General features: G+C 43.0%; 2 protein-coding genes and 1 pseudogene across 3 annotated transcripts; 1 reads left to right on the top strand and 2 right to left on the bottom strand.

Annotated features, from left to right (window-relative positions):
* Positions 1 to 52,553: 52,553 nt before the first annotated feature.
* On the bottom strand, positions 52,554 to 87,722 carry LOC126355157 (uncharacterized). Of its 2 annotated transcripts, none has more exons than XM_050005364.1 (2): positions 87,527 to 87,722; positions 52,554 to 53,031 (listed from the first exon to the last, which is right to left on the bottom strand). In XM_050005364.1, exons 1-2 carry the CDS (start codon positions 87,589 to 87,591, stop codon positions 52,557 to 52,559), a joined length of 540 nt encoding a protein of 179 aa, XP_049861321.1. In that variant the 5' UTR covers positions 87,592 to 87,722; the 3' UTR covers positions 52,554 to 52,556. The 2 variants fall into 2 exon arrangements, with proteins under 2 accessions (XP_049861321.1, XP_049861322.1); XM_050005365.1 differs by lacking the exon at positions 87,527 to 87,722 and adding an exon at positions 78,391 to 78,443.
* A 75,617-nt stretch (positions 87,723 to 163,339) lies between these two features.
* On the bottom strand, positions 163,340 to 287,549 carry LOC126354756 (chromatin-remodeling complex ATPase chain Iswi). Its single transcript, XM_050004638.1, has 20 exons — positions 287,291 to 287,549; positions 287,062 to 287,124; positions 286,819 to 286,976; positions 254,284 to 254,523; positions 235,952 to 236,093; positions 235,510 to 235,797; positions 230,765 to 230,833; positions 230,563 to 230,672; positions 230,243 to 230,408; positions 224,568 to 224,708; positions 220,646 to 220,840; positions 211,843 to 211,975; positions 189,620 to 189,768; positions 188,503 to 188,615; positions 186,311 to 186,437; positions 179,931 to 180,044; positions 179,703 to 179,828; positions 179,368 to 179,619; positions 173,956 to 174,116; positions 163,340 to 166,703 (listed from the first exon to the last, which is right to left on the bottom strand). The coding sequence occupies exons 1-20, from the start codon at positions 287,339 to 287,341 to the stop codon at positions 166,370 to 166,372; spliced, it is 3,132 nt and encodes a 1,043-aa protein (XP_049860595.1). The 5' UTR covers positions 287,342 to 287,549; the 3' UTR covers positions 163,340 to 166,369.
* On the top strand, positions 191,332 to 191,449 carry LOC126357300 (5S ribosomal RNA; annotated as a pseudogene).
* Positions 287,550 to 288,358: the final 809 nt, after the last annotated feature.

Genomic DNA, 288,358 nt, shown 5'->3' with positions numbered 1-288,358 from the left:
AAATAGGGCAGTCCTTGGTCTCGCTGGAGATCTGCACACCACCCTCGCATATACCGATACCAGTGTTAACTGAGCGGTGAAATTTTGTGAACTATGAGGCCTCGTCCGTAAACTGTTGGGGAAGGGTGGCAGACTTTAGTACGTTATAATCTGCTCTGCGTGTGGGGACAGCCTTCGTCCCCACCCATGAGATTTCATGTTGATTTTTCATCAGAGCGCTGATGACCGTGTTGTCGAGTGCCCCCTCAACCCAACTCCATCATCGTAATCCTTTTTCCACCCACGGCGGTTCATCTCCTGCATCCCTTCTATCCAAACTGGAGTCCTTGCCTTCACCACCTATACTTCAGGTCCATTAACGTACACCTCCATGGCGTACTCCTAGGCTATGGCTTTGCCTGGATTCAGTTAACCTTGCAGTTCTCTGCTGCCGCTTCCTCCCGGTTCTTCACATGTGCTTAGGCCAGAAAGCAGTTTACACCAACGGCTCGATGGCTTTCAGTCATGTTGACTTCATGTATCTCCATGGAGGACATATTGAACAGCATTCCTTGCCCGAGGGCTGCAGTGTTTTCACTGCCTAGCTGGTCGCTATATCGTGTGCTCTTGAACACATTCGTTCATACCCTGGGGAGTCGTTCCTTCTGTGTACTGACTCCTTTAGCAGCCTAGAAGCAATTAACCAGTGCTACTCTGGTCAGCCTTTGGTAGCGTCCATCCAGTAGTCCATATATGCCCTTGAATGGTCCTGTTGTCGAGTGGTGTTTGTCTGGACCGCAGGTCATGTCTGAATCCCAGGCAACAAACTTGCCGACAGGTTGGCCAAACAGGTTCTGCAGAAACCACTTACAGAGATCGGCTTCTCTGCAACTGATCTGCATTCAGAACTATTCTGGAACGTTTTGTGACTTTAGGAGACGGAATGCCATAACCTCAGTACGCACAAAAAACTGCTTGCCATTAAGGAGACTACAAATATGTGTAAGACCTCCACGGGAGCCTCTGACAGGGTCTCTGTGGTTCTCTGTCGGCTCTGCATTGGCCACGCTTGGGTGACACATGGCTACCTCCTGCCCAGTGATGACCCACCTCAGTGTCCGTGCGGCGCCCAGCTGACAGTGGCCCATATCTTGGTGAGCTGTCCTTCTTTGGCTATCCTGTCATGGACTCGTCAGTTACCTCTTTTATTAGCATGTTTACCTACGTGAAAAATATATACACACACACACTCCTGGAAATTGAAATAAAAACACCGTGAATTCATTGTCCCAGGAAGGGGAAACTTTATTGACACATTCCTGGGGTCAGATACATCACATGATCACACTGACAGAACCACAGGCAACAGAGCATGTACAATGTCGGCACTAGTACAGTGTATATCCACCTTTCGCAGCAATGCAGGCTGCTATTCTCCCATGGAGACGATCGTAGAGATGCTGGATGTAGTCCTGTGGAACGGCTTGCCATGCCATTTCCAACTGGCACCTCAGTTGGACCAGCGTTCGTGCTGGACGTGCAGACCGCATGAGACGACGCTTCATCCAGTCCCAAACATGCTCAATGGGGGACAGATCCGGAGATCTTGCTGGCCAGGGTAGTTGACTTACACCTTCTAGAGCACGTTGGGTGGCACGGGATACATGCGGACGTGCATTGTCCTGTTGGGACAGCAAGTTCCCTTGCCGGTCTAGGAATGGTAGAACGATGGGTTCGATGACGGTTTGGATGTACCGTGCACTATTCAGTGTCCCCTCGACGATCACCAGAGGTGTACGGCCAGTGTAGGAGATCGCTCCCCACACCATGATGCCGGGTGTTGGGCCTGTGTGCCTCGGTCGTATGCAGTCCTGATTGTGGTGCTCACCTGCACGACGCCAAACACGCATACGACCATCATTGGCACCAAGGCAGAAGCGACTCTCATCGCTGAAGACGACACGTCTCCATTCGTCCCTCCATTCACGCCTGTCGCGACACCACTGGAGGCGGGCTGCACGATGTTGGGGCGTGAGCGGAAGACGGCCTAACGGTGTGCGGGACTGTTGCCCAGCTTCATGGAGACGGTTGCGAATGGTCCTCGCCGATACTCCAGGAGCAACAGTGTCCCTAATTTGCTGGGAAGTGGCGGTGCGGTCCCCTACGGCACTGCGTAGGATCCTACGGTCTTGGCGTGCATCTGTGCGTCGCTGCGGTCTGGTCCCAGGTCGACGGGCACGTGCACCTTCCGCCGACCACTGGCGACAACATCGATGTACTGTGGAGACCTCACGCCCCATGTGTTGAGCAATTCGGCGGTACATTCACCCGGCCTCCCGCATGCCCACTATACGCCCTCGCTCAAAGTCCGTCAACTGCACATACGGTTCACGTCCACGCTGTCGCGGCATGCTACAAGTGTTAAAGACTGCGATGGAGCTCCGTATGCCACGGCAAACTAGCTGACACTGACGGCGGCGGTGCACAAATGCTGCGCAGCTAGCGCCATTTGACGGCCAACACGGCGGTTCCTGGTGTGTCTGCTGTGCCGTGCGTGTGATCATTGCTTGTACAGCCCTCTCGCAGTGTCCGGAGCAAGTATGGTGGGTCTGACACACCGGTGTCAATGTGTTCTTTTTTCCATTTCCAGGAGTGTATATATCTTAAGTGTTTTTGCTGTTTTCCAAAAATTGCTTATTTTCCAGATATTCCAACACTCCTTTACATGGAAACGATACAGTGTACTGATAGATGTTACAGACATAAATTGTAAGTAATTTTATTCTTTTTATTTTACTACAGTACCACTTTGTGTTCAAATAGCTCCTTTTGCAAGTTACAAGTTGAACAATTACTGTAAGACATTTTTAGTGGTTTTTTGATGATTTGTCGCATTTGCTGGCAAAATTTTTGTTCAATGACAGTAAAAACAATTATACTGTAATGTTAGATTCCAAACTATCAGTTGACTGAACTAAATGGCATACTGTAGCTGTCTGTGTTTAATGTCACTCTCTTCCTAATCTTCATCAAAGTTCTAGTGACCTTAGTTGGGTCCCTAGTCATGTCTCAATCCGAGGCAACAAATTTGCCAATAGGCTGGCCTTTCTTTGTGTGTCGACAATTGCTGCATTTGGTACACCTCCCACTCAGTAGCCTCTTTGGAATGCCAGCTCAAAGGTGTTGTCTGGTGGGTATCTGTATGGGTTCCTTACCATAGGTTCCAATACTTCCCACAAAAATGCAGGTCATGCATCTTTGTTGTACTGCAGTCTGCCCTGATCTGGAACTGTACCTAGGTACCCAGCACCTGGATTCTGTAGCACAGTCCTATTTGTTGGATATGCTTTTTGATAAAAAGAAACTGACTAGGCTGCCACAATTTGTCACCTGAAGACTATTTGCATTCAGAAGCTTAGTGGTCTCTGCTTCCTTGTCCACATGCCTCAGGGTGTGAATTGTGCTGCTCTTCTCCATATTTACAGGATCCTAGTTTTGTCCCGACTGGACTATGGTTGCCATGTTTATGGCTTGGTGACTACTTTGGCTTTGAAACTATTATAGCCAGCCAACCAATGCAGCATTGTATGTCCCCTGGTGCCTTTTTGACTAGTCCTGTAAACAGTTTCCTTTCCAAAGCAGAGATCTTGCCTTCAGTTTTGATTGTACCAGCTTGATGTACTATGAAATTGGCCATTCAACAATTCCCTGATCATCCCATATATTCCATTCTGTTTAGGTAAGAGAGGTGTCACTGTTCTGATTTCTGCCCTTGAATGGTATTACCAATTGGAATGTGCCTCGCTTCCTTCTGCCAAGATCTCCATTTCCTATCCTGGGACTGTGGTCCCTGTGTTTTTTCGCATACCCCTCTTAAATGTTGCCCTGGTCAAAGATTAGGATCGAAGTATTCCAAGGTTCTAAAGTTTTGGTCACCCCCATGACCTTCCAGTGTCTGCTATGCTCACTTCTTCAAGAATTCCAGGGTCCTACAATCTTTTGCACTGAAACTGTGAATTAGACAGGATATGGCATTATCTTTGCTGCCTGGAACATTTAGTGCGTTTATGGCAAAGCTGACAGCAGTTTGCAGAGCCCTCCCTTTTCTTAAACAGGGCTCTCTTGTCTGTACTGGCTCGTCTCGTCTGTCTGTTCTGGCTCTGCTCACCTCGCCTCGTCTCGTACCGGCTCACCTCACCTCGTCTCGTACCGGCTCGCCTCGTTCTGGAATGTGTTCTTTCGGACATGTCCGAGCGCCTTACATGGTGCATCGTGTCCATCGTGCACTGAGATATTTTATGCACCAACGATGATCATGGACTACTTTGCACCTCATATCCAGCATAGTAGACAGTCCATTGTGGAGCTGTCGTGTACCTTGTTGGTTGTAGCCCTCTGACCACACAGAGATCGCTCTGTTGATGCCTGCACCATTAACTCCCCACATATGCCAAGTAGTAGATGTCTGTTACCCTGGGGCATCGGGACTCTCAGCAATGGCCATCCTGACAGGTGGCCTTTGCTGCAGCTGGGAGGCACCTGTGAGGAGAGCCCCTGGTTGGAGTGGGTGGCATCAGGGTGGATGACATGCCATGAAGCGTACCACATCATCACTTGCTGGTGGTCAAACACCAGCAGTCTCTAACTGCTCCCAGATCAATGCAAGGAAGTATGACCCTAAATCGTCCCCCTTCCTGGACACAGCCTGGGAGGAATGCCAGGCTAAGGATGGCAGCGAATCTTACTCGCCCTAATACCTAATATATACAAGACCTGATGGGGAAGCCATCATGTTGATGAAGCCACAGTTTTTTGTAGACCATTTAGAGGACAAGTTTGAGGAGGTGGACGGATTGTTGAAAGCGAGATCTGGGTGTCTTGATCAAAACGGCATCCTCCACCCAGTCATGGGCGTTACTCGCCTGTGACAAGCTGGGAGATGTTTTTGTTTCCATCAGGCACCCCATAAGAGCTTACAGATGGTCCAGGGTATTCTAATCCACAGGGACCTTCTTCTGCAGTCTGAAGACGAGCTGCACACCAATTTAAAGTGGTGAGGTCTTCATTTCGTCCAGCGCGCCCACTGGGGTCCAACGGATAATCAGGTCTCTACCGGTGCCTTCATCTTGGCCTTCGAGGGTGGCACATTGACCGAGAAGGTCAAGGTGATGGTCTACCACTGTGATGTCAAGCCATATATTCCTCCCCTGATGTGGTGCTTCAAGTGCTGGAAGTTTGGGCATATGTCTTCCCACTGTACTTCCTATCACCTGCTGAGATTGTGGAAGGACATCACATCCCAGAACTCCATGTGCCCCACCTCCCATCTGTGTCAACTGCAGAGAGTACCATTCTCCTTGCTCACCAGACTTCAGGATTCTCCAGAAAGAAAGGCAAATCATGGAGAACAAGACACTGGACCTGGATTGAGGCTAAGAGGAAATTTGAACACCTACATCCTGTACACATGACATCTTACCCTGATGTTACAACAGTTCTAGCCCTTTCAGTGTGTCGGAAGTTCCATGCGGCTTTTCGCGGATGATGCCGTAGTATACAGAGAAGTTGCAGCATTAGAAAATTGTAGCGAAATGCAGGAAGATCTGCAGTGGATAGGCACTTGGTGCAGGGAGTGGCAACTAACCTTTAACATAGACAAATGTAATGTATTGAGAATACATAGAAGGAAGGATCCTTTATTGTATGATTATATGATAGCGGAACAAACACTGGTAGCAGTTACTTCTGTTAAATATCTGGGACTATGCGTACGGAACGATTTGAAATGGAATGATCATATAAAATTAATTGTTGGTAAGGCGGGTACCAGGTTGAGATTCATTGGGAGAGTCCTTTAGAAAATGTAGTCCATCAACAAAGGAGGTGGCTTACAAAACACTCGTTCGACCTATACTTGAGTATTGCTCATCAGTGTGGGATCTGTACCAGGTCGGTTTGATAGAGGAGATAGAGAAGATCCAAAGAAGAGCGGCACGTTTCGTCACAGAGTTATTTGGTAACCGTGATAGCGTTACGGAGATGTTTAACAAGCTCAAGTGGCAGACTCTGCAAGAGAGGCGCTCTGCATCGCGGTGTAGCTTGCTCGCCAGGTTTCGAGAGGGTGCGTTTCTGGATGAGGTATCGAATATATTGCTTCCCCCTACTTATACCTCCCGATGAGATCACGAATTTAAAATTAGAGAGATCACAGCACACACGGAGACTTTCAGACAGTCGTTCTTCCCGCGAACCATACGCGACTGGAACAGGAAAGGGAGGTAATGACAGTGGCACATAAAGTGCCCTCCACCACACACCGTTGGGTGGCTTGCGGAGTATAAATGTAGATGTAGATCAGCTTTGCCAACCCAGCACCTCTCAGAGCCAGAAGACTAAACCTGTTCCCTTGATGGTGGCACTTCCCTCCCTGTTGCTCCTGCACCACCTACTTTAGGAGCAACACCTTCCAACCATTGGGGACGTCCATCACCACTTCTAAGCCAGAGAAGCGTACAACTTCTTCAGCTTCTCTCGCTAGGATGGGGTTGTTCGGTCCCTCCCTTCCAAGGCTTCAACTAGTGGGAAATACGAAACCCACGAGTGGCTGAAGATCCCAAAAGCAGCTGGTCTAGAGCTTCACGCTCATCCTCGATCACTGAGACTGAACCAGTGAAGTCCTCCCAGACAGGGAAACCAAGGAACAGCGAGAGTAATCCAAAAAGAAGATCCCAAAGACCAAGGGAATTGCAATGGCACCCACACCACCACTACCCACAGGCTCTGTGCCTGAGGATGAGGTGGAGGTTCTGGTGTCCGCTGAGGACCTAGATCTCGCTACATCTTGAGATGCAATGGACATGTACTGCTCAGCAACTAAGTTGGTGGCAGCAGGTGACTCTGAGGCGTAGACTGCCTCATTGAGCGTTTCATGCTTTCCCAGCCTCACGATAACGTCATCCTCCAGTGGAATTGTTGGCAGTTTTTTCCACCACTTGGCTGAGCTATGGCAACTGTTAAGCTTTACACCTGCTTTCTGCACTGCCCTCCAGGAAACCTTGTTCCCTGGCAATGCGGACCCCTGCCGTCTATGGCTATAGGGGATATTACAAGAATCGTAGCGAATATAATGTGTCAGATGGTGTGGTACGCATGAAGATCTTGGATGCTCTGATTCATCAACTCCCTAAACGTTGTGCTGCCCCTGAGTAAAAATTCGCTCATATTTTGTCATCACAAGATGTACATAGCCTCAAAATACGCAAAGTGGTTGGATAATAAATATATAAATTTTAATTGTTAAAAGGAATTTTGTTATATGTTATAGAGCGCACGACAAAGTGGTGGGCTTGGCTGCCGATCGCGGTACAACAGCGACCTGGCGTCTAAAGAAATAAGAATACAGAAGGCCAAAGAAGAGTTAATCATTTAAAACAACAATGATGTAAAAGAATAAGAATTTTTATAGCATGTCCGAAGTAGGTCTGAAGTAGACACAGAGTTCGTCGTTTGTTCATGGTTGGGACACTAGTTCGGCGAATGACGCTTAATTAATATTATATCTTGCAGTAGGAGAATTTATGATCTGACTTACGTATTTACATCGATAAGTAAAGAAAGGAAAATTAGCAAGATAATATGGGATTCTTTCCTGGTTTGTAAAGTTTGAAATTTGTCATCACTTACGTAAGGCTCATGTTTTCGTTTAATTCTGAAGAAGATAAATCTGTTTTCACTTAACGTGAGTGAACAACCATATAAAGTTCGTTGTAAAAAAGGGAATAATTCTCGGTCGGAGATTGTTCTTATGTTGATTGAAACGGGAAGTTTTGAAGCTAGATGCTTCCAAATGGTTTACAAAGTAAGGACTGAGCTGTCCTAGAAAGTTGAACAGAGGTTCAGTGTAGTATCTGAAGTTAATTTCAGAATAAATTTTGTTTGGGTTGAAAAACACCGCAGGTGATTTTGCTTGAATTTTCGTTGTCTTCGCTATATTAGTTCTATATTGTAAAATACGCGAACCTATGAATTGATGAAAAAGTGAAGCCTCTGTCGTATATTGATTTATTTTGATGATAGGTATCGGTATATATATGGTATGTTTGTTGGTGGTTGTGACTACTAACCCCTGTGGAGAATGTAAACGATTGTGTGATTAAATCCTGGTCATTTCACCTAAAGAATTTATTCTATTGTAATAGTTGTTCTTCCCATTTCAAACTGAAATAAGCAATTGCGAGTTCAATAACTTACGGTGATGACAGTACTATTGGATAGTAAGTAAAGTGGACAATTACCGGACATACTAAAAAAGCTCTTAGTCTACATTTCTGAAAAAAATATATTTTAAAAAGGGTCAGTAACCGCTAATGTCCAGCGCCTGAAGAGGTTGAGTCTTGTACATAATTTCATACACGGACGAAAGTGGCGGTGGAGCTTACTGATTTGTTTTTCTTTATTTTTGACTTATTATTCAGTACTGAAAATAGGGATTTTTTTTAAAAAATCTTTTCCAGCAAAAGATTATATAACAACCGAAATTGTTGATACATAAAAGACTGAAATATTGTGTAACGTTCCTCAAGGACAATAAATTAACGTTCATCGTTAAATTAAAATCGAAGTTCCATTGATGTCCGAACTTATTGTGTAGTTAGTTAATACTACTTATGTCAATGTCTCTGAGAATTTTAAATGCAGAGATAATGATACAAATACTTCTGAAGAGAAATATTTAACAACGTTTTTCTCTAAAGTGAAAAGAAAGGCATAAGATTGAATTTTGACAGTTACGATATAGGTTTTAAGCTGTCACAGAGGTTAACTGCCTCTGGTAGAAAAGATATATTTCATCGAAGCAATACGCAAACAGTAGTCATTTGTCCATCAGATCAGCTGATCGCAAATAGGCGTTTTTGTGTCGTAAATTTTCTTTAACGTTGATTTAACAATCTGATGGAAATAACGATTTCGTTTATTATCTAAAGAAATATCTTTTTATATTAATCCTCTTCAAATACAGAGCACATACATAGGATTGTTTTATCGTAAGCAAACATGACTTACAGATTGCAATACTCGGGTACTTAATATTTTGTGCGTCTATGCACTGAGAGCCCCACTAGTATCTATGTTGGCATTTATTTGAGCGGAAGTTATAAGTAGGGCAGTAATTTGTAATTTGCCGACTTGGAATTACAACGTCGTGAGTTTTGATTTGGGTGTTGAATCGAGGCGGAGCTGGACATCATCTGAAAAGAAAAAAAAAACTATTCACCCAATGTGTCAGTGTCAGATTAATTTAGTTGCATATAACGTACGCGTACAGGTTGCCTACTCTTTTCAACACGAACGGCCTTAATAAAATTGTGGTGTTACATTAGTGAAGGAAGTTGTTGTTACCCAAGTATAGGCCCAACGAACATACATTAGTTTAGAGAATCCATCTGTAAAGATTCTCTGTAATGTACTCAGAAGTTTTCTTGTATATTGTGGATTGATTTATGATAATGATCTTGAGAGATCACAACTGTACATCAATATATTTTAACACCGCTCATCGTTTCGACTGATTCCACAACTAAGAAAGTAGATTGTATTATGTTGTGATTGCCTATTGGCACTATTCTTTGAAAACCTGTTTGATACGCTAGTCGGGTAGTGTCGTCAATTTATGGTGTTATACCCTGTCAGTATCTCCTCTTGATATCTTCACAGGAATCTTCAGATACGTCAGTCAGGCAACCACAGCTCAGAAGTGGTGTGCTGTTTTCCTCAGAACTGATGATGTACTCTAAAGTGATTGTCTGTTGTCATCCTCTTTGGGATCTTCTGTTGAACACTGGCCGGTAATAACGTTTCTTCAGGGGTAGCAGTTCAACCTTTCCTATTTTTGGGAGATTTTAACGCCCATAACCCCTTGTGGCCGACCTGGCGACATATCCTTGCCATATTGTATGAGTGGGCCCGCTCTCGATAATTATCCAAAACTTCCTGTCGCTCCATACTTTCCGTGTCAAGGTTGGTGCCACCGATAGTTCCCCCAAATATCCAGGAGAATGGGGTCCGGCAGGGCTCTGTATTGAGGGTATCTCTGTTCTTAGTGGCCAGCAGCAGCAGGTGCTGCTGCTGCTGCTGTAGGGCTGTCCATCTCACCTTTTCCGTATGCAGACGACTTCTGCATTTCGTACTGCTCCACCAGTACTGGTGTTGCTGAACGGCGTCTACAGGAAGCCATTCACAAGGCACAGTCATGGGTTCTAGCCCACAGCTCCCAGTTTTTAGCCGCAATGTCGTGTGTTATGCACTTCTGTCGGCATCGCACGTTTCGTCCAGGACCAGAAAATTATCTTAATAACGATCCACTCACTGTAGTGGAGGCATATCGATTCTTAGGACTGGTTTTCGACGCCCGATTGACTTGGCTTTCTCACTTTCGTCAGCTTGAGCGCAAGTGCTGGCAGCACCTCAATGCCCTCCGCTGCCTGAGCAACACCAACTTGTGTGCAGATCGCTTTACGCTGCTGCAGCTCCACAGAGCCCTTGTTCAATTCCTCTTTGACTATGGGAGTGTGTTTTATGGTTCAGCGTCGCCCTCAGCATTGCGTTTTCTCGACCCAGTGGAGCACTGTGGCGTTTGAATAGCGATGAGAGCTTTTAGGACGAGACCAGTGACCAGAGTCCTGGTGGAGGCTGGAGTCTGTCCATTGACAGTTAGGTGTGCACAACTGCTGGGCAGTTACGTTGCACACTTTCTTAGTTCTCCTACACATCCGAATTCCTGTCTTCTTTTCTTGCCCAGGGCGGTTCATCTCTCGCATCGGCGGCCAAGGTCAGGGCTTACAATTGAAGTTTACATTCGATCCCTTCTATTCAAACTGGAGCCCTTACCTTTGCCACCTATACTCGAGGTCCATTCATGTACACCTCCACAGTGTACACCTAGGCCATGGCTTCGCCTGGACCTTTCACATGAACCCAAGGACTCAGTTAACTCCGCAGCTCTCCACTGCCACTACTACTTCCTCTCGATTCTCCACACGTACCGAGGTCAGGAAGTGGTTTACAACGACGGCTCGATGGCTGATGGTCACATTGGCTTCACATATGTCAATGGAGGACACATTGTCCGATGGCTGTGCAATGTTTTCACTGCAGAGCTGGCGTCTATATCTTGTGCTCGTGAGCACATCTGTTCATGCCCTGGGGGTCGTTTCTTCTGCATACTGACTCCTTGAGCAGCCTACAAGCTATAGACCAGTGCTACCCTCGTTATCCTTTTGTAGCGACCATCCAGGAGTCCATCTATGCACTGTAACGGTCTAGTTCAGTGGTGTTTGCCTGTACCCCAGGTCACGTCGGAATCCCAGGCAAAGAACTTGCCGACAGGCTGTCCAAACAGGCTATTCGGAAACCGCTAATGGAGCTTGGCATTCCAATAACTGACCTGCATTCGTTTTTACGCTGCAAGGTTTTTCGGCTTTGGGACACGGAATAGCATAGTCTCAGTACGCACAACAAACTGGGTGCCATTATGGAGACTGCAAATGTGTGGTAGTCCTCCGTGAGGGCCTCTCGCCGGGAGACTCTGTGGTTCTCTGCCGGCTCCGCATTGGCCACGCTCGGGCGTTCCACGGCTGCCTCCTGCGCCGTGAAGAGCCACCACAGTGCCGGTGTGGCGCGCTGTTGACAGTTGCCCACATACTTTTTGGCTGCCCTGCGTCATAAACATCGTTTACCGGACTCGTTACAGCTAATTTTTGCAGACAACGCGTTATCAGCTGATCTAGTTTTATATTTTTATGTGTGAAGGGGGGTTTTATCCTTCTATGTAATTTTTAGCGCTTGTAGTTTGTCCCTCGTTTTCTCTCCATACTGCTTTTGGTTTGGAGGTTTTAACGTGTTGCAGGGTGCATGGCTTCTCCTTTTTATTCTCGTGGTCGGCCAACCATGATACTCTGTTTTCTTGTTTTAAACTCTTCTAACTGTTTCTTGGGTGTCTCTGTTGTTTTCTTGCGCTCTTTTGTTTTCTTGCGCTCTTTTGTTTTCTTGCGCTCTTTTGTTCCTTGTAGTGTTTGTTGCCTTTCGTTCGTTCTTGTTTTTCCTTCCTTTCGTTTTGTGATGTACTTGTCTTTCGTTTTATTCCTTACCTTGTGGAATTATTTCTCAAGAACAAGGGACCAATGACCAAGCTTTTTGTTCCCTACATGATTACTCTGCAATTCACATTTAAGTGCTTGGCAGAGGGTCCATCGAACCACAATCATACTATCTCCCTACCATTCCACTCCCAAACAGCGCGCGGGAAAAACGAACGCCTAAACCTTTCTGTTAGAGCTCGGATTTCTCTTATTTTATTTTGATGATCATTCCTACCTCTGTAGGTTGGGCTCAACAAAATATTTTCGCATTCGGAAGAGAAAGTTGGTGACTGAAATTTCGTAAATAGATCTCGCCGCGACGAAAAACGTCTTAGCTTTAATGACTTACATCCCAACTCACATATCATATTTGCCACACTCTCTCCCCTATTACGTGATAATACAAAACAAGGTGCCCCTTTTTTTTGCACTCTTTCGATGTCCTCCGTCAATCCCATCTGGTAAGGATCCCACACTGCGCAGCAATATTCTAAGAGAGGAGGAACGAGTGTAGTGTAAGCTGTCTCTTTAGTGAACTTGTTGCATCTTCTAAGTGTCCTGCCAATGAAACGCAACCTTTGGCTCGCCTTCCCCACAATATTATCTATTTGGTCTTTCCAACAGAAGTTGTTCGTAATTTTACACCCAGGTACTTAGTTGAATTGACAGCTTTGAGAATTGTACTATTTATCGAGTAATCGAATTCCAACGGATTTCTTTTGGAACTCTTGTGGATCACCTCACACTTTTCGTTATTTAGCGTCAACTGCCACCTGCCACACCATACAGCAATCTTTTCTAAATCGCTTTGCAACTGATACTGGTCTTCGGATGACCTTACTAGACGGTAAATTACAGCATCATCTGCGAACAACCTAAGAGAACTGCTCAGATTGTCACCCAGGTCATTTATATAGGTCCAGAACAGCAGAGGTCTCAGGACGCTTCCCTGGGGAACACCTAATATCACTTCAGTTTTCCTCGGTGATTTGCCGTCTATTACTACGAACTGCGACCTTCCTGACAGGAAATCACGAATCCAGTCGCACAACTGAGACGATACCCCATAGGCCCGCAGCTTGATTAGAACTCGCTTGTGAGGAACGGTGTCAAAAGCTTTCCAGAAATCTAGAAATACGGAATTAACTTGAGATCCCTTGTCGATAGCGGCCATTACTTGTGCGTTGCACAAGAACGATGTTTTCTGAAACCATGCTGATTACGTATCAACAGATCGTTCCCTTCGAGGTGATTCATAATGTTTGAATACAGTATATGCTCCAAAACCCTACTGCAAACCGACGTCAATGATATAGGTCTGTAGTTCGATGGATTACTCCTACTACCCTTCTTAAACACTGGTGCGACCTGCGAAATTTTCCAATCTGCAGGTACAGATCTATCGGTGAGCGAGCGGTTGTATATGATTGCTAAGTAGGGAGCTATTGTATCAGCGCAATCTGAAAGGTACCTAATCGGTATACAATCTGGACCTGAAGACTTGCCCGTATCAAGCGATTTGAGTTGCTTCGCAACCCCTAATGTATCTACTTCTAAGAAACTCATGCTAGCAGCTGTTCGTGTTTCAAATTCTGGAATATTCCATTCGTCTTCTCTGGTGAAGGAATTTCGGAAAATTGCGTTCAATAACTCCGCTTTAGCGGCACAGTCGTCGGTAACAGTACCATCGGCACTGCGCGGCGATGGTACTGACTGCGTCTTGCCGTTTGTGTCCTTTACATGCGACCAGAATTTCTTCGGATTTTCTACCAAATTTCGAGGCAATGTTTCGTTGTGGAACCTATTAAAGGCATCTCGCATTAAAGTCTGTGCCAAATTTCGCTCGTCTGTAAATATTAGCCAATCTTCGGGATTTCGCGTTCTTCTGAACTTCGCATGCTTTTTCCGTTGCCTCTGCAACAGCGTTCGGACCTGTTCTGTGTACCATGGGGGATCAGTTCCATCTCTTACCAATTTATGAGGTATGAATCCCTCAATTTCGGTTCTTTATTTAGGTGAGAGAAGATCGAATGTCGTGTATGGAAGATACGTTTGCCTGTTCTCTAAACATGGGAAAGACCTTAGTTGGCTTGCAAATTATATGGATGATTTGGAGTTGTTAGATCAGCGAGATCGGTATTCGCAGGTGGAAATATAATTTTTCATGTGTTTGTTTCTAGTTACTCAGTGGTCTAGAGGACGTTCTACGTAGCTAAAAGTTCGTGTTTGTAGAGAAATTATTTTGAGTCCATAGGTCGGGAATTATGTTGCGTTAGCGATCGGGAGGCTACTGTTGTGTACTTGATATTGCGAAGTATAGGGAAAATGGTATAATATTATGGCGAAAATACGTGTGTTCTTGTAATCCCGGAGTCTGGAGATGTGCATAGAAAAGCGAGCAGGCAAGGAAGCAGAGACTGTAACGCGTTTGTATCGAGGGGAAACGATCGCCAATTTGTAGAACAGTTCTGAGAGTGACTTCGGATGGCTGATGTAAAAGGGGTGATTTTGTATAATGGGGGATGTAAACTGTATGTTCACTAGATCGACACCATACTTGGTGACATATTTCTGGGATGGTTATCGGTTTCAAGCTCCATTATTCTTGAGAGTCAGGTATGTGTATATATTGTATTGTAAAGTTACTGTGGCTTACAGTGTGTAAACTATGTATATATTGCATTTCAAATATAATATTGTTTATGTTATGGCATGACTAGAGAGAATGACTGTGTGTCCTATCGGAGGGACGTATAGATTGAGCAGTTCGATAATGACGAGGATATGAGATAGAGTACCTTGTCGATCTAGTAAAAATACATTTCACATCCCCCATCATACAAAATCACCCCTTTTACATCAGCGAACCGAAGTCACTCTCCGAATTGTTCTACAAATTCGCGACATAAACGCGTTACTGTTTCTGCTTCCTTGCCTGCTCGCTTTTCTATGTACATCTCCAGACTCGGGAATTACAAGACCTCACATATTTTCGCCATAATATTATACCATTTTTTTCCCTATACATCTCGATATCAACTACACAGCAGTAGCTTCCCGATAGCTAATGTCACATAATTCCCGACATAGAGACTCGAAAGCATTTCTCTACAAACACCAAAGTTTAGCTACGTGGAGCGTCCTCTAGACCACTGAGTAACTAGAAACAAACATATGAAAAATCATATTTCTATAAGCGAATACCGATCTCGCTGACCTAACGTACTCCAAATCATCCATATAATTTACAAGCCAACTGAGATCCTTCCCATGTCTAATGAACAGGCAAACGTATCTTCCACACATCACATTCTGTCTTCTCTCAACTAAATAAAGACGCGAAATGTGCACAAACAGTTTACATGGGCGGGAATAACACTCCATCGCAATCATACCATCTTCTCAAAATTCCACTTGATTACGAAAACCGCCCAACACATACTAAGTATTAGTTAGTTATCTGGCCCTCTAGACAAGGGCAAAGTTAACTCATACACATTCCTACAATCCAACAGGCCTCTACATCCGCATGGATGCTGCTGCTAACACGAAACGTGAATCATTCCGGAAAACCAGTCGCATATATGTTTATCATTATACTTAACATTAAATGTTACGATCGCGCTCTCAGTTGAACAGCATTCAAGAATGACCGAAGCATCGGAAATACACCCTCCTGTTGACACTGGCTCTGGAAATAGCTGTATCTTCCTTACAACTGGAGATGCTCCCCCCATTGCTATCACAGTACTCCAAGTCAAATCCTTACCTTCCCTGCAACAGGGCATAGTCATCTCCTTTCCACAAACACACATACTTTATATACCTGATGCTCAAATGCGAACATATCAGGCACCCACCAATACAACTAAGTATATTGCTTCGTCAATAACGCATTCCCTACCGTATCAAATAAAACTGATCGAAAATCAGCAATGGGCATGCATGTCTCTTAAGTTCCTCTTTCGAATCCTACCACTGTGTCCTAGAAAGAAACACGTAATCGGCGAGATGTTAAAACAAAAGAAAAAAAAACTGATCCCAGCATCTAGTGCATGTTACTGCCACAATCAGTCTTGGTTCTACAGGTGCATACAAGTATCCATGTTAAAATCTATACCCGCTTTACGAATCGAGGTACGACATTACCTCTGAATGAGGTGTTTTTTTTCTGGACAAATTCCGTGACGGTGATGATAGGAATATGTATTATCAGCCAATGATGCAGCCTAGGGATAAAATCACAGACCTTTGAATGTGATTCGGCTAAGGAACCTAGTATGTAAGCGGTATTTGAGACTCCCTCACACCCCCCCCCCCCTCCCCCCCACCTTTCCCCCAACTAGATAATTCTTTAGTATTTGTAACGCACTCTGTCTCGACATCATATCAGAGGTTCCACGATATATGCACTGAGTTAGAGGCGATGACTGACTGAGAAGGAACACAAACAGTAGTAGTAGATGATGTGCTGACTGAGGTCGTAAGAAGAGAAATGTAGACTAGCTTCTCAGATCTCTAGTGCTACGCTATATGTTCGAAAGGATTCCAATCATTTGGAATCCATTTAAACACATACTTGAATCGAATTACAACCACTACTCAATCATATCTGTCGCGCTCTCGTATCCCAAAACGAGGCACCCGAACCTAGCTTCTACAGTAAAATTCCAACCTGGTATTAGTCACCCCCTACACGTCGTGCAACTGATCCCATTTCTACAGCTTCGCGCATGTGTTCGGTCCAATTGAAGTCTGAACTGAGGAGAAGTCGGTGTAAGACATAGCCACCACCTTCAGCAACCTCTGTAGAAACAGAACGACCTGAATTACACCAACAGGACCGTGTTTTGACCATTTGGTGGAAATGCACGCAATTTGGTACGTCCCCAAACTAGATACAAATACTACAGACCACGTCCATTCAAATCAATCAGTTCAACAGATAAAAATTACGAACTATAAAAGCTCATACGAATTAGAAATCACCAAGGCACCGATGCGGGCGCAATGACGCATAGCTGCGGCCGGCCTCCAGCGCAGGGAAATTGATTTCATAATACTTCCCACAATAGCGTAGCGTGCAGCCAACCAATCATTCCTAGCCGTATAGACCCTTCCTCACCAGCTCTCACCTCAAACTGCTACTGCTACTGCTACTGCTACTGATGCTGCTTTTATGACACGATTGTATTCAATATACAGACACAGCCGAGGCCACTTTAAAGTTTGATCACCTATACTCTAGGCGAATTATTGTATGACCGCTCCCTTTGGTCCTGTTTAGTTGTCTCAAATACGCTTTTGTAGAACGCCAAACATTTCGTTTCTATGCCACGAGTTCGATGCCCGTCTCATGTTCTAAACTGACATTAAGACGCCCTGATACACGGCCTCTCACAGAAAACTAGACATTGCATGGTGTAAATAATTTTGTTACTGCAACTACCATAACACGCCACACGTCTTCTTATTTTAAATAAAAACCCACTTACAACATAACGAAAGTAGAAGACTTTTACGGCGTTGGTGTAGGTCTCCAAACTGATGTCCGAAAGCGAATTGCGACCTATACATTTAGACTTTTCTCTCACACTGACGGAATGGCTGACGACTATGCGTTCCCTTTCGACCCATTCCTCATATTGCATTCACGTATGCGATCACTGTTTTGCTGCTAGCAACCCCCAGAAGTTGCCGTCCATCCACGAAACATTTTTCCCCAATTCAAACAAGCCATATCAGTCAATTATTATCTGCCAACCAATGCAGGGATGGGATGGAAAAAGACACCATCCATGTACTCTAATAATAAACATTAAACTTGACAGTGCGAACAATTTTACACTAACTTCAACACCGGCCAATCATGTGACAGCATGTTTCCTCAATTTCAGTATCATAGCTAAACCATCCATTCTCTACTTTGAGAGTTTCATTGCGAACATGGATAGATGACTACTCAGTACGCCCATTCATAAGCATTCCGTGATGCTTGCATATACACAGACATACACTAAATAGAGCAAAATAGAGAAATGTTCTCTGAAGGATTTTCCGAGTCCCTTAAAACGTTCTTTAACCATGTTCTTGACATTGTCGTCAAAAGAAACATGATTTGCCACCAGCAAGTTGTAAAGGGTATCACAACACTTTGTCTGATTCTTGTTGATACACATTTTCCAAAAAATGAATGAATGATTCGATACGGTCTTGTACAATATAAATGTTTGTATTTGACTCCTGGAGGAGTAAGTTTAAACTGTTAATTTTCGAGAAAATGTCTGCGAAATAAGCTAAAGTCTGAAGCCAGGTTTCATCTTCCATGCACTTTGTTTTGTGAAAGGCATGACTGGCGAGTAAAACGCAAACTTCATCTTTAAGCTCATACAGTCTGGAAATAGTTCGACCTCTAGGCAGACACTACCTTCAGTGTGAGACAATAAAAACTCATAAATGCTTCTCATCTCCTCATAAAGCAATGCAAAGGTGCGTGAACTTGTATGGGAAGACATACTGAAGTTAACTTTTTCACTGCATAGTCCAGCACTGATTTAAATCCGATGGGCATGCGTTTAGAAACGGGCCCTGTCTATGAATGCAGCAATGCGTCCAAGAAGCGTCCGACTCTACCGATTTCACTTTGTCTACAAACTCAACATAACACTCAGTTAAAGATTTTGTTCCATCTGAGCAAATGCCTACACATAGAGTCCACTCCTTTCGCGAATCTTAAATATATCTCCTCCCCATCTCTACAACAGTAGCTCATCTACAACTGACTCAGCATTAATACCATGGACGAAAAGTACCAAAACAGCTAAATTGGCAACGTCAGTCGGTTCGTCAAGTTTAATCGCGAAAGGAGTGGCACGAACTCTTTCAAAAATTTCACTTTCGACATAATTTGACATGTCTTTAATCCGGCGGTTGTTGACACACACATCAAAATAAGTTTTGCATCACTCCCGTTTCCGGAACTCCTGAGACAGACATTGCCTGAGGATATTGTATCACATACACAGTCCCTTTTCAGAGATGTCACTAAACCCACCCAAAGATGTAAACAACCATACATGAGCAGCACCTATTAGACAGAGGGAGTTCCGACAGCCAGTCAGTTCCAGTCATTCCACCAGGAAGGAGATACACGGCTCGTATTGTCTGTAGTTCAACCATGCCTAGACGGTCAATAACGGTTCGATCGCGTCCGCATTGTTACTTTGTGCCAGGAAAGGCTCTCAACAAGGGAAGTATCCAGGAGTCTCAGAGTGAACCTAAGCGGTGTTATTCGGACATGGAGGAGAACATACCTCCCTCAGGCCTCCCAAGGGCTACGACTGCAGTGGATGACCGCTACCTACGGATTATGGCTCGGAAGAACCCTGACAGCAACGCCACCATGTTGAATAATGTTTTCCGTGCAGCCACAGGACGTCGTGTTACGACCCAAACTGTGCGCAATAGGCTGCATGATGCGCAACTTCACTCCCGACGTCTATGGCGAAGTCTATCTTTGCAACCACGACACCATGCAGAGCGGTACAGATGGGCCCAACAACATGCCGAATGAACCGCTCAGGATTGGCATCACGTTCTCTTCACCGATGAGTGTCGCATATGCCTTCAACCAGACAATCGTCGGAGACGTGTTTGGAGGCAACCCAGTCAGGCTGAACGCCTTAGACGCACTGTCCAGCGAGTGCAGCTAGATGGAGATTCCCTGAACTTTTGGGGTGGCATTTTGTGGGGCCGATGTACGCCGCTGGTGGTCAAGGAAGGCGCCATAACGACTGTGCAACCATATCGGCAGCATATTGACGAGGCATTCGTCTTCATGGACGACAATTGGCGCCTCAATCATGCACATCTTGTGAATGACTTCCTTCACGATAACGACTTCGCTCGACTAGTGGCCAGCGTGTTCTCCAGACATGAACCCTATCGAACATGCCTGTGATAGATTGAAAAGGGCTGTTTATGGACATCGTGACCCACCAACCACTCTGAGGGCTGGCTCTGAGCACTATGGGACTCAACATCTGTGGTCATCAGTCCCCTAGAACTTAGAACTACTTAAACCTAACTAACCTAAGGACGTCACACTCATCCATGCCCGAGGCAGGATTCGAACCTGCGACCGTAGTAGTCGCGCGGTTCCGGTCTGAGCGCCTGAACCGCTAGACCACCGCGGCCTGCCACTCTGAGGGACCTAAACCGAATCGCTGTTGAGGAGTGGGACAATCTGGACCAAAAGAGCCTTGATGAACTTGTGGATAGTATGCCACGACGAATACAGGCATGCCTCAATGCAAGAGCATGTGCTACTAGGTATTAGAGGTATCGGTGTGTACAGCAGTCTGACCATCACCTCTGAAGGTCTCGCTGTATGATGGTACAATATGCAATGCGTGGTTTTCATTAGCAATAAAAAGAGCGGAAATGATATTTATGTTGATCTCTATTCCAATTTTCTGTACAGTTTCCGGAACTCTCGGAACCGAGATGACGCAAAACTTTTTTTGATGTGTGTATTATCGGACAATTGTACCATATTGATTTTTTTGTGAAAGATTCTCCAAGCATGCACTTTACTACATCATTTAACCATGGCTGCACTAAATCTTCAGCTATTGAATGGAGTTTTGCAGTTTTAGCAGTTCTCTAGCTAACGTGATAGGACACTTCAAGATCATTGTGATTTTTCGACTCGTCAGTTTTTCGTGCAAAAAAAAAAAAATCTGCAGATTTGCTTACGCGGCTGGAGTGTTTAGTTTATAAATGGTGTTTAGAAGAGAAGGTTTCGGATTACTGTCAGCAAGAATGTCGCCACAAAGAACACACCTTGGTCTTGGGAAGCCCCTGTCTCCTATACAGGGTGATTCACGAAGATGTGCAAATATTTTAATATGTTATTCTACAAGTAAAACTAAAGAAAAAAGTTCACATAAACATGGGTCCACAGTTGTTTGGTTACGGCTAATAAAAGATTTTGCCTGAAATTTAGCAACTTTGCTAATATGAAGCCATCACAAAACTGTACGAGGTAAAAGTAAAGCACGTTTTCCATTTATTTTGTTATTGATGTAGTGAATCTAATAAAACATGCCCATGTAGCTGCAGTAGTTTTTCAGAACATCTAGAGAAGCAAAGATTATTATACAAGTAAATATGTTTACTTTCCATTAAGAATGTAGACACTTTTCTGTAACTGTTGGCAACCGTTAGCGAGTTTTTTCAGTCGCTTCCTGACCTTGATACGAGTTAGTTTTCTGTATTGTTCAATGAAAGAACATAATAACAACAGTGTATTTAAGTGAAACCACATAGTAACTGTTGTAGTTTGTGGATCACAGCTACAGCTCACTGCACAGCGTTTTGTAATCGCTGGCCCATTTCTCAATAGTAGCAACTTTTATTTTACTTTCATTTGTATTTTATATTTATTATCAAAATGAAATGTTAATTAAAAATGTGAATGAATTTTTTATTAAAAATAACACCTTTGTATTTATAATAACTATACTGAAGCGCCCAAGAAACTGGTATAGGCATGCGTATTCAAATACAGATATATGTAAACAGGCAGAATACGACGCTGGGGTCGGCAACGGCTATATAAGACCGCAAGTGTCTGCCGCAATTGTTAGATCGGTTACTGCTCCTACAATTGCAGGTTTTCAAGATTTAAGTGAATTTGAACGTGGTGTTACAGTCGGCGCACGAGCGATGGGACCCAGCATCTCCGAGGCAGCGACGAATTGGGGATATTCCCGTACGACCATTTCACGAGTGTATCGTGAACATCAGGAATCCGGTAAAACATCAAATCTCTGACATCGCTGTGGCCGGAAAAAGATCCTGTAAGAACAAGGATAACGACGACTGAAGAGAATCGTTCAACGTGACAGAAGCGCATCCCGTCCTCAAATTGCTGCAGATTTCAATGCTGGGCCATCAAAAAGTGTCAGCGTGCAAACAATTCAACGAAACATCATTAATAAGAACTTTTGGAGCCGAAGGCCCACTCCCGTACACTTGACGACTGCATGACACAAAGCTTTACGGTTCGCCTGCAACTGTAAACACCAATATTGGACTGTTAATGACTGGAAACATGTTGCCTGGTGGAGGGACGCTTATGGGTATGGAGACAACCTAATGAATCCATGGAGCCCGCATGTCAGCTGGAGACTGTTCAAGTTGGTAGATCTTCTGTAATGGTGTGAGGCGTATGTAGTTGGAGTGGAGCGGGACTCCTGATATACACTCCCGGAAATGGAAAAAAGAACACATTGACAACGGTGTGTCAGACCCACCATACTTGCTCCGGACACTGCGAGAGGGCTGTACAAGCAATGATCACACGCATGGCACAGCAGACACACCAGGAACCGCCGTGTTGGCCGTCAAATGGCGCTAGCTGCGCAGCATTTGTGCACCGCCGCCGTCAGTGTCAGCTAGTTTGCCGTGGCATACGGAGCTCCATCGCAGTCTTTAACACTTGTAGCATGCCGCGACAGCGTGGACGTGAACCGTATGTGCAGTTGACGGACTTTGAGAGAGGGCGTATAGTGGGCATGCAGGAGGCCGGGTGGACGTACCGCCGAAATGCTCAACACGTGGGGCGTGAGGTCTCCACAGTACATCGATGTTGTCGCCAGTGGTCGGCGGAAGGTGCACGTGCCCGTCGACCTGGGACCGGACCGCAGCGACGCACGGATGCACGCCAAGACCGTAGGATCCTACGCAGTGCCGTAGGGGACCGCACCGCCACTTCCCAACTAATTAGGGACACTGTTGCTCCTGGGGTATCGGCGAGGACCATTCGCAACCGTCTCCATGAAGCTGGGCTACGGTCCCGCACACCGTTAGGCCGTCTTCCGCTCACGCCCCAACATCGTGCAGCCCGCCTCCAGTGGTGTCGCGACAGGCGTGAATGGAGGGACGAATGGAGACGTGTCGTCTTCAGCGATGAGAGTCGCTTCTGCCTTGGTGCCGATGATGGTCGTATGCGTGTTTGGCGCCATTCAGGTGAGCGCCACAATCAGGACTACATATGACCGAGGCACACAGGCCCAACACCCGGCATCATGGTGTGGGGAGCGATCTCCTACACTGGCCGTACACCTCTGGTGATCGTCGAGGGGACACTGAATAGTGCACGGTACATCCAAACCGTCATCGAACCCATCGTTCTACCATTCCTAGACCGGCAAGGGAACTTGCTGTTCCAACAGGACAATGCACGTCCGCATGTATCCCGTGCCACCCAATGTGCTCTAGAAGGTGTAAGTCAACTACCCTGGCCAGCAAGATCTCCGGATCTGTCCCCCATTGAGCATGTTTGGGACTGGATGAAGCGTCGTCTCATGCGGTCTGCACGTCCAGCACGAACGCTGGTCCAACTGAGGCGCCAGGTGGAAATGGCATGGCAAGCCGTTCCACAGGACTACATCCAGCATCTCTACGATCGTCTCCATGGGAGAATAGCAGCCTGCATTGCTGCGAAAGGTGGATATACACTGTACTAGTGCCGACATTGTGCATGCTCTGTTGCCTGTGTCTATGTGCCTGTGGTTCTGTCAGTGTGATCATGTGATGTATCTGACCCCAGGAATGTGTCAATAAAGTTTCACCTTCCTGGGACAATGAATTCACGGTGTTCTTATTTCAATTTCCAGGAGTGTATCTAGATACTACTCCGACAGGTGACACGTATGTAAGCATCCTGTCTGATCAGCTGCATCCATTCATGTCGATTGTGCATTCCGCCGGATTTGAGCAATTCCAGCAGGACAATGCGACACCCCACACATCCAGAATTGCTATAGAGTGGTTCCAGGAACACTCTTTTATGTGTAAACACTTCCATTGGCCACCAAACTCCCAGACATGAACACTATTGAGCATATCTGGGATGTTCTGCAGCGTGCTGTTTAGAAGTGATCTCCACCCCTTCGTACTCTTACGGGTTTATGGGCAGCCCTTCAGGATTCATGGAGTCAGTTCCCTCCAGCGCTACTTCTGACATTAGTCGAGTCCATGCCATGTAGTGTTGCAGCACTTCTGTGTGCCCGAGAGTGTTGTACACCTTTTCTTTGGCTCAAAATCTGTAAGAGTATTCAGCAGCACGAATACGATTTGGCCATGAGGCGAGGAACTGATAATGGCTCTTGGGTGACAAATTGCCAAGGCGAGACACAAATAAATGGTACAATTATCATGTAGGCATACCAGCCGTGAGCTCAAATTTCGGGATTTTCGAAAGTCAGATTGCGTTGCGCTAAAAATATTGTGTGTCAGTTTAAGCACAGTTATTTATAATTTTTGTAATGGGACGTTTCAGTCTTGAGAGTTGTGTCCATTGCTTCACAGCTATAGCCCACATGATGCTGGGAAACAAGAACAGCAGATGCAGCTTTGTGAAGACGCCAAGTACAATTTTTCTTAAAATGACGGTTGTCTAACCACAAGGGCATATAAAATGGTTCCAATAAGTGTTATTTATTGCGATTTGGACCGTCCTATAAGTAAAAACATAATATACAACAAAATTTAACTTCAAAAACAAACTGAAATGGTTGCATTTATATGACAACTGCTTCTACTCCATAGAATATTTTTAAAAATGTGTGCAATGTATGTATGTGAGTGTGTTTGACAGTTGTTAAGTGTAAATCACTGTGCATAAAAAAGAATTGCAAGCAGTAAAGGCTAAAGCAAAAGACTATCGTATAAATGGTCAGTGTACTGTCATATTTTTCGATGTCAACAAACATTATGGGTATAAACTAACTCATTCGACATTCAGCGAGATTGCAATTAAGATCTACTGAACAAGCAAACAATTAACCATTTCCTGTGAAAAACTCGACAGAATGCTGACTGATAACATCGAAAACCACCGATATCTCGACAGGTACCTCGTTGTTGTTGTGGTCTTCAGTCCTGAGACTGGTTTGATGCAGCTCTCCATGCTACTCTATCCTGTGCAAGCTTCTTCATCTCCCAGTATCTACTGCAACCTACATCCTTTTGAATCTGTTTAGTGTATTCATCTCTTGGTCTCCCTCTACGATTTTTACCCTCCATGCTGCCCTCCAATACTAAATTGGTGATCCCTTGATGCGCCGTCGGCGGTGGTCTCGCGGTTCTAGGCGCTCAGTCCGGAACCGCGCGACTGATACGGTCGCAGGTTCGAATCCTGCCTCGGGCATGGATGTGTGTGATGTCCTTAGGTTAGTTAGGTTTAATTAGTTCCAAGTTCTAGGCGACTGATGACCACATATGTTAAGTCGCATAGTGCTCAGAGCCATTTGAACCAACCCTTGATGCCTCAGAACATGTCTTACCAGCCGACCCCTTCTTCTAGTCAAGTTGTGCCTCAAACTACTCTTCTCCCCAATCCTATTCAATACTTCCTCATTAGTTATGTGATCTACCCATCTAATCTTCAGCATTCTTCTGTAGCACCACACTTCAAAAGCTTCTATTCTCTTCTTGTCCAAACTATTTATCGTCCATGTTTCACTTCCATACATGGCTACACTCCATACAAATACTTTCAGAAACAACTGCCCGACACTGAAATCTATACTCGATGTTAACAAATTTCTCTTTTTCAGAAACGCTTTCCTTGCCACTTCCAATCAACATTTTATATCGTCTCTACTTCGACCATCATCAGTTATTTTGCTCCCCAAATAGCAAAACTCCTTTACTACTTTAAGTGTCTCATTTCCTAATTTAATTCCCTCAGCATCACCCGACTTAATTCGACTACATTCCATTATCCTCGTTTTGCTTTTGTTGATGTTCATCTTATATACTCCTCTCAAGACACTGTCCATTCCGTTCAACTGCTCTTCCAAGTCCTTTGCTGTCTCTAACAGAATTACAATGTCATCGGCGAACCTCAAAGTTTTTATTTCTTCTCCATGGATTTTAATACCTACTCCGAATTTTTCTTTTGTTTCCCTTACTGCTTGCTCAATATACAGATTGAATAACCTCGTGGAGAGGTTACAACCCTGTCTTACTCCCTTCCCAACCACTGCTTCCCTTTCATGCCCCTCGACTCTTATAACTGCCATCTGGTTTCTGTACAAATTGTAAATACCTTTTCGCTCCCTGTATTTTGCCCCTGCCACCCTTAGAATTTGAAAGAGAGTATTCCAGTCAACATTGTCAAAAGCTTTCTCAAGTCTACAAATCCTTAATCTTTCTTCTAAGATAAGTCGTATGGTCAGTATTGCCTCACGTGTTCCAGTATTTCTACGGAATCTGAACTGATCTTCCCCGAGGTCGGCTTCTACTAGTTTTTCCATTCGTCTGTAAAGAATTCGTGTTAGTATTTTGCAGCTGTGGCTTATTAAACTGATTGTGCGGTAATTTTCACATCTGTCAACACCTGCTTTCTTTGGGATTGGAATTATTATATTCTTCTTGAAGTCTGAGGGTATTTCGCCTGTTTCATACATCTTGCTCACCAGATGGTAGAGTTTTGTCAGGACTGGCTCTCCCAAGGCCGCCAGCAGTTCCAATGGAATGTTGTCTACTCTGGGGGCCTTGTTTCGACTCAGGTCTTTCAGTGCTCTGTCAAACTCTTCACGCAGTATCGTATCTCCCATTTCATCTTCATCTACATCCTCTTCCATTTCCGTAATATTGTCCTCAATAACATCGCCCTTGTATAGACCCTCTATATACTCCTTCCACCTTTCTGCATTCCCTTCTTTGCTTAGAACTGGGTTTCCATATGAGCTCTTGATGTTCATACAAGTGGTTCTCTTATCTCCAAAGGTCTCTTTAATTTTCCTGTAGGCAGTATCTATCTTACCCCTAGTGAGATAAGCCTCTACATCCTTACATTTGTCCTCTAGCCACAGGTACCTCTTCCTTTTATATTAAGGCATTTTCAAATTTGTGTCCTGAAAATGACAGGGCTTTACTTGCCGAAATATCGGCGTGTCTAAGGAATTCATTCAGCCGCGTTCTCGCAATTTATTAGAGCATACAACACGCTGGGAAAAACTTAACTTCTCCTTGGGAAATACGTAGAACATTATACCCTGCAAACTTCATAGGATAAAACATTCCTAATCAATAAAACGTAAGGAGCTCTCACATGCTATGTATACAGGGTGAGTCACCTAACATTACCGCTGGATATATTTCGTAAACCACATCGAATACTGACGAATCGATTCCACAGACCGAACGTGAGGAGAGGGGCTAGTGTAATTTTTAATACAAACTATAAAAAATGCACGGAAGTATGTTTTTTAACACAAACGTACGTTTTTTAAATGGAACCCCGTTAGTTTTGTTAGGGCATCTGAACATATAAACAAATACGTAATCAGTGCCGTTTGTTTCATTGTAAAATGTTAATTACATACGGAGATATTGTAACCTAAAGTTGACGCTTGAGTACCACTCCTCCGCTGTTCGATCGTGTGTATCGGAGAGCACCGAATTACGTAGGGATCCAAAGGGAACAGTAATGGAGCTTAGGTACAGAAGAGACTGGAACAGCACATTACGTCCACACGCTGACACCTTTTTATTGGTCTTTTTCGCTAAAGCACATGTACATTACCATGAGGGGTGAGGTACACGTACACACGTGGTTTCCGTTTTCAATTACGGAGTGGAATAGAGTGTGTTCCGACATGTCAGGCCAATAGATGTTCAATGTGGTGGCCAACATTTGCTGCACACTATTGCAATCTCTGTCGTAATGAATGTCGTACACGCCGCAGTACATCTGGTGTAATGTCGCCGCAGGCTGCCACAGTACGTTGTTTCATATCACCCCGGGGTTGTTGGCACATCACGTTACACATTCTCCTTTAACGTACCCCGCAGAAAGAAGTCCAGAGGTGTAAGATCAGGAGAACGGGCTGGCCAATTTATGGGTCCTCCACGTCCTATGAAACGCCCGTCGATCATCCTGTCAAGGGTCAGCCTAGTGTTAATTGCGGAATGTGCAGGTGCACCATCATGCTGATACCACATTCGTCGACGCGTTTCCAGTGGGACATTTTCGAGCAACGTTGGCAGATCATTCTGTAGAAACGCGCTGTATGTTGCAGCTGTTTGGGCCCTGCAATGAAGTGAGGACCAATGAGGTGGTCGCCAATGATTCCGCACCACACATTTACAGTCCACGGTCGCTGTCGCTCTACCTGTCTGAGCCAGTGAGGATTGTCCACGGACCAGTAATGCATGTTCCGTAGATTCACTGCCCCGTGGTTTGTGAAACCCGCTTCATCGATAAACAGGTAGAACTGCAACGCATTCTCTGCTAATGTCCATTGACAGAATTGCACTCGATGATTAAAGTCATCATCGTGTAATTGCTGATGTAGCGACACATGAAACGGGTGAAAGCGGTGACGATGCAGTATGCGCATGACACTACTTTGACTCAGTCCACCGGCTCTCGCAATGTCCCGTGTACTCATGCGTGGGTTCATGGCAACAGCAGCTAACACACCAACTGCACCCGCTTCTTCTGTGACGGGCCTGTTACGGACCCGTTTGCGTGCTACGACCATACCTGTTGCATACAGTTGGCGGTAGATGTTTTGCAATGTGCGGTACGTTGGATGCTCTCTGTCCGGGTACCGTTCTGCAACAACCCTGCAGATTTCAGCTGCGTTTCGTCGACTATCGCCATATATGAGTATCATATCCGCCTCTTCAGAGTTCGAATACACCATGGTCACAGTTCCTATAACACTACACTATCACAGACGTCTGGTAACACGGTGTACTACAGTTGGTCTGCGTGCAGAGACGAATGCAGAATAACAATAGCAGCAAGCGCTACATGCGGACACAGCGAGAGCTAGAACAAACCACAACAGTGCACTACAGCCACACTCGTAAACACGGTCGTCATCGTTAACATGTCCCTACAGATGCTGCTCGCCAACCGTAGCCCGTGTTTGTTACAACACGCAACTGAACGTCGGAGGTTTCAAGGGTAAAATTTAGGTTACAAAATCTCCGGATGTAATTAACATTTTACAATGCAACAAACGGCACTGATTACGTATTTGTTTATATGTTCAGATGTGCTAACAAAAGTAACGTGGTTCCATTTAAAAAACGTAGGTTTGTGTTAAAAAACATACTTCCGTGCATTTTTGTATGGTTTGTATTAAAAATTACACTAGCCCCTCTTCTCACGTTCGGTCTGTGGAATCGGTTCGTCAGTATGTGATGTGGTTTACGAAATATGTCCAGCGGTAACGTTAGGTGACTCACCCTGTATAACTGATATTTGACAAAACCAGTTTTTTCAAACAATCAGAAGTCTTTAAAACCAACATCTACATCGTAATTCCATCGTCACTGCAATCTGAGTCTGTGTCCATACCATCTGATTGTAAGTTTACGATGATAGGTTCAAGGCTTATCCCCGTCTTCACCTCGCTACCAACTCACTGTAATATTTTCTACTTTCTTGACGGTGTTATATTCAAAAGTATTAACTGTGTGCTGTATCTGTTAATTGGTGTTCATTTACTGGAACATCCAATACTGAACTAATAGGGTCAGAATGTTCAACATTATTGTCAGTCTTTTCTTCCATTAAATCTAAAATTTAATCCAAATGTTGTACGTTGTTCTTTCATATATAGTATTTTCTAGTTTGTCAAATCTTTTATTGAAGTGAGTACTAAAATCAAGCAGGGTTGCCATGTGAAGGGGTTCGGTGTGTGACAAAACCATGAAATATCCCTGAGGCAATTTTAGTTTTTAATTATATTCTTTACTGTTACTTGCTTCAGTATACTACAAATATTTATCCGCAGAATTAAACAACACTGAGCATTTATTGCATGAACTTAAACAACATACTGTATATGTAGATAGTCCATACCAATATTTGTTTCGTAAATAAAGTACATCTTTCTTTGCTGCTCTGTATTTTGTTTCTCCCAGGCACATTTCATCTTTCTTTCACTTTAAGGCATCATCAGTGGGATCTATAATGATTTCAGTTTTATTTTGATATGTGATATTTATAGATTATAAAACAGTTCACATCTCTTTTTTTATGTAAATAAGTGATTACTTACAGTTGGCCGCGTTTTTAGTTGACACCCGCATTTCCTGCTATCTGGTTGCATGCTGGAGGTAACCCTACGAAACATAAGCATGTTTTTATGTTCAGATCATCTTTCTTCCCACTTTTCGTCTTGTTTGCTCTTGTTGTTGTGATGCACTATCAGTTTTCTGTCACTAATTATATTGGGTGATCAAAAAGTCAGTATAAATTTGAAAACTGCATAAATCACAGAATAATGTAGATAGAGAGGTGCAAATTAATACACATGCTTGGAATGACATGGGGTTTTATTAGAACCAAAAAATACAAAAGTTCAAAAAATGTAAGACAGATGGTGCTTCATCTGACCAGAATAGCAATAATTAGCATAACAAAGTAAGACAAAGGAAAGATGATGTTCTTTACAGGAAATGCTCAATATGTCCACCACCATCATGCCTCAACAATAGCTGTAGTCGAGGAATAATGTTGTGAACAGTAGTGTAAAGCATGTCCAGAGTTATGGTGAGGCATTGGTGTCGGATGTTGTCTTTCAGCATCCCTAGAGATGTTGGTCGATCATGATACACTTGCGACTTCAGGTAACCCCAAAGCCAATAATCGCACGGAATAAGGTCTGGGTACCTGGGAGGCCAAGCATGATGAAAGTGGCGGCTGGCACACGATAATCACCAAACGACGCACGCAATAGATCTTTCACATGTCTAGCAATATGGGGTGGAGCGCCATCCTGCATAAACATCGTATGTTCCAGCAGGTGTTTATCAGCCAGACTGTGGATGATGCGAGTCTGTAACATATCGGCGTACTCTCACCCGTCATGGTAGCAGTTACAAAACCAGAATCACGCATGCTCTGAATAACCGGACATCACCCATTGGTATTTTTTGTGATCTCTCAAAGGCCTTTGATTGTGTAAATCATGGAATTCTTTTAGATAAGCTGAATCATTGTGGTTTGAGTGGGGCAGTGTACAAATGGTTTAATTTATACTTAACTGGAAGAATGCAGATAGTTGAAATAAGTGGTTCATGTAATGTTGAAACAACAGCTGATTCCTCAAACTGGGGGCTATCAAGTACAGGGTCCCATAGGGTTCGGTCTTAGGTCCTTTATTGTTCTTGATATACATTAATGACTTACCATTCCACATTGATGAAACTGCAAAGTTAGTTCTTTTTGCTGATGATACAAGTATAGTAATAACACCCAAAAACCAAGAACTAAGTGATGTAATTGTAAATGATGTTTTTCACAAAATTATTAAATGTGAAACATCCCCTTAGAAAAATTATACAAGACTGGTCTATGTGAAACGTCCTCATTGAACAATTATACACGAATGTGCTTAAACTGACACACAATATTTTTAGCGCAACGCAATCTGACTTCCTAAAATCCCTATGAAAGAATGGCCCTGACTAACATTAAACTCCGCCATCTCACTCCCCACATCCACCACTGCTGGCGGCTCACCTCCAACTGCGCAACGCTACGCGCTGTTAGCATCCAGCTGCCGCTGCCCAACACTACAATGGCAGACAACAATGCAAACCAGCCACAGACTGCACACGGCACAGCCAGTGATTTTTATACAGAGCGCTACGTGGCGGCGGCGTTACCAATAAAAAAACCTAAACAGCCTACTTACAAATGGTTCTCAGCAAATTGACTCTCTTTAAATTTTGATAAAACACAGTATGTACAGTTCCGTACAGTAAATGGCACAACTCGAGAAATAAATATAGACTTTGAACAGAAGTCTGTAGCTAAGATATAATTTGCAAAATTTTTAGGTGTGTCCAGCTGAGAGGTTAAACTGGAAGCAACACATTGATGGTCTGCTGAAATGTCTGAGTTCAGATACGTATGCTATTAGGGTTATTGCAAATTTTTGTGATAAGAATCTCAGTAAATTAGCTTACTATGCCTACTTTCATTCACTGCTTTTGTATGACATCATATTCTGGGGTAATTCATCGTTGAGTAGAAAAGTATTCATTGCTCAAAAACGTGTAATCAGAATAATTGCTGGAGCCGCCCCACGGTCATCCTGCAGACATCTATTTAAGGATCTAGGTATCCTCACAGTAACCTCACAGTATATTTATTCACTTATGAAATTTGTTGTTAATAATCCACTCAATTCAAAAGTAATAGCAGTGTGCATAGCTATAACACCATGAGAAAGGACGATCTTCACTATGCAGGGTTAAATCTGGCTTTGGCACAGAAAGGGGTAAATTATGCTGCCACAAAAGTCTTTGGTCACCAACCAAACAGCATCAAAAGCCTGACAGATAGCTAACTAACATTTAAAAATAAATTAAAAGAATTTCCAGATGACAACTCCTTCAACTCATTGGCTTTATTTTTAGATATAAATTAAGGGAAACAACTTAAACATTAGTGTCATGCAATATTTTGTGTAATGTAATATCTTGGACAGACATCTTTTATTAACCTGACACGTTCCGCATCATTACGAAGTGTCGTATTCATGATCTATGGAACAAGTATTAATTTAATCTAATTTCCTCTAAGAAAAAAGGCCCGATAACGGTAGATGTGGTAAATCTAACCCATACCGTGAGTTTCTCGTCCTGCAATGGAATTTACACGACAGTTCTAAGATTTTCGGTAGCCCAAATTGTGGGCGTTGACAGACCCTCGGAGCGTGAAATGAGCTTCGTCGGTCCACAACACATTACTCAACTAAACGTCATCTTCCGCCATCTTTTGAAACGCCCACAGTGCAAATGCCCTCCGCTTCACTAAATCGCCAGGTAACAGTTTATGATGCAGATGGATTTTGTACGGATATCATGGGAGGGTACGCGTAAGTGCCAACCAAACAGTAGTGTATGGAATGCCGGTGCGACGTGCGACTGCACGAGCGCTGACTTCCCCGTGCATAGACGAACCCGCTACAGTCTCCATTTCTTCCTGAACTGTCTCAGCAGCATTACGCCTTGTGCTCGGTCGGTCACTACAGGGTCTATCGTCTAAACAACCTGTGGCTTCGAACATCGAAATCATTCTCGCCACAGCTGCATTTGTCAACTGACCTTTACCCGTTCGAATCCCCTTCCTATGGCGATAGGATCAAAACGCTGAACTAGCACATTCCCCATTCTGATAATACAGCTTCACTAAAAGCGCCTTTTCAGGTAACTTCAACATGCTGCCACTGCTGGCGCACCTGATTCTCTCTCTCGTTACAGTTCCTTTTATACAAGGTTGTCATGCGCAGTCAATGAAGTTTTGCTGTCCAGCGTCATCTGTCGGACATTTTGTCAACTTTTTTTTCTTATTCTAATAAAACTCCATGTCATTGCAGGCAAGTGTGTCAATTTTTACCTCTCTATCTACATTATTCCGTGGTTTATTAAGTTTTCAAATTTGTACTGACGTTTTGATCACCCGGTATATACACTCCTGGAAATTGAAATAAGAACACCGTAAATTCATTGTCCCAGGAAGGGGAAACTTTATTGACACATTCCTGGGGTCAGATACATCACATGATCACACTGACAGAACACAGGCACATAGACACAGGCAACAGAGCATGCACAATGTCGGCACTAGTACAGTGTATATCCACCTTTCGCAGCAATGCAGGCTGCTATTCTCCCATGGAGACGATCGTAGAGATGCTGGATGTAGTCCTGTGGAACGGCTTGCCATGCCATTTCCACCTGGCGCCTCAGTTGGACCAGCGTTCGTGCTGGACGTGCAGACCGCGTGAGACGACGCTTCATCCAGTCCCAAACATGCTCAATGGGGGACAGATCCGGAGATCTTGCTGGCCAGGGTAGTTGACTTACACCTTCTAGAGCACATTGGGTGGCACGGGATACATGCGGACGTGCATTGTCCTGTTGGAACAGCAAGTTCCCTTGCCGGTCTAGGAATGGTAGAACGATGGGTTCGATGACGGTTTGGATGTACCGTGCACTATTCAGTGTCCCCTCGACGATCACCAGAGGTGTACGGCCAGTGTAGGAGATCGCTCCCCACACCATGATGCCGGGTGTTGGGCCTGTGTGCCTCGGTCATATGTAGTCCTGATTGTGGCGCTCACCTCCACGGCGCCAAACACGCATACGACCATCATCGGCACCAAGGCAGAAGCGACTCTCATCGCTGAAGACGACACGTCTCCATTCGTCCCTCCATTCACGCCTGTCGCGACACCACTGGAGGCGGGCTGCACGATGTTGGGGCGTGAGCGGAAGACGGCCTAACGGTGTGCGGGACCGTAGCCCAGCTTCATGGAGACGGTTGCGAATGGTCCTCGCCGATACCCCAGGAGCAACAGTGTCCCTAATTTGCTGGGAAGTGGCGGTGCGGTCCCATACGGCACTGCGTAGGATCCTACGGTCTTGGCGTGAATCCGTGCGTCGCTGCCGTCCGGTCCCAGGTCGACGGGCACGTGCACCTTCCGCAGACCACTGGCGACAACGTCGATGTACTGTGGAGACGTGACGCCCCACGTGTTGAGCAATTCGGCGGTACGTCCACCCGGCCTCCCGCATGCCCACTATACGCCCTCGCTCAAAGTCCGTCAACTGCACATACGGTTCACGTCCACGCTGTCGCGGCATGCTACCAGTGTTAAAGACTGCGATGGAGCTCCGTATGCCACGGCAAACTGGCTGACACTGACGGCGGCGGTGCACAAATGCTGCGCAGCTAGCGCCATTCGACGGCCAACACGGCGGTTTCTGGTGTGTCCGCTGTGCCGTGCGTGTGATCATTGCTTGTACAGCCCTCTCGCAGTGTCCGGAGCAAGTATGGTGGGTCTGACACACCGGTGTCAATGTGTTCTTTTTTCCATTTCCAGGAGTGTATTTGAACGAGATCGGTGATTTCAAGATGTAACTTCCTTGAGTTCACTATGTGTCTCATCCTGTTTGGTTTGTGTAGATACATGTCGCCAACCTAACTAAATATATGCTGGAACTTAACGTCTATCAATTTATACATGCACACACACACACACAAGGCGTGCCCAGAAAGTAATGCACTGTTCTTCAATAATTTTTTACTGAACATAATGAGAACTTCACACATGAAAGAATTGTGTTTTATCTACACATCCTGGTTTTCCATGTAATCTCCATACCATTCTATGGCCTTCTTCCAGCGCGAAACAAGGGTGTGTATGATCTCTCTATACCAATCCTAGTCCTGGTGGCAGAGCCAGCGCTTCACTGTCTGAACCCCCTCCTCATCGTCCTCAAAATGTCTTCCACATAATGCGTCTGCCCTCACAATGACAACATCAGTTCACTGCAACATGCCGCTGCAAATCGTGGAGCTCTGGCAAAGCGCCTTCTGATGATCTTACCCTTCGTGCCCAGCGACTAACTGTACTTCTGTTGACAGCAGATGATCCCTACGGTTTGCACAAGTGTTTGTGAATATTCCTCACACTTTCTTTCTCTGCAGTGAGAAATTCAATGACAGCACGTTGCTTGTCACGTACATCACGCCGGCCGCGGTGGTCTAGCGGTTCTAGGCGCTCAGTCCGGAACCGCGCGACTGCTACGGTCGCAGGTTCGAATCCTGCCTCGGGCATGGATGTGTGTGATGTCGTTAGGTTAGTTAGGTTTAAGTAGTTTTAAGTTTTTGGGGGACTGATGACCACAGATGTTAAGTCCCATAAAGCTCAGAGCCATTTGAACCATTTTGAATGTACATCACCTTCAGATGTCATTTTGCACCTATCCTGCAGCTATGTTATCTGTGGGAAGTGACGGAAACTTGGAGCACTCACTCAGGAGACTTCGAATAATACATACGTAACGTTTCACATTTGTAGCATTTTTTCAGCTGAGAAAAAGAATGTGGTGCAATATTTTCTGGGCAACCCATATATATATATATATATATATATATATATATATATATATATATATATATATAGGGTGGAGAAAAATTGTTTCATGAAATTTTAACCCTCTATTCTAGAGAAGCTGCATGGTCATCAGTGGTATCTGTTCTTTCAAGAGCAGTTACTATATATATATATATATATATATATATATAGGGTGGAGAAAAATTGTTTCATGAAATTTTAACCCTCTATTCTAGAGAAGCTGCACGGTCATCAGTGGTATCTGTTCTTTCGAGAGCAGTTACTATCTTCACATATATATATATATATATATATATATATATATATATATATATATATATATATATATACACTCCTGGAAATGGAAAAAAGAACACATTGACACCGGTGTGTCAGACCCACCATACTTGCTCCAGACACTGCGAGAGGGCTGTACAAGCAATGATCACACACACGGCACAGCGGACACACCAGGAACCGCGGTGTTGGCCGTCGAATGGCGCTAGCTGCGCAGCATTTGTGCACCGCCGCCATCAGTGTCAGCCAGTTTGCCGTGGCATACGGAGCTCCATCGCAGTCTTTAACACTGGTAGCGTGCTGCGACAGCGTGGACGTGAACCGTATGTGCAGTTGATGGACTTTGAGCGAGGGCGTATAGTGGGCATGCGGGAGGCCGGGTGGACGTACCGCCGAATTGCTCAACACGTGGGGCGTGAGGTCTCCACAGTACATCGATGTTGTCGCCAGTGGTCGGCGGAAGGTGCACGTGCCCGTCGACCTGGGACCGGACGGCAGCGACGCACGGATGCACGCCAAGACCGTAGGATCCTACGCAGTGCCGTAGGGGACCGCACCGCAACTTCCCAGCAAATTAGGGACACTGTTGCTCCTGGGGTATCGGCGAGGACCATTCGCAACCGTCTCCATGAAGCTGGGCTACGGTCCCGCACGCCGTTAGACCGTCTTCCGCTCACGCCCCAACATCGTGCAGCCCGCCTCCAGTGGTGTCGCGACAGGCGTGAATGGAGGGACGAATGGAGACGTGTCGTCTTCAGCGATGAGAGTCGCTTCTGCCTTGGTGCCAATGATGGTCGTATGCGTGTTTGGCGCCGTGGAGGTGAGCGCCACAATCAGGACTGCATATGACCGAGGCACACAGGGCCAACACCCGGCATCATGGTGTTGGGAGCGATCTCCTACACTGGCCGTACACCTCTGGTGATCGTCGAGGGGACACTGAATAGTGCACGGTACATCCAAACCGTCATCGAACCCATCGTTCTACCATTCTTAGACCGGAAAGGGAACTTGCTGTTCCAACAGGACAATGCACGTCCGCATGTATCCCGTGCCACCCAACGTGCTCTAGAAGGTATAAGTCAACTACCCTGGCCAGCAAGATCTCCGGATCTGTCCCCTATTGAGCATGTTTGCTACTGGATGAAGCGTCGTCTCACGCGGTCTGCACGTCCAGCACGAACGCTGGTCCAACTGAGGCGCCAGGTGGAAATGGCATGGCAAGCCGTTCCACAGGACTACATCCAGCATCCCTACGATGGTCTCCATGGGAGAATAGCAGCCTGCATTGCTGCGAAAGGTGGATATACACTGTACTAGTGCCGACATTGTGCATGCTCTGTTGCCTGTGTCTATGTGCCTGTGTTCTGTCAGTGTGATCATGTGATGTATCTGACCCAAGGAGTGTGTCAATAATGTTTCCCCTTCCTGTGACAATGAATTCTCGGTGTTCTTATTTCAATTTCCAGGAGTATATATATATATATATATATATATATATATATATATATATATATATATATATATATATATATATATAGGCTACCCAGGCACTGACCTTCGTCTGTGTGAATGCGCATGGGTTACTCGAACTCTTATGAGAATCGTCACCTTAGTGTGTGCTAGTAATGAGTGGGTGGGGAAATATCTATTATGTATGTAGATTGTGGTCTCATGGGAAGCGTGCAAGGGATAAGTCCCTGCAGTAGCATTAGTCATTTGTGTCCTTGGTGGCTCAGATGGACACCGGCAGGGTAGCTCAGCGTGGTCGATCAGAGAACTGGTTGGCCCCTGTAATAAAAAACTGAGTGGAAGTATCAACAAACGAACTTTAATGGATGTCGTGTGACATCTGCAAGGACCAGATACAACGATCAACAACGAACAAAAAGGCAAAACAAAAAACATTACTGGTTAGAGCGTCTGCCATGTGAGCAGGATATCTCGGGTTTGAGTCCCGGTCGGGGCGCACATTTTTAGCTGTCCCCATAGAGGTATATCAACAACACCTGTCGGCAGCTGAGGGTTTCAATTACTTATCATTAACCCTGGACAGCTAATGCCAGTAGGAACCAATATTACCAATGTTATCTAGGTCGACAAGGCACAATTTTTAAACTATGGAAACCTGGCGCCATGCGTTCCGATTGGCCGCGGGATTGCCCTGTCGTGAGGTGGAGACAAACAGCAAGACCTATTCAACACGTGTGCGTATCATTGGGGCAGTCACGGGGTGAGGGACGTTTGTATGTGTGAACCAACAACCATAGCGCTGTCCATCAACTGACGTACGGTAACATGGCAATCCCATGGTCAATCGAGCGTGTGGCGCCAAGTTTTCGTAGTTTAAAAATGGGCGTTTTTGACCTACACAACATTAGTAACTTTCATTCCTACTAGCATCAGCTATCCAGGGTTAAAATTATCTGACACAATTTTGAAATTGTGGAAGTATAGGACAAACCACTACACATTTGCAGTGCACCTAAGAGAACAGAATCACAAACCAACCACTAGAGAAGAAGACATGAAAACAGTTAGAGTCAACAATAAAAACACCTCCTAATCCTGCAAGAAAATAATCACTTACAGAAAACGAAAGCAGAAAAGAGAACCCTGTTGAACTTGCCAGCCAGGGCGGTTGAGCGGTTCTAGGTGCTACACGATCAAATTTAGCCATGCTCAGGTTTGAACTAGTTGATTTATTTCTGTCAAATATCATAAACCTTTTTCAAATGTGTACATCCATCAGATGGATGGTGGGCGTCTAAACCATGGTCCTTGGTATATGCATTCTAGTCCTGTGGCCCTAGTTGTGTAAGTTATTGGCTATGCTGCGGTGGCTGTGCCATCAACCTGCCCCAGCAAAAGCTGGTGATGTAGTAGTGGCATTGGCATCTGGAGAGCAAACCTCAGCCTTGGAATTCTGGCTGGTGGTCTCTGGCAATGGGAATTGGTAAGTGCATTGGTGTCTGTGAGGATCCTAGTTTGTCACTCCTCCCATTGGAGCCAATGCCTGTAGAAACTTGCACCATTACACCAGGTATGTAAGAGTGAATAACATGGTAGTGCACTACATTACAGCTAATGATTTTTTTGAACATCACACTAATTCACTATTCAACATTGCATTGTGTACCATACTTATTTTCCATATCAAATAACGTGTATGTATTATAAATTAAAACTTATTTGCTGACCCTGCACACCTGGGGAAGGGAACCTGACTGGCCTTCCTAACAACTCTGTTTAAGATGCCCCACGATCCAACAGCATCGACCTTAACCAACAGTGTCCACACTGTTACCCTAGTATGCTGTGTTGTTATGCTACATGCCATGGTACAGCATAATTATGTTCCACAGCAACATATGCAAGATGTTGGACCCTGTAAACAAATTTGAAATCATAATCCATACATAGTGTATAGTAACAAAAAAGTAATATTATACACATATGAAGTTAATGATACATCACTGTGTACTGCATTTCAATGTGGTGCAATACATGGAATTCACTGCCAGAGGTCATGGCAAATTTTGTTTCGCAGCTACACTGACAAGACACATAAATAAATTTAAAGTGAGGATCTAGATATATTACATTGAAATACAAAAGAAACATTGTGGATGTATGAATGAATTCTCAGACAAATCATGGTGCGTTTTCTTTTACACACATAACACACACTCTCTCTCTCTCTCTCTCTCTCTCTCTCTCTCTCTCTCTCTCTCTCTCTCTCTCTCTCTCTCGGTGCCAGGTCATGTACACAAATTAGTTCCAGATAGAGCACATTAGAAGAGGAAAGCAACCTTGTCCACATATGAAATAAAAGATAAATCATATCAATGTTACAAACTACATACAATTTTCAGTTACATACCAGGTGGTTTGTTTTCATTGTCTTCTGGAGATAATGTGACATGGTCTTTCTCCACAGTAACTCCACCACCATTGTTGGGAACAACAAATAAATTTTAAATCAAACTTTAAGAGAATGTTAATGGCTACATGGCTGATAATATACACATATCTGGTGTAGATCTTATTGCATTTCAGGTATTAAAATATTACCATGAAATGGTTGATAATTAGTGGTACAAACCTTCACCAAGAAGAGTTCTCAGTACACCATGGCTTTTTTTCTACATCAGGAACAGCCATAGGCATGTGGTGTAAAGAATTAATCTTTGTGGTCGAAAACAGCCTCCTTTGCGGCACAAGTTTCCTCTGGAGACTCCTTTCTGGGTTGATGAAAGAGCTACCACAATAAGTTCTAACAGCACCTACATCCACCTTCAACATGTTCACCATTTTTTTGGTCAGCTTAACTTCAGAAGCTGACATTCCAGCAATGACTTCCTAAAACATAGGGAGATGGGTGCAGAAGGAGAATGGTGTCTAACAAGGATATTGTGGAAACTGGGAGGGTGACGAAAAGCTGTTCTAGCTGTGGTGGGAAAAAACTCAGACACAAAGGATCTCATTTCAGGGCAAGACATTAGAAATTCATGGCCTTGTGAAGTAGCTCATTAATACATTCAAGACCAGGATAATACTGAGTAACAAGAGGTGTTCTCCTAAGTTGTTTTTTGGAGGGATCAGCAGTATCAGGATTGAAGGTGATGGCATGGGAAATTTGCTTTTGAACTAGGCTAATGTCCAGTGAAGACTGAGGTGAAAATCACAGTGTATTTCTGTAAAGAGTCTGCATCCAAACAAATACATTTGCTGTAAATGCTAAAGTAGTATTGGAGGGGACGTTTGGCATGGAAAGGATGGCAACTGCCAAAATGTAGGTGCTGTTGTCTGTTAGTAGAGTTAATGTGGACAGAAGTGTGTAGCTGGCCTTCAGAGAGGATGAGATCAACATCAAAAAAGTGGCATGGGATTTGGAATAAGAGCATGTGAAATTTAATTGGGAGAAGGTACTTAGAGGTTTCAGAAATTTTAACAGGTCAGCCTCACCATGGCAAATGGTGATACATATGGCAAAGATGTCATTTATGTATCTAAACAAAACCAGAGGCCTATGGATCCCAGGCTAGCATCCTCCAAATGACCTATGAAAAGCTTGGCATGGCTGTACCCCTGATCCCCTGATCCATTTCACCTCTCAAAGGTGAAGTAATTATTGGTAAGTATAAAGTTGAGTAAGGCATGCAGGAACGGTGTCATAGCTTTCGAAACAGGTATGTACTGACAGCATGTTCAGCAGTAGGCACACCATGAATGTGGAGGATGTTAGTTTAGAGGGAGATGGCATCAATGTTGACAAGCAAGGTGTTTGGTGAGAGTGGGACAGGTAGGGATTTCAGATGATCTAGGGAGTGGTTGGTATCTTTAATATGGGAGGCAAGTCTCAGTACTGTTGGTTGCAGGTATTGATCAAGTGAAGCAGATATACATTCGGTGTCTGCTTTGAAGCCAGCAACACTTGTTCGCCCACTGCTTGAATACTGCTCACCGGTGTGGGATCCGTACCAGATAGGGTTGATAGAAGAGATAGAGAAGATCCTATGGAGAGCAGCGCACTTCATTACAGGATCATTTAGTAATGACAAAAGCGTTACGGAGATGATAGATAAACTCCGGTGGGAGACTCTGCAATAGAGATGCTCAGTAGCTCGGTACGGGGTTTTCTTGATGTTTTGAGAACATACCTTCACCGAGGAGTCAAGCAGCATATTGCTCCCTCCTACATATATCTCGCGAAGAGACCATGAGGATAAAATCAGAGAGATTAGAGCCCACACAGAGGCATATCGACAATCTTTCTTTCCACTAACAATACGAGACTGGAATAGAAGGGAGAACCGATAGAGGTACTCAAGGTACCCTCCGCCACACACCGTCAGGTGACTTGCGGAGTATGGATGTAGCTGTAGACAATCTTTTTCTTTTCATCTGACAATGCTTCTTGAGTGTTGTAGGTAGCATTTGTGCTTACTTGGTCTAAAATTGCTTCCCTCCCGTCAGTCGCAGACACATCTTCAGTATCAATAACAAGAAGATTCGACTGTGCACTATTTTGCGAGGGAATCTCGCCTCTGCTCTTCTTTTATGTTTGGCAAACAATATGAATGTGCTTACACATATTTAACGTAATACTATAATCAAGGCATGTGCAAGAATACTGATGAATGCACACTTCACATTTACTGCACACTAATTTACACATGCAGTGCACATCGCTGTCCTTCACATGGTAGACATCGTTTGATTTTGAAGAAGGTACCTCCCAACCACTGTCTACCTTCGTAATGAAGTCATCCATTAAAATAGACTCTAAGTTGTCCGTTAAGATAGACTTGTGCCTATCACGAATGTTTTTTATTTTACTGGTTACCTTTCCTTTAACGATCAAAGTAAGCCTATCAAACAGCTTTGTAGTTACAAACGACATCAGTGCAGATATACCTTTATCCAGTCTTTTCACTTGCTTCACATTAACATGTACATATTTCAACGCCTTGTGCATACTCTCCAGGTGCATATTTCTGTTGAGTCCAGCTTGCATCCTGTGACACTACGCCCAAAACTTTGCATTTTTTTTCCATGGTAGGTTTTGAAATAATGAGCAAATTCGGATGTATCTGGGTCACTATAGAGCTTCTGGCGTGCTTTTTGCAGTGATTCTTCAAACATAGCAACATCTCTCACCTGCATTAATGTCTTGACAAGATTGTACACGTCTGTACGTCTGTTTTCTTGTCCTTATGGAGAACTTTATTGTTAATGTTGTTCCTCCATGCTCTATCCACATGCCAGCTATTCCAAGCGATACTGTTGGATTCTGGCAGATCTGACATGAATACCTTGGGACAGGTCTGTCCAACCTGAGTCTTTATATAGTTGAAAAATATATCCAACACATCACTCTCATTTCTGTCAGAAATGAGGAAAGTGCATGGAAAACCTTGTCTCATACAATCCAGCAGGCCCACTAGTATCGTGGTAAGTTCAAAATCATAGCCATTTGGACCATGAGTCCCATCAACACAAATATAATCATTTCCATATTTTGCCAATAATTCACCTTGTGCAGTGTTCACTATCACTAACATGAAATCCGCGCTTCTCAATTCCGGGTGCTGGTCAGGGATAATTTCTTGTGGCTTGTAAGATAATACACACAGATTATCACTCTCCTTCACTTCTTGTACCCAAGCTTCGACGCTGATGGCATCATTTTCATGTCTGACTGACTTTGAGGCCAAATTATAAGAAGCTGCAATGTTGTGCAAGCCCTGCTTAGTTGTGACATGTACTCTCTCCAAACTTGAATCCTGCACAGCTGTTCGAATTGTGTCAAGAACAACAGAAAAGGGGATTCCTACAGCAATGTCTGCAACTATGCTCTCGCGTTCTTGTGGTGTCAGATTCAAATGACTTAAGTCTAGATCGTGCCCAACATGAGTTGACACAAAATTAAAGAGGTATTTTTCTTCCTTATAGAGGTATTTCATCTCTGCAGGGCACTTTACATCAATTTTGTTACTACCTACCATTTTTAAGTGACACATCCCTTCACCTTTGGAAAAAAGCTGACCTGAACGGTGTCAAACATACTCACAGGTGAGTAATCATCACCCAATTTAGTGCCACAGTGTTTCACGAATCTGGATTGTGTAGTGTGTTCAATTTCTTCTTTCCACTTCAAAAATTCAGTTTCACTAGAGAAGTCCAGATCCCACACGTATCTGATGAGTGGCTTGGAAATGTTCAATCAAAAACTTTTTTGACACAGCTTGAAATGTGCACATCATACACTTCAACCTCTTCTGCTGTTTCATGACGCCATGAACGTCTTGTTGGTGGCGTTCTAAACACCTTTTCCAAGTAAAACTCTCGTCGCATATGTAGCACTGATAGGAAGATGAAAGTTCATTATTTGTAACATGAGGTACGATTTCGTACCGTTGTGGGCGCGCTGTGGAAATATGCCGCCTCAGACTCTTCCGATAATTGTATTCGTTTCCACAAATTTCACATTTAAAACCATTCATTTTAAATGTTTTAAGTACATAAACACATGCTGCCTTAAGGGAAATCCTATACCTCAGCATATTTTTAATAACGAATAATATAGGTACTAATAACACAACACTACTAGTATGAACAACCGCAGTAAAACACAAAAAGCGTCGAACAAAAGCTCACTGACAACGATGCCGAATCATGCGGGCGACGACCAAAGATCATATCGATGCGCTCTTCGTTGGTGTCTAGGGGGGTAGGTGTGGAGGGTGTTAAATGTGCGGGGCTTGTGCAAATGTCCGGGGCTGTCGCTAACGTTTCCTAAAAAAATAACCATGCATACTCTCTCTCTCTCTCTCTCTCTCTCTCTCTCTCTCTCTCTCTCTCTCTCTCTCTCTCTCACGCACACTCACACTCACACACACACACACACACACACACATAACAGATTTGGATAGACGTTACGTTTCGGTATATACTTCGTTAGGTTGGCGACAAGTACATAAACAAAACAAACAGGATGGGACATGGGACACAAAGTGAACTCAAAGTAGTTACATCTTGAAAACATAGGTCTCGATCAAATAGCTATAATTAGTGAGAGAATACTGATAGTGCATCACAGCAACAAGGACAAACGAGATGAACAGTGGGGAAAAAAATTGGAACATAAAAACATGGTTATTTTTCGTAAATAGTGCTGAAGCATGTGAGCAGATAGGAGGAAATGCAGATGCCAATTAAGAATGCGAAGTAATCACTTATATATACATAAAAACGAGATGTGAACTGTTTTATAATCTGTAAATAACGCATATAACAAATAAACTGTATCAGTTTAGACCCCAGTGATGCTGCCTTAAGGGAAATCCTGTACCCCAGCATATTTTTAATAACGAATAATATAGATTAAAACTGGGCAATGGACTTTATTTCTATATTTCAATGATTTAAGAAATACGAAAACAATTAACAGTACATAGCATACCAGTTTTTCTGTCCTGTCCCCATATAGAATTAATTTCAGTACGATGGTTGCCCAGAAAGTAATGCACAGAATTTTTTTCTCCACGAAAACAATGCTACGAATGTGAAACGTTACGTATGTATTATCTGAAGTCTCCAGGGTGAGTGCTCCAAGTTTCCATCACTACCGACAGATAGCACAGCTGCAGGACAGTTTCAAAATGGCATCTGTAGGTGATGTACGTTACAAGCAACATGCCATCATTCAAAATGGCTCTGAGCACTATGGGACTTAACATCTATGGTCATCAGTCCCCTAGAATTTAGAACTACTTAAATCTAATTAACCTAAGGACATCACACAAGACCCAGTCATCACGAGGTATGCCATCATTGAATTTCTCACTGCAGAGAAAGAAACTGTGGGGAATATTCACAAACGCTTGTGCAAAGTCTATGGAGCATCTGCCATCGACAGACGTACAGTTAGTCGCTGGGCACAGAGGGTGAGGTCGGCGGAGCTCCACGATTTGCAACGGTTGGAGAGACCATCCACAACTGTCACACCCGACATGTTGCAGCGAGCTGATTTAGTCATTCGCCATTATAGGATGCCATTCGTGGAAGACATTTTGAGGACGATGAGGAGGTGATTCACATAGCGAAGCACTGGCCTCGCCGCCAGGGCAAGGATTGGTACAGACTGTGCATACATGTCCTTGTTTCGCGCTGGAGGAATGCCATAGAACGAGATGGAGATTACATGGAGAAATAGGGTGTGTAGATAAAACACCCTTCTTTCATGTGTGCGGTTCTTATTTTGTTCTATAAAGAATTGTTGAAGAAAAAAATGTTGTGCATTACTATCTGGGCAACCCTTGTAAATCTATGATACAGAGTGAGGGATGGTAGTTTTTGATACAAACATCTTTCAGTTTGTCAAAGATATTCGTAATCTATTTAGTCCTTGATAGGTAGTTGACTAGATATTGCAAATTTAAATGTTTTAACATTTCTCAGATCATTGAGATATGGAAATGAATTTCTTTGGCCAATCATATCATTCATTATTAAAAACACACTGGGGTATAGGATTCCATTAAAATTTCAACAGAAGTATGGATTTATTTTCGCGAGACTTATCATCATCTTTAATTTTCTTCAGAGGAGGCGTTATGAGGGGCGAGATGAGTAATACGTTAAGTTCCCATGTTATCACGTTCAGATCTGCTTCCTCCAAATAAACAAGGCAGAGTTGGTAAATATTCATGTTCCTAACTTTCTAATGCAGTTGAAATTGCGACAGAATCATTAAACAACAACTGATGGAAAGACATGTCAGTAGTTTATGAAAATGTCCTTTGTCGTTATAAACATTAAGTGAAACTTCCTCACATATGTTGTTCCAACCACACAGGAATTATTGTTCCAACACCCTATTGATGGCGCCTAAACATTACATCATTTCATTGAAAAATCTGGTCGGTTGAACATCTCGGTAAATGTTGAATTTTCGCATATTAATCGTGACGAAATACTCTCCTCTCTGCATATTAGCATTCGCCAAACTCTTGTTTCAATATCTGAAACCGTTTAGGAGATATGAGGAATTTTGTGAATATTTCATTCTGTCTTTCTCGCTGGCGTGCGAGTTCGGGACGAAGCGCTTTATATACGATCCATTTTCTCGAAACTGGTAAGCAATATCGTTCAAAGTTTAAAGCAAAATTCAATATATTAGCTACATTTGGTACGCAGTAGCATGTGAGATAACATGCACCAAACGCAAATTCATAGCAATCTCTATTTTTCATTGCAAACATTCCGAAATTCTTGCAGTAGTTTACTTAATCCTAAAATATCACAATAAGTATGACCATTAACGAATGATAGGCAGGTCAGCAGGAAGCTGATGAATTTAGCTATAAGTACGAGAATCAATATTTCTTTTACTGAATAGTTTCTTTACAATCGTTTGAGAAAGACCGCAGTTCGGTCGGCTCATGCACCCTGCTGTTCATGGTGTCAATTCAGCCAGGTAACTTCTGCGAGGAATCGTATACCCAGTCAGCGTGCGACGTTCCGCCTCCTCCCCCCCCCCCCCCCCCCATCCCCTTTCCTCCTTGACGGCAGCCATGTGTGCCATCTAGCAAACTTCCAGAGAGCCTTAAGTCGGGTTCACACAGGCAACAAAAGTATCGCCACTGCTAATGGCGTACTGCAGTTGCTTTGTAGTTGCATGTGTGAACTAGTTTTCAAACATGGCTCTGAGCACTATGGGACTTAACTGCTGTGGTCATCAGTCCCCTAGAACTTAGAACTACTTAAACCTAACTAACTTAAGGACATCACACACATCCATGCCCGAGGCAGGATTCGAACCTGCGACCGTGCTAGTTTTCGGTGGCGCCATATAAGAAGCGCAACTTTCGTCACGCCACAAAAAGTTGTACTTGGTCCTACTTCGTTGCACCATTTTGCCTTCTCCACAATCGAATAACGTCATTCGATTGCTACTTCGCGGTTGGATTCAAACCTTTCTAGTGCGTATTCGTTCGCAGATGGTGCTTTTGTTTGTGTGTTTGCTATTAATATGTCGAAAAAGTGCCCAACAGCGACAATTATGAGATTCTTGGAGGTGTATCAAGAACGAGAATGCCTTTGGAACCACAAAAGTGAATCATACAAAGACAGAAATTTGAGAGATGTTGCATTAATTGAAATAGTAAACAGTGTGCGTGAATATGTACCTGGGATTGATCTAGCTACAACAAAAGTAAAAATTCGAAGCATTCGAAATGCTTACATGAATGAACATAAAAAAGTACTGAAATCACTTGAGAGTGGTGCGTCTACAGACGGTATTTATAAACCCAGCCTTGCTTGGTTTGAAGCTGCAGACCACTTCTTATAGCATGTAGTCGAGACAAGAGAGATGAGAAACACTTTGGTAAGTAATATTTTATATTTATTATGTTTCCTAAACATCTTATTTAGTAATACGTGCAGCCGTTTAATCTGTATAGGAAATCAGGTCATAGTGTGTGCTGTGAAACATTCCCTGTTGCAATGAAACTGAAAATCTTTTATGAACGTATTTGTTGCTTCCATATGATTTCTGCGCGATATCCACTTACGGATCCATTTGTGTTTCCGTTTCTTTTTTGTTGTTAACTCATCGGTCAGTTCTAATGCCACAATTTGTGCTACAACATTAATGCAGGGCCGAATCATTTCAGCTGAGATAGGTGACGCCATTTTGCAAACTGCGCAATTACGAAGAACTTGTGGCGTCCTGTGTGAACGGTAGCTCACAGCGCCACTCCAGAATGACTTGACTTGTGGCGATACTTTCGTTGCGTGTGTGAACCCGGCATTACTCTGTGTGAGCCGTCCTTAACGCATGTCTGCTGACTAACCTCAAACACTGCACGCCGCTCAGAGAGTACTCCACACCGATAGTAATACAATACAAACAAACTATGTGTACTATATTCCGATCCACGGACGATGGTGGTCCGCACATGTTGAGGCATGCCCCAGGATTACGTTGTTGCCGGTTCCAAGCGTCAGTCGCGGCGTGGGTTGTGCGATTGAAGAAAGCGTATATTGTACAAATCATGTCCCCCGTTTGTTTATGAAGAATTTGTCACTTACCACCACCATCAGCGATGACAACTCGCAACAAATGGAATAAAAGTTTACTAAATAACTCGCTACGGTGACGTGTGAATCTCGCATAAACTTTGAATTCATATCAGAGCGCTCAAAACGATACTGAAAGCTCATTGGCTGTCAGAGAATGCGTGACGTAGGTGCACAGAACAAGCCTAAACTCGACCGGCATCGTTCTTGGCTCTTATTGTAATACTTAACACTATATGCAAAATATGGACCTGTGTGCTCATACATTTGTCAGTAAACGGCACGATTATACATTTATATAAGACGACGAGGGTACAGGAAGCTTTGCACTTATGGTCCTTGAAAGGGAAAGTCCCAGAATTAAGCAAGCGAAATTCTGTACCTTCACACTGTATGCAGATGCATACAATAGCGTAGAAGTCTTCTAGCTGGGAAGCTGATGGGCTGATTCTCGCTAAAGTCCGTATCAAGTAGGAAGGCAGCCCAATTTACAGCCATTCTGCACATCCCCCTCCATTAACCACTAGTAGTCAACAAGATTTATGCTGTTTCCGAGAGGTTGTCCGCGAGTTGCAGCTACTCTAGCTAGACAGCGATTATCTCTTTCATGCATGTTGTGTTGTTGCCGTATTTCCCGATAAACGAATTAAGGTCGATTCACAGTTAACGGAACATCTCCGTCACGTCACGGAACGTCAATTGCCACAAGATGGTCCGAGCATTCGCACTACCCGAAACGTCAACATAACGTCCCGTAACGTCACAGAAGGTTCTCACTAGTGTGGCTTTGTTTATTTGCAGTTTTTGTGACGACTGATGAAGGAACTACCGGAAGCGCGAAGATGCCTAAATTCAATTTAAGAAGTTTGGCAGTGATTGCGATAGCATTTATTGAAGAAGAAGAAATGCAGCGGAGGAGGATGTGGGTTAGATACGTACAGACAGCGACGGAGAGTTCTGTACACTATACAAGGAGCTGGAAGACGAGGAACAGTCCTTCTTCAAGTATTTTAGAATGTCGAAACAGCAGTTTGTTTTCTTGCTAAATAAGATCCAGTCCACGATTACAAAAAAGGTCTCGAGGTTCAGACAACTAGTATCACCACGGCAGAAGTTGATGGTGTGTTTAAGGTAAAATCAGTTGGACATTTCCAGTGTTTATGCTGTCACTTTTGTTACATGCAGTTTGTCGTAAACTACTTGTATTACGCATATTTTTAAATTTTGTCACCAAATGGTCTTAAGTTACTATAGGTTAGTGTTTTTTAACGTCCCGTCGACAACGAGGTCATTAGAGACCGAGCGCAAGATTGGGTTGAGGGAGGATGGGAAAGGAAATCGGCCGTGCCCTGTCAAAGGAACCATCCCGGCATTTGCCTGAAACGATTTAGGGAAATCACGGAAAACCTAAATCAGGATGGCTGGAGACGGGATTGAACCGTCGTCCTCCCGAATGCGTGTCCAGGGTGTTACCACTGCGCCACCTCGCTCGGTGCTTAAGTTACTATACAGTTTTAGTTAATGCCATTCCACATGTGAAACTGTGAGCAAAATACAAGTAACTGCGTCTGTTTCTTTTTTTCCTGCTCTGTGTATTTTATAGTTTTAGTTCTTAAGAAGTACTTTGCGAAAAAGCCGGCCGGAGTGGCCGGGCGGTTCTAGGCGCTACAGTCTGGAGCCGAGCGACCGCTACGGTCACAAGTTCGAACCTGCCTCGGGCATGTGATGTCCTTAGCTTAGTTTTTATTTAGTTGTAAGTTCTAGGCGACTGATGACCTCAGAAGTTATGTCGCATAGTGCTCAGAGCCATTTGAACCAACCTTTACGAAAAATAAGTGGTGTTATATAATACCTCTTCTTGTCAGTTTATAAACTTCTGCCATTTGAACCAATATGGGATAGTTTCATGGGTAAGTCGCAAACTGTACGGTGTAATACTTGTTAACTCTGTAAATGCCACTTTTACACTCGCTAAATCTCCACCATCTGTACTAGAAATTTGTCTGAGTTTGTAAGTGAATGCTTTGGTTGGCTGAATGTAAAGAAGTAGATACTTCTTCATACGTGTTACAAAAAGTTTTGCTGTAGTTTTTGGATGTCTGGAAATTTCGCAATTGCATAAGTGCAATTGATGGGAAACACACTGAGATTGTGGCTCCTCCAAACAGTGGATCCCAGTTTTTTAATTACAAACAAACATGTTCTATAGTTCTTCTTGCACTAGTTGATGTGAACTATAAGTTCATAATTGTAGACATTTGGTCTTACAGTAAAAATAGTGATGGGGTCATATTTGCCCATTCCAAGTTGGGGAAAGCTTTGGAACTTGGCAAACTGCAAGTGCCATAAGATAAGAAACTTCCTGGTACTGATGTTGTAGTGCCACATGTGATTGTTGGTGATGAAGCCTTCCCATTAAATCATTATATATTAAGACCATATCCGAAAAATCAAGCAAGTGGAGATATTAGCATGACTGCTTTTAATACCAGGCTATCCAGAGCTCGTTGAGTCTCTGAAAGTGCGTTTGGGCAATTAGTTCAGAAATTTAGATTATTTTTTAGGAGAATTAACGCAATTGCAGAGAATGTGGACAGGATAGTTATGACGACATGTATTTTACATAACTACATTAAAGAAAATTTTCCTGCACAACTTGAAGCAGCAAATGGGACCCTTATATGCTGCAGGAACTAGGTGGACAAGGTGGTTCTGCTTTTACTGTGAGAGAACAGTTCAAAGACTTTTTTAATTCCTCTACTGAGGGACTCCCATGGGAGCAATTTAAATTTGTGTTGAAAAAGTTTCCAAACAACCTCCTCTCTTTGTTTTTTTTAAAAAATGTCTGTACTTTCACTATATGTGAGAGTGAGTGACTGCCTATGTTTGTGCGTAAATTATTCTGAAACTTTTTCATAGTACCAGATCACTTGAAGTGCTCAGCTGTGAGTAATAAAAGATAAAGTTTGGAGAAGAGGGGTGTCATGTATTTAACCATTTAATACTCTGGTAGCTTCCTACTTCATTGGGACAGTGATAACTGAACAATAAAGAAATTGAAATAGTACAGTTTTGTGTTTTATTCATAAATAAGTGGCCACATACAATTATTTCCCAGCCCTAACCTGGAAATTAGGCTTGGGCAATACCATTTTTCATATATATGTTTTGCTTTGAATTGGAGTGAAAAAGTAATATCATTAGGAGCATACGCATTCTCAATATGAAAAGGAATTCATATCACAAGAAGGGATTAACATGATTAATAAGTATGTCTTCTAGTTATTCCACCCTCCCCAAACTCTATCCACCAAAAAAAGAACCTAGCCTAGCTTGCAAGAAAATCCCTTTTTAATATGATGTTGAGTCACTATTGACTTGGCTTTCTGGTTCTCTAAAATACTAGTCATCAGCATAAATAAGTCACAAGCATAACAGAAAATACTTTGGGTGTAAGGAATAGGTGATCAAACTTTGGTAAGACAGAATTAAATTTAAGAAAACTTTTTATTTAATTCAATTTATACAGACAATCAACATTACAGGTTGTAACAAACAACACTGTTCAAGGTGAATTACCATTTATACCGTCCAGTACTTACTCCCTTTCTAGGGGAGACACTATTCCATAAATTTCAGCTTTAGCTCTTATTTGTTGCATTGGGGACAATGTTTTTATACTGGCACTTGTCCCTGAAAGAAAAATGTTAATGCGATTTTCCTTTGGCTGAGTTGTTAGAATATAATTCATCAGAGAAACCGACACAGATTCTGCAATTCTCCTCTTTATGCCTCTTGCACTACACTTTTGTACATCAATTGTCTCTGGCCTCAAATAACTGTCAATTTCACTGCCCAGAATGGGTGATGAAGACATATCCTTGTTTTCTTCCTCGTCTGAACAAATTTCAACAGACAAATTAGTAACTGTTTCCCACTCCTGCATGTATGTATGCAGGAAAGCCATAACCTCCTCATACTTCCCCGGCTTCTTGGGTATGGCACCTTGGCCAGTCTTCATCTTTTTATTAACACATTTTCTAAATTGGTCTCTCGTCGCTTGCATCCAGGGCCTGAAATTGGAGAACATATGCTACTGTTAATAGAGTGTTTGGAGCAGTCAAAAGCTTTTTTAAATATGACTTAGGGGCACTCCAAACTTTTAATGAGAAAACCAACTATGGTTTGCTTTCTTTTATTTTTATAGCTTTCCAGGATTATGAGGTAGTTTTCGTTTGCTATGCTGTTAAGCAGCACATAGTCTTATACAGTGCTAATTTTCTGCAGCACTTTTGCAAATGAAGTGAGTTATTTCCTAACAACACCATAACATAACTTTTGCTATATTTTATAGTATTGTTGCTAACAACAGAAAGCAGTTGGCAGGTGTTTATAAAAACACATTGTTCAACATTTTTCATGTGTAAACACACACTACAAAAATTGCAATTATAGCCTATACACAGCCTAAGAAACTTTATCTGCATTATGTAGTAATGTATAAAACTACAAACAAACATATTTGCATCCTGTAGACTATTTTTGGCTCCAAATATAGATTTTAATAGGACAAATAGAAATTCTTTAAATGCTAGCTTCCAGAATGATTGCCTGTGTATTTCATTGTCACATAGCTTCATTTTTACAAATGAATTAATGCAGTCAGTGACTGTATATTCTGTCATCCCTTTAAAGGTTTTTTGATAACTATCCAGTAGCAGGGAATAATAGTGAAGACTTTCAGAAATGCGTCTGTCTCAAATTACACTTAACGCCCCACAAATGGGGCTTCTATACATTAAAAGTGTTGCTTCCTTCTGTTGAAAACAGCAATAACACTTCTGTAATTTAAAACATGCACATATGTGTGGCCCCATGTCCATTTTCCTTCACTGGAAATTGCCAGTTTTTCTATATGGCGTATTCTTTACAGAAATATTAACAGAGTGGAATGTTTCGAAATTATGGGACCAAAATCCTGAAGATGGGCTAAAATTTACAGACGCGCGAAATTTGGCACGTACTTCGATGCGAGATGCCTTTAATAGGTTCCACAACGAAACATTGTCTCGAAATTTGGTAGAAAATCCGAAGAAATTCTGGTCGTATGTAAAGTACACAAGCGGCAAGACGCAGTCAATACCTTCGCTGCGCAGTGCCGATGGTACTGTTATCGACGACTGTGCCGCTAAAGCGGAGTTATTGAACGCAGTTTTCCGAAATTCCTTCACCAGGGAAGACGAATGGAATATTCCAGAATTTGAAACACGAATAGCTGCTAGCATGAGTTTCTTAGAAGTAGATACCTTAGGGGTTGCGAAGCAACTCAAATCGCTTGATACGGGCAAGTCTTCAGGTCCAGATTGTATACCGATTAGGTTCCTTTCAGATTACGCTGATACTATAGCTCCCTACTTAGCACTCATATACAACCGCTCGCTCACCGATAGATCTGTACCTGCAGATTGGAAAATTGCGCAGGTCGCACCAGTGTTCAAGAAGGGTAGTAGGAGTAATCCATTTAACTACAGACCTATATCATTGACGTCGGTTTGCAGTAGGGTTTTGGAGCATATACTGTATTCAAACATTATGAATCACCTCGAAGGGAACGATCTATTGATACGTAATCAGCATGGCTTCAGAAAACATCGCTCTTGTGCAACGCAGCTAGCTCTTTATTCGCACGAAGTAATGGCCGCTATCGACAGGGGATCTCATGTTGATTCCGTATTTCTAGATTTCCGGAAAGCTTTTGACACCGTTCCTCACAAGCGACTTCTAATCAAGCTGCGGAACTATGGGGTATCGTCTCAGTTGTGCGACTGAATTCGTGATTTCCTGTCAGGAAGGTCGCAGTTCGTAATAATAGACGGCAAATCATCGAGTAAAACTGAAGTGATATCAGGTGTTCCCCAGGGAAGCGGCCTGGGACCTCTGCTGTTCCTGATCTATATAAATGATAAATTATTGTTGAAATATTATAGTAGTGAAAAATTATTATTCCTTATGTGGAAACTGAAACTTTACATTTATTGATAACTACTAAATGGAATGGGAGAAACTAGGCCTAAATGTCAGTGTGCTGCTTGAAGACACAACCAAGTTGTAACATGTGTCTGACAAAACAAAACCAGTAACGACAAAACGGATCCATGTGGCACATAGAACCCTAGAGCAATTAGATTGTTTTACCATTCAAAAGGTCATTATTTAATTATTGTAAGTTCATATTAAACTGGATATTTTAGGAAATGTCACATACCCCATTGTGTTCTAGGGTTCACAAATATTACTTGGATGTAACACACCAATACTGATAAGAACAAATACTGAAGTTTACATAGAATTACTGTCAGTACAGATAGAATGTCACAATCATTAAGAAAACCCTACCAAGTGACCAGTGTGCCCAATTTCAAAATTTAGGGTATTGAAGCATCTAAATGATCTTCAAACTATAGTTGAGTAATTGAGGGATAAAACATCTGACACTACAAAAATTTAAGAATACATTTCCTTTGAAAGTTTCATAGCTAACAATACATTTATCTTAGTAACTGTAGGGGACTGCTATAAGAAGTGGAATTATTTTTTGGTGCATATGAAGTAAGATATATACACTGATCAGCCAGAACGTTATGACCACCTACCTAATAACCGGTCTGTCCACTTTTGGCGCAGGTAACAGTGGCGATGTGTCGTAGCATTGAAATAATTAGGCCATGGTGGGTCGCTGAAGGGAGTTGGCATCACATGTACACACATGTTGTTACCTAATTCCTCCAAAGTTTGGGGAGGGGGGGCAATGAGCTCTGACAGCCTTAAATTCCATCCCAAATGTGTTTGATCGAGTTCAGATCTGGCGACCTGAGGTGTCAGCACATCAATTGGAACTCGCCACTGTCATCCTCGAACTACTCCATCACACTTCTGCCCTTGTGACATGGCGCATTATCTTGCAGATAAATGCAACTGCCATCGGGTAACATGATCGTCATGAAGGGGTGTACATGGTCTGCAACCAGTGTATAATACTCCTTTGCCATCACGATGCCTTGAATAGGCTCCACTGGATCCATGATGACCACGTGAATATTCCCCTGACCATAATTGAGCCACCTCAACTGTATCCATCCTGCTCTGCAAGTGTCAAACAGCTGTCCCCTGTGAGACGACGGATTCACGCCTTCCCTTCAGCGTGATGAAGAAGCTATCGAGATTCATCAGACCATGCAAATCCCTGCAATTGTACCAACGTCCAGTTCCAATGGTCACATGCCCATTTCAGTCATAATTGTTAATGTCATGGTGTTAAATTGGCACATGCATGGTCATCTGGTGCAAAGGCCCATTGTTAGGAGTGTTTGGAATGCTGTGTGTTCAGACACTTGTACTCTGGCCACAGTTTACCGTAGGGATGGGCTAAACAGCAATTTTCCAGTATCAGTGATTCCTGCGAATGCTACTTTTTGGTAATTGCGATTTGTCGCAATTAATGAATTCACAAAATGTATCCCTCCGCTATTTCTGCGACTTTTGCGATTTCTGCACTTTACGCGATTTCTGCGATTTATCACCGTAGATGTTACACTGTCATTAGGTGCAAGTAAGAAGTGAACTATGTCAATGCAACCGATAAATATCTTCTTGACTGTAAAGGCGATTATTTGAGAGGGTCTAAAGTAACCTTTCAGTAACCCAACTGAAAAAAAGTTACCAGTAATGGTATAAACATTTCCAACAATTCTTCCTCAGTTGTTTCATGATATACCAAAGAAACATTTTGTCTCAACAAAACAGTCAGTATTCAGAACGTTTTACGTACGTTGTTCCTTTGGCTTTAGGTTTATATTAACAGAACAAGTGTGAAAATGTTGATTTATTGATTAATCCTATAAATCTTTCCAGATTGTGGGATATTGTTACGGCTTCTCACCACATGTTATGGTTTCTGCAGACTTAGACGGCGTGGAGTTTTACAGTTATTTATAGAACTTTGTTTACAATTTCTCCTTCGTCGTCGCTGCCCAGCCCTGCAGCTCCCTTCCCCTGGCTGCTGCTCTGTGTAGATTCTCCGACATTGCGCGCAACGCGCGCCACTGATCGCATTCGGCAGCCTCATACCATCAGTGCTCCGCTGAAGCCAGGATGCCCCGTGGTTGAGATGAACTCGTCGCCGTGAGGTCAGCTGCCGACGCCTGCTGCACCGGCGGCTCAGAAGCCGTCAGTCGCGATGTCCACGAGGTCCCGTCATGGACGGACCATGCGCCGTGGGACCGGGTAGCCGTGAAGTCCGAGCATCAGTCCCCAGCAGCGCCTGTGACCGAGACCGCTCTGTGGCCGGTCCTGCTGGAAGTTCTCACTGTAGTTAGTCAGCCATGGTGCCGACCGAACTCGGGCCGACCTCCACAGCTGAAGCTGACATCTGGCGGCGAATGGATGACTCTTGCGAGCTGGAACAGACTTCCGGAATCGTCACCTACAAAGATTGAACATTCTGATACGGACCACGTTCATCCTCAGATCCGACCTGCTTCCTAATGGCTTCTGTCTGTTGCTGCCGGCGCTCCACTATTTATATCCGACAGGACGACGATTTTTACCCTGGGTGGTAGCTTCTTGTTATTACTCCTGCAGTATCTTGCACCGTAACTTAGTGTGCTGGCCTCACTTCTCCTTACTCAGCACTCTCCAGGCTTCACTCGATTCTCGGTCTGTGTGCGTCCTTGTGTCAGCTTGTTGGTAGACTGCAACTGTCAATCGCCGGCTGCCTCTGGTTTGCCACTCTCCACTGCATGAAGGAAAGCTTACTACATGTGGCCGCAACACTGCCTCCTCCTAAAAATTAAATTCGTCCCCGAATGTACCCTACACGTTAACACTAGTTTTATCCTATATTCTACTTCTTCCCTATATACATCCAGGTTGCCATGATGCAGGCCCTACTGGTAATCCAATCTACAGGAATCGCATGGAGCAGTCATGCATTAACATGCTGAATCCTCTGTTTTAATAAGACATTTACCACACCGATAAATACAATCAACATGGTAATAGTACTGGTTGAAATGCCAATGGTCACTATGCTACATTTCCGCCTGGTATCATACTCCTCCACATGCATTAATTATTGCTGCATTGAAATTTGACCTTTCTCCGAATCTACTAGTTTATCTATTGTTTGCAATAGGGTAGCATCCAAGTGTTGTTAATGTACGTCAAATTTTCTCCAAGAGCGATACTGAATGACGCATCTGGCCAGTACAACGTCAGATGAGTATCTGTAACCTTGGTGACTTCCGTGACTGTCGCTGGCAAGCTGAAATGATCCCCTACTATTTCACAATTTGTCCTGTTGATTAGAAAACCACTGTCCTGTAATTTCATCTCTGTGGCTGTTGTCCAATTCCCATTGTAATAACACTTGGCTGATACAGAATACAACAAATGCTTCTCAACTTGCTGAAAATGTGGCGTAGGCTTCACTATTATTCTCTGACACTCCAAAGCTTCTGCTTCTGCCCTCTGCTTCTGGATCTCACATGACCCCTTGCCCGTGAAAACAATCTGTGATGGACAAATGGGAACTGACTCCGTTAGATATCTACTCAACTCTAAACTCGACATAGTAGCATGATTATCCCCCTCCTTAGAAATTAATAAAACCTCCTGTGTCCTGAACTGTACGCCCTTCCCCATGTGCTCCCATTTGACCGGATAAGAATGCACTGTGTAACAGTGATACTGTCTCCCCACACTAGTTACTGGAAATCTAATCTCTATATACATCTTAACTAGATCCATTGTTACCTTAATCCTAGACATATGATAAAAAAGTGACACACTTGCTTCAATTATCAGCGCTACATGCTCTACCTTCTCTGGAAACTCTCCCTCTGCCTGCTTCAGACTCCGTCTGAATTTTTCTGGTGACATCAACGTCACACTCACACTGTAAAAAAATAATAAACACATGATAATTACTGCTAACTACACACCCCTAGAACGCAACTTATACTCAATACCAGGTTTACTGTCTGCTTCTGGCGCTTCTTTTCCCTTTCTGCCAGAAGGAGAAGTACGTATACACGGATCTACTACTCCCTGGAATGGCTTAACTCTACTAACATGAACCACCATTGTCTTGGTAGGCAATTGTAATTTTACATTGACAGGTGATGTCTTTTCCACTACTTGGTACGCTCCCTGGAACTTGTTTGTGAAGTTCGTGGTTCTCCCTTTTGAAACATATGGATTAGCTAGTAGCACCCATTGGCCTACTCTGTACTGTGGCAACTTCCTCATTGTACCCCCCATGCGTTCTTGTCGTTCCAACGCTTTCGTGTTAGCTTGTCTAGCTCTCTGTCATATTTCCTTAATGGTTTTCGCAAATTGCCTTACACGCTCGACCTCCACTCCCAGCCTCGGACGAAGCCTGTCAAAAGGTGATGGCATCTTCCTCCCATACACCACTTCGTACGGCGACAAGCCTGTCGACGTATGTACCTTACTATTATATGCACAATTGGCAATCACTATCCACAGCTTGTGACCTTTTCCACTCATCTTCAGTAAAACCTGTTATTTGTAATACTGCCACTTTCCTGCTCAATGCGTCAGCATTGGCATGTTTCACACCTGGCTTGTGTATTATTACCTCATAATCGAACTCACTGAGTTTCAGCGCCCATCTCACTAGCCTACTCGCTGGGTCTTTCAGACCTAATAACCATTTCAGAGCTGAATGATCCGTCGCAACCTTAAACCTTCTACCGTACAGATAAAATCGAAAGTACGAAATCCCGTATATTACCGCTAACAATTCCTTCTCCGTCGTCGTGGAGTAACATAGTTCCGCCTTGTTAAGTTGACGAGACGCGAAAGCAATCGGATGTTCTTTGCCATCAATTTCTTGCCCAAGTACAACCCCAAGTACGTGATCAGATGCGTCACATTGTAGTATAAACTGCTTCGAAAAGTCTGGAAACTTCAAAACTGGATCTGATGTCAGTATCCGTTTCAACTCTTGAAATGCTTTCTTGCACTCTGACGTCCACTGGAAGGTAACACCTTTTCTTAGCAACTTAGTAAGTGGCCTCGTCATTTCTTCAAACCCCTGTACGAATTTTCGACAATAGCTCGTAAGACCAATATACGATTGCAGTTTAACCGTTTGCCGAACCGGAAAATCTCGTACTGCAGAAGTGAGACAAGGATCAGTCTGTACCCTATCCTGACTGATAACATGCCCGAGATAATTTACTTGTGCTTGCGCAAAATGGCATTTGTCCAAACTTAATGTTAGCCGTGCTGCCTCTAATCTTTTAAACACCTCCTCTAACCTTTCCACATGCTGCTCTATATCTCTTGAAAAAACTGTAATGTCATCCAGATACACCATGCATTTTTTTGGTTTCCACCCACGAACGACTCCATCCAACAACCTCTGAAATGTTGTTGGAGCGTTTTTTAGTCCAAACGGCATTCTTTTATACTCGAAGCTCGAAGTGACCACAATGCATCGTAAACGCTGTTTTGGTCTGTTATCCAGACATACTTTAATCTGGTGATAACCACATCGCAAATCCATAGTGGAGAAAAAGTTACACTGCCCTAGGTTGCCTACTGTTTCTGTGATAATCGGAATCGGATATACGTCCGCCACTGTCCGTTCATTCAAATGTCTGTAATCGCAACAAAAGCGAAATTTTTTCGACCCGTCTGATGTCTTCTTCGGAACTAGGTTCAAAAATGGTTCAAATGGCTCTGAGCACTATGGGACTTAACATCTATGGTCATCAGTCCCCTAGAACTTAGAACTACTTAAACCTAACTAACCTAAGGACATCACACAACACCCAGCCATCACAAGGCAGAGAAAATCCCTGACCCCGCCGGGAATCGAACCCGGGAACCCGGGCGTGGGAAGCGACAACACTACTATTGGTTGTAATTGTTTCAGTAGTCTGTATGGCTTACGATACTCTGGAGCGTGATTCCCTGTTGGAATACGATGCTGCGTTATTGGAGAAGCAGGTAATGTATCCTGTGCTTCAAACAATGCTTTATACTTTAGTAATAATGCTTCCATACCCAAATGATCATTTCCTCTCAAATGATTTACCTTGTCACGAAGTGCAGACGTGCTGACGGATTGCTTTACATCATAGTCTAGCCTCCAACTATCGATGTCCTCTTTATCTATTAACTCTACTGTGGCTATCCCTTCGGCAGATCGACATCATCCCACCCTAAGTTATTTAAACTCACCGGAACCATAAACTGCCTATTTATATCTGTTACCCGTGATACACTCCTACGAATAAAGCAATGCTTTTCGTCTAAGACCTCATTACTCGGTAGTGGCTCTACCAATAATAACCCCTGCTGTGACACATCGACATCCACCGGTACCCAGATCAACTTCCCTGTACCTGTTCGAACTTTGTCACACGAAATCATCTTTAATGCACTTGTACACAGTTTGAAACGTCCCCTTAGAAAAATTGTACAACACTGTGCTTAAACTGACACATATTATTTTTAGCGCAACGCAATCTGACTTTCAAAAATGCCTACGAAAGAATGGCCCTGACTAACATTAACCTATACCTTTCACAAATCACTTACCTCACCAAAAATCTTCGTTACTCGAACTACTGCAATACAGCGAGCACCACTACTGCCAGCGAAATAAAAGATTCAAACTACGGAAGGCTCTAACTACTGATAGGCATAGTTAGCGAATGAAAGATTTTAATAGAGAACAAACAATGTATTTACCTTAATAGTCATAATATATATAGCAGTTCATGACATCCATTCTTACAAATTTCAAAACTCCGCCATCTCTCTCCCACATCCACCACTGCTGGTGGCTCACCTCCAACTGCGCAATGCTACGCGCTGTTAACATCCAGCTGCCCAACACTACAATGGCAGAAACAATGCAAACTAGCCACAGATTGCACACAGCACAGCCAGTGATTTTCATACAGAGCGCTACGTGGCGTTACCAATAAAAAAATCTAAACAGTCTACTTACATAGCCCCCATGCTCCCAACAAAAAATTTTACAAGTTGTTTTGAATTTGGCCAATACAGATTTGAAAAATTTTTTCATAATTACAGTAACAAAGAAATCAAATGCATACACGTATCGATAGAATGTTTGTCAAATGCTAAAATTTTCTCACAGTCCGTAAAGACAGTCCTGATCATTCATCACAGTAAAATAGCAGTGTTTTTCTCAAAGTCTGAGCAGTAAAAGAAAATGCACATGGAAGTAGTGAATTTCCATGCAGTCTTGAAGTAGTGTTGTCCTTCCAACGGAAAGACAGTGCTGACTCTCGACATGCTGACAGGTAATGGGCCACAACAGAGCAAAGCCACCGCAGAGTCAGTCGAAGTTTTGAAGAATATTGGTAGGTAGGTCATCACAGAGCAGACCCACTGTATTCCTGGTAGAGATTATGGTATTGGTGGGCTACCAGAGGTGCAGACCCAGTGCAGTCCTTGTAGAAATAATGGTATTGATGGGCCATCAAAGATGCAGCCCCATTATAGTCCTTGCACAGATGGCCAGCAACCATCTATTGCGACTGTGCAGGTGCACAATCACCATCGAAGAGTCTTGCGGAGAATATAGCAAGTCCATAAACCACCATTTGTGTACTTACAAAATTTTTTTTTGAAATGTCCTTAGAACCAGCAATGCTGTTATCCAGTCCCTTGATGACTTATTAACACACGTGCAAACACTATCAGTCCCTACTTCTCACATATTGTCCATATACTATGACCAACAGAAATGTGTGCAGTGAAATGAAACTTAATTTGAAGAACTGGTGTCTATACAGTTATAAATTTACAACATAAGAATAGAATTACAAAGGTATAAAATATATCATTAAAGAACATAATAGTACAGACAACATTTGCAGTAATACAGACTTTACAAAAGATTAGAAATAAACACATACATCAGTGTTACAGGAATTATGACATAAGTAAATACATAAAATATCAGAATGACTTTTGAAACATCAACTTCACACATGAGCATTAAAACAAAACAGAACAAATAATGGTTAAACATCTTTACGAAGTAAATAACATATTATTAATGCAAATTATATTTGAGGATAACAGTATTCCTCATCATAGTGAATGTAGCTTAGTACTGGAAGAGAAAAAATTCTATGAAACAGTACACAGCGGCAGGAAGAAAACAAATACACAAGGGTACACAAACACATAGTGGGATAACACAAAAGGAAAGGACAGGATTTGTTTTCAGTGTAACATTTGGTACTGCAGTCCAACCCAAAACTTCATTCCATAGATCTTTCATCTTATTTCAACATCTGTTTCCACCAAAAAAATCCTATCCAATCAAAGCTTTCAGTATTTATATGTTCACATATTTCTTACCTCATATGTTACCTCATCATTTATTTCCAAGAAAATCATACCCATACCTGCTGTCCCTAAACCTTACTTTTTTCTTCATATGCTCTTTCAAAATTTCTTTTTGACCAAACTATTTTCTTATAGCTTCTCAATGCATTTCTTTCAATTCGTCACAACTCGTTCTCTTATACAGCCTACCCCATCTTAAGCTAACTTAAATCTACTGAGCTCAGATATACATACTAAGGGATGAGGCAATGCAGCAGCACAAAACAATTAACACAAACAGCAATGACAAAAAAATTCAAACTGGTAAAGCAAGCAGCAGTGTATATATTAATTAGCAACGGAATTGCAATATTACAACTAATATAAGGCAATGTGCAGCAAACAAGAAAAATAAATCCGTAGTAAAACTGGCTTAACAGAGTAATACAAAGTCAAATTCAGTAGCACTATGCTTGGTAAACAGCAACAGCAAATCCAATAACGTATATCTAAACATGACAAAGCTCAAGCAGAAAAAATATTACAGTAAAGATGGCCATGTTTAATACCTATATCACATCTTAACACTAGAGTGATGCATCACAAAAACTTACTCTGTAAGAAAGTTACCAAGTCGTTAAAAAAATTAATTGTACAATTCCTGTGAGGGGAAATGTCTATTTGTGCTAATCCTTTTTTTCGAAAGTACATCATAAAATTATTCTTTGCTGGGTCTGTAGACATAAAATAGTTATATTAGTACATGTATTAAATTTTATTTTAACCAATGCTGCAGTGCAGCAAGAAACTAGATATTAAACAAAATGAGCATATATATATATATATATATATATATATATATATATATATATAAAGCAACATATGAAACGTCATTCACTAGGCAAATGGCGTCTCCAAAGGCAAAAAAATTCTCTCAGCTAGAAAGACAATAGATGTAAAATGTTTCTCATCATTTCATTAGGCATTTTAGTAAACATCATAAATTAAGAGCTCCACAGTATAATCATATGTTCTCAAGTTTGAGCGTGTCGTACTTGCGATGCTTTCTACAAAGGAATTTCAATAGTGAAGATAATGGCCTCCTTTTTTTTCCCCTGTGACTCTGAAAGGCACACACTAATGGCTTGTTTCCAGGTGGCTGTCGCGCAGGTGGGTGCCCACGACGCATTACGTGCAGGTGGTCACTTAACTTTCTTACCGAAATATTTAACACACTAGTTTCCGCTACAGTGGCAGTCTCATATTAAAAATTTCGCAGGTCAAGAATTTGCGTTACAGATCTGTAGAAACAAAATTCTATTGATATAACACTGTCCAAAAAAGTTTCATTGGCGTTGTAATACATTCACGCATTTACATACATTTCATAACTCTTAAAAGTACGATTCTTGGTTTCCAACATCCTTTTTCACAAATCAGAGTCCCTAACCACTACTCATTACTGTTTACCTTATTACACATATACATATTCGTCAACACTTCTTCAATATTTCATCGTGATAAATACATAGAATAATCAGATTCTTCATATAGCATCATCTCATTGATCATAAACATACCCTAAAAGCATAATACACATTGTCGTCGTAATAATAACATCATAACACCTCAGTCAAATCTCAAAACAGTCGTAGCTTTCTGCAATAATTTCAAAACCTAAGAAGAATTCTCTGCTCATTTCAATAGAGTCATCTACCTCAACTGTACTTTAAAAATCATGACCCCATACCAAATGCGTCATTCAAAGCTGTCATAGTATCACAATGGTTTCAAAAAAAATATGAATAGTTCACAAAGTACAGACAAAACACAATTTCATAAGTGTGAAGTTATCCAACTGTGTAATTACGTAAACATCTGTCACTGATGTAGTAGAATAAATGTTTGTCTCTCTCAGTTAAATAATCAGATATCTGTGCAATTTATGTCTTAGAGAAATATGGTACCGTTGTGTAAAGTTGTATAAGCAAATACCATGTTATCTAGGGCTCCTTGTGCTTGCCAGACACATGGTACACAAAGTAGATGTGTACTCCCCTGAGGATTAATGTAATTATACCCTCAGATGTTACAGATTACAGCAATGGAATGAAATGTATAACGGAAAACTTTCTTTGTACAAAATTAATCACTCAAATGCGTGTCCTGTAGCGCTAGATGTGCGTCTTTCTGTAAGATAATTTTGTGTAAGTGTCGTAGTTATCGTCCTCTACAAGCAAAGTTCAGTTGAAGTCAATGTACTTACCTCATCATAAACGAAAGTGAAATGCTTTGCATATAGATATCGTAGTTATTACGTACCTTACCGTGATCAAGAAAGTACTATAACGTAACGTATTGTTGCGCTATGGAAAAGGCTGTCTCATTGTAGCTATACCACAAAAGTTACTACTAAAACATGTTTTACTTTCCAGAATAATACAGAAAAACTGTGCAGATATAAAACAGATACAGTGCAAAAGCAATAATATAAATTTTGTCAGTCATTAGTAGCGTCGTGATATAATCGTGTAGCTGTCAAATAAACTAACCACTGTGTCATCTGGTATCTCTCCGAAAGTACTTTAAATCCAGAACGTATTTTCAAGTAAACCAAAATGTTGCATTAAAATCTCATTAGTAGTACTGGTATATGTTCTAAGTATGTGAGCCTTATAGTCGTTAAGTAATCGTGCAACTAACCAGCAAGAATGTACAACTAACAACACTGTGTCGTCTGTTCACTATAGCAATGTATTCGTAATTTCTGTTTAAATCAGTTCTCTTGGTTCTTGACTGGATATTTAACTTCAAACATTGTTGCATGTTAACAGATTCTAAGTCTGACAAAGCATACTAGTAACGTAAAGTGAAAAATTTTATAGCAAAGACTAAGTTAAAAAGCAGATTATCTCTCAATAAACAGTTTTACATGTGAAATGTGGTGCAATCCTTTACTCTTCATAGTACTCAGAGTTTCAACTTGAACGCAATTTAACAATGCACTGGTGTCTGAAACATGTTCCTCAGTGCTTATCGGCAGTGAAGTTGCACCGGCAACATTCACATTTTGACAAGAAGAAAATGTGTCTTGACTTATTGATTCCAGAGGCGGGCTGTTGCCGACCGATCGATCGATAATGCTTCCCTGTTCACTAATTGTTTCACTGTCTACACCGTTGTTTGCAGCCCGCTCCATTTCCCTTTGCACAATTACCCAGTTACTACTTTGAACATTAGTTGATTCATTATATGGTGGCGCTAACACACTGCTTTCGTCTTCACTGTCAATTCTCAGTTTACTTTGGAGCCTAGTATTACGTTTTTCACACGCCATTATTGTCACAATATTTCACAAGACAACACAGAAAAACACAATTTGAAGAGCAAAAATAAGAGAACACATTAACATAGCACTGAAAATAATATCTAGTTAATTGCAAGCGCAGCTGCGAAATACTTGGTGCAAATTTACATGCGTGCCATACCTGTTTTACTGTACAACAATGAAAGACTACAACTACAAAGGAGATTCTCTCTACAATTACGCGCTAGCAATAAACAAAATCTACACTAATTACACAAACTACAAGAAAAAAATCAGAAGATTCCAGCGAGGTATCCTCGGCTAAGAGTCGACATACGAAACGTTCCCTTAGAAAAATTGTACAAGACTGTGCTTAAACTTACACATATTATTTTTAGCGCAACGCAATCTGACTTTCAAAAATGCCTACGAAAGAATGGCCCTGACTAACATTAACCTATACCTTTCACAAATCACTTACCTCACCAAAAATCTTCGTTACTCGAACTACTGCAATACAGCGAGCACCACTACTGCCAGCGAAATAAAAGATTCAAACTACAGAAGGCTCTAACTACTGATAGGCATAGTTAGCGAATGAAAGATTTTAATAGAGAACAAACAATGTATTTACCTTAATAGTCATAATACACTCCTGGAAATTGAAATAAGAACACCGTGAATTCATTGTCCCAGGAAGGGGAAACTTTATTGACACATTCCTGGGGTCAGATACATGACATGATCACACTGACAGAACCACAGGCACATAGACGCAGGCAACAGAGCATGCACAATGTCGACACTAGTGCAGTGTATATCCACCTTTCGCAGCAATGCAGGCTGCTATTCACCCATGGAGACGATCGTAGAGATGCTGGATGTAGTCCTGTGGAACGGCTTGCCATGCCATTTCCACCTGGCGGCTCAGTTGGACCAGCGTTCGTGTTGGACGTGCAGACCGCGTGAGACGACGCTTCATCCAGTCCCAAACATGCTCAATAGGGGACAGATCCGGAGATCTTGCTGGCCGGGGTAGTTGACTTACACCTTCTAGAGCACGTTGGGTGGCACGGGATACATGCGGACGTGCATTTTCCTGTTGGAACAGCAAGTTCCCCTTGCCGGTCTAGGAATGGTAGAACGATGAGTTCGATGACGGTTTGGATGTACCGTGCACTATTCAGTGTCCCCTCGACGATCACCAGAGGTGTATGGACAGTGTAGGAGATCGCTCCCCACACCATGATGCCGGGTGTTGGCCCTGTGTGCCTCAGTCATATGCAGTCCTGATTGTGGCTCTCACCTGCACGGCGCCAAACACGCATACGACCATCATTGGCACCAAGGCACAAGCGACTCTCATCGCTGAAGACGACACGTCTCCATTCGTCCCTCCATTCACGCCTGTCGCGACACCACTGGAGGCGGGCTGCACGATGTTGGGGCGTGAGCGGAAGACGGCCTAACGGTGTGCGGGACCGTAGCCCAGCTTCATGGAGACGGTTGCGAATGGTCCTCGCCGATACCCCAGGAGCAACAGTGTCCCTAATTTGCTGGGAAGTGGCGGTGCGGTCCCCTATGGCACTGCGTAGGATCCTACGGTCTTGGCGTGCATCCGTGCGTCGCTGCGGTCCGGTCCCAGGTCGACGGGCACGTGCACCTTCCGCTGACCACTGGCGACAACATCGATGTACTGTGGAGACCTCATGCCCCACGTGTTGAGCAATTCGGCGGTACGTCCACCCGGCCTCCCACATGCCCACTATACGCCCTCGCTCAAAGTCCGTCAACTGCACATACGGTTCACATCCACGCTGTCGCGGCATGCTACCAGTGTTAAAGACTGCGATGGATCTCCGTATGCCATGGCAAACTGGCTGACACTGACGGCGGCGGTGCACAAATGCTGCGCAGCTAGCGCCATTCGACGGCCAACACGGCGGTTCCTGGTGTGTCCGTTGTGCCGTGCGTGTGATCATTGCTTGTACAGCCCTCTCGCAGTGTCAGGAGCAAGTTCGGTGGGTCTGACACACCGGTGTCAATGTGTTCTTTTTTCCATTTCCAGGAGTGTATATATAGCAGTTCATGACATCCATTCTTACAAATTTCAAAACTCCGCCATCTCTCTCCCCATATCCACCACTGCTGGCGGCTCACCTCCAACTGCGCAACGCTACGCGTTGTTAACATCCAGCTGCCCAACACTACAATGGCAGACAACAATGCAAACTAACCACAGATTGCACACAGCACAGCCAGTGATTTTCATACAGAGCGCTACGTGGCGTTACCAATAAAAAAACCTAAACAGCTTACTTACACTTTGTTTTTCGTTGATATCACCTTAGCTATCTGTGCACCTTGCGACTCTGAAACATTTGCAACGGCTGTACGCATTGAGAACAAGTTCCCATCGAGTTCCAGCGTATGTTTAGAAAGGTCAATTTTGGCGTGATGTTTAATCAGAAAGTCCAACGCAAGTATTGCTGTAAATCCCTGTCCCACAGTTGACAACAACTCCATTTCCTCCCAGAAACACACGTTCCCTTATCTTAAACTTGAGCTGTGCTGTCCCAAGTGCATCTAATTTTTTTATCACCTACTGCGTGCAGTCTGTATCTCGGAGCTTCCAATCCTCTCTTGCCCACGAGGTCCACACTGACAAATGATACATGCGCTCCAGTATCCACTAAAACTCTTCGCCACTTATGTTTTATCCAAACCATCAAACTCCAATCCGCCTCTTCGTGCACTCTCTGAGTACCTCTTTTTACTGGGAATGTCTCTCGACAGCAGGAACACTCCCTTTTTCGTTTAACAGTTTTTTACCTGCTGTATCATCAACCCGTTTCTTGGCTTTACACTGCCGTGCCTTATGCCTTATTTTCTGACAACTGAAACACTGCGGCTCCCACATTGTCCCTTAAAATGACCTTGCTTCCGACAACGGTAACACGAGACGAAAACATTTTCTTGTCATTGCCACTTCTAGTGACGCTATCCACTTCCTGCAAAAGTGTAGCTACGCGGAATGCTGCTGCTACGTCACTTGGATTTTCCATCCGTATCCGGCGTGAAAAATCCGGCGAGACCCCTCGCAAAAATGCGTCTAAAGCTCTATTCTCTGCATCTTTCAATAGAACTACATTTGCACTCGCATCTTGCGTTAACTCATACGTGTGCGCATTTGTTCTCCTAATTCTGTCTGAAAATTCTTCTACCGTTTCACGAGTTTTTCGCAACATTGTCCCCAATTTTTCTCTAAAAAATCTGGCACTGTTTTGTTTCCTAAACCTTTGCAATAATCCCTCAGCCAACTCTGTGAACGTAGTAGCATCCTTTAACCCTTCGTGGTATGCCACATAAGTCTTTGTGTCATCTATCAGCCGTAACCTCGCCATTTTTCCGACCAGCCACACAGTCTAGCCGTACTACGTACGTCACCAATGAAAACATTCACATCCTCTGATGTTTTACCGGTGAAGGAAGGTATCAAATTAGCCACTGAACAATCTGCCACACCAGAAAAGACAGTACCCTTGCATTCTACACTATCAGTTCCCGAGCCTGATTGAGTATTTTGCAACAATTGTTGCTCCATCCTCTGCATGTGCTGCTTTTGCAACTTATTTTCTTCAATCAGTTTCTTAACTTGCTCTGTCAATGCGACTACGGCGTCCCTTGTCCCGGTTGCATGTGTCTCTGGCATTTTCCGTGTGGTATACCTCACCTCACAAAAATAAAATTGTATTACCCAGAAGCCAGTTAATTCCTAGCATATCTAATGGCAAGCCATCTAGACTTACCACATTGCTCCGCTACATGACCATCGAAACCACACACATCACAAGTGCTTGGTACAAATTTATCGCAAGGAGCGACGTGACGTGTTAATCCACACACTACACATTTAGATGGTAGTAAGTTAACATGACTATCATTCCCACGAAACTGCGATACGTCTACAGGGCTGCTAGGCCTTTCAAATAACACTCTAACATCCCTTAACGTTACCCATGACATGTCTAGCTATACAGAAAACATAGAGAGAAGGCAGTTGCTGGACTCACCCTATTCGGTTTTTCTCGGTTGCTCCGCACGGTGTTAGTCAAAGTCGTGGCGTGGGTGTGCCTGACACCACTTGTTATGACAGATGGCCACTTTTTTTATGGCTTCTACAGTACTTGTTAGCAGCAGACACAGTCGCTGCGCCGAAGACTGAGACGGCGTGGAGTTTCACAAGTATTTATTGAACTTTCTTTTCAATTTCTCCCTCGTCGTCGCTACCCAGCCCTGTGGATCCCTCCGCCTGGCTGCTGCTGTGTAGATTCTCCGACAAGGCGCGCCACTGATCGCACTCAGTAGCATCAGGCCACCAGAGCTCCGCTGAAGTCAGGATGCCGTGTGGTTGAGATGAACTCGTCGCCGCTCGGCAGCTGCGTCGCTGTGAGGTCAGCTGCTGATGCCTGCTGCGCCAGCAGCTGGGAAGCCGTCAGTCGCGATGTCCTCGAGGTCCCGTCATGGACGGACCACGCGGCGTGGCCGGGTTGTCGTGAAGTCCGGGCGTCAGTCCCCAGCGGCGGCTGTGACCGAAACCGCGCTGCGGCCTGTCCTGCTCGAAGTTCTCTCTGTAGTTAGTCAGCCATGGCGCCGACCGGACTCGGGCCGACCTCCAGAGCTGAAGTTGACATCTGTTGACGAACGGATGACTCCTGCGAGCTGGAACAGACTTCCGGAATCGTCACCTACGAAGGTTGAACATTCGGACATGGACCACGACCGTCTTCAGATCCGAACTGCTTCCTAATGGCTTCTCTCTGTTGCTGCCTGCGCTCCACTACTTATATCCGGCAGGAGGATAGTTTTTACCCTCGGTGGTAGCTTCTACTTATTACTCCCGCAATATATTGCAGCGTAACCTAGTGTGCTGGCCTCACTTCTCCTTACTCAGCACTCTCCAGGCTCCGCTCAGCGCTCGGTCTCTGTGCGTCCTTGCGTCAGCCTGTTGGTAGACTGCAACTGTCAGCAAGGCTGTCTGTGCCAGGCTTACTTCGCAACGCCTCGATCGCTGGCTGCCTCTGTTTTGCCATTCTCCACTGTGCGAAGCAACGCTTACTACATGTGGCCGCAACAATATATAAGAATTCAGTAATTATTTCAGCAGATACATGAATTTTAGCTTTATTCACAAAGGTTCTTGCAGTAGCTGCACTGTCTTCTTTCAAGTCTTTTGTATCTTAAATGATCTAATCTAGAAATTTTGCTAGTGAATAGAAGCAATGATGCAATAAGATAGTGTGATGTTGAGAATCAAAACGCAAATACCACACAGTACCATAGAAGTTCACGTTTAAAATACGGATTCTAACCACATTGTTACGTTTGCAAGTATCTGAACAACATTGTCAATCACTAGATATAGCAATAATTCAAAATATCAGTGACAACAGAACTGGAAAAATTGCCACAGCCTCTTTACACTGTCTTCGTCAGAAGTAAGATTAGTTTCTAAGCTCTTGAATAAACGTAGGGGCATCATTTATGCAAAGTATGAAATCTCCCCCCACTCAACTGCTTTCATTCCGATAAGTATTAGCAGTTCTATAATGTGAATTATATTGCTAGTAATTAGTATCAGTAACAGTTTAATAATCCTCGTGATTTTCCAGACGCCATTGCCATTTCAATTACTGATTGCTCTACATACCCATCCTCGTCTATAAGAGATAATCGTGAAGATTCAAAATGACCCTTGAAGAATTCGTAGCATTCTTAAATTGATAACGTAAGTGTGCAAAATGAGTATTGGTACAGTGTGTCATTAAAGTCATCATATGATTTGAAAAAGATGTAATTTAATGTGAACTACACTGTGAGTGAATTATGGGAATAACATTGTGATCTTTCTTCTCAAATCCCAAAATTTACTGCTGTATATTTAGTGATAAAGACCCGCTAGAGTGCGATACTGATCCGTCCACTTCCCCAACTTGAATATTGGTTGTGATGACAAAGTGACCTGTAGCGTAACTCAAGGTCTAGGTTAGGTTGGAGGGTTGTGTGTTTGAAGGTTGATGATGTGCAACTGAAAACAGTGGAAAGCATTGATCTTACAGTTACAAGCTGACGTTGGGAATAGTACTAATGCAATATTTTAAAATACAGACACTTGTTTATCTGTGTATTTTACTGTCAGAAAAAATATCCGTCTTAAGAATACAGCTATTAAACATTTGGTAAAACTTATGTAGCAGACGCCAAATTGCATTCTCAGTAGTTTATGTAAGATATGTGTATGTAATACTCATCAGATCCTTACACATTATCTATTTTTGCAGTTACCCGACAGTTTAGCTCATGAAGGCTGTCTATCAGCACAACCTTTATTTGGTCTTCATATTCCTTGGCTGCACCAATCCTTGGTTCATTTCTTCGACCACGAGTAACATGGTTCTTAGAATGAAGTACGCACATACGACAACAGATAGCATATGGCATCTAATGTTAACTGAAATCGCGCAGTTGGACTCGAAAGCCTGTCACCAAAAAAGAAAAAAAATGAAAAAAAAAGAAAAACGAAAAAAAAAACAGTCAGGTGGCACATGGCGTTGAATGTTAACTGCGCTGTTTAGTTGCCACTTGCGACTTGGCACTGAGGCCGGCCGCGGTGGTCTCGCGGTTCTAGGCGCGTAGTCCGGAACCGTGCGACTGCTACGGTCGCAGGTTCGAATCCTGCCTAGGGCATGGATGTGTGTGATGTCCTTAGGTTAGTTAGGTTTAAGTAGTTCTAAGTTCTAGGGGACTAATGACCACAGCAGTTGAGTCCCATAGTGCTCAGAGCCATTTGAACTTGGCACTGAAATCGCAGCTAGACAAATGGTTCGCAGGCAGAAGTACGAAATTCGGTCAATAGATGGCACACGGTGTAGAATGTTAACGGCTACTTGTTACTCCTAGTTGTCACTGAAATCGCAGCCAGATTCTGTAAAATTGTTATTGTGATATCTGTGACTTTTCAATCACTGTGATTTATAACAGATACGTGATTTCTTGCTCACCCCTGTCTTACCAGTCTGTCCATCCTTCGACGTTCGATATGTAGTCAAGATGGCGCCGGTAGGATTGTGTGGTGATAGGATGCTCCAAAATCAGTTGAAATTAAATGGTTCTTCGTGCACAAGGTGTAAAAAATGTGTAGTCAAAGAAATTCGGAGCATTAAGTGCAACTTTTGGTTACACAAGAAGTGCGCAAACGTGTGCCTGAAATTTATAAATAACGATATTCAGTGGACATGTTTCGATTGTATAAATGACGAAAATGCGCGATTAACATTCGCACTAAGTTCTAAAGACGAAATTATTGTTATTCTTCAAAGTGACTTTGATGCTCTGAAAGCAGAACTAACGTTGCTAAGCAGGAAAATATCGCATTGAAATGTGAAAAACGCCATGTATGTGAAAAAACTCCAGTGCTAGATGGTCCTACATCGGCAGATACGCGGAGTGATACAACTGACAAACTAAAAAAGAATTCAGCCGCCATTACGAAAGAAAACGAAACTGAAGGAACAGAGGAATCAAACAAATTTAAGTGGACCAGCGTAACGTACAAAAACAAGCGTTATAGTAAGACAGAAAATGTATTCTTTATTATAGGTGACTAATTGTTGAAAAACAAAGTCGTTCCAAACTCCTAAATCGACGTTCGACCAGGAATGAGGACGCATCAATTACATATCCACCTAAACAACGTTTTATGCTCAAGAGAGAACGCGGCAGATAAGCATAACAGAAATCCAAAAGGTGTTTTTATTCATATAGGAACAAATTCGCTTTGGAACAAGCAGAAATTGTAAACCACACAAGGAACACCTTATCCGAATAGCCAGAAGACTACACGAATTCCAGTGGCATTGTGTACACAAGATCGGCGAGTGACAGCTAATGTGCATAGAATAAATAGCAATATTAAAGAACAGTGCTATAAACTAAGAGTCGCTTTCATTGATCCCAAAAACTTTCTAAGAGCAAAGTGTCTTGCCAAAGATGGTCTACATCTGAATAGGTTGGGCTCAAAAATGTTCACTAAGATGTTCATAGCTACTTGCCCAGTCATAAAAAATAAGGGAAACTGATAAGAAGTATGGGAATGAAAAAAATTGTGTAGTGCTAAGAAAGACAAAACCAAACCATTATCTGGCAAGAAATGTGCAAAAGCCTATAATAGATAGTCAAAGAAGATACGTTTTCCACAAGAATATAAATCGTTAAACTACCGATGCTTCAAACAATACAAGCTCCAAAATAGATGAATTGGAAATTATTCTGTCAGAATGTGCAAATATTAGGGTTGTTTGTTTAAATGAGCACTGGTTTGCTGACGACACAATTAAAATTTTGAACAAAATAGGGAACTTCAAATTAGCAAGTATCTTTTGCAGAAGAAACAAGTCACATGGAGGCTCATATATACAGGGTGTCCCTCTCAAACCTCCTCGACTTCACAAGACCCCATGAAAAAAACCACAGTGGGTAGGACAATGAAAACTGCACCACTTTGTAGAGCATTTGAAAGGATTTATTTATTTATCATTGATACACCTCTGCATGTAACAATTTGTAGCTCAAAGAATATTGAGTCTATATTCAGTTTCTTGCCAACTACTTTGTAACATTTCCTCTGTTATTGTTGCAATAGCATTAGTGATACAATGTCGCAACGTAGGAATATCGTCCACTTTGGTCGCATACACGTGGTCCTTCACGAATCCCCACATGAAGAAATCAAGAGGCATAATGTCGAGTGAACTTGATGGACAGGCAATGGGTCTTCTGGGGGTCCAATTCAATGATTGGGAAATTTTCTATCTGGGAAATTGCGAATAGCCATTGACCAATGCGGCGAAACTCCATCTTGTTGAAAAATGATGTTGGGCTGCAGGTCTTGTATCTGAGGGTACACAAACTGCTCCCAGCAAATCCAAATACACTGACTCTTTCACTGTGTCTTCCTCAAAGAAGAACAGTCCAATAATCCAGTTGTGCATTAGCCCACACCAGATATTTAGTTTAGGGCTATCACAAACATGTTCAATGACAATGTGCGGTTTTTGCGAACCCCAAATCCGAACATTATTCCTATTATCCCTTCCTGATAAATGAAAGTTTGCTTCATCAGAGACTAAAAATCTTTCCAGGAAGCTGGCATCCATATCAATACACTGCAGCATATCTGCAGCAGTGTTTTCCGCTTCGTTTGTCGTTCAGCATTAGATGTTGCAGAAACTGCACTTTGTAAGCACACATGTGAAGACACTGATGAACTACACAATGCAATGTTGATCGAGGTACATCAAGTTGCCTAGATGCTTCACGAACTGACTTACATGGGCTTCGGAGAAACATTTGTCTGATGTCCTCTACTGTTGTGAAATCGCCAATTTCACTTCATGCAACTATGCTGCACTGTGGCGACGATACTGGGCACTTCTGATGCGGGAATATAAATTCTTTGAGATGCTCTACAATGTGGTGCATTTTTCATTGTCGTATCTACTGTGGTTTTCCTCTCCTTGGTCCTTGGAATCAAGCAGGTTTGAGTGGAACACCCTGTACTTCTATATAGTGATATAAATTATGAGACCAGAAATTGTTATAATTATTTAAATGAATAATGTGTGTTTGAGAGCTGTTGTTTAGAAATAGTACATTCACTAGAAAATGTTATAATAATGTCAGTACAGAGAACTACAGGAACATCAACAACAGAAATATTTTTATCTAAGCCTCAAATTGTGCTAGAAGACCTTTATCAGAGAAAAAAATTGTAATAGCTGCTGATTTTAATATTCATATCACATACAATTTAAGATTCACTGACTTAGTCAAGAAATATGGTTTCAAATTGAATTTCTTTGAATCTACCAGAGACAATGTCCAATCAGCAGCTTGTACTGACAATGTTTTGACTAATTATGTAATTAAGATTTGTATAAATTTTGTTTAGATCTAGGTATTAGAGATCATTGTGCATTGTTCATTGAGCTGCCACAAACAGCAGAAACATTTTATGTATGGGAAGTTTAGCAAAGAAAACTTGCTAATATTAGTAACAAGCTAAAAGAGAAAAAAATGGCCTTTCGATCATTGTAACTCAAGTAAAGAAAACTTTGAGAAATTACTAAATAGTTTTCTTGGTGTTTTTAATGAAATATTTCCACCAGACTCTGCAGCAATAAAATGACAAATAAATTAAAGTGGATCACCCAGGGCTTAAAAATTTCCAGTGTAAGGAAAAGGCAACTGCACAGAGAATTAAAATATAATAAAGATACTGATTTCATCGAATATGTTAGACAATAAAACGATATTTAAAAGAGACATGTTAAAGTGTGTAACCAAGAAATTATAAAAATTGACATTGAAGGAAGTACTATTGTTAGTCCAACTTAAATACCAGAGTACTTCAAAGAATTCTTTATAAATGTAGCAATCCTGATGTAGATATAACAGATTATCACAACACAGTAAATACATTTGGCCTGAGTGAAAACTATGAAAACTACAAAATTCTTAAACGTTTCTGTGGAGGATGTGGAAGATACTGTTCTGACAGCAAGAAACAAAAAATCTGCAAAAATACCCACCAAAGTTATTAAAGTGGTACACAATAAAATTGCAAACCCAATAGTTCAAATAATAAATCAATGTTTCGAAGAGGGCTGTTTCCCAGAGATACTGAAATATGTTGAAGTCTAACCACTCTTCAAGAAGGGATCATGAGAGATCATGGGAAATTATCATCCTATCTCAATTCTCCCAGTCATATCGAAAACATCTGAAAAACGTGCTGTTGCCCAAATCCAAAACTTCATTGCAAAATATTCTATTATTCTAACAAATCAATTCGATTTTCAGCAGTGGAAAAACACCATTGATGCAGTGAACAGTTTCATTGCGAAAATAAGTACACCATTAGACAAGAGAAATAAGATGGCAGGAATTTTCTGCAACCTCACAAAGGTTCTTGATTCTGTAAACCATGTATTGCTTATTTACAAACTTGAAAAGTATATTAGCAGTGTTCGTCAGGATAGATTTCAGGAGCGGAAAATTGTGGGCGTTGCAATAATTAAAAGTAATTAAGCTTGAATGGACCCTATTTATTCATGTAAAGATGGTACATGGGTGCCTACGTCGTGCTGAGCAGGCCCAAAAGGGGTTGCTGTCTGTTCATCAGGAGGTTTGGGGAGAGAGGTAGAGGCTAGAGCAGACTACTCGGGGCCAAGGTCTCAAGCTAAGAGAGCACAGAGCTGTTTCCAAGCTACTCTCGCCGCTCCCGCAGCGCAACCAGCCTGTGGGACTAGAGACTGACCGTGGAGCATGTGGCAGGAATGTGCCGACCACAGTCTTCCGGCCAGCACCTTCCACCACAGTATGCCCAAGCCAGCTATGGCCGTACATTATGAATGGAAAAAACTATTTAATAAAATTTTATCGGCAATGATCCCTCTTGGGGGGTCTCCTCCCTGCACATCCTTTCCCCTTCCGAAGAAGACTCTCTGGATGAAAATGAATGAGCTTATTCTAATTGATTATTTCATTTTAAAAAATATATGATCATTATGAAGGGTCACAGAAATTAACATCCATAACATAATGATATAAATATGTGCAAAAGTTACAAAGTGGCCTGAAGGAAGGCTCTTGAATAACAAACTTGTGAATATGGGGCGACGGCAGTAGGGGCTGCGCCATGGTGTGAGTGTGTGTGTTGGCGGTATCAGCGGTGGAGGGTACCCAGGCGATGATGAGGGGCACTGGAGCACAGCACACTGAAACACTCCACCCTCGTGGGGGTGAGAGAATGCTCCCAGGCCTGACAGTCACAAGGGGGCTTTTGCCCCATAATATTACTTTGAGTTCTTAAATCTAGGATTACAATGGTGATTACCCAAGTGGGTGAATGAGAACATTACAAAATGACAATAATTTAAAGAGAAAACAAAATTACTTACATGAGTGTTAAGACTCGACAATTAAATTGGGATTCCATAGACTTTACATAGAAATACAAATCCATTACAAAATTAATTCATTGACCTGACACCTAGACTACAACTTAATTCTAAAGGGGGGGGGGGGTCATGCCTGATCACATGCACCAAGTTTGGCAGGTAGGTTCAGGTGTGATATTCACCTTCAGGTTGTGGGGGTGGTACTACTTCTCGGAAGGAAGTGAAACATTTGAAAAACACTCTTTTACAGAGTATCAAGGATACTATAATAAGAATCATTACAGTGATGATTACCGGACCAGCGCTGGGTAATGCAACTGTGGTTAATTGCTTGGTTTGGTGCCAATCAGCAATATGTGAGGCCACTCGATCAAGAGTAACTTGGTTATGTTCCTGGGTAAGTAGATGATTGATCAATTGGAGTAGATCTGAGTCATCGGTACTCGGTAAACTCTTTAGCTTTTCATCGTGATGGAGTTTAAAAGAGAGTTCAGGAAGGTATAAGGTAAGTGTGGGAATGGAAACATGAAAGGTGGAGTGCAATTGAGCTGATATCCTTATAGAAGCAGCGTATATGTCACATCTTGGACTATTACACACTAGGCCACTATTATCAGTGTTACCCGGTACGATTCAGTTTCTGACATTGAACAGTGGCACACCACGTTGGCGGTGACAGTCTGTGGAACAGCGAATAGAAAACTGTTGCCAACAGGTTGAATTATTGGTTGACGAAGTGAGACTAGAACACAAGGACATGAAGGTGTAGTAGTTTCAGCTGAAACATTGACATCTAGCACTCAGTAGTGTTAGTGTGTAAAATTAGCGTGGGGCATAAGTAATGTGTTGTATGGGTGCAACTGGATAGTTCAGCGTGAGAGAGAGTGGCGTGGGTTTGTCGATCCCGACTAACTATTAAAAATTCTTGAGTCTGCCAAAAACCATGATGGTGAAGAGTGGCCCAAGAGACTGGAAAAGTGTATATTTGATAGCACTCGTATTTCCAATTTACGCATGTGATTGTCAATCTCATTCGCATCCGAATACCATCCGAATTACAGGTAAGTCATACCTACAACGCAGCGTAGTACAAGCGGAGGTTGCTTTCCTGCATGGCATAAAATATTTGTTTAGGGGCCAAAATTTGCGACGACACATTGTGTAGGATGTGCAAGAAGGGCTCTGAGGGTAACAGGTGTGGACTGAGTCCATTCTTGGTGAAAGGATTGTTCAAGTGCACCATAGTGCCGTGTTAATCTGTCGGCTACAACTTGTATTTGTCTAGTTGTGGCTAACAGGTTATTCTCAAGACGTGTCAGGCGCACCTGTTGATGTACCAACACTTCATGATTAACTTGTGTTTCCGAAAGCGCTTGCTGTGTGTCCAAATCCCAGCGTTTTGCGTCTGTTTCGTCAGGAGTCCCAAAGACAGTTTTTAACAATGTACCTCCAACGGGCAACCAGGCTCGTTTGAAACAAGGCCGTGGTACTGCATCCCTAATACTCTTCAATTGACTTTGAATGGTTGAAATAATTCTTGTCACTTCCCACAAAGATCGGAGAAACTCATGTTCCCTCATCTGCATCAAAAAGGTTTCATATTTTGAAAATTGCTGAGGTGTATCATATAAAGCACGGTCTTCCTCTTCTAATAATGTTAAGTTAACATCAGTTAACACAATAGCATAATGTGGAGTATGCACCAGATTATGATGACGTCCAAAAAGCACGCTAGATGTGGAAGGGTAGACGTGAAATGGAGGCGCCTTAACGGCGACGACGGCAACCATTGAGATTAACATGCTTCCCATTGCTGATGATAAATTGACGACCATTTGAATGGAGGTTGCTTTCAGCTTCCAATGTTGATAATAGTCGACTGCGAGAGAAAGTAATAGTGACCCTAAAAGTAAAAATTTCTTGGCTTACTTGATGAGTAATTCAGAGATGACAGAGGGGGTACAACGTTTTAGCAATAGTTACCTGGCAAGTAGCGATGATGTACCAGTTCAGTCACGCTTACTGATGAAGAAGACCATGAAGTAGAATCACGGCAGGCAACCAACAGTTTGGCAGCTATGGGGTAGCAAGGCAGCAAGACAATGGGTGTAATTCAGCACCGAGTATCCGCTGATCAATCCCACATCAGCAAAAAAGACGCTGAACGCGGAAGCAGTACTACGCAGTGCAGACAAAGCGTAACTCGCTCGAAAAAATTTTCAACCTGCTATGGCACGAAGGCCAAGTGTCGTTAATTAATTTGAGATTTTGTACAAAGATAGTTTTTTAAAATGAATCAATAGAGAGATTAACTGTAATGAATGTTAGCGAGAGCGAGTGTGTTGCTCGTGAATACAGAGGCTGGGGCGTGAAGTCGTGGAGACGGTGCAGTGTAATAGCTTCATCAGCGCTGAGCCGGCAGAGTGCTGAGCTCAGATAACAGCGTCGGAGAGCGCTAGAGGCTCTGTGTCCGAGGCTAAGACATGGTAAGTGTAACTTAAAAGCAACAGTTTATTGCAAAGCAATAATAAACGAATAACTGATGGCACAAAGACGTTTGATTTCACGTTAACAGAACACCTTCAGTGTTCAACAGGTAAATTGATATTGAATATTTATCGTTGTTGATTAAAAGAAACTGCTACCGAATATAACGTCCATACATACATTGTTGATTAAAAGAAACTGCTACTGAATATAACGTACATACGTATATACTTCCCTTTCCCCTTCTGAAGAGCGGAGGGCATAAACGATAAAAGCCTTGTTCATGTACTTAGTATATGACAATAGAGGTCTGGTAACATCAACAAGTTGCACCAAGGTAGTGTTAATATGAACAGTGTGAGTGTGTTGTAAGTGTGTTATTGTGCGTATGAAATGTTGTGTAAATGAGTGACTAATGGTAGCTGATGGCGGATACGAATTGAAGGCCAATAGGTTCTATCAGAGATACTTACGGTCGAGAAAACAATGAAAATTAAAAGGGTATACCGAATATGACACAAAAATAATCCATAATCATAAAGTGTACTAAACATGAATCATAACTATAAATTGATAATAACAAAACATGACATTGAAGTAATAATAATTGACAAGAAATAAAACCAAGGGAATATTTCTCGAACATAAACTTCCGAATCGGATACGAAATCCGTCAGGGTATGTTGTTTTTTAGTCGGTTGACGAAGTGCATAAGGGACTACGTCAGTAGAATTCGACAGTGTGTGTGTATATAACAACAGTGGCGTGGTATAAAATGTAATAAAAGAGCGTCTGGGGCTCAGTTCATTTGTGGTTGAGTGCCAAAGGCGTAGTGTGAGCGAAAATTGTCTCATGGTAATTGATGTATGAATTGTTTTGTGGTTAACGGAGGAGCCTAGGATTCGGTGACGTGTAAGTACAAGTTCGCGGTGCGAATGAGCTACCTGCGAGTGACTCGACTAATAAGTTCCAGCAGTGCATTAATGCAATCTGCAGACTTGAATTAATGATTACATAATTTGCAGGGCAATGTAACAACCTCCAGACAGTGCTAAGGCAACCTGTCTAATAATTGATGGGTAGGCAGTGCATTGAAGCTATCTGCAATACCGTGGTTCAGAGTCCGTCTGACTTAATAAAGAATTAGTTCAGGCACATGGGTCTCCTGCGGTACATGAAATAAAAGTATCAGCGGCGTTATTAGCGACCTGCTGTACTAGGAAAATGTCGATTGTTCAAGCATTAAAAATGTCTCTGAAGCTAGAATAGCATGCATCCATAAATAGCGTCACTTTTTGTGCGTGTAGTACATAACAATACATAAAATGAAAATCATGAACTATAAATCACTAGCGCTAGCATAAAGACATAATTAAACACAATGACAGACATTGACAGAAAAATAAAAACACAATGATGTATAATAATAACGCTGTAAGTAGTAGGAACAGATATTTTGAATGGTAGTACAAGAGTTTTGCGTCGAAGCTAACGCGTGATGTAGGCTGTTGGGGCGACAGGGCGCGGTGCACGTGCTCTAGTATGTGGTAAAAAGAAGTGTGCAACACTTCTGCGACCTTGATGGCAGCAGATGCGCACACGTCTTGTCTTAGGATGCGAGGCGTCTGCCTCAGCCTGAGACTGCTCAACGTTTACATGTAACACTGCTCATCTGGGGCTGGCTGCTAGGCTTTATTTCTACACCCTGAGATAGATTGTCTATTTCGAATGGCGAATTCATCTGTCATCCAAACACAGCTTCGTAAGGGGTATACCCCGTGGATTCACGTATTCGGGTGCTGTATGCAGAAGAAATATACGGTACATTCTGTCCCAATCAGCTTGCGTTTTTGCAACGTAATAGGATAACATTTTACAAATTGTACAGTGTAGCGTTCAACGCGACTGTTGGCTTTAGGATGGAAGGGAGTTGTACGCCATTTTTTTATTCTTAGCAATTAGCAAACTTGTACAAATAGAACAGTCATGAAATTGGTTCCTTGATCCGTTAAAATGACATCAGGACTTCCAAAAGGTAGTATCACACGATTTACAAACTCTCTCGCCACAGTTTCAGCTGTCATGTTGGCGAGGGGACTCAAAATTAGATAACGAGAAAAGTGATCAATAACAGACAAAATATATTTGTTACCTTGTTGCGACTGTAAAAAAGGATCTAGGATATCTAAAGCAAGAATTTCGAAGGGTGAAGGTACCTGAGGAAGTATTTGCAGTGGCACTCGCGGATGCATATTTTGTGCTCGTTGTGCACATGGCAGGCAAGTTCTTACATTCCTATCCACGTCACATTGTTAGTATTGCCACCAATAACGTTTTGCAATTCGAGCGTTCGTAGCGCGTTTTCGCTGTGACATGCTTGGATTGTATCATGGCATTGCCATATTATACACTGCTGCAAGCATTCCGGTATTACCAAATTATTTCCATGGGGAGTTTTTTGATACAAAAGGTCGTCTATTACTTCAGATTCTGGCAAGGTGGCGTATCTTTGACTTTGAACGTCCACCTGCTGTGCTTCTTTTAACTCTTCAATTGATACCTCATCTGATTCAATGACACGCACTTTTCTACTTAATGCATCAGCATTTTGATGTAACCGACCAGGCATTTTTTGATACAAAAGGTCGTCTATTACTTCAAATTCTGGCAAGGTGGCGTATCTTTGACTTTGAACGTCCACCTGGTGTGCTTCTTTTAACTCTTCAATTGATACCTCATCTGATTCAATGACACGCACTTTTCTACTTAATGCATCAGCATTTTGATGTAACCGACCAGGCATGTGCCGAACTTCAAAATCATATTCTGACAATTTCATGACCCAGCGCATAAGTTTGCTGCTAGGATCCTTAAGATTCAATAACCACTGCAGAGCAGAGTGATTGGTAAGAACTGTAAACTTGCAACCATAAAGGTAACATCTAAAATAATTAATTCCAAAAAGAAGAGCAAGCAATTCCTTTTCTGTAGTACTTAATTAGTTTCTGCTTTATTTCGTTGGCCAGAGGCATACCCAACGGGTTTTTCCTCGCCATCTTGCACCTGGTTTAGGACACATCCTACAGCAAAATCAGATGCGTCACAAGATAAAATAAAAGGTTCAGCGAAGTCTGGGTAAACAAGTAGAGGTGAACTAGTTAAAATAGTTTTCACTGTTTGAAAGGCGGTCGAACATTCATCCGTCCACACAGAAGGAGTATCCTTTTTCAACAATTTAGTAAGAGGTTTGGTAATAGTAGCATAATCTTTAACAAAACGGCGGTAATAATTTGCAAGATCAAGGAAGGATTGTAATTCCTTTAAATTTGTTGGAATAGGAAAAGTGTCTACAGCTTCAGTTAATCGTGGAACTGGCTTGACTCCGCTGGAACTCATGACATGACCTAAATACTGTACTTGTGATTGAGCAAAAGAACGCTTTTCTAATTTTATGCTTAAATTAGCATTTTGCAATCGCAACAGTACACTGCATAGATGTTCATCAATGGAATTTGAAAATATAATTATATCATCAAGATACACAAGGCACGTAGTAGGCTTCAACCCACATTATAGCAGATCTGCAAATCGCTGAAAGGTTGCTGGCACATTGCGAAGCCCGAAAGGCATCCTTAAGAATTCATATCAGCCAACAGGAACCACAAAGGCTGTGTTAGTTCCATCTTGAGGAACAATTGGAATTTGATGATACCCACTGCGCATGTCTAATGTCGTAAAGTACCGGCAATTGCCCAGACAATCGAGTGTTTCATCGATCCGGGGTAATGGATAATGATCTGGAGTAGTAACCTTGTTTACTACTCGCATGTCTACACAGAGGCGATAGGATTTTTCTCCATCTATAGATTTCCTTGGAATGACTACAATTGGGCTAGACCACGCACTAGAAGAGGGTAGTATTATTCCTGCTTCTAGTTGCTGTTGTATAGTTTCCTCTACCAGTGACTGAAGATGGTAGGGAAATCGGTACCCTTTTTGAGCTATTGGCCTAGCATTTCCGGTTGGAATCTCATGTTGGATTAGATCTGTTGCTGATAAATATTTCCTGTCTTCAAACAACCATGAATACTCATTCAATACTTCACTTCTTAGCTTTTGTTCATGCAATGGTAGATGACTAGGCTTAGCTTTAAAACTTATCTACCAGATGTGACGTGACTGTCAAAAGGTGTTGAGATGTGGCAGCACTCTTTATCTTTTTCAGAGAAGGGGTTTTCATTGGCAGCTCATCTTCTGTGATAACCTGTAAGCTGGCTAATACTGTACCACGCAGTATTAAAGCTTGCTTGTGACTAAATTTGTCCACACACACGGGTACACAGTTTTCTTTCTGTACTTGCTGCACTTGCAAGGGCTACGTTTTACGTGAACCTGCAGCGGGTCAAGAGTTTAATTCTGGCAGAGTGGATCTACAAAAAAATGAACCTCTTCAGATTCACCTATCCCGACAGGCACCCAAAGGATCTTTCCTGTGCCTTCTGGTATCTCCACGGGATCATCGGCTTTTAGCATCGTTATGGGAGACTCCGAAACTTGGGAAACGGATCCTTTTTTCCCAGCTTCTCTCCTGCAACGTGCAGTCACGTCCAAAACGGTGCATGTTGTCGCCGAATTGGAGAATATTTAATCTAAAGTCAATAATCCTCAGGAAATGATGCAGAAAGTCACTTCCCAGGATGATGTAATCCGCCTGTTCTGTACAACCTCCATCGTAAAAGCATATTCTGTGGAGTCCAACATGAAATCAACGGAACAGCTGCCATCAGGTTTCACTATGCCAGGCCCAATACCAATGATATGGTACCACGGTGGTTGCAATGTTCTTTTATCTCTCTTCGATAGAAATGCCAAGCTGATCTGTGTGCCTGTGTCAATTAGCATGCGTATTCAGAATGAGATTTTCACTCTGCAGCAGAGTGAAAATCTCATTCTGGAAACATCCGCCAGGCTGTGGCTAAGCCATGTCTCCGCAATATCCTTTCTTTCAGGAGTGCTAGTTCTGCAAGGTTCGCAGGAGAGCTTCTGTCAAGTTTGGAAGGTAGGAGACGAGGTACTGGCAGAAGTAAAGGTGTGAGGACGGGGCGTGAGTTGTGCTTGGGTCGCTCAGTGGTAGAGCACTTGCCCACGAAAGGCAAAGGTCCCGCGTTCGAGTCACGGTCTGGCACACAGTTTTAATCTGCCAGGAAGTTTCAGCATGCATATTGGCTTGAGGCCTCTAACACCATTGACAACCACACTTGCCACATGCGTGATTGCCTTATAAGCTAGTGGGGTCATTATTTTTAATGGGGGCCGGGATGGGTGGCACTTCCTGCCCCGTGGCCTTTTCCCGAATTCTGTGGTTGGTTTGCATTTCGCCTGGGATTTGAAGGGAGTTGTGCCCTACTATTTGGACAATGTACGCTTTGGTGACCCATGTTCCTGTACCGATGACAATATGGCACATGTCCTTGTCTATTACAGCGCCCACACTTACTGTCATTCGAAAAGACACGTCGGGGCTCGCTTTGCCGTGCGGAGACAGCCAAAAATCGGTTCACCTCCTCTCTCAAGAGTGCTAATCGCACGGCTTCGTGTAAGGTGCGGGGGGAAGCTACCTCGATTTCGCCCCCTATTTGAGGGTTTATGCCACAAATAAACACGTCTATCGCCCGACATTCTGATTCTTCCAACATACTTGGTGCGTATGTGTGGCATGCGACACTTCTAATCCTCTCTGCGAATGCTTCTAAATCCTCACCCGTTTTTTGCTTAAGGGTGGAAAGCAAGTCGCGATACTAACTAGTACCACGTTTGTCTGTATACCTTTCAATCAGCCCTGTTGCAAGGGACTGGAAGGTATGGGCATTTTTCAAGCTCTTGACTGACTGCAGGTAGTTCCGCACTTCGCCAGTGAGCTTCATTTTCAGCATGTTTAAGAGAAATTCATCTGGCCAACCGCAAAGCTTCTCCAATGTCCTGGATATTCTGGACAAGCGTTTGAATATTCTCGTGCGGGTTCCAGCAGATGCCGGAATAAACGTTACTGCTGGAAAGCTCTGCACCAAAGTAGACGTGGCTACCGCCACAGGTGATTCTGGACTAGTGAGTGGTGGAATCACCTGCTTCGGCTGTTCCTCCACTAGCAATTGCTTAGCAACATTATATTGTGGAGAAGCCATTTGAAGATCATCTATCTGTTGCTTAAGCTCTGCGTTAGTTAAAATTAATTGATTTATCTGGGCCTGCAACGCCAAGAGGGGATCTTTATCCTCTCCAATTGCTGCCTGGTGGTCGGCACATTACAATAGTGAGGGCATCTACACCACCGTATCGTCGCTAGCGACTTACATTATTTGGTGGCGTGCAGAGGACGGACAGCGGTGGTGTCGACGAGCGGCGGCAGGCGCGTCCATCACGCACGGAGGCAGCAGGCGGCTGGCGACAGCACAGACAGCTGCGACGGCGGGCGGCGCGAGGGCCGCACCCCGGACCCTGGTGCAGGCGGTGACCCATGGCAGCTACGGACAGCGGCGGCGGCGGTGTCGGCGAGTGTGACTGCATCGCGGACCCTCCTCGGCTCGCGTCCGGCGGCGAACTGCTTCACGCATGAGGCGCGCTAGAGTTCAATTCTTTTATCTTGGCGGTTCCCGCATGCCCGCCCAGGCGCGGGAGATTGCTGCGTTGCCAGTTGTACGCGCCCAGAGAAGCAGCGCCATAGTATAGTTCGCGAACTTAGGTTTAGGGGGGAGCGCGCAGTCTATGAAGTAAAGCCACCACGGCCGCATTAACCCTTTCGATGCTACAGAGACGCGCTCCCTGCATTCCGCAATGTGCGCGATTTTGTTATCATTGCACTGCTCGCCTGTGCAGACACATGGTGTTTCGACTGCTTTGACACACTTTATCATTCGATTTCACAAAAACTATTTGGCCCAAAATTTTTATTTTTACATATCTTCTTGACTGATATCTTCCCCCCGTAAATGACTTAATTTTGTTTCGATGTTCAACGCAGTTATTGTGCAGCATTAGATGTAGTTAACTATTGCACGAAATTTAGGTGAGTTTGCAGAGGTAAAAGTCCATAGCGTATACTTTCCGCATGGTCGATTTTAGTTGCCACTAGAAAGTACAAAAATTACATTCAAACGAATAAAATTCATGAAGTAAGACACTTCGATATTGTTTTTAATTAACGAAAATATTTAGCACCGATCACGGATTGAACTCTAAACCTTTTGCTTAGCAGCCATACACTTTAACTATTATGCTAACGCAGCTCGTCATTCAATATATCTCCCGGAGGACTTTAAAATATCTCGCAAAATACCGACAAACACTGTTGGTATGATTATGAATTACTCACGTTTCGTCGAAGTACAATAGGAAATAAACAATTACCGCTGTTCTTTATTGCGAAAAAGCGGTTAGTGAGAATGATACAAACATCTTTCCTCGCATCGCCTGAATTAGGAGACTTGTTGTTTGTTTAGTTTAATTAATTAATAGAATATGAAGCAATTGGTATAAAGAATGCTTTTTACAAACTTTCTATAAAAGAAAGTCAGCTACAAAGACATTGCTTTTGTTCAATTACTTTATTTATGACTGAACATTTCTAAAACTGAAGACACTCGTCTGTGCTCTGCACTGCAGTCGAACTCTGGCAACGTCGATCTCTGTTCATTGGCTGACTGTGTTTTGTGACGTCAGATGCGCATAACGAACCTTAACTCGGTCGCCGTCATAAATGATGCGCACTTTAGTGCGCTGCCACACACATTCGGCAAAGCAGGCGACCAGCTGGCACGTGCATGGCGCGCTGCAGCCTCGCCACGTTCGGTATAGTTTCCTTTACTTAGCCTCGGCCCCTTCGTAGTGCTCATACTCAACAGATGAGTTCATATTACAAAAGTAAGGTGGGTCACATTCCACTTCTGACACCACTTCTTCGTCAGGATAGATGTCAGGAGCGGAAAATTGTGGGCGTTGCAATAATTAAAAGTTATTAAACTTGAATGGACCCTATTTATTCATGTAGAGATGGTAAATGGGTGCATACGTAGGGCTTACCAGCCGCAGGAGGGGTTGCCGTCTGTTCATCAGGAGGTTTGAGGAGAGAGGCAGAGGCTAGAGGATCGACTACTCGGAGACGAGGTCTCAAGCTAAGAGGCCGCGGAGCTGTTTCTGAGTCGCCCTCGCCGCTCCCAGCCGCGTCCCCATGTGATCACACAACTAGTCTCTAATTGGAGGGTCGATTCCACCAACGCACCTTGCTTGTAGCGTACCCTCGTCAGCACTACCAACCCGTGGGACTAGAGCCTGACCGAGGCGCACGCAGCAGGAATTTGCCGACTATGGTCTCCGGCCAGCACCTTCCACCACAGTATGCCCAAGCCACCTATGGCCGTACATTATGAATGGAAAAAATTATTTAATAAAATTTTATCGGCAATGATCTGTCTTGGGGGGGGGGGGGGTCTCCTCCTTACATAGCAGCAATGCCCTACAATGGCTTAAATCCTACTTATCAAACAAAAAGCAAAGAGTTAGCGTCTCTTTAAATGGCGCATATTATTTATCTGACTGAAAAAAAAATCTCAGGGTGTCCCACAAGGCTCCATATTAGGCCCAGTCCTGTTTCTCTTCTATGTTAATGATTTACCATTAAATATCACCTCACATCAGTTCTGTTTGCAGATGATACTCCTGTCTTAGTTAAAGATTGGGACTCTGAAAAACTACCCAAATCTGTGATCAGTACCCTCAGTACCTTAGAAACTTGGTTTCAGCTAAATGGGTTGATCTAAACATATCTAAGACTCCTAAGATGCAATTCAAAACCAGACAGCCAAAATGTGAGCATATTAAGATTGTTCGGAACAACCAAGATATAGAAGAATTTGACTCAGTGAAATTACTAGGTTTAAATGTAGATAAAAATTTGAGCTGGTAGGCACACATTGAATAACTAGCAAACTAACTGAGCAGCTTCGCATTTGCAATGCAAATATTATCCACTGCAGCTGACATGGACACACAAAAAGTTGCGTATACAAGCTACTTTGAATCTGCTTTTTAAGCATGGTACTGTTTTCTGGGGTAACTTGACAAACATAGTGTGGATACTAAAAACACAGAAAAAAATAATTCGAAATATGTGCACTGCAAATCATAAAGAATTAAGTAGCCCATTATTCGTAAAACTTAAAATATTAACTTTGACCTCCCTATACGTATATGAGATTATTATATTTTTGTACACTAGACATGAATTCTTTGAGGGAAACCATTCTGTCGATTCACGATACTAGAACCAAAGAAAATTTTGTACTTCCCACCCTATGCAAATGAACGTCATGAGATGAATACAACACAATTTATAATGTCTGCAATGAGGGGTGGTCATCCAACCCCAAGACATCTAGATGATTTTCACCTTGATTTCACCGCATGTTGAAGACACTCACCACAGCACTCCTCAGAAACCAAACAAGTCGCACAGTTTATGAATCGCTGGTGCTGAGCCACTGGACCATCAAATCTGCCCTCAAACTTGATAGATAGTGCGCCTTCTACATACAGACAATTTGCTCACTGATACTACATACAATGTGTGTGTGTCTGACTAGCAGTCATTCCTCACCAGGTGAGTTGCTATCTATCACCTGGATGGGTTTATATCGATAGCAGATCAGTGGGAATAATGTTCTGGCTGATCAGTGTAATTATAAGTGTTACTGTGTGGTGGTCTAGGGACCTTTTGCGCATTGGCTAAAAGAGGCACCTATCAGGGTGTATGGTGATGGACCAAATAGTATGAACTTTCATGAGTGATCATAACATCAATACTGAAGTCAAGTAACTGCAGGGGTGGTTTGAAAAGTCTGACAAATTTCCGTGAAAGAATGGAACCTTTTTGTTGCACTTTCATGGTTGGTAAGCTTGAAAAGGCCCAGGATAGTATAGAGAATTTCTACTATGATCAGCACACAGTTCATTGTCGGGAACTGTCTGAATTGGTCAGTGTGCTAACTGTAATTGACAATGGATAAAACCGAATTTTGGCCTGTTATGAAACATTTTCATCTGAAGGGTTGTACCGCTGCCTAAATCAAAACAGAACGTGATAAACTTCATGTGGGCTCTGCACCACCATTGAAGATGATTTAATGTACTTTTGGATTAATGAATTTGAATGTGGTTGGAAAAATTACCTAAGATAAAGAGCACACCAGCTGTTCCCCTGAGGTCATCACAAAGGAACCACTGACAAAATCAATGGTATGGTAATGCAAGACCACAGAACAAAAATTCGTGAGATTGCTAAGACAGTAGACATCTCAACTGAGTGCATAATATCCCGCATAGAGAATTGGCTATCAGGCAACCGTGTGTGAGATGGGTGTTGTTACAAGGGGCACCTATTTAACACGACTTACTATGGTCTTTGTACCATTTTTCCTGTGCAGCAAAACAGTTTTTTCTTACTTTTTTAAGGCATAAACCAGTTTCTGCACCTACTTAACACTACTTACTATGGTCTTTGTACCATTTTTCCTGTGCAGCAAAACACTTTTTTCTTACTTTTTTAAGGCATAAACCAGTTTCTGGTTAGAATTTTCTCAGATAGGAGAGTTGTCCGGAAACTATAATGCCAACAGTAAATAAAATCCTCGAGATAAATTAACACCATCTAAGATTTCCACTATGAGGGGCATGCTAAAATTTAATAACCTTAACCCCTAACAGGTGCAAATTAAGATTATTATCTAAACAATCGATTGTATGTATCCAAGAACAAATTACAAATGAAGATTATTCATACACTGCAACAATAGAGTTTATCAGTTCACAATATGGCCGACTTCATTTCTGTGTGATGTAATATGGAGTGCAGGCATTAGTATTCAAAATTTCAACATTATACTTTGGACAATTAATTTCTTGTTCAGACATTGTCGCACAGCAGGAGTAATTTTTAAATTTATTCTGATTACACATACGAGTTTAACTTTTTCTTGTCATGCATTATGTGTGGCATGGTACTGACCAGAAAACAATTCGGAAAGATGGAGAATCAGAGATTGCAAACACAGACGCAATCCGACTCTGACATGCCATTAAATAAGGAAAGTGACGTTACAGTTTACTCGAATACTAACAAGTGACATATTATTGACTATTCTGGTGACGTAAATTTAAAAAATAGAACGTCCACCAGTAATATGCCTAAGTCTAGTTCTGAACCAATTTTGGTGTCTGACATCGTGTCTAACGACGTGGCAGGGACATAATACTTGCACATCACTAGTATTGCCTGTATGTTCAATGCTATAATGAAACAACATAAATAGGACACTGACGCCACTTTGAAAACAACTCGAGATAAAAACACGACACTATGAAATTAAATCAGATTTAGCAGCACTTAAAACGTCTGTGGGAATGGGATACGATTATTGGTCGAATGCAATAACTATCCCCATTAAATTCCACATGGAGATATATTTCGTAGTTAGTCAAAAACGTGTACACAACTTGAGATATAGAACAGAACTAAAAACTAACATGGAGGCTCTGCAGAGCAATAAGAGTCCAAAGATGGTGTTAATGGTGGTCGATAAGACCTATCGACGCCACACAGCCCCTCCCCCCCCCCCCCCCCCCCACACACACACACAGTACGAAGTACCACCTGTGAGGCTTGAGTGGAGGTCATGTGGGCGTCAGTGTCGGTGGCAGGTGCACGACCGGGATTTCTATCTCAGTCGAGGCGGAGTGCAGAGGCAGAGTGATTGGCAGCAGGTCCACCTCATAGTCAGTCAACCAGCGGGGGCACACGATGTGTTGGCCGGCCTGAGAGCAGACGTGTCAAACGGTTTGTGGTGTGGTGCAGGCACACCCGACCCAAATGCAGATCGAGCCGTCCGAGGAGATGAACGCGCGAATTTCTGACGGGTCGCACTCACTGAGGAGGGACAGGCTATGGACTACACTGACATTTAACTGCCCATTGGAGGGCGAGGCCGCGGTGTCTGTTAGGAGCACGAGCACACCGTCATCGAAGGTGACGATCGACATGATGTCCACGCGGTTTGGTGGCACAGTGCAGTACAGGTTGAATGTGGAAGAGTGAGTCTTCGCAGCCAGTAATGTGGTGGCGAAACCTGCACATGAGGTGGATGGCGACATGCCTGGAAAACCTGTGAATGGCGACGACGAATCATGAGTTGGAGAGAACAGGGCTGCGGGATGAGGCAAAGTATTTTCAGGCTTCATGGCGCAAAAGTCGTCAGGAGTGTCCGACTGAGACGACATAGGGGCGTTGGAGTCCACGTTAGCAGGTTTGAGCCTGTGAAATTAAACGGTTTGAGGATGATCTTTACCATTATGTCGAACGTTGTCTCGCCCTGGCGGAAAACTTTTAATGGGCCGAGGTAGGGTGATTTCAAGGGTTGTCTAACAGCCCTGAGCATAACTTGGGAGCAAGTGTTGAGTGTGGTTGGCACGTAAGTGTCCAGCGGGGAATGGCCGATAGGCAGGTGTAGCCGTGCATGTTTGAAGTGAGTACGCATGCAACTGATAAAATCTGGGGAGGGGGAAAAATCCTCAGGTGCTTGAGGCAGGATAAGTTGTCCTTGTAGGACTGGGTTCTCCCCGAAAACGAATTCAGAGATGGTTCCCTGTAAGTCTGGTTTAAAGGTCGAATGGAGACCGAGTAACAGCCATGGAAGTGCCTCAGACCAGAGGTAGTCATGGCACCTGAGGGCAGTTTTGTGGGTGCCGTGCCACCATTCAACTAACTCACTGCTTTGCTGTTGTATGATTTTTTTAATGCCACAGATGTTACATAAAATTGTGAACAGAGCAGATTCAAACTGCCAACCTTGGTTGGTGGTGATGGTGGTCAGGCAACCGAACCTGGCAATCCATGAGAAGACGAAACCCTTGGCCACGGTATCAATGGTGATGTTGGGTAAAGAAACAGCTTCCACCCAGTAAGACGTGTAGTCGATTGTGGAGAGAATACATCTGTGGCCCTCCGACACTGGTAGTGGACCGATAAGATAGATATGTACATGACTAAATCTTCCTTGCCTAGTGGAGGGGAGGTGTGGCGGTCGATTTTGTTGCGTTGACAGGAGATGCAGCTGCGTGCCCAGGTCTGACAGTCCTGTTTAATATTTTTCCAAACGAAACGCTCGGATACGAGCCATATGGTGGCAATGACGCCAGGGTGAGCAAGATTCTGCAAGGCATTGAAGGCTTTCCAGCGCAATGTGGGCGGGAGCAACGACCACAGGGTGCCGGTAGAAGAATCACATCACACCTTGTCCAAAACGCTGGGGAACTTGGCTTTGGTAAACACAAGAAATGTTTGAGGATCTGCGAGGAGAGCTTGAGATTCCTCACCAGAGGCCTGGAGAGCAGTCAGGTTGGATAAGTTGATGATGCGTGGGACAGAATTGATCCACGAGAAAGTATCAGTGGTGATGTTTTCTGTGCCTTTGATGTAGCAAACGTCTGTTGTGAATGGAGAGACTAAATCAAAGTGACGGAAATGCTGAGGAGGTGGGTCCTCGGGAGGGTTGCAGAAAGCATCCGCTAGTGGTTTGTGATCAGTAAGGATGAAGAAAGAATGGTCCTCGACGTTGGGGCGAAAGTGTTTGACAGCTTCATAGGCCGCGACGAGCTAGATGTAAGTGTCTGCTATTCGTTGTTTCAGCTCGTCGTTTTCCCGGCAGAGTTGTGCTGCCGAGTCGTATTCTGACAGCAGGTTAGTGATGCAGGTCATAATGTTGCCTGCGAGAGCAGAGCACTCGCGTACTAACTCACATTTCGCAAGAGAAACAAGACGTGGAGTGTAAGTGCGGGAGCACAGTATCTGATTGTTAGTGGGATGATGTAGCACTGAGCCCTGAACCACGTTTGGAGACTGTTTATAATGTGACAAAAAATCCATACCGAGAATTGGTTCATCAATGTCGGCAGTGTAGAAAGACCATGGAAATCACAGAGAAGGAGATAGGTGCACCGTAACTTTGACAGAGCCTGAGGCTTGTAACGTTGATGCATTGACAGCTTGTAGAAGTGACCTCGTCTGTGAAAAGGCGGGAGGAGCCAACGATGTGGGTATGATACACATGTCAGCACCTGTGTCGACTAGGAAGACGAGCCGTGACGAAATGTCGGTCACATATAAACGACCACTCGGTCGTGTGGACGGAGTGCAATGTGTGAGGATGCCTGTGAGATTCCCCGCAGGACTCGGTGTCTTCTAGATCCTGTGGTCGGCTTTTAGGTGCTGGCAAGTTAATCGACATTTCTTGGCATCATCGCCGAAAATCTTATGGTACCAACAATACGGATGAGCCGGATGTGGTGGTGGAGGCGACTACGGCACATTTGTTCCAGGATGTATACTGGCACGTATGCTGCATGGGCGATTCTCGAGTACTCAGATGGAGGAGAGAGCGAGCGGATACTGCCTGGCGGTGTAGACAGTTTTGGAGGTGGAGGGAGCTCTTCCTCTGTCCCAGGACGCTTAGTAAACACGAGCAGTTGTGCCAACGAGTGGTGAGTGCTGTGCTCGTTGGTGTTGTCTTGTTGTCTTAGCAGTTCATACAGCTGGTCTGTGATACGATGATGAGAGCTGATTGACTCATAGGAGTGGGATAGCAGGTGAATCTGGAGGTCGGTAGGTAACTTGGCAGACCATACTGCCCACATATTAATGTTCGGCATCGTATGTTCACTCACAAGTAATCGAAGGCAGCGCCAGAGTTGTGATGGAGTTCGGTCCCCCAGGTGCTCTTCGTACAAGATCTTGATGATTAATTCTTGTGGTGAGCAGGTGAGTCGGTGTAATATTGTTTTCTTTGCAAACTTGTACTTCAGTGGAGGTGGTGGCGAGAGGAGTAGATCACAAATTAAATCTGAGTGATCATGGAGGTGCATGACGAGACATAGGAATTTAAAGTTGTCGTCGGACACATGATGTAAATCGAACAGATGCTCCACAAGCGCAAACCATGATACGGGGTTGTCCTCGTATAAAGGGGGCAGCTTTGGCAGATGTCCGCGGGCGAGGGTATGAAGGTGGCTTCGGTGTATCTTGGAAGGCCTGCTGGTCCATGGTAGGAGGGGCCATACTGCAGCCCAGTACAATAGGCGTATGTGTGTTATTGGCAAGCACATCCGAAGCAACAGTGGGTTGCATTGTCATTGATGTGCCATGAAAACACGAAATGGCTGGCATGGTTGGTACTGTGTGAACGAGTGGTTGTGCTACACGTGTGGCGGTCCTGCACACTGGACCGGAGGTTAGAGGTACAGATTTGAAATTGTCTACCTCAGAAATGACGTGGAAGGCCAGTGTGGCAGACACAGGCATAGCTGTGGGAGAGCAGGGCAGCTAACGGGTCAGAAATAGGGCCCCCTGTGCATGTGGGGGTGGGGGGGGGGGGGGGGAGGGGGAGCGTAGGGTGTGGTAGTGCTTTGTGCGACAACAGTGTGAGTTTTCTGTGCACACCGGGAACACACCCTATGTGGTCGGACTATAAATTATCGGTGAAAATTGCAGAAGATCACATTGTTGTGTAAAACGTTCCTGGTAGGCGAAGTGCCAAAGATGTGCTCGAGCCCATGTGGTCGAAAAACTGAGCAACAGGTCTGGTAGGTGAGCAAGGGGAATTTGGTGAATCGAAAGATCCATTGTTAGTTTGTGAGTGAGGTAAAATCGGAACAGGTTGATAGTGGTTGACATTTTGCACAAATGGCGGCGTTGCACACAGCACGACTGTAACCGACATTGCGGTCCATTGAGAGTCAAAGTACATGTGTGAATGTAGATCACTTTGAACATTACACGATCGATTGGTAGTTACACAGTTCTGAAAATTATCCACTTCACATTTCACATGTTGGCGAGCACAGTCCGGTGACACGAAAACTGAGTCCATAGTTTGAGTTAACAGTGTAGCACTCGACTGTTGTAGAACAACAAAGTTTGAGGTTAACTTGGTTCGAGATCGCGAATCACTGTCGATTAGTGGAGAGCCGGCCATTGCCGAAGGATTGGAGTGGCCTGGTTGTCGTAGTTGGGCCTCCAAATCCTCGAACAAAGCGTTGGATGAGGCAGCAATGGAGTCGTGCACATAACCTGTTGATTTACAACACCTGGCGAGGAAGTCGCGGAAGACGTGGAAACTTCACCAGTATGGGTATGGGATACGATTATAGGTCGAATGCAATAACTATCCCCGTTAAATTCCACATAGAGAAATATTTCGTAGTTAGTCATAAATGTGTACACAGCTTGAGATACAGAACAGAATTAAAAACTAACGTGAAGGCTCCGCAGAGCAATAAGAGTCCAAAGATGGTATTAATGGTGGTCGATACGACCTGTCGACGCCACACGTCAAACGACACTGTGCAGCCGTGTTGGGGAGATAAATAACAGACTGACTGGACAAGTGTCCGACCTCAACGCGAAATTTTCAGAGCTTTCATTACAACAAGAAAACACAAATAAAGATGTGGCAGATATCCAAGCACAAGTGAACAACCTTAGTAAAACATGCGAGTCTCTAGTTACTCAAATTAAATCTTATCCGGCAGTGCATGATGATATAAAAATGCGTATTGCAGATGTCGAAAACAAGGTTGATACAATTGACAAACAGCTGTCTGATAAAGTGAGACTACGCACTGACAACCATTTCTCATGCATCAATAGATAATTTCACAGTTGGATACGGCAAAAAGACAAATATTTTGACGCGTGATTACAAGAAGAATTGTCTGCTGTTGTCCACGACACTGTCGCGGTATTTATAAATAACAACAAACACGTAATCAGTCAAGCAGCATAATCTGCCGCTACGCAATCGAAACAGTTTGACAATTACGTACAACCAGTGTGCAACGACGGTAATAGCAATCAAAACACACAGTTTGGCAATGAACACAAGTACATTTATGACGCATACACATCGCACACTACGTACTCACAACAACAACAACAACAGTACGTACGTCGACATGACACACTGCACCTCGTGGTCGTGCGGTAGCGTTCTCGCTTCCCGCGCCCGGGTTGCCGGGTTCGATTCCCAGCGGGATCAGGGATTTTCTCTGCCTCGTGATGACTGGGTGTTGTGTGGTGTCCTTAGGTTAGTTAGGTTTAAGTAGTCCTAAGTTCTAGGGGACTGATGACCATAGATGTTAAGTCCCATAGTGCTCAGAGCCATCTGAACCATGGACGACGGGATTGAAGTAGCGCATCATGAGGGTGCGCGGGGTAGCCGCTCGGTCTGGAGCGCCTTTTCACAGTCCGCGCGGCTCCCCCCGTCGGAGGTTCGAGTCCTCCCTCGGACATGGGTGTGTGTTGTCCTTAGCGTAAGTTAGTTTAAGTTAGATAAAGTCGTGTGTAAGCTTAGGACCGATGACCTTAGCAGTTTGGTCCCATAAGAGCTTACCACAAATTTCCAAATTTCGCATCATGCAGCCTATTATGCACAGTTTGAGTCGCAACACGAAATCCTGTGGCTGCACGAAAAGCATTATTCAAAATGGTGGCGTTGCTGTCAGGGCTCCCCCGAGCCATAATCCGAAGATAGCGGACATCCACTTCAGTAGTAGCCCTTGGGCAGCCTGAGCGAGGCATGTCATCGACAGTTTCTGTCTGTATCTCCTCCACGTTCGAATAACATCGCTTTGGTTCTCTCCGAGACGCCTCGACACTTCCCTTGTTGCGAGTCCTTCCTGGCACGAAGTAACAATGTGGACGCGATCGAACCGTAGTATTGACTGTCTAGGCATGGTTGAACTACAGACAACACGAGCTGTGTACCTCTTCCTGGTGGAATGATTGGAACTGATCAGCTGTCGGACGTCTTCCATCCAGTAGGCGCTGCTCATACATGGTTGTTTACGTCTTTGGGCGGATTTAGTGATATCTCTGAACAGTCAAAGGAACTATGTCTTTGATACAATAGCAACAGTTAACGTCTATCTTCAGGAGTTTTGGGAACCGGGGTGATGCACAACTTTTTTTGGTGTGTCTACTTGTAGTTCTGTGTTTCTAGCAAGACTTCCGTGTTGTTAGTTGGTGCCGAAGGTTACTCCAAGTTGTTGATAATTAGCTCTACCGCTAAATATTCAGTGTATATAAACGCTCGTCTATGTCAGGCCTCTGGCGTATTGTTAGCCACAGGTGTAACGAGTTGTCGATGGTGAAGCAGTTCTTCAGAATAATTTGTGCACAATACATGTATTCAAACTACATTTCTGTCAACTATTCTTCGCCCGCATCTCGTGGTCGTGCGGTAGCGTTATCGCTTCCCACGCCCGGGTTGCCGGGTTCGATTCCTGGCGGGGTCAGGGATTTTCTCTGCCTCGTGATGACTGGGTGTTGTGTGTTGTCCTTAGGTTAGTTAGGTTTAAGTAGTTCTAAGTTCTAGGGGACTGATGACCACAGATGTTAAGTTCCATAGTGCTAAGGGCTATTTTTTGAACCATGGCACACTGCATTGCAATCGTGATAATTATCAACGACATTTTCCTTACCATTCTTTAGCTGAACCTTACAGTAATCATTCTGAAACTAAACATTGCTATAATGCCAAGCAAGAGGAGAGCCTCATAAAACACAGACAATTTCAGCAATTTATACCTGACAAAAGAACCGTACATCCTGTCACTTTTCTTGAAGCCTTCAGAAATGCATTTCCTTACGTGGAGTGACCGTAAGAGGATATCTTATTTTGTCGGCTATATCCAAGGCGACGTAGCGTATAATGAAGCCGGCAGATGCGTCACGTACGAAGTCTGAGAGAGCCTTTTTATCTAAATTTTGGTCACAACCTGTACAGGAACGACTTCGTAGGCAGATTGTGGATTCTGACCCATTCAGTCCTAAGCACGCCAGTTTGTGCCGGTATTTTAAGAAATATTTAAATAAGGGACATTTCCTTGACGAGCATTGAAGGCAAGACTGCCGTTTAATATCAAAGAAAAACTTCTGCACATTCCAGACAACGACGCAGAGTATTTTCTCACAGTGCTCGATTCCGTTGATATACTTTTACGAGGGCCAGCGTTCCGTACGGCAAGACAATTACTACAATGTTCGCACCAGCGCCATGCAAAATACGAAGGGTAGCCAACCCAATTCCGTCGGATTCGCAAGCCAACAGAATCAACCCCTTCACATGGCAAATGTATATACACAACAGAGCCTACATGCTCAACACAGCATAAACAGCAATTATAACACTTCTTACTCCACTGGCGGCAATCCAAATAAGAGACAGCGCAACCGCAGCGGCAACAACTACTACTACAACTACAATGGTAATAATAATTATCGTTGTTGTTGTTGTTCTCTTCAGTCCTCAGACTGGTTTGATGCAGCTCTCCATGCAACTCGATCCTGTGCAAGCTTCTTCATCTCCCAGTGCCTACTGCAACCTACATCCTTCTGAATCTGCTTAGTGTATTCATCTCTTGGTCTCCCTCTACGATTTTTACCCTCCGCGCTGCCCTCCCATGCTAAATTTGTGATCCCTTGATGCCTCAGAACACGTCCAACCAACCGGTCCCTTCTTCTTGTCAAGTTGTGCCACAAACTCCTCTTCTCCCCAATTCTATTCAATACCTCCTCATTAGCTATGTGATCTACCCATCTAATCTTCAGCATTCTTCTGTAGCACCACATTTCGAAAGCTTCTATTCTCTTCTTGTCCAAACTATTTATCGTCCATTTTTCACTTCCATACATGGCTACACTCCACACAAATACTTTCAGAAACGACTTCCTGACACTTAAATCTATAGTCGATGTTAACAAATTTCTCTTCTTTCCTGGCCATTGCCAGTCTACATTGTATATCCTCTCTACTTCGACCATCAGTTATTTTGCTTCTCAAATAGCAGAACTCCTTTACTACTTTAAGTGTCTCATTTCCTAATATAATTCCCTCAGCATCACCCGACTCCATTCGACTACATTTCAATTATCCTTGTTTTGCTTTTGTTTATGTTCATGTTATAACCTACTTCCATGACACTGTCCATTCCGTTAAACTGTTCTTCCTAGTCCTTTGCAGTCTCTGAAAGAATTACAATGTCATCAGCGAACCTCAAAGTTTTTATTTCTGCTCCATGGATTTTAATACCTACTCCGAACTTTTCTTTTGTTTCCTTTCTTACTTGCTCAATATACAGATTGAATAACATCGGGGATATGCTACAACCCTGTCTCACTCCCTTCGCAACCACTGCTTCCCTTTCATACCCCTCGACTATTATAATTGCCTTGTAAATAGCCTTTTGCTCCCTGCATTTTACCCCTGCCACCTTTAGAATTTGAAAGAGAGTATTCCAGTCAACATTGTCAAAACCTTTCTCTAAGTCTACAAATGCTAGAAATGTAGCTTTGTCTTTACTTAATCTATTTTCTAAGAAAAGTTGTAGGGTCAGTATTGCCTCACGTGTTCCAACATTTCTACGGAATCCAAACTGATCTTCGCCGAGGTCGGCTTCTACTAGTTTTTCCATTCGTCTGTAAAGAATTCGCGTTAGTGTTTTGCAGCTGTGACTTATTAAACTGATAGTTCGGTAATTTTCACATCTGTCAACACCTGCTTTCTTTGGGATTGGAATTATTATATTCTTCTTGAAGTCTGAGGGTATTTCGCCTGTCTCATTCATCCTGCTCACCAGATGGTAGAGTTTTGTCAGGACTGGCTCTCCCAACGCCGTCAGTAGTTCTAATGGAATGTTGTCTACTCCCGGGGCCTTGTTTCGACTTAGATCTTTCAGTAATCTATCAAACTCTTCACGCAGTATCGTATCTCCCATTTGATCTTCACCTACATCCTCTTCCATTTCCATAATATTGTCCTCAAGTACATCGCCCTTGTATAGACCCCCTATATACTCCTTCCACCTTTCTGCTTTCCCTTCTTTGCTTAGAACTGGGTTTCCATCTGAGCTCTTGATATTCATGCAAGTGGTTCTCTTCTCTCCAAAGGTCTCTCTAATTTTCCTGTAGGCAGTATCTATTTTACCTCTAGTGAGATAAGCCTCTACATCCTTACATTTGTCTTCTAGCCATCCCTGCTTAGCCATTTTGCACTTCCTGTTGCCCTCGTTTTTGAGATGTTTGTATTCCTTTTTGCCTGCTTCATTTACTGCATTTTTATATTTTCTACTTTCATCAATTAAATTCAATATTTCTTCTGTTACCCCAGGATTTCCACTAGCCCTCGTCTTTTTACCTACTTTATCCTCTGCTGCCTTCACTACTTCATCACTCAGAGCTACCCATTCTTCTTCTACTGTATTTCTTTCCCCCATTCCTGTCAATTGTTCCCTTATGCTCTCCCTGAAACTCTGTACAACCTCTGGTTTAGTCAGTTCATCCAGGTCCCATCTCCTTAAATTCTCACCTTTTTCCAGTTTTAATCTACAGTTCATAACCAATAGATTGTGGTCAGAGTCCACATCTGCCCCTGGAAACGTCTTACAATTTAAAACCTGGTTCCTAAATCTCTGTCTTACCATTATATAATCTATCTGATACCTTCTAGTATCTCCAGGATTCTTCCATGTATGCAACCTTCTTTTATGATTCTTGAGCCAAGTGTTAGCTTTGATTAAGTTATGCTCTGTGCAAAATTCTACCAGACGGCTTCCTCTTTCATTTCTCTCCCCCAATGCATATTCACCCACTATGTTCCCTTCTCTCCCTTTTCCTACTCTCGAATTCCAGTCACCCATGACTATTCAATTTTCGTCTCCCTTCACTATCTGAATAATTTCTTTTATCTCATCATACATTTCATCAATTTCTTCATCATCTGCAGAGCTAGTTGGGATATAAACTCGTACTACTGTAGTAGGAATGGGCTTCGTGTCTATCTTGGCCACAATAATGCGTTCACTATGCCGTTGGTAGTAGCTTACCCGCACTCCTGTTTTTTTATTCATTATTAAACCTACTCCTGCATTACCCCATTTGATTTTGTATTTATAACCCTGTATTCACCTGACCAAAAGTCTTGTTCCTCCTGCCACCGAACTTCACTAATTCCCACCAAACCAGCAACAGAGCTGGAGTAACAACAACTACAATGTCCAGTGTCAAAACACTGCGACACCACCTCTGCAAAACAGTAACACAGGCCGGTGGCAACCGCCACCGCCGCAAATGCAAACTCAGAACTGGAACCCGCTGGTGAGTTAAAACTTGAAAACGCAACGACCGCCACAGTTCGGAGACTTGAATAAACAATAGTCAAAAGTAAATATTATCGAAGTAACTAGTGATACTCCACCTCCGTCTGTGCCTGCATCCACTACAAATGTAACGAAGTCAGACTAAAAACCACTACGGTCGCATGTTCGAATCCTGCCTCGGGCATGGATGTGTGTGATGTCCTTAGGTTTAAGTACTTGTAAGTTCTAGGGACGGATGACCTCAGATGTTAAGTCCCATAGTATTCAAAGCCATTTGAAACATTTCAAACTAAAAACAGTAACTACTGTGCCTCTGGTCGTGGCTGTGTAAGAACTGGCGGGCGACTTCAATTTCAATTTATTATTTGACACACCCACTTTGCAATGGCACAATGATCATGTACCTGACAGTTGTATACAACAATCACTATTATAAAACTTGTCTGATGAACTGTTTCAAGAGAACACACAAAATCGTTCATCATCCAATTAAATTGTTTTGGCCTCAACTACTGGTGTTGTGGGTTGTATTCTCACTACAATTACTCTGGGCACAGCAGCGGCTGTTAGTGTCTTGTCCTACGTTTTTTCACTAGAAAAGGTGAGTTTTAACCCGTACCAGAGTATCCTCTCCAGAAATGTAAAATTTTAATTGCCGTAGGCAATAAGTCTTCTAGGGTAAAGAAATAGGTATTTGTGACAGTCAAGGTCGGTAATGGAATCGTACAATGGGCATTCATCGCCGTCCAAAACCTGGTCACTAATTGTATTTTAGGTTTCGATATATTGTGCGAGGAGGACAGCACTATCAGCCGGCCGCTGTGGCCGTTCGGTTCTGGGCGCTTCGCTCTGGAACCGGGTGACCGCTACGGTCGCAGGTTCAAATTCTGCCTCGGGCATGGATGTGTGCGATGTCCTTAGGTTAGTTAGGTTTAATTAGTTCTAAGTTCTAGGCGACTGATGACCTCAGAAGTTAAGTCGCATAGTGCTCAGAGCCATTTGACAGCATTATTGACTTTTCCAACGTAAATGTATACTTAGAGATAACGGCAGTGAAGTTTCAATTGACCTGGATACCAGGACTCTGAAGCACGATAAATATTGTGCAGGGCACAAGATTCAGTTAATACAGGACACTAATGATGTTGACACACAAACACACGCACCTGACGTCGAGTTTGAGGACTTTAAAACTTTAATTAATAATAAGTTATCAGGAACCACAGCTGTCAAACATGATGAGCGCAATGAACTTTATGATGTTTTGTCCAAATATATACAGGTATTTAGCAAACGACCAGGTGTGATCAACACACATGAGTATAAAATAGAAGTTAAGCCTCACCAGATTTTCTTCCGTAAAACCTATAATGTGCCTCTATCCCAACGACCTGCTGTGTTGCACGAATTGAAACAAATGTTAGAGTGTAAAATTATCGAATCTTCCACGTCACCTTACTGCAGCCCTTTACTTATTGTAAGGAAGCCCAACGGGAATATCAGAGTTGTTTTGGATGCTCGTGCAGTTAATGTGGTTATTTTATCTGTTTGCACGAAACCTGAGAATTTAGGGCAACTCCAGAAATTTTTAGATTATGAGTATTTTTCTACGATGGGTCTGACCAATTCGTTCTGGCAAGTCCCAATCACGTCAAATTCTGGAAAGTATACTGCATTTATATTCGGGGGGCGAACCTGTCAATTTTGTGTCCTTCCCTTCGGTCTGGCGTCAGTTCACGCGTGTTTATCACCGCAATGGACACTTGGTGATGAATGGCTTGAATCAGTCACTCACTACATTGATGACCTGCTCATAGCTAGCAAGACTTGGTCTGAACACATAGATACTTTGTAAAAGATTCTACATAAATTCGCACAAGCTGGGGTGACAGGTAATCTCAAAAAGTAGAAATTTGCTTGCAGTGAAATTCATATTATTAATGCTCAAGGTATACGACGTGACCCAAGTAAGTTAGACGCAGTCAGGAATTTTTCTAGTCCACGAAGTAGAAAGCAGTTGAAATCATCCCTTGGACTTTGTTCTTTCTTTCGACGATTTTTACCACACCAACTATTAAACAGCAAACCAACTATGGAACCTGCTCAAAAAGAATCAGATATGGACATGGTCTGACTTCGATAGTATTAAGCATGCTTTGGTTAACGCAAATATTTTGGATCACCCTGCTTTTAATTTAGATTTTTGTGTGACATGTGATGCCTCATCCTATGGCTTAGGCTGTAGTTTGTTCAAGTTGTAAAGAATGGAGAACAAGATCATGTGAAAATTATTAGTTTTGCGAGCCGCACACTTAGTGAATGTGAACGCACATACTCTACAACAAATCTTGAAACACTCTCTATAGTGTGGGCCTTTAGAAAATTCAATTATTATTTATATGGTAAGCACACTAAAATTTATATTGACTACCAAGCTCTCACATTTCTGTTAACTTACATCCCAGATTGCCGCGTTGGGCATAACTTTGCGAAATTATTCCTTTGAAACTGTATGTATTAAGAGTAAAGACAACATCATTGCCGCCGCTTTATCTCGTCTGCCTCAAGGCTTGAATGAGTGTAACTCTGACCTGGAGAGTGTGAATGATTACCGAATACTTCTTATGCAGGATAAGCTATGTCACTAGTATTATATCGACTTATGTAGAAATATGTCAACGTTGCAGAAATCTGATCCTCACTGGAATAAGGTAAGAGTATTACTCACAAATCAACCTGACTATCCTCTGTACAACCGAAATTTGATACATACTGACGTGTTATTTTATCGCCGTCATCCTGGAGTCACTACTTGGTGTATTTGTATTCCTAAGGATTCTGAACACAACCTAATTCGGCACACACATTCTGTTTGGGGTAATTATGGTACCAAGAAGTGCCTAGCGAAATTTAGTATTTATTGTTACTTTAGCAAAATGAGACGTACGATCCACAGTATACGCAAAACATGTGCGATCTGTCAAAAATCTAAACCGCTGAACTTGTCTACGAAGACTGATTCGCATTCTATTCTACCCAGTAAACGTAAAGAAATTGCAAATTCTGACATAAGTGGTTCACATCCCACAAACAGTGGTGGGGTGAAATATATTCTTGCATTTTACGATTTATTCTCCAATCATGCTAAACTGTATGCTATAAGATCTGTTATTGCCACTGCCATCATTCGTCGTTTCTCCTGTGACTACATTCCTCACGTGGGAAAACCGAAAGTTATTTTATCCGGCAATGCAGCATAATATAGTGGGTATAAGTAGCGTAAATTTCTCAAAGATAATAGTATTAAGGGTACTTTTATCTCAAGGTATAGTCCCGAGCGTAATCTCACTGAACGTGTGTTCCGTGAGGTTAGCATATTTATGAGACCCTACATTTCTATCAAATATGCCAATTGGGTAACATATTTGTCTTTATTTGAAGAGGTACACAACAACCTCGATGCTTATGAAACTCCGTACACTCATAAGGAGCTCATGTACGATCGCAAAGAAGACAACGGTTAGACAACGCCGTTGCCAAAACTTTCTTTTCAGTAAACAACGTACGACGAAGAGGTATGGGAAGTCTGTGCAACACTGACTGCGAAAGCCAAAATTACGAACACAACTTATGCACGCACTGTCAAGAGCGAGCAGGAATTTAAATCTGGTATGCTAGTGCTTTTGCGTACTCACCATGAGTCGTCTGCTCAACGCGAAGTGGCGTCTGCTGTACGACGATCCTTATATCATTGTCAGCATTCCGCATCCTGATGCATATCTGCTGCAGCATTCTGAAACAAACAGAATTATTGGACTATATGCTCACCGTGATCTTAGAGTATACCATGCTCAACAGTAAACACATTTATGGATCATACGTAAGTTGTATACAACTATCAAATACACATACCTCACGGTACTTCTACAGAGAAGCTGCATAGTATAAGAGTTTTATTACAGCAGCTCTTGTCAGCAACAGTAGGAGAAAGAAGAGATTCGTCTTCGCCAAATATGCAGCCACTTAAAATTTTAAAGCAAATTCTATATTAACTTTTGTACAAGTGTGAAGGAGACATATTTTCAGCCTAAGAGATTGATTATCTGCACCGTCAGTCTTCGACTACTAACGACTGATTGACGTGAATACTTAACAATTCTACACCCTTCCACTTTCACCATGAAACTGATTGGATACATATCCCACCATTGAACATACACTTACGAGTAGCTAAGGCCATGCTTACACTGCACACTTACACTCGTGTCACAAGTATTTTTTTTGTGTTTCATGTTAGTTCATTGCTTTTGTTATTTGTAGCTGTGCACTTGATCTTATTGCTGGTGCGGGGTGTCGTGTCTAATCATCCTCTATTTCAGGTGACATCATTTGCAAATGCAAAACATGGATCTAAACTTGTAATGATTGTAAATACTGTAAACTTATGTAAAGCTATATGAAAATATTTCTATGTGACCAATCATACTTGTGTGAAAACAAAAGAAATATGTTTGTATGTTCATGTAAAGCCAATATATAATATGTTTGTATGTATTTGAACCTATGCAAAAACATACATGTAACATGTTTCTATGTATTTATCTGTATTTAGATAAAACTAAATGATATATGCTCACTTGTATATGTTATCTCTACTTGTTACGTGTGCCCATGTGGGAAAAGTTATGCGACTTGCATAACCTGAAACTATTTGTAGACGTTTACTATACCTCGCTGAACTTGTGACAACGACAACACTGGTGTGCAACATCGCATAATTGAAAAAGACTGTTCATGATATAGTGCTATGTATATAGACGTAATGAACTACTTATGTTTGAAATTTGTTTACAAACTGTTAATTGCAGAATCGTGTTACGAATTGTTTGCGTAAAGACTTGACGACGGACATTTGTTCTACGTCACAACTACTTCTGTACGAATATTTGTATATCGCTTGGCAAACTGAGAATGTGAAAAACTGTCATAGTGAACTGCACCGACACTTCTGAGTGCATCGCAAATTGACATTTACTGCGCTGCATCTCTGTGTCTTGAATAGCAAGAACTGGTGCCCTAATGCACCTACGGTCGCTTTGTTCCAAAACGAGGAAGACCACGCGACGGGAGGAGGAATTTTGGACGGGTCCTCAGGGAGCAATATGTTTTCGGAAATGACGGCCACTTTACCTGTCTGATCGATGACCTCAGCAGCTTGGTCCCATAGGAACTTACCACCACTATCTCTTACCTGGTCTAAACGAGGATCGACGTGCTGTCCGAGGTCCTGCTTCCATGCCTTCACGAACTTGTGCTGTGGAATGGGAATCCACCAGTCTTCTATCAGGCAGGAAAACAGTGTAACCAGTGCAAAAACATAAACTGTGCTACTAGTGATCGCACACACGCACCTGTATCAAAACTGCGAAATATGGCAATAACTGCCACAAGCAATGCTCACCTTTATAGCGCTATCGTATGTTTTCGGTTCATGGAACTGTGAACGACGACACGTCGTGAGAAAACGTTATATCTGAAACAAAAAGGTATTTCAAGAGCAATACTGTGCGAAAGAGACTATCAGCAATAAGAATTTGTAATTCCATGTTAACGAGTATTGTAAATTTAGGATTTTGTACCTGTTTTAAATGTTAATCCACGTTTGTGAAATCCATGATGATAAATGTTGTCTCTGTGACGTTTTGTGCACATAAACACACGGACTGAGTATAAACTGTGTGTCGTGTGATTAACTCGCTTCGCAAAGGCCGCGCCAAAATCCGTTCATCATATGAATGAACCTGATGAAAACATTGCGCTATGTATTCTTCACGTTTGCTGGAACCTCATTGGATTTCCGTTTCATGTGGGTCTGTAGCCAAACTATCTCGAGTATTGTCAAGTACGATAATAAGAGTACGTTTTATGATGTGAGTTATGCGAACATCAACTTAGCGATAATACGGGACAACAGCTTTACTGGCACGTTTAACTTGGACAGCACTGACCGGTCAGCTGGTGCAGCTAGCCTGCGGTGACGTGGCCAGATGCAGTTCACACGTGAGAAAAGAGGCGAGCGGAGAAGCAATTCGGCTTCGAATGTCATTTAATTTTTAAACAAAATGAAATAACATACTGCAAATCTCCCACAATACCCTCCTTAGAAGACTAGACGAAAACCGCAACACGTTATCGCTTTTAGCTAACATACTATTTTAATTACAAAGACGAATGATGAAAATTCCTCACTTAACCACAGGGTAATATTTCTGCATAAGCAGTGTGTAACATAACAGATTATTGAAGGATTTCACCGTGTAGTTAAATATTGAAGCCACTGGAGGTATTACAGTTAGTCGTCTGGTAATTTCTTAGCTCCCTACTTATCCGAATCCGAGGAATACATTTCAGTTCTGAAAGTGTCACCTGCTACGTTGTTAAAGAGCCTATGAACAACAGAATCCAGGAAGAGAACCAGGCGCAGCATTTTCTCTTCTTCTTTTACGACGAGCCGTTCTATATCCCGCCAGCGGTCGGCAGTGACGTGTGAAAAAGCTGCTTGCGTTAAGCCAGGTTCACACAGGCAACAAAAGTATCGACACTGCTAATGGCGAACTGCAGTTGCTTTGTAGTTGCATGTGTGAACTTCTAGTTTTCGGTGGCGCCATTTAAGAAGCGCAACTTTTGTCACGCCACAAAAAGTTGAACTTGGTTCTACTTTGTTGCACAATTTTGCCTTCTCCACAATCGAATGACGTTATTCGATTGCTACCTCCCAGCTGCATTCAAACCCTTCTCGTGCGTATTCGTTCACAGATAGTGCTTTTGTTTGTGCGTTTGCTATTAATATGTCGAAAAAGTGGTCAACAGCGACAATTATGAGATTCTTGGAGGTGTATCAAGAACGAGAATGCCTTTGGAACCACAAAAGCGAATCAAACAAAGACAGAAATTTGAGAGATGCTGAATTAATTGAAATAGTAAAATATATATAAATTACATCATGGGTAAACAATTATTAGAACTATAATTGAAGGACAGTTTGTTTGTACTTTCATTCCATAAATAATGAAAGCTAGTGATCTGTAGTTTATAAAGACATCTGAAATACTGAGAGTATATTTAGACACTGTTAATTGCTGCATATTTCCAACATTGCAGTTAAAGCTCTGGCTAGTGAATCTGTGAAATGTCTAAAGCAATGTTTATGAGGGCTGGTTGTAAAAAGATTTCAGCTGCGCATAATATGTAAGACAAAATACTGAAATAGTATATACTGCTACATAACGAGTGCAGAAAATTTCAATTCAGTGAAAAATAAATTTACTTCCACTGTTGAGAACAGCAAAAGGGGCAATGTTTTATCACTTTCCTTCAAATGAGACTTTAGGGCATCATAAATAGCCTCCAGCACTTCGCACAAGAATACTGAAATGGTATTTTTTCGGGACATGGTCGGTGTACTGGAGAGATGACATGGATTCACCACTTGCCAAATATCGGAGAGTTACTTGAAGTTTCACACGAGCAGGGATTGCATCTCTCATGTGTGTATCCAATCTTTGAATAGAGCTTGATACACAGCTCAACAAGTACTCGAAATTAGTCTTCGACATCCGAAAATGATTTACGAATGAATTTCCATCTTCAAATGTTAATTCTTTCATGAGAGTATTTGTTGCTCCCATATAATTTCTGCACGATATCCACTTACGGATCCATTTGCGTATCCGTTTCTTTGTTGTTAACTCCTCGCTCAGTTCTAATGCCACAATTTGCGCTACAACATTAACACAGGCCCGAATCGTTACAGCTGAGACAGGTGACACCATTTTGCAAACTGCGCAATTACGAAGAATTGGTGGCGTCCTGTGTGAATGGTAGTTCATAGCGCCACTCCAGAATGACTTGACTTGTGGCGATAACTTTCGTTGCGTGTGTGAACCCGGCTTTAGTTGCAGTACGGCTGGCAGCTTAACGGTCTTATTACTTCTCGGGCTAAATCCCGCAGCTTGGCTCCAGATCAGTTGGGTTCGTATTGTAATAGTACAGTAGCAAATGTAAAAATGCAACATTTCTATGATGTGCTCGATGCTGTGAAAAGATTGTTTTTCATGTTTCTACGATTCTTATCTACATAAAACGGTGGACATAGTCCAAATAAAGAGGATTTGGTTTTTTTCATTTTTGCCTCAAAAATTAAATTGTTGTGATCTCTTAATTTAAACAATTTTATGGACAAGTCTTTCATAAGACATCGATAATTAAGAATTTGTATTTGAAATGGAAACAGGAATTTCACATCCAATATGTAGTTAGAAACAAGAAGACGTGCGTTATTCATAAAAAAATGATGATTTTTATAATTACAAGATGTAGGTATTTCAAACTGAACGAGAAAAAAATTGATATTAGTAACATTCGAATCTACGGACGAATAACCGCGCGTAGTTCACAGTCTATTACGCTACAGACTGAGCTGTGGTACATACAACACAGGGAAAACTTCAAAGCCGATTACCTCCGCAAATTTATGAAAAACTTTTTAATTGTGCGTGTTTCACTATGGAACAGAAAGCAGCCTCAGCCATTATCATACTGCACATGAACAGTGTGTCAACCAGAGCACAACGCTGCAGAGGCTGTGACTGTACACGATTTTTGAAATAATAACTACGTAACTAAAGCGTGATTAAGAAAAATATTGATAGCTGTTAACACATTTGAATATCTTAAAGTTTCATTTAAAGTAACTTAGTAATAAGATATCTAATACATAAGTAGGACCTACTTCCAAGAGTGTAACAACACCAGTGCACGAGTGCTACGGCTGCTGACCAATCATCGCGTTTGTGTTTGTTTACTTCTGGTTTATTCTTATGATGAAAGGATTATAGCACTGAACTTTACGCGACTGCGCTTGCGCGGTAGGCGCAATACCAACATAAAACTGTTATAGGCGCCCGCACCACATTCAAACATTGGAAATCCATTTTGTGTAAATATTAATTGATGATATTTATGTTGTATATGATGTGTATGTGTATTTGTAGACTTACATATGCAATGTGCTTTAGAGTGAGTTGTTCGCCTGCAGCTGGTCCTTTTGCCTCGCAACTCAGGGGGCAGTTTAAAGGCATATTTGCATGCTGAGCATTTATTAACGGAAAACGTAATTATAAGTAATTAAAAAAGAAAGAATTTAAGCCATAGATACAGTCCACGGCTGTATAAATATTGTCTGCAGCCACTGGAAACATCTGAAGATTTTTGATCGTCATTATTATTGGCGAAGAGGAAGAATAACCTTTTGTTTTCTATATCTTGTCCAGATCGGACGTATTTAGGCATACCGCCATTACTACAACATTATTTCATTATTTTATTCACGAGTTGCAACCAAACGGCACTCATAATCACATAATGTAAGTATAGGCCCTACTTTTAATTGTGTTTTTTTAATTCAGAATATATTGTAATTACTAACCAATGTATGTTTTTTTGTGTCTTTAGTTATTGCAAGATTGTTGGGTGACTTGGCATGGCAAAAGGTTCCGTACTTTTAAGCAAAAAGTTGTCCAGCTCGACCCACCGTCGTCTTCAGGTGCTGTTTGGTAATGAAGTCCGATTTTAGAGAAATCACAGGGAGAAGAAACACGGTTAAAAATACATGAACAGACCTTTAACGAAAATGCCATGCTCAAGTGCCGAGAGTTTGTACAATTTTTTTAAAATCCATTACTATAATTATTTTAAATTCATTACTATAATTGATTGTATGGCCTCGATTCAGTTAAGAATGAGAAAAAAAATTAAGCTGGACGTACAACAAGGATCAGTAATCACACAGAAGCCAGGACTCACAAGGGCCATCTGGGGCTAATAAATTGGGTGTAGTTATTCACTCACATGCTATAAATGGAGACCCACTGCAGGAGATGCTCAAAGGTTTACTTATATGTATCGATACATGCATGACATCAATGCTGCATTAATGGTGCACCCTCTCAAAGGTACCTGGTGTATCTCAAGACGATGCTGCTGCTGCAACAATCTTGCCTATTATGTCCTGTGGCGATCTAACAGGTGTTTGACACACAAGGCCCTTCAGGTACCCGTACAGCAAAAAATCGATTGGGGACAGATTGGGTGCTCGTTGTGGCCACGCCAGTAACTGGGTAGGGTTGCCTGCAGATGCGCTCTCTCGTTTACTGAATTGCGTAGGGGCATCATCATACTGAAATCAAATGTGGCGACAAATAAGAGTGGGAACATCACTCAACATGTCCGGCAGAATCTCTTCCACGAATAAAAGATACGTGTGACCATAAAATCAGTCCAGGAGACTTTGTGGCCCAATTAAACAGTCTCTGATAACGCCAGTCCACACATTGACGGTAAATTTGTCTTGTGATGCATGCGCATGTGGGTTCATATCTGCCCATGTATGCAGGTCGAAAATGTATATCACCCCCTCGAGAGAGAACGCAGCCTCATCAGTGAAGAGGACATTCGCTATGGAAGATTTTGGTGAGCAGTGCATTCCTGCAGAAACCACCACACGAATTCCATACGCTTGTTGTAGTTCCCAGGTTGTAATGTCTGGATGCATAGGAAAAGAAACAGATGCAGTCCATCATAATGTACAGTGTGTCAGGTGGAGTGTTGGGAGATATCAGTACCATGGGATATGCCGCATGTTCTTGTTGACAGCATGTGCTGCACCCATTCCAGAATGTTTTCGTCACCAAAATTGTCCACGCTGTTCGTTGGCGACCAGCATCTGGTTTGTGGACATGAAACAAGTCAGTTTCACACAGTTGGTAATGTAGATTGGTGAATAATATGAGGCACAGCACCTTTCTATCGAGATATTTTGCATCATACAATCACACAGCATCTTATCCACTACAACCGCCATGCAATAAATCAAATGCATCTCAGCCATTTTGGGGTACATGTAATGCTTCTACAATGTGAATGGCGACGGTCTCCAAGTGTTCCACCTATGTTTGTATAGCAATGCCCTCTCGTGACCACAGCTCTGTCTCGTGGCGATTGCGACCCATTGTTCCTTTGTGATTATTGATAATTCTTGTATGCCCAATGTGCCTTGTTAGTTTGTGAATTTATTTTAATTCCCCCCCACCGCACTCACAGGGTGAATCGCCTAAAACTTGCACTTCAAATGTTGCAAAATAATGGATTGGTAGTCAGGGGGTCATATTGTAAGCCCATCAAAAGACTCTAATAATACTAAGTGTATTTTTTGTGAAAACACACACTTTTTAAATGAAACAATGCCTACTGGCATTAACAAACTAAAAGCAGGTTAAATTAGAATGTCAGTGGTGTTTGTTGTAGAATTCCAGCGAGAGTTGTTTACACGATAGCATCAGGTGTAGTTCGTATGCCCTTGTAGACAGCATCTTTCAACTTTCCCCAGAGAAAAAAAGTCTACAGGTATCAAATCTGGAGTACAAGCCGGCCATTGTACAGGTCCTTTGCGTCCAATCAACAACTTGGAAACAATTAGTGCTGCAGTACCTTGTGCGTTACGGGATGGACAGTCATCATGTTGATACCGCAGGTTTCTCCTAGTCAGCAGACGAACATTTTCTAGTATCCATGGAAAATGGTCTGTTAAGGAAGCTACCATACTCGTGCGCATTCAGTGTGCCATCTGTGACAAACAGGCCTATGAGCTGATGCCTCATTATCCCACACCATACTTTTACACTCCTGGATGCTTAAGTTCCACCTGACAAAGCCATTGGGGTTTGCCAACAGACCAATAGTGCATGTTTTGGCAGTTTACCTGGCCACGATTGGTAAATGGTGCTTCATCATTAAACAAGATATGTGATACATTTGTAGTATCCTGTCTTAATGTGCATGTGCAGAAGTTACCACAATTCCCATAATTGTTTCCATGCAGCTCTTGACAGAAAGAGATGTGATTAGAATGGAACCTATGTCAATGGAGAATGCATAGGACACTTGTCTGACTTATTTCACTTCCGCAGGAGCTAAGTGCAGATCAACTGCAGTTGCATCAAGAATGTTAATTTCCTCCTCTTCCGTTGTCATTTGTTCCCTTCTGTTATGTTGCCTATGTCTTACACTACCACTTTCATGTAACTGGCTGAAGAGGTTGATAAATCATTACTGTGATGGTTGATATCTATTGGGATATATTGTTTCAAACACTGTTCAAAAACGAAATGCACTCTTCCTATACTCTCCATACAACATGGGCATGTTGACTTTTTCTGCTTTGGTAAATCGTATTATTCACTCTAGACCTTCTGCTTGGACTGTCACTAACTTACAAGTCACAATGCACTCAAGAAACACTCAAGCACACAGTAAACCAACATAACATCATTCCTAGTAACTATGCAGGTTGAATGACACAACTAGTGTCAGTGTGGCAACTTTTATAAATATGATATCGTGTGTTTGTGTGTGTGTGTGTGTGTGTGTGGAGGGGGGGGGGGGGGTATGTGTGCCCAATGCAAGGTTATCAGCACCCCTACATTCATTAAAACAAACGAATGTGGAAAAAATCTTATGTATCGAATTAACCACACAATGACTCTATCTCAAATGTGCTAAAACAACATAAAACAGTCAAGTAGCTATACATGAGATTAAAACACAAATAAAATGACAAAGAAGCTAAAAGAAAGGCACAGGGAAATGTAACTGGCAGACCATTTACAAAAAACTTTGGTGATCCAGTCACCCTGTTAACACATTAAAACCATCTTCCTAAAATCTTGGGAAATATATTGGATAATTCACAAGATTTTTAAAACTCGAATCACATTCATTTGAAAGTTACTTAAAACACAGGGCAGAACCATTGGCAAATCTGCCGCAGCCCACCGGTTGGAAAATAAAATACAGTCAAATAAAATGTAGCACACAGTAATCTGTATGCCACAAGTACCACACAATGGAGGAGCCTCTCACTAGAGCAAGGAGCCATGTGTCACAGAGCTGTGGCCTATGTGGAGACGAGTAAAAGGAGGTATGCCACAGCTGCACTGTGGGCTTCACTACATGAAGCTTGTTGCCTGTCACTTCCAGCCACTCATTCTCCCACCGACACAAGACTCGGGATCTCAACAGCAAGACTATAGCGTGCAGTGGGATTGCACACTGAAATAACTGAGGATGGCACCCAGCAGAAAGACACCTCCTTTCCTAGCCATTGTAGTTGGAGGAGGACATCCTGGGTATTCTGGACTACTTGGTCTGCTGGGTACAAACGTTGTATAGAGTGAAGGGCACCCAGAGAATCTGAACGGACAAGAAATTTAGTACTGGAAGAATGTCTCATCTGCTCCAGTGCCAACAAGATTGCATATAATTGTTCATTGAAGACAGTAAAGTGTTCAGGCAGTCAGACTTTGAGGACACAATCTTGGAAAACAATAGAGCGACAAACTGAGGCTTTTTGTTTAGACCCATCTATAAAGAGAGCAACATAGTTATGGTGTTCAGACAAAATGTCATAAAATATTGCATTAAAAACACAGAAGCAGATGTGAAATCTCTTCTGTACTGCACAAGATCTAAAATCAGGACTGCAGTCAGTTAAAACCTCAGATTGTACTTGCTCCACACTGACTGTAGCAAAGCTGCATGCAGATCCCAAATGGGATTGTGACTTGTGGATGGTTGGAGGAAATGCATTCTGGAGGCAGACGAGTAACATGGCTGATGGAACATGTGGACCTGCTGCTTGATGGTGAGTGGTGGTTCCCCAGCCACAGCATGGAGACTGGTATGAGGCTGGTCCTGTAAGCACCTGTGGTCAGCCAAGTCCCCTAATGGTGGACAGTGTCACTGATCTTCAAATAAGAAAGCCTTGCTGATTCATGAAAGCCCTATAAAACTGGAGCAGATGTTCCCTGTCTGACCTGTGACTAAGGCACTTTATGATGTTCAGTGCCTAAAGCATTCTGGCTTTATGGTCTCTCAGGTGTGGCAACCACAACAGGGCCATAAAAATCACTGAGTCTCCAAAATGTAGGATGGTGGTCACTCATACACACTCACTCTTATCTGGAGAAAATTGAAAACCTGTTTTTGCAGCCCACTCCTCTAACCTCTGCAATGTAAGCTGCAATTGATGGCTTCCTGTTGCATCGCTGGAGGAGGGACAAAACAACAAAATTGTTCACAAACAAGGAGCACTGTACAGGACTCCTTAGTGTAGGTGTAATACCACTTATGGCTAAGGTAAAGAGGGTAACACTTAAAGAACAAAGCCTTCAGGGACAGCAATCTCCTGGCTCCAAATGGTCGGGCAGTTTGTCACCAAAGTGGGTTCTAAAAAACCGATGAGGCGGGCTGTAAGAAGATGGGGAGGTGGCCATGAAAGCCCCATGGATGCAGCTGCCTGAAATACTGCGTCTCCCAGTAGTGTCATGTGCCTTAGGTAACAAAGAAAATGCCAACAGTGTAGGAAAGACTGCTGAATAGCAGCCTCTAACACGGTCAGATTGTGGACAGTGGACTGAAATCTCCAGAATCCATACCGATAGCGGCTAAGGAGTTGCCTGGTCTCTAATAACCAGACTAGACGACAGTAAACCATTCGCTCCAGTGTCTTTGCTACACAGCTCTTTACGGCGTTACTCCTGTAACTACTGGGAGACTTGTGGTCCTTTCCTGGTTTGAGGAGAGGTATCAGAATTGCCTCCCTCCATGAGTTGGGGAAGTTGCCTGTCTCCCAGATAACAAAACATTTGAGGAGGATTTCCTTTGATGCTGCTGGCAAAATGTCGAAGCATGCCCACTTGAGGGATGTCTCCAGGTGTTGTTTGAAGGCACCCCTATTTCTGTACTGCCGCTATTGGTAAACGACTGTGTTTACCAGAAATCCTCCACATGGCTTCCCATACTTTCTTAGAACACATGAAACAGTTTATAGAGTTCAGGAATGCTTGCCATGATCTTTTCCTGCTCTCCTGAAGAACGTGTCGACCCATGGATCTCGTGACTCAAAAGGTTATGTTGTTATCAGCTGTAGGGCGGCATTCAAATTGTCGAAGAGCTGCATGCCTGTCCCGAATTGCTGAATGGCACTCATCTGTTCACCAAGGTACAGGTCGCCTCCTAAGATGATCTGAGGACTTTAGAATGAATAAGTAAACAGCATGATGGATCACTTGTGAGATGTGGTCCACCCATTCCTGGACACTGTTCAAACACAGCCCACTGGCTGAACAGCGTCCAGTTACCACTGCTGGCCATCCAGTTTGGTCGCTTCTAATCAGGTAGTACTCCATCCAATAGGTGAATGCACAGTGGGAAGTGGTCACTGAAATGAAGATCATTAATGATCTCCCAGTGAACAGAGTGCGCAAAGGCTTGAGAGAGAGAGGTCGATGGCTGAGAATGACACAGTAGCAGCCCAGACATGAGTGGGAGTACCAGTGTTTAGGATGCACAGCTCTTGAGATGTCACGAGGCTCTCCAAAACCTGACCCTGAGGGCAAGTTGAGGTTGATCCCCACGGGACATTGTGGGCACTGGAAGTCTCCCAGGAGGAGAAATGGTCGGGGGAGGAAAAGGCTTTGAAATGAACACAGCAGCACAAGTACATGGACAAACACAGGAACTAGTGCTGACACTAGCAACCACCGTTTGTGTAGCACTATAGGCTTTCCGCACTGACTGTTGAATAACCAAAGTGAAGGAGGTAGTGAATGCTGGGGGCAGCATGGCCTTATACTTTTTTGGCCCCATTATATTTGGTGCACTTCGTAGTTTTAAGCTCTTTTATCTTCTGTTCTTCCAGATACATGCTGCAGTCTTGAGTTCCAGAGCAATTCACATCCTTCAGTGGAGACGAACAAGGGACACCTTCGTGGGCAGCTTTTGCCACAAGTAGCTTCTCCTTGACACCAATGAATAGTGTGCCCAAGGTGCTGGAATTTAAAACACCCATTGGGTTGGGTACATAAGCCCACACACTTAGGCGAAGGAAACCTACCTAATATGCTCAGGAGATTTGTGCTATTAAACTTAAAGATAAGGCGACTGACGTTACAAGATACCCATCCACCTTTTTCATGATATTTTGCATGTTGACTGTACCTTCGGGACCCCTCTCATCTTTTGGTTCCTCCTTGGCAATGTCCAGAGGTCCCTTCATATCACACCTTCGCTGTAATTCAATGGCATATTCTCCATGGCATTTCTCTTTCTGTAGGTTCTTAACTTGTTGTGAGCTAATGGTTTACATCAGTGTCCCATTACACAATCGCTTAACAGATTTTAAACTGCCAGTAATGCCTTCTAACCCTTTTTGCATATAGAAAGGCAAAACTTTGTCGAAGCTACCGTTTTCCTTTTGACTATGAAAAACACATTCTGACTTCCAGCATGTGTTCTGTTACTAGATCAGAAACACTTAGATTTCCCTCCTGCATCAAGAGGACTGGCTGCATGAGCCCTCTTGTTTGATTGGGTGTATCTACAAGTGGCCCATCCATCCCACCGGGACGTGGAAGAGAGAACTTCAAAGGATCCATCTTGGTCCCACGAGCAGCTAGGGAAATGAAAGTCTACCTAGACAGAGGCCTGCATGCCTAGATAAGACTTAAACAACTGACGTGTGGCGGCAGGTTCCCCAGAGACTGCCTGCTAACAACTGTTCCACTTCGATAACTATGTATCTCATCAGCTTGCAGCACACCTTGCAACTGATGGTTTTTCTATAGAGGTCTGAACCATCCTCGTGTTCCAGGCAGTCACGCCAAGATCCCTGTTCTCTGACACACATAAAGTTCCATTGCTGTACCATACTGTGGTTGCTGAAGCATGCCCAGAGCTTGCGGTGGTAGGGGACCAGCGGCGTTTACCAGTCCCTAGCTCAGGAACACCGGGTTTGCCATGCCCGTACTCAGCAAACGAATGTTGAGCCCCTGATGGCAGATACCTCGTAAATGACTTCCACTACAATCCTGCAACAAACACTACTGACGTTCTAAGTTACCCCACTTTTACTTTCTTAGAGTTATTAGGTATTTTTCCATTTAAAGAAGTGTATCTTGGCACAAAAAATACACTTTCTAATTATTATTACAATATTTTTATTAGGTAACAGTATGAGCGCCTAACTATCAATCTATTTTGTGGAAATCGCTCATCAATAGCATTTTACATTTCTGCAATATTTGTGGTGCAAGGTTTAAGTGATTAACCCTGAAATATTATTGCATTAACCAGACTGATACAATTAACTGCACTCTTTCACTGAAACCTATATGACTGCATGATTTTGAAAACAAAATGAACATGATGATGGCACATAATAATAAGAAACGATGATAAAAAATGTATATACTTACGTAATTGAAACTTATAGCATTTGAAAAGCAAATACAGGATGACACACATGAGACGGACAGTTCTGAACTGCGTAGCACTGAGGGCACGGGGGTGGGAGGTCGTCGTGGTGGGGACAGTTCTGATCCACACAAGACTCCATTTCATTTACTCAGTCACTATGGAGCAGTGGGACTTGCAATGTTGAGTGTTTCTCTATGACAGTTTCATGAAAAGTGGTGAGTCTATTATTGCTATGCAGTGATTGTTTCATGCACGGTTTAATGTCGGTCAACATGGAGCTGTTCCGAGCCATAACAAAATCCTCAGATGGGTGGTAAACTTCAGATCAACTGGAAACATACTGGATAAGAAGGATCCTGGCCCGAAACGCAGAGTATCAACACCAGAAAATGTTGAAAGGGTAAGGCAAGCGGCAGTTGGAAGGCCAGGACGGTCAGTTAGACATTGTGCTAATGAGTTACGTATCAACTGTGAATTAGTTAGACGAATTTTGCATAAAGAATTAAAATTCCATCCCTACAAAATGATCACTGTCCAACAACTTAAGGAAACTGATTTTGCTGTATAAGAAGACTTCACTTACAGAATGCAAGTGATTTTGGGATTGAATGAAAATGAAATTTTATTGATGAGCGATGAAGCTCATTTTCATTTAAACGGGACCGTGAATAAGCAAAACTTACGTTACTGGCTTCCAGAGCATCCAAATCTTATCCATCAGCATCCTCTACACTCAGAAAAAGTAACAGTCTAGTGTGCTCTTGGCTCTGTTGGCTTTATTGGAGCTTTTTTTTTAAAGAGAATGGGGCCACAGTTACTGTTAATTTGGTTCGTTATATTCGTATGCTTGAAACATTCTTGAAACCAGAACTAAGAAGATGACAAATCCCTTTAAAACGCATTTGGTTCCAGCAGGATGGGGCAACATTGCACACTGCAAACACTTCAATGACAGTTCTTAGACGCATGTTTCCTGGCCAGATTATCTCACGTTTTGGCAATGTTCCTTGGACTCCCAGGTCTCCTGACTTGTCAGTAGGTGACTTTTTTCTGTGGGGGTACCTTAAGAACTGTGTGTATAACCACAAACCACGAAATTTGGACGAGTTGAGAATGCAATCGTCCAAGAAATTGCTGCCATCCCTGCAGAAATTTTAGTCCATGTGATGGAGCATTTTGAGAAGAGACTTGAGTCCTGCATTTAAAATGATGGACATTGCCTTGACAACATTATTTTTCACAAATAACTTTGTTAAATAAAATGGCACATAATGAGCTTTGATTCTGTGTAAATAAACATGCATTAATTTTAAAGTTGGCTGAGTTTATACACTTCCACATTTATTTGAGATATCATATATTCCCCCATGAACCATGGACCTTGCCGTTGGTGGGGAGGCTTGCGTGCCTCGGCGATAGAGATAGCCGTACCGTAGGTGCAACCACAATGGAGGGGTATCTGTTGAGAGGCCAGACAAACGTGTGGTTCCTGAAGAGGGGTAGCAGCCTTTTCAGTAGTTGCTAGGGCAACAGTCTGGATGACTGACTGATCTGGCCTTGTAACAATAACCAAAACGGCCTTGCTGTGCTGGTACTGCGAATGGCTGAAAGCAAGGGGAAACTACGGCCGTAATTTTTCCCAAGGGGATGCAGCTTTACTGTATTTAATAGTCATGGGTGACTGGAATTTGGTAGTAGGAAAAGGGAGAGAAGGAAATGTAGTAGGTGAATATGGATTGGGGCTAAGAAATGAAAGAGGAAGCCGCCTGGTAGAATTTTGCACAGAGCACAACTTAATCATAGCTAATACTTGGTTCAAGAATCATAAAATAAGGCTGTATACATGGAAGAACCCTGGAGATACTAAAAGGTATAAGATAGATTATATAATGGTAAGACAGAGATTAGGAACCAGGTTTTAAATTGTAAGACATTTCCAGGAGCAGATGTGGACTCTGACCACAATCTATTGATTATGACCTGTAGATTAAAACTGAAGAAACTGCAAAAAGGTGGGAATTTAAGGAGATGGGACCTGGATAAACTGAAAGAACCAGAGGTTGTACAGAGTTTCAGGGAGAGCATAAGGGAACAATTGACAGGATGGGGGAAAGAAATACAGTAGAAGAAGAATGGGTAGCTTTGAGGGATGACGTTGTGAAGGCAGCAGAGGATCAAGTAGGTAAAAAGACGAGGGCTAGTAGAAATCCTTGGGTAACAGAAGAAATATTAAATTTAATTGATGAAAGGAGAAAATATAAAAATGCAGTGAATGAAGCAGGCAAAAAGGAATAGAAACGTCTCAAAAATGAGATCGACAGCAAGTGCAAAATGGCTAAGCAGGGATGGCTAGAGGAGAAATGTAAGGATGTAGAGGCTTATCTCATGAGGGGTAAGATAGATACTGCCTACAGGAAAATTAAAGAGACCTTTGGAGATAAGAGAACCACTTGTATGAACATCAAGAGCTCAGATGGAAACCCAGTTCTAAGCAAAGAAGGGAAAGCAGAAAGGTGGAAGGAGTATAGAGGGTCTATATAAGGGCGATGTACTTGAGGACAATATTATGGAAATGGAAGGGGATGTAGATGAAGATCAAATGGGAGATACGATACTGCGTGAAGAGTTTGACAGAGCACTGAAAGACCTGAGTTGAAACAAGGCCCCTGGAGTAGTCAACATTCCATTGGAACTACTGGCGGCCTTGGCAGAGCCAGTCCTGACAAAACTCTACCATCTGGTGAGCAAGATGTATGAAACAGGCGAAATACCCTCAGACTTCTTGAAGAATATAATATGATTTCATGCTTTCCCGGCGAAATGCTGACATTCTGGAGTAGTCGGGTGTTCTGCCAGATGTTCGTGTCAAACTTGCACAATATTTCGACAGTGTGCCTCACTGTCTTCCTCAGGTGCTTCCTGGGACTTGTCCCTGTTTGGAACGTGTCCAGTATTTATGCCTAGGTGTTAGGCGTTCCATGTGCGGTCCGCGCCGAGTCCTCTGCTCTGTGATTGGTCCATTCCCGAGAGGGTGTGTCTGGTTGGCGCCTGGTGCTCCCTCCGCCGTCCGCGCCGCGCCAGGCGTCCCCTCCGCCGTCCGCGCCGCGGCAGGCGCTCCCTCCGCCGTCCGCGCCGCGGCAGGCGCTTCCTCCGCCGTCCGCGCCGCTGCAGGTCACTCCGAGTTAGGATGCCGAGCGAGGACGGCTCATCAAAGATCTGGGCCACAGTATACATCGAAGGCCAACTACTCGTTGGCCTGACCTCTTGAGGGAATAACCCCCCTCAACAGGAAGGATGCATCAGCATCCCGACAGGACGCATCTTAACTGAGGCTCTACAAACATTATACACAGGTATTGCAGGAACAACACGAAAGTGTTTACACTGCACCCTCACGAGCACAGGAAAGCTCGTAAGGTAACAGCAGCCGAGCGAGGAGGACCGCGCTACGCAGGCGCAGGGTGCGGCGGACCGCCGCGCGGCGGGACTGGCTCGGGCGACCGAGGCAGCTCTGTCGGCGGCCACATCCGGCCCCCCACGTAGGACGACGCTGCAATCGACTGCGGACTGCGCAGCAGCACACCTAAGGCGCATTAGCCCGCTCACGCCAGAGCAGGTATACCTCGTTGTACACCGACTATCGCGGGGCATTGTGTACTCTGAACAGGAAGCCGACGAACGAACACTCTGCGCGTTCCAACAGCACCTGAGGTCACTCGGTTGCGAGGTATTCGAAGGTGTGAGCGTACCGTCGGGAGCCAGTGAAGAGACCTCAGATACACCGTTTGCTGTACCGTCAGGCGCGACGACAGAGCACGCCACTGTCCTGCCACGTGACAGCACAATCCCAGAGGCTAACCTTGGCGAACTGCTCGAGGCGGAAGCCATGGATACAGTGCAGCCCTCTAGAAAGAGGCCTGCAGCTGCGGAGGAGGAAGATTCCGCCGCTACCTCTGATTCTACTTGCATGCAAAGTCAGAAGAAGAAGACGCCAGAAGCTCCTGCCCACTCAGAGGCAGATCAGGGGACTGACGACGGCTTCGTTGTCCCGAAGCGGCGGCACACTGCTCGGGCCAAACGGCTTGAGAGAGTGCAGCCGCTGCCGACAGCGAACTCATTCGTCGACGTACCTGACGAGCAGGAGGCCATGGATGATGCTGAGGCACCCAAGAGGCGGGCACCCGCCCCGCCACCGATTACTGTATCGTGGAAGGACACGTACCAGTCCTTCCTCGAGAAGCTCCAGGCGGTAACGACCTCCGCCAAGATCAAATGTGCCGGTCGGGACTTGTACAGAGTCTCGATCGGCACAATGGATGAGTACCGGGCTGCCATGCGGCTCATAGAGAAGGAGAAGCTGCACTGCTACACCCACAATGTGGAGCCAATGAAGCAGCTGAAGGTGGTTTTTCGCCGTCTCCCGCTGAAAATGGAGACCGACCACCTCAAGAGTGAACTAGCTGGGCTGGGCTACATGGACAGCTCGGTCACACTCATGAAGTCGCCCAGGACGAGGAGACCCATGCCACTGTTCTTGGTTGTCCTCCCGGACAACCTCGAAAACCGCAAGATTTTTCAGGTGCAGATGGTGGCCAGGATAGCAGTGGAAGTGGAGCCGCTCAAGGCCAAGGGGAGGTGCTCCCAGTGCTTCTCCTGCCAAGGCCTTGACCACGTGGCGCGCTACTGCACGATGCCGGCCCGCTGCGTCAAGTGCGCCGACTCCCACCAGAGTCGAGACTGCACCAAGAAGAGGGAGGGGGCGCCCAAGTGCTGCAACTGTAGCGAGCCACATGTGGCGAGCTACAGAGGCTGCACCGCCTTCAAACGCGGCCCACGGCAGCAAGGACGTGCGGCACCCGCACGAAAGGTGCAACCAGGCACCAGCTTCGCCTCTGCCACCAAGGGGGAGTCCTCGGACGCCCCCAGGGGGCGGCGGGTGGACGTCCCGACCACCAAGGCGCCTAACCAGGCAGCCGGCACCCAGGACGACCAACACCAGGGCGGACGGCTAAACCGTCCCCCCACCTCAGACACGCCGCGAGCTGCTAGGCGTGCAGTCCCGCTAACGGACGCAGCTACTCCGCTGCGCCCCGCCGCCCACGCACCCGCAACTGCGGCACCTCCAGCAGCAATACCACGACTGGAAGCAGCAGACCTGGGAGCAATGTTGAGCTCCCTCTCTGCCCTGCTACAGCAACTACCGGTGCTCGTCACCGCCGTAACGGGGGCCCTCCAGGCCGGTACCGTCGCCACGAAGCCACACCATGGATAACGTCCTTATCCACGGCCTGACCATCTGTGGCTTCAATGCCAACAGCCTGTTTCCGCAACAGGGTGAGTTTCATCAGTTCATGAGGCCATCGACCTGTGCCTGATCTGCGAAACTCACCTCAAGCCAGGAGTTCACGTGAAGGTAGCAAACTATGTTTGCTACCGCAACGACAGGCCGACGGCAGGCGGGGGTACCACCATCTACGTCCGCGCCTCACTCCGGCACCACCAGGTGCTGCTCCCCGCCATGGCCACCCTGGAAGTCACCGGGGTGAATGTCACCACGGCTGTGGGGCAAATAACCTTCGTGGCTGCGTACAGGCCGCCACGTGGACACCTCCAGGAGGCGGACGTCGACGCACTGCTGGCGTTTGGGGGGAGGGCCTTCATTGCGGGTGACTTCAATGCGAAGCACCCGGAATGGAACTCCCGCCTCGCGAACGTCAGTGGCCGCCGACTTCTTCGCGCAGCCCAGAGGAATGGCGCCCTGGTACTGGGCCCACAGGAACACACCGTCTTCTCGGCCAGGGGGCGGTCGGACGTGCTCGACGTCGCCGTCATCAAAGGCATCGGGCACCACACGACCGCCACCACGCGGTGTGCGATGTCGTCCGACCACCTGCCGGTGATCTACGGAATCGACATCGCTGGAGCCACGCTCCCGCCACGTCGGCAGACGTACCAGCGCCTGGACAGTGATCGATTTCAGGACAACGTCCTGGCATCACTGGCGGACTCACCTGACCCCGCGGCAGTGGGGGCGGATGCTGCCCTTCAATTCTTCACGCGTCAGCTGCTGCAGGCAGCTGATGCGGCCTCCCCTGCCCCTCCACAGGGTACCAGGGACTTCTCCCGTAACCTGCCGCCTCCCATCTGAGACGCAATACGGGAGAAGAACCGCCTCTTCCGGGAGTGGCAGCTCACCCGCCAACCCGCAACGAAACGGCGCCTCAACCGCATGCGGAGAGACATCAAAGCGGCGGCTGAGGCGCACAGGAACAACATCTGGACGGACTTCGTCGCCTCCCTCAACCCCGAGGACGGCAGCGCGTGGCGGACTGTGAAGTCCTTTCTACGCAGAAGGCAGCGCGTCCCGCCTCTACTCGTCGGACAAGACGTCATCTGCAGCCCGGACAGCAAAGCAGGCGCCCTGGCAGACCACTTCGAGCTGTCATTCACCCCGGTGGATGATAACATAGACGAGGAGCACCTCCACCGGGTTGAGGAGCAGCTCCCAGTGTTCCTGGAAGCCAGGAACGACGCGGACGTGATCGACCCCATCACCGACGAGGAGGTGGCGGCGCAGATAACGACGCTCAACACCAAGAAGGCTGGCGGGGCTGACGGCGTCACCAACCATCTGCTGAAGAGCCTGCCGGCGGGTGCACACCCATTCCTGGCGGGCATCTTCAACCAGGTCCTTCGCTCTGGGGTCTACCCCTCTGTATGGAAACATGCAGAGGTGGTGGCAATCCCCAAGGCGAACAAGGACCCACAGGACGCCGCCAACTATAGGCCAATCAGCCTGCTGCCGGCACTCTCGAAGGTGTTCGAGCGCCTGTACGCCAGACGCCTGCTCCGCCACGTGACAGCAGAAGGCATCATACCCGACGAGCAGTTCGGCTTTAGGAGGGGCCATTCCACCGTCCATCAGCTGATGCGGTTGGTAGAAGAAGCCATGCGCGCCTTGGAGACTCGGGAATACCTTGGGGCGGTGTTCCTGGACGTCTCTAGGGCATTCGACTCCGTGTGGCACGACGGCCTCGTGTACAAACTTTTTGTGCACGGGGTACCGACGTCACACGGAGTCCTCCTCCGGTCATACCTAGCCGAGCGGTCCTTCCATGTCAGGCTGGAAGACGGGTCATCCACCCATCGATACATCCGTGCTGGAGTGCCTCAGGGGTCCGTTCTTGGGCCCCTACTGTACTCCCTATACACCGCCGACGCTCCGCGCGTGACGACGGTGAAGTTGGCACTATATGCTGACGAGAGTGCGCTGTTCGTGTGGAGCATGAAGGCGGTCGAGATGCGCCGTCTTCTCCAACGAGGTTGCGAGGCCTTTGGTGCCTGGTCGACCAAGTGGTGCCTCAAGCAAAACGCTGCGAAGAGCCAGGCGGTGGTGTTCACGAGACGACCACTGCCGCCCGATCTTCTGCCAGTCACCGTCATGGGCAGCCCCGTCCCATGGAGCAAGACTGGCCGCTACCTGGGTGTCACATTGGACCACAAGCTGACATGGAAGCCGCACATCGAGGACGTCAGGGGCAGAGCAATAGCGCGCCTACGCGTCCTGTACCCTCTGCTCAATCCCTCGTCTGTGCTGCCGCCTCACCACGGCATCACGCTGTACCTGGCGCTGGTACGTCCAGTGCTGGAATACGCGGCTGTGGTGTGGGGCAACGCGGCCGAAACACACATCAGCAAGCTGCAGAGGGTGCAGAACAGGGCGCTCAAGCTCGCTCTGCGCCTGCCGAGGCTATACTCGACCGCTCGGCTACACGAGCAGACCGGAATACCCCTCCTCTGCGACCGCTTCAAGCAATCGGCGCGGGCTTTCTATGAGCGGGCCGAACGGTCCGACAACCGGCTCATCAGGGATCTGGGCCATCCTGCACACCACAGGCCAACAACACGCTGGCCTGACCTACTGCGGGAGTGAAAACTTCCGCAATAGAGACAGGACATCCCCATCCAGAAAGAAACAAACCAGAGGCCAATACAAGAAGAGAGGTAGTCCCTCCGAAATGTAAGGCATACGCAGGAATAGCAGTCGACTGCTTAGTCTGCTCCTGCACGGGTCAGGGCAGACCCGTAAGGTAGAACAGTGAGTGAACCGCCGCAGGCGCACAGTGGTCAACTTAAGTGGCCAGCAGTTTGATGAGGTGACACTTCAAGTACTCAGCAAGGGTCTAAACTTTGCAGTGACTCCCAGAAATGTGCCAGTGGCGGCCTTTATCAGTGCAGTCGAGCAGGCATGCAACACACTTCCTTCTAGTGTGGCTGAAGAAATCCTACGAGAAACCTGCAGGGCACTCACCAGGACCAGGATGCCCAACTCTAACATCTCAAGTGCAGAAAAGAGGGCACTCAGGCAACTCCGGGAAGATGAAAACATTGTGGTGATGCCAGCTGACAAAGGCAATGCCTCTGTGATCCTATTGAAGGCAGATTATGATAGGAAGATGCAACAACTGCTGGAAGATCCTGCCTACACACCAATAAGGGGTGACCCCACTGGCAAAGTGGACAGAAAGACAAGGACGCTACTGAAGAAGACAGGCCTACCTGACAATGTCATCAAGCGACTACTATCAAAAGCGCCAGTACCACCAAGGATGTACGGACTACCCAAAGTCCACAAGAAGGAGGTGCCACTTCGACCGATTGTTAGCAATATTGGGGCAGCCACTTACCCCACAGCAGCTTATTTGAAGAAGATACTGTCACCTTACATGGGGAGGTGTTCACACCACATTCGGAATTCAGAAGATTTTTTACAACACCTCCAGCAGTTACGCATCTCAGACTCAGATATCATGGTCAGCTTCGATGTGGTGTCCTTGTTCACCCGTGTCCCACTGAATGACTCGCTCAAGCTCATTGGAGAAAAATTCGACGGGGCCATCTTGGATCTGTTCAAGCATGTACTGACCTCGACTTACTTCCTTTACGGAGGTCAATTTTATGAGCAGACAGAAGGGGTGGCGATGGGTAGTCCTCTTTCACCAGTGGTAGCCAACCTATTTATGGAGAAATTCGAGGAAGAGGCATTAACATCAGCCACACATCAGCCAAAATGTTTCTACAGATATGTCGATGACACCTTTGTCATCTGGCCCCATGGACAGGAGGAGCTGGACAACTTCCTGGAGCACCTGAACTCACGCCATCCCAATATTAAGTTTACGATGGAACTGGAGAAGGATGGTCTACTTCCTTTCCTGGATGTGCTGGTTAAGAGGAAGGCAGACAGTACCTTTGGGCATAGTGTGTATCGCAAGACCACACATACGGATATGTATCTACAAGCAAACAGTTGTCACCATCCAGCACAAAAGAATGGTGTGCTCAAAACTCTTATCCATCGGGCACAGACGCTCTCTGATTCTGACAGTCTGATGACAGAGATGTCACACTTGCGGTCAGTATTCAACAGGAATGGATATTCTGCCAGAGACATCCAGAAGGCGTTTCACTCAGTAAGTGCAGCAAAGGAACCAGCAGAGGAACAGGAAGAGGAAGAGGCCAAGAGGGTGGCATACCTCCCATATGCAGGGCCAGTATCTGCCAAAATCAGCAGAATTTTGGCCAAACACAACATCAAGAGCATATTCTGCCCACCCACGAAGATCGGTGCACTATTGGGCAATACTAAGGACGACCTGGGACTACAGAGGCCAGGAATTTACAGCATACCATGCCAGTGTGGGTTGGCATACATAGGCCAGACCACCAGGACGGTTCAAATCAGGTGCAAGGAACACCAAAGGCACACCAGATTGGGACAAGCTACGAAATCAGCAGTGGCTGAACACTGCCTAGAACTTGGCCATGCCATGGACTACAACAACACCAAAATAGTAACACAGACGCCGAGATTCTGGGACAGTGTCATAAAAGAATCCATTGAGATTAAGATCAGTGAAAACCTCATCAACCGTGACACTGGATATCAACTTAGTGCTGCATGGAACCCAGCACTGGAGCTTCTAAAATCTCAACGAAAAACGACTGGGAGAGCACCTAGCAGGTCGCAGACGGCAGAGGGAGCGCCCAGCGCGGCTCCAGTCCACGTCTTCGAACTACTGCAAGTGAGGCAAGGTAGCATTTACCCGAAGGCATTTACTACTGCTTCGATGGGTAGGAAGGAGATAGGCTTCAGGAGTTGAGTGTGTCTTCGTTATTTGTGGGATAGGTCATTGCATCCTGGGTTTCTGGTGTGTTTAGCCGTGCTTCAGGCTAAGTGCTTGTTACCTGTTTAACAGCGCAACAGGGTTTTTATACACATCTCTGTCATCCGATGGAGCTCCGAGCGCCCAGCGCGGCGCTCACTCACTCACTGTTCTACCTTATGGGTCTGCCCAGACCCGTGCAGGAGCAGGCTAAGCAGTCAACTGCTATTCCTGCGTAAGCCTTACATTTCGGAGGGACTACCTCTCTTCTTGGATTGGCCTCTGGTTTGTTTCTTTCTGGATGGGGATGTCCTGTCTCTATTGCGGAAGTTTTCACTCCCGCAGCAGGTCAGGCCAGCGTGTTGTTGGCCTGTGGTATGCAGGATGGCCCAGATCCCTGATGAGCCGGTTGTCGGACCATTCGGCCCGCTCATAGAAGGCCCGCGCCGATTACTTGAAGCGCAGACGGTGGAGGCAGCACCTGCAGCGGCGTCGTCGTCGTGCGTGACATCTCGTGCATTCACTGCACGTTTTGGGCAGGTTAAGCAGGGCCTGCTGTTCCTGCGTCAGAGATCGCAATTTGTCGTTGTGGTCCTCACGTTTTGTTCGTCTTCACGTCTTCACGCTTCGTAATTTTTCTTCTCTTGCTGCTTGGATTACTCCAGCAGCAGGTCTGGCCATCTGGTCGCTGGGCGCCAGTGGGGTTGGTTTCCCAGCCCCCTGACCAGCGGGTTTTTGGAGGTCCTCGTCAACTCATAAAATGGTGTAGCGAGCGCGCGGAAGCGGCGCTCCAACATCTGGACTCCAGCGGCGTCGTGCAGCCTGCGTGTGCCGTAGTCCCTCGGCAGGTGTAGAGCCAGCCGAAGGGCTTTATTCTGCACACGCTGCAGCGTCTGGATGTGCATTTCTGCCGCGTTTCCCCACACCACGGCCGCGTACTCCAGCACTGGCCTGATGAGTGCTAGGTACAGCGAGAGGCCGCAGTGGGGGGGGGCAGTGTCGTCGTTGGGTTGAGGAGCGGGTACAGCAGGCGCAACCTGCCGAGCGCTCGGCCCCTCAGCTCCCGGATGTGTGGACCCCACGTCAGGCGTCGATCGAGGGTGACGCCGAGGTATTTTCCTGTGCGCGACCACGGGATGGGGCCTCCCATGATCCGCACTTGCAGCAGCGCGTCGGGAATGCGGCGGCGCGTGAATATCACCGCCTGGCTTTTCCCGGCGTTGAACTTGAGCCGCCATTTGGTGGCCCAGGCTCCAATCTCGTTGCAGGAGAGCTGCAGCCGGCGGCGCATTTGCAGTCGCCTTACATGAAGCCCCATGGGCAACGTCATTGCCACTGTGGACAACAGCAAACTGTAGCCAGAGAGAGGAGCCGAAAGGCGCATTTCGCAGTCGAGCCACGCTATCCCACAAGCTGTGCACTAGGTCAAGATCTTGCAGTCCGCAAACTTTTGGTGGCCAGACGTTCGTCGTCGATCGTAAGTTCGAAACAGTCGAGAGATTTGGAAAACGGCAATGTGGACACCCGCCGAGTCGGCGGAGGAAGCGCCTGCCGCGGCGCGGACGGCGGAGGAAGCGCCTGCCGCGGCGCGGACGGCGGAGGAAGCGCCTGCCGCGGCGCTGACGGCGGAGGGAGCGCCTGCCGCGGCTCCAGTCCACGTCTTCGAACTACTGCAAGTGAGGCAAGGTAGCTTTTACCCGAAGGCATTTACTACGGCTTCGATGGATAGGAAGTAGATAGACTTCAGGAGTTGTGTATGTCTTCGTTATGTGTGGGATAGGTCATTGCATCCTGGGTTTCTGGTTTGTTTAGCCGTGCTTCAGGCTAAGTGCTTGTTACCTGTTTAGCAGCGCAACAGGGTTTTTATACACATCTCTGTCATCCGAAGGAGCTCCGAGCGCCCGCAATAGGGGATTAGCAGAGGCGGCGACCTGGTGATAAATCTTGCGTGCTGTTGCTTGAAATCGGGCGAGGACCTCGAGTTCCGACGCCGCGTCATGGAGGTACCGTGATGGGAACTGCGGGTGCACATGAAAAATTCTTCGGAGCGCTTTATTTTGGAGCGCTTGGAGGCGGTGGAGATGGCGGCATAATCCATGACTGGACGGATGAACATCCGGTATATCAGGAGCCCGTTGTTGATGGACAGGGAAGACCGTTCATTAATGAGCGGGTACAACATTCCCAGTCGTTGATCCACCTTCCGGCGAACGTTGGCTACCTGTAAGTGCCAGATGAGTTGGCTGTCCATGGTAACCCCAAGATAGGTGGCTGACGTCGTCCACTGGATAGCATCACCAAAGAGCAGAAGCTGGTGGTCTGGAGGCTTAACCCGTTTCCTGGTGAAGATGACAGCTTGAGTCTTCCTAGCGTTGAATCCAACGCGCCAAAGGGTGGCCCAGGTTTTAAGGGCGGCACAGGCGTCCTGGAGGCGTCGAGAAAGCGCTTGGGACCAGCGGCTCCGCGTGAAGAGAGCGGTGTCGTCAGTGTAGATGGCCAGTTCTATGCGTGGAGGCCAAGGGAGGTCAGACGTGTACAGGGAATAGAGTGTGGGGCCCAACACCGAACCCTGCGGCACGCCAGCAGCAATGGGTCGAACCGTGGAGAGGGCATCATTGATGCGAACAGAGAAGGTCCGTCCTTGCAGGTAGGAACGGAGCAGCTTGATGACAGATCGCGGGAATCCCTGCAGAGTCAGCTTCCAGAGTAGCCCATCATGCCAGACGCTGTCGAAAGCCTTACTGACATCAAGGAACAGGGCCCCACAATATTCCCTGTTGTTGAAGGCCTTCGTAATTTCTTCAACCACGCGAATGAGTTGAAGTGTCGCGGAGTGCCCGCTGCGGAACCCAAACTGTTCCGGGGGTAGCAGCTGCCGGCGATCAATAATCCGCTTGAGGCGATGAAGTAGCAGCCGTTCAAAATCTTGCTTAACTGCGGCAGGAGGCTGATCGGCCGATAATGAAGCGGATTTTTCCTGTTGCGTCCCGGCTTGGGGACAGCCACAATGATAGCGTGCTTCCACGCCGCAGGATAAACCTGCAGTTGAAGTATAATGTTGAAGAGCAGCGCGAGATAGGTAAACGCTGTGTGAGGGAGTTCCTTAAGCGCCCTTCCTGGTATGTCGTCCGCTCCCGGTGCTTTGTTGGTGCCCAAGGCCCGTATACAGGAAGAGACTTCGTCCGTGGTAATAGGTGGAAGTCGATCATCTGCGTCCTCTGCAGTAAGATACGCCGCAAGGCTGCCTTCGACGTGTTGCACATGCTGGGCGTCAATGGGATCCGCTACCGGAAGGAAGTTCTCCTGAAAAACGTCGGCGAGGGCGTTGGCCTTATCCGACGGTGTGTATGCCACTCCAGCTGCAGCGTCCAAAGGTGGAATAGTGGCCCTTCTCTTGGTGAAAAACCGCACCGTGTCCCATGCATCAGGATCAGGAGTGAACGATTCGAGCTTCTGCACCCATTGGCTATTCCGGTACTCAATTGTGGCGGCCTTGATGTCCCGGCGAAACTGATTGATCCTTCGCTTAAGCTCCACATTGCGAGTTAAGCGCCATTCCTTGAGTAGGCGGTTCTGGGCTTTGATGAGGTCGAGGATATCGGCAGACAGTCCTGGGCGCGGGCGAGAGGGGCCGCGCGATGGCGGAGTTGACGAGTGCAGAGCAGCTGCGACGGCATCAGTAAAAACTGCCATGCCAGCATCGACAGCAGGAGGATCCGCGTCCAGATGGGGTGCCAGCATGGCCGTGATGTCGGTGCGATATGCTTCCCAGTCCGTGCGGCGGAGGTTGTACTTCCGCGGCCTGGCGGTAGCGCCGACCGCCAAGTCGAACAGGACAGGCAGGTGGTTGGAGTTTAACTCGTGAATGACGTCAGCCGTCAGAAACTGGTGCAATCCCTTCGTGATGGCGATGTCTAGGATGTCCGGCGTGCCTCTGGAGGGATAGCACGTCGGCTCCTCAGGGCCACAGGCGTAGGCATTCGCGCGTTCAAGGACCTGGAGAAGTCGTCTGCCGCTGTAGGTGGTGTGGAGAGAATTCCACGCCGCATGCTTAGCATTGAAGTCCCCAGCAAGGAAGAGCTTGCCAGGGAGCCGGAGCAGCGCTGCGGCATCGTCAGCGTCCAGATGATATTTCGGCGGACGATAAACGCAGATGAAGGTGATGAGCCCCGCCGACGTCTCAACTGCGACAGCCGTGGCTTCCATCTGCCGAAGGGCTGGAAGAGGGACAGCGTAATGCTGTATGGAACGTTTGATATAGATGGCCGTGCCGCCCCCTCGCGTCAGGCGATCAGTACGATGGCAGCTGTAGTTGGAGATGTTTGCCCTTAGAGCAGGCTTCAGGTGCGTCTCGGTGACCATCATGATGTCGATGTTATGGTCCACAAGAAAGTGCTTGACTTCTTGGAGATCGTGATACAGCCCATCAGCATTGTAAGTGACAATGCGAAGATCTTCAAAACGACGCGCTCTATTCATGTTGATGTGTGGTAGAGCCGCTCGCCAGTCGAAGGACACTTCGAATCGTGGCCTCCACAGTTGCTGCAAGAGTCGTGGGGAGAGCCTGGATAGCTCTACTCATCTCGGTTACTGCAGTCATCATGGTTTTGAGCAGGTCAACAAGATCAGTGGTATCAGCTGGAGACGTACGACGCTGCTGGCGGTCAGGCGCAGTAGAGGGCCATCTGGGGGCAGTCGGGAAAGCAGCTGTATCAGCCACAAACCGTCCTGAGGCGACGCTGAAGGGGCAGCGTCGTGCTGAATGACGTAGGGAGTCGAACGGCGTTGCTGGGGAGCCGCATTGCGACTCTGCAGCGGCGGCACTTGTTCCCGTGGAAATACTGCAGCGCCGCGAGAGCTTGCTGGGATACCTCGGACGACGTTGGTCCTCCTATTCCTCTCCTTGGCAGTAAGCGGAGGGAGCCCGCGTTGCCGACGACTAGCTTCCTTGTGCTTGGGGCACGATCGGAAGTTAGCTGTATGATTTCCTCCGCAGAGACCACACTTAGCTGGGTCTTGTTTCGGCACAGGGCACAGTCGGCTGTCATGAGGCCCGCCACATTTCACACACACAAAGGGCATGGTGCAGTGTCGAGCCACATGATTGAACCCTTGACATCTGAAGCACTGCGTAACACCACGAGATTTTCGTAGTGATTCTACAGTGATAGACAAGGCACAGAGTCGGGTCACATTGAAGATCTTCCGATTATCAGGCGTGTCTGGCAGGATGACGACGCGAAGTCCAGATCTCTTGTTCGTGCCACGCATCTTGTGGTAGTCCACGATGGAAGCATGGAAGCCAAGTTCCGCCAATTCATCCTTGACATCTTCATTGGAGAGAGACTGCACAACTCCACGCAGGACGATCTTCAGCGTCGGTGGCCGCACCATAGGGAAGGTGTAACTTGGTATCCCGCGCGCCCCAGCCATGTCCATGACCGTCATATAGTCGTCAGTAGTGGCAACAGAAAGTTTTAACTTGTCGCTGCCAGCCTGTTTTGCCGTAAAAGGTTGTTTCAAATTACTCTTCAGCCAGTCGTACAGTTCCTTGTAAGAGTTAGGATACTGCAAAACAATCGGCGGTATCCTCGTAGACTGTTGTTGTCGCTGCTGCAGTGGCTGTTGTTGTTGTTGTTCTTGTTGTTGCGGTTGCTGCTGTGCGGCATCGTCCGCGGCCGCCGTCCCGCCATCTTGGATGACGTCATAACGGTTGCTTAGCGGTAGTGAAGTGGTTGCCTCTGGCTGCTGCTTCTTGGCTTGTTTTTTCCGCGGTGGTCTGACGAAACCGTCGTCCGTGGCCGCTGCAGGCTGAGTTGCAGGTCCTGGGTCGCTTCGTTTTCGGCGGTACTGCGTGGCAGACGCAGTAGAATGCCGAGTAGTATCATCTTCAGTCGAAACATCTGTCGAATAATCCATATCGTAGTCCAAGTTCCTCGCCGTGGCCGTCAGCAGATCATTACCCCTCCTCCTTTGCCTGGTCGTCGTAAGTGGAGTGACTGACGGGGCCGGCGGCGGGGCAAGCCCCACCGCGCGGCGGTCAGTCCCCTCCGGAGCGCAGCTAACGTGGTCTGTACGCGTCGTCGTCGTCGTCGTGCGTGACATCTCGTGCATTCACTGCACGTTTTGGGCAGGTTAAGCAGGGCCTGCTGTTCCTGCGTCAGAGATCGCAATTTGTCGTTGTGGTCCTCACGTTTTGTTCGTCTTCACGTCTTCACGCTTCGTAATTTTTCTTCTCTTGCTGCTTGGATTACTCCAGCAGCAGGTCTGGCCATCTGGTCGCTGGGCGCCAGTGGGGTTGGTTTCCCAGCCCCCTGACCAGCGGGTTTTCGGAGGTCCTCGTCAACTCATAAAATGGTGTAGCGAGCGCGCGGAAGCGGCGCTCCAACATCTGGACTCCAGCGGCGTCGTGCAGCCTGCGTGTGCCGTAGTCCCTCGGCAGGTGTAGAGCCAGCCGAAGGGCTTTATTCTGCACACGCTGCAGCGTCTGGATGTGCATTTCTGCCGCGTTTCCCCACACCACGGCCGCGTACTCTAGCACTGGCCTGATGAGTGCTAGGTACAGCGAGAGGCCGCAGTGGGGGGGCAGTGTCGTCGTTGGGTTGAGGAGCGGGTACAGCAGGCGCAACCTGCCGAGCGCTCGGCCCCTCAGCTCCCGGATGTGTGGACCCCACGTCAGGCGTCGATCGAGGGTGACGCCGAGGTATTTTCCTGTGCGCGACCACGGGATGGGGCCTCCCATGATCCGCACTTGCAGCAGCGCGTCGGGAATGCGGCGGCGCGTGAATATCACCGCCTGGCTTTTCCCGGCGTTGAACTTGAGCCGCCATTTGGTGGCCCAGGCTCCAATCTCGTTGCAGGAGAGCTGCAGCCGGCGGCGCATTAGCTGCGCGTCCTTGCTGCGAGTGTAGATGGCGGTGTCGTCCGCGTAGAGCGCCAGGTGCACCCTCGGCGTCGTCTTTGGCACGTCGGCGGTGTACAGAGAGTACAGCAGTGGGCCAAGCACGGACCCCTGCGGTACTCCTGCTCGGATGTGGCGCGCCGTTGACACGCCACCGTCAGCGCGCACATGGAAGGTGCGCCCGCGCAGGTACGACTGGAGAAGGCGGACGTGCGACACAGGAACCCCCTGTACCAGCAGCTTGTACAGGAGGCCGTCGTGCCACACGCTATCGAAGGCCCTAGAAACATCAAGGAAAACCGCCCCGAGGTACTCGCGATGTTCCAGGGCCCCCATTGCCTGCTCCACCAGTCGTAGTAGCTGATGCTGCGTAGCATGACCGCGGCGGAATCCGAACTGCTCGTCAGGAAGCAGGCCTTCTTCACTGACGTGGCGCTGCAGTCGGATCGAGTAAATCCTCTCGAAGGTTTTCGAGAGGGAAGGCAGGAGGCTTATTGGGCGATAGCTTTGCGCCAGCCTAGGATCTTTGCCAGCCTTCGGGATGGCGACCACCTCTGCGTGTTTCCACGCAGCAGGGTAGACGCCAGTGCGAAGGATGGCGTTGAATATCGCTGTGACGACACGCACTGGTTCCGGCGGCAGCTTCTTCAGCAGTGCGTTACCCATCTTGTCACATCCCCCTGTCTTCCTGGGCTGCAGGAAGTTGAGGTGATGTTGGACCTCTTCTTCTGTTGTCTCTGTGAGGATGTCGTCCTCTTCCTGCTGGGTCAGGTACAGTGGGAGGCGCTCGTCCACCTCGCGGATCATGTCGTCATCGACGACGTCGTCCACCGGTGTAAAGTTTTCCGCGAAGGCGTCCGCAAGGACGCTCGCCTTGGCATCTGGTTCCGCGACGACGTCTCTGCCAACTTGCAGCGGCGGGATGCGTTGGCCCTTCCTCAGGAAGCTCTTAGTTACGGCCCAGGCGCTTCCGTCATCGATTCTGAGCGTGGCTATTTTGCCAGCCCAGTCCCGATTTCGGTGGTGGCTGACGGCCGCCGATATCTCGCGGTGCAGGCGATTTAGCAGGCGTTTGGTGGCGGGGCTTCTCGTGATCTGCCACTCACGGAAGACCCGGTTCTTCTCACGGATGGACATCAAGATATCCGGCGGAAGCTGCTTGGATTTATCCATCGGCTTCCTTGGTCGCTGTGGCGCCGCCGCATCTGCCGCCGCGAGTGTGTAGTGGGTGAACGCAGCTAGCGCGGCGTCCACCCCCTCCACGTCCGGATCGGGTGTGGCGGTGACCGTCTCTGCTAGGTGCTGTTGGAAGTGCGCCCAATTGGTGTTGAGGCGGGCGCTGCGGTGCTCAGGTGGGGCCATCCCGTCTGTGTCCATGTCAAAGATCACTGGCAGGTGATCTGAGGACAGGGCACAGCGCGTGGTCGCGATCGCGTTGTGAGCTGCCCCTTTCACGATCGCAATGTCTAGAACATCGGGACGGCCACGCTTCGGGTAGTGCGTGGGGTCGAAGGGACCCAGCACTATGGCGTCGTGGAGGTTTGCGACCCGGAGTAGTCGTCTGCCGCTGATGGTGGTGACCCTGGAGTTCCACTCCGGGTGTTTAGCATTGAGATCGCCGCCGATGAAGAGGTGCCCGCGCATCGACAGCAGCGTCTCGATGTCCCTGGATTGCAGGTGTCCCGACGGTTGTCGGTACGCTGCCACGAACGTGACGTGGCCTGCGGAAGTGCAGACGACGACGCCCGTGGTTTCCAGAGTCGGCGTCTCTGGTGATGGCGCAACGACGTTTTGACGTACACCGCCGTTCCGCCTCCATAGGTTGCCCGGTCCGTGCGGTAGCAGCGGAAATTTGCAGCCCTCACGTCCACGCCTGGCTTCAGCCAGGTCTCGGTGACGAGGCAAACGTCCACGTGCTCATCACGCAGGAACTGGCGGAATTCTCCCGCTTGGGTTCTGATGCTGTTCGCATTCCACACACAAACGGTTAGGCCCTGGATGTGCCTATCCATGTTTGGGTGCGTCGACATCCCCATAGCGACTGCCTGCCGCGGCGCTGACGGCGGAGGGAGCGCCTGCCGCGGCGCGGACGGCGGAGGAAGCGCCTGCCGCGGCGCGGACGGCGGAGGGGACGCCTGGCGCGGCGCGGCGCGTACGGCGGAGGGAGCACCAGGCGCCAACCAGACACACCCTCTCGGGAATGGACCAATCACAGAGCAGAGGACTTGGCGCGGACCGCACATGGAACGCCTAACACCTAGGCATAAATACTGGACGCGTTCCCAAATTGTCGAGCGTTGTTGTCACAACGCGTGCAGATTGTCGTGTTCCGCGCCTCACAGCATGGGAAAGAAGGGTGCGCAGAGGAAACCTTGCCGTTACGAAGGGTCCTTCGGTTGCGCAACTCACTGAGTCTGCCGACCATGCAAGGAACTCCCGAGAAGACGAGTCGCGGCCTGTCCCCCCTTTATACATCAAGTGTAAAGGTGGGTGGACAGCGCTGTTCGACACCATGACGAACTGCGCACGGAACGAAGTGGTCTACGAGTCTGTCGATACAGACTCGCTGATCTGCGTTCGAGCTGCAAACGTGGCCGACCACAGGGCGATCAAGGTCGCAGTGGCCGACCACATCGTCGACGCGCCGCCGGCGCGTGAGAAGGCACCTTCCGCAGGAAGGATGAAGACGACCAAGGCACTCCTGAGGGGGCTACCTTGGTGCTGTGACGAGGCAGCAGTCCAGGAAGGGCTGCTGCTAGCCGGGTTTGGTGGTGTAACCGCAAGGCTGCACAACCGGACCAACAAGAAGAGGGCGCCGCTCTATGCCGTGACCGTGCATATGGTCGACGGCGGGAGCGACATCTTCGACTTGCGGAAGCTGCTGGGCTTCCCGGTGACGTCAGAGGCTCTCCCGACCGCCATGGACCCCCAGCCCCAGTGCTTCAGGTGCCAGGGCGAGGGCCATGTTGCGAAGTATTGCCGCAACGCGGTGCGGTGCGTCAAGTGCTCATGGGAGCACGACAGCCGCGCCTGCAACCGCGGCAGCAACGTTCTGCCGACCTGTGTCCGGTGTGGCGGCCCGCACGTCGCCAGTTGGCGCGGTTGTGCTGCTTTCGCAAGCCGCAACCGTGTCGGGGGCGGCGAGGCGGCCGCGGCCGCACCGGCGCAGCGGAAGAAGCGAAGACGACGTCGGAAACGGCGTAGGGCGCAGAACAGCCTGGCGCAGCAGAGGGACGGCGCAGCAGCAGCCCCACCTGCCAGGAGCAGGGAAGACCGCTTGGAAACGAGCGGCCAGGACGCAGCACGCGCTCCCGAGAAGGTGCGTGACCTTGAACTCGGCACCGCCGTGAAGGAGGCCACTGCAGCCCTCAGAGCCGTCTTTGCGGCAGAGAGGGCTGCCTTCGCAGCCGCCGTGGCTGCAGAGAAAGAAGAGGCCTTGAAGCAGCTGCGAGCAGTCTTCGCCCGAGGCCCCAGCGCAGTAGTACCTGCGAACACTCCTGCGACCTCGCTGAAGGACGTCCGCGCGCCTGAGCCAGCGGTTGCCCCAGCACCACCGCAGGTGAAAGGTGCTAAGAAGAAAACCGCCGCCCCAGCTGAACCGGTGGCAACGCCGACCGCTCTGGGAGCGGGTCCCGCAAGGGATCGAGAAGCCGAAAGGCAGCCTTTATCGCCGAGTTGCGAGCGAACGACAACACTTTCTCAGACGCTGAACAGACGCAGCTCTACGAACAAGCGGAGCTCCTTGAAGCTGCATTGCAAAAGGGCTGCAGCGTGCAGTAGAGGAGGACGCTGAATGGTAGCCACGCTGCCGTTCTGCACCAGCCTGATGAAGCTGCACCAAGTCCCCAACGACAAGGCGCAGCAGAGGGCATAACAGCAACGCATGCGTTGCCGCGCCGAACTCTTATGTTGCAGGGAGGAAGCCACTGCGGCCGGCCCAGGAGACTACAAGCAAGCCCAGCCGCAGCACCCGGACTGACCCAGCTAACGGACACGCAACACATAGGTAACGATGCACAATACCTCACGCTAACCGACCTCACCTTGCATGCTCTATTGCAGCTAGCAAGCCGCTACTGCCCTTACTACCCGTCCTACTGTCGCAGAGGTTTTTTTCCCTTGGCGCTGGCCTTGGCACTTTTTTCCCTCTGCCCTTACAACCGCTACCCTTCGATCGCTTTCGACCACTTCTATCTCCTGATGGACCATGTAAATGAGTAATCTTACCCAGACGCATGGACAACATCACAGCCTGCATCCTGTGACGCCTGAATCAAAATTAACATGCTTACGGAGGTGACAGTAGAACTTTTGGTTTGGTCACCACGTTGGTGCGGGCGTGGAGGGGCCCCATCCTTTTTATTAAACAGGGACAAGTCCCAGGAAGCACCTGAGGAAGACAGTGAGGCACATTGTCGAAATATTGTGCAAGTTTGACACGAACATCCGGCAGAACACCCGACTACTCCAGAATGTAAGGATATAATAATTCCAATCCCAAAGAAAGCAGGTGTTGACAGATGTGAAAATTACCGAACAATCAGTTTAATAAGCCATAGCTGCAAAATACTAACACGAATTCTTTACAGGCGAATGGAAAAACTAGTAGAAGCTGACCTCAGGGAAGATCAGTTTGGATTCCGTAGAAATACTGGAACGCGTGAGGCAATACTGACCTTATGACTTGTCTTAGAAGAAAGAATAAGGAAAGGCAGACCTGCGTTTATAACATTTGTAGACTTAGAGAAAGCTTTTGACAATGTTGACTGGAATACTCTCTTTCAAATTCTAAAGGTGGCAGGGGTAAAATACAGGGAACAAAAGGCTATTTACAATTTGCACAGAAACCAGATGGCAGTTATAAGAGTCGAGGGGTATGAAAGGGAAGCAATGGTTGGGAAGGGAGTGAGACAGGGTTGAGGCCTCTCAACGATGTTATTCAATCTGTATATTGAGCAAGCAGTAAAGGAAACAAAAGAAAAATTAGGAGTAGGTATTAAAATCCATGGAGAAGAAATCAAAACTTTGAGGTTCGCCGATGACATTGTAATTCTGTCAGAAGAGCAGTTGAACAGAATGGACAGTGTCTTGAAAGGAGGATATAAGATGAACATCAACAAAAGCAAAACGTGGATAATGGAATGTAGTCGGATTAAGTCGGGTGATGCTGGGGGAATTAGATTAGGAAATGAGACACTTAAAGTAGTAAAGGAGTTCTGCTATTTGGGGAGCAAAGTAACTGATGACGATCGAAGTAGAGAGGATATAAAATGTAGATTGGCAATGGCAAGGAAAGCGTTTCTGAAGAAGAGAAATTTGTTAACATCGAGTATAGATTTAAGTGTCAGGAAGTCGTTTCTGAAAGTATTTGTATGGAGTGTAGCCATGTATGGAAGTGAAACATGGACGATAAATAGTTTGGACAAGAAGAGAATAGAAGCTTTCGAAATGTGGTGCTACAGAAGAATGCTGAAGATTAGATGGGTAGATCACATAACTAATGAGGAGGTATTGAATAGAATTGGGGAGAAGAGGAGCTTGTGGCATAACTTGACTAGAAGAAGGGATTGGTTGGTAGGACATGTTCTGAGGCATCAAGGGATCACCAATTTAGTATTGGAGGGCAGCGTGGAGGGTAAAAATCGTAGAGGGAGACCAAGAGATGAATACACTAAGCAGATTCAGAAGGATGTGGGTTGCAGTAAGTACTGGGAGATGAAGCAGCTTGCACAGGATAGGGTAGCATGCAGAGCTGCATCAAACCAGTTTCAGGACTGAAGACCACAACAACAACAACAATCATGTATGAGGCTACAGAATTTTGTGTAGTTAAATTTGAGAACTTTCCCTTTCAAAAGTCTGAGATGCATGTTTTATGTACTCTTATTGTCTTATATAACTGAGTAATTGTGCAGTTTATTGATATATGTAAGGGCACACAGGTCCACATTTCACGTAAAGTATTATGTATTAGTATATACAGTTTGTTTTAGTATATTATTATCTCTTCGAGGTGCTACTTGGGTAGTGTGAGATGTTTGACAGTAGTCAGCAGATGCCTGTTATGTCATAGCAAGAATGCCTCCGAGCTTCCATGGACTTCTGCATGGACTTCATAAGGAGCACCTTGGAATAATAGGTTGAGCCATTGAGGAAAATTTTATGCAAGAATTCGTATGTAATACTTGAGCAAAAAAGCTTTGTTTTAGAACCGATATTGATACTGAACTATCCACACATATAATGTATTTTGTTAGTTCACACAATAAATGCAAAATGTTATTTAAACCTGAGGATAATTATTTCCATTATATTGAAGAAAATACACTGAAGAGGCAAAGAAACTTGTATAGGCATGCATATTCATATACAGAGATATTAAACAGGCAGAATACGGCGTTGCAGTCAGCAATGCCTATACAAGACAACAAGTGTTTGGCGCAGTTGTTAGATCCGTTACTGCTGCTACAATTGCAGTTTATGAACATTTAAGTGATTTTCAATGTGGTGTTATAGTCGGCACATGAGCGATGGGGCACAACATCTCCGAGGTAGTGATGAAGTGGGAATTTTCCCATACAGACATTTCACAAGTGCACTGTGAATATCAGGAATATGGAAAAACATCAAATCTCCGACATTGCTGTGGCCGGAAAAAGATCCTGCGAGAACGGGAGCAACGACAACTGAAGAGAATCGTTCAATGAGACAGAAGTGCAACCCTTGAAAATTGCAGTAGATTTCAATGCTGGGCCATCAACAAGTGTCAGCGTGCGAACCATTCAATGAAACATTATTGATATGGGCTTTTGGAGCAGAAGGCCCACTTGTGTACCCTTTATGACTGCAAGACACAAAACTTTACCTTGCCTGGGCAAGACATTGGACTGTTGCTGACTGGAAATATGTTGCCTGGTCAGAATAGTCTTGTTTCAAATTGTATCGAGCGGATGGACGTGTACGTGTATGGAGATAAACTCATGAATCCATGTACCCCGCCTGTCAGCAGGGGACTGTTGAAGCTGGTGGAAGCTCTGTAATGGTGTGGGGTGTGTGCAGTTGAAGTGATATGGGACCTGATTCGTCTAGATACAACTCAGACAGGTGACATGTACGTAAGCATCCTGGCTGATCACCTGCATCTATTTGTGCCCATTGTGTCTTTCGACAGACTCGAACAATTCCAGCAGGACAATGTGATACCCCAAACATCCAGAATTGCTACAGAGTGGCTCCAGGAACATTCTTCCGAGATTAAACACCTCCAATGGCCATCAGACTCTCAAGACATGAACATTATTGATCATATCTGGGATGCCTTGCAACATACTGTTCAGAAGAGATCTCCACCCTCTCCTACTCTTACGAATTTATGGACAGCCCTGGAAGATTCATGGTGTCAGTTCCCTCCAGCGCTATTTCAGACATTAGTCAACTTCATGCCATGTCATTTTGCTGCACTTCTGTGTGCTCATGGGGGTCCTACACATTATTAGACAGGTGTACCAGTTTCTTTGACTCTTCAGTGTAATAATAATGATACTTCAAGAATATTTTGTGGTAGTGCCACATAGCAAATCCTATCAACAGCTCTCTTACAGCACTCAAAATGTCGTGTACTTAACAGCACTCAACAATATTCAGTGTTGATTCATTCAAGTGTTTCTCAGTAGCGTGTAGAACTTTTTTGGGAATTGATTTTTGGGTGCTGACCTTTAAATCCAATAGGCATGAAGGAAGTTGAAGGGGACTGGTACGTTAAGGCCTAGAGTACGGCAAGCGTGTGGTGCTCATGTGACTACAGTGTGTGAGTGAAAAGAAGGGAGGGAGGGAGGGAGGGGGGGGGGCGGCAGACAGAGAGAGAGAGAGAGAGAGAGAGAGAGAGAGAGAGAGAGAGAGAGCGAATACACTTTCCTTAATTTGACAGAAGCTGCTGAAGATTACTGATGTTTATTGACACTGAGTGAGCACTTGGGACATGGCCTTGTGCACAGAAAAGGAGTTTAAGTGCTTATTCATGGCCATGGGGGAGGGGGAAGTTGAATAACAAATATTATTCAAAACTTTATTCACTTACGTGAATAGATTAGATTAGATAAATTATTCATTCCATGGACCCATAAAAGAGAGAATGCTCCTGGGTGTGGAACTGTCAGATAGACACATTACAAAAATGTAACTAGAAAACTTGAGTTTCATTAATTTTAATGATCCTCAGTCAATAAACAGTAAAATTATGTACATGAATTAAATTTAAACTTCTAATATTTACAGGTTTAATACTTACATCTGCTTTCATTAAATCCATCATTCAGACATTTGCTAGTTTCTTCGCTATTACAACCAATTATTGTCAAAAACTAAAGGAAATTATTCATTTCAGTGATCCCCAGTTAAGGACAGTCAGATTATGTAGAGTACAAGATTTAAAATTAAACTTCCACTATTTACAGACTTAAGACTTACATCTGCTTTCCATACATCCATCATTCACACAGTAGGTAGTTACTTGGTTGTTACAACCAGGTATTGTAAAAAATTAAAGTATAATAAATTTTCATTAAAATGGTCTACTGCATTTGTTGAGAAACTCATGGATTGAATAGGATTGGCCACCAAAAATTCTTTTAAATTATGTTTAAATTGTGCATTGCCTCAAACTAAACTCTTAATGGTTGCTGGTAACTTATTGAAAATATGCGTTGCTGAATACTGGACTCCTTTCTGGGCAAGAGTAAGTGATTTTATAACTTTATGTATATTGTTCTTATTCCTAGTTTTGATAATGTGTACTAAGCAGTTAGTTGGAATAAATATACTGAGAAGCCATGGTTAACACGCCCAATTCTTTGAATAGGTTTCGTCATGATGTTCTTGGATTTACACTACTCATTACTCTTATTATACGCTTCTGTACTCTAAAACGTTTTTTCCTGTTTGTGGAGTTACCCAAAAATATGATACCATATGACATAATGGAGTGAAAATAAGCAGAATATACCAGTTTATTTAATATTTATATCTCCTATGTCTAACATCATTCGCATTGCAAACACAGACTTGTTTAGGCACTTTAGCAGTTCGTTAGTATGTTGCTAAAAACTGAATTTATGATCAAGTTTTAATCCCAAGAATTTTACACTCTCCATTTCTCCTATTTCCACGTCATCATATTTTATACACACACCAAAAGGAAATCTCTTGGAAGTTCTGAACTGCATATTGTGGGTCTTTTCAAAGTTTAATGATAGTGAACTGGCTATGAACCACTTATTAATGTCAGTAAAAATTTGATTAGCTGCCCTTTCTAAATTTATATTTGATTTACTATTTATTACAATGTTTGTATCATCTGCAAATAAGGCAAACTTGGCATCTGGTAATGCAACAGATGGTCATTAATATGCACAAGAAACAGTATCGGACTTAAACCTCGGGGAACACCACATGTAATTTCTTCCCAGTCGGATGATGTCTGATTGCCTACTGCTGAAGTGTAACATAATGACACTCTTTGTTTCCTGTTACTAAGATATGACTGAAACCACTTTGCAGCACTACCAGTGACACCATAATATTTTAATTTACTTAAAAGAATGCTGTGGTTCACACAGTCAAATGCCTTTGACAGGTCACAGAATATGCCGGTCCAATGAATTAAGGACATTTTCACTGTAAGTGTAAATAGCTTTCTCAATATCAGAACCCTTAAGAAACCCAAACTGTGACTTTGACAGTATGTTATTTTTACTAACATAACCTTTTCATAGATTTTTGAAAAAGCTGGCAAAAGTGAGATTGGTCGGTGATTCGACAACATTTCTTTGTCCCCTTTCTTGTGGAGAGGTATAACTTCAGCATATTTAAGCCAGTCTGGGGATGTTCCTGTGACAAGTGATCGATTACACAAATAACTTAAGTTATGACTAAGCTCACATGAACACTCTTTTATTAACTTTGTTGAAATGTTATAATAACCACTACAATGCTTTGATTTCAAGGACTTTATGATGGATTCTATTTCTTTGGGTGAAGTAAGTGTCAATTGCATTTTACTGAGATTGCTTGTGTGCACTGGTCTCAGAAATTCCATTGCATTATTTACTGAACCTGATAACCCCATGCTATCAGTAACAGAGACGAAAATACTTGTTGAAATGGTTTGCAACACGACATGTGTTTGTTACCAGGGTTTCATTTATTTTGAGAGCTATTTGTTTCTCCTCATTTCTGGTCCTATCTGTCTCTGACTTAACTATATCCCATATTGTTTTTATTTTGTTGCTGGATGTATTTATCTTCTTCTCATAGTGCAGATGTTTAGATTTATGGATAACCTTCTTCAATATTTTGCAGTAATTTTTGTTATCAGCTATAATGCTAGTATCAAAGGTGTCCCTATGTATCAGATAGTGTTTCCTTTTTGTCCTCCATGCTATCTTTATCCCTTGTGTGATCCATGGTTTATTATTAGACTTCTGCTTAATTTGAGTTACCTTCAGGGGAAAACAATTTACAAATAAGGTGCTAACTTTATTAATGAATGTTTTGTATTTTCCATTTGTGTTTTGGATGCTGTAAACATCCATCCTATTAATTTCTTTGAGCAATCTCCTAAATTTCTCAGTTTTTGACTGTTTTATTGGCCTTCTGTACTCAGTTCTGATAGATGTTTTACCCTGACAATTTTCCAAATTTAATGTTAGGTGTTGCATGTCATGGTCATATAGCCCATTTATTACTGGTTTTGTAATGTGGCTTGGATGCCTAGAATTGTCTATAGATATATTATCGATGGCAGTCTTAGAACATTTGTATACCCTAGTTGGCAAATTTACACTAGAAATTAAATTGAATGACAATGTAACTGATTTCAGTAGCTGTTCACTGACAGTGTTCTCAGGATATCTATATTAAAATCACCAGCAACCACTAGTTCCTTGTTTTTTAATTTTAGATGAGATGATAAATCTTCAAGACCGTTCATAAACAGGTTGAAATTTCCTAAAGGTGCTCTGTATATGGCTACTATTATAAAGGACCTATTATGAAATTCTATCTCTGTTACACATGCTTCTAAATGCTGCTCTAAGCAAAATTTATTAACGTCAATATTCTTAAATTTAAAACTGTTTTTAACGAATGTGGCAACTCATCCTTTCTCCATCTTTTGTCCACAGAAGTAGGAGAGTAACTTAAATTCTGTAAGGTTTAACATATCTATACCAGTGATCACATCATGTTCAGAGGGGCAGATTATATCAACTGGGTTCGATGACTCTAATTCATCAATGCACATAAGTAGTTCATTAATTTTACTTCTAAGCCCTCAAATATTTTGATGTGCTAAAGATAGTTGGCATTTCACATTTACCAAGATGAAATCGGGTGGAAATAAAATTTCTGCTGATTGCTGTAAATTTTTAACCAACAGCTGTGTTTGCTGATCCAATGTGCCAAGATTATGCTGTTTGATTTCTTTATCAAACCGAAGGTTTGTTTCAATCTTTACTTCTCTCAGAACTTGACTTCGTTCTGTCCTACCTATCCTCAAAGGTGCTGCTCCAACACCTATGACCACTGGTATATTACCACTCATGGCAGTGCCTTCGCCCCTTACATTTCCTGCTATTAGCCCAGCCAGTTTACCCTTCCCTTTCCTGTTGAAGTGTAGGCTATGTCTAGTATAATCCCACCTACTGACAGAATCAACAGGAACCAAAACAATATGTGACCCCGCACCCGACCCAAGCAGCCATTCCAACTACAAATGAACTCTCCCAACAGAAGAGTTTAAATGATGTTTGTCATGGCGTCTCAGAACAGACACAAACTCAATACTGGTATGTCTTGTTGCTGATGCAATCTTTGCCAGGTCACACTCTATATTGTACCCAGGATCTCTGTCAATACTATTGCTTGGCCCACCCAGAATAACCACGGTGTCTTCCTTGGTAAAAACTTTACAGAATGAAACTAAACCCTCTATCACCTGACCCAGACCAGCACATGGTTTAAAAAAAAAAAAAAAATTGCGACCTGGTGTTCTGATCCTAACTGGTCCTGCAAAAGTTGGCCTACACCTCTGGCCTGTGAACTACCTAACAACAAAACTTTCTTTCTCTTTGCTGACTTCCTTACATTCTTATTCAATTTGCTACTGAAAGTTTGTTGTGCCTTCTCTACACCTACATCTGACTGAGGCTCATCAGCTTCTAACTGAAGCAACAGGTCAAACTTATTCTTCACATTCACTACAAAGCTGTCTGACAAAGTTCTAGGTCTGTTACTCCTGTTACCTGTTGCCACTTCCCATCTCTCTTTACCCTTCTCCCTCCTTAACCTGTTCAGATCTTCCCTAGCCGGCTCTAACTATGCCTGGAGGGCAGCAATTTTCCCCTCCTGTTCCACTATTTTCCTATCTCTAATGCATATCGTACAGAACCACTGATGAGTCTGATCCACTTCCCCATTTCCCACACCGCTACAGTCACCCCAATGTAGAGGGGGAAAAAAAAAAAAAACCCACTACTGCACCCATCACACCAAACCCCAGAGCTAACAATTCTACGGCACGTCAGGCACTTTTCACTCATGGTAAAAATCTTACTTTCGTGAGAATAAGTCAAATTAAATTACAGAAAAACAAGAAAATATGTTTACGAAAGATTAGGTCTAGTCTCAATCATATGTAAACAAACTTACTTTAGTGACCATAAGTTAGATTACCGAAAAGAAGAAGAAAAACACATTTACAAAAATTAGGCCTAGTTGCAACTGTATGTAAACAAAGCTACTACCGTATGTACAAAGGTTCCGCATACCGGAATTTACAATTTACGCTATTTCTCAAATTCTTTGTTGCCTATTAAATGAATGTACTTTTTTTATGTTTTAAATTTGTTCTCAGAACAACTCTTTTTGTCCAACATCTCATTAGAAACTATTTGATTTCTGATCTGCCATTGTGACACTAACACTACACATGCAAAAAGGACATTGGTGCATTATATCTCCTGAATTTGTCTTTATTCCATGATAACAATATTTGAGTTTCAGTTCTCAATCTTCTTAGCAAAAATCGAGTATCATCAATTCTGCTGTAGTTTCTGGAAAATACTGCCAATCACTATGATTCCATGTTGGCTTCACTTACGAAATTGCATGCAAAATATAATTTTCTTTTTACATCATATTCTTATTCGAAACTTGTGGCCTGATTTTTTTGAGATTTCATGACTATGATATACTATGTGACCTAAAGTATCCGGACAGCACCAAAAAACATACTTGTTTGATTAGGTGCATTGTGCTGCCACCTACTCCATATCAGCGATCTCAGTAGTCATTAGATATTGTGAAAGAGCAGAATGAGGCGCTCCACTCAACTCTCACTCACTCCGTATACTTGCGGGTATCTCTACAGTTTGTTGAAAGCCTCCTTTGGTCATGGATAGCAATACAGGTGAACTATTTGTTTCTAAATTATGGGTAAGACATTGCTGCAATAATCGGTTTGTGTAAAAGGCGAAAAAGTCTTCTGATCATCCTTTGACACTTTCTTGACAAAAAAGCTGCCAGTGCACTGCAATTTTATGGACACTTTTTGTGTACTTTAATGCAGTGTCTCTTCTAAAATTTCCGTATCTCAAAACTATGTGACAGCATAGATGAATGTTAGACCTAACACTATTCCATATTCTAATTGAATGGTTACTCAGAGTTAAACTTTAACACTTTTGGATGACTTCGAATGTCCAGCAGTATTCCACAAACTTTTTAGGAATTCTTTAGATTAATAGTTTGTTGATGTCAGTTGCTAGCAACTGAGATGTTACTTTGTTCATTCTTTTTGTAGAGCTACAAACATGGATTGAATAGTATAATTATGCCAATGGGAAACTCGTATCTGATAGCATTAGCATAGCGCATAGAAGAAGTAGTTTCTATGTGCCTTCCAATAGGAGGATCTACCTTTGATTAGCGCTCGGCGAGGAATGTTTCAATATATGTACTAGTCAGATCACACACAATTTTAAAATGCTCCATTTGATAAGATTAAGACACGATATGTGAACTATACAATCTGCATTGAAAATGTAAAATGCTGACGCCCTTTTAGGCAATTATGAAACATTGTGTCATGTACACGGTTATTCTAAATGATGGACCCCATTTTCAAAACTTCGAATTTATTCAAGTACAAATCCAAAATGAACAAGCTTTATACCAATGAAAAGAGTAAGTTTTGAAGTTTTTTTCGTAATGTTTGATACCAATTTAATAAATCGTAATTAATTAGTTTTTAATGATTAGAAATGTGATAAATGTTCAATGTGGCCATTGCTGTCTGCACGGCAAACTTCAATGCGGTAGCCAAACTTGTCCCACACACGTGAAAGCGTGTCCGAGTGTATGACAGCAGTGAACCAGTTCTGCAGATCACTCAAATTAGTTGGTAGAGGCAGGGAGTAAACAGCTCCTTTCACATAGTCCCATAAGAAATAGGGTGTGAGATCAGGAGATCTCGGTGGACAAAAGTACACAGCCAGGTCCTGAAGTACCCGCGACCGATCCAGCGCTGAGGAAGGAGTCATTCAAAAAGCCTCATACATCACGGTGTCGATAGGGAGGATCTCAATCCTATTGGAAAATAGAGTCCTGGGAATCTTCCGTAACTTGAGGGAACAGCCGTTGTTCCAACATGCCCAGGTAAATTATTCCCACTACAGTTCTTTCCGCAAAGAAAAATGGTCCACAAACCTTTGTACAGGAGATGGCACAGAACACGTTGATCTTTGGTGAGGGGTTGTAATGGTGAATGCGGATGTTCCAAACCCCATATCCGAACATTGTGTCTGTTGACTTTTCCATTAAGGTGGAACATCACTTCATTTTTAAAAATTATATGCTGTTGAAATGTGTCATCCTCCATCTTTGCTAGCACATAACCACAAAATGCAAGATGCTTCTTTCTTCGTTGGGGTTGAGAGCCTGCACAAGTTGTAATCGGTAGGGCTTGTACAGCAAATGCTGTCTCAGAACTTTCCATACAGTTGGTTGGGGTATTCCAAGTTCCAGACTGGTAGACTTACTGGAACTGCGCACAAAACTTTCTCGAGTCCGTCAGACATCATCCTCTGACACACGCAGTCAGCCTGTGCTTTTTTTCTTTGCACATACACCCAGTCTGTTTTAATTGCTTAAACCAATGTCTAATGCTTTCGTGAGTTGGTGGTGGAATACCAAATTTGGTACGAAATGCCCACTGCACTGCAATTTGTGACTCACTTTTTGTGTACTCAAGAAGGCAAAAAACCTTGTGGTCCACAGTAGTCATCTCACTCACAACTGACAATGAAACGGAATGACAGCCCTATTGCCGTACGAACTCTATCAGCTGCTTCTGAAACCATCGCTGCCTGCCTACCAAAAGCTTTGAAACTTCTTGTTTTCATTGGTATAAAGCTTGTTCGTTTTGGATTTGTACTTGAAGGAATACATACAAATTTTTGAAAATTTATCCATCATTTAGAATAACCCTGTATAATAAGCAAAGGAAATATAGTGACAAATATCAACACACAGCTTAACGTACAAAATATCATCTGTAGGGGCACATACCAATCAATAATACTGACTAAAACACAGGAGATAAAAGATAATATAAACTCATTGTAGCTGTTAATTGTAAGAAACTTCGGAAAAACTTGTGTGATGACTTCTCAGACTTTGCTGACAAGATTTCGTTGACTATTTCTTTTGTGCGAAAGAAAAAGTGGCACTTCATGAAAAAGAAAATTAATTTACCAGCAAGGTCAAGTTTATGTTCCACACAACATCCTAAATTACCTGTTTCCTAAAACAGTGCTGTCTAAACATCCATAAAATATATCACCCCATAGATTTGAGATGGAACACAGTTTCTTTTCAAGAACTATTTCAATCTGTAAAAGAATGTTGATAATGCTTTCGGATGGGGAAAGTCCAACAACAAAGTCCATTTACTGGGCCGAAGTCCTTTAAGGCAGTGAAGGTTGCAGCTATTGTGTCGGATGGCATTTCGCTCACAAAGCTTTGAGAACACTTCACTTCACACAGCTGCTTCATTTATTACAATTTTTGATAATGCAAACTGGTATGTGATAAACTAAACATTGTTCTGGAATGTTGGCTTCATACAGAATAGGAAGATCATTTTCCCAGTTCGCTGTCACCATTTTGTCCTTAGCAGCTAAGTTAATGCATTTGTTTCGTACCTCCATTTCTTTAGCACATAAAGGCATCTCATTAAGAAATGATGCAAGAGGTTACTTTGAATTCGATTCATGGTTACCAGATGCAGATATAGTTATCTTAACAGAGACATACACACACTGTAACTTATGTAATTGCAAAAAATATACAGTTGATGGATGGTCATCACAACTTATACACCTCAAAATTTCAAAATGATGTTCCAGAGGGTTATGGTTGAATTTTCCTGTCATTACATATTTAAAACCTATGGACCATAAATAATGATAAAACGTCCAATGTACTCTTTTGTGTGACAGAGAGATTCCGTCATTCTGTTTGACAAAAATGTGTTGTCTTTTGAGCAGATGGTTTCGTAAGAGTCAATTAATATTTTGTGTGATGGAGAATCTCTGTAGAGTGAGTTATTTGGTATTCTAGAGTTGAGCGCATCTGATATGTTGTTCATGTCCCTCATGACTAGTTCATGTTCTAGCTGCTGCTAAAATTTTAAGGATTAGTTCTGCAGAAAATTTTAATTGCGTTTGCAGTTGTACTGCTAAATAATTGTGAAGCCAAATTCGCATTCACTCTTTGGTAAGACGTAGGGTCCATATGGGACAAGTACAAAGATTTTAATTTCTATAGACAGATATACACTATTTCTTGATTTTTGTACAACAACCTACTTTCATCGTGAAAATAATTCCTTATACATTTTAATGTGTGTGCATAGTCTGAAAACACCCAAAGATTAATCCAAGCCTTTTTCATTTGTTGTCTTCCATTTCACATTTGTGAAACCTATTGCTTTTGCTCCAGCTGTACAATTATCTGTATGAATATTTCAGCTAAGATATTACCAGACATTGAATTTTTGCTTGGATAACAGTAACTGGTTGGACCCAGCTATAAAGGGACGGAATAAACATGAATACCAAAGCACGGTTCGCCAAAGTATTCTTTTTTTCCTCAGGAGTTAAATCACTTAAGTCTACAAAGCCATCCACTTTGAGTGTGGAGGAATTACACTGAATGTCTTTCCTTAATTTAACTTAGTTCAAAAATTACAATACATAAATGTTTATTTTAATCGTGTTTGTTTTTAAATACTTCTCCGATAACATATATGGCATGTATGTTGACACCATATGAGCATTTAAATCTCTTGGGAAGCTTTCTCAAATGATCTTCAGAAGGCAGAGGAAGTTAGTCGTGCTTTTGAAAATTCCTGTAGCCTTTAGTTGATTTTATTTTGAGAAGAAAGCTTTCCAAAATAAATTCATCATTATATCAAATACTAGTTGGGGTTGTTTGGCACTTCTTAAGCATACTGCCTACAACTAACTTCTGTTTGTTATTAAGGAAACTCTACTTGTTACATGCGTATGACCTGGATTGTGTTACAGCAGAAGCATCCTTTCCTAATAAAATTACTCTTTCCCTCTCTTTCAGTAGCTGATTCTGCGTTTTCACTAGCTTTTGTTTAAGGTTTCTGATTTTTCATTTGGGACTGTTGATAATTTGCTGGCATCAGCCTCAGTATTTGCTACATAGGAGGCACTACGTACTGCCAGTGATGGGATGGCGAGGCGCGGCGACTCGAGCGCATCTAGAATTTCTCGAGCCTCTAGTTCTCAAGCAATTCTCGAGAAGCTTATGAGAAACGGCTCGGCGGCGTGTGCCGCTCCGCGCCAATTGGCTGCGACAACATACGCCGTACCGCTGTTGTTTTATGAATTGAATGCCGCCGCTATGCTCGTAACTAGTATCTCTCAGGTTTCATTCGAGCAAAGTTGTTATTCAAATCAATACGGACACTCGAAAACGAATGTCATGGTGCTGGCAATACATTACGGAGGATGGAGATAACGTTGCTTGCAACATTTGTTGTAAAAATCTCCGTAATGTATCAAAAAATACAACCGGCATAATCGGACATCTTAAACTGCACAATTTATCGAGCAATAAAACAGCAATGTCCGTGGATACAGAGGCTCATTCTTCCAATAGTGCGAGGCAGATAAAATATCCAGGTACGTTTGGTACAAAAGGTTAATTCCGTGTAAAAGTTCGGATAGTGTCCGAAGAGGTCCGCCATGCTTAAAAAAACATTGATTTTTTTAATCATACTCAAATAATCTACAACATACCCCAAAATCAAACCTATACTATCCTAGCTTTGCATGATACGATATGTAATTTTATTGGACTAGTCGTCGAGCATAACGTATCCCCTCGCAGGCACTGATCTAAATTTTACGTTTCTCTTCATAGAGGGAAGTAAACGGCAACAACAGCTAGATGAAGCACTAGTGGCCATAACAGACGATTTTCAACCGCTTTCAGTTGTCGAGGACACTGGTTTTCGACGTTTTGTTTCACTGTTGGACCCACAATACTCGATACCAAATCGAGAAAAGTTGCGCCTCATGATTGAGGACGATTACCATCAACAGAAAGAGGCTGTAAACTTGGCCGTGGAAGACTCTACTTGTGTTTCTTTAATGACCGATATTTGGACTTCACTCAAAAGTGAGGTATATATTTCTGTAACTGGTTATTTCATTAACACTAATTGGTGCCTGAAAGCTTTAGCTCTCGAGGCATTCTGTTTCCCGGAAAAGAATACAGCTCTAAATATTAGTGAGGCGTTAGCTAATGTGATTTCAAAATGGAACATTGAAAACAAAGCTGTAAGCATCACAACTGACAACATGACGCCAGCCGTACAACTTATTCACAGTGGCAACGTAGATATACAACATGTGTGTTGTTTAGCACACACCATCAATTTAGTTGTGAAGTTCTTTGAACAGCAACAGTGAGCTCTGCATAATGCGGGCAAAGGCCAGAAAAATTGTTAGTTATTTCAAAACAAGTTGCAATACTAATGAAAAACTCCATGAGATCCAAGATCTAATGAAAAAACCTGTTCATAAATTGATTCAGGAAACTGAAACCCGATGGAACAGTACGTTTTATATGCTACAACGTCTAGTGGAGCAAAGGGAATGCATTGCAGCCTTTTTATCAACTCTGTATTTAGGTGTAGAGAACCTCACAGTTGACGAGTGGCGAATTTTGAGCGGATGTTTTATGTGTACTGGAACCATTAGAAGTGGTAACAAGTGAAACCTCAACTGAAAACTGTACCTCTCTTTGGAAAGCTATTCCAATAATCAGACGGCTAATCCTAACCGTATGCAATGGGAAGTGGGCTACCACGACAGCGCAAGAGCTACAGCAATATCTACATGACTCACTAATAGCCCGGCTGGGATTAATACAAACAAACAAAGTACATGCCGTTGCCACAGCTCTCGACTCAAGATTCGAAACGATACCATTTATGAATCCCATTCATTCAAAACATGTCGTTGCAAGCCTAATTGCAGAGTGCACAAACGTGGTACAGACCGTACGATCTAATCATTTGGCTGCTAATGACACTACCCACGAGTACCATTTCGTACAAAACGCCAGGAGTTCCTTATGAGCTTCTTTCGATGAAAAGGTTTCCAATAAGAATTTAATGAAAAGCAGTTGTGATAGCATAGACCTGAAGGTACAACGATATTTGGAAGAACCGTACCTACAACGCACGGATAATTATTTACACTACTGGAAAAATGAAAACAGTTACCCAGGTATAGCTGTCGTGGCAAAAAAAATCTTGCAATACCTGCAACTTCTGTTCCCAGTGAAAGAATATTTTCAAAAACAGGCCTACTTATAAACAAACAAAGAAGCTGACTAAAAGGCCAATTGGTTAATAAAATCATATTTCTAAACAAAAATTGACGGCGGTGTAGCAATGGGATGTAAAAATGCCTTCTGCTGAACAACTTTTGTTTCCTTTCTTTCTTCAGTAAGTAAATGCATGTACGTAGTTTCTGTATATAAAAGGCTATAGCAGTTCTCTTTTACATTTAAGCATGCATGCATATATGCAGAATGTACAAGGTAATTTATTTTGAAAGAATAAAGCTTCTGTTTTATGCGAATTCTGTGCTTTGTTTTAAACAACAATTCTATGATTTTGTCTTATGAGACATATACTAATACTTCAATACACATTAATAACGGTAATAAAGTTGATATTAATCATAGAATTTCAAAGTTTTCCGAGCATGTACGTACGACGAGTACGACTGCTACGGCTCAGTGGTTCGTGTACTGAAGGTTTGCGCAATTTCTCAGAGAGCGCAACACTGTCAACTTCTCGAGCGTACCCGAGAAATTCTTGAGAAATTTCCTTCGCGTCGTGCGTTTCTCGAGTGCGATCATAGCCCATCCCTACGTACTGCACATGGTGTATAAATTGCTGAAGTTTCCAAATATAAATGGACTGCTTTTTTTACTATCCACCTTGGAGCTGATTTGCGTACTTTCAAGTGAGCTGTTAAATAGCTTAGCAAGTTTGGAAAAATATGAGGCACTGACCCTGGATTTAAATTCCATCTTGTTCTCGATATTTCCATCTTGTTTTCTTCTATAACGAATGAGTCCACTTTAACAAGCAAATCACCACCAAAATGTTTTACGCACATGTATGATTCACTTGTTAATTGAATATCCTTCCTCGGAATAGCTTTAGCCCACTTAGCAAAATCACCGGCGGTCACTAGCGCAGTTTTCTTTGTCAGAAGCAATAATTCAATACACCACACAATTTATAAAAAGTCTACACACACACACACACACACACACACACACACACACACACACACACACACACACCGAGCGAGGTGGCGCAGTGGTTAGACACTGGACTCGCATTCGGAAGGACGACGGTTCAATCCCGCGTCCGGCCATCCTGATTTAGGTTTTCTGTGATTTCCCTAAATCACTCTAGGCAAATGCCGGGATGGTTCCTCTGAAAGGGCACGGCCGATTTCCTTCCCCATCCTTCCCTAATCCGATGAGACCGATGACCACGCCGTCTGTTCTCCTTCCCCAAACCAACCAACCAACCAACCACACACACACACACACACACACACACACACACACAAATATTAATCCACTGTTACTTTTTGATAAAAAATTCTTTAACATCATGGAACACAAGTAACCACGACAACCATTCTAGATGTGTCTTATGAGCCGCATCATTAGAAATCTACTTCAACCAGCAACATGCAAATGCTGCGCAGTCTGTCAGAGGGTGCAGCAACTTCTGTTGTAAATGATATGATGAAAACAGAAGTAATTGCACTTCTCCTTCTAAGCGCTATGGCATTAGCAATGCTGGTAAATGGAGGAAGATGCTACAGATTAAGAGTTTCTGCTGACTGAATTCTCTTCTTTGGCCATGTTTGTAGAGTACTTCCGCATGTTAGGAGAGGGGGTGTACTGGCATGTGCCGAGTCAGCTGAATTGGACCGATGATAGTGTAACCGCTAAGGTCATCTGCCTATGAAGTATTTCTGTGTTGAATTTGTTATGCTGTAAAGTAGGCAAAGGTGTGCTCAACCTGAACATTTCTTTGAACACTGCAGTGCTTTGTTAGGCATAGTTTTGTGCCCTTTACGTCTCCCACCTCTGAACAGACTTAATTAACCAGTTAGAAGGGGACCTGCAGTGAAACATGTACTCCAAAACAGGGTGGAAATTGATTTACCATTTTTTTCTCATTGTTTCAGATGAAAGAAGTGATAAGTAACAGAAAAAACTGTAGAATCAGTGGGGGATCAAACCCAAAACCTTTGGCTTTGAAGCCTGGAACATAGCCCACTGAAGGACGTTTATGAACAGGCCATCAGGGCCCCGAGTCTGGAACTTATCCATTTTGGGAAATTTGTGTACAGTCTATTAATAAGTTATTTATCAAATAGGAAGTACACTGAGCTAAAGGAACTAACCATAGTCAAAGAATTCGGTACATGAAATAAACACAGTTTATTTAAGTTACAAATAATTTATTGACAAATAAATTTGTCTGTATGGCCTGCTTATTAGAATAAATATCCAGATAGAAATTTACTCTAATAATTCCCATATCTACTTATCACTATGTATTGTGCTTCCTTCCTCTTTCCATTCACTGTAGTTAATGTTGTCAGCTGCAATGAGTCCTGTTTGTTCATTTACTCAATTAAGCACAAGAGCCTAGAGCAGGGGCAGGCAAACGTTGCACGCGGCTCATGGGCGCACAGCACTGCACGTGAGCTGCTTGTGTGCAACCGTCAACCGTGGCAGTGGCGACGGCCAGCAGGTTGCGGCAGTGTAGTACCAGGCTAAGCTGCGGACATTGATTCGAAGCGACCACTACGTAGTGAACATTGTATTTCAAGAACTGGAAAATGCAGAGTGAATCAAGGAAACTGACAAGTGGAGATTTGCTGTTATTTAAAAAGGAATGGGAGAATCATTTTTTCTTTGTGCAAAAATGTGAAAATTCGAAATGTTCAATATGTGGCAGTATTCTCGCTGGTCAGCGGAAGTTTATTATTGAATGCCATAATAAATTTCGTAAGTACGAGTACAATTTATTGTCGGATTCTGAGTGGATGGGGAAATTGACTGAGCTTAAGATGAGCGATCTCACGATACTAGATGAATCTGACATAAGTTGCTGTTGTCACGAGAGATCTGCGACTTTCTTTCGTCATGTATCTCATCCAACTGATTTAACATTTTATGGAGCACTGTTTTCAATTATTCAGGACGACAGCAATGATAGCCCAGCGGAGCGTGCAACTTATAAGACTGTGCTTAATATAGCGAGGGCAGGAAAACCATTTGCTGAAGGTGAGTTTATAAAGGAGTGCATCAATGATGCTGCTGATTTACTTGCCCACTGAATGCAAATCAGTTTCGAGCTATCACATTTCTCGTCATATAAGTGCTATGACAGGTGACGTTTACCGTCAATTAAGGAGCGCAGTGCAGTAGTCTATTGCATTTTCCATCGCACTTGATGATTCCAAATAAATTTCAGATACCACGCAATTAGTGATTTATGTTCATGGTGTGGACACTGCTCTGCACATAACAGAGGGTTTTTAAATATGATATCTTTAAGAAGCACGACCACTGGTGCGGACATCCTAAAAGCCGTTGAAGAATCTGTCGATTCAACTGGCTTAAACTGGGATCGTTCGGTGTCAGTGAAAACAGACGGAGCACCTGCAATGAAAGGGGAACAAATGGGATTTGTTGGATTACTAAGAAAAAAGCTGCAGCGTACAGATGAATCATTGTACAGCATCCACTGCATTTTGCACCAAGAAGTACTCTGTGAAAAAGCAGCAAAACTGGGTGACGTCATGCAAGTTGTTATTCGGACAGTTAATTATTTGAGATCCCACGGGCTACACATAGACAGTTTCACACATATTTAACTGAAATTGTGGAAGAATCTGGTGACATACCATACTACAGTGAAGGCCGCTGGCCTAGCCGCGGTAATGTACTCAAAAGACTTTTTAGCTGTGTATACCAATAAATCAGTTTTTAAAGGACAAAGGAAGGTACGACCCCATGTTAGAAGATCCAGAGTTGGTTGCCGACCTTGCATTTTTAGTTGACGTTACTGGACACATGAACGCATGGAGTACAAGTTTGCAAGGAGAAAATCAGCTAATTTGTGGAATGGCTGAAAAGGTGCAAGCTTTCACTTGCAAGCTCTCGTCAGGGAACGCCGTGCATTTCCCTACTCGGTCTACTGTGCGAGAATTGCAATGAATGTGTTTCCATACTTAGTGCAATAAAAAGGGAATTTCTCAAGTGATTTGGGGATATATCATATTTATCCCAAGCTTTTGAATGGCTCTCGAGACCATTTGCTGTTTCTGTAGATGATATTCATCCCAATTTGCAAATGGAATTAATAGATCTACAGTGTAATTCTCGTCTGAGAGATAAGTTCCTTTTGGCAAGACATTTAATACGTCTTTTATCACGACTTTCCACAGCAAGAGTTTCCTCGTCTCCATCGGGAAGCGGCGAAGATAATGCCAATGTTTGGCTCGACATGGGTTTGTGTGAGATTTTTTTCTGTTATGAAAATTAATAAGTCTCGGTTAAGAGCCAACATCAGTCATGAAAATTTACGTAACTGTTTGCGTTTGTATGTAGAAATTTTGTTCCAGACATTAAACGTATTGTAAACTCCCCCCTTGTGATAATTAAATAAAACGTACCGCGGGTAATAGGTACTCTTTCAAACCATGATTTCTTTCAAGCACTCCTACTAACCTCATTCCTTCATTCAATAAAGCAAGCTAGGAAAGAAAACAAATTACAGAGAAAGGAGCGAAGAGGCGGTATGGTGGGGAAGGGAGAGAAGCGGGTGGCCAGTTTGCCCCTGTGTACATGCAGAAGACCTGTTAACTGCATGCGTGCAAGTTCACCGCACACGTGCAGGATTCCTGCCCACCCCTGGCCTAGAGTGTAGCTGGTCTGAAGTTTTTGTTGTTGATATAAATAAAGTTGACAATTATAAGTTATTGTCATGCTCCTCATTTGTTTAAAACGTATCTCAATATAAGTGTGACTCTGACAGCAGACTGAATGAGGGTATTATTTCATGGGCTACTCTTTCAAGCAAATTTACAGTTCCACAGCTAAATCAATGAATCTATTTCCTTAGCTGCATGACAGGGCCACTCAGTGACTGTGTGCTGCATGATACAGATTGCACACATCTGCTCTACTAGGTCCCCTTGTTAGAGCAAAATGCAAACAAGTGCCATGACAATTTCGGTTTGGTGCTTGTCACACGTGCTACATGCTACACCCACTCAATTTTTTGTTCTTTTAGCCAGTGACTATGCACTTTTCTGTATCCAGCGCAATATTAGAGAAATTGTGTCATATGTGTATCAGCTAACGGTAACAAAAGCACCAAAAACTGTTTATAATCATGTTTCATGATCAACAATAATTGTCATGTATTCTTTAAGAACAATATCTTTGATATTCCTGAGTTACTGTTACTAATGGGAAAGTAGGCCTTTTTTAAGCTTTCAAAGTGTGGCAAGCTACAGTTCACTAACTTTCTACAGAGATGTTTATAAATTCTGCTGCAAGGAATGTCAATAGACATCACAGTAAAGCATCTTGTTTTAAAGTCATTCAGCACCCACTATGGAGCAACATGCTCAACAAACTCAAACTAGTGAGAGACCGAGGGCCTAAGCAATGCAATATATGTTGCACAATTAATAAAAGGTACTTATAAGGAATTGTCAATCTCTCTGAGAGAAAAAGGTACAAATATTCATAAAAAAAGCAATACAACAATTTAATAGAAAATGTGTAGAAAATCACAATTTGTACCATAGGCTGCTGGATGTGCTTGTGCTTGTTAAATAAATAATGCCTAAAGTAAGGATGAGAACAAAAAGTACAAAAGTAATACAAAATCAGAAAAAACAAGCATTGAACTACACACTGAATATCGCATCTCCAATATTTGCACAATTTGCTATTAAAATAAATATGGACAACACAAAAGTAACAACATTTACTGGATGACAAGAAGTATCCTAAAGTCTAACAAATTGGAGGGTTCTGATGGAAGTAAATGAAGAAAACATTGTACAGTGGGAAGCATGCAGAGCTTTCATGAATGTTTTGGAGTGTCTTCTACTCATAATTTAGTTAGTAACCATTACCAAAGTGTTAAGAGAATATTTGTAGACTGCAAATCTTAAGTTATTTATATGAATGCAGAAACGAGACAAAAGATGACATTTATTAGACACAGGTATAAAAGTGTAATCACCAATAAAAAAAAAAAAAGGTATCAAACTATTGAAGTGTTTTAACTTAATCACTTGCACTTCAATTTGTAGATCTTTACTACATTTTATATATTTATAATTCTTCAAAGCATCTGCTCTCTTGCTCCCCAGCTAAACAAGGAGAAATACAGTAAGGAAAGATATCTCAATGATGAGCTGTAGTGTTTTCGTGTATTCTAGTGTAGCATTTCAACTTCAAACAGCAGTATTTACGGGACAACTTATCAAAACACATAATGACCAAATGCTACAACACTGATAAAACATTGTATGATGCAGTTACATTTACAATCTGAATTCCACATAACTTACTGCATGGAGAGCACCACTTACAAAGGCTGCCATGTGCATATTCAAAAACAACTATATGCAGCTTATCAACAGCGTATACCAGGTATTCAATGCAAATCATTATAAATCCTCAATTGATTGATGCATGTTCATATGTGGGTACACAAAAAGAAATATTTTTTAACATTTTTACAGCAATCATGAGTCAATTGAAAAACATTTGTTTAGCTAAAAGTAGTACCGTAACAGCATGTTTCTAAATGATAAACAGAAGCCAGAAAACCATCTGCATCTGTTATTTAACTACATATGATTGTTGCATGATAAAATTCAATTTATCAATAACCATGGTGCTGCAGTACACACACTACCTTCAGTCTACATAAGGAGTGCAGCAGCAGCTCCCATATTCTCAATAAATTTCATACCAACTGATTGACACACAGTATCAAAATAGAAACACATAATTAAAAGGACCTATGAGGCAGTTAATTCATAAAGAGTATGATATTTTCCTTTATTTGCTCCACGCTGTTTGAAAATTGCAGCAAAGTAAAGGAATACATGCAAAGGATTCTCACTTTGTGCAGGGATTAGCAGTTGGCTCTCAAATAAATGTAACATATTGTGCTTATTTAGGCAGAAATACCCATTATTGTATTGTGCAACCAATCAGTGGAAATATGCAGTCATAAAGTGGAATGATCACACACAATTAGTTGAAGGAAAGGCAGATGCCAGAAGAATCCTAAGGACATGTAACTCACCCTCGAAGATGCAGCTTACAAATCCATTAACTCATCGATTTTGGGTACTGCTTAGCAGTCTGCGAAATTTAACAGGTAGGATTAATAAACAATACCTAAAGAAGAGCAGCTCTTTGTGTCAGATTCATTTAGTGAGGACAAGATTGTCATGTAGATGATCATACAACTTCAGTGGCAAACACTACAGGAGTGGCCTTTTGCATCATCGAGAGGCCTACTGTAAATCATAAGGTGTATATTCCAAAAAGAGATTCAAGCAACATATCTTGTGAAATGACCCTGACAATAAAATCTTAACCTCATTAAGAGTCTTATCAACAGTGTTTCTTATTGCACACCATTTATGACTATCTGCCACACACTTAAGTTGGCATGATGCAGAGTACACAGGTAGATGTATTAAGGACCATAATTTCATCCAAAAGCATGTAAAGCTTTAGAATACTATGTGTACTTTGCAAAACAAGCTACATTAAATACTGTTCATACAACAAAAACTGGACGATGTTACTTATAATCATTAAGTCCCAAAGTTAAAAAAGTAAAATAAGAGAGGCAAAAGTGATAGAGATGATAATGCCTATAATATCGACACCACACACTTGCACAAGGATCCAAAAAGAAAGGATAAACACCATTCTATCCGGAACTTTTCAACGATTGTGTAATGTCGGTCGCCAGTACAATTAAGACTGTTACCATATCTCATCTTTTATTAGATTTATTATTAGCCTGGACTCTCAAATACGGCCACACTATGGTATGGCTCTACTTACCCATTCTACAGCAATGTAATTACTTTTTGGCAGGGATTCATTCAGATGTAATCCTCTATACTTATGCCCCCCCCCCCCAAAGAGGAAGAGAAAGAAGGAGAGAGAAAGAGATAGATAGATAGAGACAGAGAGAGAGGAGAGTCAAATGAATGAAAAGACTTTTAAAGGCAATGTAGCTGATATTGGCTTGTGTCAGTTTTGTGAGACTTCAAAATCAATTCACTGAACACAAGATATTTAATAATGGTTTAAGTACAATACTTTAAAGAATAAAACCAGGAAGTGGAATGTACATGGGAAACAGAAAACTGAGTTTACAACCATCTTCAATCCATCACAAATTTAAATAAACTGCTTTTTGCCATAAATGCAGTGGCTCTGTAAGTGGCAGTCCTCCATCTTTCCTCACTGACAGCAACACTCAGTTCTAAAACTGTCTCAATATCACTGACAGTGAAGCACAGAAACAAACTGCTCAAAGAACTTACGACGTGCATCTAATGAACGTCAAGTCTGAGAAAGAAATAACACCACACAGACAGCAAAGAGCTATGTCGAGCAGCACTGTGAGACGGTCTAAAACTCTGGTCCCGCGCAAATGTCTACGGGGCACTGTTCGTGAAGCAGGATGGGAGTCCGTTCGACGCTCCCCCACCACTGCCAGTGTGACACCTATCACTTCTCTTTCTTCTTCTTTCGGCTGGCCTTGCCGTCCGGAGTCGAGCTGCCGTCGCCTTTGCGCTTCTGCCCGCTGCTGGGCATCACCGGCTTGCCCTGGCCCGCCCCCACACCGGCACCAGGCACACCCCCGACACTGCCACCCCCGCCAGCTCCGCCTCCTCCCGCACCGCCTCCTCGGGGTCCCCTCTTCTTTTTCTCCGCACGTTCTTTTTCCTCGAGTTCCTGGTTTTCACGTTCTATAAGTGTTATTAACGTGTTACACCGCCGCTGTAGTTCCATCGCCGTGCGGGATTTTATAAACCAGTCAAAGCGGAACTGTGGTGCGGACCTGTGAGAGTGCACAGAAAATTAAATTTTAGTGTTAAGTTATATGTTAAAAATTAATTTACAAATTTATTACAGAAAATGCATTCTTGGATTCCCATTGCTCAAAATATCTACATTTATATCCATACCCTGCAAACAACTATTAAGTGTATGGTAGAGAGTACTTCCCACTATACTACATATTAGGGTTGCTTATGGAGCCCACAAAGAATGACTGCTTGAATATGTCTGTACCTGCAAAAATTATTTCAATGTTGTCTTCATAATATCTATGGGAGATGTAGCAGGGCCTGTAATGTATCCCTAGGTTCGTCACTTAATACTGACTCCTTGAACATTGTAAATGACCATTTTGATAGTCCTATTTGGTATGGGTACCACATGCCCGAGCAATAATCTAGGATTAGCTGCAAGAAGGTTTTGTAAGCCATTTCCCTTGTAGACTGACTGCACTTTCCCAATCACTGGAATGATACAAGAGTGACACTGGACCCCGGATGACAAGTATTACCTGTTCCAATGTGCTCTGGCACTATGCAGCTGCCTGCAGCCTGTTACTAATTGTTACCAGAGCAGCCTCTTTAACATGTCAAATGGTGCTCCCAGGTACAAAAAATGACTGCACAAAGTGATCCTTTTATCCTTCATTGCCATTTACTTAAGGGATACATACCATTATTGGCACATTTGAACTCCTGACAATTAACAAACAACTACCCTTTGTGCCTGCTCCTTCAAGACACAAGACACAACAAGCTTCCCTACAGGCGAAGGGAGTTAAATTGACTGTCTCAACTTTAACGAGGCAAAGCACTTCAAGATTTTATTTGGAGCTGAAGGTCAGTGCCCAGCATCAGTGTCCTAAAGCAGTACAGTGCAACTGTCTACAAAACTCTGAAACAAAGAATATTTGAATATTTAAATATTTCTGAGCACATGTAAGTAATGAGCATTTCAGGCAAAGTAACAGCTCCCTGCAGATGAGTGCATAGCATAAAAGTCTCGATAGTGCTAACTTTTTTTTCACTTCCATTTCATTTCTATACTGATTATCAAATGAAAGTGTAATTACCAAATACAGAACCATAATTTTTTAATAAAATATTTTTACTTTGAATTAATAATTGTGTTTTGTGGTGTTGTGAGAGAAAAACTGGAATAAACACTACTGGTTGCCTAAAGCTAACTCAATGGCTCAAACTTCTGTCGTGTTGAAATTATGCTCAATAAGATACCAGCAATGAACAAAAATAGTAGAAATTTAGTGTCCAGTACTCTTGAAATCAGTCCATGCAAAATGCTTGTAGCACCATGTGCCAATGTTTATAAAATGCAGTCATTTTTTAACAATATGCTGCACCACTATTTTTTCTGTTAAAGGAAGAAACTGTTGAGCCTCAATACATACAACATTGTAAGTAACACTGTACCCTAAGCGTTAGGTATTGCACTTCCCAGAATTGATTACGACGAAGGAAACAACCACATTTGTCTTTGAGGCTTGGATGTATAGACTGCGAGAAGTGATACATCAACTAACACTTACTTTTGGGTACCTTACTTGCAATATCATAGCACCAAGCCATATTTTGTCTCTTGTGACAACTATTATGTGCCCAGTTGTACCCCTTTTGGATTTATAAAACACTTCTCCGTATATTGGTGAACGGTAAAATTTTATGGTAGAGCTGACCTTTATAAATTACAGACATTGGCTGTATAGATTATTTACTTCACAGCTGTATAGATTATTTACTTCACAGCTGCATTTTCTGTTTTACGTTTGTCGTCAAATGGTTCTGTTTCAATACACATCAAATTTTAAACTCTTCCAACATGCATATGTGATATTGTCAGAACTGAATCTTTTCGCTGTCAGAATCTAGCAGTATTGAATGAGTGAGAAGCTCTGTACATTGTGAAATGACACAAATTACACGAACTACTGCCAATGTTAACATCATTAACACAAATAGCAATACCCACTGCTTACATGTAAACAGTGTATAAGAACATTGATTTATTATAATTTGTGTTAAGGATGTTAACATTGGCAATATTTCATACAATTCACGTCACTTCACAGTGTACAGAGCTTCTCGCTCATTCAATACTTCAATACTGCTATATTCATCCAGTAAAAACTGGCCAGGTGCGAGTGGGACTTGTGCACTGTGGGCTCCGTACAAACTGAATTATGTATATAGACAGTTCATTCATTCTGCGAACTGAGAATCTCAACAGTTTTTGTCTGTTATTGTCACTGATCCTGGCAAGATATTGGTCCAGGGATTCCCAGACACATATAAAATAGAAAGAAACTTCCACACGGGAAAAATATATTAAAACAAAGATTCCAAGACTTACCAAGCAGAAAAGTGCCGGTAGATAGGCACAATAAATAAAACACACACAAACACAGAATTTCGAGCTTTCGCAACCGGCGGCTGCTTCGTCAGGAAAGAGGGAAGGAAAGGAAAAGAAAAGATGAAAGGATGTGGGTTTTAAGGGAGAGGGTAAGGAGTCATTCCAATCCCCGGAGCAGAAAGACTTACACACACACACACACACGCACACACACGCACACATCCATCCATCCATATATACACAGACACAAGCAGACATATTTAAAGGCAAAGAGTATGGGCAGAGATGTAAGTCAAGGCGGAAGTGTGGAGGCAAAGATGATGTTGAACGATAGGTGAGGTATGAGTGGAGGCAACTTGAAATTAGCGGAGATTGAGGCTTGGTGGATAACGAGAAGAGAGGATATATTGAAGGGCAAGTTCCCATCTCCGGAGTTCGGTTAGGTTGGTGTTGGTGGGAAGTATCCAGATAACCCGGACGGTTTAACACTGTGCCAAGATGTGCTGGCCGTGCACCAAGGCATGTTTAGACACAGGGTGATCCTCATTACCAACAAACACTGTCTGCCTGTGTCCATTCATGCGAATGGACAGTTTGTTGCTGGTCATTCCCACATAGAAAGCGTCACAGTGTAGGCAGGTCAGTTGGTAAATCACGTGGGTGCTTTCACACGTGTCTCTGCCTTTGATCGTGTACACCTTCCGGGTTACAGGACTGGAGCAGGTGGTGGTGGGAGGGTGCATAGGACAGGTTTTACACTGGGGGCAGTTGCAAGGGTAGGAGCCAGAGGGTAGGGAAGGTGGTTTGGGGATTTCATAGGGATGAACCAAGAGGTTACGAAGGTTAGGTGGATGGCGGAAAGACACTCTTGGTGGAGTGGGGAGGATTTCATGAAGGATGGATCTCATTTCGGGGCAGGATTTTAGGAAGTCATATCCCTGCTGGAGAGCCACATTCAGAGTCTGATCCAGTCCCGGGAAGTATCCTGTCACAAGTGGGGCACTTTTGGGGTTCTTCTGTGAGAGGTTCTGGGTTTGAGGGGATGAGGAAGTGGCTCTGGTTATCTGCTTCTGTACCAGGTTGGGAGGGTAGTTGCGGGATGCGAAAGCTGTTTTCAGGTTGTTGGTGTAATGGTCCAGGGATTCAGGACTGGAGCAGATTCGTTTGCCACGAAGGCCTAGGCTGTAGAGAAGGGACCGTTTGATATGGAATGGGTGGCAGCTGTCATAAATGGAGGTACTGTTGCTTGTTGGTGGGTTTGATGTGGACGGATGTGTGAAGCAGTATATATATAACATTGCCAAAGGCCCGTAATCTTTAATATGTGGCACAAATTTCAACCTGATACCTCTACCAGTTCCTGAGAAAAAGGGTTTTGAAAAGATAGACAGACAAATACTTGACTCTATTAGGGTTCCGTTTTTAGTGCCTGTGGTATGGGCCCCAAAAAAGGCCCAGTTCTGGCGATTACATGTACAGGTCACAAGATTTTCAAGTCTGAAAGGTGTTGAAGTAAAATATTTGTCAGTACCACTTGATAACAGCCTTAAGGCTGAAACTGCAAAACAAATAATCTCTACAGTCAATGCCGCACATTATTCCCTTTATAAAACTGCTGGGTAGCTTGTTCGTCATTTATGTGAAGTAGGCAGGGATGTTGAGTTTCCTTTTTGTCTCAGATTGGCCACTGTAGCAACTAAGTGAAGATATGTATCACAGTTATTTGGAAAAAAATGCACTAGTGTGTGCACCCCACCACACATACCAATTGTTCTTTGAGCTATCAATGTACATGTGGCAAATGACAAACTGAACACCAGTGGCAACACTTACAGGGTGTATACATGGACAAGTGAAAAAAATTCCCGGATTTCCCGGTTGAAAATACACTTTCTCCCAGGTGAAAATACACTTTTTCCTTGTTAAATGACAGTACACTTTTCCTCGGTATTATAAAACTTATCAATCCGTAGAATGTTTATGGTTTTCTACACAGAGATAGAATTTGCCGGCACTTTAGAAAACGAAACACCGGAGGGGGGATTGGAACTCAGAGAGCGAAAATGGTTAGTTTGATTTCAGAATATGAAGCCATTTTCAGTAAATCGCTCCGTATAAGACTAATTGGAATTCAGAGAGCGAAGCTAAGACTAATTGGAATTCAGCGAGCGAAGCTATTTTCGTTTTGGGAAGATCTTTGATGTGCAGCAACATGTACGTTGCAATTCTTCGTTTTACGGAGGTATAAATTCGAATTCCACCAAACACTGCATGTTACTTTCTGAAGCAATGAAATCAAGTTTGTGATGCGCTTTTGTAAGCCAGTCATAGCTCATGTCACGTGATTCTGGCAGCTGATGACAGCACAGGACACGTAGTGTAGTCAATCAATAGCAAGATCACTCTTAAGTACCGCGAACACACAAAAAGAAAAGTTAATGGTTTAAATTAATATACATAGTTTTGTTAGAAGAAAAACAAAGCTTTCACAAATAATATTAGTATCGAAGATTAATAAGCTGCAAGAGAAGCTAAGCTTCCACGTACAATGCTGATCATTTTGCGCATATTACACTTTAAGATACATCACACAAAGGTGCCAGTAAAATTTTTAATAAGAACATAAATGTCTGATCTTCTGGGCTCTAAATTCTTCTAGATGGTCGTCCTCAAATTTTTAAATGAGAGTCAAATGCTCTGTGATTTAAGAAATTCATTGTACATTCTCGCACATAGTTAATCTTGCGTAAAAGGAAATTTAATTTTAAAGTAACACTTTTCAAACCATCATTCGCAATATTTTCCCATGACCTGTTAGAAATTGGTTCGTTTCAGCAGTTGCCAGAGAGCGCCAGATAACAGATGTCACTGCGCCTGTGCAGCTACCATGACGCAACAAGCACGTATGTTCATACGTGTAAAACATTAAAAGATCTTGCATTATATCATAAAAGAAACAAGACATCAGAGTGTACTTGAGGAGCATCGGAATTTCGTGAACTATACTAAAATGCATTATTCGGCTTAAAGTGCACAATTGTATGTCCAGATTCGGATGTACATTTTCATGAGTACCAGTACTATATATCTCATGTTAGGTTCTTTATTATGGCATTATACCATGCGAGCTAGAAGATGGAAAACGCGCACTTGAAATGCGGCGAACAGTTGAAACTAGCCAACAGTGTGAAATTAAAAACTTCGTTTCAAATAAATTGACTGCCTCAGCGTAAAATATTAATAAAAGCCAAATCTCTTTAGCAAACCGACAAAAATAACTTATTTGTTCTGAAAAGTAATTAATGCTTCACTGTCAGGAAGGTGGAAATAAAACCTGAAACTAACAACATTTTTTAGCCTTCCGTAATTACGCGAACGTATTTTAATTCATTTGGTAGCTTCCGGCCACAGAAATCCGTTTTGTTTTCATTTAATGTGAGAGCAATAAACAAAGAGAAAATAGCAAAATCACTAAACGTAAACACAGGTCACGTGGAGACACCCCCCCCCCCCCCCCCCCCCACTACAACTCAGACTGCTCTCTGCATCAGCCCTGGATCTACAATGTTTCCAAACTGGAGCAATTTAGATAGTGGTGCCCAGCCGCACATCTGTAGCCAGAAGCGGGAGAAGGTACTACTCATAGGCGACTCAACTGTGCATGCCCAAGAGCCTGCCCACAACTGCTCAAATGAATCAAATGTAAACAGTTGTCATGTCATGCTCATCGGAGGCAATTTGCTGTTAGGAAGCACTGCATATTCTTCCTAAAGCCTTTGACACACTTCGGTTGGTAGACACTTGTATGAGCACTGTTTTTTGACTGAAGTTTTATTTTCGTTTTTTTCCCTCGTTCATGGTTACCCCCCCCCCCCCCCCCCCCCTTGCAGCATTATTCTGCTGAAGCGGGGTACAGTAATATCCCTCGTTATAGTATTGGTTCTTACCAGTCAAAGTCACAAAAATTTAACTGGGAACTAAGACAAGGAAAAGTTCCCGGAATTTTAAAAAATTCCCGGGTTTTTCCCGGTTTTCTCCCGGACGAAAAAATTCCCAGGTTTTTCCCGGGTCATATACACGCTGCACTTAGAACCTATTTTACTCTCATGAAGAAGAGTATCACTTCAGTCTGCGTGCATACATCATAGATCCATGACAGTTGAAAAGGTCTTTGGAACCATGTAGTTCCATTTGAAGAATGGATAAAGACTGAAGATGAATGGGTAAGCTGGTACCCTTTGCGTGGTAGGACTGTAACATACTTGCTCAGTGTCATTTTACTCTTACTTGTGGGTTTTACCATCCAAGGACAGCAAACATAAAAATAGCCAAGAAATTGAAAAATCATGCTTCATATAATTTCAGCAGAATATAGATCCTATGGCTAAAACACTATTAATGTACAGTTTACTAAAGAGAAATACCCAAAACAGCTGTATAAAAGATAACTAACTGCAACATGAAACTGCCATTAATAACAATAGAACAACAAACAAAAGAAGTCCACACTGAATACAACCACAAGAAGAGAGAAACTTGCATGTACTAGGCAGTAGCAGACACAAGGAAAAGTTCTCATGCTCCATCTGCAAATGGAACTGGAAATCATCCTACCTTATGGTAAAATAATAACTCATTCTGCTACACACTCCACAGAGTACAGATTTAAATATGCCTGTATGCCACAGGTTACTCATCTGCAGGTCATGAGCTGTTTGAACTATTTTTTGCATTGCACTTCCACTACCTCAGTATCATTACTTTTCTTTTCTTCACGAACAAGCCTCTGAATCTAAAAGTTAGTGTTGGGTTTTTTTAAGCGTATGATTTGCTGATCACTGCTGCTACCTGGGAAGAGAAAATGCATCACCACACACAATCCTTACCTGACAGCAGCTCGAAGTTCTTCATAAACGTTTTCTTTGTCAAAACCCAACTTATGAAGCATACACACTAGGAATCTATCTTCCTCTTCAGTGTAATTCTTTCCTTTATTGGTACCATAGGCAATACGGAGTTGATGGAATGGAGCACGGTATCTTGCCATCTGCAAATGAAATCTGATTATGGTAACTTCTTCTTACAATAGTACACAACCTACAATGCTTTAGTGGCCAACTATCCTAAATGTCAGGGAAGAACCAACTATGTATTAAGTATCCATAATTACACATTTACAGAAATACAGAGCTTATTTTTTTTTAGAGAAATTAGTCAAGCCTGTTCATGAAACTATTTCGCCAAAACTCAAGATATGTACGCCGATCTTAAATTTCCTTCAATTACAGGCAAGTACAAAAATGATATGAGTAATGAAAGATTGTGTGTGTGTGTGTGTGTGTGTGTGTGTGTGTGTGTGTGTGTGTGTGTGTGTGTGGTAGTAATGGTCTGTAACCACAATAATCTGACAGAAATAACCATGCTGAGAATATGAAAGCTAATGGTCATAAGACACTACAGAGTAAACCTGAAAATTAACCCTTGAGCAGATGCACCTATGTCTGAAGTGCATCAACCGCAAATAACATAGTCTTGTACCATACAATTGTTGTTTTACAATTGTGTGCCAATACCAATTCCTTCATTATTGCTTTAGCTAACACTATGATAAGTTGTGCTGTCATACAGCAGTAATATTAAATAAACAGTGAGAAAAAAATAATGATCAGTCCAAGAAAATGCCCCAGAGGCTGAGTTGGCAGCACAATCCCAAAATGAGGCAAATGTCTACGCAATAAATAGTAGTTGAATAAGTGTTTGGCTGGGATCTGATGCAACTGCGCTGTGCAATGCTGCAAGTGGATCACTACTGTGGGTAACAGTCGTATGCAGAAACACACTGACAAAAATGAAACTTTATTTTATTACTGTTTAATTGAATAGTGATGTAGCTCATATAAGTTTATTTTACTGTTGTCTCATTAAACTAAGATTAAAACTGTGAATTAGTTCCTGTAGATTTATCCTGGTGTCACAAACAACAGTTATTCTGTACATGTGTACAAAGTACACCATGCACCCACTCTTGTTCCAAGAATTGGGATGCCCAGGTGAGGGTTTTATATATATAAGAAAAAGAACAGAATCAAAATGGAAAACAGTAAAGAAAAAGTAGGAGGAAGTGTGTGGAGAGGGAGAGGCAGAGGCAGAGGGAGAAGGCTGCTACAAAATTGCCACTGTGAAAATGGATAAAATATATAGAAAACATTACGTAGGATGGAGATAAAACAGAATAGGATTACTGAGTGTGGAACTAACAACAAATGGAAAGGAGAAAATGTATGAAGTTGGTTCAATAAGTACCAATGTATGAAGATCGATGTCACTGCTAATTCAAGTTAGTGTTACTGTTAGTGATGGCGCACACACACAAAAAAATGGTGCTGGTATCCAGTTTAGTAAGCTGTAATATACAGTTATTGCAAAGATGGAAAAATTGCAAATTTGTTGGCGACATCCTTTTCACTTTTAGATGAAAAACGTGAGAAAATGACAGCACAATTGGATGTTTTTCCATCAATGACAAGGGATAAATATCTACTCAATGAATTTATACATGGATGAAATAAGGATTGTCCAGGATACCCAGCAAGCGTGCTTACCAAACTCCGAATTCCATAATATGATTCTCTCTCGTCACTAAATAAAAGTATGCTAATGTACTAGCCATAGGTGCATCCACGGGAGCGGCAGTTCGTATTTCACATGTTAAGTTGGGAATGAAAACATTGTTAGCTTGATGGATGCCATGACTGCTGCAGATAAGCATGCAGCAGACAAGTATTTCATCTTGCAAGTTATTTTTGGAACAGTTACTGCAAGAAGGGCATTGTACACACAGAGAGATATTGGAAAACTTCAACAAAACAATGAAGATACATGGCTGTGTTTGGTGAAGAAGTAAGTGCTGTTTCACCATGACAATGCACCTGGAGTTGTTGTCACAAAACTGCGTGAACTGCTGCTGTCTCCCATCCCTCCTGTCTGCACAACCTGGCTCCCTAGGATTTTTCTTGATACCAAACACTTGGTTCACAAATGATGGATTCCACTCAAATGAGGTGATTATTGTTGAGACAGACACATACACTGCCCAACAAAAAATGGGAGTCACAGAAGATACGGTGAAATGTCAATGTAACTTTGCATCCATACAAACCATCATCGGATATGTAAATGATTAGAGTTGCAATTTTCTTTGACAGGTAGAACAGTCACAAGTGCATTAGTGTTATTATCAGGTTTGACAGGGTATATAACGAGCATGAACAGTGTCAGATGTTGAGTGATTTACTGTGAAGGAGATGAGGATGCCGTGTGTCAATGTGAGACAAAGTTATCAGCACCTGGTAGGAGTTTGAAAGGGGGCTCATTGTAGATTTCTATTTGGCTGGACAGTCGAATTGTGCAGTATCCAGATTTATAAGACATTCGAATGTGACCGTGGCTCAGTGGCTCAATGTTGGATAGCATGGAAACTTGAGGGCAGACATATTTGTCATCAAGCTTCCAGCTGACCACGTCTGCACACAACAAAGGAGGATTGTCGCACTGAGCACCAATCACATTGTAACCCCATCACCTGCCAACCAAAAATGAGTAATGGACTCCCTGCTACATTCTATGCCATGCAGCATCACTGGTCAGAGACTAGCAGCAGCTCGACTAGAGAATTATCATCCACAGTGCAGGCTATTGTTAAGATTACAACACAAAGGGCTGCATTTAGAGTAGTGCCATGACTGGGAACTATAGACAGCTGATGAATGGCATCAAACTGTGTTCAGTGACGAATCACAGTTCAGCACTATCCTGAGTGACAACCATTGACAAGTATGGCAGAGGCCTGAGAGGAGGACCCATTATCCCAATGTTTTAGAGAGGCAGAGCAGTATTATTCCTAGTGTCATGGTGGGGGGTGCCATTGGGTATGGTTTCACAGCACGGCTAGTGATGACTGAGTAAATTCTGACGGCACAACGGTACGTCATAGACATTCTGCATCCTCATTTCTTATGTCTCAGGTGACGGTGTCATGGTGCGACTTCTCAGCAGCACAATGCTAATGCACACGTGGCACAAATCTTCATGAACTGGGTACTTGACATTGATGTAGTACAGTTCCCAGCAAGATGCCCATATCAGTTCCCGATGGAACACGTGGGACCGGCTTGGACGTCAGCAAAGTGCCAGTCCCAGTAGCTCATGTCTCAAAGACCAGTTACAACAGTTGTGGGCCAAATTGCCTCAGGAAAGGATACAACAGCTTTAGGACATTCTTCCTGAACGAATCAGTGCGGACATCTGGGCTAGAGGGGGTGAAGCGTGGGCTCATACTGCCAAATTCTTTGTAAATGTAACTTGATACTGAGACACTGGGAAAAAGCGCACACCTCTAAAACAGGAATGCAGTGGGAAAAAAACTGTTTTTGGGAAAAAGAGGCATTTTCAAGCCTAACACAGTGAGAACGCAGGTGGGATGAATAAAATGGTAACTGAGGTCCAGTTGCTACTTTCACAGTCTAGAGGCGCTTTTGATGAAATGTGGAGCAGTGGCAGAAAATAAAGCGAATCACAAAACAGATTCTCATTATATGTTATGTTCCAGACCAAATATCCTGCAGTATGCAGGGTTCTGGGTACTTGTTTCAGCACTTGTGGGGTCTGCACAGTTACTGTGAGTCAGTGACATGGAAGTAACTGTAAGGTCAACACACAAGCTGAACCCAGTCAAGTAACACAGTTAATATGTGAAATTTACAAAATATAACTCTTTCTCTATATTTAACATATGACAAAACTGAGCACGGTGTATGATATATGTGAAATATCGTCAGTATGCAATATTCCATTAACAAAGAAGGTAGTTGCAGGCAGGTGCGCGTATTACTGAACCAAAATATTAAAATGAAGCATTTCAAAGAAGAATGGAAAAACTGGTAGAAGCTGACCTGGTGGAATATATGTTTGGTTTCATAAGACTTATAAGAATGTGAGGCAACACTGACCCCACAACTTTTCCTAGAATGTAGGTTTGAGATAAACAAAGCCACATTTATAGCACTTTTGGTTTAGAAAAAGCTTTTGATAATGCTGGCTCAAATGGACTCTTCAAAATTATAAATTTATCTGAGATAAAATACAGAGAATGAAAATCAATGAAAGTAAAACACAAGTAATGAATTGTACCTGAATTAAGTCAGGCCATACTGCGAAATCAGAAACTAATAGCTTTAGATGAGTTTCACTATTTGGGATCTGAAGTAAAGAGGACATAAAACAGAGAATAGCAATTATGAGAAAGGCTTTCTGAAAAAGAGAACTACGTGATGTAAACATTATTCAAAGATTAGGCCTCAGGCCTGTTCCAAATGTCTGTCTTCTGCCTATAAAGCAGTACAAGAATTTACTACCCTAGGATGCATGATCAGCATGTCACCAATTCTTCAAACCATTGTTTCCAGTAGATGAATCCTATAATGCCACTGCTTCTTTATCCGAACAGCTCTTCATTTGGCCTCATGAGGCTAAGTGGACCCCATTCCAGACATTCTTAAAGAGGGGGGGGGGGGGGGGGGGGGAGAGAGAGAGAGAGAGAGAGAGAGAGAGAGAGAGAGAGAGAGAGAGAGAGAGAGAGAGAGAGAGAGAAAGGTGGTACTGGGAATCAAACCGAGGTCTTTGGATTCCAAAGGCAGAGATGCTAACCATTCAGCTATGGAGGGGGTCCAGAGAAATATATGAACATGCAGAAGTATTTTCTGAAAGTATTCATCTGCAGTGTCGTCTTCTATGGAAATAAAATGTGGATTGTAAACTGTTGAGTCAAGAAGAGAATAGAAGCTCTTGAAATGTGCTAAAGAAGAATGCTGAAGTTCAGAGCTCCTGCACCAACAAGGAATAATTACTTTGGTAATGGAAGCAGAGAGTGGACTGGGAGGGAGGGGAGGGGATGTGGGAGGAGACCAAGGCTTGAATACAGTATGCAGATTCAACTGGATGCAGGGTGAAGCAGTCATCCAGAGATCAAGAACTTGCACAGAACAGACCAGCATTGGCAGCTGCATCACAAGTTTTTTGACTGAACGGTACAGTAAAAATACAGTTGAATCTTTTACTGCCCATCACTTCACTTTCTCGCATTTGTACTTACTGAATCCAGGAATTTACGACCACCGAGATTAGAAAGATTGTACCATGAAGAGAATGTAATCAAAGGTGTATTTCCTTCAAAGTACTGATAATACAATGCAGTGTTCAGAAGATTACACAGTACATGGGAATACAAAATTATGAATTACCTTTGCATCTAGAGCCTTCTTGATGCTGGCACGCCGTTGTATTTTAGCTTCTCCTCTATCAATTTGCGCCATAATCCTGTCAATATCCTGCAACTCGTGGCACCGTTCCCAGAATACTTGACTGTACTCCAGAACCTCCTCCGCAGTCTTTCCTTCGACTTCTTTTGATATGTTCTCTATATCATCTCTCCCGTATTTTTCATTCGCTTTTATGAATTGGTTGAAATCTCGTTTGGTCCAGTTTGTGAATCCCTGTAGCAATTGTAAATTGGTTTATTTTTTTCCGTAGTGTCAATCTAGGCTTCTTATCAGTGGATTAAAACCAAGCACTTTACCTGTGTAAGAAGTTTCTCTTTTTCCATTATTTCTTCTTCTGTTAGTGGCTGTGCCTCATCTATTTTCCTCTGCTCTTCTTTCTGGATGCGTGAGGCATCTGATCCTAATTCTGGATTTTTTGGAACCTTTCAGGAGTTGTACCAAAATTCAATTAATAAAACACCAATTCAAGTAGCAACTACTGTGTAGAAAAACATTCAAGCAATGAGTTACGGGTATTTACTTACTTTGTAACCAACAGTTTTCCTAAAGTAATAGATTTCTTGATCTAATAATTCAAAGAGACGTGGTGGGAAAAACTGGAAGTCTTGCACAATTGGCTGCTTTGGAGGCCGAGGAGCCTAAGGACACAAGAAAAAACAGTTGTTGTTTGGTGAACAATTTTATATTAAGGAACAAAAACCCCAAATACTGGAAACAGCATACCTTGGATGTCCAACCATGTCTACAATCCATTACTACATACATTAAAAAAAAGTGAACTGTGATATGTTCCACAACACCCTTTGCAGCGGCAGGGGAGGGGGGGTTTACACACACATGATGTAACAAAAGCAACTGCAAGTTTCATAAATGCCCTAATAAATTACAACTGTGACACTCTTTCACAAATATGCTGTGACACGAAGATGCCTGTGAACTCTCCAGTAATTTACAATCTGCTGTGCCTCAATTTTGAGGCACACAACTAACAATTCTCAACTGTACCCACGTGGGCTGAGTGAGGCAATGGCACAAGGAACTGAGGGGTGAATTTTAAATGTTATAATACATGTGGGAACTTTGAAGGCAGTAATACATGTGGATTTACATACATTTATACATAAAGTGAAAGTCAGCACCATTACAAGAAACTATGTACACCAATTTAATTAAGATTATTTTTACATCTGCATTTAGTTAATAGTGGTGTAATTAAACCCTTCAACTGACAATATTGCTCTCAACAAACACTGATCCCCAATAGCCATTCTAAAACCACAGAGAATTTTAACACTTTTTAACTCACTGTACTGCTCTTAGTTGTCTAGAAATTAAGCACAGTCATCAGCATCCACCTTTAAAATGTTGTATTGTGTCACCAAATGACACACACATTGATAACTATTTTGCTTCTGAAAAATAATGGACAATGCAGGTTGTCAGTTCACTTTTAGGAAAAAAATAAAGGTAAGTTTATACTGATTGACATAGAAACAAAATAGTATTTTACGCTCTAGGAGGGCTTCATTGGTTATGAACAGTATCTTTGCTTCGTCAGGAAATAGGGAAGGAGAGGGAAAGACAAAAGGATGTGAGTTTTAAGGGAGAGGGTAAGGAGTCATTACTATCCCACGAGCGGAAAGACTTACCTTAGGGGGAAAAAAGGACACGTATACACACGCACACACATATCCATCTGCACATCACAGACACAAGCAGACATTTGTAAAGGCAAAGAGTTTGGGCAGAGATGTCAGTCGAGGCGGAAATACAGAGGCAAAGATGTTGTTGAATGACAGGTGAGGTATGAGTGGCGGCAACTTGAAATGAGCGGAGGTTGAGGCCTGGTGGGTAACAGGAAGAGAGGATATATTATAGTGCAAGTTCCCATCTCCGGAGTTCTGATAGGTTGGCGTCAGTGGGAAGTATCCAGATAACCTGGATGGTGTAACACTGTGCCAAGATGTGCACCAAGGCATGTTTAGCCACAGGGTGATCCTCATTACCAACAAACACTGTCTGCTTGTGTCGATTCATGCGAATGGGACAGTTTGTTGCTGGTCATTCCCACATAGAAAGCTTCACAGTGTAGGCAGGTTGGTAAATCACGTGGGTACTTTCACACGTGTCTCTGCCTTTGATCGTGTACACCTTCTGGGTTACAGGACTGGAGTAGGTGGTGTTGGGAGGGTGCATGGGACAGGTTTTAAACCGGGGGCTGTTACAAGGGTAGGAGCCAGAGGGTAGGGAAGGTGGTTTGGGGATTTCATAGGGATGAACTAAGAGGTTACGAAGGTTAGGTGGACAGTGGAAAGACATTCTTGGTGGAGTGGGGAGGATTTCAATGAAGGATGGATCTCATTTCAGGGCAGGATTTGAGGAAGTAGTATCCCTGCTGGAGAGCCACATTCAGAGTCTGATCCAGTCCCGGAAAGTATCCTGCCACAAGTGGGGCACTTTTGGGGTTCTGTGGCAGGGTCTGGGTTTGAGGGGACGAGGAAGTGGCTCTGGTTATTTGCTTCTGTACCAGGTCGGGAGGGTAGTTGCGCGATGCAAAAGTTGTTTTCAGGTTGTTGGTGTAATGTTTCAGGGATTCCGGACTGGAGCAGATTAGTTTGCCATGAAGACCTAGGCTGTAGGAAAGGGACAGTTTGATGTGGAATGGGTGGCAGCTGTCATAATGGAGGTACTGTTGCTCGTTAGTGGGTTTGACGTGGATGGACGGGTGAAGCTGGCCATTGGACAGATGGAGGTCAACGTCTAGGAAAGTGGCATGGGATTTGGAGCAGGACCAGGTGAATCTAATGGAACCAAAGGAGTTGAGGTTGGAGAGGAAATTCTGGAGTTTTTCTTCACTGTGAGTCCAGATCATGAAGATGTCATCAATAAATCTGTACCAGACTTTGGGTTGGCAGGCCTGGGTAACCAAGAAGGCTTCCTCTAAGCGACCCATAAATAGGTTGGCGTACGAGGGGGCCATCCTGGTACCCATGGCTGTTCCCTTTAATTGTTGGTATGTCTGGCCTTTGAAGGTGAAGAAGTTGTGGGTCAGGATGAAGCTGGCTAAGGTAACGAGAAAAGAGGTTTCATGTAGGGTGGCAGGTGATCGGCGCGAAAGGAAGTGCTCCATAGCAGCGAGGCCCTGGACGTGCGGAATGAATATTTGTGTATAAGGAACTGGCATCAATGGTTACAAGGATGGTTTCTGGGGGTAACAGATTGGGTAAGGATTCCAGGCGTTCGAGAAAGTGGTTGGTGTCTTTGATGAAGGATGGGATCTACGTAGGCAGAGATACGTTCTGTGGGGGCTTGGTAACCAGCTACAATGGGGCGGCCGAGATGTTGATGGAGTCAGGTGAAAGGTTTTGTAGGGGACCTAAGGTTCTGAGGATTTCTTGAAGCTCCGCCTGGACATCAGGAATGGGATTACCTTGGCAAACTTTGTATGTTGTGTTGTCTGAAAGCTGACGCAGTCCCCCAGCCATATACTCCCGACAATCAAGTACCACGGTCGTGGAACACTTGTGCGCCGGAAGGATGACGATGGATCGGTCAGCCTTCAGATCACGGATAGCCTGGGCTTCAGCAGTGGTGATGTTGGGAATAGGATTAAGGTTTTTTAAGACGGATTGAGAGGCAAGGCTGGAAGTCAGAAATTCCTGGAAGGTTTGGAGAGGGTGATTTTGAGGAAGAGGAGGTGGGTCCCGCTGTGATGGAGGATGGAACTGTTCCAGGCAGGGTTCAATTTGGATAGTGTCTTGGGGAGTTGGTTCATTAGGAGTAGGATTAGGATCATTTTTCTTCATGGCAAAGTGATATTTCCCGCAGAGAGTATGGGTGTAAGACAGTAAATCTTTGACGAGGGCTGTTTGGTTGAATCTGGGAGTAGGGCTGAAGATGAGGCCTTTGGATAGGACAGAGGTTCCGGATTGTGAGAGAGGTTTGGAGGAAAGGTTAACTACTGAATTAGGGTGTTGTGGTTCCAGAATGTGTTGATTAGAATTTTGAGGTTTTAGGGGGAGTGGAGCTGGAAGTGGGAGATTGAGTAGATGGGAGAGACTGGGTCTGTGTGCAATGAGAGGAGGTTGAGGTTTGCTGGGAAGGTTGTGAAGGGTGAGTGAGTTGCCTTTCCGGAGGTGGGAAACCAGGAGATTGGATAGTTTTTTGAGGTGGTGGGTGGCATGCTGTTCTAATTTGCGGTTGGCCTGTAGGAGGATGCTCTGAATAGCCGGCGTGGATGTGGGAGAGGAACGATTCAGGACTTTTATTAAGGATAGGAGTTGACGGGTGTGTTCATTGGCTGAGTTGATGTGTAGGTGAAGGATTAGGTGGCTGAGGGCAATGGATTGTTCAGTTTGGAACTGGTACAGGGACTGATGGAAAGAAGGGTTACAGACAGAGATGGGAACTTTAAGTGTGAGGCCTTTGGAGGTAATCCCAAATGTAACACAAGCCTGAGTAAATAAAATATGGGAGCGTAATCTGGCTAGGGCGAAGGCATGTTTGCGGTGGAAATGTAAATAACTCTTAATGGGGTCATTGTGGGGATGTTGTGAGGGTGACATGGTATTATAAGGTGGAAAGTGTAACATGAGGCTGAAATGAAAATGAAAATAAAAATATATGGAGAGAGATAAAGGTGAATTAGAAAGCAACTGGAGATCTGGTGTGAAAGAAGTCAAAAAAATGTTGGTTAAAGCTGAGCTATGTTGATCCTGTGGTGAACTTGGGTTAGTAAACAATGATGTGCACAATGGTTAGGTGGTTGTGTTGCCGCCAAAACACGTTAAAGGATGGAGAAATTTGGGAAAATTTCTAAAAAAAACTGCATGTAAATGTATTACAAGGAGTGGTTTTTTTGTGGTGGCAGATTATGAAAATGAGGCTAACAACTGTCTGACGAAGAAATAATGACGTTAAAACCTGTGGGAAGCGGCTAAAAATGATCAGTGATGTGGGAAAAACGGAAATGGAAATAAAGCGAAAGTTATTAGAACTAGACAAAATGGTTGTTTAATAGGTGAAAGGAACTGTTTGTGAACTGGAAACGGTGGATTTTATAGCAGCGGTAGTGTTGAAAGTGGGGAAAAAAAAAAAAAAAAATTGGTTATGTTTGGAAGTGGGTTACGTATTATTGAGTATATATAGGCGGGATAACATTTTATGGTACATTACGGTAAAAAGGAGGTGACTACAAAGTGAAACTACTTGCAAAAACAGAAAGAGAAAATAAGATGACAGAAAAGATTTCGAAATGCAATAGCGACAACTTCTTCACTTTTGAAGGTCGGACATACCAACAATTAAAGGGAACAGCCATGGGTACCAGGATGGCCCCCTCATACACCAACCAATTTATGGGTTGCGAAAGCTTGAATTTTGTGTGTATGATTGTGTGTCTATCGACCTGCCGGCACTTTCGTTTGGTAAGTCACATCATCTTTGTTTTTAGATATATTTTTCCTCTCTCTCTATATATATCCCCCCCCCCCCCCCTTTAATGCTAAGGGGAGGGGGGTCACTACTGTAATTCTCTCTTGTACTTTTAAGGCAATATCAAGTAAAAAGTCAAAGTATGAGCAGACCTAAAAACTTTAGTTGAGACTAGCCAAACTTTATTTTCAATATAATGGTTCAAGGGAACATTTTTGATACCTGCTGTGAACAGAATCCACCCATATAACCTCAACATAAGATAATAATGTATGATCTTGTTGTGACCACAAAAAAAAGGTTTTCCTGTTGTTGACCTGCCCTACTGCAGCCCAGAACAGTTGACACACAGTGTGTCAATCAAACTGTTGAGAAATTTGAGTGTTCACATACTGACATCTTCCATCAACTGTTTGTATTTTGGTTTGTTAGTACTAAAATTAAAGCTACAAAAGAAAAAACGCAAATGAGGTGGTTCACGATTAAAATTAGAAATTATGCTGCAAATAAACTGAAATTTGTTCCCAATAAATTACCTACCATTTTAACATAAATAACCTTCATAGTTTATGGAGAAAGATAATTGTAGAAGATCTACACACACATTAAAACTGTAGCTTATTTATAATTGTTTTACACATTTACATGAAATTACAAACCAAACTGGATGAGTAAAATGTTACAGGCAGTATGAGAATTTTACTCGGGTGAGAAAGTGAAGCTGAAGATAGGAATGATGGAAAGTTGTATTTAATCATTTAAAAGGAAATAAGAACTGTGTGCGTCATGTTTATTAATTTTATGGGCTAAAAGAGATCTAGCTTCTGTTCTTTGTTTTCCAAATGGAGTACTCAAGAACTGTACATGTTAGCTATGTCCTTATTTCAGTATATGTGGTCACACATTGCAGTGCACTTCATTACCCTCAATCACAAGAGTAGCACACCAGTCATGTGTGCTTCACATCACCTGCTTCAAATTTCCAGATATGCATTGCTTTCTGTAAATTATTTTAGTTTTAATAACGAAACCAGAATTGTAAACTACCAAACATCACAGAAGTTCGCATTTTGATGACTGATGAATCAAACTCTATTTAACTTCTTGCTATATCACATTAAAAGAGCATGTCCCACGTAAGGAAGAAACCAGATGTAATACGGTCAAAATACTGGCTCCTGCTTCTGAAACGACGAGAAGCAAACAGAAATTTTATGTAAAATACTCAAAATTTGGAAGCACCATACCTGAATTACTTTCATATTTACTTTTTAGGTGAAATGTTTTAACCCTTTAAGCATGTGACACCAACATTGGAATGAAGCAACAACTTCTTTTGTTACATAATAGCTAACAGTGAAATCCTAGTATTAAGTTACCACAATATTAATGTGTGTCCCTAAAAGAACATATTTGCTTAGTATAGTATAAGCACACCCCAATAAACATGGATCATGACTCAAACACTTGCCTTGGGAGCTTTAGGCTCAGACACTCTAAGAGCTTCTCTGAAGTATGCATCCACAGCATAGTTAGCCTTCCTCTCTCTTTTTGGTGGTTCGATCCAACTTCCAATTCCCAAAACTTTTTGTTTTTCTCTGAAATGTAAAAAGATTTAGTGTCCAAAAAATATGTAAAGAATGTACAGAAATTGTCTTAAAACTAATCATTTCACATATATTTGTATATCTTGCTCACCAACAGAGGAGAATACAAATTAACAAAAATATATCTGTGGCCAGTACAAATGATCACAAACTTTTTAGATTATTATTGCCAAATAACAATAAGATGATACAATGGGAGACTTAAAATTTCACCAATTTGTGTGCTAGTTCACTATTTTATGTTACAGATGAACCTATATATCGAAATGATTGAACATATTTTAGTGGGAAGAGCTTCAAATTAGGAGCCACAGTGGAGCTTCAAATTACAAGCCACATTGTAGGACTCTCAGTTTGATACTGTGTGACTGTAAAACAGTGGACAGCATTTGGAGGCTATCGGCTTTTTTCATTGTTACAATGTTCAAGTAACGACACAACCACATGGTAGAATGTTTCATTTTCATTGCAGGTACGATCCTTGCTTAAATAAGTAATAAATAGATTATACATTACAGCAGAATGTATCCATTGTCACCCAGTACATTAGATGTTCCAGTTATACTGAGACTCAAAGTAACTTCACAGAAGTACAAATTCACATCAAGCTCCTGTACGACAAGTTACAGAAGACAGGAAACACAGTGATGCAGACAGAAGTGCCTGACTAAGTATTAACACTAGAAAAATTAACTGATGGGCAAGCTTCCCACAAAGTCTGAGTGACAATTGTATAGTGATCCTGGTCTCTTCACTGACAGTGCTTACAAAGCACTGTACAAGCATTTAAAGATGCAACTCTACACAGTTCTTGTTCCCCACATGCTGTTACAGGAAAATAACAGAAAAAAAGTATAGCTCTCTGTCAGTGGTTCACACTTCATCTGTAATTCCCGATGGGAAAAAGGTCGATGATTCATTTTGGTCTGAAGAGATACAGTTCCAGCAAACTGTATATACAAAGGCACAAAACTCATATTTGGGCTACAGGAAATCCAGATCCGCTGTAAGAGTACCCATTTCATGCACAAAAGATGAGTGAGTGGTGTAGAATGCTGTGCAGGTAAATTATCACATATTTTCATGGGACAGTGGGTCTAATCTACAAATCATATAATAATTTTAAACTGTATAGCTGAAAACCTGCTCCGTACACATGGGTTGAACAGGGCAATGCTATGCTGCATGCAACCAACATTACCATGACTTATCTAGGTCAGACTTTTCATTTCGAAGGGATTGAGACCCACTTGGTCTCCTGATTTATCTTCACCAGACTTCTTCTCGTAAAGGTACCTTTAGGATGCTGCTTACAACACCCACCATCATACAACACCATGTTGCTGTAATCCTTCAACAGACACAAAAAGTTGTGTTTCAGAACTTGGAAGTTTGTATATAATTATGTGAATCACATAATGGACGAGACTGAAAATGATGCTTCAGAGCTATCTAGTACAGGGAGAGAGAGGAGGAGGAGGGATGATGATAAATAAGCAAACACACACACACACACACACACACACACACACACACACACACACACACACACACCGGTATGACACATTATCCGGGCTGACTACCTTTTACTCTAGCTCCAGTGCTGGGACAATGTAGTTTTACTAACATTCCCAGTCTTGCTTATGTGCCTATCAATCACTCAATGTCTCATCAACATGGCAAGTTATTGCCTTTATAGTATAATAAAAATGGAATTGTCAACCTAGCTGGACATTCTAAAACATACTGCCTTTGTATATTGACAAAAATAATGAATCTTTGAAAATATTTTCTAACTGGATAGATAAAAAAATCTACTCAACAAGCAGTAGCAGGAGAGATGGAGCTTAAAATAGCCTAAACCTCTTCCCACAAGTCCTTTTCCTTCACCCCTCTGCCTTCCCCCTAAAGCCTCCTGCCAGGAGGAGGAGCCACTGGCTCTGAAAGCTTGTACTTTACGATTAGATTTTGCCACTTGATGAGTGGATTTTTTTATCTACCCAATTACATTATAACTGAGTACTAGACTAGATATCAAACATCTAATGCATCTAACCTGTAATCTTCTCCTTCAAACTGGTAAACCGAGTCCGCTGTCGACGTATCCATTGTGAAGTTTCGGAGAGAAGATTCTCCCAGGCCTGCCAGTTTCTGCCTCAGTTCTTCTGTCTGCAGGCAGATGAAAGACACTTAATGTGTGTATAACATCTACATTCAACACTATACCAGTAATGTGGATAGGTTTTGCTATACAGTTCCAAGAAAGAAAGAAATTATTTTCCTTGTGTTTCTATTTAATCCACAATTGAAATTTGAAAACTTAACACTACAATGTATAGTTTATACAAAAACTGACACTGTCTAAACAGAACGTGATAAAGAGAAAACGTTTAAAATTGTAAGGTGGCAGAATGGTTGGCCAGGATGTGAAACTTCTATTCCCAACAACTGAAAATATTGAGCAAAACTTTTTGTTCTTCATATTCCATCTTCAAATATGTAAAGGGGATTGATTCCCCTTGCTTTCAAAACAAAAGGGTCCCTTTCAACCTAGAGCTTGGATAATCAACAATATTACGAAAAGAATAGGTTGCTGCTCGCTGGAAAGATAACACCCTTTTTTGCAGACAGGCACAACAAAAAGGCTGTTACACATATGGCTTTCTCCCAAAGCCTTCTTCAGAAAAGAAAACACACACAGTCACATAATCAAGCACACCTAATGCACACATGACAAGACATCTCTGACAGTTCGGAGCCCAGTCCAAGCTGCCAGAGACAGTCATCATGTTTGCGCAAGGTGTGCTTACTTGTGCGATTCTTGTGTGGTTTCTTTTCTGAAGAAGGCCTTGGGCAAAAACTAAATGTGTAACAGTCTCTTCTGCATACCTGTCTGAAACTCAATGTGTCATCCTTACGGTAAGTAGAAATTTATCCTTTTCCTAATACTGTTGGTATTCCAACCTGGAGATGCCATTGTTAGAGTTTAGGTAAACTGGCCTTCCCCCCTCCTTCACCAAAGATTTTCATTTTTTCCCTGTTCTACATTTTTCTCCTGTCCCCAGTAGAGATATTATCCATCTCCCACAGGAAATTATTAGCCAGTCATGTTGTCTCCTTGCATTCTTAACACTATGTAGGTAACAACTAGAGAATCTTCACTGTTAACTCACTTTGGCTTCTCCTTTCTGCAGTATAGTATCTATATCCTCATCAGTAATTTCAGAATCTTTTGATGCAAATACATGATTTGCACCATGTCTTATCATATTTAACATTTCATCTTTGTTCAACTGGTTCTGTTTGTTATCAACCAGGCGGCCTAGAAAGAAAACAATGCATATAAATGAACACAAAGTAAGTATTGAAACACATTCAATGTTAACGTAATGTAATTGGATATATAAAAAATTTACTCATCAAGTGGCAGCAGGAAAAAAACAGACATAAAGGTAATCAAATTCGCAAATTTTTGGAGCCAATGGTTCCTTCTTCTGGCAGAAGAAGGGTTGAATAGGCAAGGAAGATGGGTGAAGGAAAAGGACTGGTGCAGTTTAGGAAATGCGGAGAGTTCGGAAAGGTCGCCCAGAATGCCAGATGGGATGAGAATGAAACCTTACCAGTCCTTTTTCTTCGTACCTCTTCTTTCCTCTTCAACCCTTCTGCCAGAAGAAGCAGCCATTGGCCCTGGAAGCTTGCAGTTTTCACTACCTTTATGTGTATTTTTTTATCTATCCAGTTACATCGCAAACATTGATTACTTTTGGTGATGTATTCAATGATAAGCATAAAATGTTATTCAACACAGACTGAAAGATAATATTTATTCTATGACATCTGTGACTACACACATACTCTGCAAGCTACCAGCAGTGCATGTCAGAGGATACTTTTTACCACCGCTAGTCATCTCCTTTTGTGTACCACTCGTAAATAGAGAGAAAGAAAAAACAACTACCCATATGCCTCTACATGGGCCCTAATTTCTTGAATCTTGTCTTTGCGTTCCTTACATGAGATGAATGTTAGTGGAAGTAGAATTTTGTGCAATGAATCACAAATGCCAGTTCTCTAAACTTTCTCAATAGTGTTTTGCAGAAAGAATGTCTTCTTCCCACCATGAATTCTCATTCGAGTTCATGGAGCATATCTGTAGAACTCCCCTAAGCTGACCATTCGACTGCATCTAGCAGCACACTACTAATGCAGTATTTGAATGTTACGGTGTTGTTATTTTTACTAACTTGCATCAGTTTACATTTTTCTACATTTAAACAAGCTGCTTTTCGCCACACCAAATAGAAATTATGTCAAAATCATCCTGTATTCTTCTACAGTCACTCAACGGTGATTCTTTCCCACATACTACAATGTCGTCATCAAGTAGTCACCGACTGCTGCTCAACCTATCTGTCAGATTGCTTATGTATGTAGAGGAAAAGAGAGGTCACAACACACTTTCCTGGGGCACTCCTGATGATAGGTTTGTCTCTGACGAAGACTTGTTGTTGTGGGTAACATACTGGGCTCTTATTACTTAAAAAGCCTTCGGATCACTCGTATATCTGAGAACCTATTTGGACCCTCGTTGACAGTCTGCAATGAGGCATCATGTCAAACGATTTCTGAAAATCTAGAGACAGAAAATTTGCCTGTTGCCCTTCATCCATGATTCACAGGATATCATGAGAAAAGGGCAAGCCGAGGTTTACTCGAGCAATGCTTTCTAAATCTGTGCTGATTTATGGGCAGAAGTTTTTCTGTTTTGGGGAATGTATCTTATCCGAATGTAGAATATACTTAAGAATTCTGCAGCAAATCACTGTTAAGGCCATTGGTCTGTACTTTTGTGCATCTGTTCTTTTACCCTTATTATCCACAGGAGGCCAACGGCGTTGCCGCGGTGGTAACACCGGCTCCCATCAGATCATCGAAGTTAAGCGCTGTTGGGCTGGGCTAGCATTTGGATGGGTGACCATTCAGTCTGCCGAGCGCTGTTGGCAAGAGGGGTGCACTCAGCTCTTGTGAGGCAAACTGAGGAGCTACTTGATTGAGGAGTAATGGTTCCGGCCTCGGAAACTGACGTACGGCTGGTGCTGAGCACATGCCCCTCTATATCCGCATCCAGTGACGCCTGTGGGCTCAGGATGACACGGCGGCTGGTCGGTACCTTTGGGCCTTCATGGCCTGTTCGGGAGGAGTTTAGTTTATGTACAGGAACCACTTGTGCTTTTTTCCAGTAGCATCAGACTTTGCACTGGGTAAGAGATTCACGAGAAATGCAAGGTATGTAAGGGATCAAAAGCAAAGAGTATTTTCTGTTAAGTCAAACTGGGATTCCAGCCAGACTTGGGGACTTGATTAGTTTACAGCTTTATTAGTTGCTTCTCATCACCAGGGATGTCATTTCTATGTCCTTCATATATGAGTCTGTGTGATGGCCGCAAGGTAGTATGTCTGTACTATCACCCCGTGCAAATGTTTTTTAAATGGAGAAATAAAAATTTCAGCTTCCATATTGCTGTCTTCTACTGCCACACCAGAAAATTAGACAATTGACTGAATAGAAGACTTTGACCTACTTAGCGATTTTGTGGAGGACTAGAATTCTCTCAGGTTCTTGCAACATCTTTCACTAATGCATAACATAATTTGCGTCCGCCCCCGGTAGCTGAGTGGTCAGCATGACATAATGTCAATCCTAAGGGCCCAGGTTCAACCCTGGCTGGGTCGGAGATTTTCTCCGCTCAGCGACTGGGTGTTGTGTTGTCCTAATCATCACCATTTCACCCCCATCGACATGCAAGTCGCCGAAGTGGCGTCAAATCAAAAGACTTGCCAACAGTCTACCCGAAGGGAGGCCCTAATCACATGGCATTTACATTTATTTAATATAATTTGCACAATAATTACATGATTTATAATGAAACACTGGTATTTTACTAATTTTGTATACACTTTACCTCCAGTAACTATGTACACTTGTAGGCAAATTGCAACAGTCACATTATGTTCATCTTTAGTCAATTTTAACAACAAAATTAGTAAATAATAATTTAATTTTCCACCATAATTTTTCAGATTCCTAACTGTCACTGAAGAATTCATAAGTAGAGCAAAGTTTGTTTATGGATGTAGTGGAAATCATATCAACCTGTGAAGAGCTATACTGTCAATAATGATGTCGTTAGAGATTGAGTACATGACTGAATTGGGGAAGGATGCTTAGGAAATCAACTATGTCCTCTTCAGAGAGACCATCTGAATACCTGACTTAAGTGAATAAGAGAAGCCTGGGAAGCTAAATCTGGACAGTTGGACACATACAAACTAACATGCTCCCGAGTGTTGAGTCTAGAGTCTCAGTAATGAGCCACGTTGCTCAGGTAAACCATAGTTGGGCAGCTCCATAGTGATGTCTCTCACAAGGAAACTATTTGGGCTCTTACACCACAATCCTATGAGGGATCATTTAAAGGTCCCTTACTGCACTAGTGATATTCTTTTACCTGCAAACCACTAAGCATGCTATGCCGAATTCGACCTTTTCCTGGCGCCAGCTGAGACCAGTAGAGACAATTGGAAATTTGTGGCAAGGACTTATGGCCCCAAACTGCTGAGGTCATAGTTTCCTAAGCTTACACACAATTTAATTTAAACTAACTTATGCTAAGGACAACACACAAACCCATGCCCAAGGGAAGATTTGAACCTCTGATAGGTGAGCCGCACAGACTGTGACAATATGCCACAGACTGTGCGGCCAGTAGATACAGGCAGCGTGTATGTGAAGTTGTATTTCGTGAAGTTAGCTGTGTGTTGTATCATCTGATGGGTCAGCAATTGGTAACTGACCCTACTCATGTATTGCAATTCGCTGAAATGAAGTTACAATGAACACTTCTTTGTACAGATGGTATTGGTGTAGAATATGCTTGGCAATACTCCACTCTAGGAGTGATCTAGATTTATATGAAATAGAAATAACAAACTTCAAAATGCAATGATCCCTTTAGTAGAGCATTCATAGAGATTACTGGGTTTGACAAACAACGTTGCTATCCTCAGATTCGTAAAGTGTAGACCGAGTAAGCCCAAAATTGGGTGTGGAATATCTACATAACATGATGATATACTATGCCATACGCATGTTCTTGGAATACCTGTTTATTATATAACACAAACTACTACACATATGGATAAGATTCTTTGAACTGTAGTGCGTAAGGTTTTGAATCCATATTACGTCAAAAATGTTATGTAGATATTCCTCACCCAGTTTCGAGCTACTCAGTATAGGCTTTACAGCTCTGAAAACAGCAACATAGCTTGCCAAAACTGGCAATCTAGATAAATAATGCTCCACTAAAGCAATTGTGACACTATGAAGTTTGTTACTTCTACTTCATTGGCGTAGAAGATTCATTCACATGTTTTCTAGTATCTGCACACATCAAAAAAAGTTTTGCATCACCCCAGTTCCCAGAATTCCTGAGGACAGATGCTGACTGTTGATATTGTATCACAGACTGTTCAGAGAAGTTACTAAACCTGCCCAAAGATGTAAACAACCATGCATGAGCAGTGCCTATTGGATGGAGGGGGTCCAACAGCTTATCAATTCCAGTCATTCCACCAGGAAGGAGGTACATGGCTCGTGTTGTCTGTAGTTCAACCGTGCCTAGATAGTCAATATTGGGGTTCGATCGCATCCACAGTGTTACTATGTGCCAGGAAGGTCTCTCAAACAAGGAAAGTATCCAGGCGTCTCGGAGTGAAACAAAGTGATGTTGTTCAGACTTGGAGGAGATACAGAGAGACAGGAACTGTCAATGACATGCCTTGCTCAGGCCGCCCAAGGGCTACTACTTCAGTGGGTGACCTCTACCTATGGAGGAACCCTGACAGCAACGCCACAAGATTCAATAATGCTTTTTGCGCAGCCGCAGGATGTCGTGTTACGACTCAATCTGTGCGCAACAAGCTGCATGATGTGCAACTTTAATCCAAACAACCATGGCGAGGTCAATCTTTGCAACCAGATACCATACAGTGCGGTACAGATGGGCCCAACAACATGCCGATTGGACCACTCAGGACTGGCATCATGTTGTCTTCACTGATCAGTGTCGCATATACCTTCAACTAGACAATCACTGGAGACGTGTTTGGAGGCAACCCAGTCAGGCTGAACGCCTTAGACACACTGTCCAGCGAGTGCAGCAAGGTGGAGGTGCCCTGCTGTTTTGGAGTGGCATTACATGGGGCTGACGTACGCCACGGCTGTACGATACATGAATGCCATGCTCTGACTGATAGTGCAACCATATTGGCAGCATACTGGTGAGGTATTCGTCTTCATAGATGACAATTCGCGCCCCCATTGTGCACGTCTTGTGAATGACTTCCTTCAGAGTAACGACATCGCTTGACTAGAGTGGCCACCATGTTCTCCAGACATGAACCCTATTGAACGTGCCTGAAATAGATTGAAAAGGGCTGTTTATGGACGACGTGACTCATCAACCACTGTGAGGGACCTACGCCAAATCGCAATTGAGGAGTGGGGCAATTTGGACGAACAGTGCCTTGATCTACATCTACATGACTACTCTGCAATTCACATTTAAGTGCTTGGCAGAGGGTTCATCGAACCACAATCATACTATCTCTCTACCATTCCACTCCCGAACAGCGAGCGGGAAAAACGAACACCTAAACGTTTCTGTTCGAGCTCTGATTTCTCTTATTTTATTTTGATGATCATTCCTACCTATGTAGGTTGGGCTCAACAAAATATTTTCGCATTCGGAAGAGAAAGTTGGTGACTGAAATTTCGTAAAAAGGTCTCGCCGCGACAAAAAACGTCTATGCTGTAATGACTTCCATCCCAACTCGTGTATCATATCTGCCACACTCTCTCCCCTATAACGCGATAATACAAAACGAGCTGCCCTTCTTTGCACCCTCTCGATGTCCTCCGTCAATCCCACCTGGTAAGGATCCCACACCGCGCAGCAATATTCTAACAGAGGACGAACGAGTGTAGTGTAAGCTGTCTCTTTAGTGGACTTGTTGCATCTTCTAAGTGTCCTGCCAATGAAACGCAACCTTTGGCTCGCCCTCCCGACAATATTATCTATGTGGTCCTTCCAACTGAAGTTGTTCGTAATTTTAACACCCAGGTACTTAGTTGAATTGACAGCCTTGAGAATTGTACTATTTATCGAGTAATCGAATTCCAACGGATTTCTTTTGGAACTCATGTGGATCATCTCACACTTTTCGTTATTTAGCGTCAACTGCCACCTGACACACCATACAGCAATCTTTTCTAAATCGCTTTGCAGCTGATACTGGTCTTCGGATGACCTTACTAGACGGTAAATTACAGCATCATCTGCGAACAACCTAAGAGAACTGCTCAGATTGTCACCCAGGTCATTTATATAGATCAGGAACAGTAGAGGTCCCAGGACGCTTCCCTGGGGAACACCTGATATCACTTCAGTTTTACTCGGTGATTTGCCGTCTATTACTACGAACTGCGACCTTCCTGACAGGAAATCACGAATCCAGTCGCACAACTGAGACGATACCCCATAGCTCTGCAGCTTGATTAGAACTCGCTTGTGAGGAACGGTGTCAAAAGCTTTCCGGAAATCTAGAAATACGGAATCAACTTGAGATCCCCTGTCGATAGCGGCCATTACTTCGTGCGAATAAAGAGCTAGCTGCGTTGCACAAGAGCGATGTTTTCTGAAGCCATGCTGATTACGTGTCAATAGATCGTTCCCTTCGAGGTGATTCATAATGTTTGAATACAGTATATGCTCCAAAACCCTACTGCAAACCGACGTCAATGATATAGGTCTGTAGTTAAATGGATTACTCCTACTACCCTTCTTGAACACTGGTGCGACCTGCGCAATTTTCCAATCTGTAGGTACAGATCTATCGGTGAGCGAGCGGTTGTAAATGAGTGCTAAGTAGGGAGCTATAGTATCAGCGTAATCTGAAAGGAACCTAATCGGTATACAATCTGGACCTGAAGACTTGCCCGTATCAAGCGATTTGAGTTGCTTCGCAACCCCTAAGGTATCTACTTCTAAGAAACTCATGCTAGCAGATGTTCGTGTTTCAAATTCTGGAATATTCCATTCGTCTTCCCTGGTGAAGGAATTTCGGAAAACTGCGTTCAATAACTCCGCTTTAGCGGCACAGTCGTCGGTAACAGTACCATCGGCACTGCGCAGCGAAGGTATTGACTGCGTCTTGCCGCTTGTGTACTTTACATACGACCAGAATTTCTTCGGATTTTCTACCAAATTTCGAGGCAATGTTTCGTTGTGGAACCTATTAAAGGCATCTCGCATCGAAGTACGTGCCAAATTTCGCGCGTCTGTAAATTTTAGCCCATCTTCAGGATTTCGCGTTGTTCTGAACTTCACATGCTTTTTCCGTTGCCTCTGCAACAGCGTTCGGACCTTTTTTGTGTACGTCACAATGAATACAAGCATGCATCAATGCAAGAGGATGTGCTACTAGGTATTAGAGGTACCAATGTGTACAACAATCTGGACTACCACCTCTGAAGGTCTTGAAGTGTGGTGGTATAACAGGCAATGTGTGGTTTTCATGAGCAATAAAAAGGTTGGTAATGATGTTTATGTTGATGTGCCCCAGGGATCAGTGTTGGGGCCACTCCTGTTCCTTATTTATATAACTGATATGCCCTCTAGTATTATAGGTAACTCTAAAATATTTCTGTTTGCTGATGACACTATCTTGGCTAGTAAAGGATGTTGTATGCAACACTGGCTTGGTTTCAAATAGTGCAGTTCATGTCATAAGTTTATTGCTTGTAGAAAATAAACAAATGCTAAATCACAGTAAGACTCAGTTTTTACAGTTTCTAACATACAATTCAACAAAACCTGACATTTCATTTCACAGAATGGTCATATGACTAGTGAAACTGAACAGTTCAAATTTCTAGGTGTTCAAATGGATAGTAAACTGTTGTGGAAAGTCCATATTCAGGATCTTGTTCAAAAACATAATGCTGCCATTTCTACTATCTGAATAGTATCTGAAGTGAGTGATCGTTTTGACACGAAAATTAGTCTACTTTGCTTATGTCGTATGGTATTATGTTTTGGGGTAACTCTTCCCATTCTAAAAGGATATTTTTGCTCGGAAACGGGTGGTTCGGGCATTAATTGGTGTTGGTTCACGAACCTCTTGTCGAATCCTATTCACGAGTCTGGGTATTTTGACATCTGCCTCTCAATATATGTATTCCTTACTGTCATTTTCTGTTAATAATATTAGATTATCTCCAAGAATAAGCAGCTTTCACTCAGTTATTACCTGGCAGAAATCAAACCTGCATTTCGATTGGATTTCCTTTACTCTTGTGCAGCAAGGTGTGCAGTATACTGCTGCATCCATTTTCAATAAGCTACCACAAGAATTCAAAAACCTTAGCAGTAATCTATGCGCTTTCAAATCGAAACTGAAGAGTTTCCTCGTGGGTCTCTGTTCTGTCGAGGAGTTCCTTAAAAAATTAAGCTGATTCTTGTCATATTGTTGACTGTGTTTACTTAAACTTATGTCTTGACTTTTTTGGGTTCATAAACATATTGCTTTTATGTTGTAATTTCATGTACTGACAAGTTCCATGACCTTTGAGATTTGCTCCTCAATTTGGTCCTACGGAACTTGACGTGTAAATAAATAAATAAATACTCTACAGACCAATGCTTCGTTATGCATGGTAGAACATTGGCTACAATATTGGTGAACCTGTGGACAACTTCAAAAGTGTCACTGTGTCACCAATGTGGCATTCAGACCCAATATTATAGAATGAACAGTTAAGACACGAGATCAACTTGGTTTTCTTCACTGTGAGTTACGTAGTCATTCATATTGCTTTGAGAATTTTTCTGAAAGTTCTCACTGTATTTATAGTTAAGTTATCTGCATTGCGTTTGGCTTCTACAATGACATCTGCAGTAACATCTACAGCATTTTTGCAGAATCTTGCAGAAAAATGACATTCACCAGCTCATTGGGAGGCACATGATGGTCCTGTAAGCAAAATTTCATGCAGATACCTTTGTTTGAACTCAAATACCTTCCTTGTTCATGCAGAAGCTGTGTTACATCTCTGGTGCTGTGAATGACTCCATTAACATGTGCCCTGAAATTGAGACACCTTTCTACATAAGCGATGTGAACGAGGCATCATAACCTTAGATGCAGTGTGTTCCTACCCAATATTAGTGTGAAGTTGGACGACATCAGACAGTTATGTATCTATTGAGGAATGAAGTAATTATACCTGCAGACATGCCTACAAAATGACAAATATTGGGCTCTGCAATGCTTGGGCACCATACCTCCCAATGCAAGTGGTGAGTTTTACCATATACACTCATCATCAGCCAAAACATTATGACCACTGTCCATTGAGAGACTGAATGTCAGCAGCTGGTGTTGTGGGTATGTTCTGCAGTAAGGATATATATATATATATATATATATATATATATATATATATATATATATATATATATTAAAAACAAAGATTCCAAGACTTACCAAGCGGGAAAGCGCCGGCAGACAGGCACATGAACAAAACACACAAACACACACACAGAATTACGAGCTTTCGCAACTGGCAGTTGCTTCGTCAGGAAAGAGGGAAGGAGAGGGAAAAATGAAAGGATGTGGGTTTTAAGGGAGAGGGTAAGGAGTCATTCCAATCCCGGGAGCGGAAAGACTTCCCTTAGGGGAAAAAAAGGACAGGTGTACACTCGCACACACACACACACATATCCATCCGCACATACACATGCTGTGTATGTGCGGATGGATATGTGTGTGTGTGTGTGCGAGTGTACACCTGTCCTTTTTTTCCCCTAAGGGAAGTCTTTCCGCTCCCGGGATTGGAATGACTCCTTACCCTCTCCCTTAAAACCCACATCCTTTCATTTTTCCCTCTCCTTCCCTCTTTCCTGACGAAGCAACTGCCAGTTGCGAAAGCTCGTAATTCTGTGTGTGTGTTTGTGTGTTTTGTTCATGTGCCTGTCTGCCGGCGCTTTCCCGCTTGGTAAGTCTTGGAATCTTTGTTTTTAATATATTTTCCCATGTGGAAGTTTCTTTCTGTTATTTATATATATATATATATATATATATATATATATATATATATATATATATATATATATATATATTTTTTTTTTTTTTTTTCTACCACTAACGTAGCCTGTTGAATACACAGTTGTCCTTGGGAGGTTGTGAGTTAAGTAGTGAGAGGGACTGAGAGTGTATCAGCAAGAAGCATTGTTTAACTGTTTTTGTACATATGCTAGCTGAAATGCCACGCTTCTAATGAAGATGTGCAGATATGGTGGGTGTTTGCAGCTTCTGCAATGGTAGTGCTCCTGCTGCTATCTAAGAACACCGTCTGCACTTTCTGACACGTCAAATTCCTGATCATAGTGTTTACCAGAGTTTTCAGCACACTGTGTACAACAGGCATTCTACAAAGTTCCCATTCTTCTTCTGAATGTAGTTCAATAATCTGTTCATGAACAGTAACATATTGTTGAGATGGTGCAGCACAGTTATATTACTAGCACATGGCGACTGTGCAGAAACAAGCAACACATTGTTGAATGGTTCTACTACTAGCACTTGGTAACTTAAATGTGATCTGTCTCGCTATGAAATCTTCACAGGTTATCAGCCTAGTGGCGTTGTCTTCTAGTCGCAATGTTTCAATGGATTGTGTATCCATCATCTTCTGGCGAAGTGTCAGGATGCTGTCTGTCACATGCCTTTGTAGCCACTGGACCGCTATAAGGTTCCAGCAGCCGACCAATCGTGTGCCGGCGGAATCACACTGAGCGCTTGGCGGCTCTGGTGGTGGGGGGGACGCACATGCTGGTGTCGATTCCCGGTGTCTGTTCATATCAGTGCCGGCCGCGGCCCCTTCAGACTGGAGCGTTCTTGCCGAATTTTCCTAATCGCATCCCCCAAGCTGTAATGAGATGGTAACCCCACTCTCTCGATTAATTAAATTTTCGTGCAGATAAATCTCTACTGCTTCTTTTATCACCGAATCCCAAAATCCGCTGGCGCTGCATAACTTCTTTGTTTCTTCAAATTTGAAGGTATGCTTTTCGTTCATGCTGTGTTCCGCCACCGCGGACTTGTCAACTTGTCGAAGACACACATTTCTTATGTGTTCCGTAGGGCACTGTGTAATGCAATGTTGCGTCTGCCCTATCTATTGCATTCCACAATCACATCCAATTCTGTGAACACCTGGTGTCTTTAGACCTAGTGGGTCTTTGGTAGATCCAAAAATATCCTCGATTTTCTTTGCTGCGTGAAAGACGGTCTTCACTTGGTGCTTCTTAAAGATTCTTGCGATCTTCGACATTGACCTTATATGGCAAGAAAGCACAACCTCTTGAGTCATCCTCTTCTGGTCTCTCTCTTCCTCTCTTCTTACTGTTCCTCACAGCTCTTCCTATTAGTTTCTCACTGTAGCCGTTTCTTCTGAAGGTCTCCTTTAGATCTTGTAATTCACTCAGTAAGCTCTTCTTGTCGCAAATGAACCTCGCCCTGTGTATCAAGGTGTTAAGTATAGAGCTGCGATGCGCTGGATGGTGACAGCTCCTAGCGCTGAGATATAGGTCTGTGTGTGTTTCATTCCTATATTCCGAATTTCCCAGTGTGCCTCCTGTGTTTCTATTAACCAGGATGTCCAGGAAGGGTAGGCCTCTAATTTTCCCTATTTCCACGGTAAACTTGTTATCTTTACCATGTCATCCACATATCTGTAAAATGCTTTCGGTTTCAGTGGAGCCATGTCAAATGCTACTTCCTTGAAGTATTCCATGTATAAGTTAGCCATGCTTGGTGCTAAGGGAGAACCTATAGCAACTCCATCTATTTGCTCGTAGAATTTCCCACCACATTTCAACCAGGTGGTGTTAGTACACATTTCAAGTAGGTGGTGGTTAGTACATGCCGAAACAGTTTGACTATGTCCTCATCGAAGTGTCCCTCCAGCAGTGCTAGAGAATCATCCAGGGGCACCCGTGTGAATAATGACACATCGAAGCTGACTAACAGATCTTTTTCATCCAACTGCATTTCTTGCAGTACCTTGACGAATTCCGCCGAGCTTTCCACATGGTGGGGACAGTTCGCTATGAGTGGTTTTAACAACTATGCCAGACATTTGGCAATGTCGTATGTTGGTGCATTTATTGTGTTTAAAATCAGACGTAATGGAACCTCCTCCTTTTGAATTTTTGGTAGGCCATGCAGGCGTGGTGGTAGTGCTGGTGCCCTCGGGTACAGTCTTCTGATAGTGATCTTTTCTAGTCCTGAGTTATTGAGCAACTCGATGGTCCTGCATGTCACTGATGCAGTCGAGTCCTTTCCCACTTGTTTGTAAGCAAAACCTTGCAGGAGAGTGTCGGTTTTCTGCCAATAATCTTCTGACTTCATCAGCACTGTCACATTCCCTTTTTCCTCTGCTAGGACCACTATATCCTTGTCTTCCTGGAGTGCCTTGTGCTCTGCAGCCGAAATGTTGTTCTTCAGCATTTTTGCCTTCTCAGGTACTTTGCAAATGTCTCTTCTTACTTCTGCAGCAGCTTGTGAGGGGAGTCCTCTTATGGCCCGTTCCACACCACTGATGATTTCAGGTTTTGGCAATGTCTTTGGAAATGGAGCAAATTTTTGGCCTTTTGACATCGCGAAACAGTTGGCTCATCAAATTCTCTTTCTGCCAGATTAATGACCACCTTGTCAGTGCAAATTTTATCTTCTTGTTGTCGCACACCTGGAAGGCAAAGGAACTTGTTGCACTATTTTTCAGTGACCTCCTTCTTGGTCAGCTCACTATTAGCAAAAGTATTGCCGTCTATCTATTCCCAAGTGTGTGTTGGAAGACGGGAAGCCATATGTATGTGGAGAGTGAACACGCTCTAGGCGTTATTGTCGAGTTCCAGCCTCGTGACCCAGATGTCTTCTTGTACTAGGGCTGAACTAGGCCACCGCTAAATGCGCCTCGCCTTGTTCGTGTAGACAGGATGCCGTAGGTTCGCGAACTGCGGCAGCACTTTCTTATCCCGGCACCGAAGTAAGAAGACTAGTTTGCTAAGCAGTTTCCTCTTCTTGATCTGTAATTTTTGTCTAGCAAACATTTGGAACAGGATGAATGTACATATGAATTTTTTGCTGCAAATGATAGTTCCTGTCACATCCATGAATACTTACCATTCTTCTTGGGACACCTGGTACAAGAATACATCCCGTTAGCTTGTAAAGTGCTATTTGATATATTCCCCTATTAAGTTTGTTGTAGTCAATCAACTGCAGTCCAAAAAGCGCCATCATAACATTCGTAAACATAGCAGTGGAAGAAGAAGAAATGTCCCTCCCTCAGACTTTGTGGAGAATATGAAGGAGTTAGCTTAGCTATTCAACTATAAAAACCTGGTCCGCTGCTCAGTAGTATGAACAGTCTAATAGATGACAACATCGCGAAAGAGAATCACAGCTGTCAACTGACACATTTGACACAGTGGAAAATATGGCGATTATGATTCATGAAACATGCAGGTACACAAGGTACACAGGGACCTCAGAAAGTAAGTTATACAGGTCATCCCTTACTAAGACCATTGCACAACAAGAGCGATGCATTGTCAGGAGAAAGTACATGCTCTGGGTTTCCTGGAGACACAGTTCTACTGTGGTAAAGATAACAGGTGCATCACAATGTCCAAGTGACATGGCACAGCAAGTGGGGATGTTTCACAGCTGAAGTATGTAGGACAGTACGATTCTCGTGGGTAATGTTTAAAATGCACACAATTCACTGAAACTTTCTGGTAGTAAATGGACCAAACACAAAGTCAGATCCATCCCCAGGGACATGATGTTGACAATTCGATTACATAACAAATAATAAAAGAAGAAAGTGTACCCATGAACGTCAACTGCTAAGGGGAGCTATGCAGCTGTTGCTTGAATACGCAATGCTCCACCCACTGCATACCGAATTACACTGGAGAACCAAAGAAACTGGTAAACTCCCTAATATCATGTAGGGTTCCTGCAAGCATGAAGAAGTGCCACAATACGACATGGCATGGACTCGACTGATGTGTGAAGTACTGCTGGAGGGAACTGACACCATGAATCCTGCAAGGTTGTCCATAAATCCGTAAGACTATGAGGGGTGAAGATCTCTTCTGAACAGCACATTGCAAGGCATCCCAGATATGCTCAATAATGCTCATTTCTGGGGAGTTTGGTGGCCAGTGGAAGTGTTTAAACTCAGAAGTCTTCCTGGAGCCACTCTGTAGCAATTCCAGACATGTTGAGTGTCGTACTGTTCTACTGAAACTGCCAAAGTCGATCTGAATGCACAATGGATATGAATGGATGCAGGTGACCAGGCAGGATGCTAACATGTGTTTCACCTGTCAGATTCATATAAAGACATATCAGGGGCCCCATACCACTCCAACTGCACCCTCTCTACATCAAATGGTTCAAATGGCTCTGAGCACTATGGGACTTAACATCTGTGGTCATCAGTCCCCTAGAACTTAGAACTACTTAAACCTCACATCCATGCCCGAGGCAGGATTCGACCGTAGCGGTCACGTGGTTCCAGACTGAAGCGCCCAAAACTGCACGGCCACAGCGCCCGGCCCTCCCCACATCATTACAGAGTCTCCACCAGCTTGAATAGTCCCCTGCTGACATGCAGGGTTCATGTATTCATGAAGTTGTCTCCATACCTGTAAACATCCAACTGCTCGATACAATTTGGAACGAGACTCGTCCGACCAGGCAAGGGGTAAAGTTTTGTGTCATGCAATCATCAAGTGTACACATGTATGTCTTCAGCTCTGAAAGCCCATACTGATGATGTTTTGTTGAATGGTTCACATGCTGACACTGGCTGATGGCCTTGCATTGAAATCTGCAGCAATTTGCAGAAGGGTTGCACTTCTGTCACGTTGAACAATTCTCTTCAGTTGTCATTGGTCCTGTTCTTGCAGAATCTTTTTCTGGCTGCAGCAATTTTGGAAATTTTATGTTTTACTCGATTCTCGATATTCATGTTACGCTCGTGCAATGGTCGTATGGGAAAATCCCCACTTTAGCGCTACCTCTGAGATACTGTGTCCATCACCTGCGCACTGACTATGACACCATGATCAAACTCGCTTAAATCTTGATAACCTGCCACTGTAGCAACAGCAGCTGATCTAACAACCGCACCAGACACTTGTTGTCTTATATGGCACCAGACACTTGTTGTTTTATATGGGTGCTGCTGACCACAGCGCTGTGTTCTGCCTGTTTACATAATTGAAGACGCATGCCTATACCAGTTTTTTTTGGCACTTCAGTGTATATTCTCAGCAACAATTACGTCTCCTTTGAAGGCATTACCTACAAACAATTCTGGGGTATGGATATGGGTACCCACATGGCACCATCCTATGCCAACTTATTCAGGGGCCATCTGGAGGAATCCTTCCTAAACACCCAGAATCCTAAACCCCTCACCTGGTTTAGATTCACTTATGACATCTTTGTGATCGGGATCAAGGGTGAGGACGCCCCGTCCACATTTCTCCAGAACCTCAACATCTTCTCACCCATTCACTTAACCTGACCCTACAAAACCCAACAAGCTGCCTTCATAGATGTTGATCTCCTCATCAAAGATGGCAACATCACTAACTCTGTTCATATGAAACATACTAATCACCAGCAATTCCTCCTCTTCGACAGCTGTCACCTATTCCATACCAAGAAGTCCGTTCCATACACTCTACCCATCTGTAGCCGTCACATCTACAATGATGAGCAGTCCCTCTCTAAATATACTGAGGGTCTCAATGAGGCCCTTACAGACTGTAATTATTCTCCCAACCTTGTACAAAAACAAATCTGCCATGCCTTATCTTTCCAGTGACCCACTACCTGCCAAAGTCTCACTGCCCGGCCACAGAGTAGCATTCCTCTCCTACCTTACTACCACCCAGGACTGGAGCAACTGAATTACATTCTCCGCCAAGGTTTCGACTACCTCTCGTCATGCCCTGAATTGAGAAATGTCCTGCCCACTATCCTTCTCACCCGTCACGCAATGGTATTCCATCGTCCACCGAACCTACACAATATACTTGTCCATCCCTACACAACCCTTACTCCCACCCCTTATCTCACAGCTCATACCTCTGTAATAGATGTAGTTGCAAGATCTGTCCCATACATTCTTCCACCACCACCACCTACTCCAGTCTGGTCACAAACATCACCCATTCCACCAAAGGCAAGGCTATGTCTATGTCTATGTGATTACTCTGCAATTCACAATAAAGTGCCTGGCAGGAGGTTCATTGAACCATCTTTAAGCTGTCTCTCTACCATTCTACTTTCCAACAGTGTGCGAGAAAAACGAGCACTTAAATTTTTCTGTGCGAGCCCTGATTTCTCTTATTGTATTGTGATAATACAAAACGAGCTGCCATTCTTTGAACTTTTTTGATGTCATCTGTCAGTCCCACGTGATGCGGATCCCACATAGCACAGCAGTACTCCAGAATAGGGTGGACAAGAGTGGTGTAAGCAGCTTCTTTAGTAGACCTGTTGCACTTTTCAAGACACTGCCAATGAATCACAGTCTCTGGTTTGCTCTACCCACAACACTATCTATGTGATTGTTCCAATTTAGGTTATTTGTAATTGTAATCACTAAGTATTTAGTGGAATTTACAGCCTTCAGGTTTGTGTGACTTATTGCGTGATCGAAATTTAGCGGATTTCTTTTAGTACTCATGTGAATAACTTCACACTTTACTTTATTTAGGGTCAATTGCCACTTTTCGCACAATACAGATGTCATACCTAAATCAGTTTGCAATTTGTTTTGGTAATCTGATGACTTTACAAGAAGGTAAATGACAGCATCATCTGCAAACAATCTATGAAGGTTATTCAGATTGTCTCCTATGTCGTTAATATAGACCAGGAACAATAGAGGGCCTATTAACACTGCCTTGGGGAACACCGGATATTACTTCTGTTTTACTTGATGACTTTCTGTCTATTACTGTGAACTGAGACCTTCCTGACAGGAAATCACGAATCCAGTTGCACAACTGAGGTGATATTACATATGCAGGCAGTTTGGATATAAGATGCTCGTGAGGAACAAAGTTGAAAGTCTTCTGGAAATCTAAAAATATGGACTCAATTTGACATCGCCTGTCGATAGCACTTATTACTTCACAATTATGAAGAGCTAGTTGTGTTTCACAAGGAAGATATTTTCAGAATCCGTGCTGACTGTGTGTCAATAAATCGTTTTCTTTGAGGTAATTCACATAAGGTTTTAACGCAGTACGTGTTCCAAAACAATACTGTAAATCGACGTTAGTGATAGGGGCCTGTAATTCAGTGGATTGCTCTTATTTCCCTTTTTAGGTATTGGCTTGACTTGAGCAATTTTCCAGCCTTTGGGTGTGGATTTTTCTTTGAGCGAGCAGTTGAATGTAATTGCTAAATAAGTGATTTAAGCTGCTTTGCCACATCAAGGATATCTACTTCGATGTTTCTCATCTTGCCAGTTGTTCTTGATTGGAATTCAGAAATATTTACTTCATCATCTTTGGTGAAGGGGTTTCAGAAAACCGTGTTTGATAAGTCTGCTTTTGTGGCATCAGTGACTTTACCATTGTTATCGCGAAGTGAGCTATTGATTGCATCTTGCCACTGGTGTGCTTTATGCATGATCAGAATCTCTTTGGGTTTTCTGCTAGATTCTGAGACAGAGTTTCATTGTGGAAATTATTATAAGCATCTCGAATAGAAGTATGAGCTATCTTTCAAACTTCTGCAAAACTTTGTCAATATTGGGGATTTTGAATTCTTTTAAATTTGGCATGCTTTTTTCGTTGCTTCTGAACAACAGTGATCTGACCCGTTTTGTGTACCATGTGGGATCAGTACCATCACTTATTAATTTATGTGGTATATATCTCTCAATTGCCGTCAATACTATCTCTCTGAAATCATCCCACATCTTTTCTACGCTTTCATGATCAGAACAGGAGTGGAGTCTGTCTCTTAAAAAGGCGTTAAGAGAATTTTTATCAGCTTTTTTAAATATATGTACTTTGTGTTTCTTTTGACGGTTGAGGTTGTTACGGTAATCAGTCTAGCAGCAACTGCCTTGTGGTGGCTAATCCCTCTAACTGTCATGATATTCCCTATTTGTCCAGGATTACTTGTTGCTAAGAGGTCAAGTATGCTTTGCAATCATTTACACTTCGAGTGGGCTCATGTACTAATTGTTCAAAATAATTTTCTGAGGAAGCATTTAGCACAATTTCGGATGACATTTTATGTCCGCCACCGGCTGTAAACGTATAACTTTTCCAGCATATCGAGGGTAGATCGAAGCCACCACCAACTATAATTATATGATTGGGGTACCTATTTGAAATGAGACTCAAGTCTTCTTTGAACTGTTCAGCAACTATATCTTCCGAGTCAGGGGGGTCGCTAAAATGATCCAATTAATAGTTTAGTCCGATTGTCAAGTCCCACCTCTACCCATACTATTTCGTAGGAACTATCTACTTCAATTTCGCTACAAGGTAAACTACTTCAGATAGCAATAAATACTCATCCACCACCTGTATTTAATCTATTCTTTCTGAACACTGTTATGTCATTTGAGATAATTTTAACTGAACTCATTTCCGGCTTTAGCCAGCTTTCTGTACATGTAACTATTTGAGCTTCAGTGCTTTCAATTAGGACTTGGAGCTCTGGTTCTTTCCCAACACAGCGAAGACAATTTACAAATACAGTACCTATCATTTCTACAATTATCTTACTGTGTTTTACCTGCCCGCTTTTAGACGGATGCCCTTTCAGTGGTTTCCTGAGACCCTCTAACCTTAAAAAACAACCCAGTCCCTTCCACACAGCCCCCGCTACCCGTGTAGCCGCGCCCTGTGTGTAGTGGACTCCTGACCTATTAAGAGGAACCCAGAAACCCACCACTCGATGGCACAAGTCCTACATGGTCACAGAACTGCCTGATCCTCTGATTCAGACCCTTCACTCGGCTCTGCACCAAAGGACCACAGTCATTTCTATCAACGATGGTGAACTCCGCCTTAATATCGCAAGGAACGCTGGCAGTCTAACATTTCTGCTAGCCGCCCGAAACCACAGAAAATCTCCTCCGATCCAAAGAGACGTGCGTCATTGGTACCAACATGAGCCACCACCTGCAGTTGGTTACACCCTGCACTCTTCATGGCATCCGGAAGCACCCTTTCCACATCTGGAATGACTCACCCTGGTATGCACATGAAGTGCACACTGGCTTCTTTCCTCTCCTTGGCAGCCATGTTTCTAAGGTACCCCATTACAAGCCAAACGTTGGAGTTCCCAACTACCAGCAAACCCACGCTCTGTGAATGCCCAGATCTTGCATGCCGAGAAGCTTCCTCTCGAACAGGGTGGATGACTGCATCTGGCTCAGAGACTTCGTCAGCCACAAAGAGTTCATCAGTCCGAAACATGTTTGTCAAACGAACCGGGGGAGGCCCCAAGATCAACCCCCTTGGAAAGTCTTTCGCTGCCTGCCAGACTTTGGAATGATCTCCTACTCGCCCACAGGTGAGGGGTCAACCTCAGTGCAAGCAGTACCCGGAGCAGCCACAGCAGTGGACCAATCAGGGGACACGAGAGACATGCTCGACGTCCCTCGTATCTCCCCGTCCGACCGCCCACTGTGACGCCCATTGACAGCAGCCTTAAGCTGTGTGACGGAAGCCAAAACCGCTTGGAGCTGTCGGCAAAGGGTCGCCAACTCAGCTCGCATCTACACACAGCAATCACAGTTCCTATCCATTACTGAAGTCGCTCCTGTTTGAAGCTCGTAAAAATATGTAACAAACGAATGGTTGTACTACTTGTTAGCAGCAGGAACTCTAGGTGCTATCTCACAGATGGTCTACCTGTGAAACCAGTCATGTGACTTACAAGTTAAGCTGCAACAACTGTGCTGTCTGTCCGCATGAATGGTGACCGACAAACTGTGACCAAGAAACAACTGTTGCTGTGCACACCACCCAACATGAAATTCTTCTTTTCAATGACTGCTTCACAGCCTACACCATATGGATTCCTCCCACCAAACCCAGCTTTTCTGAGCTGCACAGGTGGGAACTCTCCTTGTAATATATCCTGTTCCTGTAACCCTCCTGGCCTCAACTTTTGTTAGTCATTGTCCTTACCCGTCAGCCTCTTCCCTGTTCCCATTCCAGTGCTACACAGCTCTCTACAGCATCCATGCACTTTCCACTACTCTCCTTCCCTGTGTCCCCCTCCCTCCCTCTCTCTGTCTAAGCTCCAGACTGCACCTAGCTGCTCTGCCCTCTCTCCATCTTGTCCCCGCACTCACCCTGTCCCCCACCCCTACCCTGCTCTCCCTCCCCACCATAGTCTCCTCCTTACTCCCACCCAGTTGCCTCTCCCATTATGCACTGCTGTTGCTGCTCACAGTGTGGCTTCAGCTGCCACAGACTGTGGTCTCATGTGTATTTTGTGACAAGTCTTTATGGTGTGCCTGTCTACGACTTAGCATCTCTGGTACATGGTGAGTAGCAACTATCCTTTTCATAATACTGTTACATTGGAAGATATATCTCTGAATCATAGAAACGCTGGTCTAAAAAGTGAAGTGAAATTAGTGTCCAACCTGGAGAAAGAGGTATACATAATTTATTGCTTGCTCACTACCAAGTTGTGCTTACCAAATATCAAGACGATACAGTTAACATGGTGAAGGAACTTGTATACAAACATGCAAGGGAAGATTTATAATCAAACAAGGAAAGAAACAAAATATTTCATAGTTGAGGACCTGGGTAAAAACTTGGCAACAACTTGGAAACATACACAGGAAAAATAACCTCTCTTCAGGAATTCAGATACATGGGAATCACTCTCTGCAGGGTGAGCACATGAGAAAGATTTACTCCATGAGACTAGGGACAGCTTTAAGAAGACAGATAAACTCTACCTTAGGGGATGCTAAAATCAAGAGAAAAACAAAGCTCCAAATGCTGAAGCCATTTGTGATGAGCATTGTCACCTAAGGATCATAAACATGAGTTGTGTGAGGGGGGGAAAAAGCAATGTAGATAATGATTTTTGCAGATGCTGCTTTGGAGTGCCTTTACCAGATAAAATTAGGATAAAAGAAATTAAGAAACAAATGTGAACTGAAAAAACTAAAATCTTTGTGGTGTCAACAATGGAGGGAAAGATCGAGTGCTACTTACCTTAAAGAAGCAGGTTAAGTTGCAGACAGGCACAATTAAAACACACTCAAAGCTCTTGGCCACAGCCTTAAACAACAAAAGAGAAACAAAGAAACAAACACTATCTATACACACAAGCAAGCACACATCAACACACATGACTGCCAACTCTGGCATCTCAGGCCAGAGTCTGGAACTTAACATGTCTTCTTTACAGTAATTAGCAGTCTATCCTTTTCTAACACATTTGGTATTCCTATGTCGAGTTTTCACTGTTTAAATCTTTTTGGTGTTATGCAGGGAGGCAAATATTGTATTTTGTCAGACAAAAGAGACTTTACAAAGAGAAAAAAAAGGAGGTAGACCACAGAAATACAGATGGTGGTAATGAAATTATTATAGCAATAAGACACTTGCAGGAGAATAAGAGGCAAAATAAGAAGTTTCGGCGCAGAAGGTGTGACAAATATCCTTTGAAGCCGTAAAGAAAATGCTGACCGATATTACTACTGTTGTCATTGTCGCCATCATTTTCATGTATCTTCTCACTTTCTTGATCTTAGCTAAAGTATTTAAACAACTGACTGACTTGCTTCTGCAAGTCAACAACGGACAACAAGATACAGATCTATACTGTGTTGCCTTATTAAATCTGGTTGTCCATAACATAAGAGAGGGATGCAAAGAAAATGTTAAAACAAACTGTAAATTAATTTCACTCTGGAAAGTTGAAGGAAATCTTTAGCAGCTGATTTTTGTTGCAGATCCGTGTCACAAATGTGAACCACTTGTGTATGGAGAACATTAATTCTTAGATGTTGTGCAGACCTGAGAAAGGAATGAAACTGTCGTTCTTTTAAAATACTTACAAGAGTTTATTCACATGTTTTGCAATACTAACAATCAAACCACATGAAATCAGAATTAACGAAAATCTGCACACAAAATATGAAAGACTAACTGCATAAAAGCAGAAAATGGCTTACCCTGCTGGATGACCAGCTTGTCGAGCCTCAGTTTGATTTCAGCTCTCTCCACAATTTTCTCCTCAACTGTGTTCTCAGTGATGAACCTGAAGACTCGCACCTGTTTCTGCTGGCCGATACGATGTGCTCGGTCCTAATGGAAATGGTTTTTCACTGATCACATATGCAAATACAGCAAAAATGACTTGACTAAAAACAAATAATATCCCTGTCATTTGCTACTGTCAGCTGCATTAAAAACATACCATATAATCTTTCACATTCTGCCAAAACACTTCAATTTCTTTACATTTTTTGGATTTTCTACAAATGTAGAAAAGGGAGACATGCACAAGGTGAAATGGATCCTGTCATTCCTTGGAACTCGGGAACTACCAAACATCACTGAGACTTTTTTTCTTTAATAAAAGTGGAAATGTTAGTAAGAGGATGGATCAAATATAAATGAGCCTCTTGTAATAAAATTTTTACTTTTCAAATTTTTTCCAAATTTATTGTTTTCGCAGTTTTCTGCACAACAAGCCATATTACTGATACAATTTTGCCATTGGTTAACTATTTTTCTTTATTTTCTCCCAAAGGAAGTATGAATATGTGCCCTAGTCGTGAAGTATATGTCATCAAGTGCTTCCCTAGTTGTCCCTAACATGTGGAAACCACCCTGAGACAAGTCTCCACTTTAGATTGGACGTTGAAGGATAATCCAACATGTATCACCCAAAAAATGTTCACAGGACACATTTGTGGACTGGGCGCGTTACCTCTTTGAGTGACAGACCGCCCAAACTTTAGAGAGAAGAAGAGCGTATACTCATGATTCAACTGTCTTGCAGCAAATCAAGCAGTAGATAGCCTCCGCAGTCCTAGAGCACTGTGTCCACCAGGTGAAAACTACATCTTAATTTTCACCTGTGCCACCTCACCACCACTCCTCCGTATAGGCAATTTGGGAGAGTAATAGATGGACTCAACTCTCATCACACATGATGATTTCTGACAAAAAAGCATTGAAAAGCACTGCCTTCTTCCTTGTACCTCACGAGACGTGTGTGAGAAACTACAACTTGCACAGTTTTCTGTTCCTCATTTTGCACCTTCGAAATACAATGAGCAGACACTTTCTGAATCTCCATTCTGGATGAGTGAATGGACAATCTTATAACTGATTTGGGATTTATGAAGAGATTTCAAAAACCGTTAGGCGCCACCCATCTTCCACAAGTTCACCAATACCCATGGTGCTCTGCGTTACTGTACTGGTTGGGGGATGGCGCTTCTCTTTACATTAATGCCTTATGCAAGGTCATGAAAAGTTCCTTTCTCCAAATACAAATGGTATCAAATTTTGGCATTTTCTTTCATGAGTAACTTTAATTAGGATGAAAATAATCAGTTATGGATAATATAATACAAAAGGATACATAAAAAAATCTAATCACAAAGCAGCAGCAGGGGAACACACACAAAAAAGCATTTACCTATTACAAGCTTTTGGAGCCAATGGCTCCTCTTCCTGGCACAAGAGTTGAAGGGGAAGAAGAAGAAGGGTGAAGGAAAAGGACTGGAGAGGTTTAGAGAAAGGGGTACAGGTCAGAAGAGTCACCCAGAACCCTGGGTCAGGGGAGACTTACCGGACGGGATGAGAAGAATGAGAAGAAAAGTCTTGCCTTCTCATCCTGTCCGGCAAGTCTCCCTTGACCCAGGGTTCTGGGTGACTTTTCTGAACTGTACCCCTTTCTCTAAACCTCTCCAGTCCTTTTCCTTCACCCTTCTTCTTCCCACTCAACTCATCTGCCAGGAGGAGGAGCCACTGGCTACGAAAGATTGTAATACGTAAATGCTTTTGCATGCCACTGCTTGGTAAGTAGATTTTTTATCTACCTGTTTACATTATTTAATTATGATGAGCAGTGCAGAAGCAGTGTTCGCCTCTCACTAAGCTACTAAATGCACGGAAATGACAAACTTTAGTTCAGCATTCCTCTCCAAACATCCCTCCTCATGCGATCACTGAAGCTCAACCACATAAAATGTGTAACGTGCACAGCCCTTATAACCACTCATTATTTTTTATCCACATTAAAAGCAATATGTGTTCACGAGAAACAAACCTAAATATAGAAATAAAGTCGGAGTTCATCAAAATTAATGCAGTTTTTAAAGATGAATTTACAAAGGTTGCAGCTAACAGTCTGGCCCAATGTGTAAAATCAGGGTGTATACGTGGACAAAGAAAAAAATTTCCCGGATATCCTGATTAAAAATAAATTTTCTCCCGGGTGAAAATACTCTTTTTCCGTGTTAAGTAGAAGTATACTTTCCCTCAGAACCGTAAAAGTTATAAATCCTTTGATAGCTATGGTTTTATACACCAGCGTAGAATTTCTTGGCACTATAGAAAACGAAACTCAGGAGTGGGGAAAAACACGTTTTGGAAAGATCTTTGATGTGCACCAACATTTACATTGCATATTTTCGTATTACGAAAGTATAAATCCGAATTCCACCAAACACCACACATTACAGTCCGAAGCATTGAAATCGAGATTGCGATGTGCAGTTGTAAGCCAGTCACAGCTCATGTGACATGATCTCACCACCCAATGACAGCGGATATTTATAGCATACGATACGTGATGTAGTCAGCCAACAGGAACATCGCTGTTAAGTGGTGCGAACACACAAATAGGAAAAGTTAATGATTTAAATTAATATACACAGTGTTGATACAAGAAAAGAAAAGCTTTTACGTATAGTATTGGTCTCGTAAGATTTGTGGGGACGTAGAACCATGGCTCATTGTGCAATAATATCGCTACCCAACGGCAGCAAGAACAACTGTATCTTTACCAGATCAGTTCTCTGTAGTACGTGCTCTATGTTACAAGCATTGTATATACGCTGCGAGAATAAAAGTATTCATAGTAAGTGACGGGAGTGCGAGTGATTATTTATCATCGTAATTACCATGCCTGCTCTTCACTGCCTATGGATTAAGAGGCTCCAAGAGAAGCTAAGCTTTCACATATAATGATGATGATCTCTTTTTGCACGTTACAGTTTAAGATACATCACACAAACATGATCTTCTGGACTCTAAATACTTCTAAATAGCTCGTTCTCAAAGAGTTGATTTTTAAATGAGAGTCAAACGCTCTGTGATTTAAGAAATCAGTTTCAGCAGTTGCCAGAGACCACCAGGTAACAGGTGTCACCATCCTTGCGCAGCTACAATGATGTAGGAAGCCTATATTTTCGTACATGTAAGACATTTAAAGATCTTACAATGTGTCAAAAAAGAAACAAGACATCAGAGGATACTCCAAGAACATCGGAATTTCATTAAACATATTACAACAAATCTTGACCCGACATTAAGCTTTTCAGTGTAAGTTTTCTTGGACTACCATTACTGTATTATCTCATGTTTGATTCTTATGGCATAATGCCATAAGTGCTAAAACATGAAAATGTGTACTTGAAATGCAACGAACAGTTGAAACTAGCCAGTAGCGTGGAATTACACACTTCGTTTCAAATAAATTAACTGTCTCAGTGGAAAAGATTAATAAAAGCCAAATCTCTTTAGCAAACAGACAAAAATAATCTGAAACTAATAACATTTTAGCCCTCTGTAATTATGTGAATATATTTTAATTCACTTGATAGAAATCTGTTTTGTTTTCATTTGATGTGAGAGCAGTAACCGAAGAGGAAAAGGCAAAAACACTAAACGTAAACATGGGTCATGTGGAGACTACCCACCTCCCCACTACAACTCAGACTGCACCGCGCATCTGCCCTGGATCTACAGTATTTCCGAACCCCCTGCCTGAAGTGTTTTGAGATAGAATGCCAAAAAATTAAAAACTTGACTTTTCAAAAAATGTTCATATTGTAGCGCACATCTTTCTGAACAGTCTAATACACAAAACACATGTTCGAGGAAACGTAAGACATGGTATTTGGTCAGTGTACCAACGTGCAGTGCCATGCCTCTTCACACAGCATTCTTCTATCGCACATCACTGTATTTCGCTCTGTGGAATTCAAACATGTATTATTTGGTAATGGATGTCATCAAACTACATTCACGCTGGTGGGAATTAAAATGTACTGTGGTGCCTTTTGTGCTCTTCCATTTCCATAATATTGTCCTGAAGTACATCACCCTTGTATAGACCCTCTATATACTCCTTCCACCTTTCTGCTTTCCCTGTTTAGTTATCCCATGATTATTCTGCGGTTAGGCGTTGTTACATGCTCGTACAATGATTTTTCTGTGCTTCTTCCAGAATAGAACTTAAAGTGACTGCTAGCTGGGGACTGTACAACGTGGGCTTACTAGTATAGTGATCCGGACAAAAATTTTCTGTCAAACTTTCATTTTCTTGGATACACCAAGAAGGTAATACATTATCTTTCTTACCTGTTATTTGTTTATTTCCACTCCTGTAGTCTGAATCTATGGATTTCACTAGTAATTATAACATTGCTCATCATTCGCAAATCCAATCAACCACACAATCAGACAACATTGGCATTCATCCGTTCAGCCTTACTCTGCTCAGCTCGTATAGCTCCTTTTGTCTGTAAGAAAGTTTGTTTCTATATGCGATGAGGATTCCCCTGACAGAGACATCATGTACACTACGCAAGCATTCCCAAATCAACATACGATTCATTCAAAAATCAACTTAGAATGTGTTCAAAAATCGACAGGAATGCGTTTCAAAGTCATATGAATAATCGATAGACTAACGTGCGCTCGGTGCTATTCGCTTTGTGAAACAAAGTCTTTTCACTCAAGAATATGTGATCTATCCATCTAATCTTCAGCATTCTTCTGTAGCACCACATTTCGAAAGCTTCTATTCTCTTCTTGTCCAAACTACTTATCATCCATGTTTCACTTCCATACATGACTACACTCCGTACAAATACTTTCAGAAACGGGTTCCTGACACTTAAATCTATACTCGATGTTAATAAATTTCTCTTCTTCAGAAACGCTTTCCTTCCCATTGCCAGTCTCCATTTTATATCGTCTCTACTTCGACCATCATCAGTTATTTTGCTCCCCAAAGAGCAAAACTCCTTTACTACTTTAAGTTTCTCATTTCCTAATCTAATTCCCTCAGTATCACCCTACTTAATTCAACTACATTCCATTATCCTTGTTTTGCTTTTGTTGATGTTCATCTTATATCCTCCTTTCAAGACATTGTCCATGTTCTGTTCAACTGCTCTCCCAAATCCTTTGCTGTCTCTGACAGAATTACAATATCATTGGCGACCTCAAACTTTTCATTTCTTCTCCATGGATTTTAATAAATACTCCAAATTTTTCTTTTGTTTCCTTTGCTGCCTCAATATACAGATTGAATAACATTGGAGAGAGGCTACAACCCTGTCTCACTCCCTTTCCAACCACTGCTTCCCTTTTGTGCCCCTCGACTCTTTATAACAAATTGTAAATAGCCTTTCGCTCCCTCTATTTTACCCCTGCCACCTTTAGAATTTGAAAGAGAGTATTCCAGTAAACATTGTCAAAAGCTTTCTCTAAGTCTACAAATGTGATAAACGTAGGTTTGCCTTTCCTTATTCTTGCTTCTAAGACAAGTCATAAGGTCAGTATTGCCTCACGTGTTCCAACATTCCTACAGAATCCAAACTGATCTTCCCCAAGGTCGGCTTCTACTAGTTTTTCCATTCATCTGTAAAGAATTCGTGTTAGTATTTTGCAGCTGTGACTTATTAAACTGACAGTTTGGTAATTTTCACATCTGTCAACACCTGCTTTCTTTGGGATTGGAATTATTATATTCTTCTTGAAGTCTGAGGGTATTTCACCTGTCTCGTACATCTTGCTCACCAGATGGTAGAGTTTTGTCAGGACTGGCTCTCCCAAGGCCGCCAGTAGTTCCAATGGAATGCTGTCTACTCCGGGGGCCTTGTTTCGACTCAGGTCTTTCAGTGCTCTGTCAAACTCTTCACGCAGTATCGTATCTCCCATTTCATCTTCATCTACATCCTCTTCCATTTCCATAATATTGTCCTCAAGTACATCGCTCTTGTATAGACCCCCTATATACTCCTTCCACCTTTCTGCTTTCCCTTCTTTGCTTAGAACTGGGTTTCCATCTGAGCTCTTGATATACATACAAGTTGCTCTCTTTTCTCCAAAGGTCTCTTTAATTTGCCTGTAGGCAGTATCTATCTTACCCCTAGTGAGATAAGCCTCTACATCCTTACATTTCTCCTCTAGCCATCCCTGCTTAGCCATTTTGCACTTCCTGTCGGTCTCATTTATGAGACGTTTGTATTCCTTTTTGCCTGCTTTATTTACTGCATTTTTATTTTTTCTCCTTTCATCAATTAAATTCAATATTTCTTCTGTTACCTCGTCTTTTTACCTACTTGATCCTCTGCTGCCTTCACTACTTCAACCCTCAGCGCTACCAATTCTTCTTCTACTCTATTTCTTTCCCGCATTCCTGTCAATTGTTCCCTTATGCTCTCCCTGAAAGTCTGTACAACCTCTGGTTCTGTCAGTTTATCCAGGTCCCATCTCCTTAAATTCCCACCTTGTTGTAGTTTCTTCAGTTTTAATCTACAGTTAATAAACAATAGATTGTGGTCAGGGTCCACATCTGCCCCTGGAAATGTATTACAATTTAAAACCTGGTTACTGAATCTCTGTCTTACCATTATATAACCTATCTGATACCTTTGAGTATCTCCAGGATTCTTCCATGTATACAACCTTCTTTTATGATTCTTGAACCAAGTGTTAACTATGATTAAGTTATGCCCTGTGCAAAATTCTACCAGACGGCTTCCTCTTTCATTTCTTACCCCCAATCCATAATCACCTACTATGTTTCCATCTCTCCCTTTTCCTACTCTCGAATTCCAGTCACCCACGACTATTAAATTTTCGTCTCCCTTCAGTACCTGAATAATTTCTTTTATCTCATCATACATTTCAGCAGTCTCTTCGTCATCTGCAGAGTTAGTTGGCATATAAACTTGTACTATTGTAGTAGGCGTGGGCTTTGTGTCTATCTTGGCCACAATAATGTATTCACTATGCTGTTTGTAATAGCTTACCTGCACACCAATCTTTTTTATTCATTATTAAACCTACTCCTGCATTACGCCTATTTGATTTTGTATTTATAACCTGTATTCACCTGACCAAAAGTCTTGTTCCTCCTGCCACCGAACTTCACTAATGCCCACTATATATAACTTTAACCTATCCATTTCCCTTTTTAAATTTTCTAACCTATCTGCCCGATTAAGGGATCTGACATTCCACACTCCGATCCGTAGAACGCCTGTTTTCTTTCTCCTGATAACGATGTCCTCTTGAGTAGTCCCTGTCCGGAGATCTGAATGGGGGATTATTTTACCTCCGGAATATTTTACCCAAGAGGACGCAATCATCATTTAACCATACAGTAAAGCTGCATGCCTTCGGAAAAAATTAGTGCTGTAGTTTCCCCGTGCTTTCAGCCGTTTGCAGTAACAGCACAGCAAGGGCATTTTGGTTAGGGTTACAAGGCCAGATCAGTCAATCATCCAGACCTGTTGCCCCTGCAACTACTGGAAAGGCTGCTGCCTCTCTTCAGGAACCACACGTTTGTCTGGCCTCTCAACAGATACCCCTTCGTTGTGATTGCACCTACGGTACGGCTATCTGTATCGCTGAGGCACGCAAGCCTCCCCATCAACGGCAAGGTCCATGATTCATGGAGGGCGAGCTGTGTTAGTATTCTGAAGAATATACAAGGTGTAAAACTACTGAATATTTAAGTTTGTAGAGTTATTATGAGAGAGAAAAAGAAGGAACACTTTTGCTATGTGACGTAGGGGTACACCACTTCTCCGCTAGGTGTCCTTTAAGGGTTTGATGCTCAACTTCCCTGATGTCAATGTTGATAGCTGTTTTGATTGCCTCATATGCAAAGCGTTGGCATTCCAATCTGATGTGCAACACAATTACATCTTATTGTTTTAATCACTGCTAACAGTGGCCACATCCCTGGATAAACAATTACATTCGAGGAGAACCAATATGCAACGGCAAGCAGCAAGAAGCCTGTATGCAGAATAATTTCCAGCAGGAGGTTAACAAATCGTGTCACATTTCAAAGACTTGATGGCTGTCGTAATGAAACAGGATCCCTTAGAACAGACCAACGGGATACTGGTAGACTTGCGTCACAGAGAACTGTGGACAACATCACCAGCACCAGCACATGATCCATAGTCAAGGAACTACATTTCTCCAATGCCAGTGCATAGAACATTCTGTATGAAACTAGTATGCATCCACTTAAGTCTCAGCAGGTACCAGACCTATCAGCCGATGACTTCCCCCAGTGCATGGAATCTTACCAATGGAATCTACACCAAATCGTAAACATCCCTTTCACCCAAAACAAGATACTTTAGTCCATGAAGTAGTACCGGAAATGTTGGAGGATGTCCCTCTAGCAATCAGGCAAGAAATTTGTACCTACTTTTGCTTTTTCTTTTGTTTGCTTTTTAATCCTTTAAAGGTAAATACTGAGATGTCAAACCAAGTAATTGCAATGACGTAATAAAATTCAAATTACAATTACACTCAATCAAAAGAGTCAAAATCTTTTACAGAAATTGATTAATTTGCTCCAGCTGGTTTACAAAATAAACAAATGACTGTTAAAGAAATGACATAATTATTCTATACTAACATTTGAAGAGATGGGGCCATCAAATATTCAATAAAAGAACTTTCTATGATTTCACTTACCATGGCCTGGAGATCCATCTGAGGGTTCCAGTCTGAGTCATAAATGATTACCACATCTGCTGTTGCTAAGTTAATACCCAGACCACCAGCTCGCGTGGACAACATAAAGATGAATTTCTCACTGCCAGGGGCATTGTACTCATTTATCTGCCTCTGACGATCTTCGTGTGGGGTCTGTCCATCAAGCCTGCAATACTACAAATAGTTTCAAGAATTATTGGTAACAAATAATTAAGATGGTAATATCAGTCTTACCACATAACAAAATGCAAAAGGTCACTAATAATAATAATAATAATAATAATAATAATTGCTACTAGGGAATGGTACTCAATTTTATATTGAGTCAGTATACAAGTGACAAACTGACTTCGCAAGATCTGTCTCACATAAAATGAGTGTCATGGCATTAATTTTTATGTCTTATAACAGAAGGAAAAACTGGATGTGATTTAGTGTCAAAGTGATGAACTTTAGGCAACAGTTTTCTTTCCCATGGCTATTTGAACTTCCTATTAAATAACCATTCGTAACTTGATTACTAAAGATGTAAAAGGACAGGTGGATTCCTTCTACTCTCCTTACAACATATGTTTTCTTGTCAGGATTCACACACATACCACAAGTAAAATTCCATCAAGACATTAAAATTTCTGACACCAAAATTAGAAGAATTTCTGTACATGAGTAATACAGTTTTTCAAAATATCAACGCCTTGAGCCGTTGAATGTGATCAGTCTTCTCTTTCCCAAGCTGGGACTGCTGTTTTATTCAACAAATCCAGAAAAAATAAAAATGAGTTTAAGATGAACTGGAGCACACACGTTCAGGTGGGGAAGGGTAAGAAGAGGAAAGAAGAAAGGGTTTAACATACTGTCAACAATGAAGTCATTAGACAACATGGAGTACAAGTTCTGATTACGAACAGGTGGGGAAGGAAATCAGCCATGTCCTTTCAAAGGAACCATCTCCGCATTTGCCTGGAATGACTTAGGGAAATCACAGGAAACCTAAATCTGGATTGGGAACTGAACTGTCGTCCTCCTGAATGCAAGGACAGAGCACTAACAATTGTGCCACATCGCTTGGTTTGTGTGTGTATTTTGTATTCCCACCAACCTTAACTGTCAAATAATTTGCAGTACGAATGAAGTAGCCATGGCTGTATGCTGTTTCAACGCATTGATACATAATTTGTAGCAATAGTCATCATTATTGAATGTGCCACAACATAGGAAAATTTTTGTTCAGTTTCCCTTAAACATTTGTTAACTCTGTGAGTTAAATTTGATTTTGAAGACATTCCATATGAACACAAGGCACAAGACTTGTGCTCTACTTGCACCACCACCACCACCACCACCACCACCACCTCCTTTGAAACAGTTCAAGTTAAAGGGTGCACAAAGTTCAAACAACTGTGTAAACATTCTAAAAATCAGATATTCAGTCTTTTTCTCGATGAAAGTTACAGAACAGATGGTACCTATGAGGGGTGTTCAATACATCATGCAACACATTTTTTTCTCTGACAGCAGGTTAGTTTTATTCAGGATTCCGATGCACCATATTATTCCTCATTCTTTTGTCTACAAAACTCTTATTTTTCAAGATAAGCTCTGATCAATGCGGTGGCCTTACGCCACCCTACTGGAATGGAGTGTATGCCCACATGGTACCGCTGGAGCCAGTGCCTTGGTGCATCAATAATTTACCCATCTTCTACATACCACTGCCTGCAGAGGGCATTCTTCATTCGGCCAAATAGTTGGAGTCGGAAGGTGTGAGATCCACGTTGTAAGGTGGTTGAGGAATAACAGTCCAATGAATTTTGTGAGCTCCTTTCGGCTTCACAGACTTGCACAACGCCTTGGGTTGTCATGGAGAAGGAGAAGTTTATTTGCATTTTTGTGACAACGAACATGCTGAAGTCATTTCTTAAATTTCCTGCGGGTAGCACTACTTCGGAGATGAATGTTGCTCCATGAGGGAAGACATCAAACAGAACAATTCTTTCAGAGTCCCATAAGTCCACCAATATGAAGTTACTGGCTGAGGTTGAGGCTTTGAACTTTTTCTTAAGAGAAGAGGTGGTGTTATGCCACTCCATGGACTGCCATTTTGTTTCCGGTTTGAAGTGATGAACCTATGTTTCATCACTGTGACAATAAAAATTTGTCACAATCAGCCCCGTAGCGCGTAAGCAATTCTGCACAGGTGGTCCTTCATTGCTTGTTATGGTCTTCTGTTAGATCTCGAGGAACCCAATGAGCACACACCTTCAAGTACCCCAACTGGTGGACGAGTGTTTTTACACTGCCAACAGACGTCCAGTCAAGCAGCGAGTTGTTTGATTGTGATCCATCTATAATCCTGGATGTGAGTGCCTGCATGTTCCAATATTGCAAAGGTCACAGCTGTGTGCAGCCAGTTGGCACGTAGGAGATCGGACACGTACGCGTGACCTTTTTGTGATGATGATGGATGCCTTGCTGAATGACTCATCATACTTTTGTTCACTGCCAGGTCTCCATAGACATTCTACAAGCGCCTATGAATATTTGTGATGCTCTGGTTTTCTGCTTGAAACCCACCTGCATTACAGACACCATCATCTATCAGAACTTCATGAAACCATAAGGGCTGATGTGGGAATATTCATGATGGCCCACGAGAAATTGAGAAATTTTTCAACCAAAATTGGCCGAGAAGAAAAGAAAAAGAAATTCCTTGCATTACTTACTGAATGCCCTCTGTATATCCCTATAAAAGAAACAATATCAGATCAATGCTAATGCAGGCATGGAAAGTATGGTGATTTTCTGCCTTTTTTCCATAGAAAGATAGGAAAGTGAAGAGAATGTTTGACGAGTTTATTGCTAATTACCTCACACATCAAGAACCAAACAGTATCAAGTTATAAGGTTATTGTTAAACTTTCTGGAGTTGTCGCATTATTTAAATATTCAGGAGTATTCTACAGTACTCCTTCAGTATTTATTAAGCAAACACGCCAGCAGAAATCTAATAAGGCACACATTGCTAGATGGATATAACCAGTATGAAAGTGTAAGAAGGATGACTGGAGAATTTAAGAGAGAAACTATGGAAGAAATGAGACACTATTCTTGTAAAAACAAAACAAAAAAAATCTGGAATTTGGTATCTGAGGAAAACTGTTGGACAGTTTTCTGCCAGCACACTTATCTTATACAGAGAGCAAGGGCATAAGACAACAAAGATTAGGGTATGGACAGAGGCATGAAGTCAGTCAGTGTTCTATTGATAAATATGTGAATGGAATGACAGAAAACTTGTTGATATGAAGTACACTCTGTGATGTGGTGTAAAGTGGCTTGCAGTGGATGTCCTGATATAAAACAAAATAGTGTAAGGAAGAAGTGCTGCACATAAGTAAACAGCGCACTGGTTCAATTCAAAGTTGCATGATTTACAAGGACAACAAGTCAGTAACATTACAACTCAAAATGCACAAAAGTGAAAAAAATTCCAACAGCAGTGAATTCCATGCATCACGTGAAACAATTTGACCACACTGCAGCAAAATCCCCATGCATTCTATCTCTCAAACAAACTTAGAACAAAAAGAAGATAAGTTATAACAAACTGAGAGAGCTTATGTGTACTATGTACACCCTCTGGTTGTATCTACTTTGCCCAGTTGTTCAATACTTTTATTCCTCAGAAAGCAACATGCAATTATGGCTTCAACAGAAACCAAAGAAAGTATTTGTGATTGCTGCCTTTTACCACACTCTTAACTATCTCTAAAGCTTATATTTTTTTTTATTTTGCTCTTTAGATTTCTTTTATTATTGTGAATTTACAGTAGCAATATGAATATGTTTCAAGTGCCACAAAATCTTAATCATAATTATTACCTGAAGAAACTTCACTCACCATGTATCCTCTCCAAAGGCAATAATCTTCAAGGATGTCCAGCATTCGAGTCATCTGGCTGAAGATTAGAACTCTTGACTCCTGCTGCTGCAGCTTCGGCAACAGCTTGTCAAGAATCACCATCTTGCCGCAGTTATACACCTGCATCAGTTTGTTTTACATGACTCACTGTGAACTTCTTCTATATTTCCACTAATATTAAAATAGTCACTGTGTTGGATACATTGTATAATTTATTATTGGTTCATAAAGTAGAAAGAAACTTCCACATGGGAAAAATATATTAAAAACAAAGATTCCAAGACTTACCAAGCGGGAAAGCGCCAGTAGACAGGCACAATAAATAAAACACACAAACACACACACAGAATTTCTAGCTTTCGCAACCGACAGTTGCTTCTTCAGCGAAAGCTAGAAATTCTGTGTGTGTGTTTTATTTATTGTGCCTGTCTACCAGCACTTTCCCGCTTGTTAAGTCTTGGAATCTTTGTTTTTAATATATTATTATTGGTTCAGGATGATTCAAATACAATTATTACTGCAGCGAGACATTACGGAAAGCAAAGGCTGACTCTGCAGTCTATAGATGAGGAGGAACGAGACCTCACTTCCACTTCAGATTTTTCTACGATGAAAAAGTCTACTACAGCATTGAGTCAGTTTTGTAAATTACAAGGAGATCCAAAAATAGGCACAACAAAATCAAGCAGAAGTAACCAAAGTGGCATCAAATTGAAAGGCTGGGAGCTACATGACAGTTATTTATTTGTAGCGGACATAACGTGCACTGCCTTCTCTTGTGTGACCGGGAACACCAGTTTTTCCTACAGGTTCTTTCACCTCTGGCAATGGCTGATTAATAATAGGTGTGGCTGTGAAATGGGTGATTCTGAAACCTCCAACAATGATACAAATTTATTCAGTGATATAAAAGGTATACAACACAAATTTATAATGCCACCAATTTAAAATGACATTAAGTGGGTAGCCACCACTTTCCTTCACACACACAAGTCAGGTTTTATATGGAAGTTAGACGTCACAGCTTGCAGAATTGATACTGGAATTTGATTATTTTTTTCGCAAATTCGATCTTTCAGTTCCTAGGTAGTGTGTGGTTGGTCACACTAGAAGATCTAGATCAAGGTATGGCATGTGGCCCCGTCTTGTTGAAAGAATGTGTTTGCAGTTACAGGAAGACCTGCAACCTGTCACACTGGTAAATGGTTCAACATGTGAACATAACATTCTCTATTCACAGTACCAGCATTGTCGCAACAGTCTTAAAAAATAATTAAATAAAAAAATAAGTTCAAGGATGGCCTATTATTCCAAATGATGATATGCTGCACCACACTATCACTTACTGGCTGTGAAATGGTGTTTCATAAAGCATTTCAGGATTTTCACATGACCAGTATCTAAAGCTTTGCTTGTTAACAAAGCCTGACAAATAAAAGTTGGCCCCGTTGCACATTATCAGGTTGTTACACAGGACTGGACTCACGAGTTCCAGCAAATCCATATTCTCTATTGGAGGACGACCTCTTATGTCTTCCTTGCATGATGTTTGTTCAATACAATGTCCATTCAGAAAATGTCGAGTCCTGACCACTCAAAGTCTGTAAATGTTATTCAACTGACAAACACACAAAATGTTTGCACTAAGTACGCCTGCCACTGCAGCTCTGGCATCTCAGTGGCAGTGGTGTAATCATTCATGGGATCACCCTCATGCCACGGTGGCAGCTATAGGAAACGCAGCGGTGTGACTGGCGGCATGCGTATTTGAAAGTGTGGCCGACTGGATAGCGACCAATACCAGAAACTGTTTTCAGTTTTTACTATCTGAATTTTGTACGGGTGGTGTTGCAGTTCCTTGTTCAACATTGCAATCCAATGTGTCGACTTCCAGCACACGCTTGTCTGATCAGAACACACAGGACTTTGGCTGAAGGCTTCTTCCAATCTTGCAATATTCTTCTGTGTGCACAAGCATTTTGCAATTGCACCCCTCTTTTACACTGTATCACCCATTTACTTGAAGTTCTGTACTCACACTTTGACAGCAACTGCCGAAAGGACTGGGGCACGACAGGCAATATTGTAATGACCATGAAATACGTGCTGCACGGCAATGTAGCTGTCATTGTTTTTGTAAAATGCCTTCATGTCAGCAGCACATTGTTCGCCTAGCGTAACATGCTACTTCAGGGTTGCTGAGGTAATGACAACAGGACCAGCCCTTGTAAAATAGTGTGGCATTCAAATCAACTTTCAAGTTGAGAATAGCTATGTTTAAAATATTTGACTGCAACACTGAAACATGAAAAATTAATCAAAACTTCATGTGCTGTTTACCAACCTCACTCACAAGCAAGAAAGTTAAAACTATTAACACTGCATTTGACTTAAAATACACTTTTACAATACTGATGCATTAATACAAAAAAAGACTAACACAACAGGTCATGAAAATGTGGTTGGGTTATTACTTCTTCTTTGTAAATACAGAACCCCCTAACTAAAAACATGCAGAAAGTTAAAACTTAATGTAAAACTTTCATCCCCTTGGCAGATAAAATAAGATGGGAGACCAATTGATAATTGACTGTTGCCCTCTTGCTGTAACAAAATAAAGATTCAGTAGATGCCCCAGAAAACAAATACCTGGTTCAATCTAAATTGATTAAAATTAAAATTTTAAAAACACAATTGAAATTCTGACTGTATGAAAGTATATCAACAGCAAGAAAATCAATATTTTCATTATGTGAAAAGCAAATATAATGTTAATGACAACTATGACACTAAAGTGCAGATACAACATATGGTTTTCTGAAATCCTTTAACCGAAGAAGGTGCAGTAAATATTCTAAAATTCAAATTGAGAACGACTTCATACACGAGTAACTTGAAAGTAGAGACCCTCGGTGTTACAAAGCAGCTTTTCACTTAATAAATGCAAGTCTTCTGCTCCAGATAGTATACCAATTACATTCCTTTCAGAGTCTGCTAAAGAAATAGCTGATTTTTTTGCAATCGTATACAACCGCTCGCTCGATGAAAGATTCTTACCTCAAGACACGAGAGTTTCACAGGTCATACCAATACTCAAGAAAGGAAATAGGAGTAAACTGCTGAATTACAGACCCATATCACCGACATAAATTTGCAATAATATCTTGGAACATATACTGTGTTTGAACATTATTAAATACCCCAAGAAAAACCATCCATTGACATATAGCCAGCAGAATTCAGAAAATATTGTTCTTGTGAAATACAACTGGCTTTTTATTCACATGAAGTAATGAATGCCATTGACAGGGGATCTCAAGTTTATTCCACATTCCTAGATTTCCAGAACACTTTCGACACAGTTCCTTATAAGCAGCATCTACTACATTTGCATGCCTATTGCGACAGCAAGCACTACCTAGTATGTTCCAAAATGCTGTGCATAAGAACAGGATTCTTCTGGAGCTCATACCTTCTTCTGGGGATCATAAGTTGGGTTCTATTGGTGATGGAAAGGTAGGGTCAAGTGTTTTGGCTAGCCCTTAGGCTATGGACCGTTTGTATAACAAACAGAAGGATTGTCTCAGTGTCACTATCGTAGAGCATAGGGTCAAAGTATAAAGATTACGCACTTCCTCCTGCTTAGGCAAATGGCAATTCCCCCCCCCCCCCCCTTTCCATCTGACGTAGTCTACAGTGAGGCTTATGGAGGCACCATTAGTTCATGGGTGGTTCTTTAGAAAATGCCGCAAGAATTTTTTTTTTTGCCTTTTTTTGGTACCAAAACTAGGCCATGTATTCCAAGATGGCTAAGCATTTTTAAGATATAGTTCCAACATCCTGATCTCAAAACAAAACTGAAAATTTTCTCAATATCTTTATCAGTTTTTGAGATAGGTTGAAAGTTAACCTACTTCTACATTTAAAATCCAGTATAAGGCAAAATGTAAGTTCAAATGTGTGTGAATTCCTAAGGGACCAAACTGCTGAGGTCATCGGTGCCTAGACTTACACACTACTTAAACTATCTTACACTAAGGACAACACACATACCCATGCCCGAGGGAGGACTCGAATGTCCGGCGGGAGGGACCACGCAGTTCGCGACATGGGGCCTCTAACCGCATGGCAAAATGTAAGTGGTAGATAACCACAGCAAAACACGCACTTCACAAAAATCACGAACTAAACAAAGCAAATTGTGTAATATTCTCAGGAATGCCTGTCATGGTTATGACATACAGCACATTTGGCAAAAAAAAATTACCAGCCTGCATTTGCTATGGCAATTTCTGCCACAGCAACCAACATCCACACAAGGAAAGTACTTTGAATTTGTGGCGTGAAACAACAGTATTTTTTTTTTTTTTTTGGGGGGGGGGGGGGGGGGGGGCACGACGACGACGACGACGACAACAGGAAACATGAGAAGAATGATAATCTTATGGAAAAAACTATACATAAATGTGTGTAAAGAATGGTGAAGAGTGCCTTATTAAGGGGTATGAATACATAATGTCTTCTATCCCTGCTGATATGCAAACTAACTACTTTTACAAGCAACAAATCTGATCATTTTCATTAAATAATTTCCAGTATATGTAGAGTACTAGGAACAAAGGGAAATTCACACTTGCTACTGATCTGATTGCCTACTGCTCTTTGCCTAAACTCCACCTAACATCTCGAGAAAACTGTAACACTAAATGGGTAACAGTTCATACTGCGTCACAAGCTTTTATCAAATGAAAAATAAAATGTGTGTGTTTTCCACGTCCCCTCATAATACACTGGACTGATTGCCACTAAACTTGATATACACATCCCTTACTGTCAGGCAACAACTACTGTGTGGGTAGGGAACATCTCCCTATCATAGTTCAGGAGATATGACATCGTAAACAATGAGATGCATGAAAAACTACTGCATCATGCACAAGGTTTAAATTTATTACTTCCGCACTACTAACTGTAATCACAATAAATTCTGGCAGTATCCATATAAGCCGCTAAATGCACCTACAAAAGTATGTTGTGATACCATACATAGTTCAGGAGATATGACATTGTAAACCTGAGCTTCATGAAAATGTGCCACATCGTGCATAAAGTTTTAGTACTTTATTCTATAATGCTAATACACTCCTACAGTTAATAACTTAAGGAAATAGATGACACCTGACAACTTTCAAATATGAAGTGCAAACAGATGCAGGCAAAAACAATAGCCTTCTATAAGCTATGAAGAGGAGCTGCTATAGAGATGTTCGCAGAATCACACTGCACTTTTCCAACTGCCTGGAAATGTAACTAGAAATATTATTTATAATCAAGTTCATAGTTAATAAACATTAGAGAGAATTTATATTTTGCATACTGTTTCTCAATTTGGATATTGTACTTACATATCTGCATGTCATACATACTTCTTTCTATGACTGATTCATAATATCAAAAGTGTTTTCACGAATACACAGAACTGAAATTTTTTCAATGTTACACTACAAATACAGTTCATTTTTCATTTTTGTTTGTAATAGAAAATTGGCAAAATGAATACTGGGGCAAAACCAGGTTCGTCAGCTAGTACAAATATAAAATGAGTTTAACTTGAAACAAAAAGCTTGAAATTAGGCAAGATGAGCAAACTGTACCAAATGTTCGTCTGTGGTGAAAGGTGGTCCAGGTTCTGCACCATCGAACAAATACGGGTGATTGGAACATTTGCGCAGCTGCATCAGAATGTTCTGCAGTCGCATCTTTTCTATTTTTCCCGCACCATTCACGACATCTATATCTTTCATGAGGACCTTAGTATACCTAAATTACAGAAAAACATTAGGTCATGTACAGACAAAGTAATATACATTTAAAAAACAATAAAACTAAAGCAATGCCAAAGCTATCACAAATTATTTATACTGTGTCAGTATTTGTTAGGCGCAATACTCCATTTTAGCCTGCATTTCCTTACCACTCTCGTTGCATTTTACTCAGTCCTACATAAACTTTCACTTCTTTCTTGGGTTTCAGCCTCTTTTCCACTTCACTCTTCAAGCGTCGCAGTAAGAATGGCCGCAGTACCTGTTACATTTATGTCCAAAATGAATTTCACTGATTTGGGGTATTGTTACAATGTATGTGGACCAATAGAACAAAGGTGTTATTTTACTTACAGCATGCAATCGTTCCACAAGTGCATTGTCACCTAGGAAACTATTGGTGTCAAACCAAGAGTCAAAATCCTGAAAAGCAAAAAGAAAAGTATGCCCAGAAATAATTATTAAATATTTTATTCATAGCATACAGGCATACCGTATTTACTTGAATCTAAGCCACACTTTTTTTTTCTGGTTTTTGTCATCCAAAAACCCGCCTGCAGCTTAGAATCGAGTGCAAAGTATGCGGCAGTTCTGAAAAATGTTGGTAGGTGACGCCACAACTAACTTCTGCCGTCGAATATATGTAGCGCTACACAGGCATGTTTTGCAGGCACAAAGAGAAGTACTACGAAAATCCGACTGACAAGACTGTTGAGGGTGTTTGTCAAGGTGGTCAACTCTACGTTCTGAATTTTTTCCTACCTGTGAGAAGAGATGATTGCTAATAGGAACTTTTGTGAATTGTGAATCACTTACAGTATTCTCTTCACCATAAGAATAATAAGAATATTAACATTTTGCCATGCATTCTTTCGTGTTTGCTGCTATCTCATTTAAATCTTGTCTGCCTAATAAACTACGAAACTAGAGTGAGACCACAGCAAACGCGGAAGAACATACATATCATGTCATGTTTACATTCGTATTATTCTTATGCCTAATAGTGATGCAGTCAAAAATGCAGCAAGGGCAATTGGCTAGATTTTTAAATCTAAGATACTGATTGCTGTGCAGAATGTAATGTACTAAAGAGGCGCCTGCAAAGATTCTCAAATGGAGAAAAATTTTCACTTAACTCTCGTTCAGAACATCTGTCATACGCAGTTTATTATTTGGCTCTTGTGGATCATTATGAAAGAAAGCAGCAGTGTAAGTAACAATATATAGCAGTCTCTTGCCATCGTTTCGCTAATGAGACGATCCCCCCCCCCCCCTCCCTCTCTCTCTAAGCGGCATTAGTGCGCACAAAAGCAAGACATGCCGCGATCGGCAACAGGTCGTAAACACACACTATCAGAATGCGACAAACAATGCATGACACAGTACAGTAATGCATTTTCAGCTTACAGTGACGTAGACACCTATAACAAAGAGAACGGCACTTAGATCAAAGAAAAATAAGCAATCAATTCAAACCAGAAGAAGCATGTGAAAGAGGAAGGGTACCCGTATAAATACAGACCTGCCTGACACATGACACATAGCAATGGCTGCCTGACACATAGCAATGGCTACCTGGTAAAGCTTAACTGCTAAGCTCATGACTCGAACCAAACTACTGTAGCTATATCGTCATTCATTCGACCTAAATTCTGTCTCATATTACAATGGACCAACTTTGTTTCCATTTGGAGGTGCGGCCGAAAACTTTTCTCTCCCCTTGAATTTCGAGTCTCAAATTTCAAGTGCAGCTTAGATTCGGGAAAATTTTTTTCCTTGATTTCGAGTCTCATTTTTCAGGTGCAGCTTAGATTCGAGTAAATACGGTAAACAAAATTACTCAACTTTTTTTAATCATTTCTCTGCTGCATGAGGACTACCATTAAATTACCAGTGCATGGAGATGAAAGTGACACGTCCTTTAAAAATATGATTTGAAATTTCAAATAAAATGCGATAAACAGGGTGCCAAAACTTCATAACTTTGGAATGATACAGAAATTTATTGAGATCTTACAGAATCAATAGATGTGTCATTTTATAGCAAACAACCTCAAATTTGTTTGCTGTTCACTGCGACACGATAAATCATCAGGTTGCCTGCACATTTATGATGATGTCTAACAGCTTAGGAAGATCTCTGCCCATAGTCCACAAAAATCAACGCTATGTGTGTCTTGCAAGACTGGCATTCCACAAAAGACTTTGAGGAAAATTGTATGGACATTTACAATTGAAACCATAGATTTACAATGGCACAGCACATTAGTGATGCAGATAAGGACACTTGTGGGGTTTTTTTTGCTCTTAACAAACTGAAAGTGTATGCACCTCTCTTCTTCATGGAGAAAACTGTCACTGGTATTGTGTATCTGGATATACTTGAAAACTTTTTAATTCTACAGATCATATATCGGAGGTGCTGAGTCGCAGATAGGCACTACAAAAACATTCACACAATTAAAGCTTTCGGCCGTTAAGGCCTTTGTCAACAACAACAACAACAACACACACACACACACACACACACACACACACACACACACACACACACACACACAGGACTGCAGTCTCAGACAACTGAAACCACACTGTGAGCAGCAACACCAGTGCATGATGGAAGCGGCGACTGAGTGGGGTAAGGAGGATCCTGGGGTGGGGAGGGGTAGTATGGCTGGGGTGGCGGAAAGTTAGGTGCTGCAGTTTAGACAGAGGGCACCTCTCCTGCCCTCCATCTAAACTGCAGCACTTCACTGTCCGCCATCCCCACCATACTATCCCTCCCCCTCCCCACCCTAGCCTCCTCCTTAACCCCACCCTGTCATCACTCCAATCATGCACTGGTACTGCTGCTCGCAGTGTGGTTTCAGTTGCCTGAGATTGCAGTTTTGTGTAAGTTTGTGTGTGTGTGTGTGTGTGTGTGTGTGTGTGTGTGTGTGTGTGTGTTGTTGACAAAGGCCTTTAATGGCCAAAGCTATAATAGTGCGTATCTTTTTGTTGTGCCTATCTGCGACCCAGCATCTCCGCTATATGGTGGGTGGCAACTATTGCTTCTCTAATATTGTTACAGCCCATCCTGGATTCTCCATTGTTTAATTCCACAGATAGATGAAGATGACTGAGACGGGATGGTTTATAGCAGCAAGACGGTGCACCACCTCATTTCCTCATGAAAGTTCAAGGTTTACTCGATACTCGCTTCCCAGGTTGGTGGACTGGCCATGAAGCACCAATTGCATGCCACCTTGCTTTCCAGACTGGACACCACTGGATATCTTTCTCTGAGGTTTCATTAGAGTTTGTGTATATGTTCCTCCCCAACCAAATAATGTAGCTAACACGAAAAATCAAATCTACACTGCCACTGCACAAGTTACGGCTGATTTGGTGCAATGAATGTGATAAGAAATTGATTACTGACGGGATGTTTGCCACATCACAAATGGTACTCACATCGAAACAAAATGGCACTTGACACTTTCATGTAAAACTTGTGGTTATTTGCCACACAATGACACACCTATAGATTCTGTTCTGTAAGTTATCTCCATAAATTTCTATATCATTCGAAAGCCGTATAGTTCTTTTTGACTCATCCTGTGTGTGTGTGTGTGTGTGTGTGTGTGTGTGTGTGTGTGTGTGTGTGTGTGTGTGTGAGGAGGGGGGGGGGGGAGAGAGAGGGGGGGGGGGAGAGACATGTCCAACAGAACAGACACCACACACACTGTGGCAGAGTGGCCGTGAATATCAATATTCAACTTTGCCAACAGTGGAAATATTGGGGCACTGAAATATATCAGTGATCTGAGTTGAAAATTTGTTTTGGGCTGAGATTCAAACCTGGATGCTGCGCTTCTGTAGAATGGTTGCCTTAACTGCCTCAGCCATCCAGGCACAGCTCCTAAATAACACAAATTTCCAACTCTTCACACGCCAATGCAGTGTTGCTGTCCATGTAACCCCTCAATTGCAGCGTGACCTGTACTCCCATGAAAGGAAATGAAACCTGATGTGCATTTGTAGTGAAGGACCCATATTTTACCTGGCCAGCATATATCTGTGTGTGTGTGTGTGTGTGTGTGTGTGTGTGTGTGTGTGTGTGTGTGTGTGTGTGTGTGTGCTGTCAGATTTAGATAATGTTATAAGAGAAAAACAATGGAATATAATAAAGCATATAGTACATCCTTTACATTTGATACCAGCAATTCAGGGCCTGTATGAAAACACATCATTATTGTTGCAGCCACAGAGACAGTACCAGCAAAAAAAGGAGTGAGGCAATGAGTTAATTCATCCTCGTAACACTATTAATTTAATACCTACGTCAATGACACATTTTGCAGACAGAGTTAAGGTAAGCATGGTGTACAGATGAATGATTTGCCAGTGTTAAAAGCACTTCTTTACACCAACAACATTAAACTGATTTGTAGAAAAGGAATTGACCTGTAGGTATCTGCAAATGAACTGCAATTTTCAACGCAAACACTCAAAAAACTTTTTTGACAGGTAAACACTTGACTTTAATCGAAATGGCCATTAACAATAAAAAAATAGATCTCTTTCTCTCTCTCTCACACACACACAAATGCAACTCATAACATATACACACAGGACTGGAGAGAGCGCGGTGTGTGTGTGTGTGTGTGTGTGTGTGTGTGTGTGTGTGTGTGTGTGTGTGTGTGTGGGGGGGGGGGGGGGGGGGGGTGTTTGCATCTATTTGACGAAGGCCTTACTGGCCAAAAGCTTTATTTGTGACAGTCTTTTTGTTGTGCCTATCTGTGACTCAGCGTCTCCACTATATGGTGAGTAGCAACTTTAATTTTCATAATTCAGTAAAAATATTTGACACTCACAGTTAAAAGAAATTATTATGATTAAAAAAAAATTGTTATCTGAAGCATTTGATACTGATTTGCCAACTCACAATTATTTTTGTCTTTCAGCATAACCTAAACCTCGATCTACACTGTCACTGCAACATACATTCCAAAAAATAACAGCAACAAATGCAATATTGTCAGTGTTCTTTTATCTTCCTGTTTGCACATGTATGACATTACACACATTATTATATTACAGGATGATAATATACTTACATCTGCTGATGAGAATACTTCAGGAAGTAGAAAATTTAGCAAAGACCACAGCTCATGGAGATTATTTTGGAGAGGTGTTCCTGTCAACAGAAGCCTATTTGTCGTCTTGAATTCTCGTACAATTTCAGAAAGCTTTGACTTTTCATTTTTTATCCTATGAGCCTCATCTATAACCATGTAGCGCCAGTTAAACTTTTTGAAGACACCTTTTTCCTTAATAACCATCTCATATGATGTTACGCAGACATCCCACTCGCCTGGCATCAGCGTTTCACGTATAAAAGCATTCTGGAAGAACAATGGAAAGTTATGTTAATATACATATGATTTGAAGCTACTTTCTTTTCTTATATCCAAAAATAGCTTGAAAATAAGGTAAAAAATTTATTTAGAATGTTTCCATCTATGGTAAAAGTACTAGAATTTCTGCTGCGATAATTACCCTTGTTTCCTGATCACCAATTAAACATACTGCTCTAAGAGTAGGACACCATTTTTTAAATTCATTCATCCAGTTAGCTAAAGTTGATTTTGGAACTATTACAATATGAGGACCAGGAATACTCCGATAATGCTTCATGTACCTGAAACAAGATGAAAAGATATTTGAATTTTGAATTACTTACAGTAAAAGAGAGAAAGGACATCTAAGGCATGTGCAAGACACTGGTAGTAAGCCAAAAATACAACAGTTGGCTTAGGATAACATACACTTCAATTATTGTCAAACTTGCCTTGTACTCTTTATAAGATATTATTTGCACAGAGGAAGGAAGGAACATTAGGATTTAATGCCCTGTGTAGCTGAAGGATCTTACCGACAGACCCTCTTTGAATTTCTTCACACAGGGTTTGAAGTTCAGTGTCTGGACATCCATTTCTTTAAGCAGGGGGAGAAACACACACACACACACACGCGCACACACACACACACACACACACACACACACACACACACACACACACAGAGAGAGAGAGAGAGAGAGAGAGAGAGAGAGAGAGAGAGAGAGAGAGAGAGAGAGAGGTGTGTGTTCTTCAGATTGCAAGCATTAGTATCCTCAAATTCTGAATTGCTGCATCTTAAAAATGCATTCACATAAAACTGCAGATTGCATTAATATAGATTTCTTCTCCATTGCAACTACGAGCTGGAGGCTGAAAGCTTTGATAAATTTTTGACTTTCTGCTACATAGTAGAAAGCATTTCTTCTGGACACAATTACATCACACCTTCTGTTACAATTTGTATATATAAGGCAAGACTTCACATACGATTAGTTGGGTTGTTTGGTTTAAAGGGGAGGTGGGGGGTGGGAGACCAAACTGCTAGGCCATCAGTCCCTCATTCCGATTAAAATAATTCCACAAGAGAGAGAGTAAAATAATCAAGGCATACAAAACACAGCTGGAAGAAAGGACAAAACCACAAGAATGACAGAAGGGCAACGAACACTAAAATGGACAAGAAAACCAGAGACACGCACGAAACATGTAAAAGAGATCAAAACATGAGAGCAGATTACCACAGCAACTCTGCAACACATTAAAACCTCCACCCTAAAAGCATTAGGGTGGAGGACACAGAGGGACAAAGGACATGTGCAAAAACGTAGATCAAATGATAAAACCCAGCCTCACGAATGGAATGTAAAACTAAAGCTGCTATTGAGGCATTGTTGCCCAACAGCGAAGGTAGTGTGCTGGGAAAGTTAAAAGTTCACCGCAGAGCAGCTAAAAGTGAGCAGTCCAGCAAGAGGTGGACAACCGTCATTTACGAGCCACAGCAACACCGACGTGTGTCATCCTACTGCAGGAAGTAACCATGCGTTAGCCAAGTATGGCCAATACGAAGCCGGCAGAGGACAACTGATTCCATGTGAGAGGACTGCATGGAAGACTTCCACACATTCATAGTCTCCTTAATGACACACAGTTTGTTGTGTGCACTGTTATGCCATTCCGTCTCCCAAAGCTGAAAAACCCTGTGACATAAGACAGAACGCAGGTCAGTTTCAAAGATGCCCATCTCCAGCAGCATTTTCTGCATAGTTTGTTTGGCCAGCCTGTTGGCAAGTTCATTGCCTGGGATACTTGACGTGTCCTGGGGTCCACACAAACACCACTGAACAATGGGACCGTTTCAGGGCATAGATGTACTCCTGAATGGATGCTACCTAAGGATGGTGAGAGTAGCACAGGTAGATAGCTTGTAGGCTGCTCAAGGAGTCAGCACACAGGAGAAATGACTTGCCAGGGCATGAGCAGATGTGCTCAAGAGCACGAGATATGGCCACCAGCTCTGGAGTGAGAACACTGTGGCCATATGGCAAGCAATGCTGTTCAATATGTCCTCCATGAACACACGCAAAGCTATCAAGCTGCCAGTGTAAACCATTTCATGGCGCCGGTACATTTTGAGAATCGTGAGGAAGTGATAGCAGCAAGCCGCAGGGTTAATGGAGTCCTTAGGGCCATGCAAAATGCCCAAAGAATCTGCAGCCTAGGTGTACACCATGGAGGTGTATGCGAATGAAGGAAGGACTCCAGTTCAGACAGAGGGAACTGGACATGATCCGCAATCGTAAGCCCTAACCTGGGCTGCCGATGCGCAAGATGAACCGCCATGATTGGGAAAATGAGACAGTAATTCAGATACGCAGGAGACTACAAATGCGTGCGAGGTAACTGGCGAGCAGTTGTGCACGCCTAACCTTCAATGGATGGACACTGGTCTCCAGACTCATTCTAAAACTTCCTCTCGCTAGGCGAACGCCACAGAGGTGCACTGGGTCAAGTAAACGCAATGCTGAGAGCACTGCCGAACCGTAAACAGACTCCAATAGTCAAGGCAGGATTGAACAAAGACTTTGTAGAGCTGCAGCAGAGTAGAGCGATCTGCAGCCCAGTTGGTGTTGCTCAGGCAGTGGAGAGCATTGAGGTGCTGTCAGCGCTTCTGCTTAAGCTGACAAAAATGAGGTAGCCAAGTCAACTGGGCTTCGACAACCAGTCCTAAGAATTGATATGTCTCCACTACAATGAGTGGATCATAATTAAGTTAAAGTTCTGGTTCTGGATGAACTGTGTGATGCCGAAAGAAATGCATGACACACGACTTTGCAGCTGAAAACTGGAAGTTATGGGCTAGAGCTCATTACTGCGCTTTGTGGATGGCTCCCTGTAGGCACTGCTCAGCAACACCAGTACAGGAGGAGCAGTATGAAATATATAAGTCATCTGCATACAGAGAAGGTGAGACCGACTACCTTACAGTTGCTGCTAGACTGTTAATAGCCACTAAAAAGAGAGATACACTCAATATGGAGCCCTGCAGAATGCTGTTCTCCTGAATACAGGGGTAACTATGGGAGGCACCATCTTGCGGACACTGAAAGTACGGAGCGACAGGAAGTTTTTGATAAAAATCGGGAGTGGGCATCGAGTCCCCACTCATACAATGTGGCAAGGCTATGATGTCACCAGGTCGTGTTATATGCTTTACATAAGTAGAAAAAAGACAGCAACCAGATGTTGGTGTTTGGAAAATGCTGTTTGGATGGCGAACTCGAGGGACACAAGATTATCAGTGGTAGAGCGACCATGGTGGAAGCCGCCCTGACATGGAACCAGTAGGCCAAGTGGCTCTGGGACAAACCCAACTGCTGACACACCAGACGTTGCAGCAGCTTGCAAAGAAAGTTGGTGAGGCTGATGGGCCGGTAGATATCCACATCAAGTGGGTTTTGACCAGGTTTGAGCACTGGAATGATGGTGCTATCCCGCCACAGAGATGGAAATACACCATTGCACCCGATCCGGTTGAAGATGCCAAGGAGATGTCACTTGTAGTCAGATGAGAGAAGTTTAGTCATCTGACTGTGGATCCGATCCGGCACAGGAGCTGTGGCAGGGCAATGTGCAAGAGCGCCGAGGAGCTCCCACTCTGTAAATGTGGTGTTATAGGGTTCACTGTGGCATGTAGTGAATGAGAGGACTTTCCTTTTCATCCGCAGTGTGAGGGTGTGAAAGGCTGGGGGTAGTTCTCCTATGCAGAGGCTCAAGCGTAGTGCTCAGCAAAGTGCTCGGCAATCGCTTTTGCGACAGTAGATAACACGCCATTGATGTTAATGCCAGGGGCACCTGTTGGGGTCTGGTACCTAAAGAGATGTCTGATCTTCATCCAGACTTGAGAAGGTAACATATGGCATGCAATGGTAGACACATACGTCTCCCCACACTCCTGTTTCCATTGTTTTATAAGCTGGCGAATGCAGGCATGGAGAAGCTTAAAGGCTATTAGGTGCTGTACGGAAGGGTGCTGCATATGTCACTGCAGAGCTCGCCAATGCTCTTTAATTGCATCAGTGACTTACGACAACTACCAAGGGACTGTCTTTCATCGGGGGCATCCAATAAAAGAACAAGGCATCGCGTTTTCTGAAGGTCTCCCAGTTTGCCTTGTTTAAAGCCCATCTGGGTAGGTGTCTGTGGCCACTACCACACAGGTTGTCATGTGCTCTCCAGTGGATAGATGAGAGAAGGCCAGGGCTGCAAACTGAGAGAATATGTGCCATGTGCCACACTGAAATGTGTACGAGCACCTGTATTTAAGAAGCAGAGGTTGAGTTGTGACACTAAATTTTCGATCTCCCAACCTCGGTCAGTAAGCTTGGCGCCAACCCACAAGGGATTATGCATGTTAAAATACTCCAAAAGTGGGGAAAGTTTAGGGAGTTGATCAATCAGTGCAGCCAATACGTTCAGGGGTACTGCTCCATCTGGAGGAAGATACACATTTGCAGACAGTTATTTCCTGCATCGTCCATATCCTGACAGCAACAGCTTCAAGAGGGGTTTGAAGGGGCACAGGTTCACTACATACTGAGTTCAGGACACAGTCGCAAACTCCACCTTGACACTCTATTATAGTCGCTACGGTTCCTGTAATAATCATTACAGCCGTGGAAGGCAGGGATCCGCATTGCCGGGAACCAGGTTTCCTGGAGGGCAAGGCAGAAAGTAGGTGGAAAAAACCACTGCAATTCCACTGGAAGATTACGTGATCATGAGACTGAGAAGGCACGAAGTGAGGCAGTCTACGACACAGGGTCACCTGCTGCCACCAGATGAGAACCTGTGCGATCGACATCCATTGTGTCTGAGGGCCCAGCGAGATATAGATCCTCAGCCGACGCCAGAATCCCCACCTCATCCACAGCAATTTCTTTTTAGGTTTCCCTTAGATTTGTCCAACTGGGAGGGCTTCACTGACTCAGTCTCAGGGACTGAGGAGGACTATGAAGCCCTACAACCAGGTACCTGTGGTTGCTTCAGCCACTATAGGTGTCAGCTCTTTGCCACTGGTAGGAACCTGGCAAGGGAGTGACCCAAGGGATCCCTTTCTGGTGAGAGGAGCCGAAGAAGACATACACTTCTCCGGCTGAGAAATGGGGACTGACGTCCCTAATGATTGTTGTGTTGCTCCTGAAGTAAGCTGTGCATGAGCAACAATGAGGGAAACGTCACCCACCATCAATGAGGCAGGTGGAGTCTGACAGCTCTGAGAGCTAACTGTACGCAGCAAAACGGAAGATGGTAGAACCAATGTCATAGCGGCAGTGTAGGTTGACGTCATATGCACAGGATGTAACCTCTCATATTTTCTCTCAGCCTCAGTGTAGGTCAGTCGGTCCAGAGTCTTGTACTCCATTATTTTTCATTTTTTCTGGAGAATCCTGCAATCTGACGAGCAAGGCGAATGGGGCTCTCCGCAGTTGACACAGGTGGGAGGAGGGGCACAGGGTGTATTGGAATGTGAAGGATGTCCACAATCCCGATAGGTGATGCTGGAAGTACAGCGGGAAGATCTATGGCCAAACTTCCAGCATTTAAAGCACCACATCGGGGGAGGGATATATGGGTTTACATCACAGTGGTAGACCATCACCTTGATCTTCACAGTCAATGTGTCACCCTCTAAGGCCAAGATGAAGGCACTGGTGGGAAACCAATTATCCCTCGGATCCTGGTGGACACGCCGGATGAAATGGACACCTCGCTGCTCTAAACTGGCGCGCAGCTCATCATCAAACTGCAAAAGAAGGTCAATGTGAAATATGATACCCTGGACCATATTTAAGTTCTTATGGGGCGTGGCGCAAACAGAAACATCCCCCAGCTTGTCATCAGAGGTGAGTAGTGACTGTGACTTGGCTGAGGATGCTGTTTTGACCAAGACCGACCCTGACTGCATTTTGGACAAGCCCTCCATCTCCCCAAACTTGTCCTCTAAATGCTCCACAAAAAAATGAGGTTTCATTGACAAGAAAGATTCCCCATCAACTTCTGTTTTACATAATATGTACTGGGGTGTATAAGCTTCACTGCCAGTCTTAGCTTGGCGTTCCTCCCATGGTGTGGCCGGGGGAGGGGAGGGAGGGGAATGATTTGGGGTTGCATCTGTTGGCAGTGAAGTTAGACCTTGATCACTTAGAGACTGCTGGTGTTTGACCATCAGCAAGAGATGATGTACTACGCTTCATGGCGTGTCAGCAATGTGACAGTAAAAAATTGTTACAATCAGTCTTGTAACACACAACCAACTCTGCACAGATGGTCCTTTGTTGCTCGTTATGGTCTTCTTCTAGGTGACGAGGAACCCAGTGAGCCCACATCTTTGAGTACCCCCACTGATGGATGAGTGTGTCAGCACTACCAACAGAGACATCTAGTTAAGCAGTGATCTGTTTGTTCCAATATTGCAGGATTCACAGCTATGAGTGTGTGGCTGACAGGCGGGAGAATGGACAAGTTTGCGTGACTTTGTTGCGATGAAGACAGATAGCTTGCCCTATGACTCACTTCATGAAACTATAAGAGCTGGAGGAGGATGTGCTATAATGTCTCACAACAATTTCCCTATTTACTCATCTGAAACTGGCCAAGGGGGGAAAAATTCTTGCATTACTTATTGAACATCCCTTGTATATTTAGTATACTCTGACTACAATATATGATACATAACATGTTACAATAGATGTTGAGAGAAACCCGTCACAGTTTGAGGAATATTACATGCATTATGTTCCAGACAACAGTACCAAAAACTGAACAGGCAATCAAAGTTCACCTCACTGACTAACTGTTATGATAGCTGAATGATTACAGATAAATAAATATAATCCCTAATACTGCTTTACCTAATGTTATGCTGTGTTGACACAAAACTGCAACATCCTTGGTGTTGTTGATCAAAAGCAATATATTCTCAACATAACTGCACTGCTAGGCAGGTAACAGATACTTAGTCATACTGTACTGCCATTCATCGTGCCGCCCCTTCCCCGCATGGTTCTCAGTTTACAGAGTGATCATACAAACAGAGTGTGTGTCCCACATGTGGCCAGTGTCAAATGAAATGCACTGTGGGGTGGGGGGGTGGGGCGAAATTACCAACAAAGAGTTGTCTGTATTGTTGATGTGAATTCCAGATTAAATGCATGGTATAAAACACAAGGGTAATCTATTTTTTTTATAAGTACAGGACTCTGTTTGTGTGGCAGTTGGTCACACTGTTAGGAAGAGTGCTTCACGCGCTGTGTGTAAACATGCGCACGCTGTGCTGAGGCGTTCAGTCTTGGCTTGGCAGCTGTTGAGAATGGAGGTCCCATTGGATGTTACTGCCAAGCTCGAATTGCATGCAGTTATTCAGTTTTTGAACGCAAAGTGCACTGCGCCAATTCAAATTCATTGCCAATTGACAGAAGTGTATGGTGAGTCATGCACGAATGTCAAAAATGTTCGTAAGTGGTGTAGAGAGTTTGCAGCTAGTCGGACCGAAATTCATGATCAATGAAGGAGCGGGAGAGCATCAATTTCTGAGGAGACAGTGTTGAAGCTTGAGCAAAGCATGCGTGAAGGGGAATGCTGAGCAAGGGCGTACACATTCTCCATCACAACACTCGCCCACACACCATTCGGCAAACCGTTGCTCTTCAGCAACAGTTTCAGTGGAACATAATTACCCACCAACCCTAAAGTCCTGACTTGGCACCCAGTGACTATCACCTGTTCCCTAAGTTAAAAGAACATTTGACCGGAAAGCCATTCAGCTCTGATGACGAGGTGAAAGAAGAGGTTCATAACTTTATGAACAGCATGGCGGCGAGCTGGTATGACATGGGCATACAAAAACTGCCAGAGTGTCTACAAAAATGCCTCGAGAGAAAAGGTGATTACGTCGAAAAATAGCTAAATGTTCAAGCTGTACACTGATGTAAACCATTGTAGAAATAAACAGGTCTATGTACTTATAAAAAATAGGAGATCTTACTTTTGGGATTAACCTCGTAGTATGCCCATAGCCTTACAGTGTTGATTAGTCAAGAAACTCACAAAGTTTACATTCTAGGTGATGTGTGCCTGACAACAAATCAGCACCTCTACTATACACCTTTACTCTTAAATTATTTTCATTCTATGAGGACTTTCCATTACTAACATAAAGTTCAAATATTTTGGAAAATGTAAAAGTGTAATGGGCTTGGAAAAAGGAATCCTAAGAACCAAACCCACTGTGTTGGGTCACTATACCCAGACAAAACTGTCAAACGAATATGCCAAGGATCTCTCCAGATTTCTTATTTGTGAGGTACCAATCTCTTGTTCAATGGTGTGCGGCTGTGGAACTAAGTTAGCAACAAATAAGTTGGACCTAGTTTGTACAATGCAGAACAAATGCACAATTGCTGGAACTGAAACAAATAGTAATATATATTGCAAATTTTTAAAAACTTCTTTCCATTCTTGATAAAACTGATCTTCAAGTATTCTGTAATGTAAAGGTATTACCGAATGAGAGCATCAACCTCTGTCTAGCTTAGGGATAGTCAAGAACTCTGCACGCATGCAGATCTCTCACACCGGATTGCACACTCCCCCCACCACTACACCACCTTGTCCAAGAGAGAAGATGAGAAACTGTGAATGTGCCACATTAGACAGTGAAACAGTCATAAAGGGAGAATGAACAACATACACAGCCTGGTTACATATTTTTCAACAACATGGAACCCAAACAAAACAAATTTTCAAAATAATGTCAATGAACAGATAAAAAAATCTACTCACCAAGCGATGGCAGGGAAAAACACACACACACACACACACACACACACACACACACACACACACACACAAAATGATTTAGCTTTTACAGGCTTTCGGACCCAGTGGCTCCTCCTCCTAGCAGAAGAGTTGAAGGGAAAGGAAGAGGGGTGAGGGGTGTAGGAAAAGGGCTGGAGAGGCTTAGCGAAAGGGGGCACACTTTAGAAAAGTCACCCAGAAACTCGGGTCAGGGGAGACTTACCAGACGGGATGAGAAGGAAAGACTGATTGTTAGGGATTGCACTGGACGAGATTTGAAAACGTGAGAGCTCAAAGGTGGAAATCAATAAAAGCAAGTCTTAAATCGAAAAATCACTCCAAGCAAGGCCCCTTTTCTTAACCCAAATATTTCAATGTAATATACAGTGTCTTTATACTCTTAATTCAATTACAAAAAAACTGTTGCAACTGACAGTGTAATAATGCGTTCAACTTCAAAAATTTACTGCCATATCACCAGTTTCATCAAATGCTCCATGCCTACAAATTTAGCACAAAGTGCTTCTATACGTACAATTCCCATACAAACTGACTGTTTGCTGTAATTTTTTGTTGACTCACCATTCATTAAATCTCGTAAATTCTTTGTGCCTGATGTTGTGATGCCGTTCCCTAGCAAATTTGCAGCACCTGTCGATTATGTGAAAGCATAATATATACTGAGAATTTTCATCTTCCTCTTCTGTGATTCCCACAAATTTTTAGAGGCTTGTGACAACAGATTGCTAGATTGCCTCTTTTGTGCAAACAGCCACTGGACCTCTGAACTTACTTCATACCACTAACAAGTAATGAAGAATAAAAAGTGCTGACCCCACAATTCTGTCGAACTGAAGGAAGTTGCGCTGACCGAAAAAATGCTGCACCCAATGCCTAAAGAAACAGTATAGCATTGCACTACTAAATGGGATGTTGTGCTGTACTAAGTAGTTCCGAGAAGGACTGAGCAAAGGCCAACACGTATCGAGTAGGGTCAAGATAGATCGAACCTTGGAACGCACACATGCTGCACATTTTGCACACAGAATTTTTAAATATTGTGGCTGACTCTGGTCTACATGATGGCTTTGAGAGCAATTAAAAATGTTTCAGCCTTTCACTCAGCTCTGACTGCCAGAGATCATGATGAGCAGGCGTCTGATGGCATCTGATGTGAAACGATTGATTGAATTTGGAACATACCCAATATCTTTCAAAACTGTCATAGTATTCAAACACAAGCTGATTAATGTAGAGTCATTCCCATTCTGCCAAGAACCCATCTACAGTGCCTCCTCCTGGTTGTTGTTCTATCTGGGTGGGGCCCCCACTTGTTGTATCAGTCCTAAGAAGATCTCCAAGTACATGTTGGATGGAACCTTACAGTCATTGAGCCGTATTTCATTAACATGTTGTTTTTGTATATTACTTCAGGTATTTTACTGACAGTATTTAATTCACATGATTGAGTTTGAAATTATAAAATTTCATCTTTAGGCTTGCTTGCAACAGTCCAACTCAACCACAAAAATTGAAGTACATAATAAATTGATCCAAAATTTGCAGGAAAGTTTTGGTAGAATGTAAATATTTTTGGATTAATGGAGACCACTCACCAAAAATCAGAAGTGCTGATTCATCAACATGCACACACAAAAAGAAAGAAAAGTTGCTAGCTTTCATCAGAGTAATCCTTTTTCAAGCTAAAGTGGTTATTAAATGACAACCTGCTGTGAATGGTACTAGTCTAGCGCACCAGCCATCCAGCGGTATAACGAGTGAAACTATGAAAATTAGCAGACACATTATCCACGCACCAGAATAGAGAGCAGTTCTAGATTGCCATCAATCCGCACATGCGTAATAGGCAGGGATAACTCATGCATGTGCAGAAAGCAGTGCCACAGTGCATCCTGCTTGTTATTTGCTTATTGCTAGGTGGCTAGTAGCTAATTTCAGATTTTCTGTTTGGGATTTTCCGAATTCTGTTTCAGTAAGTAGGTTTCACAAATGAGGCAAAAATATTCCCCCCCCCCTGCCAGTTGACTCTCTTTTATACGAGCTGTTTGTGAAAGCATACAGCAAGGAAAAGGGAATGTATGACCTGCTGTATCATAATAAGGTACATCAGCAACCTCTTCTTTCTGAGTAATAAGCGAATATCTCGTTATATGGTGATTTTTGGTTTGTATCATAAAGTATTAGTTTGCAAAAGTTTATGTTTGATTTGACTGCATCTCTTGCTTTATTTCAGCATGCCAGAAAAGGGAAACTGGCAGTTATAAGGGAGAAAGTCTGTGCAGTTCGGCACAGTGGGACAGACAAGGACTGCAAAACTCTCAGTAGCACATATGTGCAGAACAGTAGTAACCTACATAAGAGAATAACAATAATAAATAATGATAAAAACAATTTCTTATTAAATAGGAGCCTTGAGCACACATAAACAATTTGAACAAATGATGTCCCAATATATCACACGGTCCCCCTTGTGTTTCACGTGGTAAAACAAATGATTTTACAAGAGATCAGACAATTCCATTTGCGTTTCACACGTTATCACCATCTACTGTGCATGCACCCCAGATATATGCCGGATGGATGGTGTAATAGGTCTATGTGGACCAGCCTGTAGTTACAGATATGCACGCTTGGGGCACTGGTGCATAGGTGTACGATTTACGCGCATCGAGTAACACACACACACACACACACACACACACACACACACACACACACACACACACACACACACACGCACGCGCGCGCGTCCCTACTTGGTGCGGGCTGGAAGATAACTGTGCAGTGTTTGCAGCAGAGTTGGTATATGGCATGGCTGCTTTCTCAGCTGGCCTGGCTTCCCATGCAGCAGGATAAATGTGTGACAGATCTGGAATAGGAGGTGCAGGGTGGGTGGATCGGGCAGCTCTTGCGGCATGGTCTATCAAGGACATAGGATCCTCACAAGAAGGGGCTGTGAATTGGGGTGGCACAGGGGGGACTAAGATGCTGTGGAGGACAGGTGGGCGATGGAACACCACTTTAGGAGGGGTTGGAAGTGTCTTTGGAAGGACATCCCTCATTTCAGATCATGATGAGAGATCCTGACGAGACACGGTTCAGTTGTTACAGTCCGAGTAATATTAGGTGACGAGGGAGGTGCTCCTTCATAGCAGATTCTTGGGTTTGGTTGGAGGACTGGTGGTGTGTGAGTATATGACATGGGAAATCTGTTCGTGGGTTTGGAAGGTAGTGTCTGTCCATGAAGGCCTCTGTCATACCTTTAGCATATTGGGCAAAGGAGTTCTCATCACTGAAGATGTATCACCCATGGTTTATCGGGCTGCATGGGAGGAATTTGTTTTGATGTGGAAGGGATTGCAGCTATTGAAATGCAAGTACTGGTGGCGGTTAGTGGGTTTAATGTGGACAGAGTTGTGGATGTAACCATCAGATAAGAGGAGCTCAACACCCAGGAAGGTGGCACACTGTGTTCTACCAGGTGAAATGGGTAAGAAAGAAAATGTTGAGGAGTTTAAGGAATGCGGATAGGGTGTCTTGGCCCTGAGTCCAGATCATAAAACTATCATCAATAAACCTGAACCACAGGAGGCATTGGGAATGTTGGAAGAATATGAATGTTTCCTCTAGATGGCCCATAAACAGAATGGCATAGTACAGTGCAACGTGGGTGCACACAGCTATGCCACTAATTTGTTTTTATACCTTCCCTTCAAAGAAAAAGTTGATGTGAGTCAAGATATATAAGGTATATAAGGAATGTGACGGTGGATTTGGAATCTGAAGGGCATTGGGAGAGGTAGTGTTCAATAGCAACAATGCCTTAGGCATGAGAGAGAGTGGTGTTTAGGGAGGTGGCATCAACAGTGATGAGTAGAGATCCAGGAGGGATGATGAGGAGTTGGCGAAGGAAGTTGTTGGCAGGTTTGATATGGGAAGCTAGGTTTCGGAGAATTAATTAGAGGTGTTGGTCAAAATCAATAGAAATTCTTTATGAGGGAGAAAGTGTGTGAATTTGTTTTCTGTAGGTATTTTACTCTAGCTAAAAAAAGGATGATTCCCAAAGCTAGAAAGTTTTCTTTTTTATGTGTGACTATTGATAACATAACACTTCTGCTTTTCAATACATGGTCTCCTTTAATACAAGGAGAAGAAGAAGGTTGCTAGAAACAGTCACGGATCAAACTCCAAACCTTTAGATTTGTAGAATGGCAGTTACCCACATGTACTAAATGTCAATTTTGAGTAAAAATTAGAAATGTTAGAGAATTCACAAATTCAAATTAATAGGTGTTCTCATACTACTGGGAACATACAGTACAGTTGTGTCACTCTTTTATGTAATAATGTGACAGATGTAATAGGAGGGAAGGGTTACTAAATACACAATGATACCTTAATTCCTGTATGTTTTTCTAATGTGGCCTTTGTTACTTTTCCTTATCAAGCATGATACAGTCTGAAAGACCAATGTCACATCTTGTCACACAGGTAATCAGAGTATGTGTCTTTCTATATTAATGAGGTGGGAAATTTTAATGTTTTGTTGCAACTCCTCTTCATGGAAAACAGAAGGAAGATTAGAGATAGAAGACTTATTGATAACAAGATCATCCACGACAGACCACGGGCTCTTGTTGGACAAGAATGGCATTTGCCTTCATTTAGGGAAACCACAAAAACTTACAATCTTGCCACACTGAAACCTAAGCCATATTCTGCCTGAATGTTAGTTCATTGCATCAAATACACTGTCATTTCACTTGGTGCGCCCCACCAGCTGTGTTGCAGAAGACTTGCACTAAAAGTGACAAAAATGGCTGTAGCTACTGAACATTACAGGTGTTTTTTTTTTTTTTTTTTTTTTTTAAGATAATTCCATGCTCACTAAGTTTCATATCAACGCTTTCCTTAGGAATCACAAGAAACATAACAAAAATATTTTCTTCCATCAACCCGAGTGTCTTAATTGTAACATCCAAATGCCCAAGGTTTAATAACCCTACTGAATGTTTCATGTAACTTAACACTTTAGAATGCCACTTCATTTGTGAAGTAAAACAATGGAAACTCCAAATAGGAATATCAACAATGTAGAAAAGATAAGACTGCTACTTATCGTAAAGAAGACACATTAAGTGTCACTTACATAATGATTTCGGCCACAGCCTTCATAAGCAAAAGAGAAACACACACCATTCACACACAAAAGCAAGCACACCTCACGCATACAACTCCAGCATCTTGGGCCACAACGCAGCTATCACGTGGGATACAAGCAGCAATCTGGAGGGGGGCAGAGAAGGGGAAGGGATAGTAGTGTAGGACATATGATCACCAGATGAGAGAAGTGAAAACAGTCTGGCAGAGTGTGAAGATCTAGAATGAGAAAAGATAGTGATGGAGGGGAGGATCCAGATGGCTCAGGTAGTGAAGCAGCCATTGAAATCAAGCATGCTGCATGTTGTACCTCAGGGTGGTCCACTTTGCTCTTGGCCACAGTTTGGCAGTGGCCGTACGTCCTGGTGGGCAGCTGGTTGGTAGTCACACCAATATAAAACAATGTGCAATTATTGCAGCAGAACTGGTGAATGACATGGCTGCTTTCACAGGTGGTCCATACCCTGATGGTGTATGACAAATTGCGCAGGCTACGCATCTGGGTCTTCCACTGGGATATGATCCTTGTTACAAGGGGGTTAGGATTGGGAGGGACACATGGATGGACCAGGTTGTTGTGGAGGTTGGTGACAGAATACCACTTTAGGAGGAGTGGGAGGGTCTCGGGTAGGATGTCCCTAATTTCAGGTCATGATGATAGATAATCAAAGCCCTGTTGAAGGGTATGATTCAGTTGTTCCAGTCCAGGGAGGTCCTGGGTGATGAAGGGGACACTTCTTTGTGGCTGGTTCTTGGGGGTGCTGTGAGGAGTGGGGGTTTGAGGGGAAATGGCACGGGGATCTATTTGTGAACTAGGTCTGGAGGACAGTGTCTGCCTGTGAAGGCCTTGGTCAGACCCTCAACATACTGAGCAAAAGAGTTCTTGTCACTGCAGGTACACTGTCCCCAGGTGACCAAGTTGTATGGAAGAGATTTTTTGGGCATACTGTAAGACCTTCGGTACACACAGCATCAGATTATTTGACTTGTCGCTCTAACGAAGTAGGCGAGTGTCAGCAATATGTCTCGTGGTCTTATCGTGGCGTGTTTATCTTCTGCCATTAGGTTAGATGATAGAAATGCCATATGCATGCTTAGATTAGTAGATTGACGGTGACCAACTTTAAACAGAACTTGATTAATTTTCACACACATTTATTAAAATAATAACAAGCATAAAAATAACTTAACTTGGTTCTGGATGCTATTTAAAATTGACATTCTGAAGTTCCTTTGGTCTTGGTACGTTAATCTTATTCTCACATATATCTCATACTTGACAAGTGTCTAAACATTTATCTTCATGGCTATGTACAGGAATATGGTAATCTTATTAGCTGCAGACTGAAACTAGACTATAGACTAATGCAGACTAACTAAACGGAGGTTTGTACACTCGTTATAATACCTCGCGCGTTCAGGTATCACAGTGCGAGTGTGATCCACAAGGAGAAAAGGTTCTACGTTAGCAGCAATTGGCTGCGTTACATATTAATACACGGATCGGCGGAAGCAGAATTTGGTCCGTCTCTAAGACAGCGCCATCTCGTAGTGCGGAGACGGACGAGCGCTGCGCTGTTGTATTTAGAGGGGTGCGCTCTATTGGGAAAGTTGTGTACGCGCTGACGACACGGAACTACGTACACAACACTGGCAATCAGTTTTTAAGTAGGGACGTGGTGTCAACAGTGACGAGTACAGTGGAGATGGTGAAAAGTTGGTGAAGGAAGTGGTTGGTGTCTTTGATGTGAGAGGCACACTTTCATATCTCATCATTTCTTTTCTCCTATGTTTCTGTATGCCTTTAATGTATTTGTGCGTATTTTTAAGTGCTTTTATGCATTTTTGCATATTTTTACATGTTTGTGCATATTTTTGTGTAGCTGTATGTGTGTGCATGTCTTTTGCCCCCCCCCCCCCCCATTCAGGTCCTCTCACAATCATCAACACCTATTTTGCCCATTCCCGGTTTATTTACACCATTCCAGCCCCTGTTCCATCTTTTTGAACCAATTCAGAAAAGTATTTCTTTCCCTGGCTAAAACCCAGTCCTGTATTCTATTTCTCAAATGCTGCCTAAACCATGGAATTTCCCCAAACAGCTTAACCATGAAGACTTCTTTCTCTTTCTCTGTATCCCACCCTTCCTTTCACATTGACCTACACCTTTTCAGATTCTGCCAATCCCTGGCCTTCACAAACCTGGTACTGCAAAAACACACCTCCGTGGCACATGCATTGTAGAACCACCTCTGCTTCCTCCACAAGATACTACTACTCTGCAATCCCTACTCCATACAGCACATCTCTGAAATTGAAGTGCTTGGTCTCCAGCACCTGGAGGAGCATTCCAGACATCACCCCCATAAGTTATCCAATGTGTTGATATCCTACTGCAACTTTGGGGCACCACTATCCAAACCCCTATCCTATCCACAGTGTTTTTCCTCGTCCACCTCTCACTTCACCTAAACCCTTCCAAGCTAACCTTTTCAACTTGCCACATCCCCCAAAACTCCCTACCAACTCTCCACCAAATCCAGGGCCCAAGCATTCCCTTAACTCTATTGTTAACCTTTCCATAAAAACTCTTAACTCCACAGAAGATTCACTCCCATCCAAAGGCTCCACCTTCAGGCCTACACCCAGATTTAACCATAATAGATCTACCCTCCTCCTCCTCCTGATCCCTGTAATGGAAGCACTCCAACCAAAACCATCTGAATTCCAACACTGAACCCTGACTCTACCAGTTCATACAACCATCCAACTGTGATCCTCTCAAATGAATACCACTCAGTGGTCACCTTCCAGGAATTTGTTACCTCCAGCTCAACATACCTCCCAAGGTACCTTCCTCACAAAACCAACCTTTCAGTACAAGAAAGAATAGTCATACACAACCCCAAAACAAATCCTGATTTAATCATCATGCCTGCGGACAAAGGTTCATAGGTTCCACTACTGTTGCTATGAATTGCAGTGGCTACCTGGCAGAAGACCTCCACCAATTACCTGACTCCTCCACCTATAAACTCTGATAGAGTGATACCATACTAGAAGTCCATCATAACCTCCAATCCCCGTTTAAAGCCTTATGCCCCTCTCAGAACCTCTCCCTTGAATACATTTCCCTCCTCACTCTAATGATACCCTGCACACCCCCAAAATCCACAAACCCAACAATCCTGGAGCCCCATTGCGGCTGGTTATTGTGCCCTCATTGACTACCACCTCCGACCAATTGCCTGTAAGCTAGCCTCCCACATCAGACACCAACCACTTCCATCACTGCATCTCCGCCACCCCCACTCCCTTACCTCATGTATCCCTACTCTCATTGTTGATGCCACTTGCCTGTACGTCTATATCCCTCACGCCCACGGTCTTACCGCTATTGAACACTATCTTTCCCAACATCTACTGCCTAATACCTCATACATCTTACTAACTTTTCCTAACCCACAATTACTTCTCAATTGAGGGGAAAGTATACAAACAGATCTGTGGCACAGCCATGTGCACCTGTATGGCACCCTCCTATGCCAACATGTTTATTGGCCACCTAAAGGCCTCCCAAAATGGCGAACTGCTAGCCTGGTTTAGGTTCACTGATTATATCCTCAAGATTTGGACTCGGGGCCAAGACACCCTATCTTAATTCCTTCACAACTTCAACACCTCCCATCAGCTTCATGTGGTCTTCCTCAACCCAGCAGGCTATCTTTCTAGATGTTGACCACCTCCTCTCTAATGGTTCCGTCCTCACCTCTGTTCACATTAAACACAACCACCAATAGTACCTGCATTTCGACAAGTGTTGTCCCTTTCACACCAAAAAATCTCTTCCATACAGCCTGGTCACCCAGGGACATTGTATCCGCAGTGACAAGAACTCCCTTGCACAGTATGCTGAGGGTCTGACCAAGGCATTCACAGACAGGCACTATCTCCTATATATAGTATGCAAACGGATCTCCCATGCCATTCTCTTATACCCTGGACTGGAACAAGTGAACCATACCCTTCGCCAGGACTTTGATTACCTATCAAGTCCTGAAATGAGGGACATCCTACCAGAGATACTTACCACCCCTCGTATAGGGGTGTTCCATCACCCACCCAACCAATACAACATCCTAGACCATCCCTATGCCACTCCCAATCTGATTCTGGAGATGGCAGTTGTGTGCACGAGGTGTGCTTTCTTGTGTATGGATGGTGTGTATTTCTCTTTTGCTTATGAAGGCTATGGCAGAAAGCGTTATGTAAGTGATTCTTAATTGTGACTGTCTGCAACTTTATGTGTCTTTTTCATGGCAAACAGCAAACTATCTTTTCCTACATTGTTCATTTGTGAAGTATATCACAGTTACTACCAAATCAGATAAAATGTTTTCAAAAATATAAGTAAAATCTCACACATAAATAAAGAATCACAGTTTTACTCACCCAAGCAACGATATTGTCTGTAAAGTTTTTCCTAAACCCATTTCATCGGCGAGAATCCCATTAATACCATTTTCATAAAGAGATATCATCCAATTTAGACCACGCACTTGGTAATCTCTCATCTCTCCATTCTTGATGTAATGTGGTGATTGGTCAAACGATATTATGGTCTTGCGATTTGAATTTGTCTCTGCAAGAAGCTCTTCATCTTCTTCCTGCTCAGTTTTCCGATGCCGATGACTGTCAGACACAAGAAACAACACTCATTACCTCACACTGTGTTTTGATGAATTTACATTCACTCAGTTGAGAAATTTGCTTACAATTAAATCAATACTGAGAAATAACTGAACCTCGGAACAATTTTTGAACAGCTCCTCAACCAGAGAAATAAATTAATTAATATAAATAATTTTTTCCTTCATATTTGTACAAGCCACATGAAGGGCAAGTGACAGCACTGTTTACCACAAACCCTCTAGTTTCTTATTTTGTTCAATGAAACTGGTTTATCTCCAACAGTCTCCAAACCGAAGAAAAGAACTGTATTTGGTTTTTCTCATACATACACACACTACTTCCTCTGCATGTTATTCTGTAAAACAGAGGAATCCTGAACTGAACCAAATAGAAGGTAACACATAACAGATATGTCAATAACGTTTGCTCTCTGTCAAGAGTATTGAAAATTGTATCAAAATTAGACCAACAAAGGTAAAAAGATCACAGTTTGATTTGAACCTCTTACTTCAGTGTCTCATTATGGTACTGGTACATTTATTAAACTTCTCTGTGATGTTGCTTGAAAGTAAATTTCTCTTTCCTTAAAGATTGCTGAAAGTTGAACATTTTTAACTTATATTACCAATGTTTACTCTTCAACTCAGTCGCAAACTCACATTCCTTTGGTGCTAACTACATTTAATGGTGCTTCATCTGGCTCTAGGGAGTACTGTAACTCGCAAACACATACAATTATATTTCTTCTTCATATTAAATGTTTGTCACTGTTGACCCAGTCATTTCTTATGTGAATGATCTTGTGGGAACAAGAGATCGACCAATGAAGTGCATTGTTTGTTCTTTGGATGAGTAGCTGATTTCTCTTGTTTGATGTTTATGCTTTGTTTTTCATTTTGTTGTTTAGAGTTTTACTTCTGATGTTAATCCAAATAACATAAATGTCCCATGCATATTTTGGTTTGGACACATTTGTTGTGAACAAGCCTTAATTTTTTGTGTTTGGTTGGTATGACATCTGTCAACGATATATAGTATACATCAAGTCATGGAACAAACAACATCATATGTTTTCATTTTGTTAACAATGTTGAATTTTGTACCAGAAAGTGATGATTTGCGGAAAGCATTATTTTTTTGTTTTCATTTGAAAAACAGTGCTGCAGAGTCGCATTGAATGCTTGCCAAGGCACATGGTGATCATGCTCTATCAGAAGCAACATGCAAAAGATGTTTTCAATGGTTCAGAAAGAATGATTTTGATGTAAGAAATGAAGAACATGGAAGACCACCAAAAAAGTTCGAAGACGCCGAATTGAAAGCAATATTGGCTGAAGATGATACTTTGAGTCAGAAGCAAATGGCAGCAATGCTAAATGTTGCACAACAAACAATTTCTGACTGTTTGAAAGCTATGGGAAAAATCCAAAAGTGTGGAAAATAGGTGCCACATGAATTGAATGAAAGACAGATGGAAAACTGAAAAACCATTTGTCAAATTTTGCTTCAAAGACATGAAAGAAAATCAATTTTGCATCAAATTGTTACTGGCAATGAAAAATTGATTTATTTTAAGAATCCTAAATGGGAAAAATCATGGGTTAATCTGGGACAACATCAACATCAATTGCAAAACCAGATCGATTCGGCAAGAAGACAATGCTCTGTGTTTGGTGGGATCAGAAAGCTGTGGTGTATCATGAGCTTCTAAAACTCGATGAAACTGTGAATACTAATCGATACAGACAACAAATGATCAATTTGAACTATGCATTGATTGAAAAAAAGACCAGAATAGGCCAGAACACATGGCAATGTAATTTTTTTAGACGACAATGCACCTGCACACAAAGCAAAACTGGTTCAGGATACAATCAAAGCACTTGGCTGGGAGCTACTACCCCACCTTCCATATTCACCAGACTTGGCGCCTTCCGACTACCATTTGTTTTCATCAATGGGACACGCATTGGCTGAGGAACACTTTGATTCCTACGAAGAAGTCGAAAATTGGGTATCTGATTGGTTTGCTTCAAAAGACAAACATTTCTATTGGCGTGGTGTCCACAAATTGCAAGAAAGATGGTCAAAATGTGTAGAAAGCAATGATCAGTACTTTGAATAAAATGTTTTTATTTTTCAATTCAAAATTAGTGTTTCATTTTCACACACACACACACACACACACACACACACACACACACAGCAAACGCTCATTTCATACTGGTACACCTGCTACATACTTGGTGACCCCGAAAACACGACTGGTTTAAGTTGCAACAACATTTCTTCGGATAACATAAGTTAAACAGGAAAGACGCAAGTAATTTTTTTAAAACCCTTGGTGACAAGATCCTGCAGCTGCAAAAAGAAATTGAAGTCTTAGAACAGTCGGTGCTGAGAGATGACAGCAAGACGGACATGATGAAATCACAAACTCCAGTGATAACTACAGCTCCGAGAGCGCACACACGGACTGAAAATTTTCCGCCTGCAGTTTCATTTGTGACAACTGCACAACCCCTACAATTGCGGGCATCTCCATTTATGCCCTCAAAACTGGACATATGGTTTGCAATTTTGGAAAGCATTTTCTTACAACAATAGACCACAGAGGACAGTGAGAAATTCACGCTGGCAATTAGGAATTTGGACCAGAGAGCACTGACAATAATTTCTGATGTGATTCTACACCCATCCCATCAACAAGCATACCTCACCCTGAAGACTTCGCTAATCACTCGCTGCACAGAGTTACACGAGCAGAGGCTTTCACAAGTGCTTTACCAGGAGAAACGTGTGGACAGAAACCCATCAGAATTTTGGAGACATTTGGGAGCATAGTGGACTGTAGCGTAATATCTAATGACTTGCTGCTACATATCTGGTGATAACAGCTTCCGACTCAAGTAAAGTTGACATTAATAGCGTATGAAGGACAACCATTGGATAAATTCCTGCAAGTAGCTGATAGAGCATATGCCACATTGGAATCAGCCACTGTGACATGCATAGCAGTGACAAATACGAGTGTCGCAACAGAAGGCGAGAAAACTTACATTGCAGTTTTTGGTAGAGTCGATGCTGAACTGTGCTGCCACATCTTGTCGATAATCACGGGTCATTGCTGGGGAACTTCGAGAGTTAAAGACTGTCATGCAGTTAAAGAACTTGGAGTTATGGATGGACGCTGATAAGAGAATGAGGTCACCTCGTTCATCCAATCTACAGCTATCAGACGCCACACAAGATCTGCCAGCAATATTTGCTGGTACCACATGCGGTTCAGCACCTGTGCGACAAAGTGCACAAAACCATGTAAAAACCCAAACGGCACGGGTAGTTCGAATTAGGCACCATGGGCTGCGACACTCACAAATGGTGCTGCCAATGTAAGAAGAGTCAAATTGCAGCAACACACAGATGGACACACGGCAAAAGTGAGGCCCATGATGGTATGCTTACTACTTTTTCGATGAGTCACGGGCACAGTTAAGACAATAATACAGGAGCTCTTACAGTTGTTAGCCGTGAACAACGCCAGCATCAAAATGTATGGGTGCAAAGATATGAAGATAGACCCATACAATTGGAGTTTCATGGTGGCAGACATTATGCAACCCATATTAGGTGCTGATTTTCTGTCGCAGTTTTCACTGGCTATACACTTGGCAAATGCCTGACTTATAAGTGGGACACAATGAGACAGGGTAAACGTAATTCAAAGAGGTTCTGTGGACAATATAATAGGAGTAATAAACAGTCAATCCGGCATACATCGATGCAGCCAAGCAGTGTTCGGCATAATACAGTGCGTTATATACGCCTGACTCCAGGTCCACTGGTTTCATAACGCATCCGTAGAACAGCTCCAGAATGGGTTGGATGAAACTAAAGCGATATTTGAGGATATGCTCCGTGCTGGTGTCATACAGAGGTTAGACAGCCCATGGGCATCACCTTTACACTTAGTGCACAAAAAGGATGGCACACGGTGCCCCTGTGGCGATTACCGTAGGCTGAATGCAAGAACAGTCCCAGTGTACCCAATACCTAATATCCAAGAATTTACCTATTTTCTGTTCGGTGCAAAAGTTTTCTCAGTGCTGGAGTGCCAGAAAGCTTACAATGAGATCCCAGTGGTGCATTCTGATGTTACGAAGACAGCAGTTATTACAACTTTCGGTCCGTTGGAGTTTTTGTTTATGCCATTTGGTCTTAAAAATGCAGCTCAACCCTGTTACAAGGCTTGCCATTCTGCTCTGCCTATTTAGATGGCATATTAATATATTCAGCTGATGCGCAATTTCAGAACAAGCATATATGTGAGGTACGACAGAGGGTGCGTAACTATGGAGTGGTGCTAAATGAAGACAAGTCCAACATGAACAAAAGCGAGGTAACTTTCCTAAGCCACGGAGCTTCGGCCAATGGGATCTGACCTTTGCCTGAAAAGATTGCCACATTGTGTAACGTACCAAAGCCAATGGACTATAGTCAACTTAGATGATTTTCAGGAATATTAAATTTTTACTGCCATCATTTGCCGGTAACAGCTGCCACCCAGGTACCACTAACGGCCACGCTTGCAGGTAAGAATGCCAAGGGCGAAAGACTATTACAATGGACACCAGAAATGACTAACACTTTCAGCCACACAATGGGCACCAGAAATGAGCAATGCTTTCAGCCCATTACAAACCAGCCTTGAAGAGACAGTGTTGCTGGCCCACCCTGTCCCAAGCGCACCACTGAATGTTGTGGTCGACGTCAGCCAGGTCACAATTGAAGCAACACTACACCAAGAAGTGAATCGACATTGGCAGCCTTTGAGTTTTTTTCAAAGAAGCTACTGCACAGACAGGCAAAATGAAGTTCTTATGATAGGGAGTTACTGGTGATATATGAGAGTGTTAGACATTTTAGGCCTTACATTGAAGCCCGAACAGTGACTATCTTCATGGATCATAAACCTATCGTGTCAGCATTCGACAACATCAGCAACAAATGTTTGCCGCGCCAGTATCGACACATAGCGTTTGTCAGCCAATTCACTACGGACATACAGCATATTGGTGGCGCAGAAGACACAGTCGCTGATTATTTTTCTTGAGTATGCAGCTTAGTCAGCATCTTACATTACAACAACCTTACCACAGCACAAGAGAGAGATCAACAGTTGCAAGACTTACTAACAGATCGACACACAGGATTGCAGCTCGAACAAATAGAAGTGCCAGGAAGTGAGACCAAAATATGGTGTGATGTATCACAACAGAGACCACTGCCATACATTACACAGCGATTCCGCAAACTGGCTTTTGACAGTGTCTACAACTTAGCACACCCAGGTGTAAACACCACTATCAAGTTGTTAAGCAAGCAGTTTGCGTGGCAGTCAATTATAAAGGACGTCAGAATAGGAGTCGTTTGTGCCTACGATGCCCTTGTATAAAGTAGGGCAACATGTTTATGCAGCGGTCGGAAATTTTGCAGGTTTGCCAGCAAGGTTTGGTCACATTCACCTCAACATAGTGGACCCACTCCCACCCTCAGCAGGTTATGAATACTTGCTCACAGCAGTAGACAGATGCACAGGATAGTCAGCAGCTATACCAGTGACAGATGTGGCAGCCGAGACAATAGCAAAGGCATTTGTTGCACATTGGTTAGCACGTTCTGAATGCCCCCTACATATTACAACAGATCAGGGTCAATAATTCAAGCCTAATCGTTTCAATGAACTGGTTAGACAGTGTGGATTCCGGTGTCATCACATAACCAGTTATCACTCGGCAAGCAACAGGATGGAGGAAAGGTGGCACAGAACACTGAAGGTGACCCTCATGTGTCACCAAGAGAGCTGAACAGAGGCACTACCACAAGTACTTCTAGGTTTAAGGATTGCATATAAGGTGGATATAGGTGCGTCAGTGGTAGAGATGGTTTATGGAGAACCATTGAGAATTCCTACAGACTATCTCACAGCGGCACCACTACAACCACAAATGGAGCTGCCACTGCTGGTAACCGGCATCCCACCATCGTGAACATCCGGTTTTAATGCACAAAGCCTTGGAGGATTGCTCGAACATCATGTTACGCACAGACGCTGTAAGGGCCCCCTACAACCTCCTCATACTAAGCCGTACCAAGTACTGCGACGTAATGCGCATACTGTAGACATCTCGCAAAATGGAAAAATTGTCAGGATGTCCATTGAAAGAGTGAAACCAGCATGGACCTTACCATTGCCGAAGCACTCCTCTGGTTCACGACGATCAAGGTCAGGCAAGCCTACACCCAGCTGAACTGAAGAGACAACGTCAAGATGTCAAAGGACTAAATAACAACCAGTCACATCTGTCTTCACACCGACAAATCAACTGGTTGTCCGTACAAGCGCTGGATGACAAGTCAAATTCAAGTACCCCTACATCCCTGGTGCTCTGCACTTTAAGGAGGGGGCTGTGTGGGAACAAGAGACCAACCAGTTAAGTGCATTGCTTGTTCATTGGACGGGAAGCTGATTTCTCTGGTTTGATGTTTACTCTGTGTTTTTCGTATTGTTTTTCTGAGGTTAATCCAAGTAAAATAAATGTTTGTAAGTATATGTGTGTTTGATTTCTTACCCACAATCTGTTAAACTATCACACTCAACCAGTTGAGTATCACAAACACAAAAGAAACTTCAACTTCTTCACTAGATTTAAACTGTGTGCTGGTCGCCATCTTTCACAAGCATACTCCCTCAATCCAATTATCCAAATCAAAGGAAAACTTTGGCCACTGGCTCACTCTATTGTGTAGATACCACCACATGGTTGGTTTAAAAGAGGGGGGGGGGGGGGGAGGAGGACAAAACTGCGAGGTCCCTTGTTCCCGGTAAAATAATTACACAAGGGAAAGAAGAAACAAAAGGAGATGTACAACATAATAAAAGGAGAAAGGAAGAACCAGAAGAACAACAGAAGGACAACCAACACTAATATGGAAAACAGGAAAATAAAACCACAGAAAGAAGCAAGAAACAGGTAGAGGAGGTAAAAACAAGAGAGCAGAAGACCTTGGCCCACCAACCACAAGAATAAAAAGGAAAAGCCAACCACACAGTGACACATTAAAACATTCACCCTACAAGCATTAGAGTGGAGAACACAAAGGGACAAAGGGCATGCGCTAAAAACTTATATAGAATGATAAAACCCACCATCACATATAAAACACAAAACTAAATTAGCCAATGAGGTGTTGTAAATTAAAATTAATGGCAACGAGTCCAGTAATTGAAGAGTCCGAAGCAGCACATGCAAAGGGCAGCTCACAAAGATATGGGCCGCACCGACACTGAGGTGGGTCATCACGGCGCAGAAGGTAGCCATGTGTCACCCAAGCGTGGCAAATGTGGAGCCGGCAGAGAACCACAGAGTCCCTGTGAAATTCTCACATGGAGGACTGTCATGTATTCGCAGTCTCCTTATGATCAAGCAGTTTGTTGTGTGTGCCGAGGTTATGCCATATTGTCTCCCAAAGCTGCAAAACCTTGTGGCATAGTACTCAATGCAGGTCAGTTGCAGAGAAGCTGAACTCCATAAGAATGTTCCGGGTAGCCTGTTTGGCCAGCCTCTCGGCAAGTTCATTGTCTGTGATTCGGACGTGACCTGGCACCCATACAAACACCACTGAATGACTGGACTGTTCCAGGGCGTACATGGACTCCTGGATGGACGCTACCAAAGGATGAAAGGATGACGAGCGTAGCACTGGTTGATAGCTTGTAGGCTGCTCAAGGAGTCAGTACACACAAGAAATGACTCCCCAGGGCATGAACAATGTGCTCAAGAGCACAAGATATAGCCACCAGCTCGGAAGTGAATACACCCCAGCCATCAGGCAAGAAATGCTGTTCATTATGTCCTCCATGGACATACATGAAGCCAACACTAGCATCAGCCATCGAGCCGTCAGTGTACACCACTTCGTGTCCTCGGTACATGTCAAGAATCGAGAGGAACTGGCAGCAGAGAGCCACGGGGTTAACGGAGTCCTTAGGGCCATGTGAAAGTTCCAGGCAAAGCCACAACCTAGGCATACACCATGGAGGTGTATGTGAATGGACCTCAAGTACAGGTGGTAAAGGCAAGGACTCTAGTTCGGAAGGAAGGGATCGGACACGAACTGCAATTGGAAGCTTTGACCTGGGCTGCCGACGCGGGAGATGAATCGCTGTGGCTGGGAAAAGGAGACGATGATTCGGATGTGCAGGAGAACTACGAATGTGTGCACACCTAACCTGCAATGGAAGGACTCTGGCCTCCACAAACATGCTTGTCACCAGGCTCTACCTAAAAGCTCCTGTTGCTAGGCGAACGCCGCAGTGGTGCACTGAGTCCAGTAAACGCAACACTGAGGGTGCCGCCGAACCATAAACAGACTCCCATAGTCAAGGCAGGATTGAACAACGGCTTTGTAGAGCTGCAGCAGCGTAGAGCGATCTGCGCCCCAGTTGGTGTTGCTCAGGCAGTGGAGGGCATTGAGGTGTTGCCAGCACTTCCACTTAAGCTGGCGAAGGTGTGGAAGCTAAGTCAATCGGGCGTCGAAAGCCAGTCCTAAGAATCGATATGTCTCCACTACAGTGAGTGGATCATAATTAAGTTAAAGTTCCGGTTCTGGAAGAACGGTGCGACGCTGACAGAAATGCTTGACACATGACTTCGCGGTTGAAAACTGGAAGATGTGGACTAAAGTCCATGACTGCACCCCGTGAATGGCTCCCTGTATGCGCCGCTCAGCAACGCCTGTACTGGAGGAGCAGTAAGAAATGCGCAAGTCATCTGATTACAGAGAAGGTGAGACAAATGGCCCTAGACATATTAATGCTGCTAGACCATTAATGGCCACTAAAAATAGAGACACATTCAATACAGAGCCCTGTGAGACCCCATTCTCCTCGATATTGGGGGGGGGGGGGGGGGAACTACGGGAGGCATCATCTTTGACACAAAGTATGAAGCGAGAGGAAAATTAGGATAAAAATCGATAGTGGGCGCCTGAGACCAACTCATATAATGTGGCAAGGATATGATGTCACCAGGTGGTGTCATATGCTTTTTGAAAATAAAAAAGACGGCCAGGTGTTGGTGTCTGGAAAAGGCTGTTTGGATGGCAAACTCGAGGGATACAAGATTATCAGTGGTAGAGCAGCCCTGGCAGAAGCTGCCCTGACATGGAGCCAGTAGACCACGTGACTCCAGGACCCAACCCAACCGCCAACACACCATACCTTCCAGCAACTTACAAAGAACGTTGGTGAGGCTGATGGGCCTATAGTTATCAACATCAAGTGGGTTTTTACCGGTTTGAGTACTGGAATGACGATGCTCTCTCGCCATTGCGATGGAAAGACTCCATCGCACCAGATCCGGTTGAATAAGAAGAGGAGATGTTGCTTGTAGTCAAATAATAATAATGAGTGTATGGCATTGGTGGCCGGGAGACCCCTCGCAGGGTGGTTCGGCTGCTGCTCCACAAGTTCTTTAACGCCACTACGGCGACTTGCGAGTGAATGAGGATGAAATTATGATGAAAGACACACAACACCCAGTCATCTTGAGGCAGAGAAAATCTCTGACCCCGTCGGGAATCAAACACAGGACCCCGTGAGTGGGAAGCGAGACCGCTACCGCAAGACCATGAGTCGCGGAAACTTGTAGTCAGATAAGAGATGTTTAATCGTCTGACTGTGAATCCGATGTGGCCCAGGAGCTGCGTCGGGGCAATGTGCAAGGGCACTGAGAAGCTCCAACTCTGTAAATGGGGCATTATAGGATTCACTGTGGCATGTAGTGAATGAAAGGACTTTCCCTTCCAACCACTGTTTGAGAGTGTGAAAGGCTAGGGGGTAATTCTCTGATGTAGAGGCTCGAGCATAGTGCTCAGCAAAGTGCTTGACAATCGCATTGGTGTTGGTAGATAACACGCCGTTTATGTTAACACCAGGAACACCTATTCGGGTATGGTACCCGAAAACACATTTGATCTTTGCCTAGGCTTGGAAAGGTGATGTATGGCACCCAATGATCGAGACATATCTCTCCCAACACTCCTGCTTGGCAAACGATGGCACGGAGGGGTTTAAGGCTATGAGGTGCTGCAGGGAAGGGTGACATTTATGCCACTGTAGAGCAGTCTCAAGCTCCTTAATTGCTTCAGCGACTTCCGGCAACCACCAAGGGACTGCCGTTCACCGGGGAGGGGCACCCTAAAGAGCGAGGGATTGTGTTTTCTGCCAAAGAAATGATTGATGATTGTTGCAGTCACATGTTCAATCATCACATCAATGTTACTGTGTGGGGGAGATTCATTGATGACAGCAGATGTGAAAGTTTCCCAGTCCACCTTGTTTAAAGCCCATCTGGGCAGGCATCCGTTGTGTGGCGGCCCCAGTATTTAAGAGGCAGAGGTCGAACTGAGACAGTAAAGTTTCGACATCTCTGCCTCGGCCAGTAAGCACAGTGCCACCCAATAAGGGGTTATGAGGGTTAAAATCTCCCAAAAGTAGGAAAGGTTTAGGGAGTTGATCAATCAGTGCAGCTAATACATTCAGGGGGAACTGCACCATCTGGAGGAAGATATACGTTGCAGACAGTTATTTCCTGGGTCATCCTTATTCTGACAGCCACAGCTTCAAGAGGGGTTTGAAGGGGCACAGTTTCACTACAGACTAAGTTAAGGACACAAACGCAAACTCCACTTGACACTCAATTATAGTCGCTATGGTTCCTGTAGTATACCTTATAGCCGCGAAGGGCAGGGGTTCGCATTGCTGTGTACCAGTATTCCTGGAGGGCAATGCAGAAAGCAAGTGTAAAGCTTAACAGCTGCCGTAGGTCAGCCAGGCGGTGCAAAAAACTGCCGCAATTCCACAAGAGGATGTCGTCATCGTGAGACTGGTAAGGCGTGGAACATTCATTAAGGCAGTTTACACCTCAGGGTCACCTGCTGCCACCGACTTTTTGCCTCAGCAGTCAACATCCATTGTGTCTGAGGGTCCGGAGAGATCTAGGTCCTCAGTGGACGTCAGAATCTCCACCTCATCTGCAGTCGCAGAGCTTGTAGGTAACAGTGGTGTGGGTGCCACCGCAATTCCCTTGGTCTTGGGGACCTTCTTTCTGGATATCTCTTGCAGCTCTTTGGGTTTCCCTGGCTGGGAGGACTTCACTGATTCAGTCTCCAGGACTGAGGATGAGTGTGAAGCCCTATGACCAGCTGCTTTTGTGCTCTTCAGCCACTACTGGGTGTCAACTTTCCCACTAACAAAAACCTGGGAAGGGAGTGACCCAAGAGACCCCTTCGTAGCGAGAGGAGCTGAAGAAACCTTACGCTTCTCCGACTCAGAAATGGGGACTGATATCCCCGATGGTTTGGAGGCGGGGTGGGGGGTGTTGGCTCCAGAAGTAGGCGGTGCGAGAGCAACAGGGAGGAAAGTGCCCCTAACCATCAAGGGGGCAGGAGTAGTCTTCTGGTTCTGAGAGGTGACAGGAAGGCGAGGAACTGATGGGGCAACAACTGTTCTCATAATGGTGGCATAAGAGGCAGTCATAGCCACAGGATGTAGGCGCTCAAATTTCCTCTTAGCCTCAGTGTAGGTCAGTTCGTCCCAGGTCTTATATTCCATGATTTTCCTCTCTTTCTGTAAAATCCTGCAGTCAGGCAAGCAAGGTGAATGATGCTCTCCGCAGTTGACACAGATGGGAGGCGGGGCACATGGAGTATTGGGATATGATGGACATCCACAATCTTGAAATGTGATGCTGGAAGTACAGCAGGAAGACATATGGGTGAACTTCCAGCACTTAAAGCACTGTATCGGGGGAGAGATAAATTGGCTTGACGTCACAGCAGTACACCATCACCTTGACCTCCTCAGTCAATGTGTCACCCTCGAACACTGAGATGAAGACACTGGTGGCCACCTGATTACCCTTGGACCCCAAAGGACGCACCAGATGAATTGAACAACTCGCTCTAAATTGGTGTGCAGTTCGTCATCAGACTGCAAAATAAGATCCCAGTGAAATATAATACCCTGGTCCATATTTAAGCTCTTATGGGGTGTGATGGTAACTGAAACATCCCCCAACTTGTCACAAGCAAATAATGCCTGTGACCGGGCAGAGACAAGCCCTCCACCTCCCCAAACTTGTCCTCTAAATGCTCAACAAAAAACTGTGGCTTCATGGACATGGAAGATTTCCCATCAACTCTCGTAGATACGAGACACCGGGGTGAATAAGCTTCATTGCCATCCTTAGCCTGGTGTTCCTCCCATGGTGTGGACAGAGGCGAATGATTTGGGGTCATATTTCTTAGCAATGAAGCTAGACTTTGCCCACTTAGAGACTGTTGGCAGTGGACCACAAGCAAGAGATGACATACTACACTTCATGGCACGTCATCCATCCTAAAGCCACTCATTCTGACCAGGGGCGCTCCCCAGAGGCGCCATCCAGTCTCAGCAAATGCCACCTGGCAGGATGGCCATTGCCAGGAGTCCCGATGCCTCAGGGAGATGGGCATCTACTCCATGGCATATGTGGGGAGTTAATGGCGCAGGCATCAGCAGAGTGATTCCAGTATTGTCAGGGGGCTACAACCAAAACGGTACATGGTGGCCCCACCACAACAGACTGGCTACCGTGCTGGATATGAGGTGCTAAGAAGTCCATGGTCAATGTCTGTGCAGAAAGTGACATTGCATAGTGCATGGTGGAAAACGCACCCAGGAAGGTATCCTTGCCCAAGAGATGGAGAATAAGCGGGACTGCAATGTGACAACGAGAACGTGGGCTAAAGATCTCAATGTACAATGGACACGGTGCACTATGTAAGGCACCCTTCCCCAATTGGCTCACTCTTCAAGAAAATTTAGAAAGCTGGAGGTCAAACCTGATAGTGGACCGTCACATAAAGGCCAAATGTGTGAGACTCCCTTTAGTCACCTCTTATGACAGCCAGGAGTACCTCGGGCCTATTCTAACCCCCAGACCTGCAGAGGGGGTCCAGCACATTTTCTGGGATGTCAAACAAGTCTCAGAATACATTAACAGAAGTAGTTATCAAAAGCTAGTGCTCGGCTCTAAATCTACAACTCACTATCAGTCAGCTTTATTCCACCACAGAGGCAGGCAGATGCTGCAACCTCACCATCCCACTGTCCATTTTTCCCACAATTATCCTTTTGGCTTTGCAATATGATGAACTTTACCCTAATATTTGGCTATGTGCATCACAGCTTTTTATAAGACATCCCATATACAGTGTGTCTCATTTATCTTGACCACCCTAAATAACTGTTTGTCCAGATGCAAATTACAAAATGTTTCAAGTAAATGTTCTTTAGGCTTCATGGGGACATCAATCAGCATGATTGCCTTTGTTGTAGCATTGTTTTTTACAAACACATGAACAGCGGGATGACTTTTTTTAAATGGCACTCTGCATTTTTTATTCAGTAATTCATTTCCTATCCTAAAGACCTATTCAAAAATGTATCACAGTGTACCATACACTGAAATACAGCGTTATTAATTACATAACACAACACTGACGCTGATGCTCCCAGCGCTTAGTGCAGGTACTCGGGGTAATGGAACAAACCCATGTGCTGACGTTGACATAGGACAAATGTAAACAAAGCAGAATGCACACCCGTCATTCCGTCAACCATCGTCAGTTGAAAAGTTGTGGGAGTAGAATGTACACCAATGAAGAAAAGGTATAAATGTTACTCGACTATGTGGAATGTAAGTTAACAGAATACTGTTTTCTTATGTACAGGTACATTTAGTACAGTACTTTAGTCCTTTTAGATACTTTTGTGCAGAGCACGAATACAGTACAGTCTGTCCTTCCTACAAACTGCAACGACATAACGTTTCTTTTATTGCTGTTGTTGTTGAAGGTAGGCGAAATGCTACGCAGGCAGCGGAATTGTACAGAGAGCGATATCCTGACAAGAACCCACCTTCCCGCTGGATGTTTTCTCGTCTTGTTGCGATGCTTCAGGAAACAGGAAGTTTCAACCCACAACACAATCGTCATTGCGCTCACACAGACGAAGCTGCCACAGTTACTGTTTTCGCTTCCATTGCTATGAATCCACATGTGAGCACGACATCTTGAACACGAGATTGGTATTCCGAAAACCAGTGTACATCATATTCTTACACATCACTGGTTCCATCCTTATCATGTACACCTACATCAAGAATTGTATGGGAATGATTTCCAGAATCGTGTACAGTTCTGTCAGTGGGGACAGCAGAAAATCCTCGCCAGCCCGAACAACTTCTCCAACGTTCTATTTACCGATGAATGTTCCTTTTCAAACAAAGGACAGGTAAATACAAGGAACATGCATTATTGGTCCAGCGACAACCCACGACGGCTCAGACAGGTGGAACATCATCATTAATGGAGAGAGAATGTCTGGTATGGGATGATTGGTACTACAATTATTGGCCCTTATTTCATCAATGGTAGTCTAAACGGCACAGCATATGCCAATTTCCTCAGACAAATTCTTACTCCTCTTCTGGATGAAGTGCCGCTAAGAACCAGAATGCTTATGTGGTATCAACATGATGGATGCACAGCACATAATGCCTTGCGTGCACACTGTATTCTGGACCGAAGGTATCCAGCCAGATGGATTGGTCGAAGAGGAACAGTTACTTGGTCTGCTAGGTCTCCTGATTTAAATCCTCTGAACTTTTTCCTTTGGGATGCATTAAAGACGTTGTCTATCGCAATATTCCACAACTCCAGAGGACATGCACGAACGTATCATGCTCCTCTGAACTTTTTCCTTTGGGGATGCATTAAAGACATTGTCTATCGCAATATTCCACAACTCCAGAGGACATGCAGGAACGTATCATGCTTGCTCGTAATTCTCTTCAGCAGGCAACACTGGAGGCAATAAATAATTCTTTCATTCAACTAGTGCACCAGTGTATGGGTGCCCAGGGTCACCACTTTGAGCACCTTTGAATGTTCTAAGGTTGGGCAATGGTACAGGAGAGTCAAAGTAAATTTTGTGTTATGTTTTTACTTGGTTTTCATTTGTTTTCTGACAACTCCAGCAAGTGGATGAGTTCGTGATCCCTTGCTCAAAGTCAATGTTGTGTTACGTAATTAATAACGTGTTTCAGTGAATGGTACACTGTGATACATTTTTGAATAGGTCTTTAGGAGAAGAAATGAATTATTGAATAAAAAAATACAGGGTACCATTTAAAAAAGACATATCGCTGTTCATATGTTTGTAAAAAACAAAGCTACAATGGAGCCAATTATGCTGATTGATGTCCCCCTGACGGCTAAAGACCATTTGCTTGAAACATATTGTAATTTGCATCTGGACAAACAGTTATTTAGGGTGGTCAGGATAAATGAGACACCCTGTATACTGTAACTGCTTAAATTTAGGTGTGAGTATGTTTGTTACTGGTTCACACTGTAACGGCTGGACAGATTTGGAAGAAATTTGGAATGGCATTAGCATATACACTGAATTAACACATAGGCTATTTCTAAAAGTGTGTAGTACAAGAAATTTGTTGAATTGAATATAACACGAAATGTGGAACAATAATTTCTTTTAGAAAAATCTGTTTACTCTTTGACTTTTGAACTGTATCATATTTGTAAAGTGCTTTTATTGTTTAACACATTCTTAATATGATTCAACACAACAAATACAATGCTTATAACATCATTAAAGCCGGAATGATGAAAATGAGAAAATTTGTTTTTTGTTTTTTTTTTTTCATTATAAAATTATTTGGAGTTTTCTGAATAAAACAAATAAAGTTACACCCTTCTTAGTGAATTATAAGTGTGTTTTTTATCGTTGCAAAGTTGACACGCCACGTAAGCGGTTGTAGCGACTTGGTGTCTCACCTCTGAAGGTGTTGCTCGCTGGCTGCAAGCGGGGTATCTTTGCAGAATTAGACAGTGTTTTGTTTTCCAACATTTTATGGCTTTATCTCTGTGACTGTTCATATCAGTAAACATAAATGCTATACCATGTGTGTTGACTTGTGGAGTTTGCTTTGTATTGTTTAGCTCTTCAATTTGGCGTATTGGACGATTATGCCGGTACCTGTTTTACATATTTGGTTTGTGGATATCAATATGCCCCGTTTCAGCAATCGAGTGTTTAAGAAAAGGCACAATGAGTGGAAGAAGAAATCTTTTGTTGTTTTGAAGGGAGATGCTGCTCAGACTGCTTCACCGACTACTCCAAATGAATGGGACAGAACTACTTCCAGAAAGAAACTTTGTGATAGCAAAGAAAAATTTGAAAACTATGAAAGTGACAGTAATGGTGTGAATGAAATAATGAACATTTCCTTGCTCTCTAATATTTTGAAACATAATGTATTATGCCAAGTTTGCAAAGAAAGAGGACTGGAATTGAAAATAAATTCGTACATTGGTTTGGCATGTAAAATGTTATTGAAGTGTAACAAATAGGCTGCAGAAGTTTCGTTTTCTAATTCTAACAGTATTCCTCATAGTGGTAATAGTGGAAAGAAGGTGTGTGGTATAAATGTTAGGCTAGTGTATGGCTTTCATTGCACTGGCAATGGCAGTGCTGCAGGGACAATGTTACGTGGACTTATGAACTTGCCAAAACCACCAACCAAGTTTGGATTTTATAATGAATTGGTGGGATCTTCTGATGAAGATATTGCTCAAGCAACAATGAAGAAAGCAGTTGAAGAAGCTGTGACAGATAATGGGAATCATAGAGATTTAACTCTTGCTTTAGATGGATCATGGCAATGTAGAGGTCATAAACCTCTAAATGGAGTTGTGACAGCTACCTGTGGAGACAGTTGCAAAGTAACTGACATTGCTATTCTCTCAAAACATTGTAGATGTAAGGGCAATACGAAGGATGAACATAGTGAAAGTCGTGGGAGTGAAAGCAATTTTTTCCAGATCACTGGAGTCGTATAATGTACAATACACTAACTATCTAGGAGATGTGATTCTTGAGTTTCTCCCGGCGTATTTCATAATCAAAATATCCACAGGTGTACTGCCGGTCTATAGTGTCCAACGGGCACAATATTTCGGCGATCAAACATGTCGCCATCATCAGGTGAACTGACGGACTGAGCTCCTGTGAACGTGCCGGCACGGAGATCTGTACGCTATGGCTGCTCAGGGGGAACTGGGTTCGGTCGCAGCGGCGGCCGATTTAAATACCCTCCGCCCGCGGCGCGCTCCTTCCGCCGTCCGCGCCCCGCGCCACGGTCTCGCGGTGGAACAGATTGCGACGGCGTCTGAGATGACGTCGGTGTGATGGCTCTGTCCGCCGTGGTCGTCACAACTACGCGTTTGCTCGATTTACTCTTGATTAACCCAATCGCTGGTTCCCAAGCCTTGCTAAGATTATAGCCACAGTCACGGTTTATGAGGTCGTCATTGGTGCGAATTTCGATGGCCTCTCTAACAACGCTGTCCCAGTATCTCGACGTCTGTACCAGAATCCTCGTGCGGTCATACTCCATAGCGTGATTTTCCGACAAACAATGTTCAGCGACCGCCGACTTGCTTGGATACATTAGTCGAGTGTGCCTCTGGTGTTCACGGCATCGATCCTCGACAGTACGCATCGTCTGACCAATATACGACTTGCCACATTGACACGGAATCTGGTACACGCCAGCCTTCCTCAAACCGAGGTCATCTTTGGCGCTCGTCGTTTCCTTGTTTACGAGGGTACCCCTGCGAGAGTCGCTAGAGTTGATTGGTCAGAGGTTTGACGAGAATACCACTGAACTTTTCAGTCTTGACTTCCACGTATTTTCTTTTTAATGGAGAATACTACGAACAAATGGAGGGAGTCGCCATGGGTAGCCCACTCTCACCGGTGGTGGCGAATTTATACATGGAGAACTTCGAGGAGGAAGCCCTGTCGTCATCCGAATGGAAACCCACTTGCTTTTTCCGTTACGTGGACGACACGTACGTCATCTGGCCACATGGTATGGATAAACTCCTTGACTTCCTTACACATCTAAACTCCATACACCCCAACATCAAATTCACTATGGAGACTGAAAAGGAGGGTAAATTACCTTTCCTTGACGTCCTGGTCAGGAGAAGGGCTGACGGCACCCTAGGTCATGGGGTGTATCGAAAGACAACACACACTGATCTGTATTTGCACGCAGACAGCTGCCACCACCCTTCACAGAGGAATGGGGTACTTAAAACTCTAGTACATAGGGCGCGCACTATCTCTGACACAGAGAGTCTACCCCAGGAATTGGAACATCTGAGAACTGTGTTTCGAACAAATGGGTACTCAGAGTGGCAGATCCAACGTGCTCTCCGCCCAACCACTGCAGCACAACCTGTTGATATGGATGAAGTCACGAGGGAGGAGGTAGGCACTGCATTTATTCCATACACAGGCGCACTCTCGGGGAAAATCGCCCGCATTCTGAAGAAACACCGTGTCAGAACTGTGTTTTGTCCTCCGAATAAAACTCGTGCACTGGTGGGGAGCGCCAAAGATGACCTCGGTTTGAGGAAGGCTGGCGTGTACCAGATTCCGTGTCAATGTGGCAAGTCGTATATTGGTCAGACGATGCGTACTGTCGAGGATCGATGCCGTGAACACCAGAGGCACACTCGACTAATGTATCCAAGCAAGTCGGCGGTCGCTGAACATTGTCGGAAAATCACGCTATGGAGTATGACCGCACGAGGATTCTGGTACAGACGTCGAGATACTGGGACAGCGTTGTTAGAGAGGCCATCGAAATTCGCACCAATGACGACCTCATAAACCGTGACTGTGGCTATAATCTTAGCAAGGCTTGGGAACCAGCGATTGGGTTAATCAAGAGTATATCGAGCAAACGCATAGTTGTGACGACCACGGCGGACAGAGCCATCACACCGACGTCATCTCAGACGCCGTCGCAATCTGTTCCACCGCGAGACCGTGGCGCGGGGCGCGGACGGCGGAGGGAGCGCGCCGCGGGCGGAGGGTATTTAAATCGGCCGCCGCCGCGACCGAACCCAGTTCCCCCTGAGCAGCCATAGCGTACGGATCTCCGTGCCGGCACGTTCACAGGAGCTCAGTCCGTCAGTTCACCTGATGATGGCGACATGTTTGATCGCCGAAATATTGTGCCCGTTGGACACTATAGACCGGCAGTACACCCGTGGATATTTTGATTATCTAGGAGATGGTGATTCTAAGGGATATAAAGCTGTAGAGGAAATCAAACATTATGGCAATGAAATTCACATTAAAAAACAAGAGTGCATTGGACATGTGCAGAAGTGCATGGGGGCTTGCATGAGCAAACTAAAGCAGACATTATGATCCCGGAAGCTTAGTGATGGTAAGACCCTTGGAGGAAGAGGAAGATTGACAGATGAAGAGATCGACAGATTGCAGAGGTATTATGGGTTTGCAATTAGGCAAAATGCAAGAAGCATTGAGCATATGAGGACAGCAGTATGGGCATAATTTTTTCATACTGCATCAACAAATGAGCACCCACAACAGGCACTGTGTCTCACAGGCGATGACTCATGGCATAAGTACCAATCACTAAAGGAATATGCCCTTAAAAACAGTTTGCCATATGCGGTAATTGATGTAATTAAGCCCATATTCAGAGATTTATCACAGCCGAAGTTACTGGAAAAGTGTTTACATTGGAAAAGTGTTTACATGGGAAAAGTGTTTACATGGGAAAAGTGTTTACATGGGAAAAGTGTTTACATGGGAAAAGTGTTTACATGGGAAAACACAAAATCCGAATGAAAGTGTAAATAATTTAATTTGGACTAGCATTCCCGAAAGAGTGTTGGTACAGATAAAAATGTTGCATTTTGGAGTGTATGATGAAGTGTCAACATACAATGAAGGAAACATTATCAAATGTGATGTGCTGAAACATTTAGGTTTCCAACCAGGACACAACACAATTTCCAATAATCCACCATATGGGGCAAGAATGTATTAAAAAAACTTTGGAAGCAATTTCCCGTAACTTTAAAAGTTTCATCTTTGAGGAACATTTTCTCAAAAACTGCTAACAGTATATCAATGAAATTTATACACAGTATTGTTTAGCCTACTTCTTTTCCTTCATTTTTATAAGAAATTGTAAACAAATATTGTATAATTCAAGAGTTATAGAAGAAAAAGTGCAAAATTTTAGAGAAAAAAATAAGCATCTGTTTCAAAAAATTGTAAAACAAACACCAATAAATATTTCTTAAAATGGCATTATAACTGTGTAGAGAAATATTCACTGAACATGTAGTCCAAATTTCAGAGGATTATGTTTAAAGGCTTTAGAAAAAATGTTCCATCTATTTGTTAAAATTAACATGGAGGAGATGGATCATTGTGGCTCCCCTTAATCCATACTTCCTTAAAAGCCAGTGACATTTTAGCTGCTGAGCTTAAGACATATCATATAGGTTCTGAAACATTTTTAAGATTCACAATGATGGTGCCATTTAAATGCTGTAAACAGACATACATAGAATGTGATAGGGTGCTAGTGAAACTGGATTTGATTACAACATGAGTGTGTCCACTGGTAATACACACATGTGATGGCAGATGATGACATTCCATATAAAAATATAAAATTTGTGCTGCACCCAAAAAATTGCTCATTTTCTTTCTTCATCAAGTTCGTACAGTTGTTGCTCCTTCAAGCTGAGGCAGCGGGACGGATTTGTATGAGCTTTGGAATGGAGATAGCCTATATCCTGAATTAACCCACAAAATACCTTTTATTCTGGGGGGCATATACTCCCATGGGATGGGTAATGCCCATACAATGAAAGTTAATGAATTTATTAAGTTTAGCAAAGAGATTAGTTTTTAACTGTTTTGACAAATGAAATAAGTACATACATAAATCTTTGACACTAGAAATACTCCTGTAGGATAAACGCATCACTACATTGTGTAGCTATGTAATGTATGCACATGAAAATATTTCACAGCACATAAAATGTTTGGGAAGTGTATTGAATTGCGATTTTATTGGGATTCTTAAACACTGACTTAGCTTTTCTGTTTGGAGTTGAACGATTTATAATTTCTTTGTAGATTTCGTTTGCTTCTAGCATCTCAATGGTTCAGAAGAATTAATGTCGAGTACTTGGATTGTGGAAGTATATTGGATTGGGATATTATTGTGATCATTGGACACTTACTTAGTTTTCCTCTTTAATGGTTCATATTTTCGTTGGTGGTTTGGATTGTTTCCAATATACTGAAACTTTGCTTTTCAGACACAGACGTGGTTCTTCTGATTAGATTTAAGTGATTCATATTTTCTCTGGTGATTTTTTTGGCTTTGAAGATGCCAACAATTTGTTTCTCTATTAGGTTCATCGTTTCTTTTCTTCGTTTAATTGGCAGTGGTTTTGGATTGCAAATTGTGTCATTCATTTGGATGTATTGTTGTCAGTGTAGATTGTTTAGGTTGGATATCTTACAACATCAATTCTTCAGTTTAGGTATTACTGTCTACATTTCTAATGACCGGCAAACACACAACGAATCTTTCACAAAGCTCACAACAAGCTTGAACTACGAAAATAGCCAGGCAGCAACAAGCGTCAGCTCATGCTGAACAGCAGTGAATTGAGCAGGCGGAGCATCAGGCAAATGCTCGAGCAGCTTAATGCTTGGCACAGGCCGGCACTTGACATCAGCAAAATGCTGATCGCACTGCATCTCGGCGTACAGCTGAGACGGCAGAGCAGTTATGTGCACGACAACACTGTACAACAGAATGTGTGGCCACTCAGTGTGCTTCTACATCTACACACATACCCCGCAAGCCACCTACAGTGCGTGGCAGAGGGTACCCTGTACCACAACTACTCGTTTCCTATCCTGTTCCACTTGCAAATACAGTGAGAGAAAACCGACAGTCTATATGCCTCTGTAAGAGCTGTAATTCGTTGTATTTTATCTTAATGGTCCCTCTGCGAAATGTATGTTGGCAGCAGTAGAATCGTTCTGCAGTTAGCTTCAAAGTCCGGTTCTCTAAATTTTCTCAGTAGTTTTCTTTGAAATGAATGTCTTCTTCTCAATAGCAAGTTCCACTTGAGCTCCAGAGCATATCTGTAATGCTTTCATGCTGATTGATACTACTAGTAACAAATCTAGCAACCTGCCTCTGAACTGCTTCGATGTCTCCTTTCAATCCGACCTGGTGCGAATCACAAACACTGGAGCAGTACTCAAGAGTAGGCTGCATTAGTACAGTATACGCGGTCTCCTTTACAGATGAACTACACTTTCCAAAAATTCTTCCAATAAACCAAAGTCGAACATTCGACTTTCTTAACATGGTCGTTCCATTTCATATCACTTTGCAACATTATATCCAGATATTTAAATAATGTGACCATGTCAAGCAGGACACTACTAATGCTGTATCTGAACATTACGGGTTTGTTTTTCCTACTCATCCACATTAACTTACATCTTCTACATTAAGAGCTAGCTGCCTCATTCATACACCAACTAGAAATTTTGTCTAGGTAATCTTGTATCAATCTACAGTCACTTATCTTTGACACCTTCCTGTGCAACAAAGCATGATCGCGGACAACCTCAAAATTTCTGCCCACCCTGTCTGCCAGATCATTACTGTATACAGAAAATAGCAACAGTCCTATCCCACTTCCCTGGGGCACTCCTGATGTTACCCCCGTCTTGGATGAACGCTCACTGTTGAGGTTAACATACTGGTTTCTATTACTTATGTACTCTTCGAGCTGGTCACATATCTGGGTGCCTATTCTGTATGCACATGCCTTCTTAAAAAGTCTGCAGGGGAACACTTTTCAGAAATCTAGAAATGTGGAATCTGGCTGTTGCCCTCCATTCTTAGTTCACAGTATATCATGTGACAAAAGAGCAAGCTGGGCTTCGAATGAGCGATGCTTTCTAAAGCCATGCTGATGTGGACGTGAGCTTCTTGGTCTCTAGGAAATTTTTTATATTCGAACTCAGAGTTTGCTCTAGAATTCTGCAGCAAATCTATGTTAAGAATATTGGTCTGTAATTTTCTGGATCAGTTCTTTTACCCTTCTTATATACAAGAGTAACATGCGCTTTTTTCCAGTCGCTTGGCACTTTGTGCTGGCCAAGAGATTCACGATATATGAAAAATAAGTAAGGGTCCAATGACGTAGAGTAATCTTTGTAAAACTGAATTGGGACTCCATCCGGACCTGTCGATTTATTTGTTTTCAACACTTTCAGTTGTTCCTCTACACCACGGATGCTTATTACTATGCCATCCATATGGGACACTGTACAATGGCCAAATGATGGTACGTTTGTACAATTCTCCTGCGAGAACGATTTCTTAAATGCAGATTTTAAAAGTTCAGCCTTCCTTTTGCTATATCCTACTGCCAAACCAGACTGGTCAAGTGACTGGATGGAAGCCTTAGACCCACTTAGCAATTTTACACAGGAACAGAATTTTTTTTGGGTTTCCTGCCAGATCTTTAACCTAGGTATGGTGGTATATGTTGTATGCTTTGTGCATAAATCTTTTCATAGATACACACATTTCTAGTAATCTTTGTCTGTCGTCATTTACACATCTTCTTCTGAGACAGCCAAAGATGCAACTTCTTGGCATCAGGAGAACGCAGACTGCATGGCCTCTGTGTGTGCCTCCAAAACAGTAAAAGAGGCCGATGTGTGCCTAACTCGGTGTTGCTCAACACTAAGCTGAATGTCAGCAAATATTTACAATGAACACTGGGGGATTTTTTTTTTTTTTTTTTAATGTGCTTTCAACTTTGATCCAACTTTAAATTAGACTATAACCACAGACTCATCAAGGCATGCAAATTTTGCAGGGCACTGAAATGGAAGGAGCAAATGGTGGGAATGTGCTTCTCTGAGGGCAAGACAGCCCACATTAGAAGAGAAACACTATCCATTAAAGGAATTATTTTCTAGAGAGACTGATGAGGCACAGCAGTTCCTAAACTATATAATTCGTTTTCACACTACCCCCTTTGGAGCACACAGAATTCTCTCCATGCCTGGGTTTTCCCCGATCTTTAAGGTGCAAGGGAAAGTACACTATAAAATAGGGTGCCTTTTATCTTCATCCACAGATGAAGCTCAATTTTTGCAAGTTTACTTTATTGGAGACGACGCGGTGGTGACTCAGACTCTACTGAAAATTCACAATCAAAATGTGTTGGTGCAAGAGTTCAAAACAGACAAGAGCTGCAAGACGGCGATCAACACGGATTGTGCGCTGAATGGACAGCACATGCGCGACCCCACTACAAAGAGGTCATGGCTGTGGTCTTTGTGACACGGTGCTGACCTCGCCAGGCTCGGTGACACATAACACTACTACGATGCTCTACCATATCACATTATGTTTTGAAATGGGTAAGAAGGATATCTCTTCAGCATCCCTCAAATGAATCTGTCAACTGGGTGACCAAACCTGAACAAAAATGACACGCGTGGATTTCTACACATTTCACCTGATGGTCTGCAAACATGAATACAATTTTTTTGCTGTGGTGTTGGGTTTATCTGTACCAAATCTTGGTAGATGTATGCGGAGGAGGAGAGGGAATGTTGAAGGGAAATAACAGGCGCAGAGAATTATGCCCACCTGCAAGATGCCATTGTGAAGGCCAAGAACGAGAATCCTAATGATGTAAGTCAGATAGTCATCCTCCAGTTGTCATTTATGAAAAGGACGAGGTACCTTCACAAATATATCCAGGACACTTTCTCCTATGCTGGGAACTATGGTTGGCTGGACTTAATCATCACCTTCATGTACAACACAACCTGGTCTGAGATCAGAGAACAAATGATGGATGGGCATAAACTGACAGACTGCTGTAATATCTTCACGATGCAACATTTTAATGTTAAAGTGCAAGAGCTGGTGGCTCTCCTCATAAAAGGGCATATTTTTGGTAAAGCAAAATGCTTCAAGTATTCCACTGAGTGGCAGAAATGTGGCGTGCCACACGTGCACTTGTTGCTGTGGTTAAAACAGAAATTACAGCTGAACCAAACCGATCAGGAGATATCAGCAAGTTGCCTGACCCCATTATGGACAAATTGATATATGACATGGTCACTAATATCCTACTCCTCGGTCCTTGCAGAATGTAAAACCCTACATCCTCAAGGATGAAGGATGGGAAATGCATCAGAAAGTATCCTTGGGCAAAAAGAGACCAAAACGAACAAAGGGCAGATATCTACTGTAGAGATGCAAAGTAGTCGAGAGCAGGGGACATATGGCCACAAAGCGAGAGGTACTGTGTCAAGACATCATAGTGTGCAGCATCTGGGTGGTCCCATACTCACTGCACTTTTCCAAAATTTTTAATGCCCAAATTAATGTGGAGTTTTGTATCTCAGTCCCAGCAATTAAATACATTTGCAAGTACATAAGCAAAGGCAATGACCAGGTGATATTTACTGTGCAATGGCAGAGCTACACTAATACTGTCCCAAGAGACAAAGTGCAGATATTTAGAACAGGTCGATATGTGAGCAGCAATAAAGCAGCACTACGGATATTGGGGCTGCTGATTTGTGAGCAGTACAGAATACTGTCACATCTTGCAGTGCAGATGCCAACGGCACGTGCCTGTAGTTCACGGTTGCCAATTTGTGCAATCAAGTAACGACATCGCCTACTACCAGTCATACATTTTTCCATCTGTGCCAAACAGACGAGTTTTCTGTATGCAGAACTGCAGAAATATTGCACATGGCACACACCACGGAAAGAATGGAAGTGTTGTGTACAGGACACCCTGGTTGAAGGCTGGCAATGTGTGAAGGGGTTAGATGCCCAAGGCAGAATTTACACCGTGCATGTAACACACTTTGAGTATTAATGAGTACAGCTGCAACTGACCTGCACCTGGGGCCCCATCAGTTTTCAGGCTCCCAAAACAGTCTATGGTCATCAAAACGCCATGTTCCAAGCATGTGACGCAATGGGGCTTTTGAAAGGTAACTGCCTGCTGGCTTATGATGTAGAACACTGTATTCTGACAGTCACTGACCAAGTTGGGAGAACTCTTTCCTGTCATGTAGAGCAACTGCAGACTCTCGAACCCCATAACACTTTGGGACAAACAGAAAACCGTATTATCAGAAGAGATCGTACACAGGTGCTAATAGACCTCACAGGCCAGCGACTACATGTATTTCAACGAAGGGCTGAAACTTATTGAGGAAAAAGTTTTCTCCATGGTGGGAAAATGGTTGTCTGATTTCAGCATGCACACCTCATGAATGGGGGATCTGTGCACAGATTTGCTCAGGGAGATCAGTTATGACACCACAGCCTTGGGAGCTCAAGTCACCCAAACTGCACATTTTTAATAAATAAAATTCTGAGTCAGTTGGAGAATGGAGTATGGGTCTTTATTTCTTGGATGCACCTGGGGATAATGGCAAGACATTCATGTTGAATTTTCTACTGGCACATCTGCGGATGTGCAGAAATGTTGCACCCCCTGAGATGGCTGCAACCTCGTTCAGCAGAGGAAGAATGACCACTTGATATTCAAGCTTCTGCTGAACCTCACGAGCGAGGAAACGCCAATTTGCGACATAAGCTGCTGCAGCAGTGCAAATTGATTGTCTGGGATGAATGGTTCATGCCACACAAGCGTGTGCTCGAGACACCAGATTGAAGCTTGCAAGACATCTGCGGTAACCGAATGTTGATGGGTAGGATGGTTGTCTTGCTCGCAGAGTGCTTCCGACAGATGCTGCCGGTCGTTGAGCGAAGAACTGCGGCAGATGAGATCATCACATGCTTCAATTCTTTGCCAGTATGGGCAAATGTAGGAAGAATGCACCTCACAACTCATATGAGAGTCCGTCTATACCGAGAGTCTCGACACTTTGCTCAATACCTCTTGGAGATCAGTGAGGTCCACTTGTCAATGGATGCAGAAGGCTTAATAAATTTTGAAAGCCAATTCTACAGTGTTGAAAGCTTGGGAGATAATCTAATTAATGAGGTTTTTCCGAGCTTTAAGCAAAACTTGTGCAATGAGTAGTGGTTATGTGAAAGAGCAATACTGGCACCAAAGAATGAATTGGCGAGAAAAATGAATAAAAATATTATTGGTGCAAAGCAGCTGGTGAGGTGACCATTGACATGTCAATTGATATAGCGATGACAAAAAAAAAATGCTATTACATATCCTGAAGAGTTTATAAACTCAGAGCTGTTGGGAGTGCCATCCTACAAGTTGGAGCTGATGGTGGGTTGGCTGTCATACTGATGCATAACCTGGATGCACCAAGATTGTGTAATGGCCCCATTATACACATTCTGGAGCTGAGAAGGCATATTGTGCAGTGCACCAAGGAGTCAAAGGAGATGTGGTATTGATACCATGAATTCCTATCATCCCAACAAACTTGCTTTACCAGTTCAAACATTTTCAGTCCCCTTGAAAGTGGTCTTTAGATCACTAAAAATAAGAGTCAAGGACAAATGTTAAAACTGGTCGGTATTCATATATGCACACCATGCTGTTCGCATGGGCAGCTCTACAATGACTGCTTGCATTTATCGAGAGCCAGAAATCTCCACATATACACAGAGAACAATAAGACTTGGAATGCTGTTTAGAGATTTATTACAATAGTTTTCTGTCTCTCCACACACACCAACAAAACTATTATCTTTTCTGTGGTAGGCGTGTTGCGAACAGTATTGAAATCATTTACTCCCTTTCCTGGTACATTTTCTAATTCACTACTTGGTCACAGAAAAAGTTTTTCCCTTGAGTAAACGTGTGAGATGTACTCTGTCAGCTTCTTCCCTTGTCTGAAAAATTTGGTGATATCCTCATTCTTCCTGTAATCTCCATCATTTTTTATAACACTTCTCTTCGTGCCATCCAGATTTCACCAGTTCAGTGTCTTCACACAGACCACTTTAGCTAATACTGACATGTCACATAGACTAGCTTCCAGATATAGCTACTACTCATCCTTTCTAAGTCCCTTGTTATGATTTACACAAATAGATGAACACAAATTACTGATAATTTGTTATACTCTTTATTTCTGCTCGAAAATGAATTTGCCACACAATTAATGAAAAGATCATTATCTGTATAGCCACTATTGCAGTTACACTGTGTGTGCATTGCTTACCTTCTGCTGTATGCTTAACAGTTACATAGGTGGGTGATTACATGAGAGACTGAGTCTGAGGTATTTTATTTTACTTTTAATTTATGCTGCAATTTTCTGCATCTACAAAAGTTAAATTTTACTGTGCTGAAAAAATTATTACACTTAGAAAATTACTTGAGGAAATATAGATGAACAAAGTCTGCTCATTTGTAAATGAGGTTTGAGCACAATCAGTTTGCTTTTTATGTTGACAGCTATTTCAAGTTAGGCTCCAGCCACTTTTCTTTCAGTTGTTACATTTCAAGAGCAGAATATTATCTTCTGGACATATTCCGCATTTTTTAGATATATAGCTACTTTACAAAAATAAGCAGGTGTTTATGGCAATATATATAACAAAAAGCATTAAAAAGTATACTCTCCAACTCAGCAGTAACAGCAATTCTGTTTACATTAGGTTATGCATGAGAAAAACCAATAAAAATACTCAATGACATATAGAGCAGTGCTTAATTTGTAAACAACCAGTGGCTATGTAGAAATGTTAAAAGTACGCCCACCTGGACAGCTGAGGGCATTAATGCGCTTGCTTCCAGGACACAGGGATGTGTGTTGGCAGTAGATCAAATCCACCTCTTGGATTAACGATGGAGGCTAGTGGGCCAGCCACAATGGCTGTGGTCTTTAGGCATTTTTCCAGGATCAATGGAAGCGTCCAGTTCCACTCATCAGCTTTGATCCGTGATGTAAGGCTGTTGTGGTATGAGACGTCACAACGATGCGGAGTTTACTTTGTGAGAGTGACGTGTTTGTAAATGTCATTTTGATGTGGGATCGGTGGTGTGTTTATGTGCCGTGTGTTAGATGATGTTTCTGGTTTAGTTTGAGTGTTTATAGGTGGCGTATTGTTGCGGTCAGTGGTTCTTTCTGGTGGTGTGTTTATGGGTAGCGTGTTATGTGGCCTATGGGGTTCATTTGCATCGTAGCATTGCACGTGTGTGGTATCGTGGTTAACTGTGCTTTCAGTGGAATATTTTTCAGTGAGTTAACGATTTTGGTTTTGTTATGTCGATGTTATTGTAGTTTTTTTCTGTTCGTTGTGTGTGAATTTTGATAGATTGCTTTATTTGTGTCTTTGGTAGGTATGGATGTGACTGATAAGGTCAACAGTTTTTGGTTGTCACCAATGATGGGGGACAGTGTGTTGTGTAATAAAATTTCCTCAGCTATTCGGCCTGTTGGCTGAAGACGTGAAGTGTTCAGTGTGTCGTGAAGAAATGAGGCTTACTAAAGTTCCGGTGTCTCAGACAAGGGATGGCTGTATGTGAAGATGTCGGATAACTTACGTCGCTTCATTAGGCTAGGTTCCTGGTTCGAGAAGTCTAGGTTGGACATACAAGAAATTGTGTAAATGACGTATCATTTTTGAGGTCAAGGGAAGTGTTCGATTCCAATTTTGATTTTCAAGTGTGGTGGCGGTGAAAGTTTTGAGATTTATAGTTCGGTATCAGTAGTTTCTGTTGACCTATATAGGTCAACAGAAGTGATCAATTCCAGTGGATTTTGTGTGTAGTGGAATTTGAGAAGGTTGTGAGGTCTTGATATTTTAGTGTTTCTTTTGTTGTTTGGTGTAGCGGCATGTGTTTATATTTAGTTTGGCCCCACCCAAAAATCCCCAGTTCCCCCACTTGTCCCGTTAGTTTCATTATTTTTTGGAGGAATATCTATTTGGTGGTTTTTCGATCTATTTTCGTGTTTGTTGTCATGTTTACATGATGATGTCATAGGAGCGGTATGGAAGTCGTGAATGGTCGTTTCCGCCATATTGGTGACGTCATTTGTCAAAGTAGAGAGGTGGAATCAGACACTTCCGTTATCCCGATGGTAAACTAAGGTAAATACTAGTCTGATTCCCTTGTCTTGCCTCAGATACATGATTCTCAAATACCTTGAGAAATGATGTCACATTTGACAGAATATGGACAGAGTGGGTACCATGGGTTTCTTCCTGGGGGAGGAGGAAGTTGGTGGTAGTTTTAAAATGATTTTGGGAATGGCGATAGCATTGTAATAATAGTCTATATATGTGTATGGTTAGTTCTCTGTGAAATTGCAGAGACAGCATACCAGTCCCAACCCAACACTGGTTGGATAAAGAACACTAGAAAGGAAGATAATGTTAAAAAGTAAGTCTGTCCCAACAGTGACAATTTTTGGACTGTTACTAAGTCTAAACCATTTAACAGTTCTGGTCATTTTCAAGTTACATTGGTTAATATAACAAGTACCTTGCTGGTTTACACTTATACTTATTTATCATTCATTAAAAGATTGGGATAACATCAGCAGAGTGCATGAGAAAACTTTGAGAAAAGATCTGTAACTTAGCCTGAGGTATAAATTAGGTTGTATTACGACAGTTTTATTCCCAAAAATTCCATTAACAAGCTTCGTTGTCATACATTTGCTCTTTCTGAATATTCGATGAATTACGTCATTGTGGTTAGACCGGTATCTGATAGCACAGGTTAAATTAAATTAATCATTCTGGTTGTCAAAATATTTGACTCTTTCTTCCGAGGGTGTCAAGATTTCCGTTGTGAGAGTGTGACAATATCCCTGACCTCAGCAACCATGGACAATGGTCACGTGTGTATGTTTTCTACTTTAGAGGAAGACCTTCTGGCCAAAAGCTTACATGTATAGCAGTATTTTTGTTGTGCCTGCCTGTGACTCAACATCTCCTCTATATGGTTAGCAGCAATCTATCTTTTTCGTAATAGTGTCATTATCCCATCTTGGATTTTTAATGATTAATATTGTGACATTTATTGACATTTCATTGGACAGAGCAGGGGTGTCCACCCCATGGCCCAAAGTAAGTATGAGTGTAGCCCAAGATGTGAACATCTATCACACAAGCAAGGTGGGGGGCGGGCAGAATCCATTTCTTTTAAGTTATGATACAATGAATATTTGCCATCTGAAACTTTCATAAGCTCATCCTACACATCCCCCCTCTTCTTTTTAAATGAGTGCATAATTCCATAATTCACAGAGTTCTTTTAAATGTTGGTGGGCACACACAGCTATGTCCTTTTGCTGTATCACCATTATCAAAGTTCAATGGGCTATTAAGAGCTCAGTTTGTAAACCTCTGATATTCAGCGTTAAAGGGAAAGTAAGACAATTATTCATATGATCATATATCATCCTTTAATTTATTTCTTATTTATACTTGTTGATATGTTTGCCTGACAGTTTGAAAGTTGTCCCGCCCATGACCTAAACAGATAACTGGGAAACAACAATCATTACTGAGTTGTATAAATGAAGGCATATTAACAACAGGCCAAAGCATGTTTTTTATTTCTGTTAAAAAGAAAATGATCACAATATGTTTTCATCTGCTCAATTCTACAGGCAAAATGTTTACTGTCGAGAGCCAATTCTTTATTGTTTTCCACATTTCTTCCAAGAGTGAAGCAACTCAATTTCCAGTTATTAATAAACACTGAAGTAGAGCAAACACAAAGCTGGTTTCCTTTTACTGTTCACTGCATGTGAATTATAGCACAAAAGAAATTTAAAGTGGACATGATTTAAATAGTGGTTGCCCACAGGTTGTCCCAAAACTTTACCTTAACCAAATAAGCTAGAAGTTGGTTGTATCTGTACCCCTCTCCCCCACAGCCCAGGAATATAAACAAATGCGGCTGCAGATATGACAGCAGTTATTTCTAAGATCCCTCTTACTTATATGTGACTGAAGCAGAGAAGTATTCTTTCTGCTGCCAAGTTCAACTGATATGGACAGCTATGTAATGACTACATCATGACTGGATTTTTAATACATAATATTATATGATTACAAAGTTTAATGATACAGTCAATACACAACACACTCACAACATATTCGTATTAGACCTAACAACGGAAACTGCACAACACACCTAGCATAAATCTGTCACATTTTGTATTGTGCTGGGAACTCTGGCATTCACATGCAGTCGAAATTCAATACTCACTCTCCAGGATCAATTTTTGGTTGTTCTTTCCTCGGTCGCCCGGGTCGAACTTTTAATGGACTGGATGGTGTCTTCCCACCTTGGTTGTTGGACATAAAGTGAGTGAAGATTTCGGTTTGTTTCAGTAAGTAATCAAAGCGCTTGCTCCGATCTGTAACCTTCGAAACACACAAATACACTTAATAGTAATTATACGTCTACATGGATGTTATCAAAAACATCACAGTGGTTTAGATCACTCACAACTTTCACTTCATAATCTTCTGGTTTCTCCCTCGATGACATCGTGTCGGCTGACGATGCATTCTACAGAAACATAACCAAAGTCATAAGATGACAGTCTATAAACAAGTTATTTCATACTCCAAAACAGAAATAAAAACATAAATAGTAAGGTAATGAACACCAAAACGTATTCCAGACAAAGAACGTCTCGAATTTTTCTTAAATTATAGGATACACCATAACGTACCGAGTTTTCACCAGTGTCCACTCCCTCCATAGCGTCTTCTGGTTTCGACATATTTACAAGTTTTCTATAAACACTAAACGTACACTTCACACACCGGGTATAATTGTATACTAAGACAGCGCACTATACACATATAATGGCGGGCACAATTTACAGTGCAACCAACATTACTTTCTACACTAGAACTCCATCTCCACGCAACAGTGGGTTAGACGCAGGTTAGATGGTTACCTTCCTGAAATACCAAAGTTCCTACTACAAAGAGCGAAACGACTTTCACTTTATTATGATTCCCGCGGGAGGAGAGGGATACCTGTGATCTCGGGATAGTTACAGGTCACTGCGGCTAGGAAATTATGGAATGATCTGTGTTACATTTTATATAAAATTCAATAATTTGTTATTATTATTTATTGGATTTATTATTCTACAATTCAGTCATTTCAAAATAGATGGGTTAATACGTAACTGAACAATAGGCCTTCAATTTTTCTTGCACTAAGTGCCGCCTCGGACATATTCTGGCTTAATGCCTGTACTCATGCAACGATCTGCCGGCGCAAATAGTTGCGCAAATGTCTGTGCATGTTCACACGACACAAATTCCAATCCACTGCTTGCCTGCCGTCTGTCGGTTTAGAAGAGGAATTTCAGTGGCAAACGACTACACTCTCGTACGGTAACCTCAAGTTTTATTCCATTTATTCAGAAATGGAGAAAATTCTATACCGGTCTATGTTCGCAGCGTGTGTTGCGAAAAACAAAAGGCCAGAAACAAATATACATATCGCAACGCCCTACAAAGTGTCTGCTTAAGAAAAGACGGTGTTCGCACATACATTTACTTAACGAAATGCAGGGCGACCTCGACGACTGGGGTCATTATTTGTGGTTGGATTTAGAAATTATCTCCTGGCTCTCATAACTCCTAGCGTAATACGGAAGAAACTTGTACGAGGAGAGCAATTTCTCCACATGAGTGGCTGACAGTGACGTTAAGATTCCTGGCAGCAGGAACGACAAGACTCTAGAATTTGCCACTGCAATTTCGAATCAAGCATGAAGTGA

The sequence above is a fragment of the Schistocerca gregaria genome, chromosome 3, assembly GCF_023897955.1.
Source record: "Schistocerca gregaria isolate iqSchGreg1 chromosome 3, iqSchGreg1.2, whole genome shotgun sequence".
NCBI lineage: Eukaryota > Metazoa > Arthropoda > Insecta > Orthoptera > Acrididae > Schistocerca > Schistocerca gregaria.
This window is presented reverse-complemented; position numbering and strand designations above follow the sequence as displayed.

Bases quoted from the DNA above. Each gene is read 5' to 3' on its own strand.
- LOC126355157 (XM_050005364.1), bottom strand. From the start codon at position 87,591: ATGGACGCGCCTGCCGCCGCTCGTCGACACCACCGCTGTCCGTCCTCT. The intron at 53,032-87,526 runs GTAAGTCGCTAG...CTCCAATTTCAG, and splicing joins TCTGCACGCCACCAAATAAT to GCCCTGGATGCAAGCGACGA.
- LOC126354756 (XM_050004638.1), bottom strand. From the start codon at position 287,341: ATGTCGAAACCAGAAGACGCTATGGAGGGAGTGGACACTGGTGAAAAC. The intron at 287,125-287,290 runs GTACGTTATGGT...ATGTTTCTGTAG, and splicing joins TGGACACTGGTGAAAACTCG to AATGCATCGTCAGCCGACAC. The intron at 230,673-230,764 runs GTAAGTAAAATA...TAAATGTAACAG, and splicing joins TTGTGGAACGATTGCATGCT to GTACTGCGGCCATTCTTACT.